The following is a 243,793-nucleotide window of genomic DNA, read 5'->3' on the forward strand; positions in this document are numbered from 1 at the left end:
TGGGGGGAGTGAACCAGGCTCATAAAAGGGTTGCAGGTGTTTCCCCTTCGTAGTTCACAACCAACAATGAACATAGAATATAGAGGGAGGGGTTCTTTAATGTAGATCTCATTATTGACGGCGTTCTCTCACGTCCAATAATACTGGTAGGAACCTCCTGGCTACACCAGCCCACAGGGGATTATTGTGTCCGTCCGTCGTGCAGGAAGGGGCTGGGTGGGGAGGGAGGGGCTGGGTGGGGAGGGGAGGGTGGAGAGGGGCTGGGTGGGAGGGGAGGGTGGGGAGGGGCTGGGTGAGGAGGGGAGGGTGGGGAGGGGCTGGGTGGGGAGGGTGGGGAGGGGTTGGGTGGGGAGGGGCTGGTCACCCCGTCGTGCCCTTATACAACTCAACGTTTAACCTACTCACGCCGGCTTGTGCCCGCCCTCACAGTCGGGCATATTTGCGGAATACACCACGCCGCCGTTGACCCTGGCCATTGACCGAGCAACCCGACGTTCCTACCAGCTCCCTCCGCAGGACAATGTGTTAACAACAACAACAACGATAAGGAAAGGTGTCACCGCTGCAAGACTCTTTTGCAGGAGTTTCATCTTCTCAAGGTTCACAGTTGCCCCCATAAACGATCTAAAAATTATATGATGATGATGATGTTGCTTACCGCGTTAGCGCCAATGCACAAACAACACACAAACTGAACACGTTCATCGATAACGCGTTTAGCCTCAAAAGGAAGACTGGTAAAATGATCCTTCGTAAAATGAAGAATGCTATAATTTATGTGCTATGAAGAAGAGGCATTGCTCTAATTTAATAACGAAACAGGAGGATTTCTCCACAAATATGCGGTCTCTAAGGAAAGCTGTCTCGGGTGTTAGAGTTGTGTTTTTTGTTTGTGTAGTGGTGATACGCGCTGGTAGTAAGGATCGTGGGGTAGCGCATGGTGATTGGCTGTGGGTTGGTGACGCGCGCTGACGGTGAGGGATCGTAGGTCAGCGCGGGGTTATGGGTTATGTGATGGTGATTGGCTGTGTGTTGGTGACGCGTGCTGACAGTGATGGATCGTGTGGCAGCGCGTGGGGATTGGTTATGTGCGCTGGCACAAGAAGGGATCGTGTGGCAGCGCGTTATGATTGGTCGGTTAGGGTGGGTGCTCGCATCGCGGTCCGCATAGGCTCCGTCTCCTTGGAGCGGAGGGTTATATAAGGCGGTGCGCGCGGGCGCTCGGGGAGAAGTTGGTGACCAGTGAAGACGGAAGACGGAGGAGGAAGAGATAGGGCCCTGAGACACCTAGTCCCGCTGTCCTTGTAGGGACCGGGGCCCTGTGTGGCTCAGAGGCGGGACCTTGGGACCCGGGGGCCGGACGTCCGTGTGAGGACCGGGCCACGGGACCCAGTGGTCGTGATCCGTACCCAAGCTGGGGTGGGTCTAGAGGTTCCCCCGGATGCTACGGGGCTGGAATGCCCGTGTGTGTGTAGCCGGGTGGAACGTGTAGCGTGAGCAGTAGTTACCACCCGTGTCAGGTGGAACGTGTAGCGTGAGCAGTAGTTACCACCCGTGTCAGGTGGAACGTGTAGTGTGAGCTGTAGTGACAACACGTGTTATTGTGACAACCCAAGTGTGAATAAAGTGTGCTACCCGTCAAGTGGTTTCCCGCCGTAGTTTACTATACTTCAACTGGTGTCAGAAGTGGGGTCGACTCCAGATGGCTGACAGCTCCCTGCTCGCGTTGCGTCGTAGGGCGGGGGGTCCCGAGGAGGGTCGAACACGGGCTGGCTCCTGGCTGCTCAAGCAGGGCCTGCTAATGAGGTGGGACAATATGTCCCGGCGGCACGCACTCGTCGTGCCTTACGCTATGCGGGGCAAAGTTGTTTTGGCTGCACACGAATGCCTCTTACATCTGGGGGTAAACAAAACGCTTGCCCTGATCCAGCGGGACTATTATTGGCCGGGGATGGGGAGCGATGTGGTCAATATATTGAAGGGGTGTGTGGATTGCGCCAAACGGAAACCACCGCCCGTTGCGCCGAATCCACCGCTGCAGTCTATTCAGGTCTCGCGCACCAACGAGCTCGTTGCGCTGGATATTTTGGGACCTTTTCCTGTCACGCCTAGGGGTAACAAGTACCTGTTGGTTGGTGTGGAATACTTTACCCGATGGCCTATGGCGTGGCCACTCGCCAACCAGTCAGCGGCGGCCGTGGCGGATGCTTTTGTCCAAGGCTACGTCTTGGACAAGGGGGCTCCCGAACGCTTGCTGACCGACCAGGGAAATAATTTTTCGAGTAAATTGCTGCAGGAGGTGTGCGACCTTTTGGGTACTAAAAAGGTGCGTACCTCCCCGTACCACCCACAGACTGACGGGATGGTGGAGCGACTCCACAGGACTTTAACCTCCATGTTGTGCCAGCAGGTGTGCGAGGCACAGGTTGACTGGGACTTGCAGGTCCCGGGGGTCCTCGCTGCGTATAGAATGGCCCCCCACGCAGCTACGGGGTTTTCCCCATTTTATCTGATGTATGGTCGGGAGGCCGATCCACCCATGTAGACTCAGCTGGGACTTTCCGCGCCACGGCCCAATTCCAAATTGGCCGACCATATTAAATTTAACATTGCAAAACTCGCCGAGGCACGGGAGGCCGCACGGCTTAATTCAAGATCTCGGCAAGTCGCCAACGAGCGCTTGCGTGCACGGAAGGTGTCCGTGCACGATTGGAAACCGGGCGATAAGGCCTGGCTGCACTGCCCTCATGCACCTTTGGCTACGTCACCTAAATTGTTGAGGCCATGGCGGGGACCCTTGGAGGTCGTGCGGGTTGCACGCCCCCAGTGTGTTCAGATAAAATGGGAAAGCGCCGGTGGTACGTTCACCCCTCCCGGCTTAAACCGTTCTCGCCACCATATGGCCTTCCTTTGTGTCGTGATGACCGAGCAGGTGATGTGACCGACGACCCGGGAAGGGGGATTTCTTCGCCTGATCTTCACATGTTTTCGCCTGATCCGCTCCCAGGTGTCCGGGAACTGACAGCTGCCGACCACCGGCGACCGGATACCCGGGGCACGGCCGGTTCTTCCAGGCCCGAACCGTGCCTTCCTGGGCTGCCGGTGCCACCGGACGGTCGAAAGCGTCTCGTCCCGTACGACGGACTGGCCAGGCGGACTCGCGCTAGGTCGCGCAACTTTTCCTGACCGAATAAATGGGGTGGGGATGCGGGCCGACGCGGCCGGAGCGTCTCGTCACGACGTTCCCCGTCCGCTCGACCACTTTATTACCCGTTCAAGGAGCGTGCGGAAGGGGGATTGGTAGTCAAGGAGACACTGGACACGTTTTTTTTGGAATAACTTAATTGTGTTGCTCGTCGGTTTGTACATAGGTTGTTGTTGTGTTGTGTTGTTGTGTTGTCTTGTTGTGTTGTGTTGTTGTGTTGTCTTGTTGTGTTGTGTTGTTGTTTTGCGTTGTTGTTGTGTTACGGGGCACACTTCGGGAGTGGGGTTTTTTTTTTGTTGGTTTGTTGTTGTTTGGCAGCCGGGCCGGCTGCGAGCTATGTGGGGGGGGGGGGGGTGATGTAGTGGTAATACGCGCTGGGAGTAAGGATCGTGGGGTAGCGCGTGGTGATTGGCTGTGGGTTGGTGACGCGCGCTGACGGTGAGGGATCGTAGGTCAGCGCGGGGTCATGGGTTATGTGATGGTGATTGGCTGTGTGTTGGTGACGCGCGCTGACAGTGATGGATCGTGTGGCAGCGCGTGGGGATTGGTTATGTGCGCTGGCACAAGAAGAGATCGTGTGGCAGCGCGTGATGATTGGTCGGTTAGGGTGGGTGCTCGCATCGCGGTCCGCATAGGCTCCGTCTCCTTGGAGCGGAGGCTTATATAAGGCGGTGCGCGCGGGCGCTCGGGGAGAAGTTGGTGACCAGTGAAGACGGAAGACGGAGGAGGAAGAGATAGGGCCCTGAGACACCTAGTCCCGCTGTCCTTGTAGGGACCGGGGCCCTGTGTGGCTCAGAGGCGGGACCTTGGGACCCGGGGGCCGGACGTCCGTGTGAGGACCGGGCCACGGGACCCAGTGGTCGTGATCCGTACCCAAGCTGGGGTGGGTCTAGAGGTTCCCCCGGATGCTACGGGGCTGGAATGCCCGTGTGGGTGTAGCCGGGTGGAATGTGTAGCGTGAGCAGTAGTTACCACCCGTGTCAGGTGGAACGTGTAGCGTGAGCAGTAGTTACCACCCGTGTCAGGTGGAACGTGTAGCGTGAGCTGTAGTGACAACACGTGTTATTGTGACAACCCAAGTGTGAATAAAGTGTGCTACCCGTCAAGTGGTTTCCCGCCGTAGTTTACTATACTTCATTTGCATTATGACTGCAGGTATTGTGGTCTTTGCAAACATGACTCCTTGTAAAAAAGGTGTCAGTTTTGTTGCCAGATAAAAGGGTAAAAAAACAATTATCAGATAGAGACCTGTCAAGTACATTTGATAAGACGCATGACCTATGTACATATCCAGAAAATTATTTAAATGCTGTAATCACAGTTGCAGGTAACCCCCTTGCGGTAGTGAGCTTGAAATAAGCCGTGTGTGGGCGATTTCCGAATATGGAGATTCAGAAATATGTGGAAGCTTTAGCCTCTGCGCAAAATGTCATTCCACTCCTACTCAGTGATACAGGGAGGTTTCAATGCCTTTGAAAAATCATTGAAGCCTTACAAGATAATAATTGTTGGCCCCAGGTGGCCTCTGGGATTTATAAAAGCTTGATATTTTATGGCATTGATAACCGTTGTTCCGATTCACATTTTTACAAAACATTGCAGTGTTATTAGAATGCATAAAAAAGCACAGGAAAATAGCTTTGTTGATGGGAAAGTGCAAGGTACCGCTACCCTGGGGGATACGCAAAAATTAATGTAAAATACAAGAATATCACAAAAACAACAGTGTTGATGTTGATTGCAACAATCACTGGAATAGCATTGTTGGGGTGTATTTTAACATGGGCTGTGTAGGATGTCACTGAGTGACACTTTAGACAGACGATGACAATCAGTTTTGTGGTTACGTTAAACTCAAAATAATGATCTGTGTGGCCATATGTTTCGGTCTAATTAATGCAGTGATGTATATTTGTTGGTCAACTCCCATTACATTACTCTTTGGTTCTTCCGCTCCCAATTCACAACAATCGCGATAACCGCGTTATCATTTTTTTGGTGTCGAGTAATTTTGTGCCGAATAAGCCAAAAACCTTCGCTTAATGTCGGAGGCTGAAAAAGTTCGCCGCACGCCGCCGTGAATTTCCATCACACTTCGCGCGTGCAAGCCCACGGCATTAAACGGCGTCTCGCTCGGACAGCTTACACGGAACAAGACAATGAGTGGGAGCGAAGAGGGTAGGTTGAGGGTAAAGAGTGGGGGTCCATCTTCTTGGTTCTTTCGGTAAAGTCACGTAGAAGGGAAGTAATAAAATAATAAAAATAAAACATAATAAAATAATTCTCACGACGTTTCGGCCACAACGCAAGCAGCCGTCCTCACTGCTGCTTGCGTTGTGGCTGAAACGTCGTGAGAATTATTTTATTATGTTTTATTATTTTATTACTTCCCTTCTACGTGACTTTACCGAAAGAACCAAGAAGATGAATCCCTGCAGTCACGAAAGCTTTAAATCGAAATTTAAGGGGGGGGGGGGGGGGGTGTCCCTTAACGTGCACATGGCCTGGCACAAGCGCCGTGGTGACGTCCCCGCCACTCAGCGGCGAATGTCGGTTGTTGTTGTTGGTGGAGATGAAGGTTGAGTCGGAAGGAGGTGCTGAGGGTTGGAGGTGGGAGGCGATGGCTTGAGGCCACAGCGCTGGAATTTTTCGAGGTTGGGCGCAGCGAGTCGGCGGGAGGCCTCTTGGCTTGGCTCACACGTTTTGGGGTTTGCAGAGCCAGAGGATTCTCTTTCACGAGATCTGCCCTCGTGTATGCAGTAGGGCTGGCGCGACAATCAGTCGCACGCCGAGCGAAGCCACCGACCACCTCCCATGTGTTGTATATTTGGAGTTTGCGTGTCTCTCTCTCCGGGTTTTTCCCGTCCACATTTAGAAACGTGCGCTTCGAGTAATTTGGCTGCTATAAATTTCCACATGATGATACGTCGCTTCGTTGAGCTATAATTTGTGGCCAGGTCGCTTCTGAAAAAGAGCTCTATAGCTCAGTGGGCCTTACCTGATAAAATAAAATAAAAAATAGTTTTTATAGTGTCTCCAAACGAGGCACAATGCGGCCAGGCAGACACAGAGACGCTCATGCCGCCCCTCCCCACCACTGTTTGCTACCAAAAAGAAATTGGGATACGTTGATGTCATGAAATACAATTGGTTGTTCTATCTCTGTAAACTGTTATTTGCGTGTGAAGGCTTGCACCGTGTTGGCAATAAGCGTGGAGTTCTAGCTTGTAGATGCTTACTGTAGTAAAACAAATTTAAATGCTGTCGTCAAATCACTTTGTTGGAAAGGCAGTGATAAACACTAGTCGTGTTGCGGAGAAAATACATTTGATGTATTGCACAAAAATATATAGTGTGTAGTACCATGGATTAAAGAAACATATCAGTGTGGTGGATGTCGAGGAAACGTGTACAATTTTATTTGGACGTAGAATATAAAAAAAAATTGAATTCTTAACTTGAATTGTCAGAATTTTTTTTATTAAATAAGAAAAAATGCTTGCTTGTGCCTGAGGGGTAAAGGTTTTAGCGGTTGAAAATCCACCCAGCATAGTTTCATTTTATTTGAAACATCTTAAACCACAAGAAGAAGAAGAAGAAAAAACTGTTCTGCCGGTGGCATTTGATTAATTATTGCAAGGCAATTACATCAAAGCTTGTGATAGCAAGACACTGGAATTCATAACAACAATTAGAGGAAATGGCCGAATGTACTCTACTGCAGCCTTAGTCGGACATCCAATCCACAAGCCGTTGGTTTGATCCCCTTGCTGCGACAGATTAAACATTGGGCAAGTTTCCTAAATCTACCCCCCTCCCTCCCGTCAGCCCCTGTCCACCACAGTCAATCGGCAAGTCATCTGTGGTGGGTTAAAGTGCGGGTCCTCTCGCCTCTCCAAAGTAGACTGACCAGCGTGGAAAAGAAGGCCAAAACACCTTGCAGAGGGGATCTCTAGAGCTCTCTCAGTTGGAGGTCCCTTTAACCAACAGTGATGTGAGCAAGCAATTGCAGGGCTGCACCTTTGCCTTTAACTTTCAAATGATGCACAAGCCAGCACAGGGACTTCAAGAGGGAGGTTGGCCTCCCTGGACATCTGCATACACGAATGACCCCATCAGTGGCAGGGGAAGGACAAAAAGAGTTTTACCGTCACGGTTCAATGTGTTTTCTGCGATTTCTTAAGTCACAGCTTCACAAACTATTACAAGCCCTTTCCCTGTGAGCAGACCGGTCTGTAGCCGAGTTGCAGTCTGTGGCGCAATGCCTTTCAACAACGGCGCACAATTAAACACACGGGGGCTGCGTTTTAATCAAGAAAGTATGCGGCTTAATGGGTGCAACTCCGAGAAAAGCGATTTAATTAAGAATAAAGGGTCTCATTGTGAGGGATTAGCTTGCAGTTTAATGGAGCCCCACTTGTATAGAGTTCTTCAAATACATTTTGATAAACATCGCGAGAAAATGTAATTATGAAATGTACGCACGAACACATTAGCCAACAAATAAATGCATTTATTCATTAAGCACTGTATGACATTTAAAAAAAAGAAGACGGCACTGTAGAACATAAAAAATATATATAATTGGACGGAAAATGTTGCTGTCATGACAAAATAAATCCTGGTAATGAATGCGTGGCCTCTTGCAATGACCCTAGAGGCTTGAGGGAGCGTGCCGCATGGGCCGTAGTGGAAACACCCCTCGAGTCGGAGTACGAATTCAACCGCCAAGCAACAAACCACGCAGCCTCCAACCGTGTCGTGAAAGCCGTCACTGCAATTTCGAGCTCATTCGGACGCAATTCGTGTTCACCTAGTTGTCCCCGTGGCGTAATCAAAAGGCTATTTAGTTTACTTGTCGACACGATCGGTGACGCTGACATTCGGGCGTAAGCGCGTATACAATCAACCAAATTTTATACCTTCATTTTTACTCTCTCACAAAATTCGCTTGAATCAGCTACCTCTCACACCAAAGCTGTGTTTATGTTAGAGGGGAGATATTGTCTGTTTGTCGGCAAATATTTATACTGGGCCTGCTCTGTTAAACCACATAAATACGCGTGTTTACAAGGGGGTTCTGGTTTGTTTCAGGGAGCACTGCTTATTGTTTGAGTTGGCTTTCTTTGGCCGAGACTCAGCCCCACAGTTGGCATTTATGTAAAAAAAATGTGCTTGACCTGCAATGCCTATAAGCAAAGCAGACGGGATACTCGTTTCAACTGCTCCTTTCATATAGAATGGCAAGCATGCTTTCTGACGTTGCGTGTGCCACAACAGCACAGCGCCGAAATGTGGGCTCGAACTGCTGAACCTGTGGCCTTGAAATGAACACATCACCTATCACTCTAGATGTGCTGGGAAGGCTCTGAGATCCCATAAGCTGTGCTTGCAGCCATGCCAGGAAGACATCGCGGTCCAGTGCCATGAGATGAGAATGCAAAGGGCAGCTGAGCCTGCTGGCACAAAAACAAGTATTTTCACTGCGCGTCAACTATAAATGTATTTACTGCTGTAAATACATGTACAGTGTTTACTGCTGCATGGTGTGAGATCGGGAACTTGTGCCACCCATTCCTTCCCCTAACGTTTTAGGCTTGCTGCTTCCAGAAAATAGAACCCGCCTTCGAACCACGGTGCTGGGGTATGAAGCTGCTTTGATCGTGGTGGAAATATTTTCGATGCCAATAAAAACTAAAAATCGGCGAATTTTATCCAGATTGTGCTATCGGTGTCACATCAAGAGGCGAAGCAGCCATTCGCACACCCCTCGCACAGTGGCGCAACCCCTTGGTTGTTTCGAAAACGGCCCGTGGAAGCAAACATCAGAGAGCTGCCTCTGAAACCCCCTTCAAGTGACTTCTGATCCACAAAGTAGAGGGCAGCAATCTGTGCCGACTTTTGATGCCGAGTCATCAACTGTGGTGCGCGGTGAAAGTGAGCGAGCTGCATTGGCTGTGCTTGCTAGTTCAGTCCTCGCATCGTTGGCCACGATGACTCTTTGATACCAGCTGTCGCATTAAGCAGGACCTTCAACAAAATAGCTTAATTTTTCGCTTACGAGTCACTTCTCAGATGTGCTGATAATGCTTAGCTGGTGGTATTGCAGTTGTCTTGGATGGGTGACTTCAGGTCTGTTCAGCCTCCCGTTTTTATTGCATACAAACTGCAATGGATCCCAGGACAATCGTAACGAATGCCTTAATCATTTGCCGTCATTGCCAAGTGCGGGCGCAGTTTGCGTGCAATCGCTGTGCTCCCACTTTCGCACAGAGAGCCTAATGGTGGTGGGCCTATTTTAGGTTCTGACGATCTTGAAATGTGCAAATCGTTAAACTACACTGTTGTTGTTGCGTGGGCCATTTGTGTCTTTTCCAAATTCGAAGAATTCCCACTGGAAGCTCAAAAACGCATTCTTGTAAATTGACTGAATTGGTCTTGATGACGCCCTACCTGAAGGGTAAAAGTGCAGCCTTACAATGTCTTGCTCATGCCACTGGTTGTTGGAAGGGCCTCCACTAGATGGAACCCTAAAGGGCATTGCTGTAAACATATAAATACACGTTTCCATTGATTGGGCTATGATTGTAATTAGCAACTGTGTTACATGCAAATATTTTTTTTCACCTTGATTCCAATTGACAAGGAGTCTTTATTTTCTTAAATATAGTCCTCTGAAGGTACACTGATCATGATTGGATTATTTGACTACATTTTTTAAAGTGTATAAAAACAATTAGCAACAGGATCAATAACCTCTCGGAGAATATTTAGCTATTTTTACTCGTGCCCGTTGGTAATAATACATAGATTATAAATTAAACATCACCAGCATTTTCTTAAATATATATTTGAGGGTGTTAAAATGAAAGCAGAAATGCGCGTGAGTTTTAAAGACAGTTTCCCACGGAGTTTTTAATTGCTTCTCCTCAGAAAACAAATTATATTTATTTTTATAATCATCATTATTCATAACGGGCCATTCACAACACAGGTTCCACATGCGCAACCTTGAAAACATGTTTTTTTTTTGTAACCAGTTGCAAAGGCACCCATTTGTGTACCGTATTGCAATTGTGCTGTCAAAAAAAACCGCGCCGCCGCCGTATAATGCACACTTTTCCGCTAATTGCCTTGTAAATGATGCCGTAACAATTAACGGTGCCCGCGCGGCTCCAATGCAGCAGCCCCTTTGACTCTCGCCCCGGCAGACATTCGTCGACATTCGTCAGTCCGTGCGTGACCCGATTTGAACCCTCACATCAAAACCACTCCTCCACCCCGATGATAATTCGCTGCAGGGACATTGTCATGTAAGTGCTCCTGCTCTTTTTGAGTGGCCCCGTCCCATTAGCTAAATTTCAGGCGTGAAATGCCCCGTGACCTTATTTTCAAAGAGTAGGCTGCGACAAAGTGTCCCTGAATAGTGCGCGTTGGTCACGAAAAAAAATGTAACGGCGACTCCGATTTTTATTTCTTTAATTTCGCCAGCGTGTCGAGGGCACAGAGCCCTACTCTTGTAAGAAAAAAAATGCTCAAATGAGCTTGTAGGCATGCGACTCGCTCTGGTTGTCACGCGCAGACAGGAAAACATGAAATAAATCACATAATGGCAGTGCGTGGCATGGTTGAGAGTCAACGCCCCGCAATCATGAGCACTCTGTTCATAATTTGCATGCCCCCACCCCCCCATTGCAACTCGGTAGAGGGACTGGAACCAAACACAGCTGTGTGTTTGTGTATTTTCATTGCCTGCTTTCTTTCACACCTGGCTTAGCGATGGAGTGTTAATAGCGAGTCTCTGACAGATGCATTGCACTAACAGCGCAGGAGAGTTGCATTGTTACGGGGTGGTTCAATTGCTTATACAAGCCATTGTGTGTTTTTGTCTGTCTCTGAGCATCAATGTCTTACACCCTCCACTATCCCTTTGTTTTGTGTGTGTCTCGATTGAGGAAAGGTCCCTATGGGTGATGGTTCTCTATTTCACATCTCCACAGTGGCTTTGGGCTTAAACATGAGCAACACCAGATACCGTGTGGAATGTACCAACAGTGTCGCAAGCCGAATGGTTATTCGCGCGTGCACTTCCTTCAAGGGTTGACATCACTCACATTACCGACAGCTATACCGCATCTCGATTTATCTTCATTATTGCTCTACCGCATTGAGGTTCGAAGCTGTTTGTGCGTGTCAACTTTCAATCGCGGCGTTATACGCGAGGATTTTGCGTCACTTTCCGTCCACCCCCCTCCCACATCCCTGCACATCTTCCAGAGTGGTGCAGTCCGGCGAAGGGGAGGGCTTTTGCGGCTGTCAGTGCCATGTGCACGGGAGCTACGGGCATAGAGAGAGAGGAGAGCGAGCGAGAGACGCGTGTGTAAGGAGCGGTGCGGAGTGGTGCTGAGGTGCGTGCCTGCGTGAGTCGGAGCGAAAGCAAAGATCGTCGTCGTCGTCATCATCATCAGGCAGCGGCAGTGAAGCGACACGGAGGAGGGGAGTCGTTGCGCACAGCAAGCAGAGAGGATGGAGGGCGGAGTGGTGGTGCCTGTGGATTTCAGCGACGTGGTGAAACAGGGCTATGTGAGGATGAGGAGCAGAAAGCTTGGGGTAAGTAAAAAAAACACACCGGCAACTTTGGCCCTGTTGCTGTTATCTTGTCATTTTTTTCTTTTTTTGGGGGTGGGGGTGTAAGGTTTTCTGGGATGATGTCATCTTAACTTGGTGGTTGAGCAATATTTAGAAAGTTAAATTGTCAATTTGTTTGGGTGTAGGGGGGGTTTGGCACGGCATACGCAACAGACGTGCTGTTTGCGGGTTGTACGTGTTTAAGAATTGCCTTTGAGTAAATAAATGGTGGCTTATAAAAGCCAATAACCCCAGCATCATTAACGTATCCGTTCTTTCTTTCATAGGACTGTGGCTGGATGTTAACATTGGCTTGTTTAGAAGTGAATTACTGTACATGCTGCGTACCGTATATGTTTATACAATTAATAATTAGAATTGCATTGCCGTTGAGGTAAAGCATTCACATGTTTTGTTTGCAGTTCTTAGTAATTGGTAATAACAATTCAAATACCCTTCATCCAGAAAAGCCTCACTGAACCTGTATCTGGATGTGTGGTGGCAAATTATTTTCACGAGCATTTAGCTTGTAGGAAAGTACCTGGAGAAATCATACACACAGATAGATTACAGAATCCAATAGCAACTAGGTGCATGTGGGTTAAAATCTGGTTAAAGGTACTTCAGATGTCTTTGCCTTTAAGCTGGCAAGTGTTTAGCTGGGCTGTGGTATTGTATTGTCTTTTTTAAAGTTCACTAACATTAAGATTGTGCGACAGATTTCTGAAAATCCAGACCCGAGTCGTCACCCGTTTGATCCCTACTTGTGAGTGGATCCCAAGTAATCCCAGATTAGCCCCCATAGACACATTCAATTCCACGAGCAATTAATGTAAGGAATAACTAAAATGACAAAGTACGCGATGATTTTTTTCTTCTTTTTAGAATCTGCTCATATTCTTGGTTCTTTCGGTAAAGTCACCTAGATAGAAAACAAAAATGTAAATTAAAAGCAAAAAACCCCACGATGTTTTGATCGCAACACAAGCGGTCTTTTTTTTTCTCCTCTCCACCTGATGAAGACCACTTGTGTTGCGATCGAATCATCGTGGGGTTTTTTGCTTTTAATTTTGATTATTGTTTTCTATCTACGTGACTTGACCGAAAGAACCAAGAATATGAATTACTGCAATCACGAAAGTTTTAAGTCTAAATAGAATCTGCTCATTTACCGATGGTCGAATGGCATAATGATCGTGATGTTCAGATTGTGTCTGTCTGGCTGATGCGTTTCTTTGGACTCTAATAATAATAGACAACTCCGAATATTAAAGCCACCTTTTTGCAAAATTTATTTCTCTGCAAGGTATATCGGCAGTGTGCGAGCACACGACCAAGTGTTTTTAATCGCATTTAAATTGACCGATGCAAATGCTGCTTTGCAGATGCAAGCAGCATATACATAATGCGAACATTCAAACCAGCATTACACAGAGGGCAGTATAATGATAACAATACACTGTTCAATAACCATAAAGCATTAGAAGACAACACACAAAGCCAAATATAGAAATTTTAATAATACTCCCTGTTGCACCGATACTCACTGCGAGGTTCTGAGAACAGCTTCTGTTAGCGAGCACCTGTTACATCGTGCACAGCTCGTGACGGCAAGAAAGTGACCAGAATCGCATATGCCCAGCCACCTACCTACCTGTGCCTTACCGGCACTCCTGTTGACACAGTGCACCCACGTAATCATTTAGGTCGAGTCGCCCTAGGATGACCGCTGACCGTTAAGGACTACAGATTCTGATTGACACAGATGCGCTTGGATAGGGATTGAGCTTAGTGGCTGTATTTACACACACATGCACACAGAGTACAGTATGAATTGGAATGGGCTGCCTGTGACCGATGAAAGATTTCTGACAAAATGAAATTGTCCTGGATCAATGTCCAGTGATTTAGACAGATTTCCAGAATTGAACGACTGTGTTTAAAATACAGCACAGTTTCTTTGCATGCAATACAAGTGCTGTATTACTGAACTGTAAACCATCATACTCGAGATCAGTCAATTATAATCAATCTGGCAACTTGGCCAAATCTATTTGTTATTAATCGTGGTTATTGATCGGGGCTAAGTGGTACAGCTGTTGAGTTTGTGGCTCGCACGTGATAGGCCGTGAGTTAAAATCCCAGACGTGGATCAAACTAAGCTGTTTTATCCCTCTAGAGTGAATCAAACGAGTGTCACTTTGCAGGTAAGACATCAGTTGTTTTTTTCTCTGACCATAGGAATGTGGAGTTCCCACCACTGGCTCATCAGGGCTCTAAACAAGAGATTATCTGCAGCTCATTATCTATGCTAATTTAAGATATAAAACCACTATTTCCTTTTTAACGTCACCATGGTACTGTGGAATTCTATAAGCGTACAAATGGCCGCCGAAAGCTTTGTTCTAACATGCCCCAAATATACGACATAACTACACCGAACAAGGAATGGTGAATGAATGTGCATATTTTCCAAAATACAGCTTTACAATTTTAGTAAACCTTCGCTTCCTTTTTAATACCTATGTATTTCAGGCTTTTTTTTCTCCCCAAGTACAAAAGCTACCCTGTCACATTGCTTCTAAATTGCATGTTTGGAGGGGGAGGAGAACGAGCTACCATGCCTTGGGTATGGAAGTCAAGGTTCTGACATTCTCACGGCCATAAAATGGGTGGCTACAGATGCACGTTTAGCAGCTAATGCACCTGCAGAGGTTTTATGGGCCTTTGTGAGCTTTGGGGCACAATTGGACTTTGTTTTTCTAGTTGAAGAAAAAGAAACACGATAAACCCTCACAACGATCAAGCAATCAAACTAAAGGAGTCCTCAACTTTACCGTGACACTTTTAGAGGGACCTCAACTCGTGCTAAAAAAAAAAACACAGTCAAGGCACATTTTGCTCGGCATGATGTCCCACGCGTTGTTCGCTCCACGCGCTCGGAGATTCTCCAGAAACGTTGAACGCGTTCAACCTGACAGCAACACGTCTGAGAGCGAGAGAGCTTTGCAGTGCAACCGAAAAAAAAACCGACACGATACTACGGTACAAAATGAACCTAACGTTTCATCGGATCAATTTACACTTCACGAGAGTGATGTTTGATGAGCGTGCGGCTGCGGCTGCATGTTCGGTGGGTCGTGGGCCCCCATCTGGACATTCTAAATCTCTCCGCTACGCGCGACAAAATCTGCATAGCGAGCGGAGACGCTGGATGGAGTCGGGTCTGGAGGCCGATGATGGGTGCGAGCCTCTCGTGTTACCCCGAGCTCTTCGCCAATTAATGCAACGCCCAAGCAGAGAACACAAGCACTGTATGTGCGGCCAGGAGACATCTCAAAGGCTGTGCAGTTTGTTCAGCTGCTTTGCTACGTCGCCCATTCTGGATTGTGTTTTTTTTAATGACTGAGGTTTATATTTATGTACATGACTGCAGTGCGAATTACAGACGTGTGTTTGTTCTGCTCTGCATACCCTAGGTATACAGAGTTTGTCTGATATTGTACGCTCTGTATTATAGCGTACAGTGTATGTTATATAGTGCATCTAAAACACAGTAAAATTCCTCTTATCTGCAACATTTATTATTCGCGACCCAATATATGTCTGTTATAACGTCTGTTATCTACAGATGGATTCTTACAACTCACTTTGTTTAAAGGGGTAAGATGAGTCAACTGGAAGTGGTCACTTTAATTCGTCGCATTATCCACATTTTTTGTTACAGATTATAAGGCCCGTGTATAATTTCTGAGATAATAGTTGTTATTGTTTTTTGGGATCAACAGAATGAGAAGTCCCCTCATACACACCCCGTTGTTTCTCCACCATCGCGAATGCGTTTTGCTGTAAACACTTCTGCACATTGTACAAATAAAGTGCAATGCTACATTGGCAGTAATTCACAAGCACAAATCACGCGAACTTTTATCACATTCGTGTGACGAGTACTGCTCGAAGAGGGGAAACACACACACAAGGTTTTGTTTTGCCAATGCCCCCCCCCCCCCTTCGTGGCACAGAGAAGAACAAATGCCGATGAATATTGTATAACCTTTCTTTACATGGGCAGGGTGTAAATGTTATAGACCCGTGCTCGTTGGTGCGTGCCATATATACTCTGCCGTATAAAGCACAACGCTGCGTATATTGCACGGCGTATAAACCAGCATTACATGCCAAATCACGCGGGCCAAGTTGTTCTGAAACCCTAACTGTTCGCCACTTGCTCAATGCTACGAAGAAGAAGAAAAAAAAACCACCCCACAACATTTATTTGCGAGAACGGAGCGGATGTTTGCTTGTCCATTGCCCAATGCGCGCCAGGGGCTGCCGGGAGAATTGCTGGGACCCTCTGTGTGGTCCCCATCGGCCTTTAAGAGGCTCCATTATGTGTGGATTTTGCGCACTCGACGTCAGCCGAAATACTCTGCATGTCGCCCGTTGCGTCGCCTTATTCGTGGCTTAACGTGGCCGCACCGAGAAGATTTTGTGCTCCGAAGACGTGTGAACACGCGCGCGTTACCCCCCCCCCGCTCCGCCACCAGTGTTTTGTCGTAAACGCACGTGCTCTCCGCCGCTTTTGGTCCGAGGATGAATTAACACCACGCGACGCTTTATCTTTGCACATCATCATCCAGTGGCTTCAATCCTCTGGTGAATTCAAGGGGGGTGGGGGGGGGTGTTCGCAATTCACGAGCGCCTACCTGTTGATTGACTGACGTGAAACAATAGACACCGATGCAGCCACGAGCTCGCAGAGTGTGGCTTTATCTTTTACATTTTGCTAACCTGTGTCATAATAATTGTTCATGATAAAGAGATGTATATAGAGTAAACGGTAATGTACACTGCTTTGTCAACGCACTGTTGGATGAAGGTATCTCGCCGTGCATTGTCGATGCGGGTTCGGCAAGCGTGAGACCAAGGTGTATTCAGATTTCACTCAACGCCGATTTCAACCACAGGCGAAATTTTGACTCGGGTAACCAGGCACACAGTGCATTACCATACGTGCATTCTGCATTCTCAGATTAACACAGTTGTTGGCTACGTACGGTGTGAATGAAGTTCTCCATACATATGTACGCAAGAAGATGCATGATGCATCAGGCATGCATATTTTAAAACAGACACAATGCATGCAGTGCTTACAATGATTTATGCCACTTGGAAAAATGTGCCGTGATTTTGTATTATGCTGCATTAATTCGTCATTTCAAAGTCGTTTTGGTGTGACTCAAATAATCCTTCAAGCTTCCCTTCCAAATTTGTGCACATATGCGCCTTTACAACTTGCATGAAGCCATTGCATTCTTTTCATCAACGTGTGGCTGTGTGCGCGGATTACAGGCAGCGGTCTTGCCAGTTTTCATCTGTAAAGAGAGGCGGAACTGTATATTGACCAGCATGAGTAAGAAAAATGACTTGTTTAAGCAAGGTCCCTTGTGGCATCACCCGTCAGAATTGAGCCAATAAAATTAAGCTTTCCCCACGTCCTGCTTTTGCTAAGATTGCTTCTTTTTGAAGTTGGCTATCCTGGGAAACGTTAAATCCTTCCACAAGTCCCAGCTTTTGTCAGTTACGCAATGACACTCCACTCAAGACAATGGGATTCGTGGTTGTACTCCCCTCTTGTGGCACTGTGAGATATTCCTCTTCTGATGTCAGGGTTTTTTTTTTAGAGCTCAAACTAAAACGAGGGATACTTCCGCTGCCGTACGCCCAATAGCGCCACTTCACTTTGGCACTCGGCACCGAAATGATCTGACCCCCCCCCCAAGCTAGTGACAAAGTTGGTAAAGACATATAACTAACTGGCGTGCATTCGACAGCAGTGTCAGATTGCACAATGGGGGTTGTCTATTGGCGAGGCTGCACATTGCTTCGTACCGAACATTGCACATTGTACTTTTAGTTCTTTTGGTAAAGTTACGTAGGTAAAAAATGAAATAAAAATTAATAAAAATAAAATCACGACGTTTCGGAGGCAACACAAGTCTACGTTGCCTCCGAAACGTCGTGATTTTATTGTTTTATTTTTATTAATTTTAATTTCATTTTTTACCTACGTGACTTTACCGAAAGAACTAAGAGTATGAATCCTTGCAGTCACGAAAGCTTCAAATCTAGAATTGGACATTGTGTCAGAAGGCTCGCGTTGGAAGACGGTCGCTCATTGGGCTTTCGAATGCATCAACATTCACGTCACACCTCCTTCGCAAGTCCCCCTCCCTGTTTAAATCTGACGAGTCTTTTTTGCTTGTTTAGAGTCGGTGTGTTGGTAGTCAGCGTGGCCCTGAAGTTACCCCAGTTTCTGAGATCTATGCAATTTGTTGACAACTCGTGTACACCATTCTTCGTTGACAATCATTCTCGAGCTATGTACAGTAAAGGAGACTCCTCTTAGCTGCAATGTTATGGGGAATCAATGTCGTGGATCTTATTATCTGTGAGGTTATCCGTGACTGTACTCTTTATCCATGAGCCAAACAACCAAAGATAACCCCCGCGGATAATAGGATTCATTTTAATTTTTCCGTGGCAGCGACTCCTATCCGAGAAAAAATAAAGACTAAAGTATGAGGAAGCTGCTCCACTGTGCATTATAAGAAAAATCGTGGAAAGGAAGAAATGGGACTGAAAGATATTCGGAGTTTTCGCGGACCCAATCAGCTGCCGTGTATAAGAGGAGCTGGGGGGGGGGTAAGAAAGCTGTGGATAAGAGGAGTTCTGTGTCTATATTTGGGGAGCGGTGGTGTCGCGGTTAGCGCGCTGCGCATCGATCCTGACGACCTTGGTTCGATTCCTGCTCACGGCCAATACTGGTGGCAATTACGGTACCTGAACCGATCATGGGCCTCCCCTAGGTCGACTCGGCCGCCAATGAATATCTGGTTCGTTGTGTAGTAAACATCGCCACTAGGGATACGGCCGGGCGTGGTATTGGCCACCCACCCCCTCGTGTGCTGTGGCCGGCCTTCATAGGTGCTCGCTAACAGCACTTGCCCCAACAGCCTGTTCAGGTTATACGGGGGATCTTTGTCTTTACACACACACACACATATACAAACTTGGAGCCCTTTATTTTTAATACTTTCAAAGAAACCTTAATGTTAGGAAACGGCAAAATTTCAGGAAGTCGCTCGCAATCTCGGGCTGAGTTGTAATACTTTTCCGAGCGCTCCGCCAGCCCATTCGGTGCCTCCGCTGAGCGAATACAACAAGGGCATACAGTACGCAGCATGCAAAATACATGACGGTGATTACGACGGTCATAATAACTACGTTGCCGTATTATGACCGTCAACATTTCCACGATAGTGAATTCTATCTTGTGACCGTGTTGGCCATTTGATGTCGCAGGTTTTTTTTGGGGGTTTTTAACCGACTGTCGTGTCATTTCGGTTGTCCAACCGTCAAGTCGCCCAGGGTTGCCAGCTCTGAAGAATGTCTCCCGATGCCCTAAGAGGGGGTAGAGAGCTCTGAGGCCCCATGCATTGTCTTGAGTGGGGTTATTATTACACGACCGACAAACACCGGGGATTTTAATGTGCTGCAAAATTTCCCAGGGTGGCTACTGCAAAGAGTGGTCAATCCTGGGGAAACCAGGACAGGGGACACCAATGCTCACTAATTACCAGCGGGGGGTCCCTCACCACCGCCGTTCCCCATCTCCTTGTGTGGCCACTTCTGATGGTCGTCACCTCGTGCCCTATAATGATCCCTTGATGCACTACCGGGCCGCTGTGCTGTGGGAGGCAGACAGAGCAACATCAGATTAGGCGAGAAGGGCGTCAGACGAGAGCCGCTGTGGCGTGCATGCCCCATTCATGCTTGATGCAATCGTTGCCCGTAAGGTTTTTTCTGGCTCCCGTGGTTTTCAGGCTGTGTTTTTTTTTTCCTCCAAGACGTCAGATTGCCTCAGACGATAGCTTCCCAATGACAATAGGTATCTTGCACAGGGCAGAAAATGCTCACCCACAACACAAAGATACCCCGTGTAGCCCTTTAACAGACTCTTAGGGCAAGGGATGTTAGCGAGCACCTATGAAGTCCGGCACGGCACACGAGGTGGGTCACCACGCCCGACCGCATTTGTCTCCCAAGTGGTGACGTTTACACACCGGAACCAGGTACTCATTTGAGGCTGAGTCGACCTAGGGGAGGCCCAGGACCGGGTTCAGATAATCGCCACTGGTGTTGGCCATGAGTGGGAATCGAACTCAGGTTGCTGGGTTCGTAGCGCAGCGCGCAGACCGTTGCACTACCACTCCCCACTCACCCAATCACCCACACACACATACAAAGACACACACGCGCATAGCAAATACATTGCAAACACATGTTGGGCAATGAAGTTCATACCAGTAAAGCGGCGCTTTGGAGACAAGGATTTGTGGTTCGCATAGATTCATGAAACTTCCCAACGTGATGGGAATTTAGGTGGCCAGAATATGGCAGTACAGCAAGTGGGTTCATGAACCCATGTGTGCCGACTTTTGAGTGTTATCCCATTGTTTGTTTTTTCTCCGGTTACTCTGCTCTGCTGCCACACGCCAATCCCTCGTGACAAATTTATTGTAACAAACAGCATTGTGGTAACATCTGTCAAAGGAATCTTGTGAGGGTTAGGTAAGTAAAAACATAGGGACACAGATAAGAGGGCAGTCACTCTTCAGAAAAATGAGCACTGACAAAGAAAATGGAACAAGGCTGAAAAGTGTGCGATAACAATGGATAGATGATCTTTTTGTGGGGGGTGGGGGGGGATTACATTGAGAGATGAAAAACCAGGGACAACACGGATCAGGTAACGAATGCAAACTATTGACCTTGTACCGACTGCTAAGGAAACTCGAGTAGGCTTGGGCAGGACACATTGCTTGAAGGGATGAAGGCCCCATGGACGACACCGGTACTGGATTGACACCCCCCCTCCCCAAAAAAGAGGATAGTACCGAGAGAAAAGTATACGTCCACCGTGGAGATGGAGTGGTGAAATGCGCTCGCGTATGCGAGGTGAGGTGGATTGAGCATCGCAAGACAACGAGAGATGGTGAAGGCAAGGTGGGGATTGGGGGGGGGGCAGGCTCCATCCAGCAGTGAAGAGAACACGCCTGATGATGATGATGATGAAAGGGCAACTTAGTGCATGTTTAGTCTGTGCAGATGCCAATCATTGCACGAGAGAGAGAGAGATGTCCTGTTAAAGGAGGAACACTCAGATATGGATTTCATTAGGGGAGATAATGATCTGACACAACACTGGGTTGAGTGGGGGTCTAAAACAAAGCAATTATGGAATCCATACTGTACATCATGTCTGCATTAACAAGAGAAGTCTATTTTAGTGCGCATGATGCATTATAGGTGTGAGCGTGTCTTGTTTTGGCTAAGATTGATTTTCACTGTTGCGTGTGAGGATCTGTACGCCGTGTACAGTGGTGAATTGACTTGTGAGAACTGTACGGGTCTTAATTTTTCCGTATTTGTTTACGATGCACACTTTACGGTAATAATAATAATACTGTAAATATTGAGTTACAGTCGCTTGTCAATTCACCGCATTGCTGGCGAAGGCGTCACAACATACTGCTTCCGCCATGGGGGTTGTTTGACCATACTTCGCCTTTTTGAGGAGATAGCCATTTAGATATCGCTCACCGTTGGTGTTCGACATGGCCCAGAAATATAACTCAAGTTCGCCGGGTTCATATCGCAGTGCGCTAACCACTGCGCCACCGCTCCCCTACAAGGCTGCAGTATTTACATACGCGGTGCTCTAAATTACACGCTACTTATTTAACAAACATGCGCACGCATTTACGCGGACTACGATTAATATCCCCGCCATTGAGCTCTGACATTCCATAAAATCCTGCCTTGTGTAAACACCCACACGTATGTATATTGCAAGAATGTGTAGTGGGAGAAGGAAAACTGCGTCACGTGTTCCTCTCTTTCAAACAAGCATTCATGCTGAATGGGGGTACCATATTTCTTAACCTTTGGACTTCCCAAACCCATAAAAGTCAGCTGAACCAACATGGGATCATTCATCAACGTGTCACAATGTACAACAGTTGTTAAGCCGCCCTTACTCTGCACCTCACCCCTGATCCCCCTCTTCACACGGGAGCCAGCGGTAAGGTGGAAACCATCGTCTCAGAATCTCTCTGCTGTCTGCAAATAGGTGCATTGTGTGCGCAGAGTGTGGCTCTTGCAGGCTAGGACATCGCTCGGAATCAAGATCTTTATATTTATATACTGGATGAATCCGATGAACTATAAAGCTCTTTTTCACAGATGCCCAGTAAACTATAGAAGGGAGGTTTTTGTTGTTGTTGTTTATAAGATGTGAGTGTAGCACACAAACTTGTACAGCTCAGTCTCCGTTTGCACCACACCACAGGGTGTCATTATTAGACGTGTGTGTGGGCGTCATGGATGCTGCCGTGGTGTGAAATGGTTAGCACACTGGCCTAGCAATCCACAAGTTGCCGCTTCAATTATTCCGGCACGGCGGTTTTAGACAACGGTGGTGCAAGCTCAATCCCCCCCGTTTCTGCCCATCCAGCAGCACCACCACCACCGTGTAAATGGGTACATCACAGTCCAGCGACATGTGGTGGGCTGGAGTGCGGGTGCGTCCAGTGCTTCCAAGAAATCTGCACAGACGGGGAAGAGGAGGCAGAAGTATTTTCGAAGCGGCCTCGAGTGGAGGTCTGTCCGCGAGCAGTGGCGTGAGAGAGGAATCGAACGGCTGCGTCTGTCATGGCATTTTACAAGGGTGGAAATTGGAGGCTGTGCAGGCAGACATGGCAGCAGGTTTCTGCGGGGTTGGAGATGGCGGTACCTGAGGTTGGGAGCGAGATGGCAAGGACAGGTACAAACAACGCCTTCTTTTTCCCAAATCGCGTGCGGCGAAATCCACGTTGTTTAGAAATTGTATGCAGTGCGGCAGGCGACTTGATGAGTGTCTTGAATTGGATTGGCGTTGTGGCTCCTGGCTCAAGGGACCACAGTCTCCATCTTTGAGTACTAATTTAGCACTTCTAAGACGTGATGTTCTAGGCCAAGATTATGGAGATTATTGCTCTGTGTAATAGGTTTTTAAACGAGGCTCTTACTTGGTTACAGATAAAGGTCATCCCATCAGCCTAATGTGTAACGAGTTTATGAGCCGGCTACAGTCACTGATGATTCTACGACTATAATATTTGTGAACAAATTAAGTCGGCCTTGAGCGAGACCATCATCGCTTCATGAGCACGGAACATTTTTTTCCATTGAATCAGTAAAACAGGTGAGATTTATGGAGACGCTCGGAGGAGTTCTGAAATATATCTTTCTCGGCCAGTTCCCTCTATAAAGGTTGTGAAGAGGTCATACGTGGATGTTTGTGTTCAGCACTTGACAACAGACATTGAAAGTGAGATACAGTGCAACACCAATGTACCCCCAACTCGCTGGAGACTGAGTTGCAGGTGGATGTGTGACCAGGTCAGATATGTGAACATCTCTCGATAACAGATACCCCGTGCACAAATTCTACACTTGGTGTGAGCAGCTAGCTGGTCAGGTGGGATGGGTCACAGTGGGATTTGCGACTTAGGGGAGCGGGAGTGTAGCGGTTCGTGTACTGCGCTACGAACTCAGCGACCCGAGTTCGATTCCTGCTCAAGGCCAACAACAGCGACGATTATTTGAAGCGGTCCTAAGCCTCCCCTAGGTCGACTCAGCCTCACATGAGTGCCTGGTGCCGTGTGCAAGCATCGAGGCGGTCGATAGTGGTGCTGGCCACCTGCCCCCTCGTTTACCGTTCCAGCCTTCATAGGTGCTCGTAAACAGCACCTTGCCCTAACAGTCTGTTAAAGGCTATACGGGGGATCTTTGTCTTTGTGTGCGACTATACTCTGTAATAAAAAATAAATAAATATAGAAAGAGTTGTATACATATATAATATGCATCGAATATAGATTCTTCGTGTACAACATAGGTGTAAATTCAAACTCGCAATTTGTGGGTTGTATAGGGGCAGTGTGTTCCCGGGAGAATCCTTTGAAAGCCGCGCGCAATCTGAATTGCAGGCATGCTGTGGCCTCCACTTTGAAAAGTATTTTTTTCCTGAGGGTTGCGTGATGTCATTGAGATGGCGCCGGTCAGTGTCTGCCGATGATGTAAACGAGAGTAAATTATATGATAACGCGGCAGGGGGGTAGTCAGAACGTAATGCGATAAACGCCAGCTTTCTTTCAGCGCCACGGGCAAAAAAAAGGGTTTTTTTTTGTTGCCTATTCTTTCTGTTTTGTTGGGACAAGCTCAAGAGCCTGTGGTCTGCCTAACTCTACCCACGCCAGACTCGTGGCTATTATTAACAAGTCCCGGAGTCCTTTTGCTTTGTTCAGGCTGCAAAGGATGCCGAGTGATATTCCGTGAAATGGCAAAAGCGGCGAGGCACTTATTAGCAGCGGCCCCAGTGAGTGTCTCCCAGCGGCCGCTTTCACATCCGACGGGAACACGGCGACCCAAAATGGATCGCGTACGCGGTGCACATCTCTGTGCGTTCGCTGACTTTGTCTACGCACTTACGGTCGTTTATAACGTGCATAATTAGGCAGTTTCGGTACAATAGATTTTGTGTGCGTGCTAAATGTCATAACGTTATTGTGGGGAGATGCGTTCATACCTGTTGTGCTTAAAATATGTTTAGCACGCTGCTTATAAAAATGACTCTCTTATTCCAAAGGTACGTGCAAAGGTCTGCCTTTCGCTGGACTCCTGCCGATGAAGCAAATTAGTTTTTAATTAAAAATTTAACCTTAGCACACTTGCAGAAACCACAAGGCTGTTGTGAATAAAAAAAGGGTGTTTTCTTTGATTGGAGAAACCTTGGGAATAAGATCACTGGGTACACAGACCAAATCCGGCCAGGTGGCACTGGCGGTTAGAGCATTTCACCTGCGAGTTCAAATCTTGGTTAGGGGTCATCTCGGCTAATCAGCGATCTGGGGGGGGGGGGGGGGGGGCGAGTGGGTGGAGCAATAAAATGAGCCACACTTTGTAAAGATTCGGTCGTCGTCATGCTACGGAGGTGGTCAAGAACACAGCAGCCATTCGCTTGTTTGAACGGAGATATTTTGACGATCTCGATGACAATACAGTGCAGTGTTTTACAATGCTTAATTGTTCAATGCAAAGTATTGGCGGTTGTGTTTCCTCATTTACCGGGTGCGGTGACGCACACTTGTAATCCAGCACGCACAGCAGTAGTCGGGGTTGGTGTATCATGTCGATATGTGAAACTCCCAAACCTGCTGGGCTAGGAAAGGGCAGTGCAACAACACATGAGTTCATGAATACATCCGTACAGACCTTATAATAATAATTATTTCATTTTATATAGCGTTATTCATGCAATTGCATCCCACAATGCTGCAATTCAATTGTCCTGTTCCATACACAGATAGTACATAAACAAAACTCCACTACTTAGAAAATGAAAAAAATGAATACGTAAATAACGAGAACAAAAATATATACTCGTAACAAGAAAAAATAATCGCAGAGAAAATCAATTAAAATAAATAAATCCGTTCGGATTCATACCCCAGACCACAATCCTAACCTTTAGCAGCGGTATCCCCTCTCATGTGGAGGCTTTCTCACGCACACAACAATGCCCATGTGGTGTTGACCAAACACCCCAATCCAAGGACCCCTCTTTAAAAACAAGACTTTGGACCCAACAAGGGTGTCCAGGATTAAAAAAATAAAATCCTTTCAACAAAATATGCAAAATAAATATTAGCGCGTGTACATTGTTCAGTTAATGTAGTCGGCGCAACGTTAAACTCCTAGCGCGTCACATGACACCGCAGCAGTAGAATGTGCAATGTAGCGAAAGGTGTGGCGGTTGAAATCGGAGTGGTCGATAGGTGTCCTCATAAATGAGTAATTCTGCTGCTGCTTGGGAGGAACACCCGGGGCGCGAGTGCTGTGTGCAACCTCACGATTGGCGTAATGGGAGCTCGGATAAGGCTCATGCTGCTGCTGCCGCTCAGTGCTCCTCAGTGCTGCTCACGGCTGACGAGGGCCTTAATGAGCATCTTTACTCCGGCACACTCACAACCCCTGCCCACCGCCACATACCCCGTGTGTCCATCTGTCCCTGTCTGTCGCGCCCTCCGACCACGTCTGACTCGAAATGTGAATCTTGTGAAGCGCTGTGATTCATCTTCTTGGTTCTTTCGGTAAAGTCACGTAGAATGGAAATAATAAAATAATAAAAATAAATTCTCACGACGTTTCGGCCACAACGCAAGCAGCCGTCCTCAGGTGGAGAGCAGGTCTGTCGAGAAGACAGCGTCTGAATGAAAGTGCTGTGATTATTACGTCAAGGGACATCCTTGTTCTGCTATTTGAACTTCTTGGGAATGATAGACTAATCATGTTAAGGAAAAAGCTCTGTACTGACTCACAATATTTACATGTATATACAGTATGTTAAGGAGCTTCTTTCACCTGCAAAGTATACGAGCTGTCTAGCGGGGTGGACAGCATTCATATTTTTGTTGCGCCCATGAGCATTGAGTGCAAAGGGCAATTTACGATTGGGTTTTCCGTGCAATCATTGGTCACTGGAGCTGAACCGCGAAGCTCTTCATGTGAGAATCTTTTCTCTTAATGCTTACCCAAGAGAGCCGCCCCGGAGCTTGAACCCCGGATCTCAGCGGTGCTGGCTGAGTAAACCGAGTTAAGAATGGGCCTCTTGAGACAACCAGACATCTCCGACGAGCGTATTTTAATTGACAGCAAATGCTGTAGAGCGCGTGCGTGTGTGCGCGTGTGTGGTTAACTAGGGCCGGAGTTCGTGTTCTTTCCACACGTATCATTAGACAACATTCGCGTACCGCGTAGAGGCTTGTGGGTGATTAATTGTTAAACGCACAAGAGTGTGTCACCCCACGTAAAGAATAAAACAACAGAGTGGACCAGGTGGTTCAGAGGTCAGAGCACTGTGCACCGGTACGACAGCCACTCCCGAGTCAAGCGAATTCTTACGTGCAGTGAGCTCATGGTATCAGCCCGGTTACCAATTACTGCACAAAAAAAATAATCCCATTACATTTGACTTTTTCACTTATTTGGCAAAATTTCAGCGCTAGGGAATTAAGACATTTAGTTGGACTGCCATATGGTGAACGTATCTCTCTAGCAGCACTTGTAATAAAGTGCACACCCTCGCGTGAGGATAGATCTGGTCACTTTCAGGGATCTCGCAAGTTGGTCTGTGACATCCCATTCCACAGACCGTCCTCTTACGCGTAACGTACCCACTGCTCTGCAAGAGTTTCAAATGGATTTTTCGGCCCAAGGCAGACATGATGCCAGTAGCACAATTGCAATAACATTGGGGACAACGGCCAAGTGAAAATCAAAAGAATTGAAAAATAATATTCAGTCTATCAGAGCTATGGGGGGGGGGGGGGGCTTCTGTAGCAATTCAAATTCTGGACAAGTTTAGACTTTAAGGTATCCACAGTCAGGCCTGCTCAGGGAATGCTGCTATATTGTCTGATGCTAAGTTTTGTCTTATAATTGGTTTCTCGAAGGCCTATAGGAGAATGAACGTAACATTATTTTCGTTTACACAGAGAGAAACCCTTGTCTTTTAAAATTATTCCTAATTATCATGCACTTTAATGGAAAACTGGCGTGTATATACTGTTAATGGGGAGCATTCAGCATGGACAGCCAATTCTAGATTTGAAGCTTTCGTGACTGCAAGGATTCATATTCTTAGGTTTTTTCGGTAAAGTCACCGTCACAGCACGCTTGCTGATACAGCAAGCGTGCTGTGACGGTTCCACCTGACGACGGAAGCTTGTGTTGCCTCCGAAACGTCGTGATTTTTATTTTATTTTTATTTTACTTTAATTAATTTAAATTTTTTACCTACGTGACTTTACCGAAAAAACCCAAGAATATGGACAGCCAAGACACGAGTGGTCTGTGAGAACCGTAGTTGAAACCCACTCCTTTTAGAATAGCGTCTACCATTATGCATGGGTGTGTTGTGATTTATATACAGGTCTGGAAGGGAAACGTGGGAACAAACACCCCTGGCATTTGAAAAATGGTATATCCCATGGTCATTGTCCAACACCTTTTGGTGCACTGCAAGTGCAGTTTGAAGTAGCTGTAAGCCGGAACGGCTCATTAACGTTAACGAGGGGACGAGAGAGTGTGCGAGTGTAGGTTGTTATGAACAGGTCACTGACAGTCCTTGTGCGACAAAAATGTATCTTAACAGTCGCCGTTTATTAATTTTTATTCATATTACAAGCTGAAAATGTGTACTTTTGTAGAATATTTTATTGCTGAAATGTGATGAAATACAATTGCACTTCAAGTGCTAACGTGAAATGACAATGGCGAGGGCAGGTAACCATGTATTTATTTAAAATAAAGGCGTTAATGTTTTACTTTAGCATTTTCAGAGTAAATAGTAAATTACTCTCTGGATTAGTGGAATGGATCAACAAAGAACCCTGCAATTTGAGTTGTATTCATGGCCACGGCTAACATCAGTAGCGAATGATATCTTAATTGGTCCTGGGCTCCCCCCTCACTTCGCTGGACTTCACGACCAGTGCGTGATGAACAATGCTGAAAATAGCCACCATGACGAACACGGCATTGAGAAACCTTCATCCAGCAGTAGAACACATTCCTGCGGAGGGAGCTGGTAGGAACGTTGGGTTGCTCGGTCAATGGCCAGGGTCAACGGCGGCGTGGTGTATTCCGCTAATTTGCCCGACTGTGAGGGCGGGCACAAGCCGGCGTGAGTAGGTTAAGTTGAGTTTTATAAGGGCACCACGGGGTGACCAGCCCCTCCCCACCCAGCCCCTCCCCACCCTCCCCTTCCCACCCAGCCCCACCCTCCCCACCCAGCCCCTCCCCTCCCCACCCAGCCCCTCCCTCCCCACCCAGCCCCTCCCTGCACGATGGACCGACACAATAATCCCCTGTGGGCTGGTGTAACCAGGATGTTCCTACCAGTATAATATTATTTGTTATTATCTCAGCAAACAAAGAATTGGCCGCACACTTATTATTCCCTAATCCTTACAGTCTCATCATTGCTTGGGTGCGGCGTGCGTATGCCGTCTGCGTGTATGTGTGTGATTGCATTGCGTGTACCATATTGTGCACGCCACGGTGGCGAGATGTTAACTACCTCGCCTGATGTACAGGAGGTCGTGGGTTCGACCCTGACACCTACATTTTTGGAGTTTGCATGTCCTCCCCGTGGTCGCGTGGATTTTGATCTGGGTCCTTCGGTTTTTCTCTCCATGTGTTTAGAGTATTTAGTTGCTATAAATTTCCGTGTGATAAGCCACTTTATTGAGCTGTGATTTGTATCCAGGTCGTTTCTGAAAAAGAGCCATATAGCTAAGTGGGTCTTACCTGGTCAAATAAAAAAAAGTTTTTAATTTAAGTTTAGCATGTGCATGCACCTCTTATCGTATACGTTCACACGAGCACATCAATTGCACGTGCGTGCGTGAGCGTATTTTTAACGGGCTTGCGTGCATCGCTGCAGTGAAATTGTGTGCGCACGCATTCTACAAGTGGCACTCTGCGTGTCAAGCAGGTGAAGAGGCGGTGTTTCCGTTCACTGAAACTTGTGCATTTTTCCAACAATCACGGCTGCGCGGTTGCGCTACGTATATGTGTGTGTCTATCCCTGGTTTTTTTTTCTGTAACAAAAACAAAATCTATCTCATAACTGCAGATTAAGGAAAAATCCATGCGGCCCCCAAAATCTCATTGCTTCGTGGATCAGACATTGATCCTGCCCGTTGCACACTCCATCCATGAGTACCTTTGCCTTAAACCAGCATCTGCCATTGTAATCACGACGATATGGGAAATAAGTAAATAAGTGCATTTGGTATCCTTGCCGTTTTTGTAGCACAAAGCTTGTCACGAAGGAGCTCTGTTTATGCCTTCTAAGCTTTTACAGAAACATTTCCAACTTTTAAGTGCACCCTCAATTACAGCACTGAAACCGCAAAGCTGCTTTCGCAAACGCTTCTGAAATGCACACACGCTCTGTGTGGCTTGCTGCGTTTTATATGTTGCATGTTAGAAGCCAAAAGCCAGTCTGTATGCATCAAGGTCACTTGTGTTTGTTTATAGTTACCGATACAACGTACCGCATATGCATGTATTTGGTTTAGAAAAATATTAATACTGTAATTGTACAGCCACTTGTGAACCAACAAAGAGGCTCTCCGAACCTAATGAATTATTTGCAGTAGGGTCTTGCTTCAGATGTTTGGCCAATTCATTAATTGACCGTGAAAGGAAACCGGAACTCTCCTACGATGTACAGATAGCCCATCAACCCGTTTACTCCACCGTGCCATGCATACCCCAGCCATCACTGCCTACCAAGTGGTCGTGTCGAACAAATGCGTCCATGTTTCACCTGAGCAAACCTAGGGGTGGCCCACAACAGATGCAATTCGTTAGATAATAATGTTGGTGGTTAGATGGCAAGCTCGGGTGTTGGGATTGTGCTGCGGAATGCTAATCGTCGCACGGTAACAAAGACGACGTAGGCTGTTGAGGCGAATGGTGTGCAGATGTACCTGTTGAGGCTGGAATGTCATTCCACAAGAGGTGGCGTGGTCAGAATCGTGCCCAACCACGTTTGTCTCCCGAGTAAGCTCATTTACACACCGCACCAGGTACTCATTTACACACCGCACCAGGTACTCATACATTGCACCAGGTACTCATTTGTACATGACACCAGGAACTCATTTACACATCGCACCAGGAACTCATTTACACACCGCACCAGGTACGCATTTACACATCGCACCAGAAATTCATTTACACGCTGCACCAGGTACGCATTTACACATCGCACCAGGTACGCATTTACACATCGCACCAGGTACGCATTTACACACCGCACCAGGTACGCATTTACACACCGCACCAGGTACGCATTTACACACCACACCAGGTACGCATTTACACACCGCACCAGGTACGCATTTACACACCACACCAGGTACGCATTTACACATCGCACCAGGTACGCATTTACACACCACACCAGGTACGCATTTACACATCGCACCAGGTACGCATTTACACACCGCACCAGGTACGCATTTACACACCACACCAGGTACGCATTTACACACCACACCAGGTACGCATTTACACATCGCACCAGGTACGCATTTACACACCGCACCAGGTACGCATTTACACACCACACCAGGTACGCATTTACACACCACACCAGGTACGCATTTACACATCGCACCAGGTACGCATTTACACACCGCACCAGGTACGCATTTACACACCACACCAGGTACGCATTTACACACCACACCAGGTACGCATTTACACACCACACCAGGTACTCATTTACACACCGCACCAGGTACGCATTTACACACCACACCAGGTACGCATTTACACACCACACCAGGTACGCATTTACACATCGCACCAGGTACGCATTTACACACCACACCAGGTACTCATTTACACACCGCACCAGGTACTCATTTACAGACTGCACCAGGTACGCATTTACACACCACACCAGGTACGCATTTACACACCACACCAGGTACGCATTTACACACCACACCAGGTACGCATTTACACACCACACCAGGTACGCATTTACACACCACACCAGGTACTCATTTACACACCGCACCAGGTACGCATTTACACACCACACCAGGTACGCATTTACACATCGCACCAGGTACGCATTTACACACCGCACCAGGTACGCATTTACACACCACACCAGGTACGCATTTACACACCACACCAGGTACGCATTTACACACCACACCAGGTACGCATTTACACACCACACCAGGTACGCATTTACACACCACACCAGGTACTCATTTACACACCGCACCAGGTACGCATTTACACACCACACCAGGTACGCATTTACACACCACACCAGGTACGCATTTACACATCGCACCAGGTACGCATTTACACACCACACCAGGTACTCATTTACAGACTGCACCAGGTACGCATTTACACATCGCACCAGGTACGCATTTACACACCACACCAGGTACTCATTTACACACCGCACCAGGTACGCATTTACACATCGCACCAGGTACGCATTTACACACCACACCAGGTACGCATTTACACATCGCACCAGGTACGCATTTACACACCACACCAGGTACGCATTTACACATCGCACCAGGTACGCATTTACACACCACACCAGGTACTCATTTACAGACTGCACCAGGTACTCATTTACACACCGCACCAGGTACGCATTTACACACCGCACCAGGTACGCATTTACACACCACACCAGGTACGCATTTACACATCGCACCAGGTACGCATTTACACACCACACCAGGTACTCATTTACAGACTGCACCAGGTACTCATTTACACACCGCACCAGGTACGCATTTACACACCGCACCAGGTACGCATTTACACACCGCACCAGGTACGCATTTACACATCGCACCAGGTACGCATTTACACACCACACCAGGTACGCATTTACACACCGCACCAGGTACTCATTTACACACCGCACCAGGTACGCATTTACACACCACACCAGGAACTAATTTACAGACTGCACCAGGAACTCATTGCAGAAGACCTTGAGGAGGCCCAGGATTGGTTCTGATACCACTTACCACTGAAGTTATCTATGGCTGAAAGTCAAACTCAGGCCGCTCCCCATTCGTCGTTGCGTCACCAAGGAAAAGCCTTTAATGCTCTTTTCTTCTTTTGATAAGCCACCTTCCAGCTTTGCGGCATATACGTCTTTCTCAAATTGACTCCTTTCATCATAGCTAACTTAATCATTAATCGTATGCCAAGTCTTGCTGGGCGTCGGAGCGGCAATTTTTCTGGCCGACAGAAATAAAATGCCAAATTATGCCCGCCGCGCTCATTTTTTTTTTTTAAACTAATGATGATTCCAAACTTGATGTCTTGATTATAGGCTAGGTGCTTTGAACAGAGTGTATACAGGTTTCATGTTGCATTATTATTTCGATTTTTCTTTTTTAAAGCTGTCTAGGCCTATGTACAATTTTTTTAAGTATATGTCGACGCAATGAGGTGTGGAATTAAAGTGTTTAAGAGCGGGGGGAGGTGGGGGGTCGGGCAGAGGGTACAGCAAGTGGGTTGTTGCTGACGAAGAGGAACGAGGGTGTTCGAGATGAGAGATGCACCGAGGAGAGAGACTCTGACACGAAGACGATGGAGGAGGAGACACGTGTGGAGGTTGACACAAGGCGATGAACACCAACGGAGACAATGCTGATACAGGACAGACACGGAGATAGACACAGAGACGATGAGAGATTGGGGCAAGGATACACAGAGGGAGACATAAATAAAGAGACAAGGAGTGAGTCACAGTGCATTGCATTCTGATAATAATTACAGCAATTAATTTATTTTCGGGTAAATGTTTTAAAGGTAGATCAGTATAGAATCCACGGCATGGGAAATGATATACTCTTGTTATCATATATTACCTAGAACATATATTTACAAGGTCACCCACTGACGTTAAGTGTTTACAAATGTCTAACTCTGAAACGTGTAGTGTCCATTGTCATTTATTTTCTTTGACGTATTGTGCGTGTTTTTTGTTTGTTAACCAAGCACAGCAAAAACAACAATGTAAAATAAATTCCGACGGTGCTATTATTGACGGGTGTTTGAGGGATTGCGGAGGCGATTAGGGGCCATCCATTTAGTACGTACGCAAAAATCTGTCAAAACTTGACCCCTCCCCCCCTCCCTGTACGCACGCGTACTTTTTACAACACCCCCCGAATTACCTACTATAATCACCCAGAAACAGAGGTCGCAAACGGGTTTTGATTCTTTACCCGTACCCGTACCCAGCCGCACCAGGGTCGCAAACGGGTACCCGTACCCGGCCGTACCCGTACCCTACCCGTACCCGGCCGGGTACGGGTAGGGTACGGGTATCGGGTACGTGATTGCGACCTCTGGGATGAAGCCATGTTGCATGCGCGGGTGGGTTGATTCTAGGAACTTGAATTGTGAGACGAGACAAGACTCACGGTCTACCCGTACCCGTACCCGGCCGCACCAGGGTTGCAAACGGGTACCCGTACCCGTACCCGGCCGGGTACGGGTAGCCGGGTATCGGGTACGGGTATCGGGTACCCGGTTGCGACCTCTGCCTATAAATGTCTGTCCGTCCCGCGCGTGGCGTCACTTCACATAAGGCCCACCCCCTCACGTGACGTCACTCCACATGGGCAACCCCCCTCATTAATAATCAGGAGCTGGACAATTTTTCTATTGAATATTTCAGATTTACTGCAATATTCACCCGTCCTTGGACGGGCAAAAAAATGCTCGTCCTATAGAACGGTCGATATTTAATCCACGCAGAAACGATCAAGGATTAATAATATTAACGTGTTTAAGCAAACAGACTATCTAACTGATTTGAAGGCCAATGTAGACAAATCATTATTATCGAGGCTTCACCCCGTTTCTTATGCGTACGTACATTGTCAGTTGACCCCCAATACGCAAGCGTACGCATTTGGGTTAACCCCCCTTCCCCCCTCCATGGGTACGTACCAAATGGATTGCCCCTTACCCTGTGCTGTCCGTCCACTGAGTGTTTGTTGTGGCTATTGGCGGGAAATGGGAAAGGCTCGATGTTTTGAGTATGGGATTGGCATAGCTCGTAAATCTGTCCACCCTCTTGACTCCACCTTTCCCCCTTCCCCATTGCTCTCAGTTCCCGTCTACAGAATAATGACTTCTCATTACATTAACTGCTTTTTGTATTTAGTTTGTTGTCCGTCCCCCGCACCTCCGATTAGCACGGATGGCTACGTACGGTGCAAAAGAAGTTAAGCGTCCAGTACATACATTCAGTTAGCTTCTGCTCACACGAAAAAACAACGATAGTTTAAACTGCGTCACCAACACGATAGATAGGCCCATTTTATGGATTTCCGATGCCCTGTGCGCTGGATAATAATTCACGTTTCGGTTGAACGGGTATAAGATAACCAAAAACCATGAAGTGGTGGCATGGTTTTTTGTTGTTGTTTTACCCCAGTAAGGAATAACTTTCAAAATAAAAACATATCATAATTCTCGAAAAATGCAATGCATAGCTCGTGTTTTGAGTTCAGCCTAATTTGGAGAGAGCAAACATGCAGTGAGTGTCTTGCTGAACTTTGTACTGTAGTAAAGTGCTGAACATCTGAGCATTTAAGTATTCCAACTGTCAGCCATCAATAGACACAATATGGCTGGCTGGTGGTGAAGGTAGAGATGTCTCATTGGAACCGATTTGTTGTAAGTCGGCGTGGTGCAGTTGCTGGCAGAGTAAGCTGTGTAGTTCACCTGCAGTTACGTTGTTTTTAATCGCGCTGCCAAAGTTGGCCGTGGAAAGAACAGAATCAAAGGACATTTTTTTTTTGCATTAAATCCATTGCTGCTGCATGCGGAGGGACCCACACACACACAGAAACACGCCCGCAACTTCAGTGAAGTTTGACAAGATGCAGAAACTCTGACTTGAAAAGGATTTTTGAGAGACGGAAACTGGATCACGTCCCAGGGTGCAGTGGAGTGGGGGGGTAGGGAACCCCCTTGAGCATTCTGTCCCTTGGCCAAAACGCCCACTACCACCACCCCCCACTGCACACCACCTCTCCAAGCGCTCGCCCCCCCCCCAGCTCTCCTACACGTTCCACCAAACGTGGAGCTGGCTGCACAATTACACACCAACGCTGTGCTCATAATTGTCTGGGTTTGTTTCTCGGCCACGCTCTCAGTCGGGAGCCCTCTGTAGCTGAGCGCACGAGAAGTGTTCATTCGGTGCCGTTTGATGAGCCGCCCCCTGCTGAGTTGACCCCACGGCAGCCTCGTGTCTATCTCCCCACACACCAGGCTTGCCACGGGACCTGGTGTGCTTGATATATGTTTCTGTGCGTGCGTGTAGTGTAGTGGTTTGGCGCGCTGCGCTACGAACCCGGCGACCCGAGTTTGAGTCCCCGCTCTCACGGCCAACACCGGTGACGATTATCTGCGCCGGTCGTGGGCCTCCCCTAGGTCGACTCGGCCTCAAGCGAGTACCTGGTGTGGTGTGTAAACATCGCCACTCGGGATACAAAGGCGGTCGGGCGTGGTACTGGCCACCGATCGTGTGCCGTGTTGGCCTTCACAGGTGCTTGCTTACAGCACTTGCCCCAACAGTCTTGTAAGGCTATACGGGAGGGGTTGTCTTTTGTCTTTATCTATACACAAGGTTAACTCGGACCAAAATGTATATGTTAGCAGCAATGACGGTGTGGTTACTAACCACTCCACTTGCCCTTGTGCTTGCCTTAATACGTATAAAAAATAACTCAACACACGAGTAAAAAATAAAAACTATAAACTACTGAAACTTTTTTTATTTTACCAGGTAAGGCCCACTGAGCTATGTAGCTCTTTTTCAGAAGCGATCTGGCCACATTATAGCTCAACGTAGTGGCTTATCACGTGAACATTTATAGCAGCCAAATACTCTAAATGCGTGTTGATTCTAAATACCGAAGGAAAGGAGAGAAATCCATTTGACCTCGATGTGAACATGCAAACTCTAAATATACAGCAGGCGTCAGGGTCGGGATGGAATCCACGACCTCCTGCATACCAGGCGAGGGTGTTAACATCTTCCCAACGCCGGCACCCAATAACACTGTCTTGAAAGTAAAAATATCTAATGGTTTTGGGCAGTGGCCCTCTTTCATAGCACGCCAAGAAGCAGAGGTGGGACAAAGTCATTGTTATGCAAGTCCAAGTCGAGTCGCAAGTCATCAAATTCATGACTCGAGTCTGACTCGAGTCCAAGTCACATGACTCGAGTCCACATCTCAGAGGTGGGACAAAGTCATTGTTATGCAAGTCCAAGTCGAGTCGCAAGTCATCAAATTCATGACTCGAGTCTGACTCGAGTCCAAGTCACATGACTCGAGTCCACACCTCTGCCAAGAAGGGTCAATGCCCAAATCGTGACTTATTATACAACGTTGACCTCGTGGCAGTGTCATTGATGCACGTTTGAGATTTTTCTTTACCGCTTTTGCACCACTGCCAACGCAACAATTACAAAATAATGTGTTTAACATGGATACCTCGCTTGATGAATGCACTCGTCCCAAAAGTCTATAAAGTTAAATGAGGGATTGCTGTTATTTTACTCTACGTTAAGTGTCTGTCTACAGTATTGTATCCCTACTGTTGGTTAATGTTTGTAGTTTACTCAAATGTGTATGTGAGTTACTGTGGATTTTTACGTCTTATGAGACCCTGACATCCCTGTAAAGGAACAGTGGAGCATCGGTTAACTCACTGTGCTATGACTCCCGACAACCCGAATTCGATTCCCGGCCATGGCTGACATCGGTGGCGAGTGATCATTGGACCGATCCTGTGCCCCCAATTGTGGGCGCCCCCCCCCCCACCCCCCCGTGAAATAATAATCAAACAACCCCCAAGGCCTACACGAGCGTGGATTGACAAACCTCTATAAAGTAAAAGAAAGAGCAACCAATCCATGGCAGCTCTTGTATTCACTTGGCAGAGGCCTCCCTATGGGTTGACTCAGCCTAAACTGAGCTCTTCAGGACAAGTGTTTGTCTAAACAGGCATTCAGGAGATAGGAGATTCCCGCTCATGCAATCTACTGGCACCAGTACACCCCCCCCCCCCAACTAATGTGATACACCGGGCTTGGTGGGCATGGGGTGCTCGCTAACTGCACTCACTCAAGTGTGGCAGGGCTTGCGTGAGCCATGACGTTGTGGTGGTTCGCGCATTGAACTCTGAACTCGGCATCCTGAGTTTGATTCCAGGCCGCGGCTAACATCAGCGGTGATTGTTTTAACCCGCTCTGGGCCTCGCCTCGGTCGACTTGGCCTTAAATGAGGAACTGCTATGGTGTGTAACCATCAGCACCGGGAAGACAAAGGCGGCCGGGCGTGGTGCTGGCCACCCACCCACCCCCTTGTGCGCCGTGCAGGCCTTCATAGGTGCTCGTAAACATGTCTTGCTCCAACAGGCCTTGTAAGCTGCAAGAGGGATCTTTATCTTTCTGTGTTTTGTGTTTGTTTGGGGTACAAGGTTGTAAACGGGATGATCTCCACCCAGAATTCCAGCCTAAATAAACAGCTACCGTTTATCCCTACGGCCCAGAGGTCGGCCTTTCTCCTTCTCCCTCCCCCTCCCCAATCGCCTTCCATGGTCTCCCATCTCCCTGGACTCCTCGGGGGGGGGGGGAAGTCTGTAGCCGAAGGGCTGTAATAAGACAACATTTCTTGCACATTCCACTTTGGAACTCGGGTGCCACTGTAAAGGAGACATCTTTAACCAAAACCGCTCCGTCGCAGGTCGCGTCCCATCAGTGCGGCGCAGCATGCACCACCGTTGCAGGAGTTGGGTGATATGGTTTGAGTCTTTCCACCATTGGTGGCACCAAGAGGGTTTTCATTTTTACTCGTTTTTTTCATTTTCTTGGCGATTTTATTTCACGTGCAATTCAGGGCGATTCTTTCGTCTCGTTTTTATTTTGAGCCTTCTTCCCGATTTCTACCTTGTCGTTCCACTCGTGTACGCGGTTCGGTGTGTGACTTTTTTTTATTTTAAAGATAACAATTGTATGAATAATTAATGTTTCGGCAATGCGTTTAGTTGTACTCGTTGCGTGACCTGTACATTACAAGAGAATGCTGATGTTTCCTTGTTTTTCATTCTCAAGACAAGGAAACCCAAACCCGGCAACACGAGTACGATTCCCGCTCACGGCCTACACTGGTGACGATTATCCGAACCGGTCCTGGGCCTCCCCTAGGTCGACTCAGCCTCAAATTAGTTCCTGGTGTGGTGTGTAAACATCGCCACTGAGGAGACAAAGGCCAATCGGGCGTGGTTTCTAGTTTCATTTATTAGGTATAGATAGCCCTGTGAGCCATGCGGCTCTTGAGTCGGGTGCAACCACAGCAAAGTAAATATGAACAGAGAACATTTTAAAGCGACGACGCGCAACAGAAACATCCTGGATAAACCAGCAATAAAACACCGTATTACAACGCTGTATGCAAAAATCCCAGTGTGATGCAAGTCAAACAACAACCATAAGACAATTCAGATTCAAGCTATCAGGCCAACTCCGCACTTCCGCAAGAAACATGGCTTAACCATTTGTTTTCGAAATCACCAAAATAAAGCTATAAAATACAATGTAACAACAGTAATCATAATCATGGTGCTGGCCGTTCACCCCCCCCCCCCCCCCCCTGTGTGCCACACGAGCCATCATAGGTGCTACTCGCTAACAGCACTTGCCCCAGAAAGTCTGGTCAGGCTATACAGGGCATCTTTGTCTTTTGATGGACGTCGTCTGATTTGTTCTCTTGGTCTGTCAGCAGGACGAGCGTGGCATCATCAGCACGCACAGCCATGATTCCCACCAGCACTCCCCGGGCTGCTGATTGGCTGCAGGATTGTTATTGCGTGGAATTGGGTCCCCACCCATTCCACTCAAAGCAGAACGGGGCCGAGAAATGCTTCATGGTTTAGGTGGAACCGCTCTTGTGGGGAATTCCAGATAACGATGGAATTTCTCAACAATATTAAAATAAATAAACCTCTGTGTATCAAGCCATGAGAGTTTATTTGTGGCAATTATGTTTAAAAATAATAATTCTCTCTAGCCAGAGATCCAAGGGAAATTCTGGAATTAGAATCCATGAAAGCGTACATTCAGGTTGGGACAATCTGGTAATTGAATACCATAATTGAGGGAATTTTTTTTTTTATAATTTGGCCATGGCATTTGCAGACAAAAATCTGCTTTGCAAAACAACGTAACGGAGGATCTCTGACATCCACACACAATAAACAGACTGTCCACCATTTCCGTGATGTTCCTGAAGCGTGTTACTGGAGACATGAAAGTAGTTTTTGGAATTTGTGAACTATGAACCCAGTTGTAAGAACAAAAGGGTAAGGGTTGGACTCGGCCTGAAGCGCCATGATTATCACTGCATATATATATACACTTCTCCGGTACTATATAAAGCATTAATTAAAGCAATGGCATAGGTGACTGGTATGATGTTCAGAGAATCGTTAATGAGATTTAATGACATAACTGCTGCTCTGTACTCTCATAATTATATCTATTTGCTATGAAGGGCCATTTTCCCAAAACATCACGAATTTTACATTTATTATTAATGATTGTGTTGAGTGTTGTTATGTGTCTGTGCACCACTGCCAGTGTGATATCGCCAAATAATCTGTTTAATAATTACGATTAATGTTAACCTTTATCATCAACATACACACAACTGCTCTATACGCATTTTAAATTTACATGAAAGGAGAGGTCTGAATGAGAAAAACACAAAGTACAAATGTCATTGTTGCTGATGTACAGTGTTCAATGCTCACGCTTTGGTACATTTGTGTCTTGCATTTGAATGCACGGCCGAGTGCAGGAACATTGCTGGGCGATCCATTCAGAATTAAACAAATGAATCGACTGACAACTTAAACAATTTATTTGTATTCGTAACAATGATGAATTCACCTCGACGAAACGAAACTCTGAAATAACAATAACTCCCCTTGAGCTCGAGGCGTACGCTTGCATTTCTCCGGTAAACAGTGGAGAAATTGATTCCAACGATTGCTGCTGCCTCTGTGTGCCATGCCTTCTTTGTGGGACCATGTTTAATCTGCGGGCATGCTTTACACGATTAACCCAGCCAGGATTTGCAGATGAAGGCATTTGGGGACATGGCGGCGGCAGTGGGAAAGCGAGGGTTGAGTGCATGGGAATTTTGTCATGGGACGGGATGTGGATTGAAGAGGCACGTGAGAGAAAGAGACAGACAGAGGCTGGGATGGATGCACTTGGCTGTAATGTGGGGAGTGGTGTAGTCTGGCATCTTTGCAGTGGTAGTGATTGGTACAAGCAAACTAAAGCAAAAAACAAGCGTTGGGGCACCCAAGAAGCTCAAGGGGCTTCAGATTCACGTAAATACATATGGATTGACCAAGTATTGCCTCAAATTCACATCCTAATAAACATAAAACGTCAATGAGCCATAATATAGAATTCATTTACCTCTAGTTTCTGCGTCTCTCTTCTCTCATCACACTACACCGCTGTCTCTTGCCTACGTCGCTCTCATTTCTCTATCTATCCATACCTCTTCTGGCTCACTCTGAGTTCATAGATTCTAAGGGAGGGCCCTCAAAAATGTTTCTTTAGGGCTCCATCCCACGAGCCAGCACCACCACTGCTCACGTGGTCCTGGTGGCATCTCTGTGAAGCTGTGGCCTTGGACTGTGCCAGAAAAACAAATAGGTGACGGACGATGGGCTTGAGCAAACGCGAAAACCAATGTGTATGCACACATGACGGATAGGCACACGCGGGTTTATGCTCTACTCTTTCATGCAGGGACGCAGCCACACTTCAGCAGTTACTCGTGTCCTACGAGCGAATGGTTCCCAGACGTAATTGGTTAGATTACAGACAACGTCCCGAAATTCGACCAACCTTTTTGTCACGGATAAGAGGAGTACCACTCCACTATGATCGTGCAATGTACGCAACGACTAGCGATTGGCTCAGTACTGAGCCGACTTTTCACGCGCAACTTTGTGCTTAGAAGGTCTGTCTTCATAATGATCAGCGTATATGTTGCCTTGTTGAAGACAGAGAAAAACATGGTCACAATATTCCGTGGGGGTTTAAAAAAAACATTATGGGTGTGTCGTAGCCATATCAAAATATGTGAGGGGGTGTCTTGGCTGCCCCAAACACCACAGTGGCTGTGCCCAGGCAAAACGCAAATGAAAGGTCACACACACATGTAGATTTCTTCTAGATTTGAAGCTTTCGTGACTGCAAGGATTCATATTCTTAGGTTTTTTCGGTAAAGTCACGTAGGTAAAAACAAATTAAATTAATAAAAGTAAAATAAAATAAAAATCACGACGTTTCGGAGGCAACGTCGTGATTTTTATTTTATTTTACTTTTATTAATTAAAAAATTTTTTTACCTACGTGACTTTACCGAAAAAACCTAAGAATATGTAGATTTCTCTTTGTCCGGTCACTTACCACTGTGGTAAAGTTTTGTGTGGCCTGCATGGCGCACCATGCTTTCCACTTCAAGTAAAAATGCTAGGATACTTGCTGGCACGAGGTGTCGAATTGCATTTTGAGATGATTTGTGAATTTAGAAAAAAAAAAGATGTTTATTATGATGAGAGGTGTTAAAGAACCGGCCAAAATCTGCTTTGTAAACTGGAATACCATAATGAGCTACCATTATAGGAAATGGCCCTTCTCGCTTAAGAATATAGGGAATAGAGCCAGCACGTGTATATATATATCTATCTGCACATTTGTATTTTACAGTGAGTTTGTGCTTGAGCACCAACTGAAACTCCACGTCTGCCTGTACCAGGCATTACAGCCAAACACGGGCTCATAACAGATAACAGCTTGGATGTGTCACCGACGCGGCTGGAGTGTGCGTTTGCACTCTGGACACTGGAGTTGCAGTCCTGTGTCGCCCTCTAAACCCAGAAACCGCAGCGCTTGCATACTGGCAGGACGGTGGGAAAGGAAGAAATGTACCAAAATAATCTATTTTAATGAGTTGCCTCTTGTGATTAGAATGCATAACGAGCAGCGACCTGGCTCCCGGTTGACTTGCCCTGAAATTAATTGAGCACGTGGCTAGGGGTTTGCACAACACGGGGATTCGGACAGGGTTGAGGGGGTTGCGGGAGGAAAGGGGACCGCATTGAGAAATATTTACTACAGTTTTACGACCCCCCCCCCCCCCCGCCAATCGTGCGTGAGATTTACTAATATATCTGTAAAATACCCATAATACCTCAATGAGACGATGATTAATCCATGCATGACATTGGAAGAATGACCTGGGGCGCTAGTCTGTCAGCAGGGGATGGTGATGGGCGCGTATCATCCCGAGTGAGTAATTCTCGGTGTAATTTTAAAAAAATTGGCAATTTGGACCCTGACGCCGGCACACAATCGCCTTTGCCGTAGCAAATGACGTCAGGGGGGACCTTCATGTCCACAGTGAAGCAGATGGTGCATAGGGGCACTTGTGTTTATTACGGCCGCAGTAATATACAGGGTGGCCGCTGAATTCGAACCGTAAACCTCTACAACAACAATCAGCAAGGCTGTGCCACTGCCTGACCACAGGCACAAGCACAACTGTGTTGGGTGGTGCAGTGACAAGGGGTTGTTTTTTTATTCGGTTGCAATTGTGAACAATAGCCGTATCAGACGTTAGCACATCTAATCGGCATGGTCATTGGTTCACTGCAGCTCAAAGAATTAGTCCTACAAGGCGTGTGGTGAAGTTATGAGATGTTCCATGTGCTTGGCATGTTCTGGCAACTGGGGGGGGGGGGGGGGCAAGGGCGTGTCTTGGCAGGATTTATCCACTCCACTATCGATCCTGCAACTTGAGTTCAACCCCGAGCCACGGCAAACTTCATTGATCTAAACCGGGTGCAGCTTCCTTTCATCAACCTGCACTGACCGTAAAATTATTTGGTTTCATGTACAAAACACATTATATACAACTGTGCATATACATGTAATGCACGCCTGAATTGCACTTTTGTAAGTAAAGTACATTTAATCAGAGCTTAATTTTCTCACTTAAGATTTTCCGCATGACTGGTAGACTGTATGCATGTTGAACTTCTTTTGCACCGTACATAGCCAGCCGTGCTAATCGGAGGTGGCATGTGACTAGTAGCCCAAGCCTAGCGAGCGGTATACTGGATGTGGTGTGCTGGGTTCAGAAATATCTTCCGCGTCACTCACCTTGACAGACTCTGCACAATTGAAGCATTGTCATTAATATTTACAGCCCTTTGATGGACAAAGGTCTTCCCATGAAATAACGGTTATGGGAATCGTTTAACCATACTTCACCATGCAGGTAAACTTGGATATATGAAAGAAAATGTGCAGCTGTCACTCTCCACTGACGGTAGCAATGCAAGGAATTAAACATAGGTTGCCAGGTTCATAGCCCAGTTTGCTAAACACTCTGCCACCTCTGCACCTCATTTATGTAAAGTCATATATACACGTGCTTGCATGTATACACATGCAAGCATATATATGGTTATATGTGGGTGGATTGAGTTTATGGAAACCATTTAGGAACGTGTGGATATTTTCATTTGGATGGGGGCAGCTGGTATGCTAAGGCACAATAATCTGGCAGGACATCGCTTTATATTAATGGAACTAAAAAGTGCGAGATTGTGACCGACTGCTCCAGTGAACGCCATCTGTACGTGCCGAAAGCTGTCGCCCACTAGCCACACAGGTTTGAGTGATTTGTCTCAACTTGACCTGCTGGCATTAACTCATTAAGGCATCGGTAATTATCGCGTCACTGCTAATGCCTTGAGCCCTTCACCCAGCCTTGGCCAATTCACAGCTTTGGATTTTTAAAACAATAATCAATTATTCCAATCCCCTGGGATTTCCTGCTGAGACTTTTTTTATTCGCATAATGCAGGAGCGTGGAGAATTGTGGCTCCGCTTCGGGCTCCGTTTGCTTTAATCCTAATAAAATTAGGCCGGGACACACTGTGTCATGTGTGGTGTAATTGTTTGCACAGTGCACTATGAACCTGGTGAGCTGTGTTCAGTTCCCGCTCAGGGCAAATATCATTTGCAAATATCTGGTGCTTTGCCTTCCCTATGTCGTTGTGCGGTGTGTAACAAACATCAAGCACTGGGGAGACAAATGCAGCCTGGCATGGTTTGGTCACCTCTCCTTGCAGCCTTGACGCCCTTCAAAGCTGCTCACTAACAGCAGCTTCCCCAAAAGTGTTTTTCTTGTAGGCTACATGGAGGAGCTTTGTCTTTGTGTGCGAGTGGTGAGCTTGGTGGAGGGATCTAACGCGATCTAAACCCAAAAATCGTTGATTAGGAAGGGTTGTTAGTTGGGTTTGATCACTGCAATGCTCACTGACCAGCAAGCATTCAAGTCATGGTCATGGACAACACCTGTCGCATATGCTACACGAACCTGGCCTGGTATTGACCCAGGTTAGCTCAATAGAACATCATTACCCAGTGCAGTGTGGTCAAGTTTAGCACTTGGGAGCGACGAGTTGGCATGCATGGCCACATGCATACCACAACCGAGTAGCTTTCGGCTAAAAAGCACGTGACCTAAGAGCCTACGAGACTAAGCAATGGAGCGCGTGTGTAGTCATTGTATTTGCTGGTGTGCAAAGAAATTGAGGCTGGAAAACCCGGATGTATAAGTTGAAGCACGCAACACGACAAATGAACAGCTCTTGTAGATAAACACCTATGCTGTGTGTCCTGGATGGTCTGACGTGAATCTGAAGCTTTGTTCGTGAAAAAATACTTTTAAATCCATCACGGCCATGCTCTAGTCATATGAAATGTTACTTTAATTATATGTAACGTAACGTCACTGACGGTCGCGATGGCCAGGAATCGTACTCAGGTTGCCAGGCTCATAGCCCAGTCAATAAGCTGCTCAAAGCTCGATAACCCTCAGACTCATGCCAGACTGCCTGGGGCTCGAAGCTGAGGAGTGTATATGCAAGGGAAAGAGCTGCTGCTTAGGTGTTTGTGGTTGTGTTTGTGTTGTTTTAGCCGTCACATTTCTTTTCAGTGGAGTAGAACGTCGCACATCATGCCGATCAACACATGGTACAATCCAGAAACGCATCTGCGTGCTAAGAGAAGAGAAATTGAGATTTTGTAAAGATTTTGTTGTTTGTTTCTTAAGTCCATGCCGAGTGCCTCATTCACCGCCTCTTGGACGAGCTGTGGCATGAATGGCTGCGTACGGCCATCTTGTATAGCGAGTCCGCTGTTGCTCTTCCCTACGCAGGTGTACCGCCGATGCTGGCTGGTGTTCAGGAAGGCGTCGGGCAAGGGGCCCCGGAGGCTGGAGAAGTACGGAGATGAGCGTGGGGCCTACTCGTACACCGCACACAAGGCAAGGCGCGCACCTGATGCACAACAACAGCAGCAACAGCAGCAACAGCTGCCAAAATGGCGGTGATGTCACCGCAGCGCTCATGCCAGGCTTGGTGCGCTTTGAGGCCACGTGATGTGTCGAAGGCTCGCTGACAAGTGGTCATGGGACGGATCCAGGTGTTATGCGTTGATTAACTGAGTGCTATCTACTGCGCCAACTTGATGCACACGTGTCACACTCGCTCACGTGTGTGATGCTGGCACAGGGCAGCACAACACGGAAGTGTGAGCCGGCAACACATATTTGGCCGCTGTTCGTAAATCTCTTTCCATTTTCAAAGCCTACTCCTAACAGTAACCTCAAGACGTGGCATTTCATTGAAATTGATTTACAATTTAACTTACAGCCTTAATCACAACAAGCATAGCTTTTTCCTATCACGTGTAAATATAGCCCTTATTCGAATACTAACCAAAATCTTGCTTTTGCTCTCACCCGAACAAGCAAAGTCCTTCATATACAGCCCAGGGTTCGGCAACCTGCAGCTCCAGAGCCGCATGCGGCTCTTTAAGTAGCACCATCTCGTATTCCCGTGCTTTGCAGCTCTTGAAGTTATCGAGCTTTTTACCGAATTCGGAAAAAAAAATGCCTCTTGTTATTTGGGTTGCCGACCCCTGCCTAAGCCCCGAGAGGTCTGCCCCTTGCCGTGACTCCCGTAAGCTTGGCCCTTTTCCTAAATTACCCCAAGCCTTAACAGCCCTACTACTAACCCTAGCGCTAAGTTAAATCGTAACAAACTTAGCCTTTACTCCAACCCTAACTCCTTCGCATAGCTCGAATGCCAAGCCTAAACCCTTAACCCGTGAATTTCCCTCACGGGTGCCGCAAAGGCAGTAGCAGTCGGGGTCTTCCACGCAGAACTCGTCGGCGTGCGTGCCAAAATCCCGCCGTGTGCCACTCAAGCCGTGGGGAGCCACAGTCCAGGTGTATTGGGTCATCGCTCGCGCCAAGGACCCGATAATGACAAAAATGAGCCCTCAATCGACTCAACAATACAAGCAATTTGCAGCGTAGGATCAATGGACGTGACTTATACAAAAAATATATATTGCGGGAATAATAAAAAAACAAATATCTGGAATAAAAATGGTCTGCTTTAGCACGCTTGATAATGAATGAATCATCATTATTATCACCCATTTAGTACACGATACAGCATGGAATACTATAAAAGTATGTGTTTTAAATAAGACTGGGGGAATGTGTCATATGTTACACACAATCATTCATCAATCCTTCCCTGACAGCAGCTCATTGAGAGGCCCAAAATGAATCTGGATATAATAACTCGTATATCACGACGGTCAATAGCAGCGATGTGACATGTTAAAATAATTCTCTGTTGAGGCCAACGATGGAGTGGCGGGAGGACGTCCCCACTGCACACGGGAGATGAAACTGGCTGACGTGTGAGAAGCTACAGCGATTGTTGCATCTCGGAAATCGTCGACGGTGGTGACGGCTTGGGAAGGCTTTCATGCAGCAAGTGCGCAGACCGTGGCTGCTTCTGCCGCGCGCACGATGATGAATAACAGTAATGGGTTTGATTGTTCTCTTAAAAAGAGTGTAATAATCATATGCGAGCTTGCGTAACCGATAACGTTATCGGCGGTGCACAGACGCAGCTGTTAACGAAGCAATGACTCAAACCCAGCGGAGAGCACGATCGTGACTCCTCCTTAACGAGTCCATGCCGTAACAATGTTAGCTGCACGAGAGGAAATTATTTGAATCGACAGAGAGAAAAGTATGACGCGGGGAAAGACAGAGGATGGAGGAGAAAGGGGAAGAATGAGTTTGTGGGCTCACTCTGGGGTACTGTACGTTTGTCATGCATGTACATTTTTTTTTAATGCAACAGCCAATGCTTCTATGGTTGGATGGTCCGGAAAAGGAGACTTGATGCTTCGTGAGGCTCTCTCTCTACGGGCCACGTCCTTTCTTAAATAAGTCGGCAATCGTTTTCTTCCTTCCAATGCGCTGTCTCTGACATCGCTCAAGAACGCTGGATTTGATGATCCTGGGCGCATCCAATTGTTCAAATTGCTTATGCGATTACCGTAATTCTTTTTCGATTTAAAGCTTTCGTGACTGCAGGGATTCATCTTCTTGGTTCTTTCGGTAAAATCACGTAGAAGGGAAATAATAAAATAATAAAAATAAAACATAATAAAATAATATTAATTCTGTTGTCTTCTCCGGCGGCTTGTATCTTAAAAACATTTCCCAGTCAATAAGTCGGCGAGGCGACATAGGCGAATGCAACAGAACCCCACGAAGTTCTAATGCAGTGAGATCGAAGAGCGTGTCATGCTACGGCAGGGAGAATTGGAGAGACATTAGCACTCTAGAAGAAGCCAAAGAGAGAAGAGGCGGGGGAGGGTGAGAGGAAGGGTTAGAGCAAGAGAGATGTTTAAAAAGGGGATGCAGAATAGGCAACAAGAAAAACATAATCAAGGGGACACGGAGAGAGATGTTAATGGGCAGAGAGAGAGCGAGAGAGAGAGGATGTGTTTTAATGAATCGGTACGGAGGCGCTGTCGCTATCGCCACGGTAATTATGGGTAGGAGGCGAGCGCACGTGCACTCGGAGTAATTGCCCACGACGTCGGACGGCGGTGTAAAAATATCCATCACTGCCTTGGAGACGGTGGGGAGAACGGAGGCACACAAACACACACACACACAGGTGCAGCAACGCGAGACGGAGGGGGTAAGGAAAACAACAAGGAAAACGTTTTTCAAAGCCACGGCGCAATTTATTCCTTTCCAGTCTTAGTGCAATTGACGCTCCGGCTCAATTTTAAATTAGTCGAACATGAATTAAGCTTGTCATTCAGATACGCATGTATGCGCTTTTATTGACGGACGTGCTGTGTTTTACTGGAGGAAAAAAATATATATTTACACGTTTACATGATTAAACGCACGTTTATTGTGTAATGAAAAGAGCTGCACTCTAATTATGACCGTTGCAAGGCGTTAATGAATAATTTTACGATATGACGCGTAGGAATATACGGTGGTGCAAAGCTGAAACGGAAGATCTATATTGAGCTTGTGTTGTTTGCCAGTGAGGAGTGGTATTTTTGAATGTGTTGTTTGTTGCTTGTTAACCTGAGCATTGCAATGAGGCATCTTAATCGTGGGCTTCAGTATTGTGGTCGATTGGTTTTTGCCTTTCAGTAGTATTCTTGTTGTGTGTTTCGTCCTTCACCTCGGGGTATTGTAGTCATTGATAAATTACATAAACAGGTGAAGGTTTGTTTTACAGCCCAAAAAATAAGATCTTGGTCCATCAGTCTATCGGCCCTCTGGACCAACATTGATTTCCAGCGCAGAGATTATTTAATATTTCAAACTCTGGACCTGTTTCAACCTTTTGCGCTTCACCTTGATGTGTGTACAGTATGTATTTAGAACTTTTTTCGCACCGTACGTAGCCAACCGTGCTAATCGGAGGTGCGGGGGATGGACGACCAACTAAAACACAAAAAGCTTGTCTTAAGAAATGAGTTTTCTTTCTAATATGATGCTTGACATCATATTTGCAATAACCTTTGCTGCATTGCACATTCGTTAAGCTCCGGGTGGTGTGGAGGTTTTTTCTGTATTGTGAGAGCATTCAATTCTGGTTGTTGCTGCAGTGTTGCATGGTCATTCACACTTAGATGGGCTTGCTGTAGAGGTGTCGTATCGTCATTCACATCTCGATGGTGTAACTGTGCGGGTGTTTTATAAAGAGCGCACATCTATAACGGAGGTTTATTTTTTTGGATTAGATCGCGTAAATATAAATGTGTCGCTAAAACCGCCACTACCCCAATGCAGCCAATTAGTAAGGTTTGTCTCGTGAACAAAACATGCCAGTCGGTTAGTAGTTCAACACACCGGTGTGTTGGAGAGTATACCCACAACATGTAACAATTCGAGTTGTGGGTTTAATCTCCAACGCACCGGTGTGCTGAACTAGTAACTGATTGGCACGTTTTTTATTTACGTGAGAAGCCTCACTAATTGGCTGTGTCGGAAGATGGCGGGTTTAGCGACACATTTTTGAAATTTACACGATCTAACCCAAAAACACCTCCGTTGTGGATGACATTGGTCGCGAAAGCCTACTACTACTACGTGTTACAAACAATGCACACCTGGGCGGCGCGGCCGTTGCTAACCGCGCACGAGCAATTAACCTCGCGGGTCCATGTGGGCCCCGTCGCGATTTCCTGTGCGGCCCCGTTCACCCTCCGCCCACTGTCGCCTGTCCGCGGAGCGCAGGCGACGGACCTGAGCGGCGCGTGCGCCGTGCTGCGTCTCCCGCGGGACGCGCGGCGGCACGGCGTGGCCATCACCCTGCACGACGGCTCCACGCGCTCCTTCGCCTGCGAGTCCGGTAAGCTCCGCCGGAGACTGCCGCAAGCGCCGGGGCCCGCGCCTGTCGGTCGCGCGGTTTCCCCGTCGGCACGCAAGGGGACGTGCGCGGAAAGTACGATGCGTTCAAAAGCGTCGGCGGTTGCCGAAGAACTGAACTGTGCTCCTCTTACATCATGGGACCTCCTTTGCCAGTATCAAAATATACTAATAGGGTTTTCCCCCTTTTTTTCTGGCAACAAAAACTGACACCTTTTGCAAGGAATCATGCTTACATTAACCACAATACTTGCAGTCAAATGCAAACAAAAAACAATACTCTGATAATTTATGCATTGTCTTTGAAACTGATTGGTCCACACCAGAGACAGCTTTCTTTAGAGCCTAGTCTCATATGATGTTCGACCATATGAGACTAGGCTCTAAAAAAGCTGTCTCTGGAATCAGCACCCCAAAATTACCTTAAAACCGTTGGAATACCTTATGCCAGAAAAAGTGTGTTGACCAGTGCTATCAACAGCTGTAGTGGCATCAATGCCATTGGCCGTGATGACCTTTCGACCTTGACTGTGTCGTGTTGAACGTGTGTGTGTGTGTGTATGCAGAGCTGGAGGCAGAGGAGTGGTGCAAGCTTCTGTCACTTGAGTGTCTGGGCAGCCGAGCTAACGGCATCAGTCAGGGAGAGCCAGATCTTCTGGCGGCAGGGGCACAACGAGAGCAAAATGGTTTGCCCCATCACTTCCTTCTCTGATCGCACATCTTTCTCAACTCAAAAAGACCTCCGCACGACTAAATAAACTCTCATTTAATTTATTTTTCTCACTTGAATTCCTCATTTGCTGAGTTTTTCAATACCTTGGCCTCCTTGAGTCTGACCTTCACTGCAACATATTCAATTGTATAAATAATGAGACTCTCTTGGGTTTTTTTTCCTATCATGACAAAAGGCTCTTTTAGCTCCATTTTGGGCAGAGATAATAGCGCAACCTTGTTTAGGAAATTCAATCCCCCATCGATTCAATGACGAAAGTTATTACGATGGACATCCTCCTTACCTCTTATTATGCTGGCATCTTAATCGATCACTTTCCTCGTGTCTCCTATTTGCTTCGGATGGCGCTGGCTCAAATAATAAGACACAAATTAAATACAAAATATCTTAATTCGACAAATGCCACAATTGGATGTTTTTGTTCGTCTGTCCTGCAAGGCATTAACTCGGATGATGCACAAATTCGCGTCAAAGAAATGGTTTCCAGAACCGCGTGTGTCGCGCGTGAAAATGCGTTTGGATGTGCATCAGCGTGCCCACGTGCCCGTGTGTGTGAAGCTGTTTCTGTGGGCTCGTGACAATAAATTAGACTAAAAATGCTTGATTTTTTTTATTGAATCGCAACCCCAAATCACGACAATTCATTGACTCTCTGCGGAGGCAAATGGAGGTCTGTGAATTGTTAACATGCCAAGGGAAACTGAATAACTTGTGCATTGACGTGAATGTAACAGTGAGTATGTGGGGAACGGTGGCGCAGCGGTTAGCGCGCTGCGCTACAAACCCGGCGACCCGAGTTGTGACGATTATCTGAATCGCTCCTGGGCCTCCTCGACTCGGCCTCAAATTAGTACCTGGTGCTATGTGTAAACATCACCACTGGGGAGACAAAGGCGTTCGGGAGTGGTGCTGGCCACCCGCCCGCTCGTGTGCTGTTCTGGCCTTCATAGGTGCTCACTAACAGCACATTCTGCAAAGGTCTTTTGAGGCTATACGGCGGATCTTAGTTTGTTGTGGGCTTGTCCTTGTCCATGTGTGCGTTCGTGCATACGCGCTCTCAAAACATCACATCGGGTGCATCTGCAGAGTTTGCAAGCGTGGTGTCCTTGCAAGGGTACATCACTGTGCATTTGTCTCGGCATTCAACCATGCATATACACATCCCCTGGCTGGGCGTTCATGTGTCGATCCTTTGTTGTGTGCCTTTACACTCGTACGTAATACGTGCGCATGTAATAATAAATCTCTCGGTTGTTTTTGTACTTCAGGGTGTGTACGCACCTTTGACCGTCAACCTTTGTAATATTTCTTTAAGTCACACCTTCTCTTATACTGCCCCCACAGTCTGGAGCAACCTTCCCATCCCTTATCATCCTTTTTTGGGAAACTCCCACCAATTAAAACCTATGCAAAATCCACAGCTCTTCGCGTTTATATGATCATAATTCCGTGCAGCCACCATACAGTTAACTCGCCTACGTGATTAAATTATATATTTCTTATCTCGCTCGCACAGTGTCTCAGGGGTAGCGTTATATATTGAAACTTTTTAAATTGTCCTGTGATACATTACATTACAGAGTACGGATGCGTGAGGGCAATGCACAATTTATTTTTCGCGGTATTTTTGTTAAAACATTCCCTGTTTGTTTGTCACTCTATTTCACGAGGGGGTCATCGTAGGGGGGGTTCAACTAATAACCCATTGAGTATCTCAAAGGGCTATGTAAATCCCCGTTGCATTGTAGAGAGACCCATCGACTCGCACAGACACCACTGTTGTAGTCCAAGCTCCAGATCTTTTTTCCCCCACATCTCTGATTTGCACGGTTGACTACGTACTGTGCGAGAGCAGTTCAGCACTCATGCATCTTCCTTTTTTCCCCCCCTGCCTATGACTCTCTGCCTTTTTTATAATCATCATATTCCAAGCCAGACATTCCATTATTGCACAGGGGGTCAGCTGCAGGGTCAGACCTGCGCACCTCCCGAATGCGAGCGCACGCATGGACGCTCTAAGAATCGACACCGTGTTGTTGCGTTGCCCTGGCAGAGCGCTTCGCTGTGTACCTGCTACCGTGCCCGGGCCTGGAGCTGTTCGGGGCCTGCTCACTGCAGGTGACGCCCGAGAACATCCACCTGTGGGACACGCGGGACCCCCGCCTGCGCCTACTCACCTGGCCCCTCGTCTCCCTGCGCCGCTACGGCCGCGACGCCACACGCTTCACCTTCGAGGCCGGACGGTAACCACCACAGCATTGGCGGAGGCTCACTCGGTCCCACCGTATAATATGTGCGCACGCGCGCGTGTGTGTGTGTAATTAAACGGTGTGTGATAACTCAGGCAGCAGTGATGTCCTGTGGGCATTGAGGTCGCCATACTATGGCTTCCCAAGGAAATAGAGCAAGTGGATTAATTCCTCTCCGTTGCCATCTGTATGATGAAAACATCTGAATATATATGAGGACTGCAGAGCTTGGGCAATTATTGGCTCACCACCTTGTTGCCTTGCCGCTCGTCTGTGGCTTCTCATGCCTCTGAGTCTTTCGCGGTCTCCCAGAGCGAGCGAGTGCTGCGCTGCATGTTACAAGTACAACTTTATTATTTTAGGCTGAGTTCAGGCTGTGCTAAGTTCACATACCAAATGCCAGTGGGATGCATGGCCTAGAAGGAACCCAGGTCATTGAAATAAATGTGATACATGAACCACTACATCTCCATTCACAAACACACACATCAAGACAAAGATCTCCTCTATAGCCACCATAGGCTGATGGGTACTTATGAAGGCTGACTTGGCACACGAGGGGGCAGTATGGTGAGCACCTCGCCTGGCCGCCTTTGTCTCCCAAGTGCTGATGTTTTTACAAATTGCACCACCTTCTCATTTATGGCTGAGTCAATGTAGGGGAGAACCAGGACCAGTTCAGATATTTGCCACGGCCATTAACCATGGCCGAGAATTGAACCCAGGTCACCGGGTTCGTAGTACAGCACGCTAACCACTATGCTATACCGCTCTCCAGCACAAAAGCACACACCCACACAAGCATAATTCATAACCAACGTGCATATATACCACTTTTACGCGCCCACGCAGATGTCATTGATTTAGCAAACATTGTCAGTCCCTGCATGACATTCCCTCGGGCGGCAAACAGCACTTGCACCTCCCTACGGGAGCACGTGTCCCAAATAATCACTCGCGCTCTTCACGCACGGCACATCATTGCCTCTCGCTTTCATTTTTTTTCCCCTCAGCTTTTTCTCTTTCTCGCTGTCTATTCCTGTCCCCTGGAGCGCCCGTGCACACGATGGCCAATGACAGCACCCTGCAGTGAATGCACATACACACACTCCCTTTAGGGCAAAACCACACTGGCACAATCAATTATAGGTCACAGCTGTTGGGGTAGATGTGTATGTATGTGTATTTAAGCGTGTAGTATGCATGAGTACATGCGAGCGCGCGCGTGTGTCTTTATGCTGATTGATGTGTAAACATCTACTATTGTGTGTGTAAATCTTGCACGCTTATATATGTCGAAATCCGCACTCGCCCTGCGGTCGACTGGCCCAGACGAGGAGAGCCCAGCAGTACAGAAAGCAGACAATAGAGCAAATGCGGGTAACTATTAAAATGTAGCTATGATGTTGGCAATAGCATTTTGTAAATGGTGAATTTTAATAGGGGTCAAGGAATGAAATCTGCCCCTCCCTCTGTCGATTCAATGAATTGTTATGATTCGGCGCCACATTAACATTCAAGATTAGTTTTTTTTTTACATTGTGGTGAATGTAGCTTCCACTAATGGTTAAAGGCATCGGTGAACCCATTACATACAATATGAATCAACAAGATCGATTCTTACACACGTTCAAAATTAAAATTAATCGACACAGTGCATCGTTGTACCTCCATGAATTTTAAATTGAAACTTTACAAAAGTGCGTTTACGGTTTTAATCTACTCGCTGTGCCATGAGCTTCAGAAGCACGGTCATTCACAGCGACAAAACAATGTAACGACAACTGAAAAGTGCACCAAGGAGGAAGGAGCAATGCATGCTTGGAAGCTCATTGAGAGACAAAGGAAGGAACATGTATCTGGAGAACATAAGCACGTTAATGACATCAAAGTGTTTAGAAAATGAGCTAGCTTGGTGCAAGACACATTGCTAAAGGGTTCGATAATGGCAGATGGTCAAGAATAATGACCAAGTGGATTCCGAGGAAGGGGACGTATCCGGGAGGATGCAGCGATTAAATCGGCTCGTGTGCAGGAATTATGCGGATTATTACATCGCAGAATCGCGAGAGATGGTGGTGGTGTTCAGTCAGCAGTGGATTGACCATAGCTGATGATAATGCATTGCATATTCTTAGGTTTTTTCGGTAAAGTCACGTAGGTAAAAAATTAAAATTAATAAAAGTAAAATAAAAATAAAACAAAAACCACGACGTTTCGGAGGCAACACAAGCTTCCGTCTTCAGGTGGAACCGTCACAGCACGATAGCTGTATCAAGTGAGAGAAATTCCAAGAACACAGTATTTGTATATATACTGGTTGAGGGTGGGAGGAGCCAAGGTAGGCCCTGAATATTATTTTTTTCTCGAGATGCATTGCATCTTTCAGTGATATACTTTTTTAGTAGTTACAGAATATTTACAATGGTTACAGCATGGACACACAGGCTACGTTTCACTTTCCATCAGTTCCGGACAAGGCTCCTATAAATTGCGTTTAACTACAAGCTAACGACAATGCATAAATTGATCTTCTGACTCATTTACTTCAGCGGGACAGGGTAGAACGATCGTACGTGCATAATGTGTTTGAGGCGACATGCAGTGTGAACACAAGTGGTGGCGACTGAACCGAGTGCGTTTAGCCATGTGTGTAATGTTTTCACACGACGAAAATGCCAAAGTTATTTCCTGCGCTAAGGTTCATCGAGGCATTGGTGCTCATCTGCTGTTTACAGCACCGAGCCGGTGGTCGAAATTCCTCATTACTATGACAGGGATGAGCCTCTCCGTAAGACAACCACCGTTGACTTCTCCACAAAGTTGTGTTAATTTTTATCGAACTCACAAAGAACTTGATAATTGTTTTTTTACCCTTTTATCTGGCAACAAAACTGACAGCTTTTTTACGAGGAGTCATGTTTGCATAGACCACAATACCTGCAGTCATAATGCAAAAAAAAAACACAACTCTGATCATGTATGCACTGTCCTTGAAGTTGATTGGTCCACACCCGAGACAGCTTTCCTTAGAGCCTAGTCTCACATGGGTTGGACCAGATGACGCCAAAAGGCGCACAACTCAAAGACAATGCACTATCAGAGTATGAGAGCTCGGGGTAAGCATTTACACCATTGGTACCTCATTTGCCAGTAAAAAATATGATAATTGTTTTTTTACCCTTCTATCTGGCAACAAAACGGTCACCTTTTTTATGAGGAGTCTCGGGTGTGAACCAATCAACTTCAAGGACAGTGCATACATTATCAGAGTTATGTTTTTTTTTGCATTATGACTGCAGGTATTGTGGTCTCTGAAAACATGACTCCTCGTAAAAAAGGTGTCAGTTTTGTTGCCAGATAAAAGGGTAAAAAAACAATTATCATATTTTTTACTGGCAAATGAGGTACCAATGGTCACAAACAACTTGTGAAAGACCCAGCGCAGAAGATCCCTGGTTTCGATCCTGCACGAGGCTCATGGTCCACCCTAAATAAGATCCACTGCACACACCAATGGCAGATGCGGATACCTGATGCACAAATGGTAAATAATAAAAAAAAACTCTCCAGTGTGCGACTGTGGTCATCCAGAACAAGACCGTGCAACGTGTAACGACGCAATGCAGAAATAGGGAGACATCAGAGCGATACACTCCTCTCCTCCTGACGCGGTTATCTGGCTTGAGCACCCGAGTGTGAAATTGTATTTGTTGCTCTGCATCTACATCAGCCGTACAAAAGAAGAAGATTGTCTCGACCCCGGAGATGATGGGCTTAGTCAACCCCCAACCAGAATTTGAACTCTCTCAACATTTTGATTGCAAGCCGTTTGCCCTACCACTGAGCCACCCGTTGCGCTGCCTAGGCAGTATCCGTTATGCATGCTTGTTAAGATTGTACCAATGCTATTTGTTTACTAATCACTACCGCACTCCAACGAATTGAGCGTTGGCATCAGCAGTGCAGGAGTAAAAGATGGCCAAGCATGTTTTTTTGTTCCACCGCCTCTTTTGTGTGTTCGCAAGTAGCACACAACCACAAGCTTGCATCGCGTTGTTGTCTCTGCTTAATTCATATCCATATGTAAGATAATGAAAGGACAATCAACAATCTAGCCAGGATAAGTGGGAAGCCGTTGTTTTGCCTGTCATATAGAGCGAGTTCATAAAAGTATTATTCATTCAATTATTATAATCAGACAACAGTTTCTTACATGTCAACCAATACGGTTTACCCAATTACAGGGAAATTGAGTAAAAATATTTGTCTATTTGTTTGTGTTTCTCCCTTGTGATGGGACTTTGTAGGATGAACGTTGGGATTTATAAGGGCACGGGGCGACCAATAAGGTCTGAATTGGTCTGCAATAGGGTAGGGCACTGATAAGGGGTTGACAGGTATGCAGTTTGAACGGTGAAATTGAAAATTAGGCATCATCCAGTTTTCCTTGTATGCTTTCGTTTTTAAAGTTTTATCTTTTTCTTCCAAACTGAAAAGCTCGAGGGATAAAAAAAAAATACAGAACAGACGTTTGGTAAAATCACACCTGGGATGTTGGTGAACACCTGCAACCAATCCCATTATCGGCAACTGGAGGTCAAGAGGGATGAAACTCTGTAGATAAAATCTTCATCCATCCAAGCGTGTGTGTGTGTGTAGTGTTATCGACCTAGCTCAATCTGCTGTCTAATTGTACCTCTTTATCAATGGATGATCCCTTCATGGACTCGAAATACATCACCCAATCAATGGCACATTACATAATTGTAAGCGCTTAAAAAAAACGAAGTCAATACCACATCGAAAGTACCGTAATTTTATCAATCTGCGATTATTTCGAGCTAGGGCGTTTTTTGGGCAGGTTCGGCAAGAGTTTCCGGCTTAACTCCCTCGCTGGTTACTCGCGGTGTAAACCCGTACGTGGAGGTATATACGTACGTACGTACGTTGAACTTCTTTGGGACCGCATGTAGCCAACCGTGCTAATTGGAGGCACGTTTGCGGGGTGGGCGTGCGCGTGTGTGTTGGCGAGACAGGTCATGTGACACGGGCGAGGGCCTCTTCACGTTCCAGACGGCGGACGGCGAGGAGGTGTATGAGCGCGTGCACGCGGCCACGCTGGCGCTTGCCGAGCAGCATCGCCGCGCCCTCCTGGAGCTGCAGAACAACGCTCGCGTCAGTGCACAAAGACAAAGATCTGCCCGTGTAGCCTTTAACAGACCGTTAGGGCAAGTGCTGTTAGCGAACACCCGATGAACGACACACGAGAGGGTGGGTGGCCAGCACCACGCCCCGCCGCCTTTTGTCTCCCCAGTGGTGATGCGTTTTTATACATACCACTCGGTACTCATTTGAGGCTGAGTCGATCACCAGTTCCTCACTGGTGTTGGCCATGAGCGAAAATCGAACTCGGCTCTCTGGATTCATAGCTACCACTCTTTACACACGAAGAACCCCCGTATAGCCTTGAATAGACTGTTGGAGCCACGTGCTGTTAGATTAGCACAGTTGGCTGGCTGCGTATGGTGCGAAAGAAGTTCAACATACATAGAGAGCACCTGTGAAGGCCAGCACAGCACACGAGGGGTTGGGTGGCAAAAACCACACCTGGTCACCTTTATGTCCCCACTGCTGAAATGTACTACACACCGCAACACACTCGTTTAAGGCTTACTCAACTTCAGAGAGGTTCTGGACCGGCTCAAGTATTCGCCACTGTTATTAGTCATGGGCGAACTCAGGTCACCGGGTTCGGAGTGAAGTGTGCTAGCCACTGCACTACCGCTCCTACACACACACGTGCTTACATATGCATACATACATGCACACATACACAACTATGAAGATCACCGCTGTAGCCTTATAGACTGTTAGGGCAAGTGCTGTTAGCGAGCGCCTATTAAGGCCTGCACAGCACGCAATGGGGTGATGAGACCAGCATCACACCTGGCCACGTTTGTCTCCCCAATGCTGATGTTTGCATACCATACCAAGTACTCATTATTGTCAGGGCAAGCTTTGAATGAGTGCTTATAATGGTTGATACAGATGCCGTTTGATAATTTATGTTGTTGGATGATGATCATGCTTAGACAAATGGATGATGATGATGATGATTCTGACAATGATGTGATAATGAAAGCAACGATTATGACGAAGATGATGTTCTTGATTGACAATGAGTATAATGGTAATTATGATGCCAACGCGAGTGCTAGTTGATGATGATAATTATGATGATGACGGTATTAACGAAGACATTAAAGTATTGATTATGCTGCTGCTAATGATGATAATGGGTCCCTGTCTTCCAGCTGCTGAGCCCTTGCGGTGAAGACCTCGCTCCGAGCGCCATGCTACCACGCAGCGCTTACTGGCGCCACATCACACGACAGAACAGTGACTCTCCTGTCTATGCTGACGGTATGCATGCACCCACAAAGACAGATGAAGATCCCCCGTGTAGCCTTAACAGACAAGTGCTGTTAGCGAGCACCTATGAAGGCCGACGCGGCACACCAGGGGGTTGGTGGCCAGCACCACACCCAACCGCCTCTGTCTCCCCAGTGGGGAAATGTACAAACCGCACCAGGTACTCATTTAAGGCTGAGTCGACCTAGGCGGATAATCGTCACTGGTTTGAGCGGGAATGGAACTCTTGTCGCCGGGTTCGTAGTGCAGCGCGCTAACCGCTACACTCCCGCTCCCCACATACTCACTCTTACATTCATATCAATGCACAAGTTATTCAGTTTCCCTTGGCATGTTAACAATTCACAGACCCTCATTTGCCTCCACAGAGAGTCAATGAATTGTCGTGATTTGGGGTTGCGATTCAATTAAATAATAATCAATCAATCATTTTTGTCTCATTTATTAGCACGTCGTTAGCATTGTTTTTCTTTATTGTCTCATTTGTACATTATTGTACGCTCCATTATTCCAAATGTAACATTATGACATTACTTGCATATAATTTGCATTCATTGCAAAATACTGATTCTCTCGCACGTAATAATGGGTTTTACACGATGCATCATAGCATGCCATATTTGTACCAAGATATACTTAACATGCTGCATCAACGTAACACGGTTACATTAATGCAAACAGCTCCGTGTTGTTGTTTTTGTTGTTGTTAAACATACACTTGGCATATACTGAAATATTTATTGGAACCATCGTTAACAAGTTAATGTCCACCTGTGTATTTTGCATTGTCAGATCCAGCCAGCATGGCAGCTGTCCTTCCCCGTGCACACACCTTCTGCACTCTCAGCCAATCACAGCAGCCCTTCAAGGCCTCGGCTCCTCTCTTGGCTTCAGCATCTCCTGGGTCGCACACTCATCTGACTCATCTGGTCCCGTCGCCGGATTCTTGAGGTCTCATCCTATCACAAGTCACAAAAGTGAATCCAAATAGCAGACAGGAGCTCCCTGCGGTCTTCGTACCATGCATCTTTACATATGCACGCTGGACACAAATCCCCACCGAGTATAGCAAAGCCATTTGACGAGCGTTTAATCTTGGCTTAAAATTTAGTTCACATCACCCTGCTCTGCCTGGGTGGATAGCGTGGCGTGTGATTGACCATGCCTTCAGGTCTTTCGCCTGAAATGTGATTGTAGAACACGCGTATTGATTAATGAGCGGGTGCGGAAGGTTTCCGCTTGATGTTTTTTTTGTCTGGAGGACCCATTAGAAGATAATGATTTAATTTACTAAAAAGCTACACATCGACACCAGGGAGGTTAAGAGCTTTGTGGGTGCAAATGCTTTGTACGATGGAAAGTTTTGGGGTATGAAAATTTTAACTGATGTATAATTGTGTTTTTATTGCTGTATATCGTTTTTAAATCGATCAGTCACCTTTTAATGCCAGGTATAATACAAATGTTGACAATTGATTAATTGAACCCTTAACTTAATGAGTAATTATTCATTACATATGAACCTGAATGAAAAATAAATATAAAGTATCTTGCTGATAACTTTGTGCAGATTGACCAATGACAAGGTTTTTATAGGGGAAGATTATTTGAATCCTACCTTGACTGCCACAAGATTACAGTACAGAAAATGTACTGAATATTGATCCTTCTGAACATTTGAAACAAGGTCAGATGGTCAAACGGGATGTATAATGAACTCCTTTTTTAATTGTCACGTGTGTTAGGGCTGGGACGCATTTGCAATAAAGCGACCACATTGTGAATTGATAAATCTCGTAAACTTAGACTTCTGTTTAAAGAGTCCAGCTGAAAAGCATTTATACTTTTTTAGGATCTTGTAAAAAAAATAATGTCTGCTAGAATTACTTATTTTAGAAGTCGAATGATAAAGGTCAAATTAATGATGTTAGTAATAATGTCATGTACAGTTGTTGTGTGATTGGACTAATTACACATTTACGTCTTGTGGTGAGTGATTAGTCGGTGGTTTTAAGAGGTGGGGAAGGACAGATTCTGTTATGTAGTCAGTGATTTGTAACAGTCCTTTGCACAAAAGGGTAAACTAAATCAATTGAACTACATTTTTTGCTCCAAACGCTTTTAATTATGAAACTACCTCGACTGAGGTCACTTATAACGTGCGACATTTGAAAAATGAGTTTTTCAGAAATGGTTTATTTCCAAATTATCGCTGCATTTTCAAAAGTTAAGTTTTACATCAATGGTTTTATTTCCAAATTAGCTGCTTTAAATACAATGTATTTATCTAGTGCAAGAATGTCTAACATTATATTTTGGCAATGAGCTCCAATTTGGCTTAATTGTATTTCAAATATTGCACTGATTTCAGTATGATTAATTGAAGAAACGGTAGGCTAAGGAAAGTGTCGTACACCTGGAGAATCTCCAACTTATTTCAAATTTTGTTCGATTACAGCCCAAGTGGATAGCGTGTAGAACTTGGAGATTGCAAAAATGCATTCTCAATATCCAAGTTAATAGTCAGTCGAATGGTATATCGATTTGCAAACATTTTTATTCAGAGGTAAGATAATGATTTACTTACACGACTCCTGTATACACTGTGCATTCAAAGGTTACTTCTCTATACTGTGCTGGAGGTTAAATGGCCACTTGTAATTTTAAGGCCCGTTCAGTTCCGAATCACCCTGTGTGGTGTATGTTTAGTTTAACATGTACATATAATATATACAACAATCTGCGGTACGTGGAACAATGTTGGTGTCATTGATGGATTATGGTGGAATACTTTTCAGGTTCTCAACTCCAGAATTCAGCAGCTCAATCCAGTCCCATTTTTTGCATCACATTTACATATTGGCTATATTCTTGTAATCACATTGATCCAGGTTGGCATGTTTTGAAAACATGCACTGGCTTTGGCTGCCCGTGACCTGGAGTTGACAGCTTAGTCTGGGGAGAAGGTGGGCTACAATTTCTTGTGATCATCCCGGCAGCTGCCAGGAGTTTATCAGGTGTTCAGCTCCAGGGCGTTCCCACATGTGAATTCTATACCTTTGTGCTTAACCCTCCTAAACCATTAGATGGATAGATTAGTCATATGAATGATCTCAGATTTGTTTTGGCTTACACCATATGATTACTGGCCTGTTGTCGGACATTGCTCTCAACGTGCGAGGAGCTTCATTAGAACCTGAAGCTCCCAGCATTTGAAAAAGCTCTCGGCACGTGGCATGAAACGTCAGACATCACGCCAAACAACACAACGGTAGAGCCCGAAAACACATCGGAGAGCACGTACAGCACAATCACAAAAAACCTGCGTCATTGTCATACGTATGTATTACACGTGTGTTTAATATTCATTTGCTTGTGGCTGTAATAGAGTTCAGACCTACCAGCAGGATCCCAGGATGTGTTCAGCTGAAAATGTTCTGTTGCTTCTCGACGTAGGAGTAGAGATCGAGAGAGGAGACCATTTGTTGTACTTGAGCGTTTTCCCCCCCTGTAACGTGGGGGTTTATGGTGGAGCTCACGAGCCTGTGTTGGCCTGCAGTAGTATTTCGAACGGAAACCTTGATCTCTTGTGATCGGCGACCAGACTATGTGTCTCGTGAACTTTTCGCTATGGACAATCGGACGTCTTTGCTTGCTCGTTTTATCTGTGGGGTCACCCCACTGCCCTGTACGTGACTATGTTAGTTTTGTTCAGTGGCGTAACCGAAAGTCGTAATTTATATTTTAAAAAATGTATTGGTAATACTTAGGTGAGTTTAAAAAGCGTCAAAAGAGATGTTCTACTTTTTTTTCTTTATTGTCCAAATACATAGGTATATCAGTTTTGTTTAATAAATACATTCTACTCATGTGGTCTTTGGTCATATCTGGGAAATTTGTTGGCATTTCTTATAAAAAATATTTCAAATGTACAATGTGTATATTATAAACAGACTTTATTAAAGGAAACATAAAACGTTTAACCCAAAGAATGATCTAATATCTGAATTATTTTTCCTGGCCAAATATATTGGATTTTTTATTTTAAAATACTATACACATTGCACATGTGCTAAAGGTACTAAAGTATCTGTATATTAAATTAAAATAATTGTTTCAAGATTCTCCCAAATAAAGTGGCATGTTAACTTGTCATTGCAAAGTTATCTTCATTTTGTGGAACAACGCATGTTTCTCATCGCCTGTGATGTCTAGCCCCTACACTCAGAGGCCACCATCCATATATTAATTCGTATGGCATGTAACCCAATTTACATTTGATGTTTTACTGTTACGAGTGCTCGGGCACTGTGGCTAGTCACGTAATGGGTGTTTCTTCCATTATTATTTCACGTAAATAGTTGTTCCTGTACAGCATAGTTTAACCCTAGTAGTAAGATGCTGTACAGATCTTATAATTATCCACGGCCTCTCTGGGGAAGTGGGCGGTGCTGTTCGTGTCAATATCCTATTTGCCAACATCTCCCACGGAACTCAAAGGTGCCAGTCCAGCTGAATACAGAGACCTCGTCTCTCAGGTTCTGTCTATCCAGGGCCATGTGTTTTTTGCTGGAGAGATTCCACAGAGTCACTGCCACCACTATCGGCACGACCACCACTGTCACCATCAGCAGCAGCACCACCACCAGAGCCAAGAGGCCATCATGAACCCAGTGAATAAGCACACTGGATGGGAGACCCTGATGGCACAATGAACCCAGCATGAGCATTGTACTGGGAGGAACCTCCTGGCTACACCAGCCCACAGTGGAGTATTGTGTCCGTCAGTCCGTCGTGCATCCAAAAATGGGAGGGGTGGGGCTGGGTGGAGAGGGGAGGGTGGGGAGGGGCTGGGTGGGGAGGGGCTGGGTGGGGAGAGTGGGGAGGGGCTGGGTGGGTGGGGAGGGGTGGGTGGGGCTGGGTGGGGAGGGGCTGGTCACCCCGTGGTGCCCTTATAAAACTCAACGTTTAACCTACTCACGCTGGCTTGTGACCGCCCTCACAGTCGGCCATATTTGCGGAATACACCACGCCGCCGTTGACCCTGGCCATTGACCGAGCAACCCAACGTTCCTACCAGCTCCCTCCGCAGGAATGTGTTTAAAAGAGGAGCCATGGGCTGGCAGGGAACGTGTTGAGGTAAACTAGAGCTCAAGAATCGGAAGAAACACTTTGAAGGAAATTATATTTATAATACAATCACAAAAAGGAAAGCATAATGTTATTTGACATTTGTATTTTCTGGCATATTGATGCCCATGTGGATCATTATCCCATAAGTTGGCAATTATTTCGTTCGCTATGCTTCATGGACATGTAGAAGGCTAATAGTCTGTAATTTATCAATCAGTTTTGTGTCCTTGATATAATTGAATAGACTAGAGGTTTAGACATTGACTTCAAGCTTTCGTGACTGCAGGTCTTTCGGTAAAGTCACGTAGATAGGTTCAAATTAATGAAAATAAAATTAAACTACGACATTTCGATCGCAACACAAGCGGTTCATCAGGCTGCTTGATGTCGAGTTTTTTTCTTCCTTCTGGTGCAGATTTATCTTTTTTCATATTGTAAAGAGAAATGGTTAATTTTGTCTATCATGCGTTATTGTTCCATCTTTCTCTCGAAGGACGAGCGCTTGTGATTTACCACTCATCGACAAACGTTTCTCGCGATTGATGCTCCTATTGTTTATTATGACGTGACATCCTGTTGTGGTCTCTGGTTTCTATCCCCATTCTCCTCCTGCCCTCTTGGTCCTCTTCCAGCACACCGACCTGTCCCGGGCCACCTCCGCATCCAATCCATAGTCTTTCAATCCCTGGTTCGCCACATCAAAACCGCCTCTCTAGCTCAGCTTCTTGGCTGCTGTCCTGGTGATTCCGCGTTCATCACTTCTCCTCTGTTCCTATGACGTGTCCTAGCCATGTCCTAAGAGATTCCACTGCATGTGTACATTTGTCAGAATCGATCGGAATCTTGATTTATCCTGGAGAAGTCCGATGAGCTTTGAAGCTCTTTTTCACAGATGCCCAGTAAAACTATGGTGGGGAGGTTTTGTTGTTGTTGTTCATAAGATGTGAGTGAAGCACACAAACTTGGACAGCTCATTCTCCGCTTGCACCACACCACAGGGTGTCATTATTAGACGTGTGTGTGTGCGTCATGGATGCTGCCGTGGTGTTAAATGGTTAGCACACTGGCCTAGCAATACAGAAGTTGACGCTTAAATTATTCCGGCAAGGCGATTTTAGACAACTGTGGTGCAAGCTCAATCAGATAGTTATATTTTATACACATTCAGAGCGCTTACAATTATCAGAACTGCTCCACTCCATGTACAATAAAGTACATATTTTGTTGCACATTCAGATACCTTACAAACCCTACATAACAAATAAAGAAATGACATAATTTGCACGTGCAATGTTGACGTGTGGTAGGGGGAAATTCGTGTGATAATGGTGAGAGCACGTGTTGTGTGGTGCGTGTGCCCGTGTCAGAGGAGGGCAAATGCGCATTAGGCACGTGCAAGTTTGGGGCATCCTCAAGGATCCATTCCGCCCCAGGGTCTCCACTTTCATTCATCTGATACTCGCTCACACGCCGGCAAAATTCTCTCGGTTGATGCCTGCTGAGAGATTCCGCACGGCGTTTCCCCTCCCCCCGTCTCCTGAAGGCAGGCCAGCACGACTGCCAACAGCAACGTACAAAGACAAAGATCCCCCGTATAGACTTAACAGACTGTAGGGGCAAGTGCTGTTAGCGAGCACCTATGAAGGCCGGAACGGTACACGATGGGGTGGGGTGAGCCAGCACCACGCCCGACCGCCTTTGTCTCCCGAGTGACGATGCTTACTCACCGCACCAGGTACTCATTTGAGGCTGAGTCGACCTAGGGGAGGCCCGGGACCGGTTCAGATAATCGTCACTGTTGGTGTTGTACCTCCTGTCGCCGGGTTCATAGCGCAGCGCGCTAACCGCTGCACCACCGCTCCACAGCGATAGTGTAGCGGTTAGCTCCAAGACCATCATAGCTCGAAAGATTTAAGTTGGCCAGTCCACATACACGCACACACACGTGTCGGTTAAGGATGAAGCTTAACATTTATAGGATGAAGCTTAACATTTATAGGGGGCCGTCCATAAATGACGTCAGGCGATTTTGGACGATTTTGACCCCCCCCCCCTTCGTCACACGGCGTCACAAAAAGTCAGACCCCCCCCCCCCTCAAATATGACGTCACAAAGCTCTGCCCCCCCCCCAAAAAATATAAAACATGCTTCAAATCGCTTTAAACTATTGTCATTGTAGTGCGTATTTAATGTGGCACTGCACTCTGATGTTGTAGGAGAAAATATGTATTAAACAGTCTATTTAATTAAGTAGAACGTGTTGTCTATATTTATTCAAAGTTGCGCATTTTTATGTAACGTCACATTTCTTAACCCCCCCCTCCCCCCATCGTCACACATCGTCACAAATGTCTGACCCCTCTCAGGTGGGTGACGTCATTTATGGACGGCCCCTATGGTCCATACTCTTTGGTTCTTGCGGTAAAGTCATGTAGGTGAAAAATACAAAAAATAAGAATACAAATAAAAAAATAGAAATAACCACAACTTCAAATCTCGAATGAACCACCTCTACGGGGAGGGATTCCACGTATCTGTTACAGCTTTTAACAGACAACGGGACAAGAAATCACAGCTAATCGAGTGGCTCTGTGGTTGTCCCACCTGATGATGGAAGCTTGTGTTGCTTCCGAAACGTCGTGATTTAGTTTAGTTATTTCATTATTTATTCTTATTTTTTCATTTCACCGATATAACTTCACCGAAAGAGCCAACAAAGAGTATGGATCCTTGCAGTCACGAAAACTTCAAATCTAGAATGGCCCCTAGGGTTCTTTATTGGCTTAGCGTCTCAAAGCGGCGGGCATCGCATCTCATCTGAACCGTAGCAGTGCAAGGTGGAAGTCCAGCCTTGGGGACACATTTGGCATCGGTTGATAATCGGTGCGAGGTGTATCCTAGCACCTGGGTGTAAGCCTGCCTCAAGGAGTCGATTTCGCTTTTTTCTTATGAAGTAATTTTCAAGAAATGTAACAAATGTGGCACGTTGTATCACACCAGTATCTGATGATATCAGAGCCATACTGAAATGTAATGCAGGTTTTCCTCGGTTTGCGCGAGTGTGGTTTGTGCAATGTCGCGTATGTGATGTGGCTAACCAATTTCTACCAAGAATTCGCTATGTTACGTGGTTTGAACTCACTCATATGTGGCTGTGTGTGTGTGCTGTACAGGAGGACGTGGAGCTGAGTGGACTTGCCGATGACTGGTACCAATGGTGTCAAGATCGGCCTCTGTGGAGGAGGCTCGTGAAGGACGCTACTGGGCAGTTGGAGGCAGTCGCCCTCCAACAACAACGGAGGGCGGAGGAGCCACGCTCACAACAACGAGCGGAGCGCCGGGTGGCTAAAGCACAGCTAGTTGGCACAGTAGGGGGCACAGGTGGTGCATCAGCCATTCATCTCGGTCATCTCAGTCAGTCGACCCGTGGCACCTGGGTCTGCCCCGTGACCTCCTGCCATCGGGCGTTCGACACTTCACGTGGCCTCAAGGTGCACATGGCCTTTCATAAGCGTCGTGGTGACGTCACCGCCACTTAGTGGCGAAAGGTGATTGTTGCTGTATGCTGATACTCGGCAGGCAGCTATGTCCTCGTGCGGTTTCGCACGCGACGACCATTTACTAATTGGCTGTGTCGGGTGGTGGCGGGTTTAACGACACATTTATATTTACGCGATCTAAGCCAAAACCCTCTATTTTGAATAGTGGTCGCGAACGCTTATGTGCTGAACAGTGTCTAGAATACATAATTTAGTTTTTTTGGGGTTATATCGCGTAAATATAAATGTGTCGTTAGACCCGACACAGCCAATTAGTAAGGTTTTTCACGTCAACAGAACGTGACCAATTCGTTACGAGGACAGCAACAACCGGTGTGTTGGAGAGCAAATCCACAACATTTACAATCTGAGTACGACGTTTCGCCAGTAATTACAACTAGCATCATCAGGCAGACAGTGTCCATAATAGTTCGTCCCTTGTTTGAAGATGCGTTGTGTGTGGGTATATATCGTGAGCGTTAAAGAACACCTTCAGAGCCGATGTTTGCTTCGTTGTGCAAACCAAGTGGGAGTCTCTTTGCATCTGAGAACCCGGTATACGACGCCCTCTGGTGACATAGGTGAATACTGCCCCCTCCTCCCTCCGATTGAAGCAACCTGCTGCAGCTGCTGCTGATAAGGGCCGATCAACTGTTGTGATGCCCCGTGAGGATTACGATAATACAATCAAAGATTCACTGGATGAAGGTACCTACCGTAAAATTAAACGAGACCCAAGCAATACCTTGGAACGTAAGACAGCGGCAATCATTGCCAAGTCATCAAATCCCAAGGAAGAGCAATACCTGATCAAATCAAGGGCCTCAAAACCACCAAGACTTTGTGGGCTACCAAATATTCACAAATCTGATGTCCCATTAAGACCCATAGTTAGTACAATAGGCTCTGCCACGTACAAATTAGCACAATAAGTAACGAAACAAATACAGTCCTACATTGGTAAGACCTCTTAGTGTATTAAAAACTCAGAACATCTCGTAAATATAATTAAAGATATTAAGCTTAACCCTAATGATATTCTCGTAAGTGTTTATGTGATTTCTCTGTTCACGAGGGTTCTGGTCAACGAGTCAATTAAATAGCTCGATACTCTGGTAACGAACACAGGTTTAGCCAAAGATATCCCACGACGAGCTGAACACAGTCTGAAGAACACCTATTTCTTGTGGAAAGGTGATTTCTATAAACAAAAGGAAGGATCAGCAATGGGCTCTCCTTTGTCTCCTGTGATTGCGAATTTGTACGTGGAAGATTTTGAAGCCAAAGCAATAGCTTCATCCACACTAAACCCCTCTGCTTGGTGTTGATATGTGGATGACACACTGGTGGTCTGGCCACACGGCAACGATACACTTAACGAATTTCTAAATCATCTGAACTCGCAGAACCCGTCCATCCAGTTCACCAAGTGGAAGTTTACAGAACTCTCCCATTTCTGGATATTCTACTCGAGCGCGGCCGAAATGGTAAAATAACACACCGAAAGAAAACGCACACTGACTCATATCTGAATGCAGACATACCATCACCCCTAACAGAAAACCTATCTCATCAAGACGTCATACATTGGGCTAAGAATGCATCAGATGGTGATAGTCTGAGAAGTGACATTAAACATTTTTAAGCAGCGCTGCAATTGAACGGTTACAATGATGCACAAATCAATAGGGCACTGAATGCAAAAACAAATCAAATAACATGAGAGTTGAAACTGAACTAGTAATTAAAACTATTAAAATACCGTACATTGCAGGAGTGATTGATAAACAAGCCAGATTTTTTGAAAAAAAACTCCATAACATCCGAGTCAGATTTGGCACGATACATAAAATACATAAACTAATATCTGATACTAAAGATGGATTACCGAAGCTATCAACGGAATGTGCGTATTTGGCTGCGGGACCGCTGCGTCCACTAGAGGGAGGCTCTGTGTGCTATGGGAAGCTGCCATGCGTTGGGTTTGTGCATTCAAAAAGAAATACATGTACAATAGTACACGTACATTTCAAACTTCTTTATATACATTACTTTACGGGTCAATAACATGAGCTGTTCTGTAGAGTTTCATATTATAAATATTACAATAATCTAAGTGCGTTGTTTAAAATTAATAATTAATAGCTTTGATTCGTAAGGCGCATTTCATCTTGTCGACCCCAATGTGCCGAATCATCAACTATGATTTATCCACCGCTGGCTGAAGGAATGCCTGGCAGTTTAGAGGTTAATATTGTGCAGGCGTTGCCATTTGAAAGAACTGTCTTGTTAAAAAAAAATCGTTCTGTATAACTCTAAATGTCTTGAGTTTGTTTTATTTGAAAATAATAAGCAACGAAATTGGTAACAAATCACAGCGTGAGTGGCAACAATCGCAGCAGTATATTTTAGCCGGTCGCGTTTACAAATATACGCTTTCCCTGCATTATATATATACATTTTGAAGCTTACAGAATTAGTTAGGTGTGATGGATCACAAGGAGGTAAGACTGACTGTCTTTGAAACAAAACGTCAGCCAGGCCCTTTAATCCACCACGCACTTAAAAGCGGTGTCCTCGAATGATCTCATTTTTGAGCAAAACCAGAAGTAGTATGTCTGTGTGGGAGGCTATGAATAATGCACAGACGTGGATTAGGCAGTGGAAAATTGATGCATGAATTTAGAATTCATTACGCAGCGTAATTTACATCTGCACGTGGTTAGAAGTTTTTAGATTGCGAAATTTAAATAATGCACACGGACACTGTTATGCATGACACTTGTCATTTTATCTTCAATAAATAGGACAGTTAAAGTGTCTGCATATTCAAATGATCATGGGTTTTGGTGAAGCTGTGTCAATTGCTTAAATTATATTATAAATTCCTGTAACAGAGTCCAATCTATCCAAAGAAAACCCGCTGCTGACTTCACACAAAGTGGTAACCGTTGTAAGAGCTTGGAAACCGTGGCCATCAATAAATAATTTCTGACCAAGTACTATTTTTGCATAAATAAAACGATCTTTTTAAATCGAGGTTGGTGCAATTTATTTTTCAATCTGTAATGCTTGTCAGTTTATGTGCTAGATGTGCTACATGTTATAGCTAGAGGCTTTATTATGCGTTTTTCCTTTTAGCCATATAAAACCTTTGGATATCTTTAATATCAATTTTTTTTGTTAATATGGGGTTAACAATCCCGTTTAACTATAGCTTTTCATTCATCCTCTTTTTTTATACAACCTAATCCTGAATGCACACGAGAATCATCATATGAAGGGTTTAACAGAGGTTTTTTTTAGTGCCTCTCACCACGATGAGATTTAGATTCCTGCCACCACGCCCGCACAAAATGTTTACGCAGTGGTAATGTGAACATTTATCATTGTTTACGCGTGAGACTTTTATTGAGATGTGTACTGCCCTGTACAGGAAATATACTAAACGCTCGAAGACAAATTACTCGATCAGTGTCACTGGACATAAATCGGGGATATAGGCGGAGGCGAAAAATGTGTACCAAAAAAAATCTGAACTCTACATTTTAAATTATTTTTACTGTATTTTGAACCGCAAATGGTGAAGTCCATGCAATATTTCTTGCATGTATTATTGTCATCTTTGTCAATTTTACACACTTCGCTAATTACGGCACAGTATTAATTTGTATTTGATCTCGAAGTTCTAAGTTTGGATATCAATCAGCACTAACGTGCTTGGTTTTTGTTGGCAACATGTATTTAGATTATTTAGATCATTTTGCTGCTATACATTTCCACGCGATGATACACTTTGTTGAGCTATCATCTCTGAACAGGTCGCTTCTGAAAAAAATAAGTTAATAGCTCAGTGGTCTTTACCTGGTAAGATTAACAAAAATATGTTCGTTTTAGACCATTGGAACCTCCTTTGCCAGTAGCTTAATCAATGTATACAAATTAAACGAACATGATAATTGTTTTTTTACCCTGTCATCTGGAAACAAAACTGACACCTTTCTTACAAGGAGTCATGTTTGCATTGACTACAATTCCTGCGGTCGGAATGCAAACAAAAAACACAAGTCTGATAATGTATGCACCAGAGGTGTGGACTCGAGTCATGTGACTTGGACTCGAGTCAGACTCGAGTCATGAATTTCATGACTTGCGACTCGACTTGGACTTGCATAACAATGACTTTGTCCCACCTCTGAGATGTGGACTCGAGTCATGTGACTTGGACTCGAGTCAGACTCGAGTCATGAATTTGATGACTTGCGACTCGACTTGGACTTGCATAACAATGACTTTGTCCCACCTCTGGTATGCACTGTCCTTGAAATTGATTGGTCCACACCCGAGACAGCTTTTCTTAGAGCTTAGTCTCACATGGTGTGACTCCTTGTAAAAAAAGTGTCAGTTTTGTTGCCAGATAAAAGGGTAAAACAAAAATTATCATGTTCGTTTTATTGGTATACATTGTTTAAGTGATGTGTTTACTCCTATCGTTAGCTATCGTACCGTTCTGACCCTTCCCTCACCGGAACGTCTGTGAAAAAGAGCTTCACAGCTCATCGGATTCCTCCAATTTTTTCATTCGCCTAATGGCAATACATCTGCCCTACCTCTAGGTCAGGGGTCGGCAACCTACGGCTCCGGAGCCGCATGCGGCTCTTTACGGGCTGCTTCTTGACGATATGTACGTATGTACAGTATGTACTCAGATGCATTGCGGCTCTTGAAATACTGAATTTTGTACCGAATTGGAAAGAAATGGCTCTTCTTGTTATTTTGGTTGCCGACCCCTGCTCTAGGTGGTGGTGGTGGAGGGAAAACCCTCTGGTCTGGCAGCGGGCGCGCGGCGGTGGGGGGAGGAGGAGGCGGGGGGGTAATTAATAATAATTTATTTATTTTCTTAGGTTTTTTCGGTAAAGTCACGTAGGTAAAACATCAAAATTAATGAAAATAAAATAAAAATCACGACGTTTCGGAGGCAACACAAGTTTCCGTCATCAGGTGGGACCGTCACAGCCGGATTAGCTGCATCAAGCTTCAAATCTAGAATTATTTATTTATTCCCCACCACCCCTCCCCCCACGAGGCGACGGTTTACTGACGTCACTCGGCGCGCTCGTGGCGCATGCGCAGTGCGGCCGCCCGCGGTTATTCAAACCGGAGCCGCCGCCTCAGACGTCTCAGCCGCCCTGAACGACGACGACGACTTCGAGACGAGACGGAGGATTTCCACTAAAACCACCACCATCACCACCACCCCTCTCCGATAGAGAATCCGACGGCATCTGCACGCGGACGCCGACTGTTACGCCGATGGACACCTTCACGCAGGTCGACGAAGTTGTTTAGCGCTCGCTCGCTCAGACGCTTGGTCCCTTTGGGGTTTTCGGAGTGAACGCGGCGTGCTGTGTGTACGTACGTGTGTGTACGTACGTGTGTGTACGTGTTGTGTGTGTGGTGTGTGTACCTGTTGTGTGTGTGTGTACGTGTTGTGTGTATGTGCGTGTTGTGTGGCCTCAAGGTGCACATGGCCTGGCACAAGCGTCGTGGTGACGTCACCGCCACGTAGTGGCGAATGGCGGTTGTTGTTGTTCAACGAGTACCCGGTGTGGTCGTGTAAACATCGCCACTGGGGAGACAAAGGCGGCCGGGTGTGGTGCTGGCCACCCACCCCCTTCGTGTGCCGTTCCGGCCTTCACAGCTGCTACTCGCTAACAGCGCCTGCCCCCTACAATCTAAGGCCACACGGGGGATCTGTCTGGGACAATGTGCCGTGTTTGTTTGTTAACTTGCCGATTTGAGCATTAAATACGCGACGATTGAGCAACATTAACAAACATGTTCATGTTGTCTGTCGGCGTCGAGCGGTGAGATGCTCTTTGACGAGTTTGACGCCTTTACTGGCCTGGGGCTTTAAAGCTTCTGGTACTGTTTTAACGTAAAGTCACGAACGTTGTATAATAAATGTTTTGATTTAAAGCTTTCGTGACTGCAGGGATTCATATTCTTGGTTCTTTCGGTAAAGTCACGTAGAAGGGAAATAAAAAATATATAACTATAAAGCAATACAAATTTATATTATTTTATGATTTCCCTTCTACGTGACTTTACCGAAAGAACCGAGAATATGTTGTATAATTATTTATCAATCTGCTATCGCAAGGGTTAGGTGTTGGAATGTGACAATTACTTTACTGTTACATATCTCCCCGCATTGTTTTTACAGGCTTAACCCAGAACTTTTAAAATTGCGAGTTGATGATTAGTTGATGGTAAATATTGTCGAGATGGTTTAGCGTCTGTGAATCCAGTCATTTGGTGAGTTTTAATCTATGTTAGTCGATCAATCCACCATCATCACCAACAACATCGATCATTACAATAAGCATGGGGCCAGCACCATCAGCTGGTGTGCAGGTACGGGACTGGGTTGTTACAGGACCGATAAGTGCTCAAGCGACATGCTTGGGGTGAGACCCTTTATCCTAGAAGTGGCTTGATAATGTCTGATTGTTACAATGTAACTTCTTAGACTAAAGTTACCCATTGGTTGTCTTCGGTTGGAGAGACTGGGCTGACATCGGGACGTGATATTTCTCACCGGTTAAGACTGCACACAAGATACGGGCAGCCGCCGCTCTCTCGCCACAATGGGATCTTTTAAAATGTGACGTGTAGTACAGAATTTGTACTAAGTTAACATTGTACTATTTTATCAAGTGGAATTAAGACGTTTCTCAGTTAATGTTCTTATTGGTCAATGGTGTCTATTATCCATTTATGTAAAACTTTTAAGTACCTTTCTTTTAAATGGCTCTGTGCAACTTCGCCAAAACTAATATGTAACTTAGAGTTTACTCCCTACACGATGGTATGTATGTTTATCAAAAGCCAGCAGTGGCATTGTACATACAATATATTGTCGTATGATTTCGGTTGGAGTAATTAAGGAAGTATTTTCATAGGAGTGGTCGATCTGCATTAAACTTGGCACAAGAACCCTGATGGAAATGAAAAAGGCAGTGTGCTAGGGGCTGAAGTGACTGAAAGGCTTTGCTTGACGAGTGCTTCCTGTTTATACAACTGCTCGAGTTAAAACGTCAATCTGAGATTATATTTTTTTAAACATTACTGCTACTTTCTATGGTTACCTTTTATATTCGCACCGCAGTCAAAATTGTGCATGGACTAAATTCTGAACATTTGAATACAAAACGGATTACTGTGAGAAAATCAGAGACAAAAAGGTGTAACTGTAAGAAGTACGTACAACTTTGAAAAGGGTGACTTTTCCAATAAGGTATGGCTTTGATTTGACACGCTATGAGGTCACTCAATACAAGTTTTTGAATTGTTCGGCTTTGACAGATGGTTCCCATATTAGGAGATGCGCCACACTTTGCCGTTGAACGGTTAAGCTGGTTTGGGTGTGACTCCTGCAAAAGCTAAACATGCCACTTCTTTTTTACGCGGCATTATGAATTTCCTGGCATACGTTCAAACTCTGTGGAACTCTGAGACATGTAGCTTCTGAGCCATATAAGACGTTGCCGTTAAAGTGGCCAGTTGCATTCCTCACGTTCAAACTTTCGAAATACCATTGGGTCACACACAGCCTCGTTGTAATGGCTCAAATGTCAGTTTAGATCTTTTTTTCTTTTTTCCTATGAACTTTTTGTGAAGTTAAATTGTTTCTTTTAAATGTAATATATCTGTAAATACAATGCCTTTGTTGCAGCCTATTTGTTGTATCAGCTTCCATTTCACAAAACGGCATATTTTATTTTTACATTTAACTTCAGCATTGCCATGTACAAAGAAAATTGTGCAATCCTACAAAAGGGCAGTGGAGCATACAAGCAAACTACAAGAACATTTCAGTAGGTCTACATATATGGTTTGGTTTAATAATTTCTTGCTTAAAGGCCACGTTTGGTCTGTAAACAGTGAATCGGTGAATTGAACTTTCAGCTTCCCACTCCTCCACAACTGATAGCTGAACATTTCAAGGTGCAATCTTTGTGAAATGAAGGAGCCAAATACATTTTTAGCTTGAATTTAACCAGGTGAGGGGAAATTCAGAAAAAAACAATCTTTTGCACAGGAAACGTAATAATGTGAGTGAAACAGAACATAAATGTAACATTCCAAGTATCCTATAGCAAACTACATGCATATGAAATAATTAATTGTGGTCTTAAACGTAAAACAAACATGAAAAAACAATTGCAGGTAGAGTGAAATTGAAATCTAATGTAACATTTCAAGAGAACAACAACAGCTGCAAATGCCACGGAATATACAAAAGTGATGGTGTGTGCATCTGTAATCCAGTGCTTTGTTAGCAACTGTTGGTGGATCATACAGATGTACAGCCATTTGGCAATCAACTCGTGAATGATGGTTTTGCCATGCCATGTGGGTCAGGTTTTCGAATTATCTTTCAAGATCTGACTCGGCACAATCCATGTAATTTGGTTATGTGCCCCAATTAAATACCTCGCTGAATGAGTTTTGAGAGATAGGCATTGCTGGATGCATTGTTATAGATGCGATTTGAAGTGAACCACACAGGTTGTAACGGCCATGCGTGTGACGATACTTTCTCTTCAATCGCTCTTCACTCCACCTCGGTCCTACAGAAGCTGCTGGAGCGAACGCGGGCACGCCGTGAGCTGCTGCAGCAGAAGATGGCAGAGCAGGGCCTTGGTGAAGCTGCTTGCACCTCGCCCAGCAAGCGTGCCCGTGATCCGCTCACCGATACCGCCAACAGCAGTGGCCGCTCTCCTGGTGAGTAGTGTTTGTTTCGACTTGGGTGCCTGCTTGCTCACCTCCCATTAGGCCTTGACGTTTTTTTCAGTTGATCGTTGTGTGTGTATTTTGTTTTGTGTATCCTAAAAGTTTGATCTTCCTGCAGTGGGAAAATGTCAGTGTCTCGTGAATCTGACATTTTCTTTGCTGTATTATCAGCTCCATGCCCAATTGATATTCACGCCCCTGTACATATTATATATCTCCAATTACTGCTCGGGCAACAAATGCAATTTCTCACCCCCCCCATAGATAGGTTGTGCCATGTTGCCTAAATACTTTGAGGAGCACTTAATATGATTTTGTAAATGAAATTTAATATTTAAAGAAACGCTTTGATCTAGCTTAAGACAATTTTAAGCCTTCAACTACAAAGAAATCATAATTTCTGGTTAGAATTTAAACGTGAACAATGACCGAGTAAAAAAAAAATGGCATCACCACTTTTTACTTTTAATCTAAAACGAATGTACCTAGGGCTTGCTGTTAAACAAGCATATGCACATGTGTAGTGTCAATGAAGATGTCTCTAAGTCTTGTTATTCAGTCAAAACTATGGTTTTGTTTTAGCAGGAGTTGCTGACCTGGGAGGCTCCCCCCCTAAGAAGCGCTACTCAGGAGGGGGTGACACTGAGAATGTCCTCCCTCGAGATCCTGCACCCAGGTACACACAATTCATACACAGTGTTGTGATTGGTAAATTTGCTTAATGTGACTATTGGTGAAGTCAAGTATTATTTCCACAAAACTCATGCAATCTGACACCTCGATGAATAGGGGACATTCACCCACACTGCTTGTGTCTCTGCTTAAAACATTCTAGGGCCCAACCCATGCCTGAGAAAGCAGAGACGACGCATGATCCGGGAGTTTTCACACATCTGGCTTCTGGCTCGGTGAAGACGCGCATGCAGAAACTGGCCGAGCAAAGACGCTACTGGGATGGAGATGGTGAGAGACTTGCAGTCTGGGGATAACATTTCTAAACGTGGTGCAATGCAGTGGTGGCTTTTACATGAGTAAATTAATCTTATGTATTGTAGCCTGTATATGTACATTGACCACCATAATAAGCTTTATACTGACATAAAGCTGGCTGGATATGTGTGTGATGTATTAACAAGTATGCATTGCTTAATATATTCAAGAAAACCTCACTATATTCCGCAAACCTTATTTTAGAAGGGTCGTGCATCTGTTATCTTTGGGAATTTTTGTGTGTGTTTTGGGTGTGGGAGGATACTTGAGGAAGCCCATGCATATGAAGAGATAACACACAAAGGTCCACACAGATGGGTTGGCAATGTTGGTTGCCATACCTGTGGCCTAGCATTGTTAACAAGGTTTATACGTTTGTTTGAGCCTCTGCTCCAATGAACTGGATTACAGGTGTGTGTGCAACCTGATGTCGTCTTTTATCCATCACTATTCGCGCAGCCCCAGATGAAAGTGCAAGCGTCTCTTCGCCTGTGTCCTTCAATCATTCGAGAGCCGCCTTGGTAGCACCGCCTAATGATCAGCCAGATGCTACTGGGCGACCCTCTCACAGTGCCGCGAAGTCCCGTCTGGCCAACCTAGCCGCCACCATCAACACCTGGGAGGACGACCTCGGCCATGGCGCCGCTGCCAGCAGCAATGGGGACGTCACTTCCACCGCAAACAAGCCAAAGCCGGCAACTGCCACTAAGATCAAAGGGAGCGTGACCCCAGCCAAACCCCCTGTGGCAGCCACTCGCACCACCGTGGGCAGAACCCCAGATAAGACTCCTGTCAAGGTGGGCATGACCAAGTCGGCAAGTGGGAACGTGGCACTAGCGACTGTGAGGGCTGCCACCCCGGAGAGACCATACAGTTCCCTCGACAGGTCCAAGCCAGCCGTGTCCACTGCTGCGGCAAGGCAGGAGTCGCAGCCCCAGGTGATGAATACTTTGAAGCCGTTAACATCTGCAATAACACTAATGAACTTAAATTTCAGGAAATGGGCCTTCTGAACAGATTTCAGAAATGGAGAATATTTTAAATAGTCGACACAATTTTACAAGTTTTCTGTAAAACTGAAAGAGCAGTGGCAACATTTCAATGTGTATAAATGAAAGGAGATTTAACGGAAGTGCCGTAAACTAAGATTATTTTAACAGATATTGGGTACAATATTTTTAGTAAAACGGTAAGAAATTAATGGTTGATGTTAGTCTCAGAAATGTTCTCGAACAGTGCAACGCCTCATGTGGGGATTAAATTCGACAGCGTAGGAAAGTACATGCTGAGGTCTTCTAATTTTTTCGTGCTGCAGAAATCGCAGGCGACCACTCCCTCGCAGGCACGACCGATTGTGAACAAGACCATCAACCCGGGCACTCCAGCGCAGACCGTCTCTACGCCATCCACACCTGGTCTTTATTTCTTGTTTTTATATTTTCACCATTACTCTTAGACAATTTAAATGAGGTGTGATGGTACTTGGGGTATGATTTTACTTGAATATTGTTTAAAGCACCACATTGCTTTGTGTAACCACCAATGTGCTGTGTATTGGATTAATATAACTAATAATATCTGATGAACACCTTTTTAGAGTGAACGACAGAGTGTGTGTCAATGTGCGTGACCAGTTTGAAACTCGGAGCAGTCACTGAATTCAACTAAGATATTTAGGATTTGGTGGAATGCAGTTAATGAAAATTGTGCGGTTTGCGCGTGGGGAAATGAGGGCGCCACGCTGGCGAGATGTGTAACTACCTCATCTAAACTGGAGGTTGTGGTTTTGATCCTAACCCTGACACTTGTATATTTGGATTTGGCATGTTCTCCCCGTGACCGCGTGAATTTTTCTACGGGTCTTCCGGTTTTTCCCTCCACATTAATAAAAAAATCGTTTAGTTTCCATGGGATATAACACTAACATTAGCTATGAACTTTTTGTTTGGGTCACTCAACCGCGCAGCCAACGGCTCGGGCGTGAAGACTTTCCGCGAGCGCTTCGAGGAACGCTGCCAGCAGCAGAAAGCAGCCGGACTCACCCCGACGTCGTCGTTGACACCGTCTGCAGTCCAGTCCGTGACCCCCACCGTGACTGGCCATGCTGCTGGGGGCCGCACCATCACGGTGGCACCGGGGGATGGCACGCGTGCGCTGCACGACCGCTTTCGACACGGGCAGGGAGAGACAGCTGCAGCCTCGCACGCCGACAAACTTAAGCAGGTGCTCTTGGGCCGCGGTTCAATAGTACATTTAATTCAAAACAATTCTATCATGAATTATATACTGGTTTTTGAGGTTACCTTAATGGTATACTGCACCTATTTTTGGTGGTGTCCATGATGAGTCTTTGAAATGCATTTCCACTTTGACGCATGAAATGCATATTTTGTTTTTAACTGTTGAATGATATCCCTTGGTAATCATTTACTTATGGAGTTGTATTATTGAGACTTAGTTGATGGCAGTTTTCGTAATTTTTTATTGGGGCTTTGACATTGACACTAAGTTTTTCTGAAGCCTAACCTTTCATGGGTTTATAATATCCACTTTATAGCGTTGTTTTGCCATCACAGGCTGCTGAGAAGTAAAGGCTGTCAACACCTTGGCTTAAACATTCTGCTTTTGCATTTCCTCTGTTGTAGGAGCGAGAGCAAGAGCTAGCCATGATCAGGAATCGCTTCCAAAAAGGCAGCGTGTGGGCCAATGAGAAGAAGGTGCCCGTCAGTGATGCCACCTCGGACAAGGTAGTGCATGGCTGGGCATTCTTGGAGCTTCGTGGTTAAGTGTCGGTGCATTAGACTATTTTTTAATGTGCCTTTGAGTTAGGTCATGCAAGGCTCCAGTGTTTGTTATCATTCTGTGGTGGCTCATGGTTGCGGTTTCTGAAGGCTACAAACTCAATTTAAGTTTATTCAGACTTGTGCAAGTTAATTTGTGATTGAAATGTAAAACAACATGTGATAATGTAACTCCTGGGAAAATAGTGGACTACATGCTCCTGTCCTATGGCAAATATTAATTAAGCTTCTACCATCACATAGGTTTTAAATGTAATCCCCTTGTATGCATCAACTAAGTTTTTAACATTTAGGACGTTTGTTACCACCTTAAACTGGATCCATTATTTATCTGCCACTATTGTTTCAATTATGGTATTAATGGCAGCTGCATGGGATTGGCAGGGTTCTTCGGTTGTAGCCGGAGGCTCCGTGGCCAAGGCTCCAGTCACACCAGCACGTGAAGGCAACGGGCAAAAGTCTGTAGAGACTGTCCAGCGTTCCAATGCCTTGGCATCCCCAGCCACTGCAGTACAGAAAACACCCGCAGGTAAACTTGCATTTATCTATAATAATCAATTACATGACAGTAATTAATTGGACGTATTCTGCTACAGCAGTTTATTTTAGTTTTATTGCATTGTAATGAATTTTGATTATTCGCCATGAGATGGTGTTGAAATGGATTGAGGTGCAAGCATCTGCATGCCTTTTGGGTGACTGGAGTGATAATTTTTCTAGGGACAGAATCCACCAGCGACGATGCAGAGCCCGGACGCCGGGTGCGGTTTGCCTCCGAGACGGAGAAATTGGGACCCGAGTCGACTGGGGATTCTGATATCGACAGCAGAGGCTGCCAGTCCAGTAATGACGTCAGCGACAGCGAGGAGGAAGAGGAGAACAACTCTGGCGTGATCGACGAATTATTTGAGGATCTGCTGGATGACGTGGTCGAAGGGAGCGAAACTAAAGGGACAGTGGAAACGAGAGGAGAGGTGACGACGGCGCTCTCCAAGGAGGCGGCCAGTGGCGAGAAGAAGAACCAGGAGAGTGAGGACGAGCTGGAGGTGTCGTCTATGTCACTGCTGTCAGAGTCGATCAACACGGCAGTGCACAGTCCCGAGGTTCGCTGCTTTTGTTGATTGTGTCGACCTGATATCCCATGTTGCTCCTTTTGCCGTTTGAGTGTTTGTAAGTGCGTGAATTTGTGTTCTATTGCCATTATGTAACTGGTGCCCACTGCCTTCCCTTTACACATTATCCTTACAGGAGATATAATTTTAGTAATTTAATAGATGGTTGAAAAGGTCTCCATTAGAAATAGTAATTGTTCGTAACACCACACAGATATTGATTATATGCGACTACATATAAAGAGAAGGATGTGTGGCCAGTAGGAGAGGGAACATTAGGGTGCCACTGTTGCGAGATGTTATCTCCCTCGCCTGGTATGCAGGAGGCCGTGGGTTCGGTCCCGACCCTGATGCCTGTATATTTGGAGTTTTTATGTTTTCCCCGTGGTCGCGTGGATCTTTATCTGGGTCTAAACATGCACTTAGTTGATTTGTCTGCTACTATACATTCCCACTATATGATTAAGCAATGTTGTTGGGATTTTATTTGTGGCCAGGTTGCTTCTGAACAATAGGGAATAGCTCTGTTGGCTCTATTGATGGTGAAAGATTAGTTGGGTGTATGGTAAGAAGGAAGGCAGCAGTTGGGTGGTTGACAAGGGGTGTAATCGTTGCCATCAGTATTGTGAATATACAATACTTCATAAAGGATAAAATATTTAAACCTTTTAAAATGGGAAATCTATAAAATATAAATGATGTGCATGCTGTATCTACATACATTTTTCAGTTTATGCATATATGTTTGGAAATAGGATAAACAATTGTATATTTGACAATATTTTAAAAAATCCAAACATGCATTAATCTACTCTTTCTACAGTCCCAGTTAGAATGTTTTCCACGGCTGAATGTTCTTATACAATTTTTATACGTTCATTCGGCTGAGTGGTGCAGGGGATAGAGCCCACCACTTATAATCGGAACATTATGGTCTCAAATCTTGGATATTGGTCTTTTTCCCTGTAAGTTGATACAAAAATAAGTGCCACTTTGTGGAAAGTCATGATTGGATTTCTTTTAGATAGCCCGAACCCCATGGTGGAAATTGAAAATTTTCACAACTGGCTCAGAGCTGCACACCGGAGATGAACATTGGCAATGTGCACATTTTCCAGGAGAAAATTAGACCATTTCAGTTTAATGAGCAATAGTCATTCCTGTGGGTAATTCCGGGCAGCATATCGATGGAATTGCCACTGCGTTATTGGGGGGATGGTGACGTTGTTTCTATCTGGGCCCCCCACTCCAGCAAAAGATTCTGATGTCGTCTCCGTTGCCGCCGAGCTCGGCAAAGAGCCCCAGTGCCCCCTGCAGCCCCGAGGTTCCGCCCGCAGCACGGAGAAACACGAGGGCTCGCCTGCGCCGCTCGGGCTCCCTGGATAGCCTCGTGCCCTCTGAGGAGCCCCGGCTGCTGTACAGGTGCGTGTGTGCCGTCTCTCCTGGGTGCTGCCGTTTGTCGACTGTTGAGGGGTATGAAGCGTCGTGTGTATGTTGATGAACTGCGAGCACGCGTTGTGTTTGTTGGGTTGAATTGTGATTTAAAATGAACAGAGGCATTTATTGTGAATTAGGTATTCATAATGAAATTATGTAAATGAAAGTTTTTACTTGATTTTTTTATGTACAGGTATTAGGCATCTTGCAACTATTCCTTACCACAATTTGGTGAATTTCAAGATTTGGGTCACTTTGATTCAAGAATGGATTCTTATTTTGTCATTGTGGTACATGTAGAATATCTTGTTGCAAGGTTTTAATGAACCTGATATTTTCATGGGCAAATCACATACATTCTTTATAAATAAGTAACCTATCCTTGCACATGCGATTTGATGTGGGCTTTGAGCTCAAGACTTTACTTTAAATCATGAATTGTTACATGCCGAACAGGTATTTGGCTTTTTTCACACTGGCTAACAATGAAATGTGTTTATCAGGCGGTAAATAATTATATTATTTGCATTGTTGAAGTCACCCCGAACACAAACATCACTTACTAACTATTATAGCTATTATAGCACAAATACGTTTAGAAGTGTGTGTGTGTAATTGATTACAGCGACATGTTTGTCTCTTCCTGTAATTTTTGTTACGTGTGCTGCAGCATTGACGCATACCGGAGCCAGCGTATGAGCTTGCACCGCCGCTCACCCGTCAAGCAGGCTTCACCGCGTCGGAACAACGTCAGGGCCGAGGAGCGTCCCAAGAACTCCCCGCGTGTTTTTTCCCTCCGGGAGCGCCTGCACGTACGTTGGCGCCTCCATAGCAGCAATGCGCAGTAACCGTGCTATAATCTCCTGTACTTACACATGCTTTGTGCGTGCCTGGTATGCGTACAGCTGTTGACCAATGAGGTGAACAGCCAGCAAAGCATCATGCAGCAGGCACGCACGGCGCTCGGCTGCTGCGTGGACGAGGACCACGGCAAGGGCTCTTTGGAGGAGGCAGAAGCTGAGAGGCTGTTACTCATTTCCAGTAAATACGCCTTTCGTTCGTTTGTGTCATTTGTATTTGCACGCAGCATACAGGGCACTGGGGGGGGGGGGGTGTCATTGGAACTGTATTGGAACGAAAAGGACCAAGCTCTCCAAATATTTTCACTTGATGAAAACCGTGCAAAGCTTAGTTAATTTTGAACTTCTAAACATAATTTAAATGGTGTGTGACCTACTTGGCTTCGCGTTTCATATTTTTTACATTTTTAGTGTAGCGGGATACCCAAATGGTATGGAAGTGACCGTTTGGCCAAGACTTGATATAATGTGAGAAGAATGAGCCCGGTAATCACTGAAACCCAGTGTTCGAATCCATGTAACTCTCTGATTAAACTGTTTTTCATGTGGAGTGTCTTAATGGTTTCACCATGGTCACCAATGACTGCACATAAATAAACATAATGTTACATTATTTTTGTCACTTAATATTGCTTAATCCAACTCTGAAAATTAAAAAAGGTGTGCTTATTGACGTGCAAATATTTTTTTTCAGGGCAAATACAGGTATGCTAGTGTGTGATAAAAGAGTTGTAAGAAGAAACTTCAACAGTAGCTATGTGATGCCATCTTTCAGAGCTTTTCTCTGATGTATGTTTGTGCTGGCTGTAGGAGTTCCGTCAAGATATTTATTTGTCTTATGACGTTGATAGTCCAATTAGAAAAATAATCATAAAATATACAGGGTGCTTTAAAATATTTTTAACACTTATGAGACTATCGTTTTTAATGGAAAAAGAATGAATAATACACTAACATGATAACAAATGTATGTTAATAGCTTCAAAAAGTCAGTCTCCACTTGTTTGCCATCATTGTCAACGCGTGGCTGGAATCTTCTCCAGGTGGTCTCCAGAGCCCGGAGGCACATTTTTCGTGGTGTTGTTGCAAATTCTCAGAAGTGTTAACATTTTTTTAAGCACCCTGTACTGAGTTATCCTCGTGTAGGAACAATGTATTTTAATTCAACAGACTCCGATAAGTGACGTTATCACAGGGACAGCCGCCTGCATTGTTGCCAATGGAACATGCACATAAATGCCTTCCTAATCTGTGCTGTCCTCTATCCTGCGGCCTATAGCGGAGAAGCACCAGGCTTTACTCGCGGAGCTGAATCGGCTGAAGGCCAATGCGAGCGCACGCTCAGGTGGCCGTGGTGGAACCGGCACAACGCCGGGGGAACAGACTGCCCCGTGTCGAGGATCAGTCTTCATCTCCGACATCCGACTGCCTCTGAAGCCCGAGTTTGTGTGCGTTCTCGCCTCCCGGCCAGGTGAGACCCTCGTAAAGCCTCGGAGAAGTTAAGTCGTCCCTCCCTGCCACGTTCGCTGCTATGTTGCTGTGCACTTTTGGTGAGTGGCATTACAGTAAAATCTCAGCTATGCAGACTCATTTGGTGGAGTTCTGGTCTTCTGGCTCGCTGAAAAGTCTGGCTCGTTGCGATTTCAATAAAAAGAAAATCGATGTAAAAAAATAGTGCTCGCATGTATGTGTATCGCATATACACGTGCTGTACAGTCACCGTGTACAGACCATGGGGAGCGGTAGTGTAGCGGTTAGCGTGCTGTGCTTTGAACCCGGCGACCCGGGTACGATTCCCACTCACTGCCAACACCAGTGACGATTATCTGAACTGGTCCTTAGCCTCAAATGAGTACCTGGTGCGATGTGTAAACATCACCACTGGGGAGACGAAGGCGGTCGGGCGTGGTGCTGGCCACCCACCCCCTCGTGTACCGTTCCGGCCTTCACAGGTGCTCGCTAACAGCACTTGCCCCTACAGTCTGCTAAGTCTATAAGGGGGATCTTTGTCTTTGTACAGACCAAAACAAGAACTCGTGTGCTGTGTACAGTATTGTAGTTTTGTCAGTCAGTCTGAGGGTACGAGAATTCATCTGCCACCCATGCCCCACCGCCCACCCATATCACCCATTACCACCTTGAATAGAGGGGCCATTGCCTAAACCATCGCCTATGATATATATATCCTCATTAGGGCAGTGTTATTTATGAATTTTAATTGTTAGTTGTATTGGCACTTTATTTATTTCCCAATTCCTAAGTATTACAATACACTTGACAGTCAAACAAAAACCTGCAGAAACCTAGTGTTCTTTGCAGTTGGAACTTAACTAAAGGACAAATGTAATTATTGACCTGTTTGTGTCTCGTTTGGCCAGACCAAAGCAGTTACTACTTTGTGGTGCTGCTACGTCAGGGTGCTGAAAACATTGTGGCAACGCCACTTGTGGCTGCTCACTCGCCGCCCAATGGGGACACGTTGACTTTCCCCACAACGTTCACCGTGTGAGTACTTTGCCTGTGTCTCGTGTCCCTTGGTCGCCTGCCCTAAGACAAGTGTTTTTTTTATTTCCTTGTGATTAGACGGTTTTAGTAAGGTATGTACACAGGATTGCAGCCTTGTTCCAGTATCTTGTTAGTGCAGAGAAAAATTCACGTGGCAGAGCATTCAACCTCTAGAATATTCCCTAAGCTAGAATGAGCTGCCACGATCTGTAAGGGAGGCTCCCTCTTGCCATTTCTGAAGTATATTTTATGATATAGCGTTTACACTTGTAAATGTTGTATGTTTAATTTCAGGTTAAGTTATTTAAAATGAGAGGTCACAGCATGAATTATAAATGATGGGTTTTAATTGCCTGATCTCTTGTGGTTTTATTTCCCTTTAGGCAAGATGTTGGAAGTGACTTTGGAATTTCCTTGGAGGTTTATTGCTTGGTAAGATAATTATATTCTTGCACTGAGGTGTAATTTAATCTTCATAGGCGCATGAATGCATATATACTTGTCCATTTTACTTCGGTGTCATAAAATGTATGTATGTTGAATATCTTTCACCATACGTCGCCGGCTGTGCTAATTGGAGGTGCGGGGGTTGCACTCCTCAAATGTACCATCTCCTTTTAAGTCTGTGTACAAAATTTCGATTTAAAGCTTTCGTGACTGCAGGGATTCATATTCTTGATTCTTTCGGTAAAGTCACATAGAAGGGAAATAATAAAATAATATGTATATATATATATATAGTGTGTGTACAGTTTATTTTTGCATTCATTTGGGTAATTATCGAGATACAATCACGTTTGATTATGTTAGCTGCCCTTCCTCAATATTAACTGTCTTGAACAATATTATTTTCAGAGTCAGAAGAAAGACGCCAATGTTCCTGAAAAGAAAAAGGCAAAGGTGAGATTGAGGGGGGAAAAAAAACCCATGAAGACACTGATACGTTTGCCCCCAACTAAATTCCAAAGTACATTGATACATTTACATGCTAGTATGTAAGTACAGCTGTTGATGTTGCCATTGCAATTCAGTTAATGAGCCTCAGTAGACTGCCTGCGTAGTTGATTATGATGTAAAGTGAAGTTTCCATGTTCAGTGCTCCTCAATGTGATGCTTGGTTGATTTGTTTTACACACAGGGTCTTACACCAAAAAAGCTCTTGTCTTCAATCACGGTGAGTTGCCTCTACTGTAGCAGAATTTACTGTTTCTGGTGGAGGTGGTCCTTGGATATCTCCACTAGCTCTCAGTCATTCCTGAGTCCACTCTAAGATCATATCACACTGTTTTCAAGGTTTACTAATGGACGCGCTTTCTTTCCTCTGTTATCTTGCTCTACTCCCATTCACATACTTTTTACTCCAGAAATGAAAGCCGATGGGCAAAACCCTCAATGAACCTTCACTGCATGCATTGTCTGGATTTTCCTTCTCACGATGTGTTGCTGCCCCCCTGCACCCTATTCTTTGTCCAGGCTGTTTTTTTCAATTGTACCACACTTATTTTTTTAATATAGAGTTGTTGTTTTGTCCCAGTAATGTACGTCCTTTTTTTGCAGCAGCAGTTGTATTCAGAGACGAAATAAAATCCAAATTGTACCGTTTATTATAAAATGGCAATGTATTTTAGTTACAAATGTATTGTATTTAATTATAAATGGATTCTAATAGCAATGCTGTATCACAGTTTGTGTTGTTCATGGTAATGCAACCAAGTATACGGCACTGTTAATTGCTAACTTGAGAATGTTTTATTACAGTAGATTACGATTTTTTATGTGATGTGCCCCCAACAACAATTAATGTTTTATGTATAATGTCTGTGTGATGTCTTCTTTCATGTATCATTTTTTTGTTTTTGCAGAAAAGTGGCAGTAATTTGCATTCTCCATGTAAGTATTTCAAATGGTCTTGTTTGTAATGCAGTCCATCAATATGCAGTACAAGCTGTGGATTGGAAGGACCATAGTTTGGTCATGATTTGACTTCTCTTTTGCATTCCATAAAACCCCGCAAATTGCTTTGTGTAAAGCCTGTCATCTTTGACAAGTTTACTGTCCTGTTGAACCGTGATCACTATATTTACTGGCTTAAAAGACACTTTATAATGGATGACCGTATACTGTGTTTTAGTAATCACAAGAGGCTCTTCAAAACTGATTGGAATGCAACGTATAAAACCTTGCGCTGCGGCAGTGTGTAATAATATGATTGAAAATTAACTGAGGACAGTCCAAGTCTCAAGACTGTCACGTGGTTTTTGCATTGGGTTGTATTGCAAATACAGTCGGGAAGAACCTGGGCTAAAGCTGGAATATTCAACATGTTTCTCCATGGCAATATTTGCTGCTCCATGCCTATAACAGCTGACGGCAAACCCTGGCCAGTCACCCATACAAGTACAAACCAGGCTCAAACCTCTGCTTAACTTCCCAAATCTGATGATATGGGACTTATTGAAGATGATTTAGTAGAAGATGATGAGGCCCGGTGTTGTTTGTGTTGCAGCCATCGTGATTGGTGGGGGCACGAGGCCCAGTGGCTTCGTCCTAGTTGGTTCCCACCGCCTCTGCCTCTCCTCTGTCGGGCAAGCCAAATTTCCACTGGAAAAGGTAACTCGTGAAAGTGGCTATAATTCGAGTCACTTCTAGCCGTTGCACACTCAACCCTATGCTTTATTTATTGCTCGCACAATCATAAAAAATATTCACGTGTTGGATTAATAAGGTGCTTTTGCCTCAGGTGCAGCGAATGTCGCCCCTGGAGGGAAACGTCTATTTGAAGTTCCAGTGCCGCGTTGACTCGAGTGTGGAGGAGCGAGGCTTCTTGGTACGACCTTTCTGTATGCCCCCACTGCTTTCTTAAAACCACAAGCATCATTGCTGCATAAGTTAGTATTGGTGTTAGTCATACATGTGCTCAGTAGGGGCTTGCAAAGTGATAACCAAAATGGTTAGTGCACTGTGTTATTATAATTTCACTTGTTTACCTTGGGAAGCCTGACCTGAGTGCTTCTCATTCCAGAGGCTCCTGCCAATGATTCCAGTAGTCCTGGTTTTATTCCTGGCCGTGCATATTGTACACTAGGTTGCTTCAACTGGTGATGAAGCATGGCTATATGTATCCCGGTAAGGCTCTTGGAGTGGCCCGCTTAGCTATGATCCGCCGAGACGTAAACTGATACGTATAAGTGAGATGAAGAGGTAAAGGGGAGGAGACACCTTTCGAGACGAGGGGTCAAGATTATTACTCGCATGTACAGGCGTTCTTACGTAATTACGTCATATGACGTAACGACTGCACACGTGACCTGAGTCCACCAGCACACGTACATTTTATAATGTGGCCCGCCAAACAATTGTCGGTGAACCCTGTTGTAAATTGTTGCAAATTGGTATCTGAACTTTCTCTGGTAGTAGTTCATCTGGTGCAGTCTCATTAATATAAACACTGGTGAGATAAAAATTCAGACCTGGTCGAAAAATATTTCATAAGTGCTTGCTCCATCAGATTATGCAACAAATGGAAAATCTTTGTGTGCTGTGGTGCAGACGATGTTTGAAGAGGTGAGTGGGTTTGGAGCATGGCACCGGCGTTGGTGCGTGCTGTCCGGGAATTGCCTCTCCTACTGGACCTATCCAGATGATGAGAAGAGGAAGGTGGGTCCTTATGCATTTTCTGATATCTAAGTATTGTGTAGATAATTAGCAGATCATCAATATTTCATGTGTATATGTGGAGTATTCCTCCTAAACCGCTCTAGTGGAGGGATCAGAGTGATGTGTTCTAGTTTATGGATGTGAGTGAGGAATTGTCAGTGGAATTGGATTTATTAGTGCAGGACGACCTTGTTATACAGTATAGCCATCTCAGGCAGCACCTGCTTGCACCCCACGCTTGTGCCGGGCAGGATCCGATGGCACGTGTGAACCTGGCGACCTGCGTGAACCGGCGCGTGGAGCCCGTGAACCGCGAGTTTTGCGCGCGCCAACACACGCTGGAACTGGTGACGGTGCGCTCCCAGCACCCCGACGACCGCGAGACGCTCACCACGCACATGCGCAACCGTCAGTGCGTGACCAAGTAAGTTCAATAGCAGACCGGGAGCAACAGGAGAGCTTCACCATTCTTGCCCGATGAAGCTGATTGTAATTATCAGCGAAACGTCGTACTCAAATTTCAAAAATGCTGTTGATTCTCTCTTCAGCACACCGGTGGGCTAAAGAAGTGAATTATTTTGTCCTTTGAAAAACGTGACACATTTTTTACTGTTTAGCCGTGTCGGGTGGTGGAGGGTTACGACACATTTATAAATAACGCGATCTGATCCAAAAACCTATATTATGAATAATATTAGTCGCGAAAGCGTACGTGTTAACTTGACGGTGGCACCACTTCCGTAGCTAATGCATCACTGAGACCAGCAGCAGTAGGAGCTGGCTCTCATTACTGATGTCACGTCATAGAACTTAAGCGACCGCATATGGGCAGTGTTGAACAAGCAAGCATGGATAGAACACCCTTCACTGTTGTTGGTAACACTGCCTTATAATTGTGTAATCGGATGTGGCCTTGTATATTCTTAAATATTAGTCTCAATATGTCACTGTTGTGCAAGTGCTAAAGATGATAGTGCTGATGTTATTGCCTTGACTTTAAAGTCTTAGATGAACTACAGGTTCAATTAGTGTGCATTGGCAGTAGATTGATCAGTGCAACTAGTGTGTGTTACTCATTAATTATATGATCACGTTTCCACCACTTTATAGTCATTAAGCCACCTAAGGTACCTGAATCTGAACATGCCACCTCGAACCAGGGCCAAATGCAGTGACTGACACTGGCCCTCTTGTGGTGGGTGTTAGGAACTGGCTATCGGCAGACTCGCGGGACGAGAGGAACCTGTGGATGGAGAAGTTCAACCAGGTGCTGATGAATTTACGCACCTGGCAGCCAGAGGCCTGCGCCGGGGCTGCCACTCGCTGAGCTCAACCACAGCTATCGCCAACCATTTAGCTGAGACACACTACCCTGGCCAAGCCGGACCTGAGTGAGTAGAGGGAAAAGTACCCCCTGGCGTTTGAGCCTGTGTGGGCTCAATAGCCAAGGGGGATACTCGCTATAGTTGGACTTAACCAACTGTTGTACAGACTCAGCCCGATTTAGCCAAACATAGCCTTACCAAACATTACCTGGCCTGAGATTGTTGCAGCCTTTATTTCGCAAAGCTTTCTGTTGGCCAGGCGTTGCAGAGCCACTTGTAATCAACGGTGAACTGTTATACTTGCCGAGCAGACATTGCTTTATTGTGCACATTTACGAGTGGTTTAGCTTGAAACTGTAGTTGACGGGAAGATTCGGAAACCCATGTGCATACATCACGGATACGGGACACGATGCACTGCTGCCTTGATGATTCATAGCTGTACGGTCACACGTGCTTGAAGCTCACAAAGATTGCTCAAATTATGCCTGCATCGCGTGTGTGCTTTGCCGCTAACTTAAGCCGTGTACACGGGGGTATTGGTGCTAAGCTTGGTCAACATTGGCTGAGCTAGACCTGTATGGTTCACCATGGACACTCCCGTGTGCCTCGGATGCTCCCTGCTGTCAGGGCATCTTGTTCCACTTTTCTGTCTTTACTGTGTGCTTGGATAGTTTATCGTTTTTTTTACAAAGTATACAATTATTCAAAGGGGCAGTATTACAGTAGTATACTGCAGCTCAATTCTTTGAGATCTTTTTCTATTTGTGTTTTCAAAACTCTTACAATTATATTGACATGCTATGAGGTGAAATGTCCATAAGTGTTGTGTTTCAGTGCCAAGCTCACTGCTTCTGAACCTATGAGTAACAGATAAGTCTCCATTTGCCATATATATTTAACTGGATATGGTATGCGATAACCCACATGAGCGTAAATTCAAAATTTATACTTTTGCAAAAAATTAAAACGGTAAACCTTTGCACTAATTTACGCGCTGTAACATGTACAACACTTTAAACGTGTGCACACCTTTCATACTTGGTTTTGCACTGGAAAAGCCATGTGAATGTCCACACAATATGCGCTCGACCGAATATTTTTCAAAGCACATACGTTTAACAATTACTTGCTGCGTACAGCCACATTTAATGATTGCATGTGGCTTTGGGTGTGCAGATATATATTTAGTGGGGAGCAGTAGTGTAGTGGTTGGCGTGCTGCGCTACGAACCTTTCACCCGAGTTCAATTCCCGCTCATGGCCAACACCAGTTACAATTATCTGAACCGGTCTTGGGCCTCGCTAGGTCATCTCGGCCTCAAATGATTATCTGGTGCAATGTGTAAAAACATTGCCACTGGGAAGACAAAGTTGGTCGGGTGTAGTACTGGCTCCCACCCCCTTGTGTGCCGTGCCGGCCTTCATTGGTGCTCGCTTACAGCACTTGCCCCAACAGTGTTCAGGCTATACAGGGGATATTTTTCTTTGTCTTTTGCAGGTATATTTTAATACGATTTGGTAATATGCATCTGAAGCATGAAATTCCATAAACAGCTCCTATGCATTGACTGAGATTAGTTAGTACAGACAGAAAATCAGTGAGGTGGAGTATGCGTAATTTATAATTCAGCTGCCGCATGACATTTACCAATCCGTTTACTCACTTTTGGTACAGGAATAAATTGGGTTAAGTGTCTGATCACACAAGGTTTACAAGAGTGGTCTTGGTATAGAATTTATCTGCGAATTCTGTCGACTGAATCGAAATGTGTTGAAGCTAGGTGGCACAAGATGCTTACATGTTTTAGAGAAACCAAGTACAGTGGAAACAGCAAATACTAATGGGTTCAGATTTTAAAAAATAAAGTATACTGCTTGCCGATGAAATATAACCTTCTTATATAGCATTTAAGATATACAATAACTTGTCATTTTGTCCTGTCCTTTTAAATGTTTTAAATAATCTCGTTGGTAAAAAAAAATCGGTCTTTACAGAACAGTTTTCGTCTTGTAGATTCCTCAAATAATTATTTACCTGAATTGTAACTGCTTGAAAAGGAAATAAATGCTCTTTTACATCCAAATTGTGTATGCTCTGTTTTACTGCACTGAGCCTCGTGTGGAAATCGCTAATTGCAACCTGCAGCATGCCCCTACTAATGGTTTTATTGTACCATAACTACACAACCACACAATACAGATAAGTAAATAAAATACATGACAACTATGATACATATGAATCGCTTTAATGGAATGTTCCAGTTATTGTACAAAAATATCATAATAAATACGATATTCATACACTTTGATAATTTTCAAATCGGTGCCGAGTAATTTTTTACAATATGGCCACCAAGTTTTAAATTAACGCATTTCCATAAGACAAAAAAACAACTGTTTTTGATCACATTCAAAGACGATAATAATCGTAAATTAACTTAAAGGTTATATCTTCTTGGTTCTTTCGGTAAAGTCACGTAGAAGGGAAGTAATAAAATAATAAAAATAAAACATAATAAAAGGTTATAAATATGCACTTCCAGAAAACCTATCTTCACCTCACGATATGCAGGTTCTGTGTACAAATAACAAAACAAACAATGTGGACCATCGACCAACTGGCCATTTAATGCTGTTCATTTCAAAATACTGTACGCACTTGTTTATTGAACAGCACACATGGCCTCACTAATTTATTCCATCTTTAAAGGATCACATTGCTCACTGAAACTTACATTTCAGTGTATTTGTGAGAATGTGATCGAGACGTCCAACTCCTACATAGTAGCTGAGGGACAGCTCCACTATGGTAAGATTTCACGTTGTGTATTATACCGCAGCTACTTGCTCATCCCATGAAGCAAAACACTGTTGGCTGTGGAGAACCCATAACTGCGGTATATACTGTGCAAGTATTGTTGCGTTGCAATTGTATTAACCCCTTTCACAGCCATGTGTATGTCAATGTGTTATCTTGCAGTGAAAGTGGAGATGGAAAAGTGATGGATTCAATGCAGCAGCATTGTGGTCTTTGTGTTTCCATATTTTGCCACTAGATAACACATATATCGTGTATACCCTTGCAACCAAAATCACAATTGGTCACGTGAATGGAACCGGCACACCAGATCCTGAGATGCAAATGGCTGTAAAAGGGTTTGACAAAAATCAGACTGTTTTGACAATGACACTGGGTAGATATGAAAATACTTAATAGGTTTTTTTCCATTTTTTCTGGCAACAAAACTGACACTTTATAACAAGGAATCATGTTTGCATTAACCACAATACTTGCGGTCAATGCAAACAAAAAAACACTGATAATGTATGCATTGTCCTTGAAATTGATTGGTCCATACCAGAGAAAAAAAAGCTGTCCGGTGTGGACCAATACATTTCAAGGACAATGCATATATTATCAGTGTTGTTTGTTTGCATTTTGACTGCAGGTATTGTGGTTAATGCAAACTTGATTCCTTGTAAAAAGGTGTCGGTTTTGTAGCCAGAAAAAAGGGTAAAAAAACCTATTATATTTTGCTACTGGCAAAGGAGGCCTCATGATGAAAATACTTAGAAACACATCTGTCATTGTTAGATTTTTTCAAGTTTCCCCAAATGGCAATTATATAAACAGCAAACGGTTGATGATGCCAAGGGGAGTGCTCAAATTCATTTAATGGCCATAATGCAATGAAAAGAAATTGTCAATTTTCACTGGCAATAGTTGCTGTATAATTTTCTATTTAAAAACATGGATTTGCCCAAATCTCAACAATTTGACCATTGCTCCCCTGAGTGGGAAACTGGGATGGCACTTTCCAATCAATGAAAGGCAGTTCACATGACAATCAAAGGTTAGGTGCACTTTGTATACCAATTATTGCACATGAACCATAGTTTTGAAGACTTTATTGACAATCTCCCATCACTGTCACTGCTGAATCAAGTTGCTATGGTTGCTCATAATTGCGTTGCCGGTGAGGATTGCCAGAGAAAATTGACTAATTCGCCCTCGTGATTCACTGCCTTAAATTTAAGAACCTCCCCTGCCACTCAAAGATATTTTAAATAGAGCTAACACGAGGACAATGTTAATTACTTGAGCCCTTTAGTTCCCTCCTGCCTGTAGAACTGCCATCACAGCACGGTGACGAGGATATGCCAAGCCCATCGCTTTGTCATGTCACTGTCACTTTGCGCAAGTGCTTATTGGGAATATCCAGGGCTCCCACCCTCAAAGGCCATGCCCCTGCCAAGACACCGGCCTGCACGGCCACGCCTGTCACCACGGCCAGCTCGGGGTCCACCCTCGTGTCGGGATCCGAGCCGAAGTAGTCGGCCAGCATGCGGCGAACACGCGGGATGCGCGTCGAGCCGCCCACCAGCACAACGCGGTCGACCTGGGGAAGGGGCAGATTGGGGACACGTTTCGAGAAGACGGGACGAGTCATGATCCAAATACAACTGGTCGAGAATTTCATACCAAAATACAATATCCCGCAGGGTAAAAGTCTGGTTTGCAAGATTAATATTTTAATATTTCACCATGGGTCCTTCAAACAAAAAAATTGGAAGCACAACATAGATGTCAAAGCAGATGCCACAATTGCTCATCAAAGTCCCAGTGGCCATTAGTTCACAGTTTGCCCAAACTCTAATATATTAAATTACCCAAAATAAAACGGTAAAATTACTGTCCCGATTAACCCACAACTCTCTTGACTAATGATCAAATTGTTTTAGTAGACCTTTGGGTTCCATTGCTTCCCTTATATTTTAGAAGAGACAACAAAGTCCATCGCAGTTGCCTCGGGCCCCTTGATTGTCCTAAGTACATCAAAGTCCTCCTGAGCATGCATCCCTTTGGAAAGCAGAGTTCCCTGCAGGTTTGAAGATTCCACCCCTGCGTTGTTTTGCATGGCTCTGTGGGGTTCTGGTGCTGACCTGCTTTGCGATGAGCCTCCCGGACCTCAGCACCTCCACAATTGGCTCCATAACCTTCTGGAAGAGGTCTTCATTCAGTGATTCGAACTCCTGGCGTGTCACCGTCTCATCCATCTCCACAGTGTGATGTGTACCCTGGGGACAAAGTGATCAAGTGTTACTCCAAACTTGTCTTCATTGTTATGCTGCTAAAAGCTAACACACTTTACAATTGTCTATAAGCTTACAAATATGAACAAATTCACATTCATCAATAACAGACAATATAATCAGAATGCTGCTCTGAAGGCCTATTGCTCAATGTCAGCCTATTATATGTTTCCTATTGAAGGCAGTGATATTAATAAAAGGCATTTCAACTGCCACTAGTTAACTTTTTCATCAAATTTTGTTGGTGTTCATCTCTATTGGTCGCCCTTTGGAACCAGTCTCGTGACAGTACTGAAACATTTTGTCCTAAAAAGCTGTCCTCTTATCAAGTCTGGAAGGATGGACCAGGTCAACCTCCAACTGGGATGTGAACTCTACCTTCCAAATGATAGTCCATCACTGCCACGGCACCAGTGGCTGGTTTGATTAACATTAATATCACAACCGATTTATTGACACGTTCACCATTGTGCTTACGATTTGAGAAACTATTGGTAATACACGAAAAATGTTTTAAAGGGCCTTTTGCCCATCCAAGAACGGGTGTATTGCAGTAAATCTGAAACTTTCAAGCGAAAATCGGACCGCGACGCGATATTTATTGCATCAGTTCGTGTGCAGTTTGTAAGGCTGCGGTGACACACTTATTTCATTTAAAGGCTATAACCCCTTGTTCATCATGACGTCTTTTTTACTTCGATGTCTCAATAGCGTTACGGAAATCGCGTGAGGTGAGGGTTCTGCCTTTGTAGTGAGGGTTATAAGTTGATGCTGAGGGGGGAGGTGCCTCACACCCAAACCCATGTGGAGTCACGTCACTCGCTAATTATTAATGGAGGGGGGGGTCCATGTGGAGGACGTAACCTGTTCATGATTATTGAGGGGGTCTGGTCGACGTGGAGTGACGTCACACGCAGGACAGACATTATTGGCTCATTTTTAATGGCGTGATTTGTTAGTTGCGCTTACCCATTTGAAACATCTCTTGATTAATGACTGAATCAAGATATTTTTCTAACCTTCATCTTACTACTTCTACTGATGTATTAAAGATGTTTGTCCATAAATTAACGTTTAACTTGAGACCGAAAAGTAGCACGTGCACTCGCCGGTGCACAGCGGTCTCCTTATGAACACAGCAGGGGCGGGCATGACGAGTAGAGGCGCCACAGTGGCAAGATGTTAACTACCTCGCCTAGTATGCAGGTCATGGTTGGTTCCCAACACTGACGCCTGTATATTTGGAGTTTGCATGTTCTCCCTGTAGTCGCGTGCATTTTTCTTCATATCCTCCGTTTTTTTCCCTCCACATTTTAGAAACATGCATTTTTGTATGCTGTGAATTTCCACATGACAAGCCACTTCATTGAGCCATCATTTGTGGCCAGGTCGCTTTGAAAAAGAGCTATGGTAAAATAAAAATAGTCTACAGTTTAATTTCGATTTAAAGCTTTCGTGACTGCAGGGATTCATCTTCTTGGTTCTTTCGGTAAAGTCACGTAGAAGGGAAATAATAAAATAATAAAAATAAAACATAATTAAATACAATTCTCACGACGTTTCGGCCACAACGCAAGCAGCCGTCCTCAGGTGAAGAACAGGTCTGTCGGAAGGACAGCGTCTGAATGAACGACAGCCCTGTTCTTCACCTGAGGACGGCTGCTTGCGTTGTGGCCGAAACGTCGTGAGAATTGTATTTTATTATGTTTTATTTTTATTATTTTATTATTTCCCTTCTACGTGACTTTACCGAAAGAACCAAGAAGAGGAGTCTAAAGTTTAGTTGAGAGTAAATATGCAATAGCTGTGAGCTCCGTACATTGTCGGGCGTGAACGCCAGCGAAAGGCGGAGCGACACGCGTGCCCTGTCGTTGTGCGTCAGCTCCAGCTTGGCCATCTCGGCCGCCTCGCGTAGGAGCTGCGTGTCTGCGCGGCCCCAGGGTCGGCCACCACCGTGCCGGTCCGCCAGCCGCCCCGTCAGGTGCTCCACCAGCCGCTGTGTGAAGTCTTGCCCGCCCAGGTGATTGTTACCTGCACGGGTGTGGGTGGACAGGGGGAAGGGAATGCAAGCACAGGTAGATTGATGCAACACACATTCGAAAATATGTTCCAATGCACACAAGGTGGATCGGAAGTTCCGATATCCATGTCTTAAAAGCCGATATGGAGTGGTAGACATAAAAGTGTACAGGGATTCCCACCCACACTGTACAAACATCGTGATGCAAAACGCCACACAGATGCATGTACAATGCATGGATACACACGCAACACACACTCACATGGACAACACATTTCAGTTGGCGCACAAATTCACCGAAAAAACCTAAGAATATGATTCCTTGCAGTCGCGAAAGCTTCAAATCTAGCACAAATTCAGTTTGCGCGCGATTTGTAGATCCATATGTATGTATGTTTCCCACTGTACGAAGGCAATCATGCTAATTGGCTCTGTGGTTCTGTCTCTCTTGCTTTGTAGATGTGCTTCTGCGGCTGTCTGGAACGCTCTTCCTTCTGATATTCGGAAGCCACGGGAGCTATGCACTTTGATATCTCGATGGAAAACTCACTTTTTGAGGACTGCTTTTTGGATTTAGTTTGTTGTCCTTCCCCCGCACCTCCGATTAGCACGGTTTGCCACGTAGAGTGTGAAAGAAGGTTCAACATACGTACGTAACTCTCCGTTTATATTATTTTCATTTAGTCTTGTCTCCTGTTATTCCGTTTTTGTGTTAATTGTTTAACTTTTCGGATCGCATCAATCCAGGCCGACTGCGAGTCCATTGCAGCACACACCATAAATACAATAACGGACTCAAATATCTAACATTAAAAACCAAAGTAAAATCTCTAAACATTAATTCTAAAACACTTTCCACGTGTTTTTTAATGTTTTATAATGTTGGTTATGTGTTAGTATATTATGTTCATGACTTATAGGCTTTTTTCATTATTGTAGCAGCTTGCCAGACTTTTCACATCGCTGGACCAGGGCTCCCCAAACCCAGCTCGCCTGGGGTTTTATGGTATACACAATCATTAAGAAGCCAACAAAATGTGCCCTGGTAACTCAAACAATTTAAAACATCAAAAGACTGCCGAGCAGGTTAATTTGCGACTTTTATTAGAGCTCATTACACCGTTACTGCTGTGGTTACGGGTGAATGCTGGTGGAACCAGTTTTAATTAACCTATTATCGCAGTTATGGAATGCTGCCTGTTTCCAGGAGGGCAATTAGTGGTTAAGGAGGGGCTCGCAAGATCACACCTTGAGCTGTAAAAATCCCAACAGTGCCACAGTTTGTTGCACAGGAAGTCTCTTCCACCTGGACAATGCTTAGATGGCACCGTGGTGAGTTAAACAGGATTGTTGCACGTGTGCGATGATGTTGCTGAATAGGCCACAGTAAGGTTCACTGTTGATTATGTTCAGGCTAGGACTACATTTGAAATGCATTTTCTGTATATCCTTTGTGCAGGTTAGGCTAAAAATCGCCTTGCAAACTCCAAATTTAAAGCAGAAATTAAAAGATAATTTTTTAGATAAATTAGTATGCACACATGCTAATGTGCTATCAGACCACAAACTTTGAGGCCAATTTTATTTTTGCATATTGCTCGAAATGGTTGTGAGTACACCTGTAATGCCTTTTGGGTTTAAATGCTGGATTGTACTTCAATGGGCTCTCTGATCAACGGCTGCCCAAAATTCTGGGAGACAAAGGTGGCTGGGCATACACCATGCTGCCAGTATTGTGCGCGCGCGCGCGCGCGCGTGTGGGAGAGGTGGCACGTACCCGCCATAGCGCGTGTGAAGAACATGCCACCCTGCTTGGTGAGCAGCGACACGTCTGTGGTGCCACCGCCGAGGTCGACGACCAGCACGGAGCTGACGCTCTCCTCCTCGTGCAGGCCGTACGCCAGCGCAGCAGCTGTCGGCTCGTTCACCACGCGCAGCACCTCCAGGCCTGCGAGCACACACGGCCACACGCCCCTCTCCGTGTACGTGGGCAATAGTTGGGTGCATTTTCATCCCACGAGGATAGAGGGCAGCTATCCCCATGGTAAAGGTAAAAGGAGGATGCTGCTGTGGTGTTGGTGTAGGGCTGCATACATTAAGCGCCATTATCAATCGGTATACACAGCGATGATCTTAGAGCACTCGACTCGCAATTGCAAGAATGCAAGTTTAAATTTCGGTCATTAGATGACTCAGACCATCACCCATTTGGAATTGATATATTGAATAAAAAAATGTTTGGACGTCGACAGTTAAATCTCTATAGATATACAAACCTCTGCTGCAATAATCTTCTGTACTAGCCATAGTGCCAGCATGCGACACACACAGCAACGCTCGCCCGTAAGACAGCTCTCGTACCAGCCATGGTTGCCGCCTTGATGGTGCTGTTGCGCTGTCGTTCGTCAAACTCTGCGGGCACAGCGAGCACGGCGTACCGCACGGGCAGGCCCAGTCGCTCCTCGGCCAGGAGACGCAGCTGATCCAACATCTGCGCGCCCACCCACTCCGGGGTGACGGTCTGCTCCGCACCCCCGTGTCCCCGCAGCACGAACACCACCTCCCCGGACACCTGCCGCACCTGCCAAGCCGCACGACCACATCGTCGACTTGCTTCATTACAGACATCCATTCATGAATCTCGGCTCATTCATTCATTGGTTAATGTGTGCCAGCTCTTCAGCTAGGTACATTCTCTTGTCACAGATGATGTCACCGGGAAGCCGATTCTTATGCTCACGATATGTGCATCAATTCACGTTCGTAATTATCTACTGCATACGATTCACGAATAAACATGCAAATGTTACCTGCAGGCTACGGAAACAAGATAGGCAAATACAGATAAGATGGAACAGCGCAAGCACCACATAAGATCGAGCAAAGACTAAAGAGTGCAGCACAGAATATAACCAAGCGAGTACAAACAAAACACAAAATAATTTATTCGCTAATCAAATCATATTCCCACGCTAATCGCAGGGGGGGGGGGGCGGGGGAGCTTCCGTCGTTACGCACGGAGCCAGCGCTCACCGTGAACTGGTAGCGCCCGGCCTCGTGCTCCAGCTCGCCAGGTGAGAAAGCGCGGCCGATGAAGCGCTTGGCGTCATAGAGCGTGGCGTGCGGGTTGTCGGCCGCCTGCTGCAGCGCGGAAAAGCCGGCAAGGACACGGCCGTCGGGGCCCGCGGCCACGACGCTGGGGAAGGCGCGTCGCCCGTCCGCGTCGGCCAGTACCTCCACCTGTGCGCCGTGCGGATATAACGGGACCACCAACCATGCCTGAGCACAACACTCCCGTCTACGAGCAATGTGGCTGCGTTTGTGTCCTGTGTTTCCGTTCATGACTGATGGTGATTTGCATTGCTTGTTAAGCAGGAGGCTGTACAGCTAATGTGTTTGACCCAAGAGTGTGAAATTTGTACATGTGGATTTTCCTGGGACAATTTGTATTATTTCCACAAAACGAGATATTCAACTTAATCGGTCATTCATTCCAAATGAAGACTTTTGTAAATTTCCTTACTCAGTGGTGCAATTTCTGGATTGTCCAATCTGGTTTCATTTTGGTGGCGATTCACAATTCTCAAAAGTTTTTCTCCCAATATTCCAAAAGGATATCCTCATAGTATGTATTACTCATTAAGGTTTTTACGAATGACCCACAGCTACAAAATAAATTGACTGGAACGCCTCATGTTTAAGAAGTAACATAAATATATTGACGGATTGCTCTGTCCATTACTATATTAGCGCTGCCATGAGAGGGTATTCTGTTGCACTTAATTGTTCCCTCCAACATTTAATGACAAACTCAGGTGCCTTCAGGTAGATCCATTCCTGTATAGCACATAGTGGGTTCAAATTTCTGTTTTTTTTCAGGAAGTGGTGTTCTTTACAGTGTCAAGTACTTGGAAAATGTATGGCATAGTTACTAATTTCACTTCAGGCGGTAAAATATAAATACCCTTACTTTTTCAAATGTATTTGGGAGAGTTAAGGAGAACGAGAATTCGAAAATGTGTAAAAATATCTCTACTGTGAATTTTAGTGATTGTCCATATGCTGAAGCAGTAACGGTTTTCATACGAAATAACACACCTCCCCCACTCCAGCATGGTACACCCCGATTGAGCAGTACGTGGTGCCCAGGTCGATACCAACTATTCGAGGCTTTGGTGGGGGCAGGTACTGCTGTCCAAGGTAACCGGCAAGCAGCAGGGCCAAGACCGCCATGCCTGTAAAAGGAGACACAATTGCGATGACGTGACAATGCTGGGTACATTTATCACGTATCTTCATTTTTTATGCTTTAGCAAATTAATGTTCGTACTCTTGTCAAGATGTCATGCTCTGGGAGAGTTTAGCCAAAAGGGAACCAATGGCTCAACATTTGCACAATACAGAATAACCATATCCTATAACATCAAATGACCGATATTTGTTTTGTATCAAGATACATATCGGGAATTATTTTGTGACAGTACACGTCCCAGTAAAGGTAAATGTGATACATCAATGGCACTGGTTAGATATTTCAGATTTCATTTATTTGGTATAGCCCTTGAGCCATTCGGCTCTTGAATCGGGTGCAACCGCAACAAACAAAAAACAAAAACATGAACAAGAAAACATCTTAAAGTGATAACGAGAAGTGCATTGAATACGCACGATAGTCCACATGGTTAAGTGTGACACGGGTAACATAAACTGCAGACATTACAGGGATGTAAAGTGTAATGCACCTGATGGGTGTCACGTGAAAGGCACTACATTAATAATCCAAAGTACAACGTGGGTTATTTTTCATAGCGACTGCAAAGCACAGATATTGCAAGGCTATTTAGAGAAGCTAGTGTAAAAGGCACAAACATGGAACACATGCAAAAGGCAATGTGACATATAGGGAAAATGGTACTACAAACATGACAAGGCTGGACACACACGAGCAGCAGCGGTGATTTTACACAGAGGTGCGTCACAGACTATGTTTGGGTCTTTTGCATGAGGCAACATGAGAAAATGTCTATATCATCTGACACGTAATTGGTAATGTGACGTGTAAATAGCTATTACGCATGACACATGTAAGAGGGACTTGATACATTACAGGCTATATACAAGCATATGTGATAACCGATATAACAAGTGCAATAGGCTATGTCACGATATACACTCCACTACTCCCGAGAGATTTATCTGGCTCCAACACCTGTGTAAAATTACAGCTGTTGCTCAACACCAGCCATACGAGTAAGTCATGATGTAATTAAGGATGAGGGGGTGTTTCGGCCACCACCGTTTGGAGGAAATGACGAATAAGTGAGATGTTGCGCATACCGAAGAGGGCAGAGTTGACATCATAATCTGTGTTTGTACTGGGGGAATCCGATGAGCTATACATCTCTTCACAGATGTCCAAAGAACGAGAGCTTAAGCATCAGTGTGCACGCAATGGGTCTCGCATGTTTCCAGTGTGATGTCAAGAGGTCGACTTTTTTTTTCTAAATTAAATCTTTTCTAACGAGTTTTGTACTTAAGTTTTTGTCAATTTCTCTATATAAAAGTTGGAAGATTCAAGATGAGACGGCGTCAAGGAAAGATATTGAGAGTGGACTATGGCGGTCGAGTTCAGGGAGTCGTTGACTATATTGAGCCGGGTGTCATCGGCATGAAGGACTGAATGGTCGACATGAAAACCGTAGCTGATATTGCCAATTTGAAGGACATATAATGAAGAGCAGTTGGGCCAAGGGTGGAACCTCGTAAGGACACCATGGCACAGGGATTTCTGAGCAGTCCTAGCAGTGTGAACATGTAGAAATGTGTTGGAGATGCCTGCGCGATTCTGGAAACACTCAGGGAGTTTGGAGCAGGAGAGACATCGGGCATTGACACGCGTCATTAGCGAGAGACATCTCGTTATGAGCACGTTGACAGGCTCTAACGCAGCCGTGACACGTGTCACGCGGCGTTAGATACAATACACACTCTGTGTGGCGATGCTGCTACTGCTGCTGCGTAGGCAGTAGTGCACAAGCACAACATAACAAAACAACACATCAACACATTCGTCAACAACGCCGCCTTGAAAGGAACAATAAAACACATGTAATAGACGACGTTTCGGGCAATAAGCCCTTATCCACAATACATACCCAGCATGGTGTACTCGCCAGCCATGGCTCAAGTCTCTCCCGGCTTCACGCCGAGTGTGGGAAGGAAGAAGAAGAGGGCGAGTTACTGCCTCCCGGGATCGGAAGCCACGCGAGACCGTCTGATATCGATAAGCCACCCGAGATCGATAGCGGCTCGAGATCGCCCGAGATCGGTAGCCGTGTGAGACCGGCTGAGATCGGTAGCCCCGCGAGACCTCCCGAGATCGATAGCCGTGTGAGACCGGTAGTCGTGCGAGACCGTCTGATATCGATAAGCCACCCGATATCGATAAGCCACCCGAGATCGATAGCCGCTCGGTATCGGTGGCCCCCCGAGGAGTGAGCGTCGCTTCCTGCCCGGTGACGACGTCCGCACGTGGGCGAGTGACGTCCGCGCCAACGCGCTACGGGCCCCGCCACGTGCTGTGTCAACATGCGCAACAACCAAAGCGCGTTTCGTAATTACATTTTTGACAGCTCCGAGGCATTGCACTTGAACACGTATTCTTCTAACAGGGGAATTGAGTATGCAGGTCCACACGGCGTGCAGCCGTTTCAATACGGGCAAAATGACATGTGTTGTATATTTGTTTATGTTTCTCCCTTATGATGGTGTTTTGTAGGATGAACGTTGAGATTTATAAGGGCACGTGGTGACCAATAAGGTCTGACTTGGTCTGTAATAAGGTAGGGCACTGATAAGGGGTTGACAGGTATGCTGTAAAATTTCGATTGAAAGCTTTCGTGACTGCAGGGATTCATCTTCTTGGTTCTTTCGGTAAAGTCACGTAAAAGGGAAGTAATAAAATAATAAAAATAATATTACGTTTTATTTTTATTATTCTATTACTTCCCTTCTACGTGACTTTGCCGAAAGAACCAAGAAGAGTAATGACCTGGTAAACTCAAATTTAGTTTTATCTGTATATTATTAAGTGCTTTGTTTACATTTCATATACTTTGCACTCCCATAGTGTTTTTGTACTGCTTGTTGTTGTTAACGTTCTAACCCGACCCCCCCCCCCCCCCCCCCCTGACTTGACATCTGTCACTAAGAGCTTCACAGCTCATCGGATTCCTTCCAGCATGAACAGATCCTGACCGGTCAAATGACGATTCGTCGATTCCAAAACTCCGCGCTTCGCCGCGACACACACGATTCCGATCCAGCCATTCGCCCACGTGGGAATCGAATCGTGATAATCACCGCAGCGAATATATCACCCGAATCGATTCCGCCACCACCACCACCAACAACAAGAAGCGATGGCGGCGCGCTGGAGTTGCGAGAACGTCGTGGTCGAGTACAGGGACGCGCAGGTCACCCGAGCTCACAGCGCCCATTCGCCGCGTTGCCTCGCTCTTAAATGAACGTCTCGCAACTACTTTTTGCTGGGTGGGCGATGGGAGGGGGGGTGGGGAGTTGGTAGAGGCAAGGAGGAGCCGGTGCGGTAGAGGCGGCGGGGGTCGCACGGAGACCGGCTCCCCTTCCTGGCACGGCTCGGCACGGCTCGGCTCGGCACGGCTCGGCACGGCTCGGCACGGCCCGGCACGGCTCGGCTCGATCATTGGCGGGTTTCATTGCAAACGGGGGGGGCCCCTTCTCACCCGTAGGCGAACAGCGTTGCGATTTGTAAACACAATCAGTGTTCACGCAATTTAGTCAAATACATAATATGTGCCGTTGTGTGTGCTTGTGACTTAATGCGCAGTGCACGCGTGTGTGTGTGTACAGCACTGCATTGCGTGTTGCACGCGTGTGTGTGTACAGCACTGCATTGCGTGTTGCACGTGTGTGTGTGTACAGCACTGTGCATTGCGTGTTGCACGTGTGTGTACAGCACTGTGCATTGCGTGTTGCACGTGTGTGTGTCAGAGGTGTGGACTCGAGTCATGTGACTTGGACTCGAGTCAGACTCGAGTCATGAATTTGATGACTTGCGACTCGACTTGGACTTGCATAACAATGACTTTGTCCCACCTATGAGATGTGGACTCGAGTCATGTGACTTGGACTCGAGTCAGACTCGAGTCATGAATTTGATGACTTGCGACTCGACTTGGACTTGCATAACAATGACTTTGTCCCACCTCTGGTGTGTGTGTACAGCACTGTGCATTGCGTGTTGCACGTGTGTGTGTGTACAGCACTGGGTATTGCGTGTTACACGTGTGTGTGTGTGCAGCACTGCATTGCGTGTTGCACGTGTGTGTGTGTACAGCACTGGGTATTGCGTGTTACACGTGTGTGTGTGTGCAGCACTGCATTGCGTGTTGCACGTGTGTGTGTGTACAGCACTGGGTATTGCGTGTTACACGTGTGTGTGTGTGCAGCACTGCATTGCGTGTTACACGCGTGTGTGTGTGCAGCACTGCATTGCGTGTTGCACGTGTGTGTGTACAGCACTGTATTGCGTGTTACACGTGTGTGTGTGTAATACAGCACTACATTGCGTGTTGCACGTGTGTGTGTGTGTGTGTACAGCACTGCACTGGGTGTTGCACGTGTGTGTGTGTACAGCACTGTGTATTGTGTGTTGCACGTGTGTGTGTGTACATCACTGTGCATTGTGTGTTGCACGTGTGTGTACAGCACTGTGCATTGCGTGTTGCACGCGTGTGTGTGTGTACAGCACTGTGCATTGCGTGTTGCACGTGTGTGTGTGTACAGCACTGTGCATTGCGTGTTGCACGTGTGTGTACAGCACTGTGCATTGCGTGTTGCACGCGTGTGTGTGTACAGCACTGTGCATTGCGTGTTGCACGCGTGTGCTCTCTGCAGTACTCTACTCTGGTGTGTCATGTAAACATTGGGGAGTGGTAGTGTAGTGTGAAAGTGTGCTGCGCTATACGACCCGAGTTCGATTCCGGCTCACGGCCACCAACATCGGTGACGATTATCTGAACCGGTCCTGGGCCTTCCTATCAAATGAGTACCTGGTGCGGTGTGTAAGCATCGCCACTGGGGAGACGAAGGCGGCCGGGCGTGGTGCTGGCCACCCACCCCCTTCATAGGTGCTACTCGCTAACAACACTTGCCCCAACAGTCTGTTAAGCCTGTACGGGGGGTGGGGGTCGTGGTCATTGCTGAATAACATTTAACATATTCGTGGTTATTTCGGTAAAGTCACGTAGAAGGGAAATAATAAAATAATACAAATATAAAACAATAAAAATTCTCAACACAAGCAATCATCATCAGGTGTGAAATCCACAGCAAGAAAATTTGAAATTTGCAGTCGAAACGTCGTGAGAATTTTTTATTGTTTATATTTGTATCATTTTATTATTTCCATTCTACGTGACTTTACCGAAATAACCAAGAATATGAATCCCTGCAGTCGCGAAAGCTTTAAATCGAAACATTTAACATAATTCGTGGCCCCCATTTGCGACCCACTTGCTGGGTGAGAGGGCCTTCCAGAACCGTCGTTGGCCCATGGGAGGGGGGTGTCTGTTGACGATCCTTCACCCACGCTGGTCAACTTTTGGGGTGAAGGTGCAGCAGCATAGACGAGCTTCAGGTAGCACTCGACACTGTGGCCCAGAATCCAACTCAAGTTGCCAGGTTTATAACAGGGGACCCATTACTTTGTTGACGATATCCACGTTTATTACATCCGTTGAATTGCGATTTTTTTTATCTCCTTTTCTCATCCTGAGAAGAGTCTGCGTTGACATTTTTTCAAGTGTGGACAGCTGGGCGATATTGGGGATGCTACTTGGGTACGCCTGTCAATACAGCGCTGTTGAAGGTCCCGGAGTTGGTGGATTCCGCAAAAGTTTGCGAGACTCCCCGTGAGCGTCGAGGAAGTGCAGGAGAAAGGAAATGCATTCGAGCAAAACGTGGACTCTACCTGGCCCGTCTGTATGGGATGAGAGTGTCTCCCCCAAGCTCGCGTGGCTTTTATCTGGGCGCTCTGGTTTCCCTTCCACGTAAAAAACGCTCATTCATTGGCCGATAACACCTTAATGTGTAGAGGACCGCAGAGCTTTGGGCAGTGGTTGGCACCGTGCTCATTGTCTGGCTCCTCCTCGTGCCTTCGAGTCGTTTTCGTCGAGAGTGAGCGAATACATTACAAGGCTGCCAATCTTGCTATCTACAACTTACTCATCTTCACCATGCGGTTACTGCTTAATAATTAGCTCTTGTAGAATACGTCGTCGTTTGCTTCGTCTGTTGTTGGGTTTTTTTTGGTATGTGTTAATCATTGTTGTGCGTGAGTAGCTAATATTTGTACGTGTGAACACATGTTTGCGGTGTAAACGATGCCCCAGCCGGCAGTGTGAGATTGGGAGTGGAATGTGGCTGCTGCATATTATTACATTGTGTACACTACTGTATGTATAATGTACATCACGTTTGGATTATTATTATGTGTATGAGCATAGCACACGTGGGTATGTCAACCAAACGAGGTCTGACCGCCTGTGTAACTCATGCCAGCGTCCCATTGGTGTTGTTTAGTCACGCACTGCCTGTTGTGTGGAAGCATGTAACACGTCCTCCTCTGACTACTTTCTGACCACCCCTTTTCTGTGTTTCATTAAGCGTGCGCGTTTGGCAGTGTGCAGTTCTATTGAACGTGCGTGTCAATAAGGCAGTGTGTCTTTCCAAATAATGTACGTGCAACCGATATTCCACCCTCTTGACGGCAACGTTGTGTGAATGTAAACTATTGTCATTACGAGATTGCAGTCGTCATGGTGGTTCTCTGACCCACTGCTGTTGTTCTGCAGGCCACCGCAATGTCCGTCGACTGCCAAGGCCAAACAGCTGTGCTCTCCGGGTGAGGCTTACTCCTGCCAAGGAGGCTGCCACTCCCGATCCCACCCCACCATTGCTCTTACTCACCAAGTGAAACCTTGTGATGTGGTGAAATCGTAGGCGATCGATAACTGATTGAAATCAATAACGGTATTGCAGCAGTCAGTTGAACCCCAGGTGCTTTGGTGCTACACACATTTCATCCAGCTCTCAGAGGCAAGGGTCGATGGATCACGGAAGTTTGGGAACATATCAAAGCTGCTTGGGTGTGAGGTGGCCAGGTAGTGCAGCAAGTGGTTTTGTCAACTCGTCACTGTAGACCTTTGAGTGTTGTTCCCCCAATGCATGGGGTTTTCTCTGGGTGCTTTCTGTCTCGTTGCGTGTGTTTATAACATCCTTTAGATCGACTATTCCAAACAACCCAGAGCAGGATCCTCCTGCAAAGAGCATTTTGAGCCTCAATCTGACTGATGTGGATAAACAAATTGCAGAATTATTATACAGCATCTGACTACCTAATATTTTAATATTATTATTTCATGCAAATATAAAATGCAGATCCTGTTATGAATTGCAATATCAGGGGCCTCATTTTCACATCGGCACACAATCTTAAGAACACTTTTTACTGGTATTATTTGCATACATTGTAATTTTATCTGATAAAGATAAATTCGCATTGCTTCAAGCCTTTTCCAATGACTTTGCTTACCCTGACGATGTTCAACGTGTCACTTATATCTTTTCTGTACATGTACTGCCCTTTTTTGTCCATCTACTGTGGGATGGAGGCCTCTCCACACCCCGCAGGTCATGGGGGTTGTTTGAACTTTCTCTGGTCAGTGCGAGTTGGTCGAGCTGGGGCGCAGAGACTTTGGAGGCTAGTACAGTACAACAATATATTCTAATGCACTGCCCTTTACCGGCAGTGTAGCCCTGCAGTTGTCTGTAAGTATCTTTATTTGTAGACGCTGTTTTTAAAACCAAATTGTCTTTTTGTCCTGCGCCTGCTGCTTCTATCTCTCAGGCGGCGGTACCTGTACATGATAAACCTAGACTCCCCATCGGAGCTGGTGAAGAAAATCTCCCGGCAGAGCAAGTGGGACGTCGGCGCTGTGCAGTGGAACCCCCACGAAGTGTCCAAGCATTTCTTCGCCGCTTCGGTACGACGTCTCGACGGAGGCTCTCGGGTGGCCCGTAGTGGCTCCGTTTGTCATGATTGTCGTTCCTCGTCATGAAGGCAGCCGAGTGGCTCGAGAGGACAGTGCCGTGTCACAACTATGCGCTAGCTCCGCTTGGATCCGAGGTTCAGATACAGGTTTCAGCCACCTATTACAGGGTGCTTAATAATTTTTGTTGTGCTTATATGGGACTATCATGTTTAATTGAAAAAGAACGGATGATATACTCTAACATGATAACAAATGTATGTTAATTGCTTAAAAAATCAGTCTCCACTTGTTCGCCATCATTGTCAATACATGCCTGGAATCATCTCCAGGTGGTCTCCAGAGCCCGGAGGCACATTTCTTGTGGTATTGTTGCAAATTCTCGGAAGGGTTAACATTTTTTTGAAGCAGCCTGTATTTAGCCGGGTTCTTGGTATAGTCTGCATAAAAAATAAACCCGGAATATTAACTTTGGTAATTCACTTCATTTGGTTAATTGCAGGCCTGAGCAATAAAAAGTGTGACGGTCCATTTTTGCACGACGTATAAAACTTTTGCATTCATTCTGGATAAATACTCCTATTGACATGACTTCAGTAGTCGTTTCACGATGTCGTCTTCTGGGGGACCTTTTGACATGGCGAGAGCTTCGAATGGAAATGTAGTTATCTCATAACGCGATACCGCCAGCGCAATTGAAGTATAACTGAAAATAAATGAAATCGCCATTTGCAATGATCATCAATCGACTGCTGTTTAAACGATTATTGCCCTCCTAAACGTGTGGTTTCCATCAAGACATGAAGCAAATCTGGTCAATGACAAAGTTGTTCATGTAAATGCATACCACTGCAGCGTGACTTTTGCCTTGAAAGAAATTAACCGACTCCTTGGGTTGTTTTACGTAAAATTTCACGAGGTTGACGTGCCCTCCATCTGTTAATGTCACGGTGTCCTCGTGAGCTGGACATCTGTGAAAAAGATCTTCGGAGTTCATCGGATTCCTCCAGAATGAATACAGATTAAGATTTTTGATGGGCCGTGCTACTCTTAACATGTGCACACTGACAGCACCCTCCCTAGCAGTGTATACTACAATCGAGCATCGATTATCTGGCAGCTTCGGGGGGAGGGAGTGCCTGATAAAATAAAACGGATAATCACTAATAATTTAAAATAGCTTATTTTTGCACATTCTTAGATAACATGTGGTTTGTAGGTGTTATTTTTGTGTTTCAAGCATGTTTCCTATATGAAATTATCATTAAAAACTACAAATAGACAGAAAAAAACATCTTACTTTAAAAAGTGACCGTATTTACTGTACCGTACTTACCATTCCAGTTGTATGTAGTATATAATGTACTGTGTATAATTTTTAACACTGAAATCAAGCATAGCTACTTTTGTTGTCATGCACATGGTGCCGATCGCCGGACTGGTACAGCTTTTGGAGTCGTTTTGCCGGTTTCGCCGAATTGGCCCCGGGACTGCCGAATAATTTTAGAAGCCGGATAATTGCGCAGTATCGGATAATCGATGATCAACTTGTACTAAACTTGGGTCTTGTGTTTTTTTGTGCTGCAGTGCAACCAGCAGGTGGACTTGTACAAGTGGAAGGATGGCGTTGGGGAGGTTCCAACATCATTGCGGGGACACACGCGTGTGATCAGGTGTAGCAGCGCAGCTTGCAAGCATGATATCAGCCTGTCAGGCAGTTCTTGATCAATGTACACAACTCTATATCACTATTTAAGAGGCATGTTTCAACGTACCCTCCCAGTTATTAAGCTGACGCTAATTTTCACAATTCACGGTCATGATTTGATTGAAGAATTGGTTCTGTTTTGTCTAATAGTTATTGCGTCGCTTGTATTTTTTTATTTTTAAGTCTCATTCTTACAGCTTTGTTGGCATGATACTAACTGTAACATTGCCATTCTTTGCATATACTTGAAATCTATTTTATATATTTTCTCTTGCACATTTATATGCCTGTATCGTGAGATATAAATCTATTTTAATTTGAGTCGATACATCGTAACATGCTGACTAGTTAACAGGCTAACTTTATTGTCATGGCAGACTCGTCACATGTTTAAAGTATTCAGCATGAATTTCATATTTATAATTGAATGGTATTCATGACTTATTTGCAGCATCTTGTGCATGTGTTCTTTTCATCTTTAAAAAAATAATAGTTTATTTGTAAAGTGAAAATCTCCTTATTCTTGGTTCTTTCGGTAAAGTCACGTATAAGGGAAACAACAACATAATAAAAATATAAAACAATAAAATTCTCACGACGTTTCGACTGCAACACAATCATCAGGTGTGAAAAACACAGCAAGAAAATGATGACGATTGTGTTGCAGTCGAAACGTCGTGAGAATTTAATTGTTTAATATTTTTATTATTTTGTTATTTCCCTTCTACGTGATTTTACCGAAAGAACCAAGAATATGAATCCCTACAGTCACGAAAGCTTTCAATCAAAATAGAAAATTTCCTTGTTTGCGGTACTTAATGTACGCAGAATGAAATAATGATCAAAATAAGTCACAGCCCTTTATCGATGCACTCATTGATTAAAGCCCTGCCCATGCCCTTCCATGACGGGCGTTGTTTTGCCAAACTTCACGCTGGTCACCACAGGTTGGCGAAGGGCGGCTGCCCAGCGTCAATTCAGATTTCACTCGCCACTGACACTGTGGCTGAAGTCAAATTTGGGTTGCAGCGGTTCGTAACACAGTGCCCTAACCACTCCACCGCTGCTTCGAACCTTATTCATATTTTGATGTGTGTAGTGTGCACACTATGCTGTGTGTTTATCGAAAGTGTGATGATGTAATATTTTGGCGGTACGTGTGCCGTCGGCAGTGATCTGGACTGGTCTTGGTTTGAGCACGAGTACCTGGTCACGTGCTCCGTAGACACGTACATCTACATCTGGGACATCAAGTGAGTGTGCACAGGCAGCCAAGAACCACTTTGAGGCTCCCCACAATAATAGTGTCAACGGCATTGATGACAGCTCGATTAAATCATTGCTCTGATAACACTAATGTGTAATTCAGGAATCCCATGTATTTTACATGTGTGCGGACACTTATGTGCGTAAACAATGAGCAGTTGCTATGTGATCACTTCTTATCTTTTTTAAAATAAATACTAAGTTTTATTTGTTTAGAACAAACGTTAATCCTTAAGCTGTTTTACAAGAATGACCAGCAGAGGACCTTAGTGGGCAAAAAAAAGGAAATTACAGAAAAAAGCAAGTTGCAGCATATAACTCAACTGATTTATATACTTTATAATTCCATCATATGTTATATGGAGCAATATATGTAAGATATAACATTTATTGATCATGACATACGCATTTGATAATTATATACATAAAGGGAGAGAGCTGCATTCTCTTGTGGTATTTAATTGCCTCTAAGGATATATTAATTTGCATATGCGATCTTTAACAGGGACACAAGGAAGCCAGCCATCTCCCTCTCAGCTGTTGGTAAGCTGTCCTCTTTGTAAATGTTGTGGTTTCACGCTTCAACACACCGGTGGGCTAAAGCAGTGAACTATTTGTCTTTTGTCAACGTGACACTTTTTTGTTGATTGGCCGTGTCGGGTGGTGGAAGGTTACGACACATTTATAAATAACGCGATCTAACCCAAAAAAGTTGATTATGAATAATATTGGTCGCGAAAGTCTACGTGTTAATCTGTCCTCTTACTTAATTTACACTATGTCCTTTGGACCATAAATCTAGCGCTACCTGAGATATACATTTGAAGTTCCCTTACACTGATTTCGGAGTGCATCAAGTTGAAGCTGAGGTTGCTCATCCGAAAGAGGGAGCTATTGCAACATTTGAGTTATGTGGCAATAGGCAGTGATGGCCTGTGTGTGTACTGTTGTGTGTTTGAGTGCCTGTGGAGTGGTAGTGTATTGGTTAGTACGCTGTGCTACGAACCCGACGACCGAGTTCGATTCCTGCTCACGGCCAACACCAGTGCCAATTATGTGAACCGGTCATGGGTCTCCCCTAGGTCGACTTGGCCTCAAATGAATACCTGGTGCAGTGTGTGAAAACATTGCCACTGGGAAGACGAAGGTGGTCGGGCATGGTGCTGGCCACCCACCCCCTCGTGTTCCGTGCCCGCCTTCATAGGTGCTCACGAACAGCACTTGCCCCAACAGTCTTCTAAGGCTATACTGGGGTGATCTTTGTCTTGTTTGTGTGTAGCTGGGGCATCCCAAGTTAAGTGGAACAAGAGGCAGAGGGACACTCTGGCGACAAGTCACGACGGGGACGTGCGCATCTGGGACAAACGGGTGGGCTGCTCCAGTCTGTGCCACTACACCGGTCTATGCCATTCTGAACAATACCGCGCAGCAACACACAGTCCAAATTAATGAAGCTCAATGCAACACATCTCGGTGCAAAACAACACAATACACTGCAATACAATACAGAACTATCTGGCCCAGTCATTTTAAATTTAGGTTGACAAAAGTGTGTGTGTGTAGATTTTCCAGGGTGCAAAAATCATAAGGCTTTGGATTTTACCATCTGAAAGTCTAAATTTCACATTTTGCCATGAGGTTCTATATATATATATTTTTTTTAAACCTAGGTCTTGGAAAGTTTACATCAAGTTGTTTTCGATCGTTCTGAACACAAACATGACACTTTAAAAATAATTTTCTCTGTTTTAATCGGAGTGTAATCGTAAATCCCATATGCTAAATGATGATATAAAATATTGTAAATGTTGATGCGAGTACTGATTAATGATGTTAAATCGTACTGCTGCACTGCTGTGAATTGTTGAGCTACACTGATCATGACGCTGCTGCTGAAGCTGTTGATGACGTGGTTGTCACTGCTGCGTTTGCAGAAAGCCACGGCACCCGTGGAGTATATGGCTGCTCACCTGTCCAAGATCCATGGGCTAGATTGGCACCCAGACAATGAATTCATCTTGGCCACCTCCAGCCAGGACAACTCCGTCAAGGTGACTCGGGCCAGAGAGATTGGTGCATTGTTCACTTTGCCGTAGCCACGGTGTCAACTTGAAGAGGTCATCATTGACAGTGCCTTTAATACCACCGCAGCTTGCCATTGTTTGCTTCTTTCTGATAGGTCCCCAGTTGTCGTAAACTTCTTATCGCACCTTCAAGGGCTGCTCTTACAATACTCCCACTGTCTGGATGATGATAATAGTAATAATTTAAAAACTCAACACATCCGTCAATGATGGGCTGCCTTAAAAGGGAAAACATATATATAACAGGCAACGTTTCTGTAAATGTGCTTATTAGAAAGGGTCATTACCTGAAATATCATCTCATATATTGTTATTTTTTAAAGCAGTGTTATTGACAAATGTGAGGTTTTACTGGTAGGAACCTCCTGGCTACACCAGCCCACAGGGGATTATTCTGTCCGTCCGTCCGTCGTGCAGGGAGGGGCTGGGTGGGGAGGGGAGGGTGGGGAGGGGCTGGGTGGGGAGGGTGGGGAGGGACTGATTGGGGAGGGTTCAAGTTCATTTATTAGGTATAGCCCTGTGAGCCATTCGGCTCTTGAATCGGGTGCAACCGCAACAAAAAAAACATTAACAAAAAACATCTTGAAGTGAATATGTGACTGAGTGCAAACAGAAAATCCAAGAAAAGACAGCAAAATATTGGGGCTATACTCAACGTTTAACCTACTCACGCCGGCTTGTGCCCGCCCTCACAGTCAGGCATATTTGCGGAATACACCACGCCGCCGTTGACCCTGGCCATTGACCGAGCAACCCAACGTTCCTACCAGCTCCCTCCGCAGAAATGTCTTTTTGTATTGGCAAATAATTTGTCTGGATTTAGGTCTTTCCCCTTGGTTTGTAAAGCTGCTGCCACCTGCTTATCTCGATAATCTAACCTCTTCGATCCTCCACGTGCCCCACCCATCAGAGCCGCTTCTTCATTATGTTCGCAACACTTTATCGAGTGGTGTCGGTATTGTCATAAACAATAATGACAACAACTTATTTGACTGTTTAAAGTGTTGCTAAACTATTTATTGATTGATTGTTTACGGCGACTGACGAAAAATAATAGCGCAATTCATATTGTAAGTAATGCTGCAATCGATTGTGCCATGCAATATAGTGGTGCTTGTGTAATAAAGATGGCATCAGTAGCATACACGATCACATGACATGGTTTTTGTCTTTTCACAGTTCTGGGACATTCGAAACCCTCGGAAGAACATACATGTGCTGTCGTGCCAAGTTCCTGTGTGGAAAGCACGGTATACGGTGCGTATTGTGATTGTGTGTGAGCGGATGTGCATAGACATGTATCCTTATGTGTCTTATTTTGATGTGTACCTTAATATATGTGGATATGTAACAGGTTATATTTGTGTATTAATGTATGTATCAGCATGTATGTAACTGTGATTGCGTTTGTGAGGCTGTTTATTAAAGGGAAATTATGCATCATTCATTAATCTTCTACATTGCAGGCAGTTTAGCTAAATATATTGTTGTACTCTACTTCTTCGGTCCCACATCTAAGCCATTATGCGTGAATACTGGAGGTAAATAAAGGCCATTGTGAATAGTTCCAGCCACACCACCAGTTTTGAGTGTTATATGGTCCTCTCGATGTTGCTCATCTTGCAGCAGCAACATCCTAACCGGGGGATTGTGCGTGTGATTTGTGTGTCCTTTGTATCTCTGCATGCGGCGTGGGCAGCCTTTCAGCAATGGGTTGATCACGGTGATGGTGCCGCAGCTTCGGCGCGGTGAGAACAGCCTACTGCTGTGGAATCTGGGAGAGCTGGGGGCACCTGTGCACACCTTCGTAGGGCACAACGACGTGGTGTTAGAGTTCAACTGGCGCAAGCAGAGGGAAGGTCAGTGTACACAGACAAGACCCACAATTCTTAACCTTAACAGGCTTGTCGCAAGTGCTGTTAGCGAGCACCTATGATATCCGGCACATCACATGAGGGGGTGGGTGGCCAGCACCATGCCCGACTGCCTTTGTCTCCCCAGTGGTGATGTTTATGCATCGTCGCAGGTACTCATTTGAGACCGAGTCCACCTAGAGGAGGCCTAGGACCCTTTCAGATAATCGTCACCGATATTGGCCGTGAGCTGGAATCGAACTCTAGTCGCCGGGTTCATAGTGTCGTGCGCTAACCGCTACACTGCCATGCCTCACATTAAGGCACGCACATACATGAGCATACACTTACAAGTTGCTTCATCTCGTGTTCTTTAGATACAAATTAACAATTTCAGGTGTGTCCTTTAGATACCCATTCATTGCAAATTACAAATATGAAATTACATGTATAAATTTCATGTAATTTCTGCACATGTACATGGACACACATACAAACACACTGACATGCACACCAAGACAGATGCACGCATACAAGTGTTCCATCTGCTACGGAAACTTGGAGGAACGACCTGGGGCACATCAGTCGATGTGCTGCGAACTGCCACCCTCTCACTGATCTACTCGGTGGCAGGGTCCTGTCCTCCAGCCCGGTCCAGGAAACCCATACACAAAACTGCCAGATGCACATTTGAATAATGCGATGTGCATCACAACTGGAAGACTGGAACTGACACCAGTCCTTTGGCTCCCTGTTCCGGCAAACATTCTGCCACCAAATATGTGCAGATACATGCAAACTGCAATGGCGTTTACTCGTTTCTTGCCAACAAAAACCTACTCGTCAACCAAGACCTCAACAATGTACCTTGCCGCCAACCCTTAAGTCCTGTTCCCCCGTCTGGGATTGCCCCGTCACCAACCTAGAATCTCAGCCAGATCCAGGAGATCGCTGGTGAATAGAGTGGAACAACGCGGACGTCCAGAATAAACACCTAATTCGAGACCCAAATATTGCACCTGCTGGCTTTGACATTCCTTCTTGAAGACAATGGTGGTGTAACCATCAACCTCGTCATAACATCAACAGGTCAATGTGCACATCCCCTTTATAAATGGAAAGTTAAAGACATGCCACAGTGAAATGTTGGCCCTGCAACTCTGGAATATATAGTTAACCGCTATCATCTCATCTCCTTCAACAGAGGAACGGCAAACGAGATTAACTCTTCTCCTGAAGCTCTCTCTTGCCTAGCAGACCTTGACATTTAGCTCCTGAATATATCGTCACATGCAAGAATAAAATCATTCAAACGTGTGAATGCAGCAACACATTCATCACGTGGGGTTTCTCCCACATGCAAATAACACGCCTCTATGAATGAGCCTGACAAGCCAATGCAGGGCCCTCTTGAAAAAGGGTATTGAGATTCAGTGAGGTTTCGCTGAATAAATAACCATGTTTAGCTAATTAATATATTTTTGACTGTTTTAGCAAATGCTGTACACCAGCACCTGTTGAGACTGTTACCCAACACTGGCAGTTGTTGAGGTCAGTCACCTGCGAGCTTTGGCTACCTTCGTCCCTCGGTGTTAATGTTTTACCATGTCCACTGCAGCTTCACGTTTTGTAGAAGTCTCTAGTGTAAATAATTGGCTGAGATATTTATACCTGCTGTATCAAAGTACACATGTGGACAAAAGTGCACAAATTCACGTACATGCTCTGGAACATGACCTTTGTTGATGGGTTTGTGCTTGTGCAGGACTAAAGGACTTCCAGCTTGTGACGTGGTCCCGCGATCAGAGTCTACGCATCTGGAGGATTGACACACAGCTGCAGAGGGTGACTCCCGCCCCCATCCCTTTGCAACTGTTGTATTTGACTTAAGCTGTCCTTCACACTCACCTGCCCATAAATAAGCATCCACGCCGAAAGAGTATTTACCCAGCATCTCCTCCAGCGTGTACAGGCCAATGATAGAATGTCGATAGTTATTTATAAAGTTTATCGGCAAAAAAAGGAAACCCGTATCTGCCAATGCAGGGAACGGAGCGTGTGGTGTGCAGCTGTGTTCCAGTGACAATCTCGATGGCACTGATGACCTTTTGGATGACTACACGGTGACCCCTGACATGGACAAGGGCTACTTGGCCCCCGACGCGGAGCCCAGCCCCCCCCCGCGGCCGTCCAACCACGAGGACCCGGGTGGGTATCACACAATCGCCAGGCCAACAACACACACCGAAACGAAGACTCGACTCACAAGACGAGTAGCGCTTGTACTCTCGATACTTACCTAGGTTGTGCGTTCCAGGCTGTCCGACACTATGGTGATGTCATCTTCTTGGTTCTTTCGGTAAAGTCACGTAGAAGGAAAGTAATAAAATAATAAAAATAAAACATTATTATTTTATTACTTCCCTTCTACGTGACTTTACCGAAAGAACCAAGAAGATGAATCCCTGCAGTCACGAAAGCTTTAAATCGAAAAAAACTTTGGTGATGCTTCATTAGTGAGGGGGAAAAAGGCTCTAAATTTTCTGGGAGGTTTTGTTTTCAGTGCTCTAGTGATATCCCGCGTTGATCTATTTAACACTGTGGTAAAGGTGTTACAGGGAAGTCATTACAGTGCTAAAATTATGGGCTTGTATTAACTTAATAGTGTTTTCACTCCTTAACGAAGCTTCACACTCTTGTCAGATAGCCTGACATACAGCCTAGGTGCACCTCTATGGAGTAAGAGCTGTGAATGTTTTTTTAGGTTGGGTATTCTTGGAACAAATAGGGAATAATTGAAAGGTCCCCCTTTGAAGGTCATTCCACTTAAGTTTACATTTTCTTTTTAGAATCAGATGATCAAGTTTATAATTAGTAGGGGAGATGTGGCTGATTAGCTACATCAGGAACCATTAATCAGGTATTTATTCGTCAAGTCCTTACCCTCAGCTGAACCCTGAAAATCATTACCTGAACCTAATCCTACCAAGTCTAGCTCCTATTTAACTATACCAAGCCTCAACTTACCCTAATAAATAGGCGAGCGACAATTAATCAACTCGTTGATTAAAATATATTCTTTCGATCGTGATAGTACCTGTAAGATTGTGTTTTTTTTTTACGATCTTATTATATATGTTTTCAAGATTTAACCTTTCGGGAAATAAAATTAACTGAACAGAAGTATCACGCACTACATTACATTTTTAGCCCGAATCTTGTCGGTGTATGTATTTACGTTGAACTTTCGCACTGTGCGTAGCCAACCGTGCTAATCATTCAATCGCAGGGTGGGGGAGGGGGGGGGTTGAATCTTTACATACAAGACCATGCCAGGGTATTGTTAATGAGGGTGCTTATTCTCATTCAAGGCTTCGCTTGCCTCCCAAACGTTGAATGTGCGATGAATATCGCCGCTTACTGCGGTCAACGTCGCGTGTCTCGTCTGCCTCCCGCCTGCCCCCTCCCCCTGCACCGGCAGGAGTACCGAAGGAGATCGCCGCGGTGTCCCCGCGTGGCCGCCGGAGGGGCGACGCTGCTGTGCCAGGGCAGCCCCAGACGCTGCAGCAGGAGTTCTCGCTCGTCAACCTGCACATTCCCAACGTGGCCGTGGATGAGGTGCCGCCCGCTTTCTCACGCCCACTTCATCCCCCAAACCAATTGATAACAGCGGCACCTCGCTCGCATCTCGCTTTGACACACGCCGTGCGGGCACGGGTTTTTTTTGCGCGTCGCTTCGCAGCTCTGGCGGATGTAAAAAGAGCGCATCGTAGCTCATCGGATTCCTCCGATGAAAGATTCTTAACTTTGTGGACTGTGCATTGGTGGCAGTTCCACTGCTGGTAATAAAGACATCGGATTTGCAAGAGATGGCTAAGTGTGATCATACCATGTTGGGACATTGAGCTGGCACCAATGAGACCCCCCGGGGTTTGAATCTGGGTTCCAGCCACCTAAATGGGTTCAAATATTTTTGCTAGTTGGTGGTCCGAAACCGATTTACCAATGAATATACGTAACGACTTTGTGCTAAATATTTGTTTTATTCAACATGGCTTATTCCACTTCTGGGAATTACAAATCTTAGTTTTCTTGACAGGTGATGACTCTTATTAGGGCATATATGGGTGTGCCCCTAGCGTGCATTAAGAGACTTGTTAAAGTGACTTAAAATGTCATCTTCGCGAGTTTTCTGCGGCTGTTCTGAGAACACGTTATGATGTGCTCGTTGCTAAAAAAATATAAATTCTTATTGAGGCATTGTGCGGGCCCAATACATCATGTTGTGACGCACGTACACACTGTCAACATAAGCCAAACCGGTTATGAAAAGCAGGTGATAGAAAGATGGGGAAGAGTTGCTCGAGTTTTTCATGGAGATTCACCAGATATTCGGGTGAAATTCAGATCTGGCCAGTATCCACCGGCCAAACGGTTAACCTTAAAACCAGTAGAAACAGGATAGTGTCTTTGCTATTATTTAAACTCCATTTGTTTTCTCTAATGTCAAAATATCCCTATCTCATCTGCACTTTCTCTTATCTCGCTGCACCCTAATGCCTTTTCTATATATTTCACATCTCACTGTATCAGTCTTTTGTTCTTCTCTCATCTCTTTACATTCCTTAATATCTATTTAAGACTTCACTTCATCATGGGACCTCCTTTGCCAGTACTAAAATATGAGAAAAAGTTTTTCCCCTTTTATTTGGCAACAGAACAGGTGTGAGGTTGTTAAAACACCAAACTGAAACCTTTTGCAAGGAATCATATCTGCATTAACCACAATACTTGTGGTCAAAATGCAAACCAAAAACATACTCTGATAATATATGTGTAATACGAGAGAGTTCCTCGATGAGCGGATAGGCTCAGCCGCTTGGGCCATCACCCAATTAGAGGGATGGGCCAAGGTTAGAGGCGGAGCTCAAAAGGCTCGGGGGAAGTAACATCTAGAAGGTTCGTGAGGGGGCGTGGCTGTAGGCGGGGATTGGTGACGTAGGCCAGGGGATATAAGGGGAAGCAGAAGAGAGCTCGGGGTGAGTGTGTGGAGTCAGAGAGCGGGACCACGTCGCTCGCCTCCGGGACACCAGCTGCCGCGTGGCGGGCCGGAGGCTTCTCCCAGCGCACCGCCTGTCAGCGGCGCGCGGGAGCGGGAGAGGTTGAGAGAGAGAGGAGACGCGAGTAATCACCAGCCGTGCGGAACGGAGTGCAGCCGTGCCAGAGAGAGCGAGAGCGGAGCTTTCCAGTTGTGAAAGAAATAAGCAAGACGAAGACACAAGCCCAGATCGTCGTCGCAGTGGTTTATTTCATATGCATTGCCTTTGAAGCTGATTGGTCCACACCAGAGACAGCTTTCTTTTGAGCCTCGTCTCAAACGGTGTTAGACCAGAGGACGCCAAAAGGCGAACAGCACAAAGACAATGCACTATCAGAGTAATGAGAGCTTGGGGTGTGCATCTACATCATGGGATCTGTATATTCTATATTATCACAGTGTTTTTTGTTTGCATTTTGACCACAAGTATTGTGGTTAATGCAGACATGATTCCTTGTAAAAGGTTTCAGTTTGGTGTTTTAACAACTTAACACCTGTTTTGTTGCCAGATAAAAGGGGAAAACTTATTCTCATAAGACTTTACTGTTCACCTTTAAATTTGGATCCAACTCGGATATCTTATTACGGTTTTTCGCAGGGTAGCAGAGAATGCTATTCAGTGCACCGCTGGTGTCTAACAGTAATTTATTTGCCGTGACCTCGCAGGAAGGTGTGAAATCGGTTGAAGTGGATCTTAGTCATGCATTTGTGAAACCAAAAGAGAAAGATCTACAATGGGTTAATTGATATTAATAAAAGTTAGTGTCACCTTGCGCATTCCGTGACGGTTTTTGTTGTCGAGCCCGAAAACATGCACAAGTGTGCACCCAAAGAAAGCTTGTAAATGTTGTGGCTTTGCTCTCCAACACACCGGTGTGCTGTACTAGTTACAAATTGGCTTGTTCTGTTTACATGACAAACCTGACTAATTGGCTGTGTCGGGTGGTGGCGGGTTTAACGACACATTTATATATTTACGCAATCTAACCCAAAAAAACCTGTACAATAAAACCTTGGATTGCGAGTAACTTGGTCTGCGAGTGTTTGCAAGACGAGCAAATTTAAACAAAATATATATTAATTTGATAAACGAGCGAGGTCTTGCAATACGAGTACTGTAGTACGTACAGTATACGCTTTGTCTGCCGAGCGTCACGTGATCACAACTGAGCCGATGGTTCTTCTCTCTCTCTCTCTCGCTGCGGGATTGTGGGTAATCGTCTCCCATGCTCGGTCTCAGTCGGCGTGCCTCACTCGTATAGTCAACATTCGTGCGAGCGTATACTTTTTACTATAGTGTTGTGACCACGTGTGTGTGCGTAAAGCATTTTTTTAAATTTTTTGTCCAAGTGTAGTGACTGTGAAAGTCGTCCTACACAATAATCCTCCCCTCTCTCGTCTCCCTCACACCAGCCACGATTAAATGTAATTAATTAATTTGATTACTTTATTAAATTTTAATCATAAAAATATTAAAAGGTATTTTGTATTAATCATTTTTTATATGAATACAGTATTTTTGGGTTGTGGAACGAATCATCTGAGTTTCCATTATTTCTTATGGGGAAATTCGCTTTGATATACGAGTGCTTTGGATTACGAACACATTTCCGGAACGAATTATGCTCGCAATCCAAGGTTTTACTGTATTATGGTTGTATCTCCATGCTTTGTCAGTGATTTTCAACAGTTATCACAAAAAGAGGAATGGATGCTGGCTGTCTGGGCAGTAGCCGTTTGTAAGGACAGTGTAGTTATTATGGAAAAACTGCTTGAACTGGAAGAAGAGTAGATAATCGTGAGAGTGAGTGTATGCGCGATTGTCTGGATTATGCTTGTAACAGTGATATATTTAATATTCTTGAAGTAGGCAGCATTAATATTTTAATTAATTGCAAAACCATAATTTCAAGTTTGGTTGAAATGATGTTGAGGTGAGGTGACTGGTTTCTAGAAATAGCTATTTTATTCTGTACGAGTGTACCTTTGAATATTGATGTATATACATGCATATATGCGGTGAGCAATATTAAATTTTCACATTGGGTCATTAAAATGTGTTTATCAGCAGCTGTGTTCTATTCACCTCCGAGATAAAGACTTGACTATGATGCTATTCCTGGTGGAACCAAAGCTGTTGGGGACTGTGTGCCGTGGTTTAGGCTGCTGTCATCGGCAGGGTCGTGGAGGTAGTGGTGTGTGACCATATGTTACTTCACTGGTCAGTGTGGGTTGGTAGAGATACCTACCCGATAAGGAAACACACCATGCTCACACAGGCCAACCCCTGTCTCCTGTTGTCACGCTGTAATTCAGGGTCTTTACAGCAACAGCCACTGCAATCGCACCTTCCACTGCGATCTATACAATTTTGATCTACTAATTGTAATTGTATACATTTAAGGCAATTTCAGCCAAACAACCTGTTTAAAAAAAAAGAATCTCAGACCGTCCCAAAAATATTAATTTGGTGGAATGATGGCAAAGTAATTGACGCACTGACCTTTGAACCTGGTGACATGAGTACGATTCCTGGCCATGGCTAACAAGAGTGACGAGTCGTTTCTGACCCATTTCTTGGCACCAGCGTGGTGACGAATGTTCAAGCAAACCCTCAAGATCAAAATGTGGAAAGACCTTTTGGTCATCGGTAAACAAATTATTTCGAGATGGTGCATTGGCAGTGGTAAATGTGTACAATGAACAACAAACTCAACAAACTTTTCTTAAAAGAAGAAATATATAATATGCACATGCTATGCTTATGCCATGGAAAAGCATCATTGTTACATATCATTTGCTTTTGCTGTTTTGGCAGGTTTTTGATGAATGTGAGTTTTATTTTATTAACCACTAGATTAATAAAGCACTGTACATTATAAATATGAGTAGTGTGTGTGTATATACCAGTACCATTTGCCAAAGAGGCTGTGATGCATGCGCGTGCAGATGGATGCCTTGAACCGGAGCTGCACGGTGTGCGTGCATTGTGGGAGCCACCTGGTGAAGATGGTGGTGGCCTTCCCTGTGAGCTACCCCAACAACGCTGTTCCCACCTTCAAGTTCATCAGCCCAACCTCCATTGATGCCTCTACGAAGACGCGCCTACTCAAGGTGAGTGCCACCACACTCTGCCAGATTGGTGGCATCGACCCTCGGTGTTTGGGGTAGAGATCGTGTAGTTTGTTGCTTCTCTTGCAGGGAGACACCACTACCTTGTGAACTGCTCCAATCTGAATGTTTAGCTCTGTCTCTACAGGCCTCTTTATTCGATGCCCCGCCATAATAATTGTGACACTAACCAGCAGGTGATTTGCATTTCGTTTGACCTCCTTTGGATATTCACATCTCTGTTGCTCATGGCTTTTAAAAAAAATAACAGTTTTACACCTTCCATTAAGAGTACTTTATTGTAAAGTATCGGTGGAAGTAACTTGGAATTTTACATGCAATCTGTACACTCTATAATACGAGTGCAGGAATAATGTTGAAACGAAAAATTATAAAGAAAGAAGCCACTTCAAATCTTTGTTACCTGTTGGTTTGCCTCAAGTGTCCTTTGGCAAACTAAGATATTTGTAGTTTTACAGTTGTAATTAAATCGTTCAAGACTCGTAGAGCCACAACCAAAGGGTCACACATGTGGAATGCCTAGACCAGTGGAGAGATGTCCCAAGCCAGTGTATATGTGGATGCCACAATGGTGAGATGTTAACTCCCTTGTCTGGTATACAGGAGGTCGTGGATTCGATCCTGACCCTGATGCCTGTATATTTGGAGTTTTCATGTCTCTCTCCCCGTAGTCGCGTGGATATTTCTCCGGGTCCTCCGGTTTTTCCTTCTGCGTTTAGAATCGACGTGCGTTTAGAGCATTTGGCTGCTATACATATCCACGTGATAAGCCACTTAATTAAAATATCATTGTGGCCAGGTCGCTTCTGAAAAAAAGCTATATAGCTTGGTGAGCCTTACCTGGTAAAATAAAAAAGAGTTTATTTTTTTGGAATATGACCATTGTGCTGTGGGCTTGTCCACACCCGTTGCTTTGTCGCTGCTCAGACGCTCAAGGACACTTCGCTACAGAAGGTGAAGAGGAACCAGAACTGCTTGGAGCCCTGCCTGTGGCAGCTCGTGTCCTCGCTGGAGAGCATTGTGGTGAGTGCCCTGTTCGCTCCCCCATCCTTCAATGCCCGCATGTGTTATTTGCTCCATGTTTCCATCGTGAAACTGAACGTGCCATGTTGAGGCCGAACTAGCAAGGTTAACGACAAGCCCTCGGGGGGGCATAATAACTCCATCGTGGGATATTCTACGGAAGAGGTCATGTGCATTAGGGCGACAGGTTTCAAAATGAGTTTTTTTTGGGTATGTATTTGGGATATCGGACTATGGGGCTAAGAAGTGAGACTGGCACAGTGAGTTGGAAGTCTGAGCATACGAATGGCAAATCCCGTGAATGATCCACATGAGGTGTTAAAAAGTCGATTTCACAGGTCTGTTGTGTATAAATCCCTACAGAAATATGTTGTTTGGTGCTGGATTCGAACTGCTGACTCGCTGCAAACTGATACAGCAGTGCTTTGTTGCATTTTGGTTCAAAATTGCAACTACATCGACACAGATATTTTTCATTTACCCTTACATTTTCTTTGTGCGAGTGCTGTCAGCAAACACCCATGCAAGGCTGTGTGTTGTCGTCAGCATCACTCCCAGTCACGCCCATTGCTGATGCTTACACATCCTGCCATATAGTCATTGAAAGCCGTGGCAACTGTAGGGGAGGTCCAGGATAAGTTTAGATACCCCTTGTCACTTGTTATCCATGGCCAGGAATTGAACCAAGGTGACCATGTTTGTAGTGCAGTAGGCCCACCGGTGTCACCTTCATGTTTGCAAACATGCGCTCTCACTCGGTTACACGCTCGTGCAATTAGATTTGTTTCCACAGATCGTCGGGTGTACCATGCTTCATTGGAAGGATGTTCAAGTTAAATGCAACACCGAATTAAGGGTCAATGCTGCCTACCATTTTATCAGCAATGTGATCAGCAACGCAAAGCTTTGTTGTGTGCGTATCATTATGAAATCGCAAACAAAAGATTAAATGTATTCATTATACAATTAGGTGGCTAAGGTCTTTGCTTAGCTTAACATAACAAGGTTAGCTGTGGCAGGACCCATCAATAATGGCGAAATGATTGATGTGCTTTGCAGCTCCGAGTGGGATTCTTAATGTTTAGAAGCCTTGCAATCTCCACCCCATGAGACTTTTTACAGCTGTTACCTTTTCTATTGAAAGCACGGCGTCTTCATTAGAATGCTGCCATATGTTTACGTGAGTGGTTTAAAAAAAGGTCTCATTGTTTCATGTCTTAACGATCTACTTTGTTAGTTGGAGTGCATTCTGCCCAGGCGATCCTTGTAGGAATGTTTATTTTCACCACTGAAATATTGTTACAGAACCACTGCTATGAAGGCCAGCACTGTTATTACATGTGTTCTTGTGAAACTAAAATGTTCGTGCCCCTAGGGTTCCCCAGTGGAGTAGGTAGGGGGGGTGGGTGGGCTTGTCTCTCTGTGTTTGTGTTCGTGTCACTGCGTTAGTCTGTGTCTTTTTGTGTTTCTCTTTGTGCGACTGCATCTTTGTTTTATTCGTGCCGGTCTCTGTCTCGATATGAGTCCGCGTGTCATTTTGTGTTATTCAGTGTCTCTGTCACTTTCTATGTGTCCGTGTTTGTTCCCTCTCTGGATCTTCGTTTCTTTGTGTCTCATTGATTTTATGTGTCTCTGCGTCTCTCTCTCTAACCCCATTTGCAAATGTTCATGCCCCTTATACACTCACAGTGCCCCTTTTACGGTTTTGCGCCTTCGCCAGCTGCCCTGATTGCCCACCCATAAGGCCAGGCCTGATTACTATAGCACGACACGCAGTGCACGCCGCAGTGCAATATGCCATTCCTGTTTATAAATAGAAAATCGGATCACAAAACATTAAATGGATACGTGAAATGAATGTCTAGCTTATAGAGCGTGTCAGCTGACGACCTCTCGTGCACACTCCCTCGTCTCGTCGCATGCGTTGGAGGGGCTTGTCAGTGGCAGAATATCGATCGGCTAGATTTGGTTGGCATTTTGTTCATCACCTTCGCTGTCAGCATCGTTTCAGCGATTCCAAATTTCATTGGCTAACATTAAGGAACCTTGCACCACCAACAGATAGCTCTTGAGACGAAGCCCTATGATTGTCTTTCGTCCTTGAGTTCTCCCGTTGGGCTGCTGTTCGTGCCGCGTATGTAAGCGCGCGCGCGTGTGTGTCTGCTACGCCTGAACGGAGCCGTTATTTTAATTTGTGTTGATGTAAGGCTCTCGGAGCCAATATACAGCATTCCTTGTGCTTTTGGCCTTGGGTCGACACCGTAAATCTCCTTCACATTAGTCTGGAGCATATGCAGTGGTCCTAAAATATATACGTTGCTTAGGAATGGGCAGTAATTGCACATGGTACATGGAGAATATTTATTCAGTGAGAATTCAGCAACAACAGTTTGTTTTGTAGAGAAATCTGTACATTGTACACATGCGAGACACAGTAATTAGGCAACAAAGCTATCAATGTGCGATATGCTCAGCCAAGCTACTATTTAACATTGTAGTAACACATGCTCTAATGAGAAGACAGATGGTGTGGTTATGTAATTAAAATGGAACCAAAATGGATTAGCAGGGAGAATTATGCTGGAGCAATCAAGAGGTAAACACACATGTTGAGCATGATTTTGTCTCAATTGCCCTGCAGAATGTTTAGGGGTTAAGTTTGAGGACTTAAATGTTTTTTGTCTGCTGGCATTAGACAGGTAAATTTTGTGAATAATATACATTTGCAGCCATTTGTAAATTCATTGCTGATGAAGGCCTGCTAACCACATTTTTCGGCGATAGGGTGTGTTTGACCGTACGTTAACGACTCTGGTCGGTGTGTGTTCGTTAAGTGGGCGGCAGAGGAGGTGTGGAACCAGTTCACTTGTCGCTGATGTTAGCACGTGGCCAAGAATCGATGTCCGGTCACCGGGTTCATAGTGCAGTGGTTTAACTACTGCGCGAGCGCTCCGCACACAAACAAAACAGAACGGTCAGTAAAATGACACTCCGAGTCCTGTGTTTAACCAGGTGATGGCACACCGAGATTTTGTCGCTCACTTGCAAAGGACAACTGGACATTCAGAGTTATGTATGGACTTTTATTGTAGGTTATTTTACGTAGTGTGTCCAGGCGTAGTGGACATTTTCACTTTTCCAATTTACAGTTTTATTTGACGTATACACGGTTAAGTTTGTGACAATGTCCCAAATTAGTTCACTAAGAGAGTGCAAACTGCCCAGGTTTGCTTGGCGCATAAGGAACCGTTCGCGTTACCAGTGTTACCGGTGTCGACATCCAATTAGAGAAAGTCTACACATGTTGGAAAGCTCGAGGCGTGACGGCGAAAGCTATTTACAGCACCTGTTCTCAATTCTTGAAAGAATGCGTGTTAAAACAATCGCAGCTCCGTTCATCTGTTTTGACTCCGGTACGCATTACGATGCTGTACGTGAAAGATATCGCTTTCGTTTTTGGCCCCCGCACACTTGAAGGGACAAATGTAACTCTACATTCATCCATCACTTCAGCCAACCCAGTGTGTCTTAAATTGAATTCTTGAGAATTGCATCGAAAATGATTTACAGTGCATTTACCTTAGGTGTTGCCAGGGCATGCCTTGCCGCGCACTGAAAAGCGCAGTGTTCATCAGTGTCTGACACCGGGTCCGTTTGCACGTGTCCTGGTTACATTCTGTTTGTTTGTTTGCTTGCTTTACACTCGGTGGAATTATCGAACTCATAAGGTATATTTCAGGGACTCTGCGCTCTGTTCAGCAAGTTATAAGGCTGTTGTTTTACGGGGTCGTGATGGGAATTGACCATATTGAAAAAAATAATGCCACAATGTCCTTATTGTGAAATGCAAAGAAACCCCCTCCGTGTCTCTGAAGCCACCCTGTCAACAGGATGTTAAAGTCTCTCGTCTGTCAGTGCTGCACAAAGAAGTTGCATAAATAAGTAAGCGGGCTGACTCGTTGTGCTAATTAAAGGCAAGTTTAATTATTTCTTTGTTATGGAAATAAATAAGTATCGTTATGTGTGTCTTAATGTTTGCAGAGATCCGTGTTTTTAGTTACGGGATTAAATGCATTTCTATGCCATTGGAGACAAATGACCAATATCACCTTCGGGTAACCTATGCAGCAGCTGCTCTCGTTTTAAAAAAAATATTATCAGCATTTTTCACCTCTCATGAAAATATATAGTAGGAATTGTCAATGTTTATTATAAACTTACTTGAACAAAATGTGGTAATGAATGGACTTGGGTCGCTTGTATTAACTGAGACACGTTCGCTGCTCAGGTGCTTGTTAGTGAGGAACGCTTTTGTTCCAGATGAGTAGACTGCTGGCTGAATTAATTAATTTATGTTCATAATAAGCCGACAATCGCCTGTGGAGAAGCGGGCATATTACGCACACGGCAGATGCCATGCTTTGCTCTTTGTTGATAAAATCCAAATTAATCGCAGCGAGTCTGAGCCTTAACGTGGAATCGATTCGTGCTATGTTTGATATATACCCTGAAAAGTATCCCCATTACAGTATGAAAGCATCATACACGTAGGAGTAAGCAAGGGGTGGTGGTGGCGGCGACCACCCACCCCATCTTGTGTCTTATTATGAGCATTGTTTACCCAGGAAAGTCTGGCTAAGTCTCATGACTGTTAGTAGAGTTCTGCCAAGTTTTCACAGGAGGGGAACGATGGTTACAAATGTCTATTCCAATTTGCGTGACCATGACGCTGACGGCACATCCACTGTGAAGCTGACAGCATGTATTGTCATGCTTATTACGCCTGCAGTGATAACCAGGGCAGCTGCTAGATTCGAACCGTGAACCTCTGCAACAATCGGCGAACACGCCGCCGCTAAGCCACGTCACAGTCTGTGCAATAAGTGCATGTAAGCACGTACTTGTCTTCACGGCTTGGGCCCTCAATAACTTATAACCCTTTTCTTCGCGTTGGAGCTCAAGGAGCGACATTAAATACTGAAAAGCTTGCGGCGCTGCTTGTGACCTCCGCTTAACATGATGCACGAGCTTCCCAGGTACGTACCAGGGCATGCATTGTGAAACTCGGACACGTGTGCTTAATTTATATTTAATCTATATAGGACAATTACAACACCAAAAAAGGAGCAGTGCATCGAGGCCAAACACAAATGAGGACACCAGCACACCTTAACAAAAGGTTTTTAAACCCATACACGAGACCCATGTTGCCTAAGCAGTTGTGTGCAAGTTCTAGTTGGTGGTCAAAGGGGGGGGGGGGGGGGGGGAAGTGTCCCTCCAAAAGGCAGAAACTGTTCATTTGGTGAGATTTATGTAACATTCAAAGCACAAACTGCACAGTTTGGTCCTAACCCAGCCACCCCCTTAGACATATCCATTGTCATGAACAAGCATAGATTTCAGTTGTGACTGAAAACACACGTAAATGACTCTTATCTCTAATCTTTAGCAATTAGGAATAGCGCTTAATGCAAGCCCTCAAAGCGAAATATTTACATTGTGCAAACGTGAATGTTGAATACAGAGATGCCCTGACCACGTAACTCTTCCTACACGATCTTACAATGGGTGGATTGTACGTTTGTGACATCGTCTTAAAATAATGCACACTTCCCTTGACTGCTGGGCTCAAGGACAATTGTATGTCACTCCTCGCGCATCATCTGCAGGCCAAGTGGGTGACAGCTGCTGCTCATGACAAAGATCCTGTTTGGCTCCGTGACAGTGAGCGCTTTCGTAATGATTTTTTAAAGTAAAAAAAAATAAAAGCAAACCAAGCGGCGGTGCAGACGTGGAATACGAATTTCAAGCTCTCCGCCTGCTGAATGTCACCTGGGAGAGTGCATGCGACCGTTGTGGTGCATGACCACGGCGTGGTGCATGACCACGGTGTAGTGCGGGCTGTGCGCCTTCCGCGGTGGCGCTCCGTTAAATGGTCTCGACATACCCATCCACGCACAGATCTAAGTTACTTTTTTTTTTCAAAAGGAAGAGGCTAGGATGTCATACTTGGATTTTTCAATGCTGCACAGCTCGTTTCAGCTCACCTATCATTTCGCCTAAGTTGGAATACAGGCTGCAGCAAGTTGCACTACTTTCAGCCTCTCTTTCGCTCCCCAATATGTCCCGCGCTCAGTAGCATATCTCGTACGCCACCTGGCCCTCTTCCAGCTCGTGATCCAGAGGGTTCTCCAGGATAAGACCATAGGTCTGCGTCGCTTGGTCAAAGTTGAGGTCTCCGTAGTTGCTCGTCTTAACGAATTCCGCGTCGGACGAGTTGCCGGGGCAGAATGGCTGCCGCTCGTCAACATGCGACGGCAGGGCATCCGTGAACCGCCCCGTGCCACCGGCCCTCTCCGCTACGCTGGGCCGCCGACCAGGATTGATGACATACATCTCCCGCCCGCTCTCCCCGCGGAACTCCTCGAGCTGCCCGCACGTTGTTGGGCCTTCGGTGAAGGCGTTGATGTAGGAGATCTCGTCGTCCTTCTTGCTGCGGGCGCGGACGGCCTTCCTGCGGTGGCGCACGAGGGCGGCGAGCAGCGTCGCCACCGTCGCCGCCAGCAGGGCGACGCCCGCCGCGATACCGGCCTGCGTTGACGCGGCCATCGCAGCAAAGTCCACGGTGCCGGTGGCGGCGGCAGTCTCTTCGACCACAACGGTCACCGCCTCCTCGGCACGCAGCCACGACGGCTCGGAAGCATCGACGCCGAGGAAGAACGTGGCCCCGTCGGAGCCGGCCGCGTTGACGGCCTCGCAGCTGTAGGCGCCCGCGTCTCCCTCCGTCACGTTCACGATGTCGAGGGTGGCGCGGCTGCCCGGCGCGACCGTAGCGTTCGAAGCTGCGGCCACCGCTGCCGCCACGTCCTCCTCCCACGCGCTGCCATCGCGGTGAGCGGAGCGGTTGAAGTGCCCCGTGCCGCCCACGCCGTGCGTCCTACCCGGATCGTCGCCGCCGTGACTCCGACGCTTCCAGGAGACGCTCGGCTCGGGGAGTCCCGTCGCGCTGCACAGCACGCTACCGTTCTGTCCGGCCGTGAGCTGCATTTGCTGCCGGTCGATGTGGACCTGCGGCACGGTGCAGGACATGGCCTCCAGGGACACCTGCTCCATGCGGAGCCCTGCCAGCGCTGGGGGTCCCCAGCAGGTCAGGTTTATGGACCTGAGCTGCAGCGATGCCAAAGCCGTGTCGTGTTGCAGCTCTTTAAGCCACCGCAGGGTGCAGTCGCACTGCCAGTGGTTCCCTGTGGTGGAGCAGCGGGGAGAAGAGTTTCAGATGACACAGAGAGGCCTTTTACGGTGGCTGCCAGTGTAAGTGATAAACCATTTTGCATCTTCTTGCAAAGTTATATCGCATTGTTCGAGGCACTGAAGAAGATCTGTTGTGTCTGAACGAGCAATGTTAGCAAATTTGAGCTCTGACACCGGACATGCTGTGGCCACCATTTGCAAACAATGTCAAAGGCTCTCTAAATTCCTGCGCTGCAGCAGGTGGCACACTTTGGAATTAACCCCACGTGGAAATTCCCAGTTTGCCACAGGAATCCAACCATTGAACTTTTGTTTGCCTGGCTCTTAAGAGCAGTGAATTCAGGTGCTGCGTAAAATTATTCCGCACGCTGCATTACCACACAACGAGACCTAACGCCGAGGGTGCACCCACCGGCCAGGCCCAGCGTGCTGAGGCCCCTCATGGGCGGCAGGAGCTCCTGGTCCAGGCTACGCAGCTCGTTGTGCGACAGGTCGAGCAGCGCGAGCGCGCCGAGCGATGCGAACGCGCCCGCCTCCACCCAGCGGATGCGGTTGTGCTGCAGGCGTAGCTCCTGCAGGCGAGCGAGCGGCTCCAGTGGCCCCGCCGGCACGCCGCCGACGGAGTTGTTGTTGAGGTACAGCTGGCGCAGGTTGAGGAGGCCGGCGAAGGCGCCCGCGGGCAGCGTGGTGAGCCTGTTGGAGGCCAGGTTGAGCTCCCTGAGGGCCGACAGGTCCGTGAAGAGCCCGTCTTCCTCTCCGTCGGCCCCGGCCAGCGAGGAGATGTGGTTCTGCTGCAGGTAGAGGCTCTCGAGGTGATGGGCACACGCGTGGAGTGCGTGCGTGTGTAGCCGCGAGAGCCCATTGTCCTGCAGGTACAGCACCTGGGAGGAGAGCGCAAGCAATCGTTGTACGCACTGCTGCATGTTGCGTAAAAGGAGATGCACTGCATTAGATGCATCTTCTGTGCCTTTGGCTTTGTAAGAAAGAAAGCTGTTCAAAAGTCACTGTCAGGAGCATGCTGATGACAACTGTGGTCCCACGACTTTACTGGTTAACACGATGTCCCCTGCTTTAATGAAATGTAAGCACTCCTGACAGATTGAATTGTCTATTTTTCCTCAAACTTCTGTCGGACAGCGCTGGACTACACAGCTTCAGTGCATATCGACGTGAAAATAGATAGTTGGGTTTTGGTGTCACCATGGCAAAAAAGTGGCTTTTCTTGGGAATCATTTATTTTCCATTTAATTCCAAGCTGAATAAATCTAAATAACATAAACCGACACGGATTGTTCGCCCTGAGTGCACTTGAAATGAACGTGATATTTCTTTAGAGCTGACCTTGTGCATGTGTGTGTGTATAGTGGATCGTCATAAACAGTACTGTCTGGAATCAGGTTTATAGATATAAATTCATCTCTAGTCATGACCTCATATGCCAGGCCCGGTTTTATGAAGTCAACGGCGATGTTGATGCTGTTAAATTATTACATCTGATTGATTGAAACGCATTAGTCACGCGTATATATGTCTGTGTGTGGAGTGATAGTGCAGTGGTTAGCACATTGCGCTATGATTCCCATTCACACCCAACACGAGTGACGATTATCTGAACAGGTCCTGGGCCTCCTCTAGGTTGGCTCGGCCTAAAACTAGTACCTGGAGAAGTGTGTATACATCACCACTGGGGAGACCAAGACGGCCAGACGTGGAGCTGGCCACCCACCCCCTTTGTATGTCGTGCCGGCCTTCAAAGGCGCTCAGTAATAGCACTTTCCCCACCAATCTGTTAAGCCTTTACGGGGGATCTTTGTCTTTTTTCTTCTTAATCAAAGCCCAGTTCATCTGTCTTGGTACAGCTAGCAATAAAACACTTTAGAAATCTTCTGCCTTTGACCATGCATTCGCAGCAGGAAAGTTAGCGGGGTCTGACGATTGATCACAGCAAGACAAAAAATTGGCTTAAACAGATGAATAATTTAATACGTTTTTGTGATTTTTTTTGGGTAACTTAAAAAAATATGTAAATATAAAATGTTGTTTCGGTGTGTAGGGCTTGCATTGCTTATCACAGGTTAGTTCATGCTGTTTGATGCTGCTGTTGGCAACATGTTTGTGTTAACTTTTGGAATTTAGTTTTACAAGCTTAATCATTGGGATATACGCATTTCCCACTTCTCCTTTGAAAAAGAGACATGGGTCTCGGTAGACTTAGCCAAGTTAAGATCGGTAAGTAGTATTGTAAACATGCCTTTCTCGCTGACAGAAGTCCTAAAGGGATTATTGTTCGCCCAGTCGGCAGTCGTGACGCATGTTGGCTGCAAATGTCCAAAATTGTCGTTTGCGCATTTCTCGCGAAGCTGACCTCAGCAATAACCTAGAAACGTACAGGTAATTCATTCTTTATTTCTCAGAACGTGCGTGCATGTGTTCATCCCTTCGCTCTCTTTCCATTTCCTGAGGCTGCAGTCCGTTTTGGAGCTTGGCCCTGTGCAAAACACAATGTCCTTTTCCTTCAAATAAATGGACGTGCACAGAAAGTTCCAGCTGTTTAGATTCGCTAATGAGATTTGGATGAATGCTTATCGTGCTCGGTTCAAATGTTATGGTTACGGAGTGCACGACCAACACAGTTTAATCTGCCGGAGCAACGATAATTCTTAAACATCCACACACACACACGTTTGTTTGTGGGTGTGTGTATATATGAGGTGCTTGCTAACAGCACTTGCCGCAAAAGTCTGTTAAGGATATGCAGGGGATCTTTGTAAAAAAAATAGTCGAACGCTCTTCATTCTGTAATCTTTTATACGTGTAATACATGCGGGGAGAGTGTTAGACAGCGTTCAGCGTAAATAATTGCCCTTGGATTATAAAACATAGCTGAGATTGCGATTATCATGATTCCAGAAGCCAAAATGTAAGGGATTTACTGCACAATAATTGTCTGTTACCACTGCCAATAATTATTGTCACGACCTGACAAAATGTAGTTTCGCGCTTTAATAAAAAGAGCATTAATAAAACACCGTAAATTCATGTGCACATTCCATTCTTTGTAAGTGATACAATGCCAGGATTAACGACCGTCAGTAGAGCTGACTTTCACGAGGGTCGCGAGTTGAAATTCCAGGCAGGATCAGCTCAACCACATCACCAATATCATTGCTAGGCATGTAACAATTTGTTATAAAAAGAACTATCTCCTTTTAATATAGCACCATAATTCCGAAGATTCTAAGGGGCTTGCTGGTTAATTCGTTTCAACTCCCACTTACAAAAGCTCGTTTGGACTTTAGTGTTTTACGATCTTTCTTGAAAAGAGTTAGCGCTCCGCGCTAGACTCTCCACTCGAAGGCAGGGGGTTATCCCCCAGCCTCTGAGTGAGTTCCAGATGTCTGTCGCAGATGTACTGCAGCCCCGCTCAGCTGTGATGGGGTTGGTTACCTTGCATCTTTGCATCACTTACAGGGTTGGGTTAGCGCAGTACATGAACGCAGCACATGACGAGGAGTATGAACCTTTAACCTTTCACCGAGGCATGGCGGCTTTCCAGATCAGCTGATTTTATTTACCACCCCCCCCCCCCCCAGTGATTTTAGGAATTGTCACAATTTGAGTTTTTTTTTAATCCATTAGTATGTATATATGTTGAACTTCTTTCACACAGTACGTAGCCAACCGCACAAATTGGGTTAGGGTTTGCTTACGATTTTCTTGTAAGTTGCATAAATCCTTCGCGATTAATTCTTACATGATCATTCTGATACATGTATTGTTGGAGTAAGAATGCATTTTAATCTGTTTAACGTATCGTCTAATGTTACACAGTGACGTCACTTGTCCTAACTCACTTCTCACTGGCTCAATGCCCTGATCTCCAGGTCCACACTCCATGTGGCCTGGCCTGGCCATGCCACCTCTTGCCGCGTGTGCCAGCTGCCAGATGGGCCATATGGTGTGTAGGGCACTGGCCTGGATCCACGAGCCATTGTGTATAATCTACTGTCCGGGGCATGGTGCACAAACTCTATTGAGAGGGTGTGTTGTGTGTATTGAACGGTTCGTGCGCCGCGCTACGATCCCAGTGACCTCCGGGTTCGATTTCTGGCCATCATCAGTCACAAGTGGTAACCAAATCTATCCTGGACCACTTTTAGATTGACTCGGCTTTATATGAAAACCTGATGATGTATGTGAACATCAGTGCTGGAGACAAAAGCAGCCAAGCATGGTTCTGGCCATACCCCATGATGTGCATCGTGACCTTAATGATTGCTCACTAACAGCACTTACCTTCGACTGTTTAGCGAACCAAATGGGTGATTGCCTTTGTTTTTGTGTGTGGATCAGGGGAGCTTTGGTATAGTAGCCAAAAAACATACTGCGCATGGGTTCGATGCGTGCTGCAGTGGCGAGATGTTGACTACCTCACCTGGTATACAGGAGGCCATGGGTTGGATCCCGACCCTGATGTCTGCTGTATATTTGGAGTTTGCATGTTCTCCCCGTGGTCGAGTGGATTTTTCTCCGAGTCCTCCAGTTTTTCCCTCCACATTTAGAATCAACATTAGTTTATTGAGCATTTGGCAGCTGTAGTTTCCACGTGATAAGCCACTTCGTTGAGCTATCATTTCTGATAGCAAGATCGCTTATAAAAAAGAGCTACATAGCTCAGTGGGCCTTACCTGGTAAAAATAAAAAATCTTTTTTTAATAGATTTGTGGCAAATGCACAACATGTGGCAGCAGTCCGTGCGTGGACCGCACGCGCGCGTTGGGGGCGGAGGGGTGGCGGAGGGCAGATCGCACCTGGGTCGTGTTGGGGATGGGACCGGGCACTCGAGTCAGCTGCCGGGAGCCGCACTCCACCGCTCTGCTGTAGCACTGGCACTGCTCGGGGCAGCCTCGCCCGGCGAGTACGCAGCTCAACCACACGCCCAGCAGCGTGGGCACCGCCGCCCGGCTGCTGTGCACGCGCATTGCTGGGGCGGGGGGTGACGACGTTTCACGACGTGTTGCGGAGTTGCAGAGGACGGGACGATGCTCGACCAAAATCTGTGCCCGAGAGACAGAGACACGCGCGCACACGCACACACAGTCCCACAGCTCTGTTGAATGTTTCGATAAAGTCTTCGGAGGGAAGATGGATTGTATGCTACTAATGTTTTCGTTGCCTGTGACCCGGTCACATGAAATGTGCCTCTGATCTCTCTAGATCTCAGAAGCTAAGCAGAATTTTTGGCTGGATCGTGAGCTTGAATCCGCGAACACTGTCCAAACAGGTTGCTATAGGCTATGTGGACAGCAGAGGGCAGTGCATTAAAATACATTGCTGTACCAGCACTGAACTTAGGAGCCCACAACGATGCCCTCTGCTATTACCAACCCACACTGACGAGTGTGCAATATGGTCAAGTAACCCCCACGACTCGTACGGTGTGGTGAATAATTTCTAAATCCAGGAGTGGATTAACAATTAATCACCACCGCTTGACGAATTGTCAAGATTCGACTCGCTAATATGTTTATGTTGTGGTAGGTGTAAAAATCATTCTGGCGCAGGATTTTCATGAATCAATTACACGCAGCATACACATTTTAAATAACCGTGCCTGACATCCCAAGATTTTATGTATGCATATAACAAAAACCCCAGCTGCCGAATTTGTATATAGCCGAGCCAGGTCATCGAATTATAAAACAATCCGTAATGCACATTAAAGGAAAGAAATCTAAAGAGAATTCAAGCTTGTTCCACTGTGTGTGTATTAAAATACGTAGTCACAGTGTATTACGTGTGAATGTATGTCCGGTAAAACGTTAGGGGAAGGACGGTGGGAAAGTGGAATTGGTGGGGCACTGCCAAACCCTTGAACTGCCAACTTCATTACTGCACAGCACGGCACACATGTCACAAGTATTTTTTTTAAATGTCTGTACGCTAACCAGCACGTAGACTATATGCACTAATGCGTGTATTACATAGACACATAGTGTGTGTTATATTTATACACGTGTGTATTGTTTTTTTTATAATGTAGATTTTAATTGCAATCCTGGCTAAGCTTTTTCAGCTCGCACGAGCTTCTCCCCCACGTTATTCCGGTTCGCCAGGGTTTCTCTCCAGTGCACATGATGTATGTTCATTATGAGTCTGCGCATCGTTAGATCCCCCGAATGGGTTACTCGGCCAAAGTAGTGTTGTTTCTGAAGTTGTTATATCTGTACAAACGAGATTCATCGTTAGTACACAACTAGGATCCCAGGTTGTCATGTTGGATGGTAAATAAATAATGGCCACGATTTGTAATGTATTGCTCTCCGTTATACTTGTGTATTTCACTGGATGAAATGCCTCTGTGTGTTCCTTCATAGCCCGAACTTCCAAATTGTCGTTTTTTTTTTACACGTAGATGATAATCATCCAATTCAAGTCATTCGGTTGGATTTGGAGAATTTTTGAACAACATCTTTTCGGGGAATTGCTAATAAATTAGGTTGAAAAGAAGTTTGTATAATATAAGCAACATCTTGGCATTCAACTTGCACGTCTAACTCGGGCTTTTGAAATTAACATATGGTGGTATGTAAGAGGACACCAGATAACTTGTGACATACGCTGATACATGATAGCATTCTCATTCAACTGCAATCTGCTGCTCTTTGAAAACCCCATTAACAAGATGGGGTTTTCTTGAATTTTTTCTCGTTGTTTCTACCACACCAATTTTGCTGGGGGGGGGGTCTTTAAACAATAGATTCACAGAGCAGACTGTCATCGGCAACATTACCCTAAACAAGATTTTTTTTTTCCGCACATCAATGTAATGAACTCACACTTGTTTCGCAGTGGTTTAAAAATACATTGAGCTGCATGGGCCTGAATGATACAATTTAACTGCCTTTTGGTAATGGATTTTTATTATAATGAACTCTGGAAATATGTGGCATTGCACATTTCAAGATGCTGCATAAGCACTTTTGCTTTTATTAATTAGCAAATTTTCCTGTACGTTTTCACTTTCAGTTTTCATGCACACTGGCTGCATTGTTGATGGATTTACCTGCATTGCAAAGATGCCAGTTTCGTTCAGCAATAGCTCGCTGCAGTGCACAATCACCCCAAACGTTAATGCAACCTACCACTGCGGCCCGTTTAAAAACCACACGCGCTCGCACTGGCAATGCCTTCCAATGCATATCCTCTTGCTGTGTCAGCAGACAAGTTTGCAGATTTCCAAGGCTGCTGCTTGCTGCTGCTGCAATGATGCTAAGAAAAACGAACCAAATTTTGGTGAAGACCATTATCAGGTCTTCGGTGAGTTTTCTTTGCAAAGCTCAGCGGCTCAAGACATCGTGCGCAATGGAAAAAAATACTGAACCTTGTTTTTTGGCCAACGCTATCTTACTTTAGAGGTCTCCAATTTAATCAAAGCAGGGCCTCTTCAAGTAGAAAATCATTAACTTTGGGATGCAAAAAGCACAATAAGTTTTGTTCAGCTCTATATAATGGACGTTTTGCGAAGCGGAGGTGGTGATATGCTACTTGTGGTTTTTATTGGAGTTGCGAGAAACACTTGGCGTGGATTGATTTTAAGTACCGCACAAGGTTGAGAGTGTAACCCAAAATGTTAGTTTCTTTAATAGAAATCCGTATTCTCCTTGCCTCTCCCTGCACCAAGTCCGATTGTTTTTCTTGTCACTGCTTGTTGCAGGTTTGCATCTCGCAACCACCAAAATGCTTCCCACTACAAATTCGGTGTCGGTTTGCCGTCCGTGTGCAAAGTTCGCCGCTTGCTTCCATTCGCCCGCATACGCACGCGGGTTTGCGTTAACCTCGATTGCAGGCGCCGGGGAATTGGTTTGACGCCCGCATGCCGCTGCTCTTTGCACACCCTGTAGGCAGGCGAAAGTCGTGCATGCATCATGCAGGCGTAAAGACGGCTCGAAGGACCGTGGCGATGTGTGTGCAGCAGCGTTATGGCGGAGTGAGAGGGCATATAAGCAACGGCTTTATGGGGCATTCGCATCGTTAAGGTGGTGCACCGTGAAATGGTTGCACGAGAGGCATTTTAACCGAATGCCTTGCGTGGTGTTTGAGCATCTTCAGGGATCTGTCGCCGCAGTTGTTTATTTACCATTACAGCAACACAATCCTCAAGCTCCTCGTTGTCCACTGTCCATCCGCTGCTTGATAAAGACTGACAGCATAAACACACACCGGTCATATTTAATGGAGTTGGCACCCTCGCCATATTTCACTGGGACAATGGTTTAATTGTTTTAACATTATTAACACGTTTAATAATTATTTTGGGGTATTACAAAAGCGCGCACTGTAAAATGAGGTATATTTTGAATACCTATGGGAGCTCATTTACAGGTTATTCAATTGCGGTGACATTCGCAGCGCTGAAATATTCTATACTGCTATCGGCTCTATACCGGTGTCTCTCCAGCAGCGACAAATGTTGAATGTGTTTAGGCACAAAATCTGGTTTCCTATCCCGGGTAAATGATTGCCGTTGAAATTGCCCGTGTTATAGCTTTTACAGAGGGGGGGGGGGGGAGTTGGGGGGAGAATCACTTTGTTGCTGTTACAGCTTCGTGGCCTCATTTAGCATTGCAGTTGCACAACGGTTTACCCGGGCTTTTATCAGAAAGATTACCATTACAGTGCTGGCGTTAAAGTAAAGCCCTCTCTTCTGCCAGACTCTTCTCATTCCAAATTGCAGCAAAGGGCCATTTTTCAGCTTTCCTTACTCTGTTCTTTGTTTCTCACCGCAATCCAACAACGGATTTGGAGAGTGCGCGCATTAAATTCCCGCCACCTCATTGGTGGGTTTGCTAGACTCTGAAGTCATGTTGCTTACCGGCTTTGTTGCAGAGGCCAGGCAGATTAAAAAATAAAAAATATATAGAACGGATGCGGCAAACTTTTCTGGCAACAGCCTTTATCCAAAGCCAAAGTGAGAAAGACGCTCCACCTTATTTGCGAGTACACGTCAACGATACTGCTTTGGAGCTTGACAACCCATGGAGAGAGTGGTTGTGTTATAGACTCAACATCTGGCCCCTTTGCCCACAAAGCCAAAGCCGCTCATCCTCTGCTTTGTCACTGGAACAGGGTGTCCTTTGACTGTACAGACGGCATTGTGCAATAGTCTACGTAGAGATTATTACGTGTCTGCGGTGTCATGGAACGTGTACGTCAACTCACTGTAGTTTGTCTGTGCTGCAATCTTCCGTTGTGATTTTAGTGTCGCGTTGTGTATTTGTGCATCGTGAATTAATGTGACAATTATCATACCAATTAGTATTATCTCCGTGCCACGTAATGTTGTTATGGCCTCTCACCGCTTTTATTAAGTCATCAAATAACATGACGAGCCCAGTTCTTAAAGGTCTTTGATGCTCAAGAGAGAAAGGGATCATACCCACATTGATGTTGTCAGTGACCTGAGATGCCCTGCGTTCATAATGAGACTGCGCGCTGAAGCATTTAAGCTTAATTTACTGTGTGCAATATGGCACAGTGGTGGCTTATGTTTGGAACCATCCAGATGCTCGTCAATAAATAAAAAAACTGGATGCCGATTTGAGTTGTCACAAGCGTAGCTCTGTGGGAGAGGCACTGCCTCGATTCCGCTCATCTCGGATCAACGCTGATATTCCCGCTGTGGTGACTGGCTAGCCTGGTGGGCAGTCGGCATGCTCGCCCCTTGAGTTCAGAATTCGCTGGTTGGAATCCAACTTCTGCAGATTTTTTATTTTTGAGCTGCATGAACATATTTGGATGTACCTGCTGTGCGCTAAATTGTACTGGCACAATGACTCCTTTTGATATTATTATTTTCCAGGTTGTTGCACATTACCATTACAAGTTGCTAAATTGCCACATTTTGTATTCTTAACAGTGTTCCAGGACTAGTTGCTTTTTTTTGCTGAACTGCAGTTAATTCCTGTTGGATCCAACTGCCAGAAGACAATACTGAATGTGTGAATGAGGACGAATAGAGTACTCCCTGAATTTGTGAGGACAAAACACTCGCACAAAGCTCGAATAGGTGGTACGGTTTATCTTAAACTGCCTTCACCCGAGTAGCATCTTTCGTAGGATGCATTGTTAAGGCCGATAAAGAGGTGGCAGAGAAATATCCGGTCAGCATTGTCTCTCAGCTGAAGACACTTACAACATGAGAGCCCAAGCCAACGCACCAGCGAACGGTATCGTGCGCGCTTTTAAATTACATCATAAACTGTGCCGGGCGGTAGAGTGAATGCTGGCTGCGTTGTAGCGATCAATTTTTTTGTCCCCCCCCCACCCCCCGCTAAAATCATTAAAACCGGGGCCCGTAAAAAAAAAACCCCGCAGCCGGTTCTTCACGGCGTCCGCCCGTTTACGACGCACGCCAAATCTCATTCCCGCACGCCGTCCACCGCTTTGTCGTTTGTTTTTTTTTGCCTTTCGGGGCCTCCCCCAAGGGGCTTTGCTTTTTTGTTTTAGTCGTGCAGGGCACTCACGCAGGCCCCATGATAAGGCACACAAAAGGGGCGGGGGGGGTGTAGTCGCTCACAATGAAGCAGTTTGGGGGGTAAAAAAACGCTGACACCCGTCGCCCCCCCCCCCCACCACCATCAAAAAAATATATGAACCGTTATTTTGCCCGATTGTTTTGGGTTATATCGCGTAAATATATAAATGTGTCGTTAAACCCGCCACCACCTGACACAGGCAATTAGTAAGGTTTGTCACTTGAAAAAAAACGTGACAATTCGTTACTAGTACAGTACACTGCTGTGTTGGAGAGCAAATCCACAACATTTACAATTCGAGTATGACGTTTTGCCAGTAATTACAACTAGCTTCATCAGGCGACAGCCAGATTTGTCGAGAAATCCTCCTGTTTCCTTCCTTAAATAGAGGGGTAGATGTAATGGTAACACTTGTGAGTTTGTTTTGTCTTGGAAAATGTCCAGTGCTCCAGCGAGTTTAAATGTGGCATTGTTTTGGGTGGTGGAGATGGAATGATCGGAAACTTTGTGTATTGCAGCTCTTTTGAATGAACTTCAATTCCATTGTTATCACTTCATCCAAACGTCATTTGGACATGGTTTACATTGTACATGTTAAGTTAAAGATAGACATGTCTGTGTACACTATAAATGCAAATTGTGTTACACAAGGATAACATCTCTTAGTTCAGCAAATGAACCTTGTTCAGCATTTATACAAAGGATGTACCTTTGTACCTGCTTTATTTATATATATATCATCATCATCATGAACTTTTGCCTATCCACTGTTGCATGAAGGCCTCCCGAAGCGTCCACCCAATCTCACAGTCCCGTGATGCCTCACTGCTGCAGATGAGCGGATAGCATCACTCCATCTCGAATACTCTGGCGCCATTCTGTCACCAGTCTCGTCCTCAAGTTGCCCAGAATGATATTCGTTCAATCGTTCATTCATTCCTTCATTTTCGTGCCCATCATACCAACTTGGTCAGATCAGTGACGACCGTGTGTGGGCGCAGGCCTCTGCACGGTCAGATACTACGAGGGATCTCAAGCGGCCGTATGTTTAAAGTTACATCAAATAGGTAAGGCGGAGACGTAGACTAAACGCGTGGAAAATGTACCAACTTCCAAATGAGGGCAACACAACAACAACAACCGCCATTCGCCACTGAGTGGCGGTGACGTCACCACGACGCTTGTGCCAGGCCATGTGCACCTTGAGGCCACGTGAAGTGTCGAACGCCCGCTGGCAGGAGGTCACGGGACAGATCCAAGTGCCACGGGTCGACTGACTGAGACAACCGAGATGACTGGCTGATGCACCACCTGTGCCCCCTACTGTGCTAATTTGCTGTGCTTTAGCCACCCGGCGCTCCGCTCGTTGTTGTGAGCGTCGCTCCTCCGCCCTCCGTTGTTGTTGGAGGGCGACTGCCTCCAACTGCCCAGTAGCGTCCTTCACGAGCCTCCTCCACAGAGGCCGATCTTGACGCCGCTGGTACCAGTCATCGGCAAGTCCACTCAGCTCCACATCCTCCTGTACCACATCACTCCATCTCTTCTCTAGCCCGTGCCGCGCCCGTCTAGCCCCCTCGATCCGGCCTCGATCAGGCACACACACACGCTGTGCCATAATTGTGGGACGCTTCAATCTACATGGTTGGTCAAATGAGTAGAGGCAAGAGGATGATTAGTAAAGAAGTGTTCCGTCGGGAGGGAGGAACAAGAACAGGAGAGGAGAATGTATAAATGCGAATAAACAATCGTATATTAAAAATACAACTTTGGCAGTGACACCAGCATAATCCGCGAGGCTATATCCTAACTGCGCACATAATGTAAGAGAGTCTTACCTTGCAGATACGATTCTCTTTGTTCAGAGAAAGCATTGCTGAGGGATGGGGGGGTGGGGATGTCACGCATTCTACGAGCGTCTAACCATTTTTGTGAGCTGATCTTGCTCCAAAAATACGTTCTCAAAATGATATCGTCAATGAGAACTTTTGCTTCAAATCAGAAGTCGCATTGTACACTTTTGTTCAATGGCAAATGGGTATTGATTCCATTTTCGTGGAGAGAGGAAAAAAAAACTCCAATTATCGTACACATTTGGATTTGTGATGCACGTTTGTGCTTGTGTGTGCCCTCGGGACATCCTCAAAAACTGTCATTCTTTTTCTAAATTGAATATGTAGCCTAAATACACGTTCTCATTATCGCTGCTGCAGCCTCAAAATCCTGATTTTCACTTACAGTTGCGTGATGATTTATTTCTTCCGATTCCCCTAAAATGAGAATGAATTGCTTGTGAAGAGAGTTGTTGCTTTTGCAGATTGCTATTGATAGGCTGAGTGATGCATCCTGCAGGTGTTAGGACCAGGACATTGATTCTGGAGCAACTTTATGTGCGTCTTCCCTTAAGAGCGGATTAATTACAAACATCTGGTACACTCCACCAAATACTCATTAAAACTATATACACGCTGCTGGTGCTTATTTTTTGTTTAATTAGCAAACATTCTCAGTTAGTTTATTTGGATTTTTTTCCAACAATTTTTATAAAGATACTGGTATTTTCTAGATTTGAAGTTTCCGAAACGTCGTAATTTAATTTAATGTCTCTTTTTTACCTACGTGGCTTTACCGAAAAAAACAAAGAATACTGGTATATATATATTTTTATTTCGGCGTTTGTTTTCGTACAGAAATTAGTTCTAAATATATACGTGTCTATTTTCACCTATAAACAGCAAGTGTTTTCTGTGTTGAAACTACCTATGACAAGATCCTTTAGGGAAGTAATAATGCAACCGTTCATTCTTCTTTTTTCTCATGGCTTATGTAGATGCAGAGCAACAACTTACAATTTCACAACCGTTCATTGACACATGTCAGTTCTTGGAATCACGATACACGCATTGAATGGCGCGTGTGAGAAATTAATATTTCTCGATTTGTATATGTGTTTATGCAATGGGTTTTTACGCGACCCGTTCAGCAACTAGGGGGTGATTCATTCGCCAGTGTGAAAGGATGTGTTCCAGAATAGAGTTTGCGAACATAAATAGTGACAATTCATTGAATCACAAGGAGGAGAGGGGCGGGGTGGCTGGCTGAATCGTTACACCCATGTCGGACACGCATACCGCTGAGCACAATCTGGCTGTGACATCTGAGGTGTGTCCACGAAGGATGTCACACACACACCTGAGTATGACATCATTTAAGGACCTATATTACAACGTCCTCTAGCTGTATAGATGGGTAAGTTGCCCCTTACCTGTCTACCGAGTAAGCCCTCACAAATGGAATTTACCGAAATAGCACAGTGACTGAGTGGCAATGATCATGTTGACTGCACGTTACACACTGGTTTAATCTTGGCAACATACCTGGGTTTTTTTGTAACCCAGAATCTAATTAATCAGAGCTCCGTTGCTGTTACATGAACATAGTATTTTGGCCTCTTGAGCCACTCACCGTCCACCAATGTCATTTTGCAGGCCTTTTAAAAATAATATTTAGTTTTTTCATCTAACCAAGACCCTACTCTTGGTCTTATTTACTTGACATTTAAATTAACTTGAAGCCAAAGTTCCATGACTGATGTCTCAACTTCACTCAAGGGGCAATGTTCCATTGTTTGCTTAAATATAAGTGACATTTGTTATTGAGCTTTCTTGCGTACAGGGCCGGTATATATATATTTTTAACTTGATTGTAATAAAGTGGTAGATAAATTATGAACCCTGTAGTACTAATGCAGCAGTGTGAAATGCTTTTGGATTAATATTTCTCATTAATTGTATTACCTTTTGATTTGTTTGAAAAATACTGCACAACCCCATGCACTCGTACCTCATTGGTCTTTGAAGATATAATTTGCCGTAAGTGTGCAAATTTAATTAAAAAGCTATATGGAAATGAATTAAATGCAGTCAGATTTCAGCAAAACAGTTATTCATTAAGAGCATTACACCATGTGGCAACGGTATAAATATGCCAGGATTTAATAGCCGATCGCATTGCTCGGTTTGCACTCGGCAGTGGAGGATCTGACAGGATGCTGTGAGTTGCGACGTTTCCAAACCCAGTAGATCTTTGCCGTCATCTTTTTTAATTTGCATCGTTGGAGAAATGTCACAAATCACACAAGTAGTGCCACGCTTAAATGCGGTCCGTGTAGCCCGGGCTTGCATGCAGCGCACGCCACTCGTTGGCGCCGAGGATTACAATCCTCTCCGTTTTAGCCCCACCGCTGTGCCGCGGCCAATTACGTTACGGGCAGAAGCTGCCGCACGTCTTGAATCTGCTTGTGAAGCCTTTTTTGCGGTCCTCGTAACACGGTAATAGGATCACTGTGCGCGAGTCAAGGTCTCTTCTGTCGCAGCGCAGGCTGCATCCTGATGTGTAGGCACCGGAGCCTGTGGGCCAGGCCTAGATAAAGGTCACCTGGACCCCGAACCCAGAACCAACACCTTGGCCTTTTCTCTTTTGCACCCAGGCTAATAATGAACAGCTCATGGTCTCTGTCACATAAAATAGGCTGAATACTGATGTGCACCCGTATAGGATATATTTCAGCCTGACGTAAGGTCACAAAAGTTACCTGGACACAAATGCCGTTGAGGTCTGTCCATCGACCAGTTTCTGAACCCCATGCAGGCGTAATAGGCTGCAGCCTTCGATACACTGGGGTATGGTATATACACCTGTGCCATGGTCTCAGAATCAGTGGGACCTGTACTGGCATAGTAACCACCACTGGGCTGGCCCAAGCGCATGGATCCCCATGGTAGGCCAAACACGCATCATATTTCCCATTTAACTCCTTTCTCAAACCCAACTTCGCCCCTTTACCGAGGCTGACTCCAGAATCGGTCACAACGTCATGGGGTCAACGCGGAAATGAGATGAAATGCACTGACGTCACTCACTTTTAGATAAGCTTCCAGGCCACATTGGCGTTCAAAGCGTGTGGCTGAAAATTACAATAATAATAAAATGCCGCTTAATAGCCTGAGCCTAACCCTCGCCTACATTAAACTTTGTTAAAAACAATCTTTAAAAAAAAAAAAACATTCAACTCCTGCGGAGGGTAGAGGGTGGGGAGTGCCATGGGATTGAAGTGTAGAGGAGCCGATCCCACAATGCCTAATTGCTCATGGAGCATGGAGCCATATTCTCTTGTTCCTGGGTCATGCCTGGTCGAACACAGCCCCGGATCCCAGTGGCTGTAGAAACGAGACATTGGGTAATTCTATCCCTATTGCCGTGGATAGCAGTGAAGAAGCCTTGAAACGTCTGCATAATCCAGCCCTGGTTTGGTGGCTTTGTTGCATAGAGGTTTAATTTACTAATTTACATGTCATAACATTTTTATTCTCTCACCTTTGATGGCAAGGTGAATTGTCTACTAATAGCGTCTAGATATTTTCTCTCCCTGGGTATTGTAACTCGAATATTCAGCTCATGCAGAGCACGTACGCATGATAAGCAAAAATAAATTGACGTTTGTATTTTCCATTTTGAAAAAAAAAACTTCACAACCATCCTTGTTGGATTTTTCTGGCCATCTGAGATGGATTTTCCTTGTCTGACGGTATAGACATAATGTTTTGGTCCGGTCCCCTCATGGGTATCATTTGTAATATTCCGTTACCCAATTTGTTACAATAATTGGCATTTTTGTGGCCAGATTTACAGATTATTATTTCACCAGCAGCACTTTGCCATGCTGCAGCCGGGCTTATTTGCTGTGAAATGGGTTTCTGTAAGATTAATGAAAATGTCCGTCACCGTTAGCGAAAGGCGTCGCTCGTGTTTTTACACCCAGGACAAGACCGGCCGCTTTGCTCGAGGCTTCGGCGAAACGCGATTGAAAGTTTATCACTCACACCAGTGCTCGTGTGCTCAACATAGTCGTGACTGTACATGCACACGTCCCAGCTGGGCCATCTGTGTCCTGAAACGTGATGCTATTAATATCAACATGTGAACGCGCGCGCGTGCGCACGCACACACATAGAACATAGAGCGGCTGCATTTGCCAACAAAAGACCTGTTGTACAATTTATCAAGTGCGATTCCCATTGTGACTTATATAGGTTTTACTTACACTGCTGCAGTGAGTGTGTTTTTCTAATAAACGCATTCATAATGTGGCATTGCGATCGTCGTTTTAAAAAATTAATCAGTAGATTAGATGTTGATATCATAGTAGTTTCTTTGAACAATAGCAGCAGTTTCTTTCTGATCTCTGGAAAGCCTCGCTAAGTCACAACACTAATTGAGCAAAGTTCCTGCTCGTTAGTGTTTTTGTTTGCTTGTGGTAGAAAATCAGAGTGCTCCGAGGGAAAAAAACACATATGGAATACTATTCAGATTGCCTTTCGGAAGCCTACTTGCTGCACTTTCTCATATAAACACATCTTTGTCCAGTTTGGAGTCTCATTTTGGCCACGTCATTTTTAATGACATGATATGAAACGGGAACAGAAGCAGGCCAGGAGAAGTGATGGGTTATAGGCTTTTTTTAAGGCCCTAGTCACTACTCGCAGCATTTGTGGAAGGCTTTTGTATTTCAGTGGGATTTGAGAATGGCTGAAGATAATGAAACGCCATTGAAGTTATCTTATTAAAGCAATCTAATGTGTGTTTTCACTGACAGTTTGACAGTTGCGCATTGTGGTTTGTGCAAAGAGAGTAACGGGGTCTCTAAATTCCACATGTAGTTGCTTTCGTTGATGAAGTGTGACACAAAGTGTCAGTGCAGTAAGAGTCTCAACTCATGATCTTTGGACTTGGGAAACGTTGCACCCCCTTCCCCCGTGGGCGAGGCAGCTACTCGGTCACTCGCCGATGAATCACAATTGTCTAGTTTCAAAGTGTCACAATTCAACCTGAATTCTGAAGCACTAAACCAGATCCCAATTTGTTTTGGCTGCAGCTTCGTGTTACCCGCATTGACAATGCATTGATTGTGGTTGCTGCCAAATTGAGAAATTATGAGTAATAATCAGACTTGTCATTGTTTTATTCAGATTTTGAGCCTCCGTCTATTGTTAGGACAGACAAGTAATGGCTATTTCCTGTGAAATTTAATCAGAACTACGATAATCACGCCCCATTTCAAGATAAACATCTTGGGTTTAATCTCGTAACACTTGCCCGTTTAAAATAGCATTTTACCTTATTCTGAACCACTTTGTCTCAGAAGCAGAATAAGTGGCACTGGCAAAGACAAATAAGTGCAGCCCCCCTCGCGGACCAGGTATATCTGCGTTAAGGGAGTTGAGTATGCAAGGGTTACGATTGGAAAGACCCAATTTTTTGCCAATTTATTACCATTGGCCTCAGGCCTTTGCCAAGTGAAGCATTATTACTACAGTTACTGAATGCCTGCTTTTGCTGCACTTTGTCAGGCTGCTCCTACAGCCCTGCGTAAATCTTTATTTCACAAAGGTCACATTTTTCCCCCCCCCTGCGCTGACAAATTGGAGTGAAACTGAGCTAATACACTGAAGGAGCACTGCATGCATCATACCGCTGCTGTGAAATTTGCACGGGCACTTTCACGTGTGGTTCAATTTGACGGTTATTGGGGAATCGCATTTCTGACCTTGTAAGTTTTCTTTTTAAATCTCTGTCGGGTGAATTATCACACGCGTCGCTACGTGCGTTTCCATGATGTAATCATGGTATGTCAATAAAACACGTAACAAGCTCACGAAGCAATAATGATAGTTCCCGTGTCAGCTACAGTCAACGTTATTGTGTTTTTATTTAGTTTAAACAATGAATCAGTATATATTTCGGGAGGTTACATAGGATATTTATGGGCAGGGAATAAGCAAACATATACACAGTATATATACACACAGCATATATATGGTACATACACAGTGTATATATAAATGCAAAGTCAAAATACACTATGCCAAATAGAGCAAATTCAGTTCTAAGCAATAGACAGAATTGCTTCATTTTCCACTTTGTGGTTGATGGATGATCAGTCCAAGGATCTGCATTGCCAGACAATAGGGGCAGCATCGTTGGGCAGTTGATGCGAGGGGTTAGGAAGAGGTAACGTTGGGAGGGGCAAGTAGGAACAGGGCGATGAAATTGTCACAGACGATGAGTGACTTTGTAGTTGATGCGCACGACAGCTGGTGGAGCGACCTGCAGGGTTAGGCTAATGTAGTCCATTTCGCAAGTTTGACAAGGAAGCAAAGGAGCCGTGTTCTGGATAATCTGAAACGCAAACTATTTTTCCCTCCTCCCACAGGCTATGAAGCTGATTTTCGAAATGCTTTGCAATGCAAATGCTGCATGGCTGCAACAACAATGCGCTTAGAATATTGATGTTTCTGTTTGCTTTGCCACGGACAGCGGTGCGTGAAGTAACAACTCGTGCACTTTTGGGGTCACGGACTTGAGAATGGATATTTTCTTATTACGTGGAAATCACACTAGCGGTGAATGAATAAAAGTGCACCTGACGAGGACATTGTCATTCTGTGGAAAAGACTACTGCGGGGGAAATTATAATTTCAGGGGCTCCGTTGCAGAGTAGAATAACATCACAGGCTACAAATAATGCACTGCCATCATCATTAGTAAACTGAAATATGTGTAATGTAATTTTGGGAAAATAGCGTTTTAGAGCCAAAATATAAAAAGGAGGCCTTTTGCCCAAATAATCTTATTTCGATTTGAATCTTTGAATTTGAAGGCAGTGTTTGAAAATGACAGTGGCAGTAATGTGTTTTTTTGGCTGATGGAGAAAAACTAACAAAGCAGTGGCTCCTAGGATGAGGAATATGCAAGATAGGTGACCAAAAGGGAGGTAGAATGTATAAATTAGGGAGTGGGTGTCTTGGGGTGAGATGACATGCATTTGCACAAAATCGGAAACTGCAGCGTAAGAATGAGGGTGCTTTCGTTCTGCATTGCATTGAGAGTGTTTGATAATATAATTAGTACCAAGAGACGTTTCTTCCACGGTCTTGCAGATATGTTAATATTGGTAATAGTAATGGATATTTAAATAGTACCATATTCTTTGGGTCTTTCGGTAAAGTCATGTAGATAGGTTCAAAGAAAATAACAAAAAACTACGACGTTTCGATCGCAACACAAGCGGTCGTCATCAGGTGGCAGAGGTCGCAAACGGGTTTTGATTCCTTACCCGTACCCGGCCGCACCAGGGTCGCAAACGGGTACCCGTACCCGGCCGTACCCTACCCGTACCGGCCGGGTACGGGTATCGGGTACCTGATTGCGACCTCTGGGATGAAGCCATGTTGCAGGCGCGGGTGGGTTGATTCTAGGAACATGAATTGTGAGAAGAGACAAGACGTTGGGAAATGAGTGACAAACAGTTACTCACCAGTGACTCACAGCCTACCCGTACCCGTACTCGGCCGCACCAGGGTCGCAAACGGGTACCCGTACCTGGCCGGGTACGGGTAGCCGGGTATCGGGTAGGGTATGGGTATCGGGTACCCGGTTGCGACCTCTGTCAGGTGGAGAAGAAAGATGGGTTAGCCTCTCCAAGCAATCTGTTTATAAAGGTTTAAAATGGGCGTAGCCCAAGTGTTAGAACGGAGTGGGCGGGGCACAAGGGCCCTGGGGCAGCATGGGCGGAGGAGCTTATGTTAATGTCTGGGATTAAAAACGGTAGGCTGCTACATGTAGGATGGAGAAGGTTATGTTAATGTGATGGGGGGGGGTTAAAAAAAACTGGTGCTGAAATGGCAACATTACAGCCAGTTATGACTTAAACCGGTTGATAACGTCCTTCCAGTGATTGCTCAGTTTGTACCCATCTTCTTAGTTGAAATTGTGTCTGTCTGTATGTATGGATGGCTTCATGAACTAATTCTAGATTTGAAGCTTTTGTGAATGCAAGGATTCATACTCTTAGGTTTTTTCGGTAAAGTCACGTAGGTAAAAATTTATACAAATATAATAGAAATAATAATAGAAATAAAATAATAAATCACGACGTTTCGGAGGCAACACAAGTCTCCGTCATCAGGTGGGACCGTCATAGCTCACTTAATACAGTAAATTGAGCTGTGACGGTCCCACCTGATGACGGAGACTTGTGTTGCCCCACTGAAACGTCGTGATTTATTATTTCATGAACGAATCTTTGTTGATAGCTAGTGGGTTTGCAAAGTACCTTTGTCTTAGAGAAATCAATTTCGTGTGAGCCAACCGCATTAAAACAATGATCAGCCACAGCCAAGGTATTGGTCCTACCGTGTGTCAGATCTGCCTTGTGTTCACGAACACGGTCCGAGACATGTCGCTTAGTTTCCCCACTGTAACTACTGCCGCAGACACAGCTTAGTTTGTAGACTTCGCGGTATTGCATGTCAGGGATCACATCCTTCACAGATGGGATCAGATCAAGAATTTTATGTACTGTGTTAAATCGAACCTGGATCTTATGTTTGCTCATGATTTTGCAAATCATTTTGGTGACCCCCTGGTAATATTTTACAGTCATTTAGTGGTGTAAACGTTTTCCATTTAGCACTTGCCAACCCACTAAAATATCTCTCTTCTGATTCATGGCAATTTTTTTTTGATCATGCAGGAATCATTAATCTATTTGTACATTAGCAAGCGTGACATACGCCGCTTAGGATACTGAACTTGGAATGTAAAATGAGCGAGGTTCCACTTTGCGTCACGGCGATTGAAACAATAGGCAAGGTTCTTTGACTCTTCTTACACCCAGCAGTGAAACTGGGCGGGAGTGGAGCGAATCAATTGGTGGATGTTTTGTGGTGGGGTAAAGTGTGGCTTGTTCTGACCCGTGTGACTGATAGTCAAAATGGTCCCGTTTGCTAATTTACATATATATTGCCTAAAGTATTGTGAACTTGGGATAATTGTGTGTTAACTAGATAGTAATGCACTAGAAATTCGGTGAACCATTTATGAAGTCCTTTAACCACATGGCTCATTGACCCGATCCAAAGTGTAATAGTAAAAAAAAAATCTAATAAAATGTACAGTAGTTCGTAACGGCACCTTTTATCGGTCTATTTAATAATGTCACTTTTAATTGGCATATCAAACCCACATGCTTGGCATGAACTTGTGGCCCAATCAATTAAAACCGGGGCTTTGCTTGCGATTTAAATGGCAAGGTGGGGGGGGGGGGGCCCGTTTGAACGTAATGCTGCGCTAGAGACGGAGTGCTTTTGGTGGAATAGCGAGAGAATTGCGCGCACACACACACGCAGTGACGGAAAGTCACATAGGAGATTGAAAACGGCTAATGCACCCTACAAACCACTAATCCCTTGGTAATCCCCGTTCGTGCCGAAAAACCAGGCCATATTGCAGATATGCGCATTGCAGAGCAAATACACATGCACTTTTATTTTGCTGTTGGTTTTACATCTGGCGGCGCGTGCGATGCTAAAAATACGCCATGCAAAGGCGCTTTCTGGTTGAGATTGTCCCTGTATCGGACACTGAACGGTTTCTTGAGCAGTTGCAGCACTTAAAACGTGCGTGCAGGACACACGCTCACGATGAGAATGTCAACGTGTATCCCCAGTCAAAGGTGTTCTCAAGGTTTTGGTGAAGTCGGGTGGAAGTGGCAGATGTCGATGGTGCATTTCTAGCATCGATGGCGAGATAGCGGTGTGTTTATCGCATTTGCCGGACTCTGTGAATGTCTTCAGCTGACCAAACATTGCACACAAAGCTTGTGCATAATCTTAGGATGCCGGTTGATGTCTATACACAGAAATAAATGGCGCTTTTAACAATCGTATTTTAATGTGATATTTACACTCGTACATAATACACAATCAAACAAAACACATGAGTTATCACTGCAGTAAAGTATAACATTTATCCACACTGATATTCAGTTAAAGCGCTTCAACCAAGTCATTTATTAAAAAACAAATCTGAATTCTAAGCAGTTCGGCTGTATGCATTCATCATTGTTACAATTTTCTTTTTCATTTAAACATACTGCATCATGTTTTCCGTGTTATTTTTTCTCAAGACTGTGTAATTAATACTATGTAATGAAAATTACAATTCTAAGTGAAGCAATACAAGTCAGAATGTCATACCAAGTACAATCCATCTAAATTATTGATGCAATTTCTTTCATACTTTTCTCCTATCTTAACTAGAATCGGGTTACCGGCATCAGATCTGTGCCGTCATCAAGACCCTCCTGATGGAATATATGATTTAAAATACATTTTTAATGAACGTGTGACAAAAGATTGCCACACACTCATGGGTTCTTGTCATTGCTGTGGCAGTTCTTGAAACGTGTCCCTGATGTCACTACAATTAACTTATAGGAATCCCGTAGAAATATTAGCAGCATACATGTTTACAAAATCTTCTACCCTCCACATGAAACACTGCTGTATTGTAGCTATCCTAATTGGTTAATCATACCGACCACATGTGTCACGCTATTCCATACCTTTGCGATTCCGCATTAATGACCGTCTCAACAGCAAAACAAAGGACGGCAAGGACAAACTTGAAAACCCATTGCAGAACGAGCACATCGCTGCTGTCGACTTAGTTTATAAACATCTCGTCGGTCTCGCTCGGCAGTTAGTTGTTGCTGGCGTGTCGCACGCGAACACACGAGCACCGCACCACCGTCCGTTCGCGATGTCCGCTATTCCTCCCCAACTCGGGGTAGGCAGGGGGGGGGGGGACTTACCTGTAACTCTCGCTCTCGCCGGGGGGGCAGGTGCGCAGCGCCGACGCTACATTTCCCCCCGGTGTGTTTTCTTTTCTTCAATCCGGAGCAACGGCAGCAACAAAAAAATGTTAGCGGAACTCCGGAGGTGTAAGGACGGCGGGAGGAGCGAGACGCAAACACAAAAAACAAATCACAACGGGCTCCGGTGGCGTGGAAACGGCCGCTCTTCCGCAAAGTCTTGTGCGCTCGAGCAAGCTAGCGAGCCAGCCAGCCAGAGCTAGCAGCCACTTCCATTGACCATCGCGACTAATTCGATTGAGCCTGGCACTCAATCAATGAAGGGAGGGACCCGTCGGGGCTGTGCGCTTCTGCGCGCCTCTGTCGTTGGCGGTGGTGGGGAGAGAAGGGGGGGGGGGGAGCCAGCCAATGGGCATTGCTGGCAAAGTCCTTCACCGTATTGTTGTGTGTGTGTGTGCCGCCGGTTTCTTCTTCTTTATTATTCTTTTTACACCCCGAGGTAACACCCAGAACCCGATGCCACGGCACTCGCATGAAAGAGTGTGTTTGCATGTGCAGTGTGTGTACGCTTACAGTGTGTGTTTTAAAAGGAGCGGTGTTTTAGTGAATATACTGCTCTGCTTTCCTGTTCTGATAGAGCTGGCTCGATCCATGGCCACGTGTAAAATACCAGCCCGAAGTGATCTGAACCCGTCCTGGGCATCCCTTAGGTTGATTCAGCCTCAAAGGAGTACCTGGTGTTGTGTGAACTTTAGCACACGGGGCAGGCAACTCTGGTTCTGGCTACAACTGTCTCCTTGTGTGCCATAACCACCTTTTTAATATGCTCTTGCAAGCAGAAACTGCCTCTGCGCGATATTCAGTGTGGGTGAAATCTTTGCGTGTTACGTTTAAAAGCTAGAAATGTGTTTTTTTTAAGAAGTCTCGGTTCATTGGGGTGGCTGTGTAACCTGGTTGTCAGCATGTTCACCAGTGGACCGGTGTGTGCATAAGAGCTGGCAATTGATTTCTTACTCAAGTCGCCTGGTTGTTAATTTGTGTCGTAAGTTGTATTACGTCTACATTTGTACTTTTGGTCATCAATATCTTTGACAGTTGAACGCATGGGTAAGTGCATTGGTATTCCTTGCACAGTAGTGTGTGTAAAGTCTACTATACCTAGGATCACTTAAATTCACTCTGTGATCCAAAAGCCAAGGCTTTCTTAGCTTATTGTATATTTCTGAATGGCTCATAACCCACAACACGAAATGAGATTGATGTGCATTTAAAGAGCAAGTAACAAGACAAGTAAATGCTTCGGCTCACAGGTCTTGGCCAGTGCTGGAAGAAAAAAAAAGATCATAACGATGGTGGTGATTGAAGGGTATCAGCCAGACAAAGCCCGTGGAGTCAGCGGGGAGGCAGAGGAAGAGGGGGGTGAATGGGACGATGCACTGGCATGGAAGATAAATTCTGAGCGGGTCACTTCATTTGCATCATTCCAGATGGAATCCGCACGGCGCTTCACAATAGACGCTGCAGAGGCCGCTATTGTTCGCCGTGCCATGGGGTGATGAGAGAGGGTAGGACCCCTCCATTGTTATACCAATGAATAATATTGATTCGGAATTTTCCTTACAATGCAACTTTAGTATTAAGAAAAACTGTGATTGCTTTACATTCGTATTCGTAGCAGTTCAGCTGTGTTTTTGTAGTTGTGCGATGTGTGGATATATGTGTCATTGTAGCCTAGCGGTTAGTGCACTGCGCTGAAAAACGGGTGGTGACCTGTGGTTGATTCCCACTCACTGCTAACAGCAATGACAATTATCTGAACCGATCCTGGACCTCCCCTCGGTCGTCTCGGCCTCAAATGAGTACCTGTTGTGAAGTGTGAACATCGCTGCTTGGGAGACAAAGGCAATTGCGTGTGGTGCTGGCCACCCACCCCCTTCAAGTGCCGTGCCAGCCTTTATAGGTGCTCACTAACAGCACTTTCCCCAACGGGATTTTTGTCGCAATGTTTCATTGTACAAACAGTATGTATTGGTGGTAGGTAATTAAGGCTTCACATCCGGGGATGATGGGGCGGGGGGGGGGGCACGGCATATGTTTGAGAACGGATGTATGCATTTGTTTGCGTGTCATGGGGAGCGGTCGTGCAGCGGTTAGCGCACTGGAACGACCCCGGCGACCCGATTTCGATTCCCGCTCGCGACCGACATCAGTGAGGAATATCTGAACTGGTCCTGGGCCTCCCCTAGGTCAACTCAGCCTCAAATGAGTGCCGAGTAAAGTGTGGGAACATCGCTACTGGGGAGACAAAGGCGATCGCGCATGGTGCTGGCCCACCCACCCCTTCGCGTGCCGTGCCGCCCTTCATAAGTGCTACTCGCTAACAGCACTCGTCCCCAACAGTCTGTTGAGGCTATACGGAGGGTATCTTTGTGTTTGTCATGGGGAGCGGTGGGGTAAGGTTTATCACACTGTTTTATGATCCAAACAGTCAACAAGATTTGACTTCAGCTCATGGCCAACTCCATTTGCCAACTGCAGCCAGTAGGGCCACGCGGCACGACTGTGTTTGGCGCTCGTTGCAGAGTGTTCACGGTCCGCATCCGGCCGCTGCCACGTTGGCGAGATGTTATTTTCCTCGGCTGGTGTACAGGAGGTCGTGGGTATGATCCTGACACTTACGCCTGTTGTATATTTGGAGTTTGCATGTCTCTCTCTCTCCGTGGTTGCATGCATCTTTCTCCGGCTCCTCCGGTTTTTATCTCCACATTTAGAAACATGCGTGTAGAGTATTTGGCTGCTATAAATTCCCGTACGATAAGCCACTTTGTTGAGCTATCATTTGTGGCCAGTTTCCGTATGATAAATAGCTACAGAGCACAGTGAGCCTTACCTGGTAAATAAAAAGTGTAATTTTTGTGTCTAATAACATGGGTGTGTAAACCGTAAAAAAAAAATACACGCCATCTGCTTCACAGTGGACTTCAAAGATCCCTAGATTGCATTCGTAAGAGTGAGCCATCGTGTGCCGGCGTCACGATCCAAATTAGAAAATTACCTGGAAATTAGTCAGTTGGAATCTACGTAGCAATTATCGCCCCCTCCTGCGAGAACTTGGCAGGACACTCGAGGGAAAAAAAAGGCATGTGAGACTCGGTGAGGCTTTCCTGGGTAAGCAAGCGTAATAGATGAATATAATTAGCACCGGGAAGACATTCGGTTGAGTGTTTTGCTCGCCCCCACCATCTCTCGTGTGTGTCTTCGAGCCTTAAGTGGTGGTCACTAAATCTAGATTAAAACTCCTTTTAGTGTTTATTTTGTTGTTCTTCCCCCGCACGTCCGATGAGCACAGCTGGATATGTACGGTGCAAAAGAATTTCAACGTACATACATACATACCACATTCTCCCAACAGCCTGTATGACTAAGAAAGGGGCTTTTGTATATGTGTGGATGTGTGTGACATTGACGTTGGCATCAACCTTTTTGAGTGAGGAAAATCAATTTTGGCATTATGCTGTGTTTGGAAAAGCCAGGGTCCATTTGAGTTAAAAGATCACCTTACCCTTTGCTTGTATCTCCTGGGTTTACGCGTACACGCGTTGGGCTTCTGCGGATGGAGAAGTACCTGTGATGTACTTCGACGGCTCACGCTTGGCCGTGTTCCAGCAAGGCAGTAGTAGTTGGCGAATTGGTTGTTATGGACCCAGATTTCTGCTGTTCCACGGTATTTTTCTTATTGGCTAATCCCAAATTCATGGGCGTACTATCATTCACGAATATCACGGTCTACTTACGGGAACATACGTACAAGCAATCCTCGCTCTACGTGCTTTTGTGGTAGGCCATTTTATTTAGACCTTTTATTGACAAACGCGAGGCAGTTTCCAGAATGACGGCATCTGCAACGCGACTTATGCCCCCCTCGCCTGGCAAAGCGATCCAGTGGCGTTGCCAGCAGCCAGTGTGGTACGATAACTAGTGTTCTGTACTGCACAGGATCTCGCCGCGTCTACACCAGCGCTCCTCTCTTTGTCTGGCATCTCTCGTTGTGATCGAACGCTGTAAAGTTTACTTTTATTGTGTCCACCACTTTCATATTTCTTAATGTATTTCTTTATTTTCATAGGAAGTATATTAGAGTTTATATGTTTTTTTAAATTTAAAGTATTATATTGTGTGTACATGTATTGTGTTGATATAGGCTAGGATAATATATGTGATTATGTCTGCGAGTGCGAGTGAAAGCCCCTAACTTCCTCCTTTCCCATTATATCTTAAGGTAAAAATTGCTTTTGACGTACACGATTTTGAGATACGCGCACTTTTACAGGAACGCATCTATCGCGTATGTCAAAGAGTGCCTGTTGTGGGGAGCGGTAGTGTAGTGGTTAGTGCGCTGCGCTATAAACCCAGCGACCCGGGTTCGATTCCCACTCACGGCCCACGGCCAACAGCAGTGACGATTATTTGAACCGGTTCCAGCCTTAAATGAGTACCTGGTACAGTGTGTAAACATCACCACTGGGGATACAAAGGCGGTTTGTGCGTGGTGCTGGCCACCCACCCCCTCGTGTGGCGTTCCTGCCTTCATAGGTGCTCGCTAACAGCACTTGCCCCTACAGTCTGTTACAGGCTGCACGGAGGATCTTTGTTTTTGTCTTTGTATGTGCATAGGAGGTGGGATGCTTTCGTAGTGTAACGGTTCTCACCAGAGGTCGCAAACGGGTTTTGATTCCTTACCCGTACCCGTACCCGGTCGCACCAGGGTCGCAAACGGGTACCCGTACCCGGCCGTACCCTACCCGTACCCTACCCGTACCCGGGTACGGGTAGCCGGGTATTGGGTACCCGGTTGCGACCTCTGGTTCTCACACTGCACTTGCAATCCAGAGATTTAGTGGTTCCATCTCCTGGCACGGATTTTGAAACAACGATGCAAGTTTCTTAAATCCCCCCTGGCCTCTGTCCATGAAGTCGTATAAACGGGTACTCTCCAGTTAGTCGATCGGCAGGTCGTGTGTGGTGGGATAAAGTGGGGATATTCCCACCTCTTCCAATATGTTTGGCCAGCATGGAAGAGTAGGCCAATTACCCTCTAGAGCTCGTTTTAGTTGGAGGCCCTTCTTCCAGTAGTGGTGTGAGTGAGCAAATTCAGTGCTGCATCTGTATCTGTTATGTATAGTACGAGGCATGTAATGATGCATCGATTAATCAACAACTCAAGAATATGAATCCCTGCAGTCACGAAAGCTTTAAATCAAAATTTAACTCTAGATTAATTATGCTTGTCAAACAAAAGTGCATTGGTACCATGTGTGGAGAATTAATTAGCTGTTATGCCAATGGTATATCTCAGCTAAATGCAGTGGAAAAAACTGAAAACAAAAATACAAAGGAGATGGTAAAAAAAAGACACAACCAACATTTATTCCTGAATAAAATCACAAACCTGCATTCGGACAATTAATCAAATCGTCTAATAAATAGACGTGCACACGTCGCGTACATTTGTCCGTGTAAAATAGAAACAATATCTGCTCCATTGTTTTTTATTGTTGCACAATACAGTGATAACACACCGTGTATGTGTCATTGCCTGGGCTGTGGCTGTGTTGAGTGGGTGTGTGTGTGTTTGAAGTGTGCCATTGAATGAGGCTCAGCTGGAGGTAGAGTTTGAAGGGGGAGGGGAGCTTGTAGCAGATCACAGAGGAGTAACATGATAAGTGTTGGGCCTCCGAGTTGAGTGGGCGTTGCTAGGGAGCCTGGTGAGGGTGACTAAAGGGTGAGCATGGGTGAGGGTGGGTGAGATTGTCCGGGTGAGGTTGCGTTTCATCAAGGTTCAAGGTGCAACGAGGGTGAGGCTCGATGTGGTGACATATTTTGTATTTACGGCTCAAGGTGAGATGGGTGTTGGGGTGGTGAGGGTTACGGTGAGGCTGAGCGAGTGAGCGTTCATTAGGTCTGAAGGTTTTAGGCCGGGTGAGGTTAACGAAGTTTCCAGGTGGACAAGGTTGAGGCAAGGAGAGCTAGGCACGTACACGTCGACATGAGGTTATTATGAACGTGTGTGAACGTTGACTGGGTGAGGATGGTGAGGTTGGGTGAATGTGCAGTTTATCCATGTTGAGGGTGGATGAAGGTGAGGCTTGGTGCTAGGTATCATGAAGAGACTATGTGTCAGGAGAGGTTCCTGGTGTGGCACGTAAACATTTGTACTGGGGAGGCAAAGGTGGATGGATAGGCGTGGTACTGGTCCCCCCTCACCCTTTCATGTGCCGTGTCGACCCTGATAGGTGCTCGCTAACAGCAATTGCTCCAACAGTGTGTTAGGGTTACATGGGGGATCTTTGCGTCTAAAAAAAACTGGGTTGCAGGGGAACGAGTGGGTGGGATGGTCGGTCGGTATGGTTACTTAGCAACTGGGAAAGAGGCCGTTGTGTTAATGGTCGCCAAGTGGCATCTGCTGTGGAGAACACGGGGCTTTTGCTTCCCTGGGTTGGGGCCCAAATGTAGAAACAAATGAGTGAAGGACTGTGTGTGTGTGTATACTTGTCATTATACAGCTGCCTTTACAACTTTATGTGAATTATATGCTATTTAGACAATTTGTGTTGCTTTATTTCATTTTAAGTGTACCCTTTGTTGTATGCGGGGCGAGCATTGGTTGGTGCACTTCGCTCCAAATCGAGCACCATGAGTTCAATTCCCAGCCATGGCTAATAATCGCGATACAGTCAATGGGCCCCCAGTTAGAACTCTGGCTGGACTAGCATGGTAAAGGATAGTTACAAATAAAATTGGCCGATATGCCACGAGGAGGGCTTCACATCCAGCAGCGAATGATAAAAAAAAACTGCATAATAGAATTTATCACTGTTAAAAATAAATACTTTTTTTCCTACAGCAAGAAAATACATTCCTACATTCATATAATTTGTCTGTGTGTGTTAATTAAACTATCTGTGTTGGATGGCCTGAATGGAAATTAATGAATTTCATGTTCATATTTATATATAGTGTATTATAAACGGCGTTTAAAAACAACACGCACGCACACATACACGTACGTGTACGCACATGCACGCGTGTGAATAAATAATCAAATGAGTAGATGGCCGCGGGGATGCAGCGTGGCGTGTTTCAGCGCAAACAATAATCCCGCGTGGTCCGTGTTTTGTGTCATGCCCTGGGCCGCCGTTATCTGCCTGGCTGCCTTCCGACAATGCCGTCAGCAGCAGGGGGTGATGGGGCAGGAGCTGGTCTTAGCAGTGAGGCTTTGTATAATGGGGTCATTTAAGGTTAAACATTGTCACTTATTTATGCGCCGTCCTATTATTCAAATTCACGTCTTCATTTTATTTGCTCGGGATTTTGCGCTCGGCGGGCGGAGATGGGGAGAGTAGCCGCGCGGCTCCTCGGTCATTAATTCACGTCGTTACTAAATGCGTTTTATTTACACAGAAGTCTCTCGTCATTGTGGCAGTTATTAGTAATTGCGGGTGCTCCTGTTTACCTCGGGGGCCGCATGCAGCGCTACGAGCACACGTTGAGTGGCCGTGCGCACGGCACAGCGGAGGTCACGATTACTCACGCGGCATACTGTGGCGTGCTCTTGTGGGTGCTCGCATTTCATTTTGCCGTGGTGGAGAGATGTCAACTACCTCGCCCGGTTTACAGGAGGTCGTGGGTTTGATCCCATCCCTGGCGCCTGCTGTATATTTGGAGTTATGCATGTCTTTTTCTCTGTGGCCATGTGGATTTTTCTCCCAGTTCCCCGGTTATTCCCTCCACATTTAGTATTTGGCTGCTATAAATTTCCGCGTGATAAGCCACTTTGTTGAGCTATAACTTGTGGCCAGGTCTCTTCTCAAAAAGGGTTATGTAGCTCAGTGTGCTTTACCCGGTAAAATAGTTTAGTTGAATACATTTTTCGTACAAAATCAAGGCGGTGGCACGGCCCAGCGGTAGCGCATTTGCCGATTGTTGCAGAGGCCACGCTGACGAATACTGCGGGTGTTTTAACCATTAAAAAAAAAATCCACGCCGTCTATTTCACAGTGGACGTCAAAGATCCCATAATGTTGTTCGCAAGACTAGGCCATTGCGGGCCGACGTCATCGTTTAAATTTGCCGAATTTGAAAAGCTACTCGCAAAAATACTCAATTGGATACATAGCAGTCATCACCCCCTATGTGTGTGTGTGTGTGGTACATAGCAGTCATCACCCCCCATGTGTGTGTGTGTGTGTGGATACATAGCAGTCATCACCCTCTATGTGTGTGTGTGGTGGATACATAGCAGTCATCACCCTCTATGTGTGTGTGTGTGGATACATAGCAGTCATCACCCCCTATGTGTGTGTGTGTGGATACATAGCAGTCATCACCCCTCTATGTGTGTTTGTAGAACTTCTTTTGCATCGTTAGAAGCCAACTGCCAAAACTTGGCACAACCCTCCAGAAAAAACACTCGTGAGACTCAGTGAGGCTCTCCTGGGTGGAAGGAAGCGTAAAAAGAATAAATAGCAACATGCAAACGAATAGTAGATTTTTGAAAGTACAATTTATATTCATAGAGCATTTCAATGAGTATCAAGACTCGTTAGCAGGAGAGGATGGGGGGGGGGGTGTTTCTTTGGTGTGAAAAGCCCAGAACTTCAAAGGATAGTTGCATTAAAGTTTAAACCCGAGCTGAATAGTCATCAGCATTGAACATTGTTGCGGGATTCTATTTTTTATTTTCGGCTATATTTGCAGATGTATCTCAAGACTCTGTGCAAAAACTAAAAACAGGTGTTGCGGCAGGGGGTGACCGTATCAGACGGTGCGGCCAGTAAAAGAGGAGGCATGACCTCCCATCGTACGGATGTTGGTGCCAGGGATAGAGAGGGAGGCAATGATTTCAAATAATTTGGAGTGCACACGGCTCAAAGCTCTGATCGCAAAGAGAAGTACCTAGGCGCTGCGTCTTCTGTCTGTCATGCATTTGCAGCTTCATTCATAGCAAATTGGCCTTTAAATTGTGTTCAGGGATGCCGCGATACTGTGCTGTAGTGATGCCACTAGGTTGACCTTGTATTAAAAACATGGGGGTGATGTCACAGTGATGTCAATGAAGTACCATAACAACGTGATTAATGGTGATTTGAATGTTTTTCGATGAGCGACACTTCTAATTTATCTTTCGGCAGAATGGCAGCCACATGCCATCCACACTGATTTAAATGTCGGGCAGCATTCATCTCTTGTTTACAGCCTTATTCCACTGTTGGCTTCTTCACACACCGGTACTCATTCTATCAACCCCTAACGGATGGCCGGAGGGCAAAGCTGACCCTCAAACGGGATTCGGACTTGCATCCTTTCGATTGTGAGGCGTACACTCTTCTCACTTCGCCAGCCAACGAGCCCCGCATCGTACACGCACAACCCTTTGAACCTTCAACCGAATGAGTGCCTCCCCACGCTGCGTCTGTCATGAGAGTTATATGACCACACTTGACCATGCTGGTCAGTGTGGGTTAATGAAGGTGGGGAAGTGAGATGTGGGAGCATAGAAGTACAGTCCATCAACTTTTTTTTTACCGCACTGGCTTCTACTGCTCACCACACAGCTCTGCAGCCTATAGCAACCTTGTGAGAATGATGGTTGCCCATGAAAGCACCATCCAGGATGAACTGCATATCTTCTGAGATCTTACGAGATTTAGGACATTTCCTGCGATGTGGTCAGAGGCACCTGCCTGCAGTGTGAGATGCATTCGTTTCTTCGAGTTGATCTTCACGTGACATTTTTTGTCACGTTGCGTTTTCCCGTGGCCAGAATCAAGATGGCGGTGGAGGCAGCTCGGGCTCCCCGAACCCTTACACCCTCACCAACCCCGTGCCATCTCCGCTACCGTTCCACCGCGTCAGCAACACCTACGGCTCCTACCAGGACTCCAACATCCCCTTCCCTCGCACGTCGGGGGCTCGTTTCTGCGGAGCAGGTGACACCTCGTGCCTCTCGTAATTGCTGGGATTTGAACGTCCCTTTACACAAGATGCCGAGTGGCCGTGGTGAGCGTGGCCTGAGTGGTGGCGCCGCTCGTTGCTCGGGTTCACAGTCGGAATGCGGCAGCCGCCACCCACGTGTTAGACTTGTCTATGACGCTGCTGTTATCTTCTCGTGGGATACATTGCATTAATTGCTACTGCAGCGGTCGAGAGAACGCGTGCACCCATAATGCCCCAGTGCTGCGTGCTGCCCAGGTTTCCTCGTCTACTTCATGCGGCCCATGATGATGAACCGCTCCGTCTCGCCCACAGAGCCCACGCCAAGGTGCACACGTCCACCCGTCCCACACAAGGGATGCTCGCCCACTCACTCGCTCACTCGCACACCCACTCGCTCACCCGCCCACCCACTCGCTCGCTTACCCGCCCACCCACTTGCTCACTCGCCCACCCACTCGCTCACTCCCCCACATACTCGCTCACTCACCCACTTACTCGCTCACTTGCCCACTTACTCGGTCACTCACCCACTTACTCGGTCACTCACCCACTTACTCACCCACTCGCTCACTCGCCCACTGACTCACTCCCCCACTTACTCACTAGCTTACTCACCCACTCACTCGCCCGCCCACTCGCTCACTTCCCACATACTCGCTTACTCACCCACATACTCGCTCACATACTCGCTCACTCGCCCACTTACTCGCTCACTCGCCCACTTACTCGGTCACTCACCCACTTACTCGCCCACTCACTCACTTGCCCGCCCGCCCGCTCACTTCCCACATACTCGCTTACTCACCCACATACTAACTCACCCACCCACATACTCGCTTACTCACCCACATACTAACTCACCCACCCAGGTCTCCAAGGGAAGCTTCTCCCCCTCATACAGTAAGGGGCAACATCCCTGTATAGGGATTGGTGTACGGCTCGCGTTAGGTGTTGTGGTCAGTGCTGGGATAGAGTTAGCAGGAGGTTATGGCTTAAGGTCACTTTGCTTAGGGCTTGGCGGTTTTGTGAGGTAAGCGTTTCGGTTAAAAATAGTTTAATGGCTAAGATTACATCGATTTTGGTTACTTGGCAATGCAACTTTGGGTCCGGTTAGTTTACAATTAATTAGAAAAAAATGTGATAAGAAAAATTGTTAGATAAGGTTATATGAGTCTCAGGTCATCGTGAGGCTTCATAGTTATTGATATAAATATATATTTAGAGTGACTGAAAGGTTTAAAAATAAGTTTAGTGTGTACATCCCAATTAAACGTTGTTCATTTATCCCACTCACCTCTGATGCAAATTGACGTGACATTCAAATGCATTGATTTCCTTGAGTGCAATTATCGAGGTCGTTGTTACAAACAGCAAGTTGACCATATCCTTGAGCGGAAGATTAGTGCAAGATACAGCCACGTCTGCAGCTGTGACTTTAAACTATGGACCTTAACTCTTGTATCCATGAATTTCGATTTAAAGCTTTCGTGACTGCAGGGATTCATCTTCTTGGTTCTTTCGGTAAAGTCACGTAGAAGGGAAATAATAAAATAATAAAAATAAAACATCAATATTTTATTATTAATAAATCAATTAAGTACAAGTTGCACTGGTACATGAATTCCAAATTAAAGCTAGGGCAAGGCAGAAAAATAATAACAACAAACCCTCGACCACACCAATACAGACACAGTCCCTTGACCACACTGCATCTTAAATTAAAACCATAACTCTTGTATCCATGAATTTCGATTTAAAGCTTTCGGTAAAGTCACGTAGAAGGGGAAAAAAACCATAATATAATATTTATGTTTTATTTTTATTATTTTATTATTTCCCTTCTACGTGACTTTACCGAAAGAACCAAGAAGATCTTGTATCTATGGTTTTAATTTGTATTTATTTATTCATTAGTGACTTGGTTAACATCTCTCCACCTTACTCTAGTATCCTTTCTTGAATTTGTTTGTTGATGTAACTTGATGATTTACCCCGACTGTACATCTGCGCAAAAAAACTTCACAGCTCATCATATTCCAACATTCACAATAAAAATTCTGGTAATTGGTATGCTGATCATTATTCCAGTTGTAAAAATCCGATTTTAATAATGTAACTTACACGATGCAAGCACACCCATGCGTCCATTTGAATAAGATAGCCTTTCGTGCCTACAACGTTAGATTTTTTGAGAAAAAAAAACCTTAACTTCTTCTCTGGTTATAAACTTTTTACCGAGGTCCGATACATTATTAAGCAGTGCTGGGATTTGCAGTGGTATGAATGTGCATACCAAATATCAGAATCAGAATATGTATTTATACTGGAAGAATCTGATGAGCTATTAAGCTCTTTTTCACAGATGTCCTGTAGGGTCGGGTAAGAACGTTACAACAACAAACAGGACAAAAACACGATAGCAGTGGAAAGTACAAGAAAGGTAAACAAATTACCCAAACACCTACAAATACAACTAAACCATCCCCATCCGACCAGGCAAAGCCCACTGAGATATTCACTCATTTTTCAAAAACGACCCGGCCACAAATGATAGCTCAACCAAGTGGCTTATCATTTGGGCATTTATAGCAACAAAATAATCTAAATATTGGTATCTGTTCCACGACCCTGTGAGAGTTCCTTTTTGCGAATGAGACTATATCGCCATATTCGTGCGTCATGTCACTCTTGAAAATTAGACTGCGCTGGTCTCTTGAGTTCTTACCTGGTTAAACAAAATAAACATCACTAAACATTTACCCTGATGCGGTTACTATTTGATGTCTAGATTCTGTGGATACAATACGTTTTTTTAACACATGGGAGTTGAGTAGCTCGGTGAGGAAGGTAGGCAGGTAGAGGGAGAGGTCGTTTGTTTGTTTTAAGTCGGAACATAGGGTAGGTACAGTGAGGGAAAAAAGTATTTGATCCCCTGCTGATTTTGTACGTTTCCCCACTGACAAAGAAATGATCAGTCTATAATTTTAATGGTAGGTTTATTTGAACAGTGAGAGACAGAATAACAACAAAATCCAGAAAAACGCATGTCAAAAATGTTATAAATTGATTTGCATTTTAATGAGGGAAATAAGTATTTGACCCCCTCTCAATCAGAAAGATTTCTGGCTCCCAGGTGTCTTTTATACAGGTAACGAGCTGAGATTAGGAGCACACTCTTAAAGGGAGTGCTCCTAATCTCAGCTTGTTACCCGTATAAAAGACACCTGTTTACAGAAGCAATCAATCAATCATATTCCAAACTCTCCACCATGGCCAAGACCAAAGAGCTCTCCAAGGATGTCAGGGACAAGATTGTAGATCTACACAAGGCTACAAGACCATCGCCAAGCAGCTTGGTGAGAAGGTGACAACAGTTGGTGTGATTATTCGCAAATGGAAGAAACACAAAAGAACTGTCAATCTCCCTCGGACTGGGGCTCCAAGCAAGATTTCACCTTGTGGAGTTGCAATGATCATGAGAACGGTGAGGAATCAGCCCAGAACTACACGGTAGGATTTTGTCAATGATCTCAAAGCAGCTGGGACCATAGTCACCAAGAAAACAGTTGGTAACACACTACGCCATGAAGGACTGAAATCCTGCTCAAGAAAGCACATATACATGCCCTTCTGAAGTTTGCCAATGAACATCTGAATGATTCAGAGGACAACTGGGTGAAAGTGTTGTGATCAGATGAGACCAAAATGGAGCTCTTTGGCATCAACTTAACTCGCCGTGTTTGGAGGAGGAGGAATGCTGCCTATGACCCCAAGAACACCACCCCCACCGTCAAACATGGAGGTGGAAACATTATGCTTTGGGGGTGTTTTTCTGCTAAGGGGACAGGACAACTTGACCGCATCAAAGGGACGATGGACGGGGCCATGTACCGTCAAATCTTGGGTGAGAACTTCCTTCCCTCAGCCAGGGCATTGAAAATGGGTCGTGGATGGGTATCCAGCATGACAATGACCCAAAACACACGGCCAAGGCAACAAAGGAGTGGCTCAAGAAGAAGCACATTAAGGTCCTGGAGTGGCCTAGCCAGTCTCCAGACCTTAATCCCATAGAAAATCTGTGGAGGGAGCTGAAGGTTCGAGTTGCCAAACGTCAGCTTCGAAACCTTAATGACTTGGAGAAGATCTGCAAAGAGGAGTGGGACAAAATCCCTCCTGAGATGTGTGCAAACCTGGTGGCCAACTATAAGAAACGTCTGACCTCTGTGATTGCCAACAAGGGTTTTGCCACCAAGTACTAAGTCATGTATTGCAGAGGGGTCAAATACTTATTTCCCTCATTAAAATGCAAATCAATTTATAACATTTTTGACATGCGTTTTTCTGGATTTTGTTGTTATTCTGTCTCTCACTGTTCAAATAAACCTACCATTAAAATTATAGACTGATCATTTCTTTGTCAGTGGGCAAACGTACAAAATCAGCAGGGGATCAAATACTTTTCACCCTCACTGTAAATCTGGGTTCGGGAAGTTATTTTTCAAGGACCATCGTCTCGTATTCACCGCAGGGCATTCCGGCTCTTGAAATATTGAGATTTTTTTTACCGAATTCGAAAAAAAATAATGGCTCCTTGTTTTTTTGGTTGGCGACCCCTGCAGATAACCATTTTCTGTGCTGCCATTTCCTGGCCATCTCACAGCCCAGCAGCCAAGATCCTCGAAGATCTATATCATCCTGCTTAGCTTCCCAGATCTGAAGATATCAGGCACACCGCTGGTAATGTTTGTCCTACGAGTACCTTGCACTAATTATTTTGCTTCCTGTGCCCATCTCCGGCAGGTCTCTGTCGGCGCTGTCGGCGTACCACAGCGGCGTCATCACGCCCATGAAGATCCGCTCGGAGTCGCAGACCAACCTGCGCCTTTACAGCAGCAGCCCCACGCACAACGAGAAAGAAGTGTCCATCAGCTCCTTCTACTACAAAGAGCGGGTGGGGCTGAGCATTGAAACGGGGCAGTTAAGTGGCCCTTAGGGGGTGGTGGCACGTTCGTCACTTATCGCGGAGTGTTTCACGGTTCGAATCCATCGGTCGCCCCAGTTGCTGCTGGCGGGTGATTTAAACTGTCTGCTCCGCATTGTGGACGTTAAAGATTCCGTGACGTCACACTCGCAGGAGTAGATCGTGGTGTTGGGGAATCACGCTCCTCCGAATTTGGCAACATTTAAAAAATTCAATACACATTGCAACCATGGCACCCCTACTACGAAAACCTGGCACGGGTCTCCGAAAAAGAGTGATGAGACTCAGTAGTGAGGCCTTTCCTGGGTAAATAAGTGTAAAAATAATACGTGTGCTGCGTGATGCTCTTGTTCCGGCAGTGTGGTGGCAACATCATGGTAATTGAAGAAAAATTCAACACATTCATCAATAACACTTAACTAAAGAAGAAGAATATATAATCGTGGCTCTTCCGGGCAATGGTCTATCTTCAGAGCAGTGTTTATTCTCTGCTATGAAGAAGGGCCATGGTCTGTAACAATCATATGTTGTATATATATTTTCATTTTCAGCCATTGTCTTTGAGGGATGTGTTGAGTTGTTGTTGTCTGTGCTTTTGTACAACTGCCAATGCAGCATAACTTATTCTTCGCCAGTTGGCTCAGTGAAGATCACGCAGTCACATACAGGAGCTGCCCAACTGTGCTATAGAGATGCTCGCAAATGCTAACAGGCTTTACCAAACCTGGCAGCATTGGGCTTGTGAAATGTTTTGCCTATAATTAAACAGGATGGCATGTAGATGAAACGCATAATGCATAAATTATCACATAAATTATGAAAACTTTAATAATTTCCTGATAGAAGTACAGTCATGTATACTCATTAATAGTGAATGAGATTGACACCAATTTCAGTCAAGGTCTTCTGGAGTTAAAAGCTAGAATTACGAGGATCATGAAGCTAAATATCACGCACGGCCAACGTTGCGTCTCGGCAAAGGACAACACTGCTTTGGGTGGGTGCCTTGAAATGGTTCCACGAGAGCGTGTAAAGTACCGGACAGATGGCCAGCTGCAAAAAAGTTTCTTCGCTGCGCTCGAGTTGAGGCTCTCACCGAGGCTTTGTGTCCGCCCTGTGTTGTGCAGAAAATTCGGCGAACCAAGGTGAAGAAGGAGGGTGGTGACTTGACCAACAGCCGACCCATCAAGGCTGCCGGCAAGGTTATTGTGCAAGACATCTCTTGCCTGCTGCCCATTCACCGGCAGCTGGCCGAGCTCTACACGTGAGCACGCACGCACAAGCAGAGAAAATTTTACCTGGTGGACCACCGGGGCAGGTGCTGTTAGTGGGCACCTATTAAGGCCGACACAACGCACGGGGTTTTTTCTGACCAGCCGCCACGTCTAAAGCCATCTTTGTCTCCCCCAATCGCTGACGTTCATTGCACCGGGTACTCATGTCAGGCTGAGTCGATCTAGGGAGAGGCCCATGACTAGTTCTGATATCTCTTGCCAGTAATGTTAGTCATGGGTAAAAATCAAACTTAGGTCACCAGGTTTATTGTGCAATGCGCTAACCACTGCACCACCGTTCCCCTAACGTACACGTGCACGCACACACGTGAACATTTCCTGCCGTGCGTCTATCGACGGAGTAGAGGCACTTGCGCTGACTAGTGCCGGATGTTGAGTTAGAGGTCATGTTGGCCAGTGCTGTTGATGTGACCAAATCCGTCACCACTTCCAGGTGGCACGGCTGTTTCAAAGTCGAACAAGGATGGTAACCGCATCGCTCGCTTTCAGATGCGCTTCTGCAGCTGTCTGGAACATGCTTCCTTCTGATATTTGGAAGCAACTGGAGCTATGCACTTTTAAATCTAGATTGAAAAATAATTTCTTTAGACTTGCTTTTTGTGTTGAGTTTGTCCTTCCCCGCACGTCCGATTAGCGGGGTTGGCTGCATACGGTGCGAAATAAGTTCAACAAACATACACACGACACCAGACCTTCAACGTCTTCTCTTATCCCACCATCTGCCATTCATTCCTCCCTCAAGTTGCCACACAAATGCCCATCTCATTAACCTGCCTTCTTCTCTTCCTGCACAACATGAGGCAATGAGGAATAACTTGTGATAATGATGGTGGTTTTTCTATTCAGTATCTACGACGTGTCAGAATTTAATTACCTGTTATATACTATTTCATAAGTTTGTTTGACATTTATTTCGGCTGAACTCCTTGTTAGCAAAAAAATAATTTATAGGTCTTGTGTGCTTTGCACGGCATGGGGTGATTACTGCATCTCACTCATCTGTATTTCTAACTTTTAACCCTATCGTGGCTGGGATAGTGCAGAATAAGTCAGAGAGAGAGATACCTTTTTGATCCGTAATAATAATTAACATTTGTAAGGCACATTTCATCCAAACATCCTCATGCACCATATTCATTTTGGTGTTAGGGCACTCTGTAGTTTTATGACGAAAATCTTGTAATCGGAGGGAAACTACGATGTCACCTCACCCGAAAACAAATATGGATCATTGTATCCACGACGTTAAGTAACTTGATTGTCATCATGTGCTTTTTTTGTATCCAAATTGTTGCACTTGCTGTGTCGTGTAGGCTGGAAGTGAATGATGTCCAGGAGATGTGCCAGAAGAATGCTGCAGCGGCCGCCAGCATCGGTCGCAAAGATCTGGTTCAGGTGAGCCCCATCGCATCACGTTTCCGGCAACGGATCGCGTCCGCGGGGCCAGCCCGGATCTTCATCGTAACGCAGTGAGAAGTGTACGCACGCTTTCAAGTGTACGCACGCTTTCAACCCCAGCACCTGGGGTTGAAAGCGTCCTAACCGTCACCCTTCTCCAACGCACCCAAATCAAGACGGCCAATGCCGTTGTTCTTTGTAACGCATATCTTGTCTACCCCTCTGCTCCCCAAACCCCCAACCGCTTAGGTATGGTCATTGGCAGCCGCCTCCACGAGTGAGTTTCTGCTGCCAAGTGACAACCCAGACTCCGAGAGCCCCTGGGCGTGCCATCCCTTCGGCCGGCGTTTCATCGACTCCTTGTAGGAATCGCACGTTATTTTATTCTTCATCGTTGAAATACATTTACTCTCGCTAATGCGTCGGATTGAGTCAGTTTACGTGAGAGGTCTCAGGAGATCACAGTAAAACGTGAGTTTTTACCGGTGCTCTGAATTTATAATATGTCATGGTTTGGGGGTCAAGTTTCAGTTTCAAAATCAATATGTAATTTTTTTCTTGGTTTTACTGACTCATTAGCATTGTTTCCCATTAGTGCAGTCTTACTTGGCAGTGAAAATATACCAAATTTGTTTCCCCAATTCTAATTGTGTTAGCATCATGTCATAAGAATTAAACATTTCCATTTAGAACTTTTGCAGTCAGCACTACACCACCCAGTATCAGAGAACAGCCCAAAGGATGACATGACCACATTAACCACAATACTTGTGGTCAGAATGCAACAAAAAAACACTGATAATATATGCATTGTCGTTGAAACGGATTAGTCCGCACCAGAGACAGGTTTATTTTGAGCCTCGTCTCAAACGGTGTTAAATCCCCCACTTTCTATAACTTTTTGGACTACAGCCAGCCTCTTATAATTTGGTTGACGGACAAATGGACAGACAAACGGTACGCCGGGCTTTCACAATAGCTTAGTATTTGTGTACGTATATGTTATGTTTTTAAGAGAAATTTTGAAATATATTTTTCCGCCGGGCAACGCTGGGTAATTCCCGCTCGTGTCCTATAAAGATTGTTCAAACAAATTTATTTTTTATTCTCAGAGATTAATATAAGCTACATTTTGTGATGTACTTTTTGGGCAGTCTTCGAACTCAGGATCTCATTGATTGACGGCTTGGTGCTGTTCTTTGACCCCTGAACCACCTGGCTGCCTAACGAAAAACTGTTTCAGTTGATGAGATGCTACACGCCAACGTTTAATACATATCTATTTATCCACGCTCGCGCAGGCTCACCCACTACAGCCGAATGCATGACGTGCAGACGCTGGCGATGCTGTGCAGCGTGTTCGAGGCCCAGAGCAGGCCACACGAGATCGGGGCGATGTCCGGGGATGCGCGAGGGCTCGGAAAGATGCAGGCCGCGTCGGGTTTTCCGACCGTGAGTAGAGACGCACGCCACATCTAACTATTTGTTTTTATTTTACCAGGTAAGGCCCACTGAGCTTTATACTGTAGCTCTTTTTCAAAAGCGACCTGACTACAAATGATGGCTCAACGAAGTGGCTTATCATGTGGAAATTTATACCAACCAAATACTCTAAACGCATGTTTCTGGAGGGAAACACCGGACCACCGGGAGAACATGTAAATTCCAAATATACAGCAGCAGGCGTCAGTGTCGGGATCGAACCCACAACCTCCTACATACCAGGCGAGGGTGATAACATGTCACCACCAGGCCACCCCATTTGTGTTGGTGCATCCCCTTAATTTAAGTGGATAGATAGGCAGCCTGTATTTACAACCGGGTGTCAGAGGGCAGTGCCATAGCACTGCAGTAATATACATTGTTGGACTGTACTACACTCCAGCGTCTATGCTGGCGCACCTTCATCAACCTGAACTGACTGGCGTGAAATAACGCCCACGACTCGCACGGCATAGGGAGGCCCTCATCCTGCAGAAAATTAAAAGAAGGCCTGTACATTTACAAGAGAGCTCATTAAGACAACAAGGGGCTAATTGTGTTGGCAAGAAGGCAGTTTTGTGACAACAACGGATTGGAAACAGCCAGATATTTGCTACTTTACATTGATTTGTTTATTTCTTCCTCTGCAAATTAGTGGATTCTGCCAACACTTAAATTGGATTTCAAGTCTTTTTCCTGAACGATGAACGGGGATTCTCCTTGACGTGTAAACAAGGCAGAACGTAGATAATTTTTATTGACTTGCTTTTTTTTCGTCTTTTTCCATCGCAAGCAAAATTTTAAATGTAGTTTCTCATCGAGGAGTGAATTACAGCCCGAAAAGCAGCTATGCGGTGTGGCAAGAGCATCATTGACACACGCAGCGGTGGTGTTGTATTGCTCACGTCATTATCCACTCTTTCGCTGGAGCGCAGGCTGGCTACACTTCCTCGGGTTCTGGTTCCAGTACTTCGGACAACGTGTACACGTCCGGAGGTTGGAACATTGGTGAGTTCAAGTGCCGGCATTATTAGGTGCTCGCATGCACGTTATGTACGGTATGTTAAACTTCTTTCGCACCGTACGTGGCCAACCGTGCTAATCGGAGGTGCGGGGGGGGGAAGCTCAAGGAACTCTTGAACAGAAGTCACCACCCCTGATTCAGCCTTCGATTAGTAGTAGCAGCTCTCTCGTCCTTTGCTGCTGCTGCTGTCGTAGTCTGGAACTCTCTTCATTTACTCCGCCCATCATCCGTGCTTTTAACTTTCCTGCCTCTTTTCAAGTTAAGGCGTAATCAACTCGTTGAAAAAAGTTTTTTTTAAAAACAACGGTTTTATTAACAACTTCGTTTAACTCATGGTCGAGAAGTACGTCAATGGCGCCTGAGACACGCGGCGCCTGCGTTTTGTGCGAGCCGATTCCACGGTTTAGGGACCGCGGGGTTTTTGACCGACACAAATAAATAAATAAATAGCTATTTAGTCGTCCATACAAAATGTTAATTTTTTAAAGTAGCGAATTCATTTATTACTTGGTGCCGATTTTGATACGGGCATGCATTGTCACCGGATCCGAGTACGTGTGAAAAATGTGGCATTGATTGGACAACGGGAAGTGGACTAAATTTTGATTACAAGATTTGACCCAGACAAACAGAGGAATCAAGTTAAGTAAAATCGTTGAAAACACTTATTTTTTCTCTTTTCTATGAACGATTGCCTCTCTCCCTCTACAAAAAATAAATATACCTGCTGTTGCTGCAGCTTGAAATGAGATCGCATATAGATGCTAAATGAAGCAAAATTGTGTTGTTTTACTATGGTAGGCCAGGCTAACACGTGAGGTACTTGCTATTGTGCATATCTGTACAAGCATACGCCTTGCAATAATAATGTCCTTTTATCTAACAAAGCCTGACTGCATATCATGAGACTTTGCTGGAGGGTCATGCATTTGTGATGTTTCTTCATCTATTGCACGTATTTATGCATGTGTGTGCGTAGTCTGTGTGGGAGCACAGATTACGAACTGGTGCTGGGCCTAACCTAGGTCAATGCAGGCTCAAATGAATACCTGGTGCCGGGTGTGGTGTTGGCCACCCACCCCTTCGTGTGCCGTACCGGCCTTCATAGGTGCTACTCGCTAACAGCACTTGTCCCTACAGTTTGTTAAGACTATACGGGTGATCTTTGCCTTCATAGTTTGGCGGGAAGGCGAGGCAGCGCCGTGGCTGGAGTCTCCGGACGATTCCCGCTATGGGGACCACAAGCACGTTGACCCGCGTGGGCGCGAGAGGGAGCAGCACGAGAAGAACAAACGGTGCGGGCTGCCGCAGTGCATTCTGGGGGTTGTTGTTGTTGTGCAGCCGAGCGACTTTTTAAGAGGGGGACCATTACGGCGTACGAGGCAAAATCTCGTCATGTCCCTTGCTGGGTCATTGCACAGTGATACAGACTTGGAATAAGCCTCACTATGCTTTTAGGTAGTCTTCAGAATACGCAATGTAAGTTGTGGGAAATACAAAAAAAACTTGCGTTTCAGAAAATGCAATAGTTGAACATCGTCATGAGATTTTTACAAATTATTTTTAAATATTAATATTGATGTAAAGAGTTGTGTTCTCCAACCCTTAGCCAAAAATGTATCATATCTTCCACAGTTATTTCCAACATCTGGAGATACGTCTGTCAATTTAATACCTATGTAAAACCTACTAGAGAAATTAATTCATCACTTGCATATGCATGTGTGTGCTTCTGTGAGTTGGTGTGTGTGCGCCTTTGTCATTGCTAATAGTACTTGCTGCAACAGCCTATATCGCTATATAGAGATATTTGTACGAGTATGGATTGTTCAGTGGCAAAGTGGTTTGCAAAAGACATTACCATCCTATCAACCTGGCTTTGACCCCTTTCCATAAAATCATCCGCGGGACATGTTTACTGAGCATTCCATGGGCATCGGCTAGGTCGGTTTTTTGTCATTAACATGAACCTAGTTCAGTGTTGAAAGCATTGGCACCAGGTAGACAACCATGGCTGGGTATGGGTACTAGCCACACCGCCTCCTCATCTACTAAAAGTTTCATTTGCACAGCCAATGAGGAAGACTGCATAGGTAATTTTGTTTTACGTTTGTGTGTGTGCACCCATACATGCAGTCTCCTAGACCCTGGAAACTCACTGCAGTACGATGAGTTTAAGAAGTGCTATGGCGAAATCCTCTATCGCTGGGGGCTCAAGGATAAGAGGGCAGAGGTGCTCAAGTTTGTTTCCTGTCCACCCGACCCTCACAAGGGTGTAGGTAAGTAGCTTTGGGCGACTGGTTTATTATCACCGGTATATCGCTAATACATCACCGGATGGAAATAACACTTAAACTGTTCGACTCTGGGCCTCCTTCTCGATTAATGTTTGGTGTTTAATTAAGACGATCTTACTGTGGAGAAATATTAATCCGGAAGGCTAGTGTGTTACATGTCATGTCAATCATGTGATTCAACAAACCTCCCTTACCAAATTCGCGTATTTTATCACCTGTTTCATTACATTTTAATTAAGTAGATGAAGGTCAGTCAAAAGACTCCTTATCTCTCTTGCCAGACATGACCTGAAAAATGGTCATTGCTCACAGTAACTCGTTCAGTTGCAGTACATCGGCTTACCTTTGCAAAATTATGTGGCGGGATCACTATGGCGTCTGCTTCACAACTCTATGACATTACCATTCCGCTGTTATTTCTTCGCCGAATAGGTTTTTTATTGCATCAAAGAATCCCATCGCTTTGTTCCCAACAGAGTTCAGCACTTGCTGCTACCAGTGTGGCTGCGAGGCACGCAGCTCGCAGTGCGCCAACTGCAAGGGCTTCTCCTTCCAGTGCGCCGTGTGTCACGTCGCCGTGCGCGGCTCCTCCAACTTCTGCCTCTCGTGTGGCCACGGCGGCCACTCCAGCCACATGCTCGACTGGTTCTTGGGGCACAGCGAATGTCCCTCCGGCTGCGGTTGCCGCTGCCTGCAGCTCAACGCGTTCTGACCTCGGCGTGTTCGTCGGCAATGGAAAAATGCATCCCACCGACAAAAAAAAAACATCGACGATGTAAATAATGTTTAACCGGCAGCAAAAGATGAATATATTATTACAGCTGTTAAAATATATATATAACAAAAATAATATCAGAGTGAAAATACATTGCGGTCAGTGTTATCCAGTGATTTTGAGGCAAGCGTTGGTGGATCGTGTGGATATGTGAAACTTTTAAACCTGCTGGGCTGTGTAATGGCCAAGAACATGGCAGTAGAGCTAATGGAATTGTTAACTCATCTGTACGGTCCATTGAATGTCATCTCCTCTTATGCATAGGCTTATTCTGACCACACATGCAAACCATTGCTTCAAATTTAATTGGCCCAACATTTTAATTGCGCTTGAAAAAATGGTGTGACTAAATTACACTTTCCTGAATAAATGACAATATTTGATCATTTTCACTTACAGCTGACATTTTATTCGAATGCTCACCCATCTAGACCTTAACACACTCTGGCAACACGAGTCGCCAGTGGAGCAAACCCCATGATGGACTTATCTTATGCCACTGCTGAGATTAATTACGTAATAATCTTTAGAAATACTTGGCTTTGGGTACCTGGGTCGACCAGGCGTTTAATTCAAAGCCTTTTGATCCAGCGATCAACACTGGCCCATCATGGGGTTGCGCCACCGTTTGATAAAATGTGTGCATGTGTCTCGGAACTCATTTGTTGGCAATTTAAAATATAAATGCTGCCTGGTACCTTTTGCTGCAGGGTAGTTTTTATCTGATGGGATTAATTTTCTGACAATCTGCTTCCCAGTGCAACCATGGATTTAGTGTCCCCTGGTGGAACCGCTCTTACAACCCAGACATTATGGACCATGACCTAGTCCACGTTTTAATCATTATTCAAGTGCCAAGTACAAAGCTTGTGGAAATGTTGCAACTTTAAGATTTTCCCCCCAAGCTCAGAGCAGGGGTTTTAAACCCTGCCAAGGGTACAGGATAGAGTCTGTGCACAATAACCCCAAAATGTGAGTGCACTGATTATTCGGATACTCAGACATCTCAATTTAATTTGCATGGTTTAAAAATAACGGTTGTATTATTCGGCATTAAGCATCGTTGTTTTCTAGCAGTGGGTTATCTCTGCTCTGAGTTATGTGGCTTTTCCGGTTACATTTACAGCATGAACGCACGTACAGATGTCATTCTTTTTCCTTGAACATATGGGCTGGGTGTGGTTTTCAATGCCTGGGCTGAGAAACGTAAGAGCAGCTGTTCTTAACGTTCACCCTCTTGGCGCGCCAGCCACTCTCCTCAAACCTCTGAAAAGTCGGGTGCTCCAACGCTTCACAAATGAGAAAGCTGGACCGTGTTGGACCACAAGATCCGATGTTGTAAACCACTTTTGAAGAGCCATAGTTGTATTATTGAGCGTTGAAATGTGTGAATGGGCTGCACAAGGATGTGGCGTTGAACTCGAGATATTTGTCTTCATCCAAGGAGCCCTTTGTTTATTGCAGCAAGGTTTTGTGGTACTCGACATTGACCCGGGACTGGCAATCTGTGCAACCTTAGTCAAAGCCTAAGCCACACTCGTTGTTTGTATAGAACATTGCCAACTTTCGTAATAAACGTCCACAATGCAAGTCAAATAATCCCAATGAGGAAGAGTTGGATACTAGCTTGAGACTGTTGCACTGTAGCACATTTTTAACACGATTGAATTCATTTGGTGTGCAATTTTTGCGACCTTAGGCAGAAGCCGAAGCCACCCTCATTAGCGGCGGTGCAACATTAGCATATTTTTAATTCATTAACAATTTAAGTAAATCAGTAAGGTGAATTGTTAGATACTGGCTTGAGACTTTTGCACTGTAACATGTGTTTAATGTAAGGCTATCTCATTTTGTGTTCCAATTAACAAGAAATTCCGCCGTCCAAATCAGCAAAACAAGGTTATTTTAGGACGGGTCGGTTAATTGTTAAGTGTTAAATGTCTAGGGACTATGGTGTTAATCCTGGGCAGCAGTTGATGAGAAAATGACAGCGGTGTTGGGCTGAGTTGAATGCCTAACAGTCTCGTCTGTATGCCTCTGGAGAACGTTTGCTTTAAAATTGAAGGTTAAAAATAATATTTAAAAAATTAAGACGAATTTAACACGCAGTCTTTCACAACCGATGTTACTCATGATCACGTTTTTTTTGGTTAACATGAATGTTAAATGTGTTGTAAACCTATCCTCCATCAGACGAGCGATTAGTATGTTTTGTCGCATGAACAGAACGTGACAATTAGTTACTTCAGCACACCCAGTGTTAGAGAGCAAACCCACAAAATGTACAATTTGAGTACGACGTTTCGCTGATGATTACAACAATTATGGCAAATGGCTGATGATACTGGTTGGAATCAATGGCAAAACGTCATCCTCACATTGCACATGTTGTGGGTTTGCTGTCTCACACACCGGTGTGCTGAAGTCGTAAAGAATTGGCACGTTTTGTTCATGCGACAAACCTTGCTAATCGACTTGAGGCGGGTTTACGACAGTTACACAATTTAACCCAAAAAGCTCTATCATGGAAAGTTCAACTCATGCAAACCCATTGCCAGTGTGACTTGAAGGCCTCATCTTCTTGAGCTATTTGTGGGGAGCTGAAAGAGTGAAATAATCACATAATAGATTTTTGACATTAGACGTCAGATCGCTCGGAATATTGCTGGTGCATTTAACACTCCTGGTTCGACTTTATTTATGAAGGATATGCGCACAATATTTGCACGTTGGGTATCTAGTGCAATATATTCCCATAGGAATAACATTCATTTTCAGCAATTTTTTTGGTGGTAAAAAAAACTAAAATGTCAACATACAAATGCTATATTTTTTATTGTCTGGCCATATTTTCAAATGCTTCTGGTCCCTTATCAAATGATGACAATGTGGATCATCTTAGTTGACCAGGCTCTGAAAGCAGTTGGAACAATGGCAAATTTGACAGATGGTAGTGCCTTCTTTCAGGGCTGATGAGATTGGGTGTAGCGGGGTATTGCAAAGCCATGCCAAAATATTATTAAAACCGAAAAGCGTTGCATTTTTTCCTGCACATTTCACCCAAATCCATGGGTTCTCTTCACACTCTCCAATTTCCCAAATTGCATTTAAAATATAGATATCACATTGCTCGGTTACATAGTCATAGGGTTAATTGTTCGTTTAACATCTTAATAATTGGTATGCGCATTTCATGAGATCTTTGCCAGTTGAGCGGTGCTATTTTCCTGTTCAGCATGTTCCATGTGTGAGAATTTGTCCACACGCTCACGAGACATGTATTTTAAACCACAAATTATGCCACAAATATCTTTTGTTGCTGATCAAGAGCTGCAAACTAGCCAAATAATTAGTTACTTCATGAAAGCCAGACTGGCATCCTGATGTCAATAATGTTTCAAATAAGGGAATACTGGAATTACAAGGTAATAATTTGGTAAATAATAACTATACTGTTGTAATATTCGGTATGATTATTGTGCAGTTTATATAAATCGGCTATAACTGTCAGGACAGGACTTGGAGGGACCTTCTCCCCAGAATATCTAATAAACTAAAAACTAAACTTTTATTTTATCAGGTAAGACCCACTGAGCAAAATAGCTCATTTTCATTGATAGCTCAATAAAGTGGAAATTTATAGCAGCCAAATACTCTAAAACGCGTTTCTAAATGTGGAAGGAAAAACCTGAGGACCCAAAAAGAAATCCACGCGACCACGGAGATGAGCGAATGTGCATGATGGTTGAGCGTCCTTCATGGTCGTGTTTCTCAACCCAATTGTTTCAGCCAAAGGCGAGGTGGAGCAAGCCAGGTGAAAAGTGCAGATTGGACTGCTTAGAACGTCAATAAAAAATTGTGTACAGTGGTTTTAGTGTTGCTGACAGAATGATTGTTAAAACATGAAAAATGTAAGTACCCCTGTGGGGACTTCATTACTGTGAAATTTAAATAAATGTTTAAAGAACTGGACGCTTGAACCTTTAACTCTACGCTCAATTCTTGTCAATTCCTTTAGCAATTAAACTACAATCCACTTTACAAATAACTGCACTTGCGGCAAATATTTAAATGCAACGCATGCAAAATGACCAGACTTCACATACATGATGTCATTGTTTTAGGACTCTGCATGAATTTCAACTGTCATACAGACTTCAAACATCTCATACATTATTATTCCTTTCCAGAAATATTTTCTGGTGACGTCTGTTAAAATGTAGTGACATCCATTTAGATTAGAAGGCACTTGAGTAGATGCATTTTATTTTCACAGCAGTTAACACACTCCCTTCTGATCTTGATAAATGCACTTTACTCCATGCACTTGCTCCACCAGACTATCCATTACTGAAACATACTCCCTGCTACCACACTTATCTGCCCCTACCAATCCAGGTGAAAACAGTCTCTTGATATTGAGTAATGGATGTGACTGGGACTGAATTAATCTATATCGATATAGCGTGTTTTTCAGAGTATTAAAGTCAGAGACATGGCCAGAGGAAGTATTTGCTAGATTAGTAAATTCGTGGCCCACTTCCACTCCCAGCATCAAACAATGGCATTTTACACAACTCAGTTTGGTAAGTGAAATATAAAGGTAGGTTTGGCTTCAGAAAAAAAAACATTCGTTACGAATGACCCTTTCAACCCGGCACCTCCATTGTTTTCTGAAGCTAGTAAAATGATCCTGAACCACTGAACTTTCACTTGGCCTTAAAGCAGTGATCCCAAAATTACAGTCCTTTAGTACACTTTTCCACGTACAGTATACCAACTGCTGACCACATACAATACACTTAAGTTAATGTATGACTGCAAAATATTGTTAAGTGTGTAAATGTATCAATGCTGATGTGACAAATGAGAGTTTCAGAATACCATACTTTAGTCTCAAACCAAACAGTTGACTGGTATTAATAGAAATCGGTTTAGCAATCCTTTAAACAATTGTGCAGAACTAAATAAAGATCCCATAACAGTACATTTGGAAAATAAGGTGTCATGATGTATAGGTCAATTGTCTTACCATGAGTGCTATAATTATTCAACCAATGCGGTGTCTGGTGCCAAAGGCCAGCCATTCATCAGAATTTTAACGTTGCTTTGGAAATTAATTGACATTGTTACAGGTCCGCCAAATAGTTGTCTCACATCGTTATGCCTCGACCAATCAGCTGGAAAGTGACTGCGCCTCCCCTTCCATAAGTGCGTCCCAGAGCTGATTGGTTAGCTCGTATGTGCGCCCTTGCCACTCGAAGTGTGTGGGCGGAACGCTCTCGTCGTCGGACTCGTAGCGGAAGAAGGGGCTCAGCCTCATTGCCAGGTCCGAGGAGACCAGCCCCGCTCCGCCGAATCGCTCCGCTGCTGGGTGGTAGACGCGACCGCTCGCCCGAGACATGCACAGCTGTTCCGGCTCAAAGGGCACGGTGAGCGCCGACCCAGCGCGGCCAAACGCCAGCTCCTGCCGGCCGCTGGCACCCACGCCCGGCGGCGTCAGCAGCTCCGTGAAGACGACGGGGCGGTCGTCGCAGTGAATGTAGTTGCGTTCGCGGCCGCACAGTGACAGCCAGGGAAACTCGCTCCTGTACCGTGGCGTGTCATTGGCCTGGAGCCGGCGGAAAAAGAACACCAGGAACTTCTTGTCTGTAGGACACAAAGGGGAATAAGGCAATTGGATAAAACCATATCATTGTTCATTTCAATGTAGTGGTTGGTTGACCTCGAAGAAGTCTATTATTACTCTTTGGTTCTTTCAGTAAAGTCATGTAGGTAGAAAAAATAATAACAGATCACGACGTTTCAATCGCCACACAAGCAATCGTCTTCAGGTGGGAGAGAAAAGCCTGCTGAAACAAGTCCTTATATATAGAGCTGAAAGGGGGGGAGGGGGGGGGTTGCCGCATCGGGCAAGAGGGTGGGAGCGAGAGATTGTGCCTCAGCGAGTGGGAAATCCAAAGATGGGAACCGAGATGGGGGGGGGGGAAGGGGGGGTTGTGGTTGATGCACCACCACGACGACGAAGAGCTGAGGGGGTGGCCATTGTATTGTGAGATATTAGCATGTCAATGTGTAGTGACGGTATATCCGCCACTAGGGGGTTAGAGCGCAACAGGAGACAGACAGAGACACACACACAGAGACAGAGAGACACAGAGAGACACACAGACACACCCAGAGACACACCCAGAGAGAGAGAGACACACAAACCGAGAGACAGAGAGAGACAACAATCTGCTTGAGCAATGTCTTACAAGAGGCTAATAGGACCAATTGAATAAATTGGTTTCCTTTTTTAAAAAATGCAACACGTTCCAATCAATTATGTGTATACATTTCATGTACAAGCGCATTAATTGATTTAACAGCTGTCCCTACCTCTTTGATGTCCCTTAATTCATACCGTGAAGGGAAAATGTTACTTGGTTAAGTGTGACATTTGCAACATCCTTATCTGAACAATTTTTGCTTGGGTCTATGATTATTCTTTACACAGATTTGCATAAAAAGCTATCAAGGGCAAGTGTGGAAGGTGAACTCGGATTAAAATAAAGAGGCGAGAGAGCAAGCTGGCATACTTTTGGGAAACTAAATTTGATGGTGAAAAGCAACATTCGAATGTTCAAACAAAGGACAGTTTTCCATGGGTGCATATAACCTGCTAAGATTTCAGAAACACGTAAGAAAAATTAAGTGGGTTTGGATACATTTTTATTTAAAGCTTTCGTGACTGCAGGGATTCATATTCTTGGTTCTTTCGGCAAAGTCACGTAGAAAGAAAATAATAAAATAAGGGAAATAATAAAATAAACCCTATCAAACAATGAAATAGTTAGATATTTTTATTATTTTATTATTTCCCTTCTACGTGACTTTACCGAAAGAACCAAGAATATGGGTTTGGACACTCGAGGTATGCTGGCCAATGGATGAGACTGGTGATAATTAAGACATCGTTTGAAAAACGGCCAAGGAGAACATGCCCAGGATGGTGACCACGACAAAGACGGAGTACTATGCCGTACCTTTAAAGCACGAAGTGAAATTCTTGATTTTGGCATCATCGAGGAAGAGCTGAAGGAATAAAAAAAATATTCAATCATGATTGCATATAAAAAAAAACATTTTTTAAATTCTCAAATGATTGAGAAACAGTGCAGCTGTTAAGCGTGTTATAATTAACATTGTTCACACGGTCTGCACATAAATTCACATCGAAGAGTATGTGTAGATTTTTTAAGCGTTTTCCATATTCAAAGAAAAGTTGCTCGTCGAGGGTTCTTTTAATGCAAATATTGCCTGTCAGTAGTTCAACCAGCAGGGCCAACATGGCTCAATGCTTAATTCTCTGGTCAGGGACTAATTATTGACATTTCCGAGTCACATGGGTTATCCAGGTGACTTTACCGAAAGAACCATACTAGGTATGTCATGGCAACAACCACCATTCGCCACTAAGCGGTGCCGGGCGATGTGACCATGTCACGGCAGGCCCGACACCACCCAATTCAAGGGCCCATTTTCACCATAAAAATATGAATAAAACATTGATATCCAACAGACTATGAATCTTCTGGAGAAGTTGTTTTTTGCTTCTCCACCTGCATCATTTAAGCAGGCACACAGAACAATTTAGAAATTCTAAATCTAACCAGCAATGTAGCCCACAAAACGTGTTCACTTCTGATTACACCAGTGTTCTTCATTGTAAGGCCCATGGGCCACTGGCGGCCCCTGGTGGCCATTAGTGCGGCCCTGACGTGTGGCCCCCGACAATACACATCATGTGAAAACACCCCCCATCGTGCTGTCAAACCAGATCTTTTCAAACGATGTCTTATCAGCGAAAGTGCCCCCCCCCCCCCCGCTTAAAATGAGCGAAGAACGCTGGATTAGATGTGGAAAAAATAATTGTAGGGATTTGAACTACCGAAGCAATATTTTGTATGATCTACCAATTCGGGTGGAATGTCCATTGATTGTGGTGTTCGTTCTTTCACCTGGCCCAGGTGATCAATGTAGTAGAAGTACTCGCGTATTCCCGGCTCGGGTGACTGTCCTTGCTCGTACAAAACGCGCTTGGCAGACCCCGAGACCGGGGCAACACCCGGTGAGGGCAGCCACAGGCGGCGAGGAAGGAAAACACTGCTGGGCCAGCAAGCCACGTTGGAAAATAGACGGCAGGGTGGCGGAGGTGGTGGCAATGAGGCCACCGAAATGCATGGCCACTTAGAGCTCATTGGGCCACGATGGGGCATTCGTCTAGCCGAGATTAAAGGTTTTACGTCCCAATCGGTGGCAGGCAAGGGGTTCGATAGCCATGAGGGCATTCCTCCACGATTTGAGCTATGACTAGAGGGCATTGTGCCAGCCGAAATTAAGGGCTTTGGGCCCCAAATTACATTTAACGGCCCTAATGCGCGTGGGGATGAAACTGAGGGCAATGGGTCACGTCTGGAGGGCATTCGGTCACGACTCGAGGTCAACGGGTTTACGTGACAGTGCATCTGGGAGCCGAGAGTGCACGTGAATGGACGAAACGTGAGCAGAGTGAAGGCCATGTTATGGGTTATGGAGACCCGGGCGACCAGCCTCCGTGGACAGAGGGCCCACAGCGGCATGTTACGTAACCCACTGTAGAGAAACTATTTACACGGACGGCAGTCGCAAGTTAAATAATATGATCAAGTCATTAAGTTCGCGTTTTTTTTGTTAAATACATTTTAGCCCGTTAACGCATTCGCTTAAACGTGGCTCCGAAAATTCCCCGAACGTGAATGTGTTTTTTAAAATGTATAAATCGAGGCCTTGCCCCGGAATTTGTCACGCCGCGCTGCGCACACCACCACCGATAAGGGCGGCGTTAACACACGAACATTTAAATATAGAGCGGCGACTCGTTAATTAATAACGTGAAGGCGATAATGAAATTGAACGAGCGTGTGACGACATAAACCCTCCCCACGCTGTTAGTTACCCACGGTTCGGAGGGGAGAGTGTGGGTAGGTGGGTGGGTGGGGGGAAATTCTGATAACAAAAATAATCCACCACGGGGGCCGGCGCTTCGGGACGACGCGAGGAAGCCTGCGAAAGAGAAGTTACCCCACGGGCAGAAGTTACACAAAAACATTTACAAAGATCCTCCTCCGTGGAGCCCCGTAAAAACAGGCTGTCGAGGCACATTTGCATGTTCGCGAGCAGCAACCTTATGAAGGCCGGTCACTGTTGGCACACACACGAGGTGGCGGTGGATCATGGCCAGCAACCACTAAACGTTACGCTACCGCACCCCCCACATGCACAGAGAGAGACACGGATACATGCAACTACAACAACCGCCGCTATTCGCTACAAAGTGGCGGTGACGTCGCTTGTGCCAGGCGATGTGCACGTTGAGGCCACGTGAAGTGTCGAACACCCGCTGCCAGGTCATGGGACAGACCCAGGTGGTGCCATGGGTCGACTGAGATAACTGGCCGATGCACCACCTGTGCCCTCCTACTGTCAACAAAGAACCCACCCCCGTATAGCCCGTAGCAGACTGTTGGTGCAAGTGTTGTTAGCGAGCACCTATGAAGGCCGGAACTGTTACACACGAGGGTGGCCACCACCAGGCCCCACCGCCTTTGGTTCAGATACTCGTCACTAGTGGGTTCGTATTCGTAGCGCAGCAGCGCTAACCGCCACACCACCGCTCCCCAAATACCACACAGCCATTGGCCACGGTGGCAATCACCACCACGGCTACCGTGTGCCAGGCCAGGTGCACTTTGGGGCTATCGCGTGGATTGTCGTAATGCTCGCTCGCTGACGAAGAGGGAGGTCTCGGGAGAGACCCAGCAGTTGCCATGGGAGGTCGTCTGACCGAGATGACCTGCAGAGACTCCTGCAGACTGCACGACGAGCTGGGCCCTCCCCAATATTCGCACCACTTCACGTGCCAGGCGCAAAGTGCCCTCAGAGCAGAACGCGCAACGGGATGGGCCCGGCAGCCACCTCGCAGATGATTGGCCAAGACGTTGCCGCGGTAACGCAAAGCTCGTCGCCGATTGGCTGCGGCCGTTACCGCGGCAACGTAAACTCGGCGAGACTGACGCGGGACTCGACTCGGGCCTTCACCCGGTTCGGCGCGGGCAAACGATACATCTTGTTTATTCTTCCTCCCCCTATTTCTACGCGATTGTTTTATTGTACATGGTGTCTGTACGTGTTGGGGTTTTTTTTTACTTTAAGCGGGGGGAGGGGGGGAGAGAGAAAAAAAATCCTCACGAGTGGTTTGCGAGGGAGCGCGGTCCAATCAGACGTCGTCTTGTAGCCACTTCCGGAAGTTCCCGCCCCTACACGCGCCGCCATCCACCCGCGTTATATCCCGTCGCTGCGCGCTCTATTAACAAAGTATTCGGTATTGTAGCCTTCAATTAAGTAACATTCGTTGCGCTCGTCATTATTTACCTCCAGACAGCCTTTGTTGGGATTTTTTCATTGTTCGTTTGATTGGATTTCTGCTCCCCGCGCACCGGCGGAGGCGTTGGACTGGGGCTCCCGCCTGCGGCCTAGCGAAGGCTCCCCGCGGAGTTTCCAGGCAAGGCCGGGAATCCCGGCAGGGCCCGCAGAGGGAGTCGCAATGAGCGCGGCCAAGCCAACCAAGATATCATGGAAACTGCGTGAGTTCCTAACACATTTATACACTAACCCCCCCCCCCCACGTTACCTAATCCATTGACATAATTTGTAACAGAAGATGTAACGGGCTAACGTTACGGCCAGTGGCCCTTATTGAGGGTAAGGACGGGGAAGATATAGGAGAGAGGTTGACTGACGTTTATTTGGACCGGAAAGTTCGGATGACATAGATCAGAGATTCACCGACCTGTGTTGTTGAAGCGGAAGATTGGTTTGTCTGCAGTATACTGTAGTTGGAGAAGAGACATTGACTGACTTTTGGAGCAGTGATGTTGGTTAACTTACCTTTGGAGGAGATGTTGAACCAGAAATATCGGATGAAATACACAGCGTAGAGGGACCTATTGACGTATTGCTGAAAGAGAGATAGTGTTGACTGACGTTACAATTGGAGAAGAAACAGTGGCTGAAAAGTTGGGCCTGAGAAATTACCGAGCTCATATAGCTTGATCAGGTGAATCATAGTTGCAGCGCAAATATCGGATTTACATATTCGGTAGTTGAGGCAGAATTTACGAATTGTGAATTTATTGTAGTTGGAACATTTGTTGAAAATTTGAGCAAATAGATTGATTAAATAGTGGAGCAGGCGGTTTGTCTTATACAGTCGTAGCAGAACAGCTGTTGACTGACTTAAAGTTGAATGTCAAATTAATCAATCTTTGTCCTCTACTCGGAAGAAGGGTCATTGCCAGAAGCATTATTTTTTTCACATTTTATGATGGATGATGTGGTTCTATCCATCTGTTTGCACGCTGCCGCTAATAGAGTCTAGTAGTTTTGTATACACAATCATCTATTTTATTATTATGCAACTCTGCTTTTCACTACGTTGGTGTATTAATATTTAATGTGTACAGTATTTTATTTAGACATCGTTCAGAACAATTGAATTAATTCATATTCTGTCTTTGACCTAAAATGTCTTCTTTGGCCAAACTTAAGTCATGCCAATGTCCTAGCCATGTTAACGTAGCTGTAGATGCCACTGTTAGGGCTTTTCAGTTCTGAGATTGAATTCAAATCATGACACTGGTTAACTAGGCCCATCATCGAATCATCACACACGTCCCACCCTATTTAGTTACGTGAGTAGTATGGTCATCTGATGCGGTCGTCTTTGTCTCGTAGAGAAACCCTCATTTTCGAATAGGTGGGAGTTTTCAGCAGTAACTCAGGACCTTAAATGGAAATGGGCACTGCCCGCAAATCGCTCGGGCACGTGGAAGCCTTGACCACTTTGAGTCACAATATCAGTGAACGTACGAACATAAACTTTAGCCGCTAATGCTCACATATATACTCGTCAGACAAATGAATGCATTGTTGTTAAACACCACATTAAACAAAACATGTTTTGACAAAAATTCTGTAACAATTAAGCAGCTTCAGGGCAGGTAGGTTCTCTAAAGCAGTTTAGTAAAATAATGTGGTTGAGCTGTCGGGCTAGTTGATGATACTGCTGCTTTAGTCACTTTTGGTCAATTTCCCTCAGCTTAATATGAATTATATTGAGATTAAGCCAATAATATCGAATCAACAATGCTTGTTTGTGCCGAGTGCGTAGATATTGTGCTGTTTGCTTTATCTGTTGGCTTCCTATCAGTGTTTAATTGCCAACAGGTGTGAGTGCATTGCTCTGTAATAAATTGACAGCTCAGCCTTGTGTACAAGTTCTTCCTAGAATATAATTTATTTAGCGCCTGCCTTTGAAACTGAATGTGTTTGTGACAGTGACACGCCTTCAAACTTTTGTATTTTTTGTGGTTATTGATAAGTTACGATGCACCCTTAGTGTGGTCACTTGAATGGCAAGAACAACATATAGTACAGTACTGTATACTCTAAATCACATCCTGAATTGCGTAAAATGTTCAGTGTGCAAATCGAGCATTATTTTTGTGAGCCATTGAGATGACATTTGTTGGTCAGTAGATGAAATAAAATCGCTGTGGTACGTGTTGCACATTACTGTATTTGAAGTTAATAATTCACAAGTGTTTTATCTATTGGTTATTCGAGCATGTCCTGGTGGCTTTCCCAGCACACGCGGGTATCTAATGATCAGTGTCCTGTTTCGGCTGCTTAATTGACATGTAAATAGAGCATTTCAAAAGGAATTTTCAATGTGCATGGGTAATGTGATATTGTCAAAGAGCAGGCTATGATACACACACTTGCTTTGTGCCGTATATGACCTTAAACAAATCACTTGTGACTGGATCAAATAGTCTGAATAATGCTCTTATGAACATGCTAAGTGTTGTACATACTGCTATTTGCCAGTCCCCACGAAACTGTTTTTTTTTGTAAGAGACATGTTGTTAATACATGGGAGGGTACTCGTTACAGTTTTTTAATGTTACGAAACCAATAAAAAAACTAGTCATGCCAGTTTTTTTGATTGAGGACTTGATGGCTCGCTTGCAGTAGTCCAACGTTTTTCCACAGAATGAAATATAAAACTTGCGGTTTCTTGAACAAGAGTACAAAAAAACATTCGTCGTTGTGGCTAATTGGGGGTCTGAATATGTTTTCTGATTAGCTTGAAAAATGTATGTTGTTGATTTGTTAACTAAATGTAGAATGACATTGAAACAAAATGAACGAGAGCCCGAACAGAGGAAGTCGATGGCCAGTGTTTCAAGGGCACGTGTACACCGATGCTGACGCACCGATGGACATCAATTGTATTACAAAGGTCGAGGATAGTGTCTTGCACTCTAAGTATTGACGAATACATATCAAATTTCATACGTATTATGAGCATAGCGCTTTACCGTGTAGTATAGTGATGCATGTGGATGGACTGCAAAATACAGAATCCTATCGTGCGCACCTTAATTATCAATAGAGCAGCGTTCCGGTGGTCAGAGTCTTTGTGGTTATGTAGAAATATTTATGTATTTATATTCAGGTTCACTGTTTAGATGTTAAGGTATTTTCACGTGTTTTAGAAGGGCTGCCTTTTTTTCGAGCATTAATCAAAATCGCGTATGTTCACAGTATAGCTAACCGTATCTTAAACAGATAAGTATTCACAGCCTGTTGCTGATTGTATTGGATAATGCAATGTAATTGTGTGTGTGTGTAAATCGTAGAAAGTACCGCCTCTCCATTCATCGGTGGGTTTTCAGCCAGTCGAACCATCTCTCTTATAACCAGCCGAGGAGGAGGAGGGGAGGGTACCATCGTGGTACCTTGGCCAGCGAGCCAGAAGGGAGAACAGATGGAGGATGATGGTTCACTGCACAGATGACGCTTAGTTGGGCCAATGCAAAGAATATGAAAGTTGGCATTGTTGAGGCCTTCAGGTGGATGCCTCGGACAACCGTTGTTGTCCTGCCCCCGCACCTGCGATGAGCACGTTTGGTTACCTACGTTGCGAAAAAAGTTCAACATATATACAACAGTTACAGTATGAGGAGGTAACAATGTCCCAATGGTGGCGTCTGGGTGTATACTCTGAACAATAATCGTACTGATTATATTGTGATAATACGCAGTAATGACAGATGGTAATGGTGATAATTTCTGCCTGATGATTATGGTTGGTGAATGATTATGGCCATAATTTGCTCTTCATAGCATACATGGAGAAGGACATTACCCGAAACGTCGCCTATTGTATCTATTCTCTTTCAAGGCAGTGTTATTGATGAATGTGTTTTTGTTATTTATTTGTGCAGTTTTACCAAATTATAAATACATTCGTGGTCAGTTTTAAAATGCATACGTTGCCATGCAGTTCTGCTTATTCGGTATACAAATCATCATAGCTCGCTTATAAAAGGGGTTAGTCACTGGGTGGTAATATGCAAAGATGGTCATTGATATATATCACACTTTATGGGAGTAATGGTGGTGCTGTGACGCAACGCGTAGCTACACAGACCGTAAACAAACCACATACTTCCTGGATACAGAACGACTGTACCTTTGTGTTAAGCGAGCTAAGACGGCGCACTATTGAACACAATCAACACGTCCTGCCTGAATCGTACATATTTTGAAAGAAAACAGTCTTTGCCAGTGTGTCACCGTGGCAATGGTTATCACGAACCCCCTGTTGTGCAATGCTTGTTGCGGCATCGATCATTTCAGTCTTGAAAAAGAGTAATCGTTTTGTCTGCCAAGGTAGCCACTTTCGGTGGCACAACTAAGCAGGACTGTAGATTCGGTGAACTTTGTTGGACACGTCGGCTGTGCCACGCGTAATTTATCACAGCGTTTCCATGTAGCCACGGGATGCTTAATTGCACATCAACCACATCAGGTTACCGAAATCAATTTGTCATTACATTCATGCTACATATGTATGACATTAGGGCTTAATTGCTGTAACAAAGATTAGCATATACAGTTAATATATCACTTGATAGGGAAAAAAGGACTCTAAACTATTGCTTTAATTCATAGATTTGCAATGTTGCTTCAGATAATTGTTTTTAGCATCACAATTTTGTTTGTATTTCAGTCACATACAAAGCTTGTTGTGACTTGTCCGTTACAGTGAGTGGAGGTTAAAATTCAACGCCATTAAGAAAATTGTCTTTTCCACAATTTGTCTCATGCCATATGAGTGTATTGCACCTTTGTGATGTAAGAGTGTTTTCCGTGTCTTTCAGTGGTTAAAGATATGCCAGCGTACACTAAAGGTGTATTGTGGGTGACAATTATTACCACATTGATTCTCCACCTTTAGTAACACTTCAGTTATTTGAATTCGTATAAAGAGTTGGTGTTAAAGTGGGTCATCTTACCACTAATTATTTTCACCTCTGAATAATTAATATAAGTTTCATAGTTTACAGCACTTTGTCAATATACTATTGGATGAACGCCTCCCATACATGTTGGTCATGGGCAGGGGTTAGCAACCTGCAGCTTCGGAGCTGCATGCGTCCCTTTATGAACTGCTTTGTAACATTATTTATTAAGAACCATCGTCTAATATTCACATGCATTGCGGTTCTTAAAATATTGAGGTTTTTTGTTGCAAAGTAAAAAAAATGTCTCTCCTTGTTAATAGTGGTGGCCGACCCCTTGTTATGGGGGTTGTTTGATCATGCTTCACCAAGCTGGTCAGCGTGGTTTGGTGAAAGGGGCCCGTGACCCATTCAAATATCATTCACTACTGATGTTAGCCATCGCTAGAAATAGAAGTCAATCATTGTACCACTGTTCGTCTCTTTATTATTACATTATTAATTGATTCAATTTGTTTACTCTACTGCTATGTATTACTTTGGTTTAACACTTAGGCTTTCACAACAGCAACAGGATTTCACCACAACTCTGGGTCTCCGTCTGATGATGCCAGTTGTAATTACTGGCGAAACGTCGTCCTCATATTGTACATGTTGTGGGTTTACTCTTCAATACACCGGTGTGCTGTACTCGTAACGAATTGACATGCTATGTTTATGTGACAACCTTACTAATTGGCTGTGGTGGGTTTTAACAACACAATTATCCATAATATAGTTTTTTTTGGGTTAGATCGCGAAAATATAAATGTGTCGTTAAACCCGCCACCACCTGACACAGCCAATTAGTAAGGTTTAGCACAAAACGTGCCAATTCGTTTATATTTACGCGATCTAACCCAAACACCTCTGATGTATTACTTAATTTGCTACCATGACTTCTACCTTGGTCAGGATCAATGGGCGCTCACATAGTTATAAGTACACATTTTGCTTGCTTTATTATTGTTGTATCAGTATAAGAGTTGTGCTCTTTAATTATATGTTAAGCTGATATTAAGGCCCTACCTTGATTGCTTTGAAGACCTGAGTTGCTATCCTGGTTCGAGGAACACATGCCAGTAAGATACTCAGTGAGAGATGAAACAAAATGTGCTCCCTTCACCAACCGGCACTGACCAGCGTGGTGTCAGCATCCCCCCCCCCCAAACTATTGCTGATAATGATGACATGACAGGTTCTACCTGAGGGATTTGTTGCGCTGTGGGTGAGAGAATGATCTTTGCAAAATGATATATTATTTGAATATTTGCTAGCTCCTTTATAAAAGCTGCTTTACAAGGGTTATGAGTGGTTCAATGAGGGTAGCTAAAAGTGATATCGTGAATTGGAATGGGGTATGGGGAGGGAGGTTAGTGGGTTCGGGAATTACGGGGTTACCTAGGGATGTAGGGAAGGATGGGCCAGGGAGAAGAGGTGGGTGTTTGGTAAGGAGCAGAAACTCGACAGGGAGGAGGGTACCTCTCGCTTCATGTGGAGGGGAAGTTTGGGGGGCAAGTAGGGAAAAAGAGTGGAAATGGGATTGTGCACAAGGAGAGGGGGGGGGGTAATAGAAGAAATTAAAAGTGAAGCGGACGGGAGTGGACATAAAACGAGAGACAATCCTGGTGTAATGCTGCATATTTTGTTACAATTAGAACCTTTTTTCTACTGGACAGCTCATGATGGTACATGTAGATTGTTCCACATTGGCTTTATTGACTTTCTGGAAAATCACTTAATTAAGCTTCATGTATGTTATAAGGAGGCTTGAAGGTGCTTGTTTTATTGAACGTATTTAAACAGCAGTTATATTATGCTAAGCACACACGCACACATAAGGATTAGCATTTGTTACTGAATGTTCACATATAAGGTTTTCTAGTTCCCCTCGACCAGTCTACCTCTGCTCATGTTTACAGTTAACAGTTTTTACTTTTTCTCCTCTTTTAATCTGGCGTGCCTCAATTAGTGCACTTTTTATGCAAATGATACATCCGGGCCAGGGAGTCAGGTGATGTCAGGGGGAATATTGCCGAGTATATTTTTCTTGTGTCAGTGCAGCTAAGTATAATTAAGTTCGGCCTGTGCTTTATTTGCCGTGATTGGCTTTTGCTTATTTTGGTGACCTAGGTCACACTTGCAAATTAGACCATCATGGTCTTGTGACTTTTGACAACAACAATATGAGAACAAGATAGGAGTGCAAAGTATAGGAAAGGTAAACAAATACAACTAAACTCTTTTTTTATCTTAGCAGTTAATGCCCAATGAGCTATTCGCTTCTTTTTCAGAAGCCACCTGGCCACGACTTGGTACCGTGAATTACGTTCTGCACTGTTCCCAACCAACGTTGTACCGTGATGCATTGCACAGTCCCTATGATCACTGTTTCATTGCTTTCATGGCTTTATTTTGGTGATTTCGAAACGTTTTTTGGTTTGGCCATGTTTGTTTGTTGTAGTACGGAGTAAGACTGATGGCCTTAATCTAAGTTGTCTTGTGGTTGTTGTTTGACTTGCATCCCACTGGGCTTTTTTCACACAGCGTTGGTGTACCGTGCTTTTTCTGCAATATTTTGCTGTCTTTTCTTGGATTTTCTGTTTGCACTTTGTCACATAGTCACTTTAAGATGTTTTCTTGTTCATGTTTTTGTTTTTTGTTTGTTGCGGTTGCATCCGATCCAAGAGCCGAATGGCTCACAGGGCTATACCTAATAAATAAACTTGAACTTGATTAACTTTAAATTTGACCAGAAATTGTATATTCTTAAAGCTCACAATGTGTTATATGAGCTGTATGTAAGAATACATAACATTTCTTAGTGTTTATATATTATGGATTCATATGACCCCTATAGCCACATTTTTTAAATTATTTACCATTTTACCTGGAAAGCCTCACTGTTTGACCAATACCAGTGACATTGTAACCAGTGGCCTGTACTTTAACCAAACATGAAACTCATTGTCTTGAATCTAATTATGATCTTAAATCACAACCATTAATCGAATCAACAGGGACAGTGATTCAGTATAGCCTTAGTGTTTGCTATAATATGGTTGTGAATAGCCTTCAAGTTTGATTTGTAATAAGAAAAATATTTAGATAAAGTAGGAAATCCAGTTGGGCATGTATAATTTCTAAACACTTCGTGATTTCAGAGGGCGGTGGTGTTTTTATGCTAAAGGTATAATTACTGTCATAGTTGTATTTTTATTTGGAAGAGGCTGTACCATGGTGACAGCACATGATGGAATGTATTATGCCTTTTGATGACGGCTATGAAGGGTAAACACTCACAGTGGAGTCGATACACTTTGGGCACGTTTCTTTTTACAGTTGTCCTCTTCAGGGCCATGAGGTCAAGCTCTGCCTAAATTTTTGCTCTATCAGTATTGAGACTTGGCCGATTAGGCATCAGTCCCAATAATGGTCAAGGGTGAGACATTGTTCTGCAGAGATGGTTGGATTTGGCTGTAAAACAGATACAAAAAACCTAAATAAACCGAACAGGTCATTCATGTCAACAGATCAATTTTGTTGTCAATAACTTCTGTTGCGGTTAGGTTATGTCTTCGAAGGTCATGTAATTGGACTTTTTTTGGAATCCCAATTAGCCATTTCTTTCCCTGAAAGCAGTGTTTTATATATACTGACAGTTGGTAGTTATCAAGGAAACTATTTTTGTACTGCCTGTTTTTGGCAACAAAGGTCACACGTAATATTAATTTTAATGTTTCTTATGAAGTCACCTAGTTCTTTGTACAGTAAACCATTTGACTTGCTGTTGGCCACACCGTTTTAGCTTCACATTTAGAATTAAGATTCCCAACATCGGTGGCAAATTATATCTGAACTAGTTTTGCACCCACCATTTTCCCTCCATCAAGCCACAGTTACCAGTGTGGTGAAGAAGTCAAACAACTCCCACCATCGACACATCATGGGGAGGCCTTGATCCTGCAGTAGATTTATAAATGGCTGTAAATTATGATTCACAACATATTGTGCAGTTGCTATATTCCTCACTATCGGCACCGCATGATCATTTCCGCACTCTCGCTTTCCCCCAGAGGAGTTTGTGGCGCACGGGAGCGACGTTTCGTGTCTGGCTCTCGGCCGCAACTCTGGCCGCGTCATGACAACGGGCGGTGAGGACCACAAGGTGAACCTGTGGGCCGTCGGCAAGCCCAACTGCATCATGGTACGTGGCCTGCAGACGTTACGATCTTGCTCTGTATTTGTCAGCTGCGTCGGTGTTGTAACAGTGAACGTGTGTATGTACGTTGCACTTCTTTAGCACCGTACATAGCTGACTGCGCTAATCGGAGGAGTGGGGATGGGCATCAAACTAAACGGACAAAAAAACATGCAGAGTTTGTTAACATCTGTGATGGGACACGTGTCAAAACCAATACGTTATGCCAATATTTCCCTGCAGTGATATCAGTTCAAATGTGTTTTTTAAGCCACTGCATCAGGCAATGTTTATACTGCGCCTTTTATAAAAATGCCTTCCAATGCGTCATGTAGTGAATAGAGATGAAATGATGTTATTGTGCATTGCACTAGCAAAAAGACAAATGACATTCTGTGCAATGCAGTATAAACATGAGAAAGAGACATAATTATCCAAAGAACGCTGCTAGAAAGTAAATGTATATAGCACAAGGCAGGCGCAGAGATGGTAAAACATAACTATAAACTCTAGTTTCCATTTTAAAATGCAGTCGCAAGTGTTGGCCGATTGTGTCATGTTTTGCATGGTATTGAATGATCCATGTTGTTAAATTGTTTATGTGCTTAGGTACCAAGTTGGTGAACAGATTGAGGTCATATTTTTGTGTCGCTTTCGTTGCAGTGTGACGTAATGGTTAATAATAAATGGTGGAAGTCTTGTTTTACAAATACCGACGCAACGAATTGTTCACCATCATGACAGGATTTGCGCCGGTCAAACACGGTTTGTGTGACGATTTCTCTGAATCCAAATTCACAGTGACAGGCTAATCAATGTATGACTGCTGCATCATGGAGGTGTTGCCCACGGGGGTGGTTCTGGCTTGTCAGTTGCCTTGCTCGCTCCAAATGTAACCCGTGACAGATTCTGCAGCGTTTTTACATGCCTTGCATACCCAAATTTGAGTTGTCGATAGCAAAATTAGATAATAATATTGATGCAAGTGTTCTATGGGTATCAGTAAATATTGTTAATAATTTAAAAGCAAGGCTTCATAATATTATTCTCATGTTTAGGTATGACAGTGTACTTGACACATCATTTATATTTCTGCTGTCCAGTCGATGTGTCTCTCCTTTCATTGACAGGAAACTCGCTGCCAAAGCGTACATATATACAATTATTTCTTCCATATCATTCAGGCTTTCTGTTCATCTTAAGGGGTCAATTCAGTGTCCACACAGTGCATGGTATGAGTCGGCCCTGGATTATTCAGCATACCAAGTCAGGTGTGGCCAACGTGCACTGCTTGTAAATATTCCATTCGTTCAGTCAATTGTATTGACACTCCCCGATGTCTGCTGGCTAGAAAAGGGGTTGATTCATTTTGTTCCACATTGTGGATTTTAAATTGAGCGATTATTTTTCCCCATGCCTGAAAATGTCACTTCTGGTAAACGTCAAGATGTCGGAGTGGCTCAACGACTGAGCAGGCTAACCACACTTTTAAAGTCTACCCAATTGTTGTTAAGCTGAAGGCCATATTGCAGTGCGAATAAGAATCCATAAAGGAGTTCAACATTTGTACAGTTCAACATTCGTACATACATACTCTGACTTTTGAATGCAAGGGCTGTGGCAATTACGTTGTGTAATTGTAGTAGTGATGCTGAGGACACAATCCTTGTGTTGATAGCTAGAAATTGTCAAATATAGAATAAATATCCTGCGTGCATTTTTGTTTCTTTTTTGTGTCCCTGTGTTTTAACATCACATGCTCCCTGTCCCATGTGTTTGCGTGTGTAGGAATGTCTTTCTGTTTACCTTTGTAGCGTTTTAACGTATTATTATCAACTTGTGTGTTCTAAAATGTACAAGTGGTTTTTATCGTCCTCTTGTGGTTGCCTAGCGGCATTTGCTCCACCTTGCTTAATGATTAATGGCCATGTGTGCAAGGGAGTGGACGTGTGTGCAGATTAACTGGCAGTGTTTCAACACTTAAGAGTTTTGTTTTTCCAACATTAAATGTCATACATCAGGAGATGCAAAATCACAAACCCATTGGTTACCACTGTGACTGCAGCTGTCTTGCTGGAATGTTAAAAGCCTTCCTATGCTTTCTGTTTCCGTGATCTGGAGCGTCGGTGCCTGTATTTGCATACGTTTGCCTATGTTTTCAGGTGAATGCTTGCATGCATTTAAACCTATTGTTTACATACAGTATATGTGTGTGTTTATGCTCAGTGTGGCCGGTGCAGTGTTTAACATACTATTCTTACTCCTGGTAACCCGGATTCAATTGTTGGCCAAGCATGTTACGGATGGAAATTGATATTTAATCCTCTTCTGGGCCTCCTTTCCATATGTCGACTTTGCCCAAAATGTATACCTAGTATGATGCAAAGAACACGAGCACGAAGGAGACAAGAGTGTTGAAGCATAAATTTTGACCTCACCACAACCGTGTTCCATACCCACCTTAACCACTTGTTTTAACTACATTGAGTATTTTTCTCAGCGTCTTATCTCATTATTTTATGTATTCGTTCGGTTGCCGAACAAATACGTTATAAGGTCGCACTCACTACACACAAAGTGCTTGCTGCACATGAACCACAATACCTTGCTGATATCAAGGAGCATAAACCGTCACGCGAATTATAGTCATCCTCACAGTGGCTTTTGGCTAGCCACCGAACAAAGATGGTCACTGCATCACGCGCTTTCAGATGCGCTTTTGTAGCCGTCTGGAACGCTCTTCCTTGCAATATTAGGAAGCCACTGGAGCTATCCACTCGGTGAGGCCGACACATGAACACGTTGTAAAGAGGCCGCAACTGGTTGCCCCTTCAATTCTGCATCTATGCGCTTTTAAATCATCTAGATTGAAAACTAATTTCTTTAAAACTGCTTTTTGTGTTTAATTTGTTGTCCTTTCCCCGCACCTCCGATTAGCACGGTTGGCTACGTACGGTGCAAAAGAAGTTCAACATACATAAATTCACCCGTACATCTTTCCCCACCGAATATGCATTTGCCGCCTGCACGCTGTGTTTCTAACAGAGCCTGTCGGGGCACACGTCCCCAGTGGAGTGCGTGCGGTTTAAGGACACGGAGGAGCTGGTACTCGCCGGGTCGCGGTCGGGCGCTCTCAAAATCTGGGACCTCGAGGCCGCCAAGAGTAAGTGTCCACCTTCCTCGTGCTGGGCCACCAAAATTAATTCGTCGACATCTCTTCTTAGGCGCGCAAATGAAGGTGTCGTCAAATGGACTGGCATTCAGTTTATCTTTCTGTTAGTAGCGGTGTACTTGAAGAAGAAATTTTCCGAGCCAAGAAAAGATGTAATTGTTTTGACTGAATTTATCTATTGTTGCAAGCCATAATAATCTCCAGAAGGCAGCCAGACCAAAACATCTACATATTTCTTACAAGTTACTTAACAAAAACAGTCTGTTAATATTTAAATTAATATCTTATTTAATGTATAATTTCACAGAAGCAAACCTTTTCTACTTTATAGTCAAGAAAGGCTCGTTGAGTCAGTTTTTATTTATTTTAAGAAGGTCCTAACTTCGTAATGGGCACTTATTTTGAGTATTGTTGCATGTGAGTGGAAGCCAGAGTGTCAGGAGAGTTCATACTTACAAGGAGCTAGTCTGTCTCATTTATTAGTCTTAGGTAATGACATTTTCACAATATTTAAAAGCAAGGTATAATTGTTCGTAAAATCAGTGGCCATATTTTAAACGTGTAAAACAAAAAGCTGTTTTTGAACTAAATATAGCCTCAAACCAGTGCTGTGACGCTGTGAATCCAAGTAATCAATTTGTGTGCACTGAGCTTTAATGCAGAAAATTCAACTGTCAAGCCAGGCATTCGATCATACATGGCCTCAGCACCTGCCTTAGCCACACGGGGAGGGGGGTGGGGACCATCGTGTTGCTAACGCCTCGCTTTGTGCTCCGTGCGTGCCGCGTGGTTGCCCTCCGTAGTTGTGCGGACGCTGACGGGACACAAGTCGAGTGTACGGAGTCTCGACTTTCACCCGTATGGGGAGTACGTCGCCTCTGGCTCACTGGACACCAATGTCAAGGTGTGATGCCTCTGTCCGCTTGTGTGAAGCTGAGCGATGGTTTTTTTATAATGTCGATTTGTCGTATGAGCTGCTGTGTGTTACCAGGCTGCTGCAGAGAGTCTTAATCCATAACTCACACAGCCTTCCCAGTATGATACCACCACACTGAGTCCTCAGCCCAATATGTTAAAACAAATCTGATTAATTAATATATCTATTAAGATCAATGATCTTTTTTGCGATGGAAGTCTGCATAAGCATATTTGTGTAGGATCATATTTATTATCCAGTATGTTGACAGGATATATCATTTTCTAAATAAACCAATGGCCATGAATATTGGTTTGCTTCTCATGAATGACTTGAACATTGAGCTATCTGCTTCATCCATCATTGTGATTGACAACATGGTAAATTAATGGACTGCACCTGGTAAAATAAAGCCTTCTGCCTCTTCCAACTCACCTGGCTTGCAGTGCCTGCTCTCTGGTATCCTGTGCACTTGTATTCTGTATGCACTAGGCTTCAGAGTTCATATTCCTACTGTTGCTGTCATTTATCCTATTGGTAATGTGTTGCGGCCTCTGGCGGTCACTGCACTTGGAGAGGGAATAGCCTGTGTTGGAGGTACAGGCAGTGGTCTTTTTGTCACCAATCTGGCATTCGAGCTGAATTTGAACCGAATATTCTGCCAGTCGCGTATAGCTGTCACAGCAATGAATGTTGCATGACTGGTTTGAAATTGCAACGTTAACAATAAAAAGTAATGTTTTTCACAGCTCTGGGACATCAGGCGCAAGGGATGCATATTCACCTACAAGGTAAGATTCAACAGTTTAGCTCTAATCTAGATTTGAAGTTTTCGTGACTGCTGGGATCCATACTCTTTGGTTCTTTCGGTAAAGTCACATAGGAATAAAATAAAATTAATTTAATCACGACGTTTTGGGCGCAACACAAGCGTCCGTCATCAGGTGGGACAACCACAGCAAGAAACAATTGCTGAAGTTTAGCTCTCTTTTTTTGTCGAAATGCGGAGCATGTCCTGCCAGTCATCTTTAGCTGACTTTTGTCAGGGTAATGTATCAGTTAAGATGAAACTCGGAGGCTCTCAAAGGGCTGAGCATCATAATGCGTTGGTATATTTACGTGAATAAAAAAAAGCCTGCCGTCATGAATAAGAGAAGATTATAATTGATGTGGGCTTCATGTATTTGAGGACTTTTATGTTTAAAATAATGAATAATATGTAAATACATAACGAACTTTCCACCTTTTGGGAAAATCTTGTGAAAGCTATACCCATTCCATATCTTACTTTCTGATCACTGTAATTTTCCCATTGGTTGGCCTATCTGAAAAGCAACAGTGTTTGACTACACAGAAAAAAGCATTTTTTACATTTTGTACAAGATTCGAGCGGTAACGGTGCACTTCCCACATCAAATCATTATCAAAGTCACAAAAAGCGTGACTTGAAGTCAGGATTTGGGACGGCGTGTGCCAAATCACCTGTGGATGCACTGCATCAGAGAGGAGGTTGGCTTATACGGCTGCCAACTTAGCAGTAGACCATGGACCCACATCAAATAATCAGTGGGGGGTTTAAAATCCTTGCATCACCGCTACACACAATGGGTAACTCCAAAGGAAATGTCCCGCATCCATATTGTGGCCCCAAGAGAGGCACTCTGTCCTCTGCCATTGCTACCAGCACAGAGTTTGAAGTTCATATCGCATGGCTTTTTTTTTATTAACCCCAAAGGGGTGCACCCTTGGAGAATCATGGTGGACCCTGACATGCAGAAGTGGTAGTGTCAAATGCTCCATCATGGTCATTTAGCTTTTATAATTTACATAAGGTAACATGTTTTTTTTCTCCACCATGTTTTTTTTTTAAATTACATTAAGGTCACAGCTGAGATATCACAGTGCTCTTCACATTAGGCTGCAGTTGTGTAAGTGAAATGGGCAGAGTGTGGGTGGGGGGGGGGAGTAAAGGAGCATAAAGAACATTTTGTGAGTTTGAGGCAGTGCACTTAGTTAATGAATTTGAGATTTTAATCCGAGGTTTTCTTGTGCAATATTTCTAGAAAACTGATGCTCGCTCGTGGCTCCGTCGTCCAGAAGGTGGCAGCAGTGCCCTCTGTACGAGCCTAACTGTCTCGTTGACATTGCCTCGTCTCCTCTCTCCCCCCTCCCTGGCCACCATGCCACAGGGCCACACAGACTGTGTTAACTGCTTGCGGTTCAGCCCTGATGGGCGTTGGATCGCATCTGCTGGCGAGGATGGGACAGCCAAGGTACCAGCAGCTCGCACAGTCGCTGGAATCAAGAGTGCTAGTGCCTAAGAGTCTTGCTCCCTCTTTTCGGTTTGAATTCTACTGTTTAAGAATGTCCTGCTTTGGTGCGTAGTGTAAGTAGGATGCGTGCAGTTATTTGTGTATTTTATGGAAGTCGGTGGGCTGCTACAAACCTGGCAACATGGTCACAGCTCATGTTATTGTCAACTCAGCCTCAAATCGGTTGCTAGTGCCATGTGTAAGCATCATCACTGGGGAGACAAATGTGGTCAGGTGTGGTGCTCGCCATACCACCCCCCCTTGTGTGCCATTCAGGCTTGGTGATTCCATCAGAACTTGGCCCAAAGTCTGTGAAAGGCTATATGAGGATCAATTTTTTTATGTTCAGAAATGATGGCTTGAATATTGGCGTACTACTCAATGGCCCACATGACCTAGTTTCGATACGTGGCCACACCACGATCGGTCTTCTTAGTCAGGAAAGGGTACCTGGTATAATGAGGCAACATGATTACTGGCGAGACGACAGATGGTGGTACCATTGCTTCACATCGTGTGCTCGACTGGACTTCAACATCCGTGTCCTCAATAGAGCATTATGAAAAATGTATTATGCAATGACCTACACTGTTAATATTCACATTATTACTTGGGTTAATGTGATGTTTAAATTGTGCCAATTCCTGAATGCAATATTGTCATGTATTATATACATAATGAATTATTACTTAATCCTGAGCAGTACTAATTATAGGTGGCCCAATAGGCCAAGGTCAGTGCCATACATTTGTGACTTTCTCTACAGATGAACATCGCTTACCCGAACACGACTGCAATATACGCAGTAGGATTCATGACACTTCCTTTTAAGTTTTAATTGGTCTAGGTAATTTATAATGATTGAAATTCGACTGGTAAAAACTGGTGGATGGTTAAATTGTATTTATGGCTGCCGCACGCATTAGACATGCTGTCAGGTGGATTTTAAAAGGAAGCGGAAAAAATTAAATACATTCCTCGCAAATTGCAACTGTAAAATATATATTTAATACACAGTCCTAGACACTTCATTATTGCGAAGGTCACACATTTTTTGCAACGAAATTGTTTTTTCAATTGTCCACCCAAGTGCGCATTGAGGAGTTTACCTCCCATTTCAGTCCCACGTGTATTTACTGTACCCCCCCCCCTCATCCTTCTATTGTGGAGGTATGATCCCAACCATGAATAGTTAATGTATCATGGGGGCACATCTGCATTTGTGCTATAAATGTTGCAAGCTTTGAAAAGCAACTCGGAGCGAGGAAAGCGTGCGTGTATGAAAATTTAATGATGCTGGGTCTCCTCGGATCTGAATTTCCATACTGTACGTGAAAATGACCCTTGTGGAAAGGAGACGTAACATAAAGCATAACACTCGGCAGCACACGGCAGTATTTATGGATTAAAAAAAAAATCGTTATGTAAGGGTGTTTTTATTTCACCTAAATAATGGGTTTATTGGAAGTGATAGATATGCTTGGGAAGGATTCATTTTTCGCCCTTTTTGCTCTCCCAGCGTTTACAGTAATAGTTCTCTGGGGCATCGTGATTTAATAATAATGATGGCTATTTTGAACCTTCAGCAGCCTCGCTGAATCACAAGACTTTCAGGAGGTTACTGCATTGGGATGTTTGGTTAATACCAGGAATGAGTGTTTGGCTTGTGGGAGGAAAAGATAAAACCGATGCCGTTAACACATGGTAACGTTGGAGGTTACCCATACAAGTCCTAACCAGGCTCGACACTGCTTAGCTTCTGAGGTCATATGATCAGCTGCTTTTAATACGAGTTGGTGTTATATTCAAAATTAATTCGCTTACATATTCTACAGAGTATAATGTGGCCCTCGACGGTCTTTGAAAATGTACAAGCATAATGATTTGTTTTCCTTTATTGCTGCAACCTGATGTAGGGAGTTCCCATGCAATCAGGACCAGCCATATCTAGTAATGCACTGCTCCATCATCATCATCGGAGCTGATAATTGTAAACCTAAGCAAGATAGCCATTTATTTAAAGTGGGGGGGGGTGGGGTTGACAAAATAACATGTGCAAGTATAACATTTCACAACTGGAGTTTTTTGTGTGTGCTATCATTGATGATTATTCTGACACCATACAACACACCACATTTGGCAACCTGGTTTCACTTTATATGGACTCAAACCCAAAGACCTTGGTGGTGCTGGATCACATACTGGAACGTGGGCAGTTTAATTCGTATTATCCCCACGAGCCACTCGGTCACCTCCATTTGGTGCACAGTATTGATTGGTATGCTGAATGAATGATTGAACGTGGCAATGATGTCTAGGTGTGTGTCTGTGTGTGCATGTGTGGCGAGTGGTAGTGTCATGCACCGCGCTACGAACCCGGGAACCCGAGTTCAATTCCCGCTCATGGCCAACACAGGTGATGCATATCTGAATCGTTCCTGGGCCTCCCCTGGGTCGACACGGCCTCAAATGAGTACCTGGTGCGGGAGTGTGACAATCGCCACTGGGGAGACAAAGGCGGCCAGGCGTGGTGCTGACCACTCACCTCCTTCGAGTGCTGTGCTATAAGGGAGATTTTTGTGTTTGGTGTTACAGCTTTGGGACCTGACTGCTGGCAAGCTGCTGTACGAGTTTACAGATCACATGGCTGCTGTCAACTCACTGGAGTTCCACCCCAACGAGTTCTTGCTTGTCACGGGCAGTGCCGACAGGTGGGGCTTTTACAGCACGCAGAGCTGCTCTGCTCGGCAACTCTTCCCTCGTTTATAGTTTTGTTTTTCTCTCCTGATATTTGGCAGTGTATCGTCGTAACGGAACGTTTATGAACGTGAAAAAATGCGCAACTTTTAGTGATGCTGATTCAATAGGACGTGTGAATGGTGGAGTACTGGGGCTATTGGCAAAAGCGGAGTTTTATTTTGTAAATTTGCTGTCCACATTTATCTTCATGTAATAGCCCAAAGACAATATAGCATTAGCCTTTGAGCTCAGTTATTTTTTGCAGTTTTTTATAAATAAATAATTTTCTATCAATGTGATGGATAGAAATACTATCGGCCATTGTTTATACGTAAAACATTTTATTGCTACCGTCTGTTGCTGTTGTATCATTCAATAGTTTTCAAATGTTTACGTGTTGTGTTTAGTCTGTGTACAGTATTATCTATTGTCTAAAATAATTTGTTGGAGAATAAAGCGGCTGAATTTGTTTGTGTTTGTCAGGACGGTGCGATTCTGGGACCTTGAAAAATTTCAATTGGTTAGCGCCTCGGAAGGGGAAGCTTGCGGTGTCAGGTACCCGCACCATTAACATCCACCCGTACCATACAGGCACACACTAACGCTGTCAGAAAGTAACACCCAACCCATCCATACAGTGAGCATCAACGCAGGGGACACTGGCACAAAGTATGCCCACACCTCGGCCACCCCTACCCTGGGATCACGTGGAATGCGGAATTCGACTTTCCTCTATTTTTGTGCATGCACATTGCACTTTTAAATGTGAGCTAACACCCGCTCTACAGTCGGTGAAATTCCCCATCAACTAGAAATGTCACCGGCAAATAACAATAAAATGCCATGACCAGCTATTCCCCTTGCACAGCCATTACAGGGAACGCACAACAGTGTACGATCTCAATAATAATAACTTAGATTTATAAGGTGCCCTTAAATAATGGGTCTCAGAGGGCTATGCATATAAAGGAAGGGCAATAAGCGAGAAGTAACCGGGGAGAGAAAGACTAAAGAGAGGAGAGAGATCACTAGAGAGAGAGGGGGCCTTGTTAAACAGCTGGTGGAATCTTCAGCCGGGAATTGGTCTCCATCAACGGCGAGTTCCTGCCCTCCCAAATGCGAGGGAATTCTGGGTATCGTGCAGACAAAAGCCCGGTGGTCACCCCAGGTTCGAAGCCTGGAGCCCAGTTACGCTGAGTAGGTCGCAATCGGTCGATCTTAGAGATTTGAGTGGAGTGTGTAGCTGTATCAACTCCTGGATGTAGAGTGGCGAATAGCCCATTTAAAGCCTCGAACACAAATAGGAGAATCTTAAACTCCAATGCAGGTTTGAACTGGAAGCTAATTTTAAGTGGGGGCATAATTTTGCATCGCAGTTAATCTTAACTACAAGCCTAAACTGGTTAAAAGTAATTATTCCTAATAAGGGTAGATGGTTGCATATGTATTCTGTTGTATATTTACTGATGGCTAAAAGCAGTGGATAGACACACTCATCAGCATCCGTCACGACCCAGCTGTACCACAATCTGTCTCACTTACATTGACCAATCTCACAACCCTGTATGCACAGTGGTCATGTGTTGTGTCTTCTGTCCTTTTGCGGCCATTCTATCGATAGTCGTCAAACAACTATAATCCTTTTCGTTATGTGTCCTGTCAAATCCCACTTACATGTTTTAATGGTCACATTGCATTCTTGCCACGGTGTTTAAAAATGTCGCACTTTCATTAGGGGCCTGTGAAAATCAGTGTTGTTAAACGATCTTTGGCTACATAAACAGGTGGTTCCCCTGTGTCTTCGTGTGTGCGCTCCGATCACCTCTGCGGCCTAGGTGCGTGCTGTTTAACCCGGACGGCTCATGCCTATTCAGCGGCTCCCAAGACATGATGCGCGTCATGGGATGGGAGCCCTTCCGCTGCTTCGACTCGCTGCACGTGGGCTGGGGCAAGCTGGCTGACCTTTCCATCCTCTCCAACCAGCTGGTGCGAGCTTCCAACCAGTTCCTGCCTCGATGCCCGATTGTACACGTGCCTGTCTTTACATATTAGTACCTTTATATGTGTGTGCCGAATGAAATGTCTGCCATCATGCCTACCTCTTGACAGATGTTCCATTGTATCATTGTTCATTATCATGGATATCGTTGCCACTGTTTTTTGCAGCTGTCTCTCCCCGCTTTCGTATTTTTGTTTGTTTTTCTCCTCGAGCATGCCTCCCTTTCGCCGCCAATTTCTCGAAAAATGTTCTAATATGTTAGCGGGACCCCCCCCCCCCCCCAATTCGTTCCTGTTCCCGCTGCGTGCAGATCGGCGCCTCGTTTCAAAAATCGACGGTGTCCGTGTACATCGTGGACCTGGCGCAGGTGAACAAAAGTGGCCTGGGCCTGCTCGCGGCGGACAGGCCAGCTGCCCCTCTCTCGCCCAACACCACGCCGTCGAGAGCAAACTACGTGCGCCCGCACACCAGCAGCTCCAAGCAGGCCAAGTATGTGGCCAGCGAGCAGGCAGCACTCAGTCCTGTCTCCTCAATGACGCGTGCAACGTCTGCCGTTAGAGCCGTCTCACAGTAGCTTTGGCCCATGGGATTCCCTGACAGTTCGATGCAGGTCGCTTTTAGCCCTGACACGTTGAGACGTCATGATATTTCATTCGCAAATCTCTGATCAGACAATGGACGTGTATCACACATTCAGAAACAATGTTCTGGAAATCAAAATTAAACCAAGTTGTTTGTTTAATGCTTGAAACAGGTTAATGTATGGTGGAGATAAAGTATGGATGCCTGATGTGAGTAGTGCCAAGTCCATGTACGTAGATTTTTAAACTGTTCATGAAACCATACAAATTAAGTTTTATACTTCGGTATTTCACGGTTTATACATATTTGTGTGTTTGCGTTAGGTTGTGTAATCTGATGATGCTGGATGTAATATCCAGAGAAATGTTGTTACTCATTTAAATGTTGTGAGATTACTCTCCCAACATCACCGGTGTACTGAAGCAGTAATAAATCTGGCACGTTTGTTCACGCGACACCTTTATTACTTACAATTTGTGTGAAAGAGGTTCCTTTCACGGTTTTGCACCACAGTAAACTTGGGAGGTTTGAGCGTGATATTCAAGTGACATGAAGGATGGATTCTTATGTTCATGAATTCTTGCGTTCTTTTATGTGAAATATATATAGAGCAAGCTTCTGTACGGCGGTACATAATGTTTAATCACTTGCACGCTTTTGAATGAGCTTGCGGTTGCACTGCAAGTGCTCAACAAAAATTCTATGTATATTGTTGTCTACTTTGCATTTGCATTCACTGCTCGCAATAAATTAACACATTCCCTTCTTCCCAGGATTCACAGAAATACTATAATAAATATTACGGAATTATAAATATTACAAAACGCAAACACGCAAGTGTGCTGGCTTTTTTAATTACCACAGTATAAAATAATTCATGCATGGGCATTTATTCGTTTTCTCTTTGGGACACACTACAAAAAATATGGATATGGGTAATGAAGTGATGCACCAAAAGATTAGGTTTGTTTTAGCGTGCATGTCTGTGTGTAAGTTAGGGGCATTTCACTACGAATCTGATGGCCTGAGTTTCATTCCCGCTCACGACCAGTAACAGTGGCGAATATTTGAACTGGTCCTGGACCTCCCCTAGGTCGACTCAGCCTTAAATTAGTACCTGGTGTGATATGTAAACATCATAAATGTGGAATCAAACGTGGCCGGGCGTGGTGTTGGTCACCCACCCGCTCGTGTGCCATGCCGCCCATATAGGTGCTCCACAACAGCACAGCCTACAGCAGACCAAGAGTCTGCGTCGGGCTCTGTGGGGAATGTGTGTCTTTGTGCGTATGTGTGCGTGTAAACAATGTGCAGCGAGATGAAAAGAGAACCAGAGCAGGAGGCACGAGGAGGAAACGGGGATGAAGAGGAAGAAGAATCTTCATCAGCAGAAATTACCAACCCTGACGAGTACAAGAAGATCTTCCAGCCCAGCCCAATGTTAGGTCAGTAGCGGTATGACCCACTGGCCCTTTGGGAGTTACACACCTTCAGCAGAAGTGGGGCCCGCGCACACTCTCAGACCGTATAGATAAAGGAAGGGAAAGTTTTGTTTGTTTTCTGCTCGCTTGCTTGCTCATTAATTTAATGACTGGTCGGAGGCTGGATTTCTTCACGTAATTTGTTAACGAGGAGAAAGGGCAATTCAATGGAGTGTGCCGGTGACCAGTGTGAATAATCGGTGGCAGTGGACATTGTGAAGTAGAACACCGTTCTTTGTTCTGGTTGGGGATAATTTTAGTTTAGAATACTTTTTGGCACTAAGAGGGAGTGGAGTTGAAATCGGTGCCAGTTCAGACTTGTTTGTGTATAAATATGGGCTTAAGCAAAGGATGAAAGCTACTAATGTGGTGTCATTGTGTACATATATTGATAATAATTTATTGAGGGAGTGTCGGATATCTTCATTAAATTGTATAATTGTGACAAGATTTTTGCGATCGAGTTCAGTCATAAAATGTTAAGAACATGACATTTTCATCAGGACAAAACCGTTAAAAGTAAAGTTTCATAATAATGATGTGTGAAACGATCTTGCGAGAAAATTAAAAGCCTAATGACCATATTTTTCAGACCGAACACCTCCCAAAAAAGCCGAACCCTTTCCTGCCCCTCCAGAGGAAGGTACTATAACAGTCCCATTTTGTGGACATACATTAGTTCACATGATGCTTTACCCAGTTTGGATGGGCTCACTAATAGTTAATCTGCATTCCACATTAAGGTGCTGTGTACGTGTATTCTTGCAGTGACCCGCTGTCATGTTTCGGTCAGCAAAGATCGATGCTTGCGTTTAAGATATAATCTTAACTCTCTATTTGTTCGGTTGATTGTTTAATCACATTGGCTGTGGTGGGTGTGTTGCGTCCACTTGCAGATGGACTTCTCGGGAAGAACGTTCTAGCTGTTGTTCATAATGACCGACCACTGACCAAAGCCAAGAGACAGGTACTTATCACACAGGGCAACCCTTGCTGAAGTAGATTTTCTAATTTTGTAACTAACCGTCATCAACTGCCGAATGGTATAATTGGCTGTTGCAAGACAGCTTGAATAGAACGTGAGCATGTGTACGTGTGGAGATAGTTAATGGTTTCACTTCTGTCATGCTCAAACACATTTGGTATTGCTCTGGAGTCGTCATTGAACATTGTTATTGATATTCCTTGATGTTGTTACGAAAGGTCCGTATGACTTTCAATTCTAACTTATACCATTGTGCCAACAACTGCTGCTTCTTCCAGCTGTTACAGCCATATGTTAATCAGTTTCATGGTGATAATGTCTAATTGCAAAAGTTACAATAGTGGCATCATCCAAGATCGTTTCTTATTTTAGGCTTCAACCATCTGCCAACTTAATGTTTCAATAAACATGCAGTCTGTTCCTGTATGTTTCAATTGTGCCTTGGAATTTCCATGAACAACCTTGGCAGCAAGCATTGCATCACCCTGTGCCAAAGAACTACCCAAGAAGATAACATCACAGAACTACTTTGCAGTAAATTCAATAAGTGGGAAGAAAGCGTAATTCAAAATAATACAAATAAATACATAGGCTTCTTATAATCGATTGGCAGTTCTTCCCACTTGCCCTATTATAGATGTGTTCATTGCATGCCAATAAAATAAAACATATTTTGTGTTTTTTTTTGTGTAGCCAGGCATAGCAAGTCTATGAAATCATCAACCCCACTTCACTTGAAAACCTAGTTTAACCACTGGCAGTTACCCAAATTCATACCCAGCATCTCAGCAGTGCCAGATTAAGGTTCTGACAGGGTGTTAGCCCCATTATCTTCATTTTGTTTTATGCCAGAAAGCTTCACTGGGTCTCCATACTTAATTTTTCGCATGGCCCTTCTTGGAATGTGTGGCCATTCCTTTTAGAGTAAAATTGTATTATTATGCAATGATTAATTATAATCTTGATATTTCTGTATCACCATCAATGAAATAAAATAGGCGTATGACAAAATGTAAACGTATTAAATTGTACATTATCATGATACGCATTCCCCCAACGGACTGTCGTACACAAAATATCTAAGAGCTTAATATGTGTAACTGATCAGGTTATATCTTAGTGACATCGCATTAGACGTGCATTAATTTACTTGTCATGTGGCAGCTGAGGTAAAGTGAAACTCGTCAGGGGAAAAAAACACGTATTTCTCACCTGAGATTCTTACAGTGATTGGGTGTGGATGTGATACTCGGGCTCATGCCCAGCTCATCTGTGACCTTGGTTCATTTTGTGGCTCCTTCCGAGAACAGACAGCTTGCTTTGCAGGATCGGTGTCACGTGTGTGTGCGTAGTTACCATTTTGGAGGCTTTTTCTTTGTGTTTAGTTTGTCAGTATAGGAACAGACTATTGCGTGCCTCTGTCGAGGCAAAAATCTGCCTGGAAAACTGTGCACAATTGCTAAGTTTTCTATGCAATACAGGATGTCCTTTGGAAATTAGCTGTATGCAGCTCGTGAATCTATGTTTGTATATGTGGAAAAAGGAAATTTCACATTATAGCTCGTGCATTTTAGCCTTGAACTTAATTTTATTTCAAATATTTTTTCAAGTTATTCATAAAAAAAATCTACTTTTAATTTTTTTACTGAAATTACCACAATGGTATGGCATTTGCTTGTGCTTTGGCTCATTGTCTCGGGGAAATGACATTTAACTATATAATCTGTCTAGTGAGCTAAGCGAGATCGCAGTGTGCTTAAGATAAGTCTTGTTATTCAGCCTCGGGCACACCGTATTATTTTTTGTGGGCCAGCAGCTCAAAATCATTGACAGACCACCGGCAATTTATCAAAGCCGCCCACCAAGCCATTGGTTCTTGATTGCCGGAGACATCTTTATAAATGGGAAAATGCTGGAGCACTTGTTTAGGACTGAGCGCGAGGTTGTGAATGTCAATTATGGCTCCATTTTCATGCAGGAAAAAACTAGCACGTATTTAGGTCACGTGCTGTCAAGTCTGCCACGATCACGTCAGTACAATACGTGGCTTCAAGCTCCACTTGAATCCCTTTATAGTTTGTATTTGGATCTGGTCTGCTTTGATTTCTATACCGGTTTGACTTCATCTCCATGACTACACCCCTATGACCTGTCATAAAAATGAGATCCAGGGCATGAGGTCGTATGCTCAGAAATGTATTTGTACAGCCCCATTGCAAGTGATTAATTGTCAGCGGTGTGTGACGATTGGACTCGGCAATCGCACTTTAACTCATAAGCAATCTGGCACCTGTTAAGAGCATTTGTTTAGACCATATTTGCTAGAATATTGTGGTTGTCGGCAAACGGTCCAGTGACTATTTAAGTTAGATATTTTAAAGAAAGTGATTCATTTTGCTACTGAATACTAATGACCATAAATTATTTGTTTTCTGTTGCACTTACAAAATATTAGCACACAAACGTTATTAGACTCTCAAAAAGTCCACACTGATTTTGTATTACATTCAAAGAAGGGATGAAATGTGATCAAATATGTTAATTATTTATGGCCTTTTCACAAGCACAAATTGAATGTTCATAAAAAAAATGCTTTTAATAATTAAACACACATTTACTGATGTATGTGGAAGCACAATAATATACTCTTTGGTTCTTTCGGTAAAGTCATGCAGAAAGAAAATAAATTAAATAATAGAATATGACGTTTCGATTGCAACACAAGCAATCATCATCAGGTACAAATGAAAGAGAAAACAAACCTAATAAACTTAGAAATATAATGCAATACAACACAGAGTCGGCTAACACAACAGTCAACACCCTACCTGGTTGATTACGTTCTTCCAAAGATTGCTCAATTTGAGAGAGAGACAAAACACAGACACGGAGACACACAGACAGACACACAAGCAGAGAGACACAGAGAGACACACACATCGACACACAGAGACACAACGCCTCTGTGTCAAGGCCTTTCTACCTGATGACGATTGCTTGTGTTGCAATCGAAACATCGTATTCTATTATTTAATTTAATTTCTTTCTACGTGACTTTACCGAAAGAACCAAAGAGTAATTCCTGCGGTCACGAAAGCTTCAAATCACAATAATATATTTTCATCAAGTCTGGCCATTAGTGAACTAAAATGAATGTGAAAATCGTGAATTAATTCAAACAAATCTTTCAAATGTAGTGTCTGAATTCAAAGACAAGCCCAGCTCACTGTAATTGTGGGGGAACTTACAATTTAAAGATCATTCATTCAATGGCACTCAGTCAGAAATGTTGAAAATAAGAGTAATATGCTTCCTTCACTATGCACTTACACTTATTTCATATTCTAAGGTAAAATAACAATGCAATTAATAACGCGCACAGTATTTCACTTCAGTGACCGTGACTCTGAGACGCGGAGCCAAGCTCAGTGTCATTTGAAAGCCAGGCGAAATAGGGGTGCCTTTATGTGTCTCTTGAAAGGAGATGTAGGTTGATTGCTGCTATTTTGCAGTGGGATGCCGTTCCATGGAGGGGGCTTCCATGGAGAAACAATGCCGGGCAGTGACATTCCTGTTCCTTGGTATACAGAGGAGGCTGTGAGTCATGCTGCTGTGAAGAGTTCTCCAATGAGCTGTAGTGCAGGGGGACCGGAGAGCAAAGAATGATAGTGTGGTCAACCGAAAGTATAGGCGCATTGGCATAGGCAGCGGGCGATCTTGTAGCTGACCATGCTGGCAATGGGAAGCCAGTGGAGGGAGGTGCAGATGACAGGCACCATGCGTGATGGTTTTGCAACCTTCGGAATTGAGATAATTTCATGAGGATCGGACGGAGTCAAAATAGTCGAGGCATGACCCGACTATGCTGCTTGTGAGGACATTTGCCAGTTCAGTGGTGATTAGTGGACGTAAGTGACTAAGGCCCTGAATTGCTGGTTGCAAGGTCTGGATGATGTGCTTGGTGTGGCTGTCGAAGGATAATTGTAGAGTCGAGAGTGACGCCGAGGAATTTGATGTCGCCGGAGAAATGGATGGTGGCGCCAGCGATTAATATGCTAGAAGGGAGCGTGGATGTGGTGAGTCGCGACCTGGCGCCGAGCAGGATGGAATTAGACTTTGAAGCATTCGAGGAGAGATTCTGGGCTTGGAACCACAGTTGTAAAGTGGCGGTGCACTCAAGAGCCTCTCTAGTGCAGAGGCATTGGTGGAATCAACAGCGGTGAAGAGTAGGCCGTCATGTGCATAGGAATGCTGTTTGACTTCAAAGCCCCTAATGCGGTGGCATATAGGAAATGTCTAGGCCACGAACAGCCTGGGCTGAGGAGAGAAACTTGAGGGACTCCGCATGAGAGCTTGAGTTCCACCGATGAAGACACTCCCCCACTCTGGCTGAATTATTGCTGCCTGAAAGCCAGGACGTGATCCATTGTCAGGCTGGGCCACTGATACCGAAGTGGGATTCCAGGAGGCCAATGAGGAAAGGGTGGTTAATGGTGTCGAACTAATAATAATTTGTTGTGCGACTGCTTCGGAGCTGATTAGCCAAATTGCATTGAGATGGAATCGTTTGTTTAGAGTGACACATACACAGCTAATGTCAACTTAACCTTTCAAAGTCCTTTAAATAATTTTAAACCATTGAGAAAACTTGCATCATACTTGTCAGATTTGGGGGAAATATATAGTTGAAACAAGAGAAGTTGAAACCAGGTCAACATTTTTAGGAAACTCCATACAATGAAGTAACTTAAAGCAATAAATGTAATAATTTTAAATAGACGTTTTATCATAAGCAACCAACAGGTGCGGTGCATTTTCTAATAAGCACAAATAGCATCCAATATGTTTTAAACCATTTCAATTCCAAGGGTTTGGTTAAATGCATATCAACCTCCAAATAGGGCATTTGTACCTGCCCATCAGTGATGCATTTAGTCCGGGTTAATATCACTCACCGCTCATAGTAAACAGTGCTGTGACGACGCACTGCAATGTAAATTGCTGTATTTGAGACGATGAAAGTCACAACAATTTGGTTTATTTTTGTAGATTAGCACAAGTTGATAATAAAAATGTGTTTTTAGGCTTACTACTTATTCTGTATTCTAAAAATGTTTATACATATATGTAATGTTACGGACCATAATAGGAGTGTTTATAATCCACCGTCACTGTTCGGGCCGGTGAAATGGCACAGCTCGTTACATATTTAATATCTATATTACAAGCCCATTTATAAGGCATCTCTATATTCAGATTGTTGCCATTACATTGGCTGGTGTGAGTCGCAGAGCCAGGCACCATGTATTTTTTAAAGTTCTACATTCCGTAATTGCCAAGAACCACCCCACACGTTGCCAAATGTTTTAACTGAAATTGAATAAACCATTTTCTTTTACGCGTGGTATAAATCAACGCGGCGAATGTGAAAATCATGCCTCTTCATTTAAATGGAAATGCGTTTTGATTGCTACGACTCATTTTATGTGAAACCGCTTTGTAATATTAGACAAAATTGATTATCAGAGGCAGTTTGACAATTTATTGTAAACATTATTGGCACTAGTCAATATACCAGTATTGTGATTCATGTTTACGTTATAATTTTTTAGTAAATTAAGTTTCAATTGCAAATTCGTAGTGATCACACTGCTCAGTGGATAAAGGATGACAATCCATTCCTTAGTTAATCAAGCGTGCTCTTTCATGCTAATTCCACTGTACAATTGAAAATATGGTTTTAATTAAGTCTAATACAAGTGAAAGAAGACTGGCCCTTTTCTTTTGTCCACAAGGAAGGGCTTTATTTCACGGCACAGGTCCACACCTTCTTTCTCGCTGTCTCCCGCAACACCCCGAACTCTGCCTCCCGCTCCCTCTTTTAACCGCTTCCTGGCTCCGCCCCTCGTCGCACTCCGTCTCCACCAATCATCATCCTCTCTTACCCTCACCTGGCCTAACCGTACCACCTGATGCTCACCCAACCCTCCAGCTCTTTTCCCTTTGGAATGTTCCGGCCAATCCTCTTTCTGCCCGTGCTCTAACCAATCTGAGCGTGGAGTGTTTGCTCCAGCCTTCTTGAGTACTCTGACCCAGGGATCGTGTGTGGTAAACGCTACACAAGTGTTAGATTGGTCAAACAGGATTAAAGAGTGTTCGCATTAAAGAGGGGCAAAAGTACATGACATATTCGCTGACCCAGGTGTTTCCTGAGGCTGAACATGTTTATCAGGGGGGAGGGCCCCAACAGTTGACTGACAATTCTAGATTTGAAGTTTTCGTGACTGCAAGGATCGGTAAAGTCACGTTGGTAAAAAAAAAAATAGGACCTGGATCTTGTGTTTGTTTAGAATTTTGGAAATCTTTTTGGTAACGCCTGTTATTTGCTGGAGCAGTCTACACCTGATGACGGCTGCTTGTGTTGCTTCCGAAACGTCGTGATTTAATTTATTTGTTTTCATTTTCAATTATTTGATATTTTTTACCTACGTGACTTTACCGGAAAAAAACAAAGAGTATAGTTGACTGACAGTGTGGAAGTGTCATGTAAAACTCTACTTTAATTGGCAAAGAGAGATTTTGAAATCCATTTAGAAAGAGGAAAATGAAAAAAAATCGAGTTTATAAAAATTGTGCAGCTTGGAATAATGAATTATTTAAGTAGTTGGTAATATATTCAATAATCGGTTATTATACCATGTCTCATATTTAGTGTTAAGCTTCAGTTCACATACGACTGCTATCCTACTATAAGTTAATATATTTAGGTGAGTATATTCATATGTTAATAATTGGATCTATAAAATAGAATAAATAATACATTCATTTGTAATTATTACTATCTAGTTTAAATCTGATTGGTTAATCCTGTAAGGGCATGACATTTATTTAAGAAACTTGAATTTTTATTTTGGCCGCCTGAACCTTGTCCTGATAATTATTGACGTCGTTTCAAACAAAACACCTTGTCTCATTTGGTTGTGAGAATTTGCTGTCATTATCGACTGGGCTGAGACTTTTAAAATGTACTACACTTGAAAACCCGTTTTCATCACAGTTGGCTTGCCCAGTTTCAGGCCAGGATATCAGCAGCGCTAGCTCAGTGTTCTGACCTCTGAGCCGCCGTTCCACTCGGAGTCGTCTCCCGTTTTAACGTTAACAACGTCTACACAGGTCCCATCGGTGGTGGTCAGCGAGGATCCGGCAACCAATCAGACGGAGGCAGCTGTGGTACCTGGAGGCAGGAAGGCCCCTTTGGGTTTACGGGCGGCCGACTTCTTACCCGTAAGTTGTTGTTTGTGTCTTTTACATGTCAAAAGCATAGGATTTAGGTGTCGTTTCATCCAATTCGTGAGGCACTGGTGTTATGAGATAAAACTTCATTATTATAATAATGTTCTCTGTTTTGTCATCAAGTCATTCCACTTCTATGATTGTAAATGGAGCTTATACTCTTAGGTTTTTTCGGTAAAGTCAATATAATAGGAATAATAATAGAAATAAAATAATAAATCTCGACGTTTCGGAGGCAACACAAGTCTCCGTCATCAGGTTAGACCGTCACAGCTAAATTTACTGTATCAAAGTGAGCTGTGACGGTCCCACCTGATGACGGAGACTTGTGTTGCTTCCGAAACGGTGTGAAAAAGAATTTTATTATTTATTTTTTGCTACGTGACTTTACCGAAAAAACCTAAGAGTATGAATCCTTGCAGTCACGAAAGCTTCAAATCTAGAATCAATGGAGCTTATTTCATTTCAGTAGTCTTTAGGTAAATTGTGGAGAACCCAATGCCACAATGACTTAGTTTTGAAGAGAGACCTCTAAGTCATTAAAATAAATACAAAGATAATTTATATATTTCAGTGCATGCACAATAAATAAATGAATCGGATGTTAACGCACTTTATAATGTAATCAAACTTACCACATCTGCTTTTAAGGAATAAAATAGCATTTTAATATCTTTTTGCTTGCTTATTTGGTGTGTTTTGAATCGACACCATTAATAAAGACCACATTTATTTCACATAATGTAAAATAAACTGGAATCACAACTTGTATGGACATTTTTGCATCTTAATTTGATTCTTAATCTTTCTTTGGATGGCTGTATAGATTGTATAGTAGTTATCACACTCAACACTGAGAATGTATGGTAGTGCAGACTAGGTTCCTCAGGCTGCTTGCTAGTGTTGCAGGAAATATTACCAAATTGCAATTGGCAATCTGTAGTAGGCGTTAATGACTTGTGGTGCAGCATTTTCAAAAGGAGATTATTGTGCACCATTATCAGACGAAAATATTGGTTCCTCTTGCTAAATTACAAAAAAATGTCTCTGCATAATTCCCCTGACCTGCCTCACAAATGATGAATGTAATTTTGCTTGCATCTTCTTCTATAAAAGTACATTGAATTGGATGTGTAATTTTTAATTTAAATGCTTTAATTGCCAAGTGTTGGGATATTGAGGAGTGATCTCATCCCAAATTAGGTTGAAGATAATTAAATACACCCCCACGGTGAAGTAATGCTTTTAAAAAATAGGTCACAATATAACATTCAGCAGTGGCCTTAACTAAACTTTCATACAAAAATTCCGATTAATACTTTTGAGAAGAAAATAAAAACGTAATGCCTCGTGGATTTGAGTTTGCATCGCATGTAGGATAAAATTTGATGTGTGTTTTTCCAACACCCAAGTAAGCATCATCTTGTGCGTGCATATCTGCTTCGGTGCGCACACTCATACGGGTGCATGTTGGCATGGCTGGTCACAGAATCCCGAGCGGGAGATGACCGAGGAGGAAGTCCTGTCGCAGGTACGCAAGGGATACGAGACCCTCTGCACTCTCTTGACTGATCGGCACAAGAAGCTCAAGATTGTACTTGCGCTATGGACCAGCTGTGAGATAAAGGTAACCGAGCGGCTTTCTAGTTCCTTAACATCTTGGCACCATGGTGGCAAGATGTTAACTACCTCGCCTGGTATGCAGGAGGGCATGGGTTCGATCTCGACCATAGTGCCTCTACACTTGGAGTTTGCATGTTCTCCCTGTGGTCGTGTGGATTTTTCTCCGGATCCTCTGGTTTTTCATTTAAAAACATGCATTTAGAATATTTAGCTGCTATAAAGTTCCACGTGGTAAGCTACTTATTTAAGCTGTCATTTGTGGCCAGTTTACTTCTGAAAAAGAGCTGTATAGCTCAGTGGGCCTTACCTGGTAAAATAAAAATAGTTTAGTTTAGGTTTAGACAGCTTTGAGATGTAAGCATGGCCCTTCATACATCTGTACATTTTTGGTGACGTAAATGGAGTCACTCTGGCGTTTAGCGCCAGCTACTGTCACAAGAGTGGAAGTGTGCGTCTTGAGACTCTCTCTGACACCAGAGTAGGGATGGCATGGAAGCGAGCCCTCGGGGGCATGGTTCTGGTGACGGTCAGAGAGAGGGAAAGTGAGGACGTGACAGTCTGGATGAACCCGAGAGGGCACGTGACCGGGACAGGGTAGCGAGGGGGCCCAAAGGGTGGCTTGAGAAACACGTGGTGCTCTGTCGAGAACCTTCTGGTAAGATCCAGAAGTGGGCGTGGCCGAAGGCGGAGCGAGGCCACGCTCGGGAGCATGAAAGGGAGGTCCCGAGAGCAATCGCGGCTGTCTTCTGGAATCAACCCACCGTGCTACGTCTCTTTGGTCTTGGCTCTTCGGGCTTCGGTCGTTACGCTCGGCTTCGTGGGTCAGGCAGTGCGTTACTGACTGACCCGGTTATGTAGTTACCCGTTGTGGTCTGAGTTACTCGTGGTAGTCACCACCGATGTCGTTATCCCGTATGTTTATGCAGTTACCCTGTTGGGGTGTTATAATCAACGTGTTGCCTCTCAGTTCAAGTGTGTGCCTCCGTAAAACCCACTACACATTTACTGGCATTAGATATAGACTGAAAGCCCATGATATTCTGTGTTTCAAGTGTGAGTAAATGCGACCCAATATGACCTGTTTTTCTTCATTTCTGTTTCATATGTGTATGAATAGATGTTAGTCATTACAACAAAGCACCTGTATTGACACTTACTGGGTAGTGGCGCACTAGCACTGCAAGAGGTAAGGGTTGCATTTCCAGGACATTATAGATATTGCAGCATTCAACAAAAGTCGCACAATAGAATGAGTAAAATATGGATCGATTTCAATCAAAGGCATAGACGTAATGCGATCCAATGTGAGGCTGCTCATGAATGTGGTAACTGATGAGTTACACTTAAGAAGAATTAGCTATTGCCAATCTACTTATCAATGTTTGTGGTGCCTGCATATTTGTGCAGCAATTTTGGTCAAGTATGTTCTCATTTTATTTCCCTTTATGTTCTGTAAGAAGCAGTTTTAGGACATGATAAGCTGATTGTAGCTATAAGAAAAAATCCAACTGATCTACAGTATATGTATATTTCCCTAATTATGTTATAGTTAAAATATAATAAGGTCAACCACATTTCTGTTACTGCCATCCCTTCTTTGCCACAAATACAAGCTTTAAACGGGCTCGTTTTTCACATGGGGATAGAAACCAAGTTGGGTGTGGAGATGTTAACCTCAAACAAGTGTGCTTCAAGTTTGAATGCAGATGATCCCTTGACATTGATGGCAATGTGAATGTAAGGTTAGCGGTGGGATCAAAAAAAATCACGACTGCTACTCCAGTTGAGATTATTCTCGTATTTGAATGTGTACTAAAATGTAATGATCTGAGCTGGAAGAAATACCTTTTTGCAACAACAAAAATTGCCACTGTATGGATAATGTTCTTCCCTCTCCCGATTATTTTAGTTTACACACATTTTCTTTACGTAATTTTTATTTTCAGCGCAAATTTGTAGCCATGCAAAAAGCGTGACAATCTCAATGCTGTCGTGCACCAATGACGCTGGCCGCCCTCCACCAAATGATGTGCGGCAATGAAGCTCGGTATGTACAACGTTTGTTGTGCGTGATTTTTCTTTCCGCTTGCACAGACGGCCATCGATGCTGCCATCTCCATGAACGACGCTGCCGTCATTAATGACGTCCTCGGCATCATGAACTCAAAGCCGTGAGTGTTACATCGGAATGAGCGGGAATCAATGGGAGCTCACTCGTCGCTCTGCACGGTCTTATCCGTCGAATTAAAAACTGACGAAACGGCTTCTATTCAAGCTGTGATATGTAACCTTATCTGTAACAATAGGTCAACTTACATAGGGGCAGTGATATTTAAATCTGACTTTTTAGATTGCAACAGCCATTTTAACAGAACTGCATGATCAGTGTAACATTTATACAGGTCATAATAATTTTTGGTATCACAAGTGTTTTTGAAATACCTCGTCAGTAGGTTAATATTTATTGAATAAATAAATAAAATGTGTATCATGTTACAATTCCCCCACCCCCAATTTTGATTCATAGATTGTTTCTTCATCAATGCCGGCATTCACGGGATTTTTATTTACATCTTTAATATAGCAGTTCCCACCACAGGCCACGACGATCTTGTGCAGAGGGGAAGGCTTTGAGATTGCCCCTTAGGGACCACCTCCGACTTAGATCGCCCTCTACCCATGACTCCTCGCTTATCTGTACTGGTGCGGTTAAAATGCATTTCATAAATAACTGTAATTTGTCAGCAAGTATCTTGTTACGAATCGCCCCACCCCAAATCATGATTCATAAAATTATTGAACTTCTCATGGTCCCAATTCGATTCAATTATATTTTCTTGACATTGTGGTCAATGTAGTGGCTTCTTGTGCACTCTGACAACATTGATCCGTGCACGCGTGACTTGACGCTCGCATTGTGCACTTGAGAATCGATCTTCATGAATGGTGATGCATTGTTACACCTCCAATTAATACTCAATGTGTTTTACTTGCATTCCAAATGCGGCACTTGCCATTTGTAATGTCATAATGTGCTGAATCAGGGGTGCACTATATTACACTTGCAAAGCTCTACGAGTTTTACATCAATTGATGCATTTTTTTTTTCGAAAACTCAGAGCAGCATGCACTGGAAAAAATTTCACAGCACTTCTCCCTCAAACGCCCGCAAGTGGCCTTTTTATCTATTGTACATTTTAGGGGGTGCATTTTCTCATGCACTCTCCGATGAATGAGATTGTCATGGGACAGTCGAACTTATATTTTTCATGTTAAGAAAGTTTAATTAGCCATGTAAAGCACAGAACCAAATTTTATGTCGTGGGTTTTTGTGCATTCGTTGGAGACCGTGCTGATATCGTCAACTCATTACACTTGAACCCAGTTCTATCATGGGCCACTGCCCAGATTCAAACCCAGGATCTCGGCAGTGCAGGTTCCGTGCTCTCGACCCCTGAGTCTTAAATAATTTCTTTGATTTTTACTGTAGAATTTACACGCATCTCACACCCATTGTTTGCAAACTGAAGTGTGGGTGTGTAATGCGTTTGGATGATATTGGTCGCAAAAGCTTACGTGTTAAACCAAGAAAATTGTTCTTTTGCTTTGTGATGCTAAGGCACAGCTTACTGATTTAAGCATAAACCATTCAATAGTCTATATAACTATTTAGGGCACTTGTTTGGCTGCGTTAATACATTGATTAAAAATGTGTTAAGAGTGTTGTGCTTCGTAAATAATTTGCCAGACCTCATCAGATATTGGACAAATAGGTTGTCATCGGGCTGCAGAGCTACGTGGTGAGCAGCAGACGGCACTGCAGCAAACGCTATTGTTCTGATTTTTAACGCTTATGCGTCTGTGCTCCCCTTTTTCACCAATCCACAATGCGCTGCGTGGTAAAGCGTGGTTATATAACCCTTGACACCAACACGGAGTCGTGCAGCCCTCGTCCAGAATTCAGTTGACAAAAGAGCCCTACCTGTGCCAAGCAACTATAAGTTCACCGGAACCTACACATGAAAAATATTCCTTGTCTCTCACTATTCTCACTTATTTACAAATCCCATCTCAAGTACTATCATATCTTCTTCCTAATCATATAAAATATATCGGCGTGAAAGTGTAATTCTTTTGCGTCGTTCGTTTTTGCATTAGGTTTTTTTTTTGTTATTTTTACCAGAATTCTTTACGTGTGGCATTTCACAAAGCATCACCTGTGCACTCATCTTCTTGTAGCAAGCGAGTGCTTGAGAGAGGGGCGTACGCACAACTCTACTCGTCACAGTGCAGACAGTGAGTGCCTGTTGCGCTTGGGCTGCATCAGTGCAACAAACAGGGCACCTTGACACATTCACAGCAGCTCAATTACTCTGCAGCTGGCCACTTGTTTGTATTTATAGATTGTCCATAGAGTCACTGCCGTCACCATTAGTAATTGCAGTTGGCCGTAGGCTTGCTGACAACTTCTATATATAATTATGCGATCATTTATTATATTCAAAAATTATATGGGGAATAAAAAATGTTGGAGACGTGACATAAACATATGTTGCTGTATAACTACCTACTTGGCTTTTATTTATTTATTTTTATTTTAAGAGGGTATTTTTGTGGGTGTACATTCATTTAAAGTACTGTAGTTATTCGGTTGAATGATCGGCAAATAGAATGTCAAATTTTGCGATGGCGATCGAAAGACCAAAAAGCTCAGTCCACGATTACTCAATGTTCTTTCCAAAGCTCGATAATGGGGAGGGGCTTGAAATAACACAGCTCATTCAATATTACACAAGTACGCATATTTTGATTTGCATAAATGTACATCTTTCTGGTTTTGTGACATAAGAGATATAACATGAGCCATCATCTTGCACCATTATCCGATAATGTTTGTCATTTTCTCTGTCATTCTGAGGGAGCAATAGCAAACGTTCTCGTGCTATCATACAAACACGTTATCAGGACGGCCACTGTTAAAGGAGCCCTGTTATTAGACACACAGTGACCGTAAGGTTTCTTAAATTGTCATTGAGTATAGACATAACCGCAATAAATGTTGACATTTTCAGTAGGAGCACAATACTGCAAGCCTCAGTGCTGTGATGATTACTCTGAAACGACTGCTGTTGGCGCAGATTGCATTGTAAAGATGCCGTGCGACAATGTACCATTACATCTAATCTGCCGAACACATGTTTCGTAACGCACAGCTGCTCGTTTCCAAAAGGAAATCGTAAGTGGCTGTTTTGTTTACATTGCACCAAAAGTCATTAGACCCGTGGTGTGAGACATTTTTTTCTGTCCGTTTTATTGGAACAATAAAGTGCACACTGGTGCGGTGGCATCAACAGTATAACAGCAAGCAACAACTGCGCTGCATTCCTGGTGAACCTGGCTTCCAGTTGCTGGCCATGATGCACATACCTATTAAGTTAACTGGGTGTAAAATGTATTTCTGTGTACAGTGGTGGTGGTGGTGAAGTATGGTTAAACAGCCCCCCCCCCCCCCCCCCATGACTGACATACCGTATCAAGTCTTCATCCAGCAAGGGATCTACAAAGAGCTGTACATTTTTATTATTCCAGTAATGTGGTCACCGTACACATTAGGGAAGAAAATCAACCCCAAATGTTGATGGCCATACCCCCCCCCCCACCCCCTTGTGCTATGCCAGCTTCAAGAGGTGCTTTCTCATCACTCTTATTCTGACAGTTTGTAAAGAGATACGTGTACTTTTTTGGGGTTGGTATTTGTTGAAAATGGGTATGCTTGTTGCATATAAATGTGTGTGTATGTGTGTTCCTTTCCATGTGCTTGTGTGGCAGCTCCCTTTGGAGGCTGGACCTATGCCCAGCACTCATCCCTCAGATAGAAAAGCTCCTGCATAGCAAATATGAGAGGTGAGTGTGTGAGTGGTGGCAGGGGTACTTGCTTTGACAACCTTGGCTTGAAAATGCAATATATTTGCATAGCTTACAAGTGGTGAGGTACAAGATGACAGGTTAACCCACAAAGCCCCAGATTATTTTAAAATCTAAGCTGTAGCACTGATTACTGTGGCCTATTGTAAAATCATCTTCCATAACATTACTTGTAAATAAAGCATCAAAATCTGTTATTTTTAACGAGCTGAACTCAGATAAAAAAAAACTTGTGTTTTTATCTCTCGTAGAACCTCCACTCTCTACTCCCTCCATCTCTCCACTCTCGCCATCTCTCCACTCTCTCCTGACTTGTCACTTGCATCTCAGACAGTCCCAGTCCCATCTGCCAGGTCTCAAGCCTCACTCTCCCTTTTCCCTATCCTCTCAACTCGGGCTCTTATTCTGTGTCCTGAGTCGTTCAATATCAACAAAGCTGCACCTGTTTCTGTGGGTGTGTAATGGTGTATTTCACTGTGTAACCACAAGAGGGCTGTATCCAAGACTTGCAGCCAAATGTAAGCTTTGGCATGCACCATATTAATATTATATAATAAGAAGAATTGTAATGGTGACTATTAAAATATATAACTGTAATAATATCATCAATTGTACGAGTCTTTGTTAGAAGTTAAACTAATTTTCTTGGTTCTTTCGGTAAAGTCACGTAGAAGGGAAATAATAAAATAATATAAATATCAAACAATAAAAATAATCACGACGTTTCGACTGCAACACAATCAATCATCATCAGGTGTGAAATCCACAGCAAGAACATTTGAAAAAAAGGATTTCACACCTGATGATGATTGCTTGTGTTGCAGTCGAAACGTCGTGAGAATTTGTTATTGTTTTATATTTATATTATTTTATTATTTCCCTTCTACCTGACTATCGAAAGAATAATATGGATCCCTGCAGTCACGAAAGCTTTAAATCAAAATTTAACCTCATTTTGTTCCACTCTCAAAGCTCTTCTCCATTGCCCCATCCCCTTCCTCTTCCCTTCCCTCGTCCCTCTGCTCCGTCCCATCCCTCCTCTGCCCTTCCGTGACCCCCACATGCCCTCTGTTATGGTCACTCATTCCTTGGCCCTTGTACGCCGCTTGCCATCTAAATAATTTGTTACGGCTTTCGTAAAATGCCTTGAGCTAAGGCGATGTATAAATATAAAATACGATTAGTTTGTAATATATTATGGGATTATAATGCAATGATTACACTAGGAACCCCACACAAGGTAATTTCATAAGGATGCCTTCGAAGGAGCGTTCACAGACGGTCCCTGTGCGTGCGTGTAGTTACGTTCTCACCGGATGCGTGGCCCTCAAGATCATCCTGCAAAACTTTGCTTCGGTCATCAAGGGCAACCTGACGGTGCCGCCGTCATCCGTGGTTGACATCACACGCGAGGAGAGGTGAGCAGCCATATAGCTGCTGCTGCTATGGATACTTTTTCACAATCATTAGAGGCATGTCCATTTCAGGCCAATTTTTATTTTGGAAAATCTGCGGCTCTTAATTTTTCTGCTCTTTGGAATGATATAACAAAGCCGTTAACATTGTCTGTGCAGCGTATAGCATCCTTTGTTTACGCATTATCGAACAGAGATGGGATTTGAGTGGTTGAACCCTTGTAAGTGTTATAACTACTCGGGTGTTTGAATTTATGAATGCACAGGCCAGTGAATCTGCCTGCTGTATTCTGAGAATTACCTTTGATTAACTATATATATGACTATCATCACGATAGTAATGATAAATGCAGCACGATCTTTGAAGGGGACGTAATAAATGGTGATATTTCAAAGGAGTCGATGCCCAGAATACAATTGTGCCAATCATTGCATCTCAATTCGTGTAGTGCATTTAGAGTTTAATAGAAAGTGATTTGATATGGTCTGCCATGCAGCATGCGATTGGTGATGCAGTAGTGTAAATAATTGATGCTTTTATTATTGACTGGAAATTCTGTTGGCCACGGCTGACATGTTGTGGAAGACCCTGAGCTCTGCCTTGGAACCTGTGCGGATGGTGCATGCAGGGACGAAGGAGTAGTTGTCACAACAAATTGTTGCAAAGTACAAAAGCAGTCAACGATGCTAGGCCATGTGTAAAATGTGAAATGTCTTAATTTCATAACAAAAAATTATCCTGAGAGATTTATGGTTATCCTTTTATGTTAGCACGTTTTCCTTATGCCACTTCACAACGGTCAAGCTGCTGCATAAGTAATACATGCATTATTGCATATCTTTGACTTCTCATGGTATAATATTTGGTGCTGTTTGTGCAGTATATGTTTCATACATTCAATCGGCGCCTTAAATTAGAACCATGTACAGGTTCATGACTTCGATTTAAAGCTTTCGTGACTGCAGGGATTCATCTTCTTGGTTCTTTCGGTAAAGTCACGTAGAAGGGAAGTAATAAAATAATAAAAATAAAACATAATAAAATAATTCTCACGACGTTTCGGCCACAACGCAAGCAGCCGTCCTCAGGTGAAGAACAGGTCTGTCAGAAAGACAGCGTCTGAATGAACACCACCAGGCTTGGCAGCGTATAGTTAAGCTGGGTTGGAAGGGGAAGAGCGCCCCGACAAAGGAATTCGCATATCAAGAGGAATCTAGCATACCCATGGGAAATGCAGGTATGCGACCAGTGCTTGCGTTGTGGCCGAAACGTCGTGAGAATTATTTAATTATGTTTTATTTGTATTATTTTATTACTTCCCTTCTACGTGACTTTACCGAAAGAACCAAGAAGAGGTTCATGACTGTAAAGTGTTTTATTTTAAAAGGGAGACCTTAATACAACTCGGTATGGCATTGCTCAGCTTGGGATTATTAATTTAAGTGAAAAGAATGCTTGGCTCTAATTTTTTTGTTGCTTGGATGTCATTGCAGAATAGTCCTAGTCACCTGTATTCCATCTCTGACGATGCATGTCAAAGCCAAATGCCCTTTCTGCTTCATCCCTTGGTCTCGATTATGTTGGTTCCATCTGAAATTAACTCATTTTATAGCAGGCTCAACAGCAGGAGACGTCAGTGGCCCCCTTCGCTTTTTTGCCCGTGGTATTCATAATGAATGCTGTGTAAAAATGACTTGTTCCAGCAAAGCAACTAGATTTAAAATGGAATGTTTGCGTGTGTTGTTGTACATGTGCACTACGCAGATATCAAAAGTGCAAGGTGTGCCATCGGCTTCTCATGAACCTGCGACCTCTGTTGGACAGCAGAAAGACTCGATCTGGACGTGTGAGCGGTGCCTTCCGTGAACTCGGAATGCTCATGATCACGTTCGATTGAGCTTCCCTGGCCAGCGCACACAAGTACCCTCCTCCTGGTGGCTCCTCAGCCGGAGCCGCACGGAGCCCGGTGGAGCAGTGCACGCGGGCGCTGAAACAAGGCGTGGTCAGGGCTCCCCCCGACGTTCCGCCCGAGAACGGTCTCTCCCAGTGGGCCTGTCCCCGCAGTACGGCTCAACAAGTTGTCATTGATTACGTCAGCTGCTTCATATATTTTTCTTTTGCAGCATGACTGGAATTTACAATCTTCATTTGCAGCCGCCATTGCTCTGGGTACACGGAAGACACTCGCGGTATGGAGACGGGACGGTGCTTGATCACTGTGGGTCACAGTCAAGTGGAGGAAGATTGTTTTTTTACAACTCAACTGAGGTGTGATCCAAGTCTAGTTTTATTTTTTTCTTAAAAAATGTGGAATTCACTTCTGAGAAACGGAGTGGTCAGATTTGCAGAGTGCCTCTTGTGGCACAGAAAACAACATCACGCAAGAAGGAAATGCAGTGCCTCCCTGATGCGTATGGCAGAGGGGGGGGGGCCCGCTTTGCGCCGTAAAGAACATGTGTTGAGACGCTCATTCATTCTGCCGTGAAACCAGAGAGGCTCGGGATAACACAGCCCTTGAACCCAGAAGGAGTTGAAAAAGAACAGTCGTAATATTCGCGAGGATGGTGATGAATCCACTTGGAATAAACGCAACTCTTGAAACGTTTTTTGTTGCTTGTGAAGCATTTGCATTTTTTTTTTATCGGGGACTTGCTCTGCGATTGCACATGCAAAACATGCGGTGGAGTGTACGCATGCTGCTGGTTGCTGTGGCCGAGAGAAACGCCGCATTGTGTGAGGAGCTGGCTTCAGCTGTGCCTCTCGGGCTGGTTGAGAACCTTGCCTCTTTGGGATGTGTCTTTAGCACGTACAGTGGTGCCTGCAGAAGCCTTTGGATGACCCGTGACCAGTGTGTGATTCTTTTTTTTGTTTATTTGGGAGAAGATCCTGAGAGGGAAGGGTGCTTTGTTGTGCATGTGTCGCTCTGCCCGTGCCTCCATTGCATCGCGTTTAGTCTCGGCGTTGTACAACTGTGATAATGGCACGGTCAACAAAACAGAAAGTGAAAGGTAAAAATCACAATTATTTCCCTTCAGGAAAGTGTGTACGAACGTGTTTGTTGACGTCGATCTTTTTGTATATATAGTGACTTTCTTTTATATTTTGTTGTCAAACAAAAACTATTTCTAAGCACTATAACATTTGGCAGTTAATATGCACTAATACTTGTAAAATACACTTAAGCATATTGTGTAAAAAAAAAAACTGCCAAATTCCAATATTTGTGACATCTCTGCCCAGCATTGCCGTGTAAGGGGGCATACACGCGTGTTCGTGTAAGCGCACGCATTTACACTTGTACAGTGTACACTGAAGAATCCCACAACAAGCTGGAGTGCATGGATGAACTATGCACAACCTCATTACGCCAGAAGGTAGCCATCGTGTTCCATGTGTTTATGCAGACTCCCAAGAAGCACCTTGGTGTGCCTGATTTCCATCTCAAGAACCCTGTCAGCTTTTTGCTTAGCTGCATCAAATGAGTACAGCAGAGAGCAAGGGGCATGCCTTATTAAAAACAAAAACAATCGCAGGTTGAGTGTGCAGGCATAACAACTGCATCTGAACAACTATAAACAATATATTTGGTTCTTTCGGTAAAGTCACGTAGAAGGTAAATAATAAAATAATACTAATATGAAACAATACAAATTCTCAAGACGTTTCGACTGCAACACAAGCAATCATCAGGTGTGATGATGATTGCTTGTTGCAAAAATTATTATTTCTCTTCTACGTGACTTTACCGAAAGAACCAAGAATATGAATCCCTGCAGTCACGAAAGCTTTAAATCAAAATTTAACTATTAAAAATGTTTGTGCTTTCGAGTCAACTCTTAAACGTTTTGTTTTCTTTGAAATTAAAAAGTAACACCCTTGCTTCGGTTTTATTGTGATTGGTGCCAGTGTCCATTTTTGGCTAAGGTTATGACACGGTGCAACTCGGTAAAAATGAGACGTCAACTTCGGTGTACACTGCAAGCGAATGGATGAGGTGCTTACTTACCCGTGTGACATTTGTGTTGGGGAAAAATGGGTGGTGTGACATGCATTACTAATGCGGTGAGACGCAACAAAATTATAATCTTAGAACATTACCGCTGCACTGGTATATGAAGTTTGTTTGGTATTCTATTTTATAAAGCCACGTTTCCAAAATGTATTGTAAATTTATTACATGCATTTAAATTATACGGATGGTTTCCTGCAATGGCAAATAACATTTGGATTTTTGATTCAGCTCCTTTGAATCTTGTGTCTTTTATTAGCGACAAATTAGGTCAAGAAATAATGCCATGCTGAAATACTACAAACTATCGGTGATTGGTTAGTCAATTCAGGGTCAGCTGATGCTGTCAATGAATATTAAATTAATGCTTTCATCTGCACCTTTGTTTCAGTGGGGGGGTTAATGTGAATGTGATATCAAGCATATCTTACGAAATATTCGTTAACATTTCGGTAAAAAACATGTCTGTAGGTTTTGTTGTGTCCTGTAGTGGATGGGCTTATCTGAAATAACTCTAGCTCTGATCACATTCACCGCTGCAATTACTGTCACTGACCGCACCATTTGAAATAGGCCATACGTGTGACTTCATGCAACACGAGTAATGATCACTATGAAAGGACCATTTCTCAAGAACCCCCATTTAATTCCTGCATGCGATTACAACACGTCTAGTATAAGTGGGAGAAGTAGTTTATATATTCTCCATGTCTGAGAGTGCTAACCATCAGGGGCTTTTCAAAATGTACATATTCATATTGGGTCTTTTTTGCTTAATATTCTTTTTAGGGCTATTTAAATTTGTATTGGATGGAATGGAATTCAAAATAAAACTAGTTTGTGCTTTTGTTCATGCTGACGTTTGTGTTTCTTATTGTGTGACATTGCAAATGCTGAAGAGTGAGCTAGATTAGTATATTTGTATATTTTCCCCAGTCTGCGGGGAGTGTCGTATTTATAAACGCAATATGAGCGCATGAACGTGTACGTACACTTGTGAGCGCGCATCTTGCACTTTCACTGCCTTCATTTGGATCATTTTGTTATGCAGGCCTGCATATATTTTGCATCAATTCGTAAAACCACAAAATTATACCATATTTTTCCCACTGTTGCATGGAAAATACGTGTTTTGTCTTGTGCGAATGGGAATTTATACAAATCCATGTTATATATCTTTAAAATCAAACGCATTAAGGAATATGTACCTATATTTCCCACCAGTGATGTATATGTACCATATATGTATATTTTCATTTACACAAGCTTTTTCATTTCCATGTGTAGTGTCAACGATTCCGAGAGAGTTTCTAGGAGGCACAGTTTGAACAACTTTCAGGGTCTCGTCCACACACTCCACAGCTGCTTAGCATAGCATGTACACAACGGTAGCCGTCAAACACTGACGGCGCTGACTGAGATAGCCAACTACTATCCTTCGTAGCGCAATATCTAGTGGAGACGTTTAGTGACGATGGCGACGAGACGACAGCGACGACGAGATGAGTCCACTCCCAGAACCGGCAGCCCTGAGCCCCCTGCTCTCAGCTCCTTTTATGCTACCAGCGCGGCCTGGCTCTGCCCTAACCGTACCTCCCTTCTCGAACCCGCTAGTAGGTTCCAGGGACCTCCAGATGGGGTTCTCCGTGACCCTTGCCCTAGTTGCTCCGCTCTGCCAACACACAAGGTGCTCGCGCTCACCGGCGTGTGTACCGTCTGTCCACCACAGTTGCCGCTGCTGTCCACCAGCCAGCGCTATTGCACTACACATGTAATAGAAGACTGGCATTTATCATGGCATTTCCTCTGTCATTTTGGAGGAAGTCATGCGTAATCCGATCTCTTGGAGGCAGCATTGGTGGATCATGCAAGAGATGAGGTCTTTGTGAGATGTACACTGCCTGCAAGAGGCAGTATAGAAAGTCGGTATCTGATGTATCCTTTCGTCTGCGATCTTCCCCTTGCAGCATGGGATTTCTCCAGGCACTTGGAGTTTCAGCTGCATCTCGAAAGCAATTTTGACCTATGGTCAATAGCGATGCCCCCTCTGGAATGGATTGTTTACCAGTTCACCCCCTTTAAACGCAACTAACACGTGTGCGCGCAAAATAGAATAGCTGAGCTAGGGAAAAATCGACCAAAAACGTTGACATCGAGCGCTGCCTGCATTATAATACATTTAATTGTGTAACATTTATGACAACGTGCAAACCTGACGTGTAACACGACTGCTGCGTTTCACAGTTAACACCTGAACATCTTAATGGACCTGTGTTAATGTCCACCGTAGAGGCCACGTGCTTTGCACTATTAATATAACAATTTGGATATCGGGGAGACAGCGTCTGAATGAAACAGCACACGAGCTTGGAGCATGTATATATAAGCTGGGTTGGAAGGGGGGGGAAAGGGCGCTTCGACAAAATAATTTGCATATCAAGAGGAATTTAGCATATTTGGATATGTATGGTTATTGTCGAACCTTGGATCGTTCATCCTACAATTCCATAGATTATTGTATGGCAGTATTAATGCTTTCGAGTGAAGTGCATTTCTTGGGAATTGGCGCCAACTTTGTAGGAGTGCAACACCTGCAAGGCTTATATGCACACACACAAAAAAATTGGGTAGTGGTTAAAACCGCGTGGCGAAAGTTCCACACCCGCTTTCGCTCGGGAAACCGAGTCAACCCGTATGTTAATTACCTCATTGTGACGTCACGGGGCCTGCTCTTTTGTCACGTTGCGGATTTGCCTGGGAATTGGGAGAAGAGGGGGGGGGCTGTTCTGTGTGCTCGGTTTCTTAGAAGAGTCGCGGTAGTGACACTTTTTTTTTAGCCAACAAAGAGTGCAGGCTCAACAAAGGAAGTGGGAGAAATGGGCCTCAAGGCCTTCCTGGGTAATCATGCAGAGTATATGCTCGGAAGCTAATTAGGCGTGGGTACTTGGATGGGCGACCGACCGGGAATACAGCAATTTGGGGATGCAAGTGGGGGGCCAGGAGATGGCAGTGCTGCAATAGGGTTTTCAACAGCACTGCATCAATTGCGTACGCGTGGATTTTTCTCTGCGCACTTTGTTTTTTTTTCCAACGTGCAAAATAATTATTTATGAAATTGGACAAAAATGTCCAAATTCAGGACTCTCCTGAAGACGAGTCTCGTAATTCAGTGAAGTAAATTGAAGGGCATTATTTTTGTAATGACTGGCAACGTGGAGTGTTTAAGGCAGTGAAGTCCCCCACTCCTAATAATACCACGTCACTTATAATGAAATCCAGGTGCGTTGCCTTTAAAACTGTGATTGCTTGCTGATAAAACAAAGCACGAAATAAAACACCCACATACACTCAACAAAATGAGGCTCAGCTCTTGTCGTATCCAGTAGAATCCATCCATGCACCTCTATATCATTAACAGTGCTGTTGGCGAGCGCCTATGAAGGCCGGCACGGCACACGATGTGATGGGTGGTCGGCACCACGCCCATACATAACATCACAACCGCCATTCGCCACGAAATGTTGGTGACGTCACCACGACGCTTGTGCCAGGCTATGTGCACGTTGAGGCCACGTGAAGTGTCAAACGCCCGCTGGCAGAAGGTCACGGGGCAGACTCAGGTGCCAGGGGTCGACTGACTGAGATGACTGGCTGATGCACCATCTGTGCCCCTGACTGTGCCAACTTGCTGTGCTTTAGCCACCCGGTGCTCCGCTCGTTGTTGTGAGCATCGCTCCTCCGCCCTCTGTTGTTTTTAGAGGGCGACTGCCTCCACCTGCCCAGTAGCGTCCTTCACGAGCCTCCGCCACAGAGGCCGATCTTGACACCGCTGGTACCAGTCATTGGCAAGTCCGCTCAGTTCCACATCCTCCTGTACCACATAACTCCATCTTTTCTCTAGCCCGTGCCGCGCCCGTTTAGCCCCCTGGATCCAGCCGAACAAAAGCTGTTTAGGCATGCAGTGGCTGGGCATGCGGGCTACATGACCCAGCCAACGCAGCCTTGCCTGCCGAACGAGCTCACCGATGGGGCTTTGTCCAAATCTTTCAAGGATTTGTGAGCTCACACAATCCAGCCTGGTTAAACTCAGGATGGATCGTAGGCAGGCCAGCCTAAATGTTTCTAGCCGGCGAAGATGTTCCATTAGGGGGGTCCACGTTTCGCAAGCGTAGAGAAGGGAGGGAATGACTGTGGCCGAGAAGACCTGAAGCTTCGTGCGGAGCGACAGACCAGGCAGCTTCCACACAGCATTACGCAACCGATGAAAAGATAATGCCGCTCGACTGATTTGGAGTGAGACCTCTGCTGTCAAACCGGAGCCGATCATGAGCACACTGCCCAGGTAGGGGAAACTCTCCACTCTCTCTCTCCACAACTGCCCTATCACCAATTGGGAGTTGTGGGGTGAAGTGTCCGATGGTACAAAATAACCAGGTAGGTGCTTAGTTTTGGTGGGGCTGATTGAATTTATTACACCTCTGCTGTAGCAGACAAACAGAAAATATGGCATCTGTGCAGGACTGCCCTTTCCTGAAACCTGCATTGGGGCTCAGCAAGCCTCTCCTCAGTGTGCCTGGTAAGGTGATGTTGAATAATCCTTGCCAGGACCTTCCCAGGAGTGAGATGCCCCTTTAGTTATTACAGACTGTGCGGTCCCCCTTCTTAAAGAGGTCCCCCTTTTTAAAGAGGGGGACCACCAGGGCATCGTTCCAATCCTGCAGAACCTGCCCAGTGGTCCAGACTGTTGTTATGATGTCATGTAGAGAAGTCTGTGCACAAACGCCACCCTGCCTCAGCATTTCGCTTGGGAGATCATCTCTGCCCGGTGCCTTTCCTGGTCTCAGACTCTAGATCGCATTCAGTACTTCCTCAACAGATGGCACCTCAACCAGCCACTCACAGGGGGTGACTTCCTCTTCCAATATTTAAGACACCGCAGCCTCAGCAGGGTCATCCCCACTTTGTCCCACGATGTTTGCCAGGCTGAGGGATTCCCCTCCCCCAGGACCTCACAGAAATGCTCAGAAAAATCTGCAAACCTGTTCCTGGGGGTCGGAGATTGGATCACCGTTGAGGCAGACTCCATCTCCTCAGCAACCCGCGACCACCACCAAACTTTGCAGCGCCTCACGGCTCTCCGAACCTCCAAGTGAAGGCTGCGGTAGGCCTCCTCATTCTCTGACGTGGGATATTGTAGACTATGAGAGTGGGCCTGTCGCTTTTTCTCAGCCAGCCTGAACACCTCTTCTGTCAGCCAGGGTATCTGGGGAGGTCTGTACCGTGTACCCAAAGGAGACATTGCAGCTGCATGAGCCACAGTCCTAAACCTCGCCCATTTCCTCTCGACATCAGGAGGAGTGGGGAACGATGCCAACCCCAGCCGCAAGCGATGATGAAATTCTCGCTTGCAACTTTCATCAGCTAGCTGAGACCATGCCACTATGAGTTTGAATGGGGTGTACATCCACCACCGGAGGGGAATAATGGCAGGCGCATCTTACCGATGACAAGTCGATGGTCAGTGGACAGATCAGCTCACGGCGGTACGTCCTGGTGTCAAGGACATGGGCCCGCATCCACTGTTCCGTCACTATGTAGTCCAGCAGATGTTCTTGCTTGGACCCGGCATGCATCCATGATGTGTGGATTCGCCGATGCCGGAACAGCTTGTTTGTAATTACAAGCCCATGGGCTGCACAAAAATCTAGCAACCTCCTACCGTTGTTATTTAGCTAATCTGGCCCATGCCTTCCAATCACTCCAGGTGTTAGCATCATGACCAACTCGGGCATTGAAGTCACCCAACAAGATGACTCTATCCCGAGGGGCCACTTTAGCCAGCACCTGTGACAGGAGGTCATTGAAGGTATCCGACTCATCAGCCTTGCCTGCATCCCTCCACGGATGTTCGTCTTCAGTCGGGGCATAAGTAACCACGACCACCACTCCTCGCCTCTGGTTGATGGGAAGGCGAGCCCAAAGTATCCTGGGGCTTACAGCTTCCCACACCTCACCGCCACACTCCCATGCCCCCTTCATTATTTTGTTCAGAAGAAGAGCCACTCCCTGTTGTTTGGCAGTCTCCTGCCCCGAGTAGAGGACTGTCCACCCCTCATGGTGGCATGAGCCAGAGCCAGTCCACCGGACCTCCTGAATACCACAGAGATGCAGGCGGTACGAATCCAGCTCCCGACAGAGTAGTGGCAGCCTCTCCTCCTTACGAACCCTGGTGCACGTGTGGCATCCATTACATTTCTATCGCTGTTGCATTTTTGGAGGCAGTGCAGTGCAAACGCCCGTGGGTCTTTCCTCTGCTGTGATGACAGCGGTGTGAGGATACTATGGGAATAGTGGAGAGAGAGAGCAGACACTGGATTCGCATAGAAGGGATGGGTAATTTCATTAATTATCTCAGTTACGCGTTGATGAAAACAGAAACAAGCTATTAGGTGTGTTGACAACAGTTGGCCCTCTACACAAAGTGCTATTTATATGGTCGTCTGCAAGCAAGAACCAAGAAGATGAATCCCTGCAGTCACGAAAGCTTTAAATCGAAAGTGTCATGGTTCTTTGCTACTTGCATGGGCGTGTGCAAGCCGATGAACGGAAGGTGCATATTAGTTTGTAATCTATCAGCACACGTGCCCTTCGCTCATCAGGCTTGTCTTGGGTGCATAGGTGGGAAAGGGGAATTGCCTTCATTATCGATGCATGTATATTTCTGAAAGATGTATTGTCACATTCCAATTCAAATGCCGATAGCAATGGAGGACAATTACCGACCGAAGGCATTAGGGTGGTGGTGAGGTGCTTTTAGCTTCTGTTATATCCGCGTGATGGAATGATAGCTCCCGTACAATAGGTAGAAAATAAGCGCAGGACTAAAATGCGTAATTGACTACAGTTTTGTGGTTGGTTATTCGAGCCCTTTTATAATGCCGACCGGACATCCTGTTTCCCAAAGTCAAGAAACCGCCTACAAGCAACCATAGCCAGCGTCAATTGGTTGATGTTTCTGAAAACAGAACCAACACCTTATTCTTTGGTTCTTTCAGTAAAGTCACGTATAAAGATAAAATAATAAATTGAATAATAGCATACGACGTTTCGATTGCAACACAAGCAATCATCATCAGGTATAATGAAATAGCGACACAAAATCTAACCAGAAAACCACGGACAGACATATAAGCAGACAGATATCACCAAGATACACAGAGAGAGCAACACAGGTACAGAGAGGGGTGATCGTCTCTGTGGGGTGGCCTTAAATAGACAGAGGGGGGCGGAGGCAGAGAGAGGGAGGGGTTAGAGAAAAAAATTACATGTCAATGAGTACGAAGAGACGCGTAGTAAAGTACGCAGGCTTAGAGGGAGAAATTAAGATAGAACCAACACCCCCACCCACCAGCGGCGCACGTGGGAACAGATGCAACTTTTTATTAACTCCCAATAATTTCGTGTTATCAGATTCGGCGAGTCACCGAACAGAAAATTGCTAGAGTAATCGATTACGTGACTTTACCGAAAGAACCAAGAAGATGAATCCCTGCAGTCACGAAAGCTTTAAATCGAAAAGTAATCGATTACTCAAACATTGGGATAACCGAGGTATCTACTGGGCCATTATGTTGGAGACGGGTGCACGCTGAAGCCAGTTGGCAAGCCATAAAAATATGCGTCACCCACAAACACAGCGCATTACACTGGTCAACACACTTTTTCTGGCATAAGGTATTCCAACGGTTTTAAGGTAATTTTGGGGTGCTGATTCCAAAATCTGGCATCAGTTTTTGTCTATCACATCAGGTTTTCGAGATATCAAATATTGCATTTTCAATCAAAACTGCGGAAGAAAAATATTAAATAAATGTGGATATCTACATAAAATGATATTATAAACACACTATCCTAAAAATACAGCACCATATTTTAACACTAAAGCAGTCACTGACTCGCAACAACTTGCAATCATAAGTGACAGAGTTAATTTCGGGTAAAATCAATGAAAATGGGGTATGTCGATAGCATAAAATGAGATGTGATAGAGCAAACCTGAGATCAGATTTGGAATCAGCACCCTGAAATTAATCTAAAACAGCTGCAAAAGTCCAGGCCAGAAAAAAATGTTTTTTTTGTTGACCAGTGTTATACATTCCAGGAATGAGCCCTGGAATTTGATGGGGAATCAAGGGCATTCATTCGGGTTCATCTCTTTTTGAGGGATGATTATCCATGGTGGACGATAGTGTACGGAGAACGAAAGTGCTGCATTACAATTCCGGTATATTTTTAGAGTAAGAGTAAAACAAGGAAAACCTGGGTATGTTTTCATTAATTCGAATGTCTGCTTTGTGGCATTTAATTTCCAATCAAACTCGACAAGTTGCCATTGAAAAATAACAGGTGTCTTATAATCAAACACAGTATATGTATAGAAACGTATTTCAAATTTAATTATTCAAGCTTTTGATTTATTTTTACGAAGAAATGTGCTGATTTGTAGATTTACATGTGATACCAATATTTCA

General features: G+C 44.8%; 7 protein-coding genes across 13 annotated transcripts; 4 read left to right on the plus strand and 3 right to left on the minus strand.

The window, feature by feature from the left end:
- The first annotated feature begins 11,543 nt into the window (after nucleotides 1–11,543).
- On the plus strand, nucleotides 11,544–64,051 carry LOC144727613 (docking protein 6-like). The gene is made up of 8 exons (XM_078606560.1): nucleotides 11,544–11,815; nucleotides 45,920–46,027; nucleotides 50,348–50,462; nucleotides 51,046–51,165; nucleotides 53,266–53,455; nucleotides 58,501–58,639; nucleotides 59,779–59,887; nucleotides 60,689–64,051. The coding sequence occupies exons 1-8, from the start codon at nucleotides 11,732–11,734 to the stop codon at nucleotides 60,844–60,846; spliced, it is 1,023 nt and encodes a 340-aa protein (XP_078462686.1). The 5' UTR covers nucleotides 11,544–11,731; the 3' UTR covers nucleotides 60,847–64,051.
- A 9,634-nt stretch (nucleotides 64,052–73,685) lies between these two features.
- Nucleotides 73,686–94,140, plus strand: LOC144727614 (anillin-like). Of its 3 annotated transcripts, none has more exons than XM_078606563.1 (24): nucleotides 73,686–73,899; nucleotides 77,211–77,358; nucleotides 77,950–78,043; nucleotides 78,203–78,330; nucleotides 78,817–79,295; nucleotides 79,673–79,772; nucleotides 80,324–80,580; nucleotides 81,003–81,104; nucleotides 81,543–81,687; nucleotides 81,885–82,261; nucleotides 83,523–83,692; nucleotides 84,378–84,519; nucleotides 84,613–84,748; nucleotides 85,847–86,038; nucleotides 86,946–87,072; nucleotides 87,456–87,504; nucleotides 87,928–87,972; nucleotides 88,211–88,246; nucleotides 88,935–88,962; nucleotides 89,579–89,682; nucleotides 89,813–89,899; nucleotides 90,622–90,729; nucleotides 90,981–91,153; nucleotides 91,936–94,140. In XM_078606563.1, the coding sequence occupies exons 1-24, from the start codon at nucleotides 73,882–73,884 to the stop codon at nucleotides 92,054–92,056; spliced, it is 3,366 nt and encodes a 1,121-aa protein (XP_078462689.1). In that variant the 5' UTR covers nucleotides 73,686–73,881; the 3' UTR covers nucleotides 92,057–94,140. The 3 variants fall into 3 exon arrangements, with proteins under 3 accessions (XP_078462689.1, XP_078462687.1, XP_078462688.1); XM_078606561.1 differs by having other exon boundaries at nucleotides 73,687–73,899; nucleotides 81,879–82,261; XM_078606562.1 differs by having other exon boundaries at nucleotides 73,687–73,899; nucleotides 77,953–78,043; nucleotides 81,879–82,261.
- Nucleotides 94,141–94,286: 146 nt separating this feature from the next.
- HSPA13 (heat shock protein family A (Hsp70) member 13) lies at nucleotides 94,287–105,728 on the minus strand. The gene is made up of 8 exons (XM_078606564.1): nucleotides 105,326–105,728; nucleotides 103,269–103,405; nucleotides 102,204–102,410; nucleotides 101,532–101,751; nucleotides 100,948–101,118; nucleotides 98,970–99,181; nucleotides 97,001–97,135; nucleotides 94,287–96,456 (listed from the first exon to the last, which is right to left on the minus strand). The coding sequence occupies exons 1-8, from the start codon at nucleotides 105,348–105,350 to the stop codon at nucleotides 96,235–96,237; spliced, it is 1,329 nt and encodes a 442-aa protein (XP_078462690.1). The 5' UTR covers nucleotides 105,351–105,728; the 3' UTR covers nucleotides 94,287–96,234.
- Nucleotides 105,729–106,525: 797 nt separating this feature from the next.
- Nucleotides 106,526–185,162, plus strand: WDR59 (WD repeat domain 59). Its single transcript, XM_078606569.1, has 26 exons — nucleotides 106,526–106,645; nucleotides 110,066–110,115; nucleotides 111,121–111,256; nucleotides 112,850–112,935; nucleotides 114,143–114,223; nucleotides 114,742–114,779; nucleotides 115,516–115,604; nucleotides 116,171–116,287; nucleotides 117,500–117,577; nucleotides 118,020–118,179; nucleotides 119,939–120,018; nucleotides 120,243–120,381; nucleotides 121,655–121,791; nucleotides 126,221–126,385; nucleotides 127,331–127,426; nucleotides 167,751–167,916; nucleotides 168,179–168,248; nucleotides 172,724–172,874; nucleotides 174,032–174,168; nucleotides 175,513–175,594; nucleotides 175,847–175,959; nucleotides 176,899–177,049; nucleotides 178,015–178,087; nucleotides 179,281–179,398; nucleotides 180,240–180,382; nucleotides 180,877–185,162. Exons 1-26 carry the CDS (start codon nucleotides 106,592–106,594, stop codon nucleotides 181,110–181,112), a joined length of 2,946 nt encoding a protein of 981 aa, XP_078462695.1. The 5' UTR covers nucleotides 106,526–106,591; the 3' UTR covers nucleotides 181,113–185,162.
- Nucleotides 129,773–158,299, minus strand: LOC144727616 (leucine-rich repeat-containing protein 24-like). Of its 4 annotated transcripts, none has more exons than XM_078606566.1 (4): nucleotides 157,928–158,299; nucleotides 139,489–139,734; nucleotides 135,090–135,558; nucleotides 129,773–134,670 (listed from the first exon to the last, which is right to left on the minus strand). In XM_078606566.1, the coding sequence occupies exons 2-4, from the start codon at nucleotides 139,657–139,659 to the stop codon at nucleotides 133,559–133,561; spliced, it is 1,752 nt and encodes a 583-aa protein (XP_078462692.1). In that variant the 5' UTR covers nucleotides 139,660–139,734; nucleotides 157,928–158,299; the 3' UTR covers nucleotides 129,773–133,558. The 4 variants fall into 4 exon arrangements, with proteins under 4 accessions (XP_078462692.1, XP_078462691.1, XP_078462694.1 ...); XM_078606565.1 differs by lacking the exon at nucleotides 157,928–158,299 and adding an exon at nucleotides 142,818–155,163; XM_078606568.1 differs by lacking the exon at nucleotides 157,928–158,299 and having other exon boundaries at nucleotides 135,090–137,054; nucleotides 139,489–139,610.
- LOC144727619 (UPF0598 protein C8orf82 homolog) lies at nucleotides 183,994–191,148 on the minus strand. Of its 2 annotated transcripts, XM_078606571.1 has the most exons (4): nucleotides 191,053–191,148; nucleotides 189,134–190,262; nucleotides 188,204–188,252; nucleotides 183,994–186,824 (listed from the first exon to the last, which is right to left on the minus strand). In XM_078606571.1, the coding sequence occupies exons 2-4, from the start codon at nucleotides 189,797–189,799 to the stop codon at nucleotides 186,352–186,354; spliced, it is 1,188 nt and encodes a 395-aa protein (XP_078462697.1). In that variant the 5' UTR covers nucleotides 189,800–190,262; nucleotides 191,053–191,148; the 3' UTR covers nucleotides 183,994–186,351. The 2 variants fall into 2 exon arrangements, with proteins under 2 accessions (XP_078462697.1, XP_078462698.1); XM_078606572.1 differs by having other exon boundaries at nucleotides 189,179–191,129.
- A 103-nt stretch (nucleotides 191,149–191,251) lies between these two features.
- Nucleotides 191,252–236,113, plus strand: KATNB1 (katanin regulatory subunit B1). The gene is made up of 19 exons (XM_078606570.1): nucleotides 191,252–191,842; nucleotides 200,686–200,816; nucleotides 203,856–203,973; nucleotides 204,786–204,886; nucleotides 205,648–205,689; nucleotides 207,088–207,171; nucleotides 209,806–209,921; nucleotides 210,433–210,504; nucleotides 211,785–211,935; nucleotides 212,259–212,437; nucleotides 213,845–213,975; nucleotides 214,604–214,654; nucleotides 214,908–214,978; nucleotides 222,170–222,280; nucleotides 223,779–223,916; nucleotides 226,007–226,083; nucleotides 229,742–229,816; nucleotides 231,139–231,255; nucleotides 233,018–236,113. The coding sequence occupies exons 1-19, from the start codon at nucleotides 191,803–191,805 to the stop codon at nucleotides 233,148–233,150; spliced, it is 1,938 nt and encodes a 645-aa protein (XP_078462696.1). The 5' UTR covers nucleotides 191,252–191,802; the 3' UTR covers nucleotides 233,151–236,113.
- The last annotated feature ends 7,680 nt before the right edge of the window (nucleotides 236,114–243,793 follow it).

This window comes from Lampetra planeri, chromosome 26 (genome assembly GCF_965212315.1).
Source record: "Lampetra planeri chromosome 26, kcLamPlan1.2.h2, whole genome shotgun sequence".
Lineage (NCBI taxonomy): Eukaryota > Metazoa > Chordata > Hyperoartia > Petromyzontiformes > Petromyzontidae > Lampetra > Lampetra planeri.

Excerpts from the sequence above, each read along its gene's own strand:
- LOC144727613 (XM_078606560.1), top strand. The coding sequence starts at position 11,732 with ATGGAGGGCGGAGTGGTGGTGCCTGTGGATTTCAGCGACGTGGTGAAA. Across the intron at positions 46,028-50,347 it reads ACTCGTACACCGCACACAAG|GCGACGGACCTGAGCGGCGC; the intron begins GCAAGGCGCGCA and ends CGCGGAGCGCAG. Across the intron at positions 53,456-58,500 it reads TTCACCTTCGAGGCCGGACG|GTCATGTGACACGGGCGAGG; the intron begins GTAACCACCACA and ends TTGGCGAGACAG.
- LOC144727614 (XM_078606561.1), top strand. Across the intron at positions 78,331-78,816 it reads ACGCTACTGGGATGGAGATG|CCCCAGATGAAAGTGCAAGC; the intron begins GTGAGAGACTTG and ends CTATTCGCGCAG. Across the intron at positions 87,073-87,455 it reads TTCCCCACAACGTTCACCGT|GCAAGATGTTGGAAGTGACT; the intron begins GTGAGTACTTTG and ends ATTTCCCTTTAG.
- HSPA13 (XM_078606564.1), bottom strand. The coding sequence starts at position 105,350 with ATGGCTGGCGAGTACACCATGCTGG. Across the intron at positions 97,136-98,969 it reads TGGCGTTCACGCCCGACAAT|GGTACACATCACACTGTGGA; the intron begins GTACGGAGCTCA and ends CTTTGTCCCCAG. Across the intron at positions 96,457-97,000 it reads GGAGGCTCATCGCAAAGCAG|GTCGACCGCGTTGTGCTGGT; the intron begins GTCAGCACCAGA and ends CCCCTTCCCCAG.
- WDR59 (XM_078606569.1), top strand. The coding sequence starts at position 106,592 with ATGGCGGCGCGCTGGAGTTGCGAGAACGTCGTGGTCGAGTACAGGGAC. Across the intron at positions 116,288-117,499 it reads GCCAGGACAACTCCGTCAAG|TTCTGGGACATTCGAAACCC; the intron begins GTGACTCGGGCC and ends GTCTTTTCACAG. Across the intron at positions 127,427-167,750 it reads CCTCGCTGGAGAGCATTGTG|AATCAAGATGGCGGTGGAGG; the intron begins GTGAGTGCCCTG and ends TCCCGTGGCCAG.
- LOC144727616 (XM_078606565.1), bottom strand. The coding sequence starts at position 142,934 with ATGGCGAGGGTGCCAACTCCATTAAATATGACCGGTGTGTGTTTATGC. Across the intron at positions 135,559-139,488 it reads CCATCCCCAACACGACCCAG|GTGCTGTACCTGCAGGACAA; the intron begins GTGCGATCTGCC and ends CTCTCCTCCCAG. Across the intron at positions 134,671-135,089 it reads CAGCACGCTGGGCCTGGCCG|GGAACCACTGGCAGTGCGAC; the intron begins GTGGGTGCACCC and ends GCTCCACCACAG.
- LOC144727619 (XM_078606571.1), bottom strand. The coding sequence starts at position 189,799 with ATGCCGCTGTGGGCCCTCTGTCCACGGAGGCTGGTCGCCCGGGTCTCC. Across the intron at positions 188,253-189,133 it reads TGGACATTCCACCCGAATTG|CTCTTCCTCGATGATGCCAA; the intron begins GTAGATCATACA and ends TTATTCCTTCAG. Across the intron at positions 186,825-188,203 it reads TTTCACTTCGTGCTTTAAAG|ACAAGAAGTTCCTGGTGTTC; the intron begins GTACGGCATAGT and ends TGTGTCCTACAG.
- KATNB1 (XM_078606570.1), top strand. The coding sequence starts at position 191,803 with ATGAGCGCGGCCAAGCCAACCAAGATATCATGGAAACTGC. Across the intron at positions 209,922-210,432 it reads GTCACGGGCAGTGCCGACAG|GACGGTGCGATTCTGGGACC; the intron begins GTGGGGCTTTTA and ends TGTGTTTGTCAG. Across the intron at positions 211,936-212,258 it reads CCATCCTCTCCAACCAGCTG|ATCGGCGCCTCGTTTCAAAA; the intron begins GTGCGAGCTTCC and ends CGCTGCGTGCAG.